This window comes from Mixophyes fleayi, chromosome 11 (assembly GCF_038048845.1).
Source record: "Mixophyes fleayi isolate aMixFle1 chromosome 11, aMixFle1.hap1, whole genome shotgun sequence".
Classification (NCBI taxonomy): Eukaryota; Metazoa; Chordata; class Amphibia; order Anura; family Limnodynastidae; genus Mixophyes; species Mixophyes fleayi.
The window spans coordinates 14913809-15165656 of record NC_134412.1 but is presented as its reverse complement, the minus strand read 5'-3'; the positions used below and the strand labels follow the sequence as shown (position 1 = coordinate 15165656).

General features: G+C 42.1%; 6 protein-coding genes, 1 long non-coding RNA gene and 1 other non-coding gene across 8 annotated transcripts; 5 read left to right on the top strand and 3 right to left on the bottom strand.

Annotated features, from left to right (window-relative positions):
• Nucleotides 1-17479: 17479 nt before the first annotated feature.
• On the bottom strand, nucleotides 17480-132324 carry LOC142106574 (uncharacterized). Its single transcript, XR_012679744.1, has 3 exons — nucleotides 132260-132324; nucleotides 108484-108545; nucleotides 17480-17617 (listed from the first exon to the last, which is right to left on the bottom strand). It is a non-coding gene; the product is annotated as an uncharacterized LOC142106574 (long non-coding RNA).
• Nucleotides 35130-63770, top strand: LOC142107410 (urokinase plasminogen activator surface receptor-like). The gene is made up of 7 exons (XM_075190842.1): nucleotides 35130-35178; nucleotides 47736-47849; nucleotides 56427-56567; nucleotides 57177-57323; nucleotides 59779-59940; nucleotides 62485-62616; nucleotides 63444-63770. Exons 1-7 carry the CDS (start codon nucleotides 35130-35132, stop codon nucleotides 63689-63691), a joined length of 993 nt encoding a protein of 330 aa, XP_075046943.1. The 3' UTR covers nucleotides 63692-63770.
• LOC142106573 (phospholipase A2 inhibitor and Ly6/PLAUR domain-containing protein-like) lies at nucleotides 107109-124279 on the top strand. Its single transcript, XM_075189557.1, has 5 exons — nucleotides 107109-107245; nucleotides 119075-119191; nucleotides 119995-120153; nucleotides 121828-121962; nucleotides 123163-124279. The coding sequence occupies exons 1-5, from the start codon at nucleotides 107194-107196 to the stop codon at nucleotides 123351-123353; spliced, it is 654 nt and encodes a 217-aa protein (XP_075045658.1). The 5' UTR covers nucleotides 107109-107193; the 3' UTR covers nucleotides 123354-124279.
• Nucleotides 132325-132458: 134 nt separating the features above from the next.
• On the top strand, nucleotides 132459-151061 carry XRCC1 (X-ray repair cross complementing 1). Its single transcript, XM_075189556.1, has 18 exons — nucleotides 132459-132552; nucleotides 134524-134672; nucleotides 135523-135615; nucleotides 137061-137168; nucleotides 137777-137935; nucleotides 138393-138467; nucleotides 139223-139340; nucleotides 139635-139750; nucleotides 140696-140822; nucleotides 141505-141727; nucleotides 141868-141984; nucleotides 142747-142840; nucleotides 143027-143213; nucleotides 143525-143579; nucleotides 144392-144522; nucleotides 144848-144938; nucleotides 149749-149824; nucleotides 149924-151061. The coding sequence occupies exons 2-18, from the start codon at nucleotides 134622-134624 to the stop codon at nucleotides 150035-150037; spliced, it is 1935 nt and encodes a 644-aa protein (XP_075045657.1). The 5' UTR covers nucleotides 132459-132552; nucleotides 134524-134621; the 3' UTR covers nucleotides 150038-151061.
• A 7426-nt stretch (nucleotides 151062-158487) lies between these two features.
• Nucleotides 158488-181914, bottom strand: LOC142107616 (uncharacterized). Its single transcript, XM_075191145.1, has 3 exons — nucleotides 181817-181914; nucleotides 167957-168055; nucleotides 158488-162894 (listed from the first exon to the last, which is right to left on the bottom strand). The coding sequence occupies exons 2-3, from the start codon at nucleotides 168045-168047 to the stop codon at nucleotides 159452-159454; spliced, it is 3534 nt and encodes a 1177-aa protein (XP_075047246.1). The 5' UTR covers nucleotides 168048-168055; nucleotides 181817-181914; the 3' UTR covers nucleotides 158488-159451.
• On the bottom strand, nucleotides 175859-175930 carry TRNAD-GUC (transfer RNA aspartic acid (anticodon GUC)). The gene has a single exon. It is a non-coding gene; the product is annotated as a tRNA-Asp (tRNA).
• Nucleotides 181915-190614: 8700 nt separating the features above from the next.
• Nucleotides 190615-221284, top strand: LOC142107499 (transmembrane protease serine 3-like). The gene is made up of 14 exons (XM_075190955.1): nucleotides 190615-190623; nucleotides 194308-194361; nucleotides 196968-197082; nucleotides 200623-200739; nucleotides 201616-201759; nucleotides 202253-202397; nucleotides 204634-204753; nucleotides 206125-206168; nucleotides 208808-208973; nucleotides 210549-210718; nucleotides 211236-211331; nucleotides 214375-214517; nucleotides 220324-220476; nucleotides 221244-221284. Exons 1-14 carry the CDS (start codon nucleotides 190615-190617, stop codon nucleotides 221262-221264), a joined length of 1497 nt encoding a protein of 498 aa, XP_075047056.1. The 3' UTR covers nucleotides 221265-221284.
• Nucleotides 221285-231299: 10015 nt separating this feature from the next.
• Nucleotides 231300-243437, top strand: ETHE1 (ETHE1 persulfide dioxygenase). Its single transcript, XM_075189593.1, has 7 exons — nucleotides 231300-231433; nucleotides 236103-236247; nucleotides 239083-239231; nucleotides 240316-240445; nucleotides 240577-240666; nucleotides 241246-241362; nucleotides 242885-243437. Exons 1-7 carry the CDS (start codon nucleotides 231344-231346, stop codon nucleotides 242929-242931), a joined length of 768 nt encoding a protein of 255 aa, XP_075045694.1. The 5' UTR covers nucleotides 231300-231343; the 3' UTR covers nucleotides 242932-243437.
• The last annotated feature ends 8411 nt before the right edge of the window (nucleotides 243438-251848 follow it).

Below are 251848 nucleotides of genomic sequence, written 5' to 3'. Positions count from 1 at the left end.
ATATGCACAAAAATGACAGATGCATCGCTTGATGAATCAGGCCCATTGTGCCTCTTTATGTGATAAGGCAATTGAAAATTGCTTTCAGCTGTACGGTTTGGGCTATCACCTAATTTGAACAAGTAACTACCTGATTGCAATCACAAGCCCAATCCCCATCTATGTAATCTGTTGGTGAATTCCCAGGTCTGGAGCTGGTTGGAGCTGTCATTATCAGTCCCGATGCTGAGACTATTTGAGCCAGTTTAACAACCTCAAACTTTTGGTTGCACCAGTCTTGAAATTATCGAAATTAGCTTCTTCTGATAATTATTATCTTGTTGGTGTCTTGGTGCAGAATTCTGCACCTTTTAATGATCTATTTATAGCCTGCCAAGTCCTTCATTTACATGAGCTTCACTTTGTAAGCTTTTCTTTTGGAACATGTACATAGGCCTTGCATTCAAATAGTCTAATATGCTGCAGCTCTGACTTTTTTCAGTTGCATTGTGAAAATTTCTCTGCAGCCATACTACTAGGTAAGTGATTTTGGAGATAACAGGCTACCATGGTTGATTCACCCAAGTATGTAATCGTCATATCTGCGTCAAAGAGCCTTCTTTGCTTTCAAAAAGAGTATCATTCTTTCTCTGCTGTACCATTCTGTTTGGGATTGTACGGAACCATGGTCTGGAACACAAGTGCATTCTTTTCACTGTCTTACCATTTGTGTATTCAATCTAGAGATGGGCGGGTCCGGTTCTCCGAGAACCGAACCCACCCGAACTTTGGGTATCCGAGTACCGAGCTGAGCAGCTCGGTACTCTCCCGCCCATTCCGAATCCAAATCGAGGCCGAACGTCATTGTGACGTCGTCGGATCTCGGGACTCGGTTCTCGCGATACTTCAACTTTATAAATACACGCCTCCACAGCAATCCATCGCCATTTGACAGAGGGAGAGAGCAGGGTGTAGTCATAGGCTAATTAGAGCAGGGACAGAGAATACCATATTGTTCTTGCAATTGCTCTAACCAAAATCGCTAGTGCAGAGAGGAGGATAGAGGTTTATTATTTTTTCTTCATATTTGGCACTCCCCAGCGCTTTTGGGGTGTCCCCCATAATTGTGCATTAATATTTCTGGCTGTCAAAAGTCATATCTGTCAGCAGTATCTACTCAATAATTTGTAGCACACCTCAGTGTTTTTGGGGTGTCCCCCATAATTGTGCATTAATATTTCTGGCTGTCAAAAGTCATATCTGTCAGCAGTATCTACTCAATAATTTTTAGCACTCCTCAGTGTTTTTGGGGTGTCCTCCCTAATTGTGCATTAATATTTCTGGCTGTCAAAAGTCATATCTGTCAGCAGTATCTACTCAATAATTTTTAGCACTCCTCAGTGTTTTTGGGGTGTCCTCCCTAATTGTGCATTAATATTTCTGGCTGTCAAAAGTCATATCTGTCAGCAGTATCTACTCAATAATTTTTAGCACTCCTCAGTGTTTTTGGGGTGTCCTCCCTAATTGTGCATTAATATTTCTGGCTGTCAAAAGTCATATCTGTCAGCAGTATCTACTCAATAATTTGTAGCACACCTCAGTGTTTTTGGGGTGTCCCCCATAATTGTGCATTAATATTTCTGGCTGTCAAAAGTCATATCTGTCAGCAGTATCTACTCAATAATTTTTAGCACTCCTCAGTGTTTTTGGGGTGTCCTCCCTAATTGTGCATTAATATTTCTGGCTGTCAAAAGTCATATCTGTCAGCAGTATCTACTCAATAATTTTTAGCACTCCTCAGTGTTTTTGGGGTGTCCTCCCTAATTGTGCATTAATATTTCTGGCTGTCAAAAGTCATATCTGTCAGCAGTATCTACTCAATAATTTTTAGCACTCCTCAGTGTTTTTGGGGTGTCCTCCCTAATTGTGCATTAATATTTCTGGCTGTCAAAAGTCATATCTGTCAGCAGTATCTACTCAATAATTTTTAGCACTCCTCAGTGGTTTGCGCTCAGAATGGATTCAAAGCAGTCCACATATGATCTAAATGAGCAACCAGGTTCTGTCACCAGTCCTGATGTTAGTGTTCCCAGTACGTCATCTGGCCAAGGCGATGTCAAACAACAGAGTGTTTTCAAATTAGTGCAAAAAACAAAAACCAAAAAAAAATTTACTGTATTGAAGCGAAAAAGAAGTGTAACTGAGCAAAAGTTAAGTGACGATAAAAAAAAAATTGCAAGCATGCCATTCTACACACGCAGTGGCAAAGAGAGAATGAGGCCTTCACCTTTGGCTATTAGTGGCAGATCCCAAAAAGTTACCCAGGCTACAATTGGTGCACAACTACTGTTACGCGTCAAAGCTGAGCTGCAAGATACCAGTGAGGCATTACAGGAGAATATTTGCTCTGATTCACAAATGACAACAATCCCTGTGGAGAGTCCATCCAACAGTGGGATGTCTAATCGTGAGCATTCTGCTGATGTGTGCCTTAATAGCCCGAGTGTAGCCGGTGATACCCAAATTGAGGATGCCACTTTGGAATTAGAAGAGGATGAGGGGGAGATTTGTGTAGGCGACGAGGGCGCTAATGATGATGTTGATGATTATGATGCAGACAGATACCAAATTGCCTTTCTCAATTTCTATTTATATTCTAGATTATATAACGGCTGAATAGTTTTCTATTTTACTCCTAGTGGAGAGAGGATCTGATGCAGACAGATACCAAACTGCCTTTGTCCATTTCAATTTATATTGTACAGTATATAACGGCTGAATTTATTAGTATTTTATACAAGTGGAGGGGGGCCTAGAGAGACAGAAACCAAACTGGCTTTCTCCATGTCAATTAATATTGTACAGTCTATAACGGCTGGATTTTTTTGTATTTTATACAAGTGGAGGGGGGCCTAGAGAGACAGAAACCAAACTGTCTTTCTCCATGTCAATTAATATTGTACAGTCTATAATGGCTGAATTTTTTAGTATTTTATACAAGTGGAGGGGGGCCTAGAGAGACAGAAACCAAACTGGCTTTCTCCATGTCAATTAATATTGTACAGTCTATAATGGCTGAATTTTTTGGTATTTTATACAAGTGGAGGGGGGCCTTGAGAGACAGAAACCAAACTGGCTTTTTCCATTTCTTTACATATTTAACTATAAGTGTAGGGTGTAATATACATTCAAAGACGATGGCTGCATTGCCAATATGCATAGATGGAGAGGAAGACAATCTGTTTTGTGTGTAGAATAGGCCTACCAACGAAGAATTAAACTGTTTTTTTGGATGATTTATTACCTCAACAATTAGATTACTTGTCTCTAAAACAGTTGGAGCACTAAATTGGGTTAATTTAGGCCCAAAAACATGGATTTTCCCAAAAAATAGCAAAACAAAACCAAACAAAACCAAAACCAAAACCAAAACACGCAATGGCGGTTTTGCAAAACCAAAACCAAAACCAAAACACGACGGTAATCCAGATCCAAAACCGAATCCAAAACCAAAACACGGGGGTCAGTGACCATCTCTAATTCAATCCCATTATCTGCATGTAGAATCTTTAACATCCTGCCATACTTGTTGCTTACTTGAACAAGATATTACCTTGAGCTTTTCTGTCACATCATCATTGCTGTGACACAGATAAACTATTGTATATCTTAACTGATCATAAATGTGAGAAAATACTTCTACGTTCCTTGGGGCTCAATGCTCATTGGTCCACCACACAAGTCTGTGTGTATGAAAGCCAGATGCTGTTCAGTTGTGCTACTGCAAAATTTTGTACAATATTTTCTTGTCATTTACCCCTTCATGTATTTACTGCATTTAATCTTCTTGCTGTACTAATCAGTACAATATAGTGAGCATAGGAGTTCCTACGTCATAGCTGTTGGTACCTTATATGGATTCCGTACATTTGTCATATATTGTCAGCAGTGTTGATTGTTTCTTTACACTTGAACTTGTACAGTTCATACGTTTTTCCTCCTACAAATATGTGACTCACTTTTGTAATGACACATCTGTCATTCTTGCATGTCCCAATATTAAATTGCTTTGTGAGTTTTTTTTCATTGACAACAAGTTGCTTTCAAGACTAGGTACATAGGGCCTGATTCATGACCGGACGCAATTTGCGTTTTAAAAAAGAGCACGGAACTTGTGCGCAGTTCCAACTGTATTCAAATCCAAGCGCATCTCAAGATACGTTTCCATTCGTATCTGGGTGTAAGTACGATTTGCCTAAGAGTTACTTGCCGTATATATACGCACGACGGACTGCAGTATACGCACAAACGTCTGTCCAATATAAGATCACATCAGAACACATTTAAAAAAATGATATTAGAAAGTAAATTAACAACTTAACAGTATAATCATTATTGAAATTCTGGATATATATTTTTTATAATATTAAATGCTTTTAATATGTACTGCACATACAATGCCTTATTATAGTCTCTATTACTTGCATACACATGGAGTTATGATATGACTGAAACCAGGGGTACTTATGAGAAACCCAGGACTTGAATCAGCTGCATCTTGGTCAGAACGCCCTTAACACACCCTTTCTGTACATGGTCTAGGTCCACCCGCCTGCACCCTCCCATGTTCTGTCACTCAAGTCGTAGGCAGTTGCGTTATTTGAGTTTGGACATGAATTGCTTGCAATAGTGTCCACTGACATAAGGTCAGATGCAGACCATGCAAAAGGATTTACATCCAAACATGTATCAGGCACATATTATACATTATTTAATTATATCTTTCTGCTAAGTGTAGGAGAGACTGGTAACTGAAGATAACCTCCCCTAAGCCTTCTGCGGTCCTGTACTGTGCATTACAGTAACACTTTCTTTCTTACGTTGGTCCAAGTGAGAGAAGAAGCTTTTTTTCATTAGTCATATGGCTCATGGCTCTGCAACTAATATAGCATGCATGCTTTGATAATGCACCGACTCTGGTATTAAAGACAGCCTCAATGCCCGAATTGCTGTCAGCTGAGTCATTCTAGCTTCCAAACTCAGGTCAGCATGCGTCACGTTGCTGACAATAGTTCTTGCCCCAATTTTATGTCTTTAATGTAGATTCTGCTCTGAGCACATTGGCATTGCTTGTCCTCTCTGTTTTCTGCTAGTATTTATCCACAAGCTTGCCCTTAACGTATTCTAGCGCGACCTCGTCTACTCAAGCATCAAGCGCGGTCATAGCTGTTTGAGAGGTAACTGAGTAGTAACCCCGCTTCATAAAGTCAAATTTCTTCTCCAGAAACATACAGGCATCCTAATATTTCTAAGGTACTCTTAATGTAGACTTCCACTAATCAGCTTAATTATATAGCTTTGTGATTAAATACAATTTATTGCTAAGCTTTGCTCTTTCATACCCTGCTCCGCAAGCTATCGCTTCCGATAGAGCAGAGGTGCTGGCGGCCATCTTGTACCCTGGAGTTACAGGTTCCAGAATGCAATTGGGCAGGGAGCAACACTTGGTGAGAAAACAAAAAATGGTTGGCGTGAGAAGAACTGACAGGGGGTGACAGAGTGGACACAGAACAAAAGGGGTATAAGCCGTCAAAAAGTAAAGAAATTGAAACAGCTGTTAAAGGGAAGAAGAGGTGAGGAAAGAGACGTGGGTAAATCAAACCAGAGAGCGCAGGGGAGAGCTGAAGTAGACAGTTGACGGAGTTAAGAAAAGAGGGGTTAGATGTGATGTGAGTAATGGGGAAAGTTCTGACTTTTGCTATATGTAGAAGGATCACTGACGAAGTATCTAGAAACATATATCAGAGACTATGCCTATATAATGACACCAGTGTCAGAGGGGAGAGTCACGCTGGATATGCAAAGTGACAGGTTATACTGACACAGTTAAACATAGCTCAGTTGTTACATCCCTGCAGCTGAATAATCAGCATTAATATATCTAAATATAGCCGACCCCTTTATACATGAACTTTAAGTTTGTTATGGCAAAATGAATCATTCTTCATTTAAACTGCAAATACAGTGATTTAGTTAGTAAAGAGACCACCAAAAACGTCAGAAGGACTGAACGTGAAAAGCTGCATTAATACTAACACATATTTGATTGCAGGGCCTGCACAAAGGAAGGAAAGTTAGTAAAAAAAAAAAAGGAGTACATTTTTCTCCTGGGAAAACCATGTTACAATTCAAGGGGTGCAAATTAGTTTAATATTGTGCACATAAGTTAAACACTGGCTGCTTTTTCATGTAGCACACAAATACTTGTTAGGTTTACACTGAAATATAAAGTTGCTTTAGGACATGCCCTACCCCAACTATAAATCTGTCCCCACATTTTAAATTTACCTCCCCCTTCAATGCAACATGGTTTTGCCAAGGTGCAAAGTCACTAATTTCTTTTGTTTTACTTTCCTTAATGAATCAGGCCCAATGACTACAGAATTCGAGGCATTGAAAGAAGTACTGTTGATAAACACAACTCCGTGCTCACACTTTGCTCATTCTTCCAACGTATTGTGGTAAACTTTGTGATCCAAGAAACGGGATATAATGAAAAGAATCACTTGTCTCTATTTATTTAGAAAAGCACCAACCACGTGCACCAATTTTCTTGTAAGCTAGCATATAAGTGCGCCAACTGTGTTTTAATGCCTGTTTATGGATCAATTGTTATAAAGTGATAAGCCATCCATAGTTGGTACGAGTTTAAACAATATCTAATAATTTTAACTAATTTTACTCTCGGTGTGGCCTTCCTTGTTTGTATGCTGCTTGTGTGGTCTTAGCCTCTCCACCGGGGGTGTGCCATAACAGCGTTCCGAATAAAGATTGTCTGACCAGCAATCCCCGGGTACTAAAACCACCTACACCCACACAGCCTGTGTGCCACCTACAGATTAAATACCACCACTCATGGAGTCTTAACACCCCGTTATATGTGCACCTTTTGTAGCTCCCTCCACATTTTATTTGCAGTTTGACGTTAGCATAATGCAAATTTAATCAACATTTTTTCTTGGGGAGATCGCACTTTGGGGTTTTTGATTTTTCTTAAGCCAGTCATCTTGTAGTGGAGTAGACCTGGCCTCTTGTACATACACAGATATATATTTAGTAGTGGCAGTGGGGGTGTATAGAGTGGTATGTCATGCCACCTCTTCTCCTACTACTTTCATTGCAAGACTATCAAGTACCATTCACTTACATTCTCATTACATTTTCCATACCGCCACTTCTAAATTTCCACTTCGACCACTGGAGAGAAGTGTAACACTGCCACCTATAGTGGGGAAGGGAATGGGTGATGAAGGTGTGAGTTTTTAGAACACACACAAGGAGACGTTTTTTTCTTTAAATACAACAAGAACAATGGTTCTTGGGGCAGCACGGTGGCTAAGTGGTTAGCACTTCTGCCTTACAGCACTGGGGTCATGAGTTCAATTACCGACCATGGCCTTATCCGTGAGGAGTTTGTATGTTCTCCCCGTGTTTGCGTGGGTTTCCTCCGGGTGCTCCGGTTTCCTCCCACACTCCAAAAAAATACTAGTAAGTTAATTGGCTGCTAACAAAATTGACCCTAGTCCGTGTGTGTGTCCGTCTGTCTCTGTCTGTGTGTGTGTGTGTTAGGGAATTTAAACTGTAAGCCCCAATGGGGCAGGGACTGATGTGAGTGAGTTCTCTGTACAGCGCTGCGGAATTAGTGACGCTATATAAATAAATGGTAATAATAATAATAATAATAATGGTGGTGGTTCAAATGCTGTCACAAAAACTACATTGTATTCTGTATGAATATTATATAAATATATATATTTGTAACAATTTATGGCTCCTTTTGAGCCATTTGGTAAGATTCTCCTTTACTGTCTATTCATAGAATCAAAAGAGGGACAATTTGTAAGGAAAGAGGGACATTTGAATTTGGGTCCAACAAAGAGACCTTCCAAAAATAGAACAGTCGGACCGGATGCACAATGCTTTTGCAAGTGCTTTCTGCAACTTGTTGCCTAACAGAACATTTTTAGAATCTTTTATTTATAAAGAGCTGACATATTACACAGTGCTATACAGTGGGAGCATCGTGGCACAAAGAAATGTACAATTATTTGACAATTACATAAAAATGTGGCCCTACCCAAATGAGTTTACAATGTACAAAGAGGTGTAAGGAACACTTGATGCTTAAGGTAATGAAATAACAATGGTAGCTGCCGATGGGGGAAGGGTGTACAACATTATCAGCCGCCAATAATGAAGCAGTCATTGGCAACTGGCATTTCCGTGTAGCTACCCGTGGCGTAGTACAGTTTGAATGAGGCAGCGGAAGGCGGAGACACAAAGCATGAACCAGTCATTGTAGAAACCTTAAAAATGTCAGCTGCTATCAACCATAACTCACTGTCCTTCATCATTTATCTTAAGCAAAGTTCCTCTTCTGATACTAGAGAAGACTATTTCTTGCTTTATGTAGTGCTGCACGGGCACTCATGTGGTTATCTGTGAGCTTCGATAAACTGCGTGCCTGGCGTTTTTTCTTTGGCATCACGTTCGCAGCTGGAAACGGAGCCAGGACAGTCAGTCCCAGGGCTGATGCTACCATTCGGCGAACCTAGCCAGTTGCATAATTTCACTCAACTAGTGATTTTAATCGGGGCCGGTGCAAGGTCTCTCGGTGCCCTAGGCCCCCACACCAAATACTCACTACTCAGACCCTCACACACTTGACATTTGTAATTGTCAGCAGTCCAGATGCAGTGATGTTTGATGCAGAACGCAGTCCAGACTCCACTGCTGCCCAGGGACAAACACAGGATTTCTAGAATGGAGGTATCCAAGTGTTAGCTTTGGGAACAAAAAACTAGACGCAATAAGTCGAAAACAGACAATTTTTGGTGATGATTTGAGTCCTTGTCTATGTATAATGCACTTGTTAATAGCAATGGGCATCTACTCTCCTTTATTGGTCAAGAAATGACAAGTAATCACGCCATCCGCCATACTTCACACTGCTCCCCCGGCTTCACATTGCCCCCTCCATCACAATGGCTCCCCCGCTTCACATTGCCACTGTCCATGACAATGTCCCCCCTCCATCACATTTACTTCACACTACCCCCCGGCTTCACACTGCCCCCCCTCCTGCTTTACACTGCCCCCACTCCTGCTTCACACTTACCCCCGTTGCTTCACACTGCCCCCTCCATCACACTGCCACCCCCTGCTTCATACTGCCCCCCCCCTTGCATCACACTGCCCCTCTTGCTTCACAATGCTACCTCCTGTTTCACACATTTCCCCCTCCTGCTTTACACTGCCGCCACTCCTGATTCACACTTACCCCCGTTGCTTCACACTGCCCCCTCATCACACTGCCACCCCCTGCTTCATACTGCCCCCCCTTGCATCACACTGCCCCTCTTGCTTCACAATGCTACCTCCTGTTTCACACATTTCCCCCTCCTGCTTCACGTTGCCCACCTCCATCACACTGCCACCCCCTGCTTCATAAGCCCCCCTCTTGCTTCACACAATTCTTTACTTACCATTGCCTTGACACGGACACTGCTCCTCTCTACCAGGCTCCTCACTGATACTGTTGGGACATGATGATGACGTCACGCCAGACAGGCAGTGAGGAGGGATGGTGGGAGGGAGAATGGAGGAGGGACAGTACCATCCACAATGTCCCGAAAGGGGGGTGCGATCACACGCCCCAATCCCTGTGAAGCTGTGTGGTGGCCAAGGACTGTGGAAGTTAAGCTCAGCTGGACACTGCACAGCATTATTGCACACCAGCGGTGCCCCCACTAAAGCTGCCTAATGGTAGGGCCGGGCCTGATTTTAATGACCTTCACAAAGAGCGCCAGAAGCTGCTACCTGCTGTTCCTCCATGTCAGGTGATGTGACACTTGGATATGATGTCACAGGCACCCCCAGGTTTGTACTGTCCCTGGGCATTTCCTATGTTCAATGGTAGTTGGTGCCACCATGGAAGCAGCAGAGATGACCAAAAGGAGGAACAGGCATCTATAGGATAAAACAAAACAATAACTTATATTAAAATATAAAGAGGCTGTCGTTAAGAAATGGTCAGGACCACCATCAGTGCTGCAATTACAATCAGCTCAAATTCACATCACATAGTCCCTGATTGGCAGTGTGGCTACTTACTGTAGCTAGCCCATGCCATATTAGCCACTATAGAGCAGATTTCTCCCCAATGCTTCAGAAATAGATATTATCATTATTATCTTGTAGGAGGATACGGCTGCCAGCTCTTCAAGAGTTGCTACATCTGGTTTCCATCCTGCAATAGGGTGATGCCGACAACAGGTATGTCTGTTGCATCAACCTGAAGCATGTAATTATGGTTGCCCCTTGGGGAAAAAATAGTACAGCCCTCCCCTGCCCTTTAGCTTACAAATAAATCAGAGTGGATGAGGAATGTGAGGACTTTAACTGTCAGACTGCAGTTATTTAGACACACTAGAATTTGTTTTGTTTTTTTTCAAAACCACAGTGACATCATTTTGGAAGGTAACGGCATTCTTTACCATCAAAGTAAAGTCTCAGAATGGGTGGAATTCAGTAAAAGATCACTTCTGAAAACAACATATGTAACAACACATAAATTACTCCGCTACTCTTCCCAGTAATCAGTAAAAAAAACACGGGCTACCTCTTTCGTGTCACCTACTTTACCGAACGGAACAAGGATAAAACTGCCCGCTATCCCATGCTGTCCACCAATGTGTCACTGTAAAAAATGTCAACTTCCAATCATGCGTATGGTATTGGTACGGAATGTAAAATATTTTTGTTCCTATCATGTTACCCTTTGATAGAGCTTATCTCATTTACTGTTAAAACGATTCATTTCAGAAAATGTTATGAGATAAACTAATACTCATGAGACTACAATTTAATAATTCACTAGTAACTGTTAGATCTAAAATCTGATCCAAGTTTGTCTGCTATCCATAACCTGCTAGTGAGTACAACCATGGCACTTTTCCCCAGATGCACTTTCCCGTTTGCTATATTGGCCATAATGGGATAATTGCTTTTGGCAGACACAAACGGTGACCTATACACCACTCTCCTTGCACTTCTAGTGCTCCATGTTTTGCCCATGTCTTTTTCTCATTCTCTGTTGCTTGTCTCTGCATAATTTGGAGTGTGGTTCGGTCAAACTTGGGGTCACCATGTAAATAGACAGACTCCCCTTGGGGTACTGGGGCTATGGCGGCTTCTCGTGCGGCCTGGTCTACCAGTCTATTTCCCTTAGCTTCGGGGGTAGTGTCTCTGTGTGTGCCTTCACCTTCATCACTGATAGTTTGGAGGGAAGCTGGAATGCGGTGAACAGTGCCATGGTATGTTCAGCATGTTGACTGGTTTGCTTTCTGAACCCATAAGTCCCTATTTTTCCATATGGGGCCATAGCCCTGCGCAATTCCAAACACATACCTTGAATCAGTGTAAATGTTTACTCTTTGTCTTTCTGCTTCTGTCCTTAGTTCAGCTTCTTGTGCTGACATGTGACTCGGTAGAGTCTGTTGAATTACTATTTCTGTATATGTGGCTTCAGCACATCCTGTATGAGGAAGACCATCTATGTAGAACCATCTACAAAAAGAGTGATGTCTGCATCTGGTAATGGTTTATCTTTAATGTCAGATAAAACCAGAAATTCTTGTCTCATTAGTTCTATACAATCATGTTCAGAAAATGTTTAGAAAAAGTTTGTGTGTGTTTTTTCCTTCTTGGTCAACTGGGTTTTCCCCCAGATCGCGAGGGGAACCTTGATGTGTTCTCCCATCTTTTGAAACATGCAAAAATAATGTAGCCAGATTCAACATTGTGCACCGTTTGAGTGTAACATTACTGGGAGTTAGTAGTGCTACTTCAGAAAGATAGGCTTCAAGTAAGGAGCATGTGGAATCCAAGGAGAAGGTTTTTGGTTTCTGCACTGATCACAGTTGGCCAGTAGTACTGAGGCTTCCTTTTTGTCTCCTAACTATGGATTTCATGGGTAAGGAAAAAAGGAAAGGGAGCTTGGCAAGTGTTAAATGTCACTTGTTTAACAATAGGAGAGATTGTCCATTGTACTGTACATCTTCATATTTAGAAAGTCTGGCCAGTGACAAATGTTTTCTTTGTGCTTGGTTTAAAATTTCTGTTACTGCATGTGGCACCATCAGGGTTACTAGGTGTCTTAGCACAAAATCTATACTCTTTTCAAGCACTACAGCAGCTGGAGCTACTGCTTTTACGCAGGTGGGTGCTGCTCGTATAACTGGGTTTAACTGTGTAGAGTAATATTCAAGTGACCTCTGTTTGCGACCATGTATCTGTGTCAGTACCCCTTGTGCATGTGTACTAACTTCATAACAAAATAATGTGAAAGGCTTGTCATAATCTGGCAAAGCTTGTGCTGGTGCTAAAGTTACTTCAGCTTTAAATAGGTTAAACATTTCGTTCTGCTCAGAGGAGAGTGTAAATGTCTTTTTTTCATTTATGTACAAACATTGAATTCCCAACAATGCATTACCGTACCCAAGATACGAAGAAGTATTTACAGTACATGACGATTACAGTACAGTAAAAAAGGGCAGTGAATGTGTTTACAACACTTGACTGACTCAAAACTATTATGAGGATAAAAATAAAAACCTTTTATCTACCACAGTTTGACATTACATTGCATTGCTTTCTTTCAAACCATCTAATATAAAATTTGGTAACAAAAACCCACAAACACCATTTCATATTCAACTATGTTAGTCCATTTCTCTTTTTCTTTTCAAAAACATACCTTACGACATACAGAAAAACCACCTAGATCATGCATTTGCTATGCAAATAGCCCATAAAGGCTAATATCTCTTTCCAAAACACAGTAGTCATTACTCAGCAGCATCTACGTTATTTAAATCCTTCATTAGTATCTGCTTATTTTTATTGTGGCTGTGGACCAAAACATATTGCAAACCTATATTCATTTGGAGTTGGATAAATTCAATCTGGATTGCCTAAAGGGTTTATCTCTGTAGCTTGAGACCTACTGTGAAGAAAAAAAAACTTTTGCATAGTGATTAACATTTATTTACTAGGAATTACTGTAACTGTAACATGCTTGTCAGTATCAGTACACCAATATCAGGTAACCAGTTTTGTGCAGTGAACAGCTGCTAATAAGACACTTGTTTAAATGTTTCTCTGTGTAGTTTAACTGTGACACAATACGTTCCATGTTATAAAAATATGGTTTCCACAAAGGGGCAGTCCCCAATATCACAAACAGGGTATGTCAAAGTGACATGACCTGGGTGAGTGTTCAAAGCCACTCCTTTCTCATCATCACCTAGTACAGCCCTCTTGAATGACTGATTTGTTTTCCGGGTTTACAAACATCCAGTAACAAACAACCCTCTCTAAAGGTTCCAGGCATTCAGACATTTTGAAAGCAACACTGCTCCTCTCATAAATCAGAGTACTCTCGGTAGACACCTCACATTGTATCTGCAAATCACTCAGCATTTTCTCAACAGAATCTCCCGTCAACAAATATTCACACATCTTTCCAGATTCTGTGATTTCCGTCTCAAAAGTACGAATATATTCACTTAAACAAGTCTCACTTACAGATGGCATTTTATCTCGTAACATTTCTTATGGGCATAACAAACCCTCCTAATTTCTGAGAACATTCATCAGCACCATTTTCACACAGATTAAAACCTCTTGTAATATATGTATGTAAAAGCTCACTCCCACAATTCTCAACTTCATTAAAGAGAAATCTATTTTTCTCAACTTCAGAAACAAAATTATTTTGTTAAAATACAGAAACGACTTGCTGAAGGTCACTGTTTTCTTCTTATACTATCTGTACATTATTTACAGTTTTGTCTGTCCACTGATTCGTGCAGTGACAGACCAAAGCTTTCAAAACGTGTTTTCCATCTCTTCAAAAACTTACAATTAAGCAATGCAGGCATTACATTTACAAATGTACAACTTTTTCAACCTTGAAACCTGTCTCTTGTAAAAACAGACAAGACAGACAAATAGTGTGATTTAAACTAAAACACACCTCTCCCTCACAGAGCGCTAAGACAGAGAACAAACAGAGTGAACTTATCACGGATCTCCCTCACATGCAGTAAGACGGAGAACAAAGACTCACTTAATGAGGAAGAAAAATTAACTCCCAGCCTACAGCTGTGGAACTACAAGTCCCAGCATTAAATTAAATACAAGTCAGCTTCAATATGCTATTACCACTCAGCACTCCGGACACATTTTAGTTACTCTTGAATTAATGAAGCATACTCGAAGAACCTTTTTATCAATTTTACATACATTGTCAGATAACAAAAAACAGAGTCATTCTTATCTCAACACACTGAAATCTTTTACACAGAATAATGGGGGGCACATTTCACTCTTTCAGCTGCACAGCATCAAACATACATTAATAGTACACAACCTACTTGATTCATTATTTTAGTCATTATATCATTTGGATCAGTTGTTGATTCATCATTCATCATTCAGCTTCTGATGCATTTAGCATATCCACATATATTGCACTTTCCAGATCTCTTAACATTTCCTGTGCCACCTCAAACAATTTCTTGGTGTTTGATCTCAATACCCCTTTTGTTCTTGTCATATTACCACTTGCAACACCCTTGTTTCTCCATCCACACATATCAATTCCTTCTTTGGCTATCCTCGCTTTCTTCAACAATTCCCTACAGACCTTCTACTCCCCCATTTCCTAAAATCTTTGTGCATCATATCTATGGGGTAGCTGCTGTCATTTATCTGTTTACTATCTATATTTCCAATATTGACAGTATTCTGTTGAGTTCAAATTGGAACTCTTATCTAGTTTCTGTGGGTTGTCCTTGTTGTGGACGTCCCGTTCTATGCACTCCTTGTAAAATACCGTGTAAAATAGCTACTTTGACAGTATCTGGGATGAAGATCTTTGGAATTCTTCTAAACTTTGGGTAGATTACAGAATCCCTCTTCTTTGATGTATCTCAGGGGATGGTGTCTAAAATGTTCACCCATTGTCCACAACAGTAACTCTCTAATTTCCTCTATTCCATTACTTGCTTCTTTGATCAACGTCTTATGTGACTTTTATCTTTTATAGATCATACAATAGGCACAAACACATGCACTCAAAATTCACTCATCTTTAAAATATCTAATTAACAATACAATTACAGTAAACAAATTGGATTAGTACTGTATTATAATAATCAGATGATACTTGAGACTCACAAATTTAAATGTCAGGTGCCTCAGACAGACATGAGGTGACCAAGAATAGTTAGTAGAAATCTACTGACTGCGGATGTTGGGGTTCAATGTCCTGGGAAACCTCCGTTGTCTATCTTGTAGCCTGCTGGACAGTGAATCTCTGTGGCGACCTTCAAGTTGTTAGATCTAAAATCTGATCCAAGTTTGCCTGTGGTGTCAAGTATATCTGGAAGCGCTTCAATCAGCTGGAGAGAATAGACACAGACCGAGTTCTGTGTACAAGAAATATTCTCTGTTTATAGATATCAAAATACAAGTCTTTATAGCCTAAAAATGAATAATCTCTTTTAGCAAATAATATATCTATGCGAGTTACAAAAATGGCTGAACAAAGACTTTATGAGGCCTTAACAAAAAATCATATTTAACATAACCAACGACTTCACGCAGGTGACGGCTAGCACCATTATCTAGTGGCTTCTTATTAGATGATTTCTGTTTCCCCTCTCAGCTGATACCACTTCCTTGATTACTCACAGGTATATTACAAGATCTGTTTGTTTGTGTGACTTTTTCTTTTTTATGGTCAGACAAACAAAGCAGTGGAGTTGTATATAATGTATTTAATTTATTTGTATTTTAAGTGCACCGAATAGCGAGTGCATGTCACACTATCAAAATGAAAGTCATCGAAATGTTTCTGCTTAGGACATTTAGATATTGACACAAACTACTGCTCCTGCAGTGGTCCCTGCCACTTGGCCACAGTGGCAAGTTGTCTATAATACCAAGGTTAGTCCTTATGAAAGGTTGACTTTCAGATATAACTCACATGGTTTTGGAGTAGACTTGGGCGCACGAGAAACGGGGGTGACGGATTCCGACCATCAATGACAGCCTCTGGTACTGATTATTCAAACATACAATTGAAACGGATAGCAGATAAGAGCAGATAAAGTCTTGGAGCCTGGTCACCGAGTTTATTACCGGGATTACTTTGTGTTACCCTGTACCAGTGTCTCTCTCCAAGTTACACAGTGTACCAGCCTCTTTCCTATCCCTTGACCATGAACTATGCTATATCCATATATTCATATGCTATAAAAATTGGGCATTAATCCCTGCTGTGTCTAACAGTGTACCTTACTTATGTCCGTGGATTAGACCTTTGGCTTCGATAATGACCATGGTTTCTGACTCCCAGTTTGCAAGACCTTTGACCTTCATCCAGACCAAGATTCCTCATTTCCTTTGTACTGGACCCCTTGCTTTGAACCTCACCTTGATATATACCATCCCTTGGACATTTGTGTTTTCTGTTACTCATTTGATGTTGGAGTGCGATCCCAATTGTATTCTGTAGGGTGCTAACAGGAGTTTAAATGCAGTTTACCATTATCGGTACGCAGAAAAATGCACACTTTTCATAAGTGCTGCAGAAGAAAGTCAGATTTGCTAATAGTAATGATCAACATTTGCTGTTTCATGGCTACCAGCCACTGGGGTCTACTCTCATTAGCATAGCATTGTTACAGACATTAACATTACACTTATATTTGGCTAGGCTCATGCGTATATATATATATGTTTAGTGTACTGTGACTGGCACTCTTAACATTAGTACTGGAGTGTAAACACACTATTTTGACTTGACACACACACACGAATGTGTAATGATATCTATTTTTTCTTTTTATAATATCTAAATCTTATGAATTCTTTCTTTTGCAAATCTATCAGCATTGGCAGCAGCAACTACAGCCCAGGGAGTGTGTCCATGGGTCACATGAACACACATTATTATTAGGTTATTTTTAAAAATACTGACAATTGCTTTGGTACTGTAAGAATTAATGGGCATACAGCACTACAGTTGCTACAATGCGCCATGTATTTTAAGCTTATTTTCATTACTTAGCTATCCCTTTTAGAATCATGTGCCTTTTAAAATATATTGTTGGTAGTTTTGTACCCCTCAAAAGCTACACATTTTTTAGACTTTAAAGCATCTGTAGTAAACTACCACTGAACCACACATATGTTTGTTTTACTTTTTGTTCTACTTTTAGGAGACAGCACCTACCCTTTCCAACCTTGACTCTTCACTCCTATTTCAAGCAGCAGGTCAAAAAATTGCATACCAAGTGGATCATAGAATGGATTTTTTCCTTCTCCAGGCTCGTCTTCATTTCATTGACTGCTCTGGAGGAGCCCTTAAGTATGTTCCGGCTCTTGAGTGCAATATTATTAGTCTTTGTGCCATATTCTTAACATCACAATTAGAAATGGGGTGCTTTTTGATGAGGAGTTTGAGATTGTTGGAGTTAGAACTGAAGATCTAGATTTGGAACCTTCCCTGGGGTGGAAAATAAGAACTTTTGAGATTATGTTCTTCACCAATACTTCAGTTGTAAGTGCAAACGAAAAAATACATATTCTAAAAAGCAAACTCTGTTTGTAAGCAAAGCATCTAATAATTGATTACCTAAACCATGCTAATTTTTGATAAACATTTTACACAATTATGTATGCATGGGCATAGAATACATGCTGCATGAAAATTTAGCTGAAATTTGCTTGTCAAACACTCTCGTACATCACGGCCTCTCCACATCTAGAAAAACTAGAGAACATTAAGTTATCTTGTTAATACTTGCAATGAAAAACAAATATAATTAAACTATTTCTTTGGAGTTGAAATATAATGTCCACATTTCAATAATGATAAAAAGTAAACTTGTTAATGTAGAGAGATCTCCTGTTTTAATAAGAAGTAACACGTCAGATCAAATAATGTAAAGGTTAACCATAAATCATTTGAGCTCAGTGTAAAAAATAGCATTGGATTGTATTTTTTTTTTTTTCTTGGTTGCAAAAAAATGTCAAAGCTTATTCCACACACAAATCCTTAATTTGGCTGAACAAAAATATTGGCACCGTTTAGAACTAGTTAGGAATAATTTGATTTCAAGCAGGTGATTTTCCTCCACGTTGGTACTAAACTGACCTGTCATGAGTAGCAGGTCCCTGCAATATGAAAATATTTCATTAAACCAACTTAAGAAGAAAAAGGATCTCATTCTCCTGTTTTGTGTCACTGTCTGTACTGCAGTGATTTTGGAGAAAAGACAAATGAGACCAAATTAAAGCTTTTTGGCAAAGCACATGATGGCATGGTTTACAGAAAGCAAAATTAAGCTATCAAAGAAAAGAACATTCTCTCTGCATTCCAACACGAAGGAAGTTTAGTGATGTTTTGGGGTTTCCCTGCTGCATCTAGCACTGGGTGTCTTAAACCTGTGCATGGTATCACAAAATCTGGAGATTACCAGGCCATTTTGGAATGTAGAAATTTACCACAGCAATCACTGTGAAGCACCAGTGAGTGAGAAAATCATAATTATCGCAGTCTGCTTCTGGGGATCCTGAGTAGAGCTGTATGAATAGTGTGTAGATATAAAGCCAGATATCAGGAGCCAGAAAGTAAGTGTAAGCAGAACAAGGAACCAGCAGACTATAAGATGCAAATCCGGGTGTCAGGAACCAGGAGACAAATGATTGCAGATCCACGTTCAGAAGCGCACAGAACACAGATTTAGGAACCAGGGAACTAGTGTGTAACACTATCACTGATAATGAGTGCAGAACAAGTGAGAGCTTATAAAGTGCAGCCCTCCAATCAGCACTCAGAGGGAGACACACCTGAAGTGCATATCAGGTCTGAGTTGAAACAGAATGAGCAGCAGATGAAAACCGGGCACAGATTGTTGTGATTACATAAGAAGGGAGTAGTGACCCCTTCTTATGTACCAGTTATCAGTTAATTTCATTATTAAACAATGAACTTAAGTTTTTTTGCCAAATTACTGGCTAATAGATTGGCCGCGACCATCACTTCTTTGGTGCAACCAGACCAAGTAGGGCTTTTACCAAGCTGCTAACAGGCGGAAAGTAATAGACCTAATCCCTGCTATAATTAATGTGGCTGCTCCTCACCTAGTGATGACCTGAGCTGCAGGAAAAGCCTTTGACTTGGTTTCTTGGCCCTGTATGAGCGAAGCTTTTTAAGCTTGATATTAGTGGTAACTTCACATGTGGTATGACATCCTTATATTGTAACCCTACGTTTCTTATTAAGAATGGTACGAGATAGGGGCATCCTTTGTCAACATTGACAATGCCCTTGACAGCGTTCTGCTTATAATTACTAACCCACATACTTCACTTCAATAATATAGAGAAGTCGCTAATTTTAAAATTAACTCAGACAAAACAGAAATTCTACCTCTAAAATTCAATCATCTCAATTGTTCTCCCAAAGCTCATTTATTTATTCCAGACCCTTCCAATTTAGGTTTCTTCACTTTTTTTCAGCACCTTCAGCAATGTACATCCAGGTTTGTTTGGTCAGGCTGGAGACTCAGGATGCACATGCAGAGGGTAGACTGGACATACCCAATATGCAGAAGTACTATCTAGTGTCGCATATAACGCAGTGCATACCAACACCAGAATGTTGGTTGACAATGGACAACAGATTTGCTTGGCCTCCTATCCCAATTTTTTCTATTTTTGATTTCATCCAAGAATTGATCTTCCGTGCAGCCCTCCCATGATTCTTGCTCTCCATTTGAGATAACTGAGTAAGATGATTGATAACTCAAATAGTATGACTTCTTTATGGAGAACTCATTTCCCCTAATTATTAACCACAAGGTGTTTCGCAAATGGTCCAGACATAATTGTTTTTGCTGGATTAGACGCTTTAACACTTTATCCCAGAATTCCAATAACTCTGAGAAAGCTTCCAATTACCATCTACATTTATACTACCTACAAATATACAGCACTCCCCGCTAGAAACCTTTTGTTTAACCTTCTTCTTATCTCAACATTTTATTGATTATTACTGTCACATAGCTAATATTTGAAGGACCCAAATTAAATCAAGTAGAGGGTGGACATAGAGAAGATCTTGACCATTATATCTGGGTCCAGATCAGAGAGAAAGTGGCCAGGAGCTCCATCTGCAATCAGTACTTGGTGCCCACTCGATTTTTCTGAAGACGATACGATCGAGATAATACCCTGTCCCATATTTGGTGGACTTGTCCAAATATAGTGACCTTTTGGCAAGAGGTACATAACCATATCCACACTAAAGCTGATATTTCGGCTCCAGCATTGCCCACGTTACCTTTATATTCTTCTCCCACACTCCATCCTGGTTAATCCCAACAGTAGGGGGAATATACAGGAGTTTGTATAAAAGTTCTTTACTGAAAATTTTTCAGATCATATTATGCAGTTTCAACAGTGTAAGCAATGCACAAAAGAAATATAAAGTCCTGTACCTTTGATAATGTAATGTCCACAATGGTAGAACAGGATAAATAAGCCCACGGAAATGCTAAGGAAAGAAAAAGTTAGGAAGATCATTGTCTGGAGCCAAAGGGATCCAAAGCCAGGAGGTCAATACACAGAAAACAATCCAGTGAGTAATATTTCAAGAGCTCAATTCTAAGGAAGCTAGTTCAATAAACTGTGCTTGTATCCAGAAAACAGGGGTATGGTGAAAACACATTTCAAACGCAAATGCTAGTAACAGCGGGAATGGGTATGGTGACACTAGAAAAATTGGTTTTCAGTCTCATTGCCTTTTATATGCATTGAAGGCATAAAGAAAAATCCCACGTACTCCCAAGACCCCCTATTGCCTCACATGCCATCACATTGTTAGGGCCTCTCGGAATCCTGCATAAGATTTTAGAACAGTACTGGAGGTCTTCACCAATAGCAGCTGCCTTCTCCGTAGAGATAGTTAATCTCACAAGTACTCGGATGCCTCCCAGGACTTATACTCAGATGTAGTAAAAGCTTATTCTGAAGGAAAAGGTTGGCTAGGAGTAGGTGGCTGGGACACAACTAAGAGAAAGAGTGCAAGGATTAACCGAAGCCATGCCAAAAGTCGTAGGTCAGTATCAAACAAGAGGTGTCAATACAAGCCGAGCTATAGCCCTTCTGCTCCACGGAAGGTTTCTGTCCTCCCTGAACTCGCCTTAGAACACCTGCATTACCGTTTGACAGGTGTACCTCCCCAGTCAAACTCCCCTCCTGCCACTGTCCTCAGAGCGGCTACGAGCAAGAGTAGTCCAGGTAACAAGGCCAAAGGGTAAAGAGCAGGCAGCAATCGAGAGTGGTCCAGGTAACAATGTCAAGGATAACAGGTGGTCAAATATCAGAACTTTGACAGAGAGCAGGCACAGCAATTACAGGGCAAGAGCGCTATAACCAGCAACGAGGCTAAGCCCTCCCTGCCTTTTAAACAAGAGAGGGCCAATCAGATTGTACAACATCCCATCATATAGCATTACGTGCCTCCAAAAGCCCCAGCATAGTCTCATAAACCATTACATAGCCAGCATATGCCACCATAAGGCTTCATGTGCCATCTTATAGCCTGAATTGCCCCATAATAGCGTCCTATGTCTCTGTATAGATTCATATGCCTCCCTATAGCCTCATGTGCAAGTGCCTAATCATATCTCAATGGTACTTCATCTGATACTTGGGTCTTTGTGATATGCATCAGTCCTGGATACTCTCCATAAACAGGCACTGCCTTCAGGAAGCAGATGAACTTGCTTTAGCCATGCAATTTGTTTCCAAAGTAACTCCAGTGAGCTGGATTTCAGTACTTGAGACTCTTTTCTATTGTGGAACCAATTACATCCTCAGCACCACACCTGTTTGTTTTTAATGTTCAATAGTCAGAGTTCATGACAAATAAACCAAACGTGTTGTTGTCACAAATATTTGAAATCTCTGAACTGGCTTTACTGCTTGTAATGAGCATCTCAGAAGAATATTTGCATTCCGACAGACTGCAGGGAAGAACATTGTGAAATCACAACATGCGGATCAGGAAAGAGAAATGATCTATTCGGCACTGAGATGTGACCTATTTCCTGTGGGAATTTTTTATTCAAAATCCTACTATACCATCACATATCCCTGAGTTCACATAACATTTGCAGAACATGGCAAGTGAAAGCTGAGGACATTGGCTAAAACTTACTATTTTTCTGTACTTTCCTTGTGTTGCTTTAAATTATACATTTTATTTGTGCATAGTGCGGTGGTAGTCATTATTCGAACAACATAATTGCGACAACAGGGACAACGACATGAAATTGCTGAGTGCTGTAATTACCGATATGCAGGAGATGAGACTTCTTGAAACAGTGACAGAAGAATTCCGATTGCTGTATTTACTAGAGATGCTCACTGACCCCCGTGTTTTGGTTTTGGTCTTGGATCTGGATTACCGTTGTGTTTTGGTTTTGGTTTTGCTAAACCGCCCTTGCGTGTTTTGGTTTTGTTTGGTTTTGTTTTGCAATTTTGTTTAAAAATCAATGTTTTTGGGGCATAAAATTACTAAATTTAGTGCTCCACCTGTTTCTTGGATAAGTAAGGTAATTCTAAAGCTAATAAATTAGGAAGAAAACAGTTTAATCCCTGGTAGGCCGTCCTTAATTCTGCACACAAACCTGAATGTCATCCTCTCCATCTTAGCCTATTGGCAAAGCAGCCATCGTCTTTGGGAGTATATTACACCCTACACTTATAGTTAAATATCTAAAGAAATGGACAAAGGCAGTTTGGTTTCTGTCTCTGTAGCCCTCCCCCCCCCACTCCACTTGTAGTTGAATAGAAAAAAAGCAGCCTGCATAGACTGAACAATATAAAAAATAAATGGACCAAGGTAGTTTGGTGGCTGTCTATGACCCTTCCCCCCCGCCCTCCACTTGTAGTTGAATAGAAAAAAAGCAGCCTGCATAGACTGTAGAATTAGAATATAAAAAGAAATGGACAAAGGCAGTTTGGTATCTGTCTGCATCAGATCCCCTCTCCACCAGGAGTAAAGTAGAAAACTATTCAGTTGTTTTATAATCTAGAATATAAATACAAATTGAGAAAGGCAATTTGGTATCTGTCTTCATCATAATTATCAACATCATCATTAGCGCCCTCGTCGCCTACACAAATCTCCACCTCATCCTCTTCTAATTCCAAAGTGGCATCCTCAATTTGTGTATCACCGGCTACACTCGGGCTGTTCAGGCACACATCAGCAGAACTGCTGAAAGGACCCTTCTTTATGGGTACACTAACAGAATGCTCACGATTACACATACCACTGGTGGATGGACTCTCCACAGGGATTGGTGTCATTTCTGATTCAGAGCATACATTATCCTCTAATGCCTTACTATTTTCTTGCAGCTCGGCTTTCCTTCGTAACAGTAGTTGTGCACCACTTCTAGACTCCAAATTACTTGGTCTTGCTTGCTCACGAGTGACCTTACAAGAAGTAAGGCTCAGTAATATTTTTAGATCTGGCAGTAATAGAGAAAGGCGAATGCCTCATTCGTTCTTTGCCACTGCGTGTGTAGAATGGCATGTTGGCAATTTTTTTTTTATCGGCACTTAACTTTTCCTCAGTTACACTTCTTTTTCGCTTCAACACGCTACATTTTTTTGGGTGTGTGTTTTTTCCCCTGATTTAAATAGACTATGTACTTTTACATCGGCTTTACCAGATGACGTACTGAGAACACTACCATCAGGACTGGTGCCAGCACCTGCTTGCTGATTCTGCTCATATGTGGACTGCTTTGAATCCATTTTAATGAGCCCAAAGCACTTGTAGTGCAAAATATTGTATTAGATAGATACTGCTGACAAATATGACTTTTTGTGACAGCCAGAAAAATTAGTGTAAAACACTGGGGAATATTGAACACCCCAAAGCACTTGTAGTGCAAAATATTGTATTAAATAGATACTGCTGACAAATATGACTTTTGACAGCCAGAAAAATTAGTCTAAAACACTGGGGAATATGGGAGACCCCAAAGCACTTGTAGTGCAAAAAAATAAAAAAATAAGCCTCCTCTATCCTCCTCTCTTCCTGCTCTAACAATTGCTAATAGAATTTGAATTAATAATATAATTGAATAGATTCGAAATGAAAGAATAATAGAAAGAATAAGGTGTACAATTATTGCTCTGTCCCTGCGCTAATACAGCCTGTGACCTAACCCTGCTCTCTCCCTCTGTCAAATGGCGATGGGTTGCTGTGTAGGCTGGTATTTATGCTTTTCAAATCTCGCGAGAACCGAGCTCAGAAATACGAATACGTCACGATGACGTTTTGCCTCGGTTTCGATTCCGAATGGGCAGGAGAGTACCGAGCCTGCTTGGCTTGGTACTCAGATAGGCGAAATTCGGATGGATTCGGATCTTGGGGAACCAAGCCCTCCCATCTCTAGTAATTACTGACATGGAGGAAATCAGACTTCTTGCAAAATTAACATAGAAGAATTCCGACAAATGATCATACAGGCACTGACATTAACCGCACTAGAAATGTCCACAGTTACATTGCTGCTTTTAAGGGGGCAATGCGAGGACCCGGCGCGGCTGTATAATGTTTTTTTTTACGAAGGGTTCTTCACATTTTACACGTGGAGGGTCCATGCATTGCCCCCTTAATAGCAGCAATGTAACTGTGGCCATTTCTAGTGAAGTAAATCTCACTGCCTGTTTGTCCTATGTCACTGTTTCAAGAAGTCTCATTTCCTGCATGTCGGTAAATACAGCACTCAGCATTTTCATGTCGTTGGCACTGTTGCAGCAATTATGTTGTTCGGAAAATTGTGCCCCACCCGTTTAGTGATGTGGGTTGATTTTTTTTTGTCTTGTTTCCCTTTTGATAGTTTTCTTTTATATAGTAGTTTAAAGTAAAAAAAATTATATGTGTATTTTTTTATAAGTTAGAGGAGAAAGCTGAATAGGAGACATGATCTTCCCATACGTCTGGCACAGTGTGGAGACTTCTTCACAGCACTTACTAGTGACAACAAATCAATTCATGTCACATTCCAAAAATTGTCTGTTACAGAAATCAATGCATTGGTGGCCGTGTAGAGACAGCCCTGGCAGAGCTAGGCCCATTGGAGGTACTCCTGCAGAATTGGCTGTTTCATTGAAGGACCCTCTCCCTTCTGCTATTTCCACTGCTACAGGATCATTGGATGCGAGCTCCCAGATACAAACAGATAATTCTGCAATGATTGCTGTAGACACTGTCCCTTCCCAGGATTCATCCAGTGCCAGAGTGTCCCAAGGGAGGATGGATGTCAAGGCTCCAATACCCTCTTCTTGTCCCAGAAAAGAAGACGTGATACACAAATATCAATCAATAAAAGTAATTTCTCTGTTCCAGGAAGTAGTTGATATGTTCTTCTTTGTATCCGCTCAATAATATCGGGCATGATGTGAATGTCGGGCGTGACGTGATGACATCACACCCGACATTCAGTGCGGACGGACCAGGGAGGAGGAGTGCTGACGCCGCAGACAGGTGAGTGTTTTTTTATTTTCACGGAGCCTGCTCCCCCCTCCAACGAAGATGGTGACTCAGCCTGTAGTCACCGATTCGCCGAATCAAGCCTAAAATTAGGTATTGGTTCTGGCGAACCGGTGAGAACTGGCTGAATCCCACCACTGGGTATATTCAGAGAAACCTGTATCCATTAGCGTAGGCGCGACTAACAGGATCAGAGCTTGATAAAGGTGTAAGGACAATGGAGGAGTGGAGACAAGGGGCAGAGAGGTGCAAGACATAGCGGGGGAGAAGAAGGCATAGGTAATGAAAGAGGAAGAACAGGAGGGAAGAGGGTCCTGTTCGCGAGAGCTTACAATCTAAAGAGAAGGGGCAGACAAATGGGTGACAAATGAGGGTGAGTCAGTATTATGAGATTCACAAATCGGACTGGTGCGGTTGAAGCAACAGTGGGTGAGAATGATAAGGGAGGATGAAAGAGGGTATGGTATACGGAATGAATGGCTTTACAAGGAGTGTTTAAAGCTTACAGACTAGGGGATAGTCTGATAGAGCGAGGGATATCATTCCAGAGGTGGGGGCTTTGTATTTTCTTTTTCAAAATTGGTATCTTTAATTAGCATCTCAAACTGAAAAAACATGTTTGCATTAGATGGAAAAAATGTACAGACTAGCTAGTTACAACAAGATGGAAAAAATGTACAGACTAGCTAGTTACAACAACCTATAAGCACTTCCAGCTGCCACTCATTGTGGACACACCTGATGCTTCACAGATTGTAATGTTCGCTTCGGCGGTTGAGGGGATGGTGATGTTAGGGAAACGGGTGCATAGGGGAAGCCAATCCTCATCCCCGCTGACTACCTCTGGCATCCTCTACTCCTGGGACTGTGTCATGCCTGCACCTGTTGCCATCCTTGTCTCTCCTATTGCTTATTATCATGAGCCCATCCAAGATTAAAGCATTGTCTTCCCCCTTTACCATGGGACTTCAAGATTAAAACTTTCCCATATTTTCTTTTTTTATGTTTCACAATTTTCACAATTTTGCTGCCCCCCAAAAGCCTTGCGCCCTAGTCTGCAGCCTACTCAGCCTGTTGGATAATCAGGCCCTGTACGTGTACAGTATATGATTAGAGGTTGAATTTGGAGAGAACAAAAGCTTGCAGTGGTCATCACTCTCATTTCCCTGTTGCATATAGCTTAATGACAGCTCTAATAAAAAATATATAGGTAAACTATCACTAATGTCCCAATCATCCTCCCTATCGAACTTGCTTGTCTCATAGAAAGCAGTGCAACAGCTTGTAAATGTCCTTCTGTTGCCATCGCCTTGGGTGAGCAAAGACATCTCCCATAAATTTTGGATGTAGCATAACATAGACATTGATGGTTTATCTTTTGTTCATGCAGTCTCTCAAGCATAGGCGTGGTGGAATTCCATTTAATTTAGATCATATGTGAGCTGAGGTTGCAGCAAATTGTTCCATCTTTGTAATACAGGAAGTGTATTTCTTGAGCAATATGATTTGCTGTCATTGCGAACAAGCTATCAGTGACTTGTTACAGGAATTCTTGTGTACTCACCATAAGGTTAAGCAAACCAGGGGATGTGTTATATTTGCCCCAACAGCAAGGCAGACAATGATGTTCGAGTCATTATGAGATGTAACCTTTCCAATCTTTAGTTGTCTGGTCGATGACAGATGCTACAAGTCAGGATTTATTTCGCTGTTTGTGATTTCTGATCCAAACTGAGTCAACATGCGGTGGTACGGCAATGCTTCCCTTGTTCTTTAATAAAGGTGTTGAAAGCAATGTTGACAAATGAATGCTGACATCGGCAATCCCAGTGGTGTTGATCAACGACAAGTGGCTTGACCTGTTTTTAAACATTCTAGAATCACCCCGTCGACCCACTTGTACCCTGTTTGTTCAACCTATACATTACAAAAAATGAAATAAATTTAGAATTGCCCATCACAAGTTAAAGCGCGGCCTCAAAACGGAATAAACATTTTATTACACAAATAATACAAGATTGATACAGCTGAGTCTGGTTGTATCAATCAGTAGGAACAAAGTAAGCATAGCAAGATATCTTAATCAAGTTATACATAAATTACACAGACAAATTGTGATGAATCATCGAGAAGTATTAAACTCCGCTATTAATCAAATGCACAAAATGCATAACTAATCTGTGATCAGTATAATGCACGCAGTCCCGTTCAGACCACCGAGCCTAGATTGAATTGTATTATTAATTATTCCCCAGTCAATTAGAGACCAAACAAGAGTTCCCAGAATGCCAGAATAAATATGTTCCATATTTTAAGGGAATAACATGAAAAGATATACTCGCTGTCACAGAAGACATTCATTTCCACATACGTAGGACTGATCTGAGTAATAAAACCAAGACAAGCGAGTTGACCAAAGGATCTGACAGTCTCTAAACCATGAAGGCATTAAGCTGATATAAAGTTTCACAATTCACAAGTCCTCCATTTTGGCTTCTTTATAAGTCAGTCATTGGTAGTCAAATTAAGGGCGGTGATTCATATTATTAATAGCTTAATACATTCCCCAATGTTAGTGGAATCAGGGGCGGATCTAGAAAAGTATCCTACCCGGGGCGATTTAGGGGGGGGGGGGGGGATTTAGGCCCCGCCCCCTTTTTGACTTCAAGGCTGCCGGCGGCTGCACAATATGTGCAGGTCCGCTCGGCAGTGACAATGTGCTGCCCGGCTGCTCTGATTGTGTTTTAAACACAATCAGAGCAGCCGGGCAGCACATTGTCACTGCCGAGCGGTCCTGCACATATTGTGCAGCCGCCGGCAGCAAGCCCCCCCCCCCCCTGGATCCACCACTGAGTGGAATTTACATGCGGCTACATTAGATCTTGCTCCAGTGACTTGCGAGTAGTCATTCACATAATTGAAGGGAGATGCGCTGAGTATCCCCGGCCTTGGAGATAATGCACCAAGTACAAGAGCTAATGTGCAGATTTGATACTCAAACAGCTGATAGAGCCAATGCAAATACTTTTTAGTGACCAACTCCACCGCATCAGTCTCATTTCAATAATACTGTCCTAGATTTTGCATGTGGGTGCACAATTAGGTGCTTGCGTCTAGACCCCTCTCACTCCTGATCTGCCATAATGCTCCTATCAGAAGATGCAACATCTTACACCTTGGCAGGCAAACTCATCTTGGTCTCTCACATCAACAAGCTTCCATATAAAACTGGGTGCATTAATGAAAATAGTGTTTCTTTGCATTCATTTGTTTCGAACATATTTAAATCATAGTAACATAAGTTGATGAGGTTGAAAAAAGACACCAGTCCGTCAAGATCAACCTATTTTGGATCTCCTGCGATCCCTCTCTTACATTTGAAATTGATCCAGATAAAGCAACCAGGAAAAATCCCTCCTGACCCAATATTGCAGTCCTATATCTCCCTATATCCACTACTGGTCTTCATTTTAATTAGCGGTCATAACCCTGGATACCATTTTCCGTAAAATATTTGTCTAAACCTTTCTTAAACATATCGATTGAATCTGTCAACACAACCTTTCCTGGCATTGATATCCATATCTTGACTGCCCTTACTGTAAAGAACCCCTTCCATTGCTAGTTGTGAAACTTCCTCTCCCCTAATCTTAGGGTGTGACCAAGTGTCCTATGTACAGTCCTTGGGGTTAAAAGTTCCCATGAAGTTTTCTGTATTGACCCTTAATATATTTATATGTAGTAATCATATCCGCTCTTAGACGCCTCTTTTCTAAAGTATACATGCCTAAACTGGATAACCTTTTTTCATAACTTAATGACTCTATTTTGACACTGCAAAATTGCAAAACCCAGGGTAAATGCTCAGACTGGCAAAACAATGTAAGTGATTTTAACATGGAAATAGGTTCTGCTGATAACACAGAACACATTTATTTCATACTTATTTGAATTATATGTATGGCGCCAGGGAAATTTGTTGATTCCATTGGTTTATCTTTATGACAGTATGGATAACTGTTATACCAATACGTAATTTCCTATGTGAGAGGTATTTTACCTATTCCTAGATGGTATTAAGCAACAGCAGCCTAAGATTACACTAGAGGAAAACACTTTTCCTATATTTCTAGAATTATAAACAATATCTTTAATATTAGCATGTGCTATGGAAAGTAAAGAGGCAGTTATTAAAGCTCATTAGCTAGACAACAGCATCAATAGACAAGTGGAAAGATGAATGGTGGGAGAAAGACAAAGGACACAATATTTTTAACATTAGACAGCATGTGTCATAGAAAGTAAAGAGGCAGTAATCAGAGGTCATTAGGTGGACAGCTGCGGCATCAGCAGACATGTTACACAAGATGATAGACCAAGGCCATGACGTAAAATAGTGCAAGATGGAATTGTCCTTGGGAACTCCTACCCACCACAAAAGAGACCATTTTGGTTGTTGGTTGGTGAACTGGAGAATAGATAGAGATTTTAACAATTTACTAATGGGCATTTGGCAAACAGTAGTCATCTTTCTCTCTGTTGACAATGTCTTCACCCTCATCATCATCCTCATCACTGACTTCAAGATCATAATCACACAATATTAGTTCAAACCCACTGGAATCTAGCGTTTCAGATTCTGCTTGTAATTGGTGACAAGAACAGTATTCCTCATACAATTTGTAGTTTATTTTGATGAACACCAGATGATCATGCACTATGTTCCCGGCTGTGCTAAACACTCTTTTTGAGCACACACAGGAGGGTGGGCAGCTTAAGTACACAATAGCTAGTTTGTACAAGGGGCTCCAAATTGGCTTTTTTTCCTCCCAGAATTCAAAGTGACTGTCTGAAATATTAATTTGTACATTATCATTAAGCAATCCTCCACCATTGTTCTAATACAAGTTGCATTGGATTGAGACATGGGAGAGATGTAAAAATATTTGGGCATTTCTTTTAAGCCTGACCAGATGTCATAATAAACTTTCACATTGTTGTGCTGTGTTGACTCAGTGTGAAAGAGTAATTTTTTTCTGGCAGTAGCATTTTTAGGGGAAGCTGAAGCAATGGACGTGTCATGTGCGACTTCAGCCGACAGCTTGCTCACAAGGACCTGTTTGCATCTGTGACGATTTGTGTCAGTTAGAAACAAATACATTACATATGCCTTAGATCTAGGATCAAATACGTTTGCCAAAATGTAGTGATCCAATTTCAAGATGCTGCAAACCCTTGGGTGCTGGAGTGAATGGGGAGGAGGCTGCTCTATAATTATAGTGTCAGAATCTGAAACATCATACTCACATATAGCACTCAGGGATACCCTTAGACTCTCCTCAGGATTCTGTGAGTGCCCAAGTTGTTCTTCAGCCTCAGTATTCTTTTCATGCACTGATGTGGCTGTTTTGGAGGTGACAGACCTACACTCTGAGCAAGAAGTTGGTGCATGGGAAGTTACAGAAGATGCATGACCATGTTGGACACTCACTTTTGCAATGGCATTCTAGTATGTGTAACAGTAGTTACACATACTAGAATGGGCATGGTCCGAGCCTATTGTTGCCACTGCGGGTGATTTGTGGAATGTTGGGTAAATCGCCACATTCATGAGAAATATTTCGCTTAATCCTCACAGCAAGAGCTGATGTTTCTTTGAGATTGACAAACTGTGTTTGGATTTTGAGTACGCTTTCTTACACCTTCTTCCCACGTGACCTTTGTTACAAGTAGAGGATGAAAATGTACTACTACTGGGATGCTCTTGATCTGCAAACTGATCCATGGTTGATAAGATCAGTCCAGCTACTTGAAGTTGGAGTTACTTGTAACTTTCACCGCACAATGAGATAGGGAAAGGAGGGAATGTTACATTACAATTCTTCTGCCCCACAATATAATTCAAATGTATACAATTGGTTCTTAAAATATATATATTTTTGGAGGGGTGTAGATCAGAGTCAAAGGGCACCCTGCTTTGTGGCCACTTAGTAGTAAAGAAGTCACGGATTCTGCCCTTCACACAATTGCATTCAGATTGAAACACTTGGAATGTTCAAAGCAAAAGATCCGAATTTACAGCGGCTAAATTCCTTATCGCGCTAAACTGGAAAAAAACTTCCCCTCCTTCTCTAACAGCCCTTAAAAAACAAATCTGGCATGTAGCAGCCATGGAACAGATTACCTATTACCTCCATGATAGAGGCCACGTTTTTAATCAGGTTTGGGCTCCATGGCAGTTTGTAGAAAGCTTGCGTCCCCCTAACAATTAGCCCCGTGATGAAGACCCATGTGTGGTAAATCCGGCTCCCTTATACGCTTTGTTCCCTTACCGTCTTGAGTCATCTACACACTCTCCACCTCCTGAGCTCTTTCATATCCCTGCTTTGTGATCCCCCCCCCTCTGACTCCCTTCCACCCACCCCATTGCCATATTTCACACTTTCACTACAGTTATATACAATTTGATACTGCATATAAAATTGTAAAAATGGTTGCCTTTCATTCTATGTACAACATGTTGATTCGATTGTTCTGACTGTTTCTATACGTCTGTACAACAATAACAGTGTTATTCCCTGTATTTGCTTATATGACCAACCAAAATAAAGAATTTTTTAAAAAAAGATGCGAATTTGGCGTGAGAAACCATGTCAATGACTTGGTTCCACTCGGTACCCCAAAAATCAGATTTGTCCGATGTATCCGAAACCGAACTGCTCATCTCTAGTAAAATAACTATATTTATGTATGTATATGTTGATGCATAAGTTGCGTTCCCCTCCAAAACAGTAACATTTGCACCAGGGGTAAGCCACACGCACAAGTTTGTACATCCACACCCTACGATAGTGCAGAAACGCAACTGGACCATGTCAGTATAAAATGCTAAAGTCGCATTACTCAATCCAGTAATATAATGAAGTATTGTATACAAAGGAGAGAAGAGTGGCTGGATACGTAATAAGAAATGTGAAAATCGCATTCTCAATATAAAATGTAATTAAATACAAACACAAAATCAAATTAAAGCAAATAAAAACATCTGTTATTTTCCTTTTTAAAAATCAAATGGGAATCTTCCCTGCTGTAGTTAAAATGTCAAATAAGTAATGTAGATAGATGTCCACAACCTGATATAGCCGCAAAGCTAATGATTTAAGTACTATCAGCTAGAGCAGGCCTGTGGTTCTCCAGGTGTTGTGATACTGCAAACCCCAGCATGCTTTGCCAATAGATAGCCAGCCGATAGCTGGCAGGGCATGTTGGGACTTGTAGTTTCAACACACCTGGAGAGCCACAGGTGGCCAGGCCTGAGCTAGAGGGATCAATCAGCTGCAGCTAGATAGTGTTACTAAAAGCCATTATCATCTTTGTGCATTGTTGCACCAACCCTCAGGCACCGAAAAGATGCACACCACCTACACGGTGTGTATCTTGTGATGCTGATGTGTTTATGTCTATTCTTGCCCGCCCTTGTCCGTCTCCATTTCATCACTGCAGGCATAAGGGGTCGTATTTAGGAAAAGGCTCACATTAATAAAATGCCAGAAACTGTGGGCCTGATTCAAGTCTGAACGCAACTTGCGGTTTAAAAAAGAGCACAGAACGTCAACGTACTTCCGACCGTAGTCAAATCAGAGCACATCTCAAGATATGGTTCCATTTGAATCTGTGTGTAAGATGCTTTTAATGCGGAGTACATATACGATGCATTTTTATGGTCTATCTTACTTGAAAACACATGTTCTGCTCTATCTAGTGGCACGCATACATTTAGTTTTTGAAGCAAAGACTATATCATGTCAGTCATCACTATCAAACGGCACTTACACCTGCCCCGTACTTGGTGCAAATGATACGGCCGAAACCTAGTGTACGTACGAGAAACCCATGACTTTACTTGGCTACATCTGCATCGACACGCCCTTACTGTACATTGCCTAAATTCATCCGCTCCTTCCCACCCCCGTTTCTCTCTTCAAGTCATAGGTAGTCGTAAGTGTCATTTGCGTTTGGACATGAATTGCATGCAGCTGTGTTAAGTCAACACCTTGAACTCTTTGTCATGTTCCTCAGTCTATTCCTCAACAATTTTTGCAGTGTGGCAGGCCACATTATCATGCTGAAAGAGGCCTCTGCCAGCAGGGAATACCGTTGTCATGAAAAGGTGTACTTAGTCTGCAACAATGTTTAGGTAGGTGGTACGTGTCAAAGTGACATCCACATGAATGCCAGGACCCAAGGTTTCCCAGCAGAACATTGCCCAGAGCATCACACTGTCTCCGATGGCTTGCCTTCTTCCCATAGTGCATCCTCGTACCATCTCTTCCCCAGGTAAACGACACAAACGCACCCGGCCGTCCACATGATGTAAAAGAAAACGTGATTCATCAGACCAGACCACCTTCTTCCATTGCTTCATGCTCCAGTTCTGGTGCTCACATGCCCATTGTATGCGCTTTTGATGGTGGACAGTGGTCAGCATGGGCACTCTGACCGGTCTGTAGCTACGCAGAAAGTTTTGAGTTTTGATGCACTGTGTGTTCTGTTTCTATCATAACCAGCATTAACTTTTTCAGCAATTTGTGCTACAGTAGCTCTTCTGTGGGATTGGACTTGACGGCTTAGCCTTCGCTCTCCATGCGCATCAATTTGTCTTATGCGCCCATGACCCAGTTGCCAGTTCACCGGTTGTCCTTCCTTGGACCCCTTTTGATACGTACTAAAAACTGCAATCCTGGAACACCCCACATGACTTATCGTTTTGGAGATACTCTGACCCAGTTGTCTAGCCATCACAATCTGGCCCTTGTCAAAATTGCTCAGATCCTTACGCTTGCCCATTTTTCCTGCTTCCAACACATCAACTTCAAGAACTGACTGTTTACTTGCTGCCTACTATGTCCTATCCCTTGGCAGGTGCCATTGTGACGAGATAATCAATGTTATTCACTTTACTTGTCAGTGGTTTTAATGTTGTGGCTGATGAGTGTATATTTGTAATGTCATTCATAACTGTTTTATATAAACCACCAATGATCCTTCATGATGAATTGCTGATTTTCCAGAGATTCTAGAACTATGTTGCTTTATTTGGAACCCAAGAAGAAACACGGTGTAACTTTTAACAAGAAACAGAAGTCTGAGTCAAACAATATTGTAACTTCTATAGGTTAAGTGTTTGTGAGTGGAAATTTGACTTTTTTCTGCATATTTTTAATGGGAGGGGACAGGTCAATTTTTCTTAAAAAAAAAAAAAAAAAAAGCGAGGTGTGTTTCTTCGTCACCAAACCAGTTCTGAGTTATGCCTTCAATTATCAAAAGTGTTTTTCAACTGGGAGAAAGGTGCAAAAGAAGCCTCTCCCCACAGACCGTCCAATATTGGCTGGGGGGAGAGAGCCTGAGGGGGTGAGCAGGACACAAGGGGATTATGGCTGCAGTGTGGACACTCTTACTCCTTTGGCTCAATATCTCGCAAGGTGAGTGGACTTCAGGATCCTTATCTCTGTCATTTTTAGAGTGTGGCAGATTTCTCATGCACTGACTATTATACATTTTCCAGAGTGTGTCAGTAGTTTCCTATACAGACATATGTTCAACTAACTCAGTAATAGATACAAAGATTAAACTGATTCTAGACGGGCAGAGGAGGGCTTATGTTCTATTTAGTGCATCCATATATGTGTATAAATGTAGCCTGTAAATGAGCTGCAACAGCTCTTAAATGTGTCCTTTTCTTTATCACATCTTAAATAATCTCATTATGAAACCAAGGGGTATATTTACTAAACTGTGGGTTTGAAAAAGTGGAGATGTTGACTATAGCAACCAATCAGATTCTAGCTGTCATTTTGTAGAATGTACTGAAAAAATGATAACTAGAATCTGATTGGTTGCTATAGGCAACATCTCCCCTTTTTCAAACGCGCAGTTTAGTAAATATACCCCCAAATGTTCTTTTACTATTTAGATGGACTTATGGATGGATTTTGGGGGCTGCGACTGTACCACCACACAGGTCCCTGTGACTAATGGCTCAAGGGAACCCATTGATCCATGGGTAACGAGGTAGTACCTCTAACCCACTGTAGTAAAAGATGCTGATCCACTTATTTCCCTTTAACTGTCTTGTCATTATTGCATCTGTGATGATTAACGGGGAAGCAGCAGCTATGCTTTTTAGAGAACAGAAGCTTCTGTGTTGGTAAGAGAGCCACAGGAGAAAGGAGGGGCAGAAGAGAGGGGGAGAAGAGAAGTGTGTGTGGGGAGGGGTGGGGGGATTTAGAGGAAAGAGACCTGGAAGCAGAGAGAAACAGGGAGAGTAGAGAGAGAACTGGAGAGATGAGGTACCACTCATCTATAAGATGGGGGCCCCCACAAACGATGTAGTACAGGGCCCAGCATTAGCAGAGACCAGCTCTACTCATGCCCCTAAATTGCCCTGAGCTGTCAAAATTCCCCCATCAGACGGTGCAAGCTTTTATATAGCCACGGGCAAAGCCACATTGTGCCACTAATTCATGTGATTATCTGCAAAACGGGATAGGTTTGCAGAAAAGTGTGTGTGTGGGGGGGCGCACAAAGTAACAAAACAGCATTTGTTCTCAGAAATGAGATTACATGCTGTGCTGGAATTTAGCATTTCTTGGTATGGCCGTAATGTAGCTCAAAGGTGTTTTACAGTCAGGTAACTGTCAGACGTGGTAGGTCTATATTATTGCTTTTACTGTGTTGTATAGCGAAGGATCCTGAAATAAACACTATGGTTGGGGAATCCAGGACTGGCTTTTAACACTAGGTTGCCATAGTCTTGGGCACTTGGAATAGTGGATTACAGGTGCCTAAGAGGTTATACAGTGTAGATGTCATTTTTGAAGCTCCACAGTTAGGATTATTGTTTATTTATATAGCGCCACCATAGAGTACAACGCTGTACAGAGAATAGGTAATCATTTACATCAGTGCCCCATTGGACCTGGCCTACTATTCGCTACCATGGACACTAGGGTCCATTTTGTCAGAAGCTAATTAATTACTAGTATGTTTTTGGACTGTGGGAGGAAACTGGAGCACCTGGAGGAAACCAAGGCAAAGACGGGGAGAACATACACACTCCACACAGATAGGGCCCTGGTTAGAATCAAACTCATGACCCCAGCGCTGTGAAGAAGCAACGTTAACCACTGCGCTGTTCAATGTTAAAGAAGCTTTGTACACGCCCTCTGCCTAACCTGTGCCTCGATTTCCACCAGGGTGCATAGATTTACAGAGTAAGATGGAAATATTTCAAGCGGCAGTGGGGAGTATTTGGGTGGAATGAAGGCTTACTTACGGAAGTATGGAGTACCAGTGTGCCTCATTTTGCAGAGCCGTGCAGAAACGAGATTTCATTCTGTGAAGGGAGATTATTGTAATAAGGATGGAGAAAGTGTAGTTTCAGGGGCTTCCCATCTTCACTCCTCAAGAGGAATTGAATTTCAGCCCTCGTCCTATACTGTAATGAGGCACACTTTGCGCCTCCATGCTGCACTTCGAAAATTAGCACCTGTAAATTCTGATGTTCTTTGATTTAAGCTATAAATGAGGCACCACCGAGCAGTAGGCCAAAACAAAGGTGTCGTGTGATCCGTAAGTGACCTCCTGTGAGTTTCTGGTTATGCTACTGGCCCATGGCAATGGGCTTTAGCCACAGTCTTAGCTATAAGTCATTATTCTTATAACATGACCTATTCGACAGACGTGTTACTATAATATAGTACGTAAATGGGCTTACCCAAGCTGAACCTTTTTTTTGGCTTTTTTCTTTTCTACCTATTGTTTCCATTGTGACATAGATCAGTTCTTCTCTAACCAGCATGCAAGGAGTAGATAATCACAGAAGCTTCCCACGTCGTCATCACCGATACCCCACTGGCATCATGAGCTATTGATGTATTACTGTGATTGAAGAATTATCTGTTGTTGTAGAAATGCCTCTGTTATATTTTACAACTCACATTATCAGTAGCTCTGATGTCTGTTTTTGGCGTTAACAGATATTGAAGTCTTACTGAAGTGACTCGCTCTATGTACATGAAATAGAATGCTTGTACAAAGACTGTCCTTAATTAGCTCATTAAGTAAATAAACTTTTCACTGTGTTGAAGACAAGTTCTTCCCAAAAGCTGCACATTAAGAGGTTTTCTAGCTAAGCTGTATAATCATGATAGTATACAGGGGATCATTATTATTAAGTGAATACTGTACAAAGCGCACATGTCCAATTCTTGGCTGTTTCGGTCAGTCCTGATTTTCATAGGTGATGTGTAAAGATCACATAGACTTTGTCATGCATATCAGTACAATTGCTCCTTTGCAGCCTCTACACCTGACTCTACCTCCCCCTTCTTCTATTATATGTCGGCATTCCCCAAGGCTTCGTCTCCCGCCTCTCTTTCTGTTGATAACACTATCCCCTCCTCTGCCCCTCAAGTCTGCTGCCTAGGGGTCATCCTTGACTCCTCTCTCTCTTTCACTCCTCACATACAGACCCTTTTCAAATCCTGCTACTTCCACCTCCGGAACATATCCAAGATCCGGCTCTCTCTCACCATGGGAACTAACAAAACTCTTATGCACCTGTAATCTTTCACCTTCATTTCTAATACCTTCTCCTCTCTAACCTAGCCAAATTCCACATTGCCCCTATTTTATTTTACTCTCTTGTCATTCTATCTCTACTGTCCCTCTCTGCTAGTGACTACTCTGACTCCCAGTGTCCTACAGAATTACATTTTCTTCTAACGGTCAATTATAAAGCCCTGAACCAATCACCCCCCTCCCTATACCTGCAACCTTATTTCCCCCGCCCCGTACACTCTGCTCTGCCAAAGACTGCTGCCCCACTACCACACTGATTACCTCATCCCACTCCCACGTCCAGGACTTCACCAGGCCTACTCCTCACCTGTGGAACAATCTCACACCCTATAAGATTAGCTTCTACTCTCCAAGGCTTCAAGCATGCCCGTAAAACCCATTTTTTTTATCAAAGAATATCAGTCCTCCTAACTCCTTTGACTCTGCTACCACCTCCACCTAGTAAGTGTCTTCCACTTCTTTATAGGATGTAAGTTCTCACGAGCAGGGCCCTCTTCCCTTGCGTTCTCCTTCTGCTATTGCATTAACCTCTGTACTTTAGGCCTGCTTCTCTAGACCTCTTTTCTGGAGCCCAGGCCTACTTCACGTTGGACTTTACCACCACTCTCACTCACCGTCCCATAAATAACTTGATTTCCATTACCAAGTTATCTGTGTGTAATCTGTTAATTAATAGATGTCTGGTCTTTGTATCATGTTTAGTATAATAATGTAGTTTGTAATGTATTATTATTATTATTATCTTTTATTTATAAGGTGCCAAAAGGCTTCTGTAGTTTCGTACATAACAGATTACAACATCCAAAAAGTACATAAGTACATAGAGATAAAACTAATGGGCACAGATAAACAGAATAATAAATACATGGATCCAAATAACAGAACAAATGGCATGGCATAAAAAAACTATATAGCACAGGTCAAAACAGGGCCAGAGAGTGGGCAGACATAGAATACAGACTTGAGACATAAAGTACAGACAGGAGACACAGAGAACAGACATGAGACCCACAGTCTGTGAGAGCTTAAAGGGAGGGGATAATAAGATACAAAAGGACTAATGGGGAACAACAGGCATAGTGTGGTTCACTACCGTGCAGAGATCTGCAAGGTACTGAGGGAATGATGTAGATAGGCCTAGAATGGGCCATGATGGTGCAGGGTCCTAGGTGGTACAGTGTTCTGGAGGGTCCAGATGGTGCAGGGGATGGTGCAGAGGCCTAGAAGGTGCTGGGTACCATGATATAGATAGGCCTAGAATGGGCCATGATGGTGCAGTGTCTTAGGTGATAGAGGGTTCCGGAGGGTCCAGATGGTGCAGAGGCCTAGAAGGTGCTGAGGCCATGAAGTAGATAGGCCTAGAATGGGCCATGATGGTGCAGGTTCCTAGGTGGTACAGGGTTCTGGAGGGTCCAGATGGTGCAGAGGATGGTGCAGAGGCCTAGAAGGTGCTGAAGCCATGAAGTAGATAGGCCTAGAATGGGCCATGATGGTGCAGGTTCCTAGGTGGTACAGAGTTCTGGAGGGTCCAGATGGTGCAAAGGATGGTGCAGAGGCCTAGAGGGTGCTGGAGCCATGATGTAGATAGACCTAGAATGGGCCATGATGGCGCAGGTTCCTAGGTGGTACAGAGTTCTGGAGGGTCCAGATGGTGCAAAGGATGGTGCAGAGGCCTAGAGGGTGCTGGGGCCATGATGTAGATAGGCCTAGAATGGGCCATGATGGCGCAGGTTCCTAGGTGGTACAGAGTTCTGGAGGGTCCAGATGGTGCAAAGGATGGTGCAGAGGCCTAGAGGGTGCTGGGGCCATGATGTAGATAGGCCTAGAATGTGCCATGATGGCGCAGGTTCCTAGGTGGTACAGAGTTCTGGAGGGTCCAGTTGTTGCAAAGAATGGTGCAGAGGCCTAGAGGGTGCTGGGGCCATCATGGAGTCTGAGATTAGGCAGTGTAGAAGTCCGTATGGTGACCAAGCAGGAGTGACAGTGGCAATGTAATCAGCAATGCAATAAGTGGTAAAACAATACAAAGGCAAAACTGATGCTGTACAATAATGATGGAGTTAAGAGTGAGAGTGAAGCAGGGTAATAAGAGAAACCAAAAATATAATTACCAAGTAACAATGCCCGGGACAGTGAAATAAGAAGCTCAGTGGCAGCTGCAGCAGGTGAGGTTTGTTACTATCAGAGGTTGTTCCCTGTTTCTTCAACTGTGTCAGTTAATTTTCTTACACCTTGTAAGAGAAACCACTTAGGGCTAGATTTACTAAGCTGCGGGTTTGAAAAAGTGGGGATGTTGCCTATAGCAACCAATAAGATTCTAGCTTTCATTTATTTAGTACCTTCTACAAAATGACAGCTAGAATCTGATTGGTTGCCATAGGCAACATCCCCACTTTCTCAAACCCGCAGCTTAGTAAATCTAGCCCCTAGTGTAGGAAACTCCAACACGTTTGTCTTTAGAATGACAACTAAGATTTAGTTGGGAAGAATAGAAATTAGTTACATCTGTGCTAATTGGCCAGCTGATCAAAAATAAATAAATACAAAAAGTATCCTCTTGGCCCTAGTCAGGCTAGATGGTTGAGTTTGGATAGTTGCTTTCTGTGTATTGTACACTACTGGAAATTTCATGTACGGCACTGCAGAACTTTTATGGCCCTTTATAAATAAAAGATAATAGTAATATTATTATTTTTATTATTATTAATATTATTATTAATACTAATAATAATAATGATAATATTAATACCTAGCCTGCAATAGTACGCTACATGCATAAAAACACAGATTTTATCCTCTAGGCCCCCCTACTTAATTTTAATATTCAAATTAGGATGTAGATTAAATCTAGACAACCAATATACAGTGAAGAGAAAACTGTAATGACTTCCAATATGAATAACAGCTGTTATGCCAGTCTTTATAATATACCGACTTCCCTATTGAAATCCTAAATTACTACATCACTCCATACTGATTAGAAATGATAATGTCAATAAGCATAAGCTAGAAATTGATATAGGAGATTGTAAATGTATTCCCTTGTGTATAACTACTTTTGGGTAAAACTAGGATTCGTGTGAGCCTAAAATATGTGGAACCTACCAAAGAGCAGCCAGGTTGGATGTATAAACTTCATACTGTTTCATATAGAGGTGCATTTTAGGTCATCATTTTCCTACATGACGGTCACATCTACTCTGTACTGTTGGGGAGACCCTGCTCCTTCCGTTACATAACACTCAGTCGGTGACTTCCTGCTCATACACCGATCGCCCACAGTATTACAACCACTGACAAGTGAAGTGATAACATTGATTATCTTGTACAATGGCAGCTGTCAAAGGGTGGTATGTATTAGGAAGCAAGTGAACAGTCAGTTCTTGAAGTTGATGTGTTGAAGGCAGGAAAAATAGGCATAAGGATCTGAGCGACTTTGACAAGGGCCAAATTTGTGATGGCTGGACGACTGGGTCACAGCATCTCCAAAATGGAAGCTTGTGTGTGGTATTAATAGGTATGCAGTGGTTAGTACAACTGGTGTACCGGAGACAGATTCATGACCGCCCAAGGCTCACTGAAGCATGTGGGGCAGGAAGGCTAGCCCGTCCGGTCCAATCCCATAGAAGAGCATCGATTACTGAAAATGTTAATGCTGGTTATGATAGAAAGGTGTCAGAACACAGTGTATCCCAGCTTGCTGTGTATCGGGCTGCATAGCGCCAGACTGGTCAGAGTACCAATGCTGACCCCTGTCCACCATCAAAAGTGCCTAAAATGGGCAGGTGAACACCATAACTGGCCCATGGAGCAATGGAAGAAGGTGGCCTGGTCTGATGCATCACATTTTCTTTTACAACATGTAGACGGCTGGGTGCGTGTGCATCATTAACCTGGGGAAGAGATGGCACTATGATGCACTACGGAAAGAAGGCAAGCTGGCGGAGGCAGTGTGATGCTCTGGGCAATGTTCTGCTGGGAAACATTAGGCCCTGTCATTCATGTGGATGTTACTTTGACACGTACCACCTAACAACACATTGTTGCAGACCAAGTACACCCCTACATGGCAACGGTATTTCCTGATGGCAGTGGCCTCTTTCAGTAGGATAATCCACTCTGTCACACTGCAAACATTGTTCTGGAATGGATTAAGGAACATGACAAAGAGTTCAATGTGTTAACTTGGCCTCCACATTCCCGATCTCTATCCAATCGAGCACCTGTGGGATGTGTTGGAAAAACAAGTCCGAGCCATGGAGACTCCACCTCGCAACTTACAGGACTTAAAGGATCTGCTGCTAAAGTATTGATGCCGGATACCACAGGACACCTTCAGAGGTCTTGTGGAGTCCATGCCTTGATGGGTCAGAGCTATTTTGGTGGCCCGAGGGAGACCTACACAATATTAGGCAGGTGGTTTCAATGTTGTGGCTGATCGGTGTAGACTCATAACAAACCTGAATTCAAACAGGAACTATCAAACTGAACTGTCCATATAGGCCGGTGCTGAAGACACATTTTCTGCACTTCAGGATACATTGACATCATAGACAGAGTTAATGGAATAGTTACGCTCACCCAGAGTACAGAAGTAACGTATCAGATTACAAGGAATTTGTGGCATTGACATATCTAAATGTTCTCAAGACAGGAATTACTTTTCGGAGGCAATGATGCATCAATCAGAGGATAAAAGACATAATGCAAGGTCTTTCATTTGTTTGTTAACAATTTGAGGCATGTACTGTTGTATCGCCAGTTGATAAAATCAATAATACGCTAGGACTTAGCAGAATGCGGCCTTTTTGTCTTTTAAACCTCAGTAAACATCCTGTCAGCACCTATTATACCATATCACCTGTACCACCCGTTCTTTTTTTGTACTATATAAAAATAGCTTCTATTAAAAGTTCAACAACCGCATGACAGCCTTGGGGCAAAGACACTCCCAGATCGTGAAGTATTTCTTGCCAGAAAATAAACCATTAACATATTTCTGCAACGCACCCAAATCATTTTAACTTCAATTCAAGTGATAATCATAATATTTTTTTATGGGGTTTTCCATGAAGTAACTTAATAAAGATATATATAACACAGCAATAGTTTTACGCAAATGACATGTCCACTGAATATATTTACAATTTCACACATTTTCTCCATGACATATGGAGAGTAGATGTTTTATGATGTGTTATGACAAGTAAGAAGAGAAACACATTTATGAAAGAAGGTTTGTTTAAAAAGGGGTTAAATCGGATTATAAGGAAGACCGTTTTATGTCAAATTCATATAAATACATTGGTTCTTTCTTTGGTGAATTTGGTGGAGGTTTGAAGCTCAGAAGGGTTTTTATGTGAAACGCAGGTCAACTGGACTGAAACAAACCAGTTTACAAAGAATAACATTTAATTTGATTGAGAAGTGATTTTTCATAAGTGCTAATTCTACATTTCTATTTCTATGATCATGGTATGTATTCGATTAGACGGGGGAGGGTAGAATAAACTAATCTGAAAAACCTTCTTTGTGCAACTAACGCTTACTATCACTATACAGCAACAGCAACCTCCCCCTTCTATCTCAATATATTGGATAGATGCAGATACCCCATATGCATGGGCTTCCCAGAAAAGTTATCCTGCATTACCCCATCACTTCCTACCATAGCGTATGTACTGAAGATTGGGGACTCTCAAACTCAGGAAAAGCTGTTACATGTTCTCGTCTCTGGTAATCAGCTCTCACTGCCACCTACAAGACTTCTCCCGTGCTGCTTCCCACTTATGAAATTCCCTACCACGCCCAATCAGACTTTCCCACAGCCGTCAAATCTTTAGACACTCTTTGAAAACCCATCTCTTTTTTTAGAGGTGACCTTATCCACGATAACACTGTTCCCACTAATGCACCCTCACAACTGTCCCAATCTCCACTCTGAGCCACACTCGCTCCTCTTGTTTCAGCTGTGCCCTCTTCCTCTTAGAATGTAAGCTCTCTACTGAAGAGGGTCCTCCATACCCTCTGTTCTCATGTCGGCATTTATTTTGTCTGCCTTGTATATCCCTATTTTATGTATGTCCTGTTTTCTCTACTGTACAGCAAAACACTGTGGCGCCTTACAAATCTACGAAGATAATAATAATAATAATAATAATAATGTAAATCCAAAAAGAAGTAAACAGACTAAAAAACACACATGTCTGGTCTTCCCTGGCTGCTATTTCTACACTATGCTCATAATTTGATCTATACCTACAAGTAAGACCCTATTTCCATCCACTATTAGGATTCTTAAATAAATATAAGACCCTTCCTTCATCCTAAAGATTTCAAATAATCCCTCTTTAAAGAGGAACTATATCCACCTGATACAAAACACCAGCCAAGTCTACTACTTTCCAAAAACCCCAGTTAATTAAAAAATGGCAACAAGATATGCAAAAGTAACTTTTGTGGTCCAACGTATTATTATTGTCTTTTATTCATAATGCGCTGTACATGAAATAGTAAACAATCAATACAATATTACATAATAAATTAGTAGACTAAACATAATTATACAAAAGACCAGACATTTACTAGTTTACAGATTACATAGATAACTTGGTAATGCAGATCAAGTTACCTAGGGGACAGTGAGTGAGAGTGATGGTAATGTCTAATGTGAAATAGGCCTGGGCTCAAGAAAACAGGGCTAGGAACTCAAAACTAGAGGTACAGAGGGTGATGGAATAGTAGAAGGAGAACAAGAGGAAAGAGGGCCCTGTTCATGAGAGCTTACATCCTAAAATGATGTAAGCAAATAAGACACACATAGGGTGGCACCATGTTGGGGTAATGGAGGTGAGGCAAAAGAGTTAGAAAGAGGGCTGATAGGCTTTAGTAAAGAAATTTGTTTTAATGGCATGCTTGAAGCATTGGAGAGGCTAATCTGCTAGGGTGCGGGAGATCAAACCACAGGAGAGGAGCATCCCGGGCAAAGTCCTGGAGGCAGAAATGGGAGGAGGTGATCAATGTGGTCGTGAGGCATTGGTCGTTGGCAGAGTGGAGAGAGTGGGAAGGAGTGTAGGTAAATATAAATTTAGAGATGTAAGGGGGGAATTGGGACTTAGGCGAGAGAGGAGGAGGCTACAGTAATCCATGTGAGAGATTATAAGAGAGTAAATAAGAGTTTTGGTGGCTTCCATGGTGAGAAAGAGACTGATCTTGGATATATTCCGGAGGTAGAAGCGACAGGTTTTGGAGAGGGACAGAATGTGAGTTTTGAAGGAGAGGGAGGAGTCAAGGATGACGCCCTAGGCAGTGGACAGAAGAGAGGGCACCCCAAAAAATGTTGCGCCACCCCAAAGCCTTGCAGCCTAATCAGCCTGTTGGATATTCAGGCCCTGAATGCAGAGCAAGAGCCCACCTGATCCACATCCTTTGGACATGCTTAAAATCCTTTCCCTATTGTCAATGATATTCCAATTACTAAGTAGCTCCAGATCCAACTATAGCTGTGCTCCACATATATCCTTCCAATTTGCGCAAACCTATCAGATATGGAGTAGGCCATCTTCTCCCAACTAAAACATTGCTATCACAGGCCTGAAAAACTAGAGATTAACAACCCCCCTTAATAAAAAAAATTAAGGATGCAATACTGTTACGAGATGGAAAAACATCCGTTATCTACTCTCTCACCTAATTCTCACACACATTTCCAAGCTCAGGTTCCATGGGCCAATATCTTCATTCGTTTTTGAGACGTTATGTATTAAAATTCAATTTGAAAAGCAAATAAGATTAATAGATTATTCCTAAAAAAAAAAATTGTGTAGTGTTAGCCTTTGTAGTTTGTGTGCAATGGCTGGATGGGTCACTGGCTGATGTGTGTTGTGGCCCATTTTGTTGTATATTTTAATTTAGGATCTTGGATAGCCCTAGTTACATCCTGGCATGACTTGTTCTGGTTAGTAGATATATAGAAAGAGGACTAATATGAGTATTTACAATGTTATAATTGGTTTCACCTTCAACCTAGCTTACAACACAGCCAGTATCCTCAAACAATGCAGAAGGTTAAGGAGAGTTTTAAGCTACTCCTCAGGAGCAATAGGGAAAGTCCCTTCTATAAATACGCCAGACTTCAGAGAAATGTCATTTACTTTGAGTCATTTCTTTAACCATTAACCATAGCAACAGAATGTATTGAGACTGAACCCCCCTCCCAAATTCCCTGTCCATGTAAATGACATTTTGTTCAAGTCTGTATAAATAAATATGTGAATGGTTCACACAATCAGTATGTACAGTATATAAGCAAATGATGGTGTGACTGTATTATTATTATTATCATTGTAAGCAGACCAAATAGATTCAGCAGGGTAGGGTAGGGAAAAGGGCAGAGAGACAAGAGAAGAGAGTGTGGCTCAGAGTGGGGATTGTGACAATAGTGAGGGTGTACCAGTGTGAGTAGTATAGGTGGGAATAGGGTAGGCTCTAATAAAGAGATTTTCAGAGAGCTGGAGAGAGTCTGATCAGATGTGGCAGGGAATTCCATACGTGGGTAGCACCACAGGAGAAGTCTTGTAAATGGGAGTGAGAGGTGGTTTTCAGAGACAAGGAAAGTCAGAGGTAGATCTAAGAGGGTGTGAGAGAGAGGATTTCAATATGAGGTTTGAGATGAAGTCGGTGGTAATCGTTTTCACGATTACCACCATTCCGACACTGAGGAGTCCTACACAAACTCCGAATCTATGAATAAACGAGTGACATATAAGCAGACTTACCTCCATACTGACGCTGTAGATCTCCGATCGCAGCCGGATGCTGACCGCAAGTGATTCCAACTACTCAGGTGTCCGTCACTAGACTTTGAAGTCATTGCGACCTCTATCACTTTTAATTTAAAGCGGCAATGTCAGGACCCCGCAGGTTAAGTGTTTAAAAACTTAACCTGACATTGCCGCTTTAAATTAAAAGTGATAGAGGTCGCAATGACGTCAAAGTCTAGTGACGGACACCTGACTAGTCGGAATCACTAGCGGTCAGCATCCTGCTCCGATCGGAGATCTACACCGTCGGTATGGAGGTAAATCTGCTTATATTTCAATCGTTTTTTTCACAGATTCGGAGTTTAAGTGTAGGACTCCTCGGTGTCGTAATTTTCCACACCGTAAAAAAGTACCCAACCCTAAGAAGTGGAGTATATAGGGAGCCAGTGCCGGCATTTATACTGATGGATTATAATGTTTAGGGATACAGAGAATGCGTTTACGTGTTTTTTGTGATTATTGTATCGTGTTTTTTGTGATTATTGTATACCCTTTTTTAGCAATCACGGTCTATCCTCTTCTATGACAGTATAAATGTGCCTCTTACTTACATATTCTCTGTCTCGCTCCTGCAGTGCTCAGCCTGAGATGTGTGCAGTGTGTTGGCACTAGCTCAACTTGTCGCATGGTTGCAAGAAAATGCCCATCATACGAAACCACCTGTATCTCCCTGGCCTACAGGACAAACGGTGAGACAATGATAGTGGAATTAAGCCAAAATGAAAATACATGTTTTAAACCTCCACATACTATGAGAAGAATACAATCCATACTACACGATTGATTGAGCACAGTTTACAATCACGATCACTTTACTAACGGGTTTTTAATGGCCTGGCAGAATTTGCGATGGGATGGGGGAGCACGAAGCTTGCCGGAGAGGGATTCGAACATCCCTCTCCTGTGATGCTCTAACCGGGGTCAAGCTCTGAATTTTGGAGCTTGATAAACAGGGCAAAATCGCAGTTCTTATGGACACCTATGGGGACTGGATTTGTGATTCAAGAGACTGTGACCGTAGCAGATATCGGAGATATCCTGTATTAATAAATAGTCTTAAAACTTGCAAATGTGTCAATCCCCTTTGGAGGTTCATAAATAGGCACCTTAGTGAGTAATTAGGGCACTTGGTAAAAGGTTATTGTTATCAGTGTTAGACATACCCTACGACCCCAACCGGTGGCAGAACTACCAATGGCGCGGAAGGTGAAGTGCACTGGGGCCCATGGAGATAATGGGGCCCACTCCATGGCAGATGCAAAGGGTCATGGGCCCCAGATCCCTCAACCCCGCCTCCCTGCACCGGAGCCCACAGCTTGGTAGCTCCACCTATGTCCCCAACATTGTACTCCCAGCATCGGGACAGGGAGCATGGCCACTCCCCCAGAGGGCTAAATAGTGCTGCACCCGTTCACCAATGCTCTGCTCCCACTTGCGGGACAAACATGTTCCCAGACAGGAGCGAGCCCTAAAATCGGGACTGTCCTGTCGAAATTCAGACAATTGAAAGGTATGAATGGACATACTGTAAAGTATGATGTTTATTGGTGTTTGTATTGTTAGTGTACAGATCATTCTAAAAAGTAGTGCACTTTTTTGTGCAAGTATTATAACTGTAGATCTCTCTTGCACAATTGCCAGCAGGCTTTTTGCATGGGTCCCACTGTGCATTAATCTCAACATCGAACCCCTCACCTTGCACTAAACCCATCAACAATCCTTATCTTGCACTGATCTCAAACCCCACCTTTGGTCACTCCCAAAATGGGTGTAGTTTTGATCAATCTAGGTAGAGATGTTCGACAAATTAAGAAGTAGTCCAAAATTGGATCGACTTGTACCGGTTCAATGACCATTTGCATTCAAGGCTTGCCGTTTGTAGTTTGTGCTTCAATTTGTGCTGATTTTTTTTAAAAGTATATAAAGTAATATTTTAATTCATAAAAAAAGTTTTTTGTTTTGTGTTTTGATTGAACTTTAAATACAACTGAGTTCAAAGTTCAGCATTTCAGAGCCACCATTTGGTTTCTTTGGTCTCCGTTCACAAGTAAAGACCTCAAAAATGTATAAATTTCAGCTGGAACACATACGAATCGGCTCAAACACGCTTGTACCTCAGGGGCAAACGCAGGATTTGCAAAGGGGGTTTCCACACCACGCCGCCAGTGGGCGGGACCAGCATGCATGGGAGCATGGCTATATTTTAAACAGTGCTTGGCTGGTCTCCAACTCTTCCTATCCCCATAATATACATGGGCAATGCTGCGTGCACTAATGTTTGGTGTACGCAGCTCTCCCTTTTCAAGCAGAGCTGAGTGAAGCGGGAGCAGGGTCCAGCCACCTCAATTATACAGTGCCCCAGGCTTGAAGGGGGGTTACCAAGCACTAGGAAACCCCCCCCCCCTCGGTTTGCCTATGTACCTGTTTAACTTTCTCGAATTTACCTTGTTTTTTGTTTCGTTTTTTAAATCAAGCTAAAATTAAAATAAAATTCAGGCAAACTTTTGAATTTTATACTCAATTTCTTCAAACCGGTTTGAGAATCGTTTTGAGACCAGTTTGTGCATCTAAATCTAGGTGTATTTTGGGCATATCAGATTGTGGTTTGGATAGATTAGAGATGTGACTTTGTCCCAATTTTCCGAGTGGGAACATCAGCAGGTGCAGTTGCCGAACTGTAATATTTTCGGTCTGACCCTTGGTAACTTCCTACTTGATTGTGTTCAGTAGTATCTCACTTTGTAAATTTAAGACACATTATTATGGATATACTAGTAACTTGGGGCCTGATTCATTAGTGATCTTATCTTGTGCAAAAGTTAAGATGCTTATTTTTAAGAAGAAACGGGGAGATAAGAGTGAAGTTTAGATGGATTTTCATCTTAACTTAAGAAATTCTTCACTTACGCAGTGGATTTTGCTTCTTATCTCCCTTTTCTGAGCATGCACAGAGTGGATTTGCTAAAGATAAGCAAAAAAACTGCAGATAAGATCACTAATGAATCAGGCCCGAGATTATACATATCCAGGAGAGTGGAACATGGAAACATGGTAATATCATAGCTGCCGACATTTTAAAATCATTTTCATGTTTTGCGAACAATACGGCATTGTCGAATGTCTGCGCAGTACTGTTTTCTCATGATAGGACGTCTCCACCTTATTATAATGTAATAATTGGCATTTTGAATATTTCCCTTCAATAAATATTTCGATTCAGTAAATATTAGCGTATAAGTCAAAAATACAGACAGCGAGAATTGATTTTATATTCAGAAAAAGAAAAATTGTACTATAGTTGTTCAAGAAAATCATTTCAGAATATATGAAGCCAGTTTATACATAAAGCAATAAATTATTATTTTTTTCTAAGACATGATTACTATCCTTTATTATGCAGAAATATGTTACGCAGTGATATAGACTGTGAAAATTAGAACACAAATAAATATTATATCATATACAGGAGGTAAATGTTGGCCCTGCCCCAGTGAGCTTGCAATCTAAGAGTAATGTAAGAACATTGCACCACAGTAACGTTCAATAGACAATTGTGCATTCACCTTAAGTGATATTTTGGGACTGAAGTTGTCTAGACTGGTTCTCTTAGTTATAAATTATCCTGTAGGTTGGGAATTTCTGCATATTACTGTCGCAATGAAAGCACATACATTGGTAGAATATTTGTTCTACAATGATTAAATAGGCCGCTTGATTTTCTGATTAGACGTACATCAATAATGTGCTGCTTATTTAAAACGCATAAAGTAGATCAGAAGTTCCGTCGTGTTTTTATAGTCAGTAATGATGTCGCATTAAGTGTGGTATGTATAGCTGGTACGTTGAACACTTGCTTGTCATAATTGCCCATCTGTCAATATAATTTTTCTCTGGAAGGATTTACCGAAAAAAATAAAAATCAGGAATTAGTTCACATCTTTGAAAACTGATTACCAACATTTAACAAGCCAGTGATGGGCAATGCAGAATAGCTGGAGGGACGCATACCATCAAAGGGGACTGCACTTGCTCCTTCCCCGGGTTTGCTGCGTGACCTCCCTGCACGGTGCAGTGGAGATCACTTCTGCGGAAGTCAGATGCCCCGTTCTGATAAGATTGAGAGAAGCAGTCTGGGGAGCCGCAGGTAAAGGTTTAGCGGGACGCTGGTGACCCCAGGGCCGCCTGTTTGCCACCACTGGTGTGAGCTAAGGCATAAGCTAACAATGCTGTTTTTTCATTTATGGAAGGTTGATGTGGACAGGGAAGGAGGTGGTGTAGGAGGGCAGAGTGTTGCTACATGGGTAATGGCCTAACAGAGGGGATTTAGCCAGCAAAGTTTAAAAAGTGGTGCATAAACAAAGGTGAGCAAAAGGCTAAATTACAAATTAAGCAAAGGTTGATTATGGAAAATCTGAACTTTGTGGAAGGATACAGAGGAGCTTCTCAGGATGCCAGTAATGTACTCTAGTTAGTACGTGTGCCAAACCCAACATCAAAATGGTGGGAGAATGGGAAACGCACCCCTTGCTGCGTTTACGATGTGCCTGAGCAGTTTGTGGGTGTGCTTGTGGAAGTCCGGAACTTGCAAGGGGTGCAGTATATATTTAGGATCAGGAGAAATCAATAATTTTATTAGAAGTCAGGGGAATCACTTCCTGCCAAAAATGACTTTGGGACAAAACTCCACCAGATGTGCATGAAAATCCAGGGTGGCCAATGGAGCAGGAGCTTAGCTGGGACATAGTGCCTGAGAGCAATTTATAAGCAAATTTCGTAACCCCGTTCCAAATGTCCCACCACTTCTCAGAGATCCTCCGAAATCCCTCTCTCACCACCTGAGGTGGGTTTTGACTGAATGAAAAAAATGTCTAACCCTCAATTACTGGCTAAACTGTCCCCTTGAGCTCAGAGGATTGAGGAGGTTACCGTAGAGAGGTTGTTTAGAAATAATATTTTCTCTTCAGACCACAACCATTTAATAGATGAGGCCACGGGGGAAGTCCGAGTTACCCAGGAAGGCAAGTACTGGGGATGGTGGTGGAAATAACCTGCACATCCTAGTACAGCAGGACAAGGTAACCAAAGACAAAAGAATGATAGGATGAAAGCAGGTAAGAAAGGGCCTCAAGGTCGGTGGCAACCAGAGCAAGGTACAAACCAGGCCTTACCTATTGCTGCCAACTCAATATCGACCCAGACACCGGTGTCCAGGGGAGAGTGTGATTACACTGCATTGCACACGATAGTATCTCTGGAAATTGTGCCCATTTTTATTTAAGTAATGTAGCCAAATTAGGAAATAATTAAACCCCTCCATGAGGTCAGGTCTCTTCCTATACAGTTTAGTAGGGAGTCAGGGCTAATTAGCTTGCGAGAGAATTTCAACTTAGTTAAAAGTTTTTGATCTGATTAGTTTGCAAATTTAAAGGAAAATTAAGTTCTAGAAGATGTTTCTTCTTTGGTGGGATGTAGAAGAACACGTTTTGGAGTGAGATTATGGGATTTTTTTATGGAGAGAAGAATGTTGTCCGCATATAAGGCTATCTTGTGACTACTGTCCTATGGGTAGAGCATCGCAGATGAGGGATCTTCAGATCCCTCCCTGGCAGGCTTCATGCTCCTCCCCATTGCAAATCCTGCCCGGCCATAAGAACCTGTTAGTAAAGTGATTGTAAAGAAACCACTGGGACAGGCCCCTATCTGAGCCACCGTCCCAGCTAATCAATTTTAATAAATTGCCACATTAATGTGTTTCTTATCATTGCAATAAGAAATGATAATAAACATGAGCAATATGCCATGGGTCATAAATAGACCCCTTATACTGGTAATATTTGGGTTTGATCGGATCTGGATAGCTAAAGATTTAATGGTAAAAGCAAAAATGAGGTTCGAGAGAGGGCACTCTTGTCTGGTGCCATTGCTTGTATGGAAGAAGGATGAAGGGCACAAGGTCACCAGGACCAACGCAGAAGGGTCGATGTAAATGGAGAAGACTCCTGTGAAGAAGTCAAAGGAAGCAAGGGCACTCATCATGAAGGGCCACCCAATGCAGTCAAAGGCTCTTTTGGTGTCTAAAGAGAGGTATCGTTCTCATTTATGTGATGAATTAGAGTAATGATCTGCCTGGTATTGCCCGCAGCCTGGTGGCCGGGTGCAAAGCCTACCTGATCTGAATGGATCAGGGGCGGTAGGGCTACGTTTAGCCTATTTGCCAAGACTTTAGTAGTAATCTTTACATCTACCTTTAATAGGGAGGCAGTAACTGCTACAGACGGTGGGGTACTTGCCTTATTTGGGGATGACTGTAATTTTGTGGCTGTGTCAAAGGACTATAAAGGGCCCCCTGTAGAATAGGGTTAAAGAGTGCTGTGAGCTTAGGGGTTAGGATGCTGATATATTTTTTGTAGTACAGTTGAATGAGAGCCCATTTGGGCTTGAACGAGTTGTCTATTGTTTCTTCTTGAAAAATTTTAAATGTAAGCGAGGCCACCGCTTTAGAGAAGCTTCCAAACCTGTTACATCCAGGTCACATTATACAAATTGGGAAAGAAAGATTGAAACTCCTTGGCTATAAGTTCTGGGCTGTTTTAATGCCAGATATGGCTTTACAGGTTTGTTTTTGGACACTCTTTTAGATGGTAGATAGAAGTATTGCAATAACGCAAGTACCACTAGGTGGCAATATAATTGTAGCTACTGGAGAGAAGTGGTGCAGTGCCACAGGTAGCCACTTGATGGCGATAGGATCACCCTGAGTCTCTCACAGATATATGTGCAGACTAGTGTCCGATGGAAATGGCTAACCCTTTAGAGGAATCAGCTGGGGGCCTGAGGCACACTTATAACCTGTAAGCCACTACAACATACTGTAGAGCAAGACTGTGTGGTCTGTTATTCTGTAATATGACAGAGCTACATATGTATATATATATATACATATATATATATATACACATACATACACACACACACAAACACACACACACACTATCTGGACAAAAGTATTCGGACACTTGACCATTACACCAACAGGGAGTGTAATGACATTGTATTCAAATACATATACTTTAATATGGAGTTGGTCCCCCTTTGCAGCAATAACAGCTTCCAGTCTTCTTGGAAGGTTTTCCACAAGATGTTGGAGTGTTTCTGTGGAAATTTGTGCCCATTCATTCTGTAGAGCATTTATGAGGTCAGGCACTGATGTTGGACGAGAAGGCCTGGTTCACAATCTCCGTTCCAGTTCATCACAAAGGTGTTCGATGGGGTTGAGGTCAGGGCTCTGTGTGGGCCAGTCAAGTTCTTCCGCACCGAACTCATCAAACCATGTCTTTGTAGTCCTTGCTTTGTGCACTGGGGCACAGTCACATTGGAATAGAAGAGAGCCTTCCCCAAACTGTTGCCACAAAGTTGGAAACATAGCATTGTCCAAAATGACTTGGTATGCTGAAGCATTAGGATTGCCCTTCACTGGAGATAAGGGGCCTAGCCCAAACCCTGAAAAACAGCCCCATACCATTATCCCTCCTCCACTAAACTTCACAGTTGGCATAATGCAGTCAGGCAGGTAACGTTCTCCCGGCATCCACCAAACCTAGATTCGCTGATTCATCACTCCACAGAACACTTTTCCACTGCTCCACAGTCCAGTGTCGGTGTGCTTTACACCACTCCATCCGAAGCTTGGCATTGATCTTGGTGATGAGAGGTTTCCATTAAGCTGCTCGGTCATGGAAATCCATTCCATTATCTCCCACCACACAGTTTTTATGCTTACATTAATGCCAGTGGAAGTTTGAAAGTCTTCAGCTATGTAATCAGCAGAGTGTTGGCGACTTTTACGCACTGTGCGCCTTAGCAGTCGTTGACCCCACTCTATGATTTTACATGGTCTTTCGCTTTGTGACTGAGTTGCTGTTGTTCCTAAACGCTTCCACATTCTAATAAAATCATTTGCTTACAGGGTTTCTTTATAAAATATACCCACCTTTTGCAAACACTGTTTACAAGGTTATTTCTATGCTTAGCAAAAATCAGAAATCAGTTTGTGCATTGTTTTTATTTATTTATTTAAAATAGAAATAGTATCACTTACAAGTCAGTTGAGATTTATCAGTTACAAACAATTTGGGGTGCAGTGAATGGTAAGTGGATGTTTATAGCCAGAAACCGGAATATAATATATATAAGCCTAGCGGCGTGTGTTAGTGTGTGTGTGTGGAAAAACTATTTTCTAAAAAAGGGCTCATCCAAATGACCTGAAATTTGGTATACCGACATTATTTGCCAAAAAAATTATAATAGTGAAGTCAGTTAACTTCCATCATCCCCCTTCCCCCCGTGGGAGGGGTAGTAAAGGCTAAATTTACGAGTTGAGGGCTCAAACTCTTTTTCGTGAGGTAATTTTACCTCATTAACACACATGCATAGTATACTTAACACAGTGAAGAAACCTGATGAAAGCACCATATGCATGGACGTCATTACTGTGCTACCCGCCTTCCTAACAACTTGCCAAACACCTACTATTACTACTCATGCCTTCCTAACAAGTCGGCAAAAATTACTACTCACGCATTTTCACAAGTACGGAGAAGCAGTGATGTGAAAGTGCAGGTTATGAATACTGCCCTTCAAGGAAGACTGATTGAGCACAGCGATAAGGTGTTTAGCAGAAACGTTGTGTATCGAGAGTTTTTAGAACAGTAAGACGATGGAGATTAAGGATGTGGCGATGAAGATGAAGCATGAGGTGATGGAGAAGAATGATGAGGTGGTGACATGTGGACAAAACCACGTTAAAAAAGGGCGCTTACGTCGGGAAGTAACGCTCTTTCCCTTAGGAGGCCTGAGCTAGGCCCAAATGCATGACAAGAACCTTTCTAACACCTTAAGTAGCTTGATTTGACTAGAATGCATGAGTATCATACACGGGTTAACTTGTCGTATATATGTGTCATCAACGTTACACCTGTGATCCCACAATTCCATGTGCATTCTCAGTGACTTGTGGGTGCTATTATAGGTATTTTAATAGCTTAAAAAAACAGTTCTGATTTCCAGCTATGAAATCAGGTTACCGCTCTCTCCAGATAGTTTGTAATAGCTGATATATCTTAACTAACTTGTGAAACAGCTGAAGTGGATAGGACACCGTATATTTGTGATTTATAAATACAATAACTTGTGTAAATTTGTGCCATCTATTTAATCTCTCTAGAAATCTAATTTTCAGCACCATTCTGTGTCACCCTTATCCCCAGATGGCAGTAATACTGTGATGAAAGGCTGTTCTACAACCGACATGTGCAATCAAACCTCAATCATCGATACGGGTGGTCGATCAATCTATATGAGCTCAACCTGCTGTGAGACAGACTACTGCAACCAAAACCGATACTCTAGTAAGTAGCGATACTCTAGTAAGTAGCCCGGGTACCATAGTCTCACCCTGCTCCACCCTCATCACACACAAAATGTGCACTACAAAAGTATAAAGTCTATATGGGTAAATGGCAGGGTAATAATCAAAACTACACAAACCAATATGCTGACATATATGCTGTACGGCACTTCAGTGTGACGTCAGCGAGACTAAGATGTAGGTTCATTTAAAGTGGCAATGTGTGGACCCCGCAGGTTAAGTGTTTTAGCACTTAACCTGCGGGCTCCTGACATTGCCGCTTTAAATTAACATTGATTTAAGTCGCGCTGACGTCACAATGAAGTGCCGGACAGCTGGTTCTTCGGAATCACTGCCTGTCAGCATACTGCTGCCAACGGACCTCTACAGCATCGGTTTTCAAGCAAGTCTGTTTTTATTCTATCCGTTTTGTTAGCCAGTAGGATTGTTTTGGTAGGTGTCAACCTTGTCGGATTTCTCGCAATCGGTAAAACGATTACCACCGCTGTGATCTATGTGTCAGGATCTATCTGTCCTGTTCTATGATCTATGTGTCCTGATCTATGTGTCTCAGGTGAACTGATTAGAACATGTTTTTCCCTCCCAACAGCTGCTCAGGTGTTTTCAAACCGCTTGAATTGTATTTCATGTAAAAGTCCCAACATTTCCTGCACATCTACAACAAATCAACAATCAATGTTCTGTGATGAAGTCAGTAACAACTGCGTGGATGTGGTCACACAGGATTACAATAATGGTGAGAACATTTTATACCGTCCTATTTCCTGCATAGTACATGAATTGTATTTCTTCTTGACTAACTCTGGCCAGCATCCTCTGTCTCCCATCCCTTGGTATACAGCTGTCATCAATAGAGAGCATAGAGAATGACTTGGATTCTGAGTGGCAGGTTCACAACAGTCTGATTATGACAAAATCATGCACATTGGTACATTGGCAGTTTTATGTCATACTTACATAGTTGATGAGGTTGAAAAAAAGACACCAGTCCATCAAATTCAACCTATTTTGGATCTCCTGCGATCCTGCACTTGAAATTAATCCAGAGTAAGCAACCACCAATCTGTTTCAATTGTGAAAATCCCCCCAGACCCCATATTGCAGTCCTATTTTTACCCTATATCCACTACTATCCTTCATTTTAATTAACGGTCGTATCCCTGGATACACTTTTCCACTAAAAATTTGTCTAACCCTTTCTTAAATATATCTATTGAATCTGCCATCACAACCTTCCCTGGCAATGAATTCCATATCTTGACTGCCCTTACTGTAAAGAACCCCTTCCTTTGCTGGTTGTGAAATTTCCTCTCCTCTAATCTTAGGGGGTGACCGCGTGTCCTGTGTATAGTCCTTGGGGTAAAAAGTTCCCATGAAAGTTCTCTGTATTGACCCTTAATGTATTTGTACATAGTAATCATATCTCCCCTTAGACGCCTCTTTTCTAAAGTAAACATGCCTAAACTGGCTAACCTTTCCTCATAACTTAATGACTCCATACCCTTTATCAATTGTCACCCTTCTCTGAACCCTTTCTAGTTCCAGAATATCTTTTTTATAGAGTGGTGCCCAGAACTGTACTGTATATTCAAGATGAGGTCTTACCAACGATTTATACAGATGCAAAATTACACTGTCTTCCCTTGCATCTATGCCCCTTTTTATGCATGCCAATACTTTATTTGCCCTTGCAGCTGCTGCTTGACATTGAGCACTATTGCTAAGTCTACTGTCTACGAGCACTCCCAAATCCTTTTCCATTATTACAGCATGCCTCCTACCATTTATACATACTAAATTGGGGCACATTAAGTCCTGCCCTGTGATAGGAAAGGGATGCATTTTGTGGCATGATGGGGATATAATATGGTTGCTTTTTCGGTATAATTCAGCCCCGAGGTTTACGGTTTCCTAGGTACCATTAATGAACTGTACAGATTGGTGGTTTTACCCTCAGGGCCATAACCCTTATTGTCACTACAACCTTGCGACCAAATTACTAAGATAATAGACTTTGCAACTTTTTGTCCTACATGAACATCCTGTTAGCCATAAGTGTTTCTTAACTCCAGTCCTCATGCACCCCCAGCAGCTCATGTTTTCAGGATTTCTTTAATCATGCACAGGTGAGTTAGTCTGCTTGGCTGGGTCAGCAATTATCCTATCTGTTTTCACAGACTGTAATGAACAAAACATGGGCTGATTAGGGTGCGTGAGCACTGGTCTAAGGGTAGTCAGATATGTCTGTTGAGAGTAAAACTGCCCAGTACATGTCACTGTCATGCTTCATGCGTGCAGCATTGCGATTTAGCTACGTCTTAATTTTCGGTCAAACTGTGAAGACTGGCGCACCCGGGAGTTTATTTAAACAATATCTCCGGCTGCTGTCCTGTATTAATAAAGTCTTGTAATTTAATTTAAATACTGTTCTTGATGTGTGCATCAGAACTCTTTATCTAATCTCAACACTCTATGAAATTGAACTCTAATTTATAATTTGCTATGTGCAGTACACATCTAAGGCAAGTACACAGCTCTAGCTAAAGTATGGTTAGATAGTTCTAACACATGTTGCATTGTGATAATACCTTTCCAGAACAAACATAAGACCATATGTATATATATATATATATATATATATATATATATATATATATATATATATATATATATATATATATATATATATATATATATCTATATATCTATATCTATCTATATCTCCCAACCAGTACTTGTCTACCTCCTGGATCCTGGTGATCTTATTCAAAGTGGGTGGGACAGGAGCCATGATGGCATCATTTGCTGCGAAACGCGTAATCATGACCCAGCCCCAACTGAGCAATTATGCAAATAATGACATTTTGTAGTGCAGGGCGTCACCATGACGACACAAATCACATTGTCAACCCCCTACATTCGCACACACTTGCCCCTTGGACCTGGGATATCCCAAAAGTAGGCAGATATATCTCAACTATAACCAAATTAACATGCGCCCCCTTCAGCTTTGCGCCCTAGGCGTTTGCACCTCACAGCCCTAGTTGCGGTCCTGCTCAGTGTGTTATAAAAGCAGACAGTTCTATAGAACAGGGATAGATGGTAATACGTAATGATTGTGATGCATGCCGTAAGATAGAAGGCTGCTGGGATATGCTGTCAGTCAATCACAGACATCTCTTTTCTTGCAGGAGCATTAAATAAAACATCATATTACAAAGGCTGTGGATCAGGAAGCATTGGCAACATAGAATGTTCAGACTTGTTCGCCTACGACACAGGTGCTGTTCAGCGTTACACAGCTATGACATGCTGCAACGGCAATAATCTCTGCAACAGCGCTACGCAGACCGGTGAGTGCAACATTACAAGGGTTGTTTTACAAGTGTTATAAAATAATAATTACTAATATTTTTTTACATTTTTTTAACTCATTCATTGCCTAATTAATCATGCAGATTGGGATAGGACAATGGCAATATTTTCATTGATGTGGACAAGAGATGAAGAATTCGGGTTCCGATGACTTTGACAATTCCAAGTTTTACCAATGCAAGTCATTCACTAGTAAATGCCTGCTCGTCTCAGATATGAAATGATTTAACACATCATCTACTCATGAGCTTTGGGCTATACAATGTACCACGCCCTAATCTTGAAGGCTGTCATTTTTTGGGGGGAAAGCGGGTGGGAGAGGGTCCAGAGCCTGGAGCACTGGGAGACGGCAGCAGTGCAAAAGACTGCAGCTAAAGCAAACAATTTTAAAATAAAATAATAATAATATTTATAATAATTATATTAAATAGCAAATATTAATTATTTTCGTAGGAATCACTACACTACAGACTGGGAAAATTTTGAACAAAGATCTGTCCCTCTTTCTGCCAAGCAGGGTACAGAAAAGGGGAGTACTGCTATTGTAGAATGAAAAAGGGTACCCAACCATTGCTAAAAAATTATTATATTTCAGACAGTATTGGTGTCTTTGACTCTTTGGGGCAGATTCAATTGCCTAAATATCTGCACAATGTGCCTCCTGAACGACCGCAAGACACCTCGCGTGGATATGTCGTTACTGAAATAACGCTGATTTTTGCTCGCGCCCCATAGTGGTGCAAGCAAAAATCTGCGTTACTTTTACCATAGTGTCGGTAAAAATGCACGTCCACGATGTGCTTAGGAACATTGCGAAAAATTGTACTATTGTATTATTCACCTAATACAACAAAAAGGTTACCGCTGGTGAAAACACTGCTATCACCGACACTAACCCCCGTCAGCGACTTGATTCACCTTTGTATGAGAAAGCCCACTTTACAAGTCTTGCGGTGGTACGTGTACCGACGTAATACCTGTTCTGTTATCACCATGTGATTTATTCCTTGAAGGCTTTTAAATAATTTCTCTATATTTTTTTATAACTTATTTTTATTAATGGACCTGGAAAGCTCAAATATGAGCTTTCAGTTTCATTGCGCATAGTCCCCCTTTTCCCTATCTCATTGTGCATTCACCCGAGTGGTGGCAACGTAAACAAGAGAATTTTGCAGTAACACCACAGTACATGGCTCTAGTGCTGTTGTTATGGATCGGTCTATTGAGCCTAAGCACAAGACTAGTGCTGGCAGTAGAACTACAACAAAGTAAAGTTCATGATGGAAGAAAGTCTTAGACAGAGCCATCCAGGGCCCTCCAAAAACGCTTGATGATCTCTTCTATATCAACAACAACTTTTCCAAGTGTAAAGGGAAAAGATAATAATGATTGTGATGAATTTCAGTAGAAGAATACTGATTCTGATATAGAACCAATTGGGCTCCTTATCCTGAGACTATAAGGGTGTCCATGCGTTGTACATCTGGCATTTCAGGGTCTGCCACTGTTACATTTGGTGATTATCTTGTTGATGTCAGTGCTGAAACTAATGAGAAGAATGAGCAAATTTGGGAAAGATGTCCAGCTTTATTTTGTGGGTGCCCAAACATACCAAGCACTTCTTCCCAAAGTGGTATTCCAGTTTGCTGATGTGTCTGGTTTGTTAAACTATGATTGTCCTGTTTAATATACACCACAAGGAAGGACGGAAGAGCCATCCTCATGTACTATTATTTAGAAATGTTTTGCTACATCCTCCTGTATCTTTTATTAAATTGCCATCCAATCTACTGCTGCTCTGCCACTGTTTCATTTGTGTCCAAAACCATCTCTTTGTACTATAATAAAGAAACGCTGGGTTTTGTCCATCTTTATCTTTTATTTAAATTGTCATCCTACTACCGATCTGAGATTATTATTTCCATCTGTTTCATTTACCTCCAATGCCATCTTCCTGTACCATTATGAAATGATGGGGTTTGCCCACCTGTGTAATTTATTAAACTTTCTCATTTGCATCCAATGCCAACTTGTTGGCCAGTAGGAAATCTGTCTTTTATTAAACTGCCATCCTATCTGGAGCTGCAATACTGCTCTTTCATTTTTGTCCAATGCCATTTCCTTGTTCTAATAGAAAATGCTCTTTTTATTAAACTGGCATCCATCTATCTGTGGTGTTGTTCTGCTAGAGATTTGGTCTATAGAAAACCTTTTGAGGCCATTCAGGATGAGTATCTGATTGGATCTGAACAATTGCCTCTCCACCAGTTGTGTCACAGCAGCTCAATATACTGCCTTCTCAGCTTTCAGAACTATAGCAGATCCATTTAGGACATTCTCTCCTAAAAGATAATGGAGATGTTTCAGCTGCCTGTACTGGAGTATTATTACACTATATAGCAGAGCTGTATTTTTATCGTCATGCTTCTCATCTGAAAATTTCAGATTTGGGGATTTAGTGTTGTTTTTAACCTCTTACTCATAAATATGTATAAACTGTTATCATAAATTTATCTCCCCAGTTCCCATACTAAAAAACCACAATGGAATATTATGTTATGGATGTTTGGACACTGGGAATAACGAGTGTGATGTAAAGAACCAAATTACAGTACGTTGTAAAGGCATGCTCATCCGATGCATGGAAGCATTTGGTAATTTTTGACCTTATATTATTTTCTTAAGTATTTTGTGTATAAGATTCCCCTGATATTAAAATCTCCAAAAGCAACTGTTTAATATTCCCACTAGAAATGGCTATTAAGCATTAGTATTTTGCTTTTATGAAAAAAATACCCCCACCCAACCCTCTTGCCTCCAGCTCTCTCTACATTTCCTGCATTAGAGATGGCACACACGGTCATTTTTCATGTACATTATGTAAGTTTTGAAGAATGGCCTACACTTAGAATAAAGATCATTAATCCCTACGAGGATTAGAACATGATATGCATTATTCACCCAGTGTTCATCATTGATTCATTGTACACGGTACTGATCCCTATTCTAAGTGGAAGGAATACAACATTCAGCAAGCTATGAATGCAGCTCAGGAGGCCACCAAAAATATGATCCCTTCAGTCTTCTGAAAGTGGCGTGGTTTGGAGATGCAGGTGACTTCGTGCCTCCTCAAAATGGCCCTTTTCTAGATAATGAGCTCTTTCCTGTCAACTTAGTTTGGTTTTCATGCTAACAATTACAACGTCAAGATACTAATTACTGAGTGATGGAGACAGAAATTGAAGACCTCATAATCCATGCCAATAAATTTGTAGATTTACAATTAAAATAGGGGGTTCAAAATGGGGGAATAAATGACTCCACAATCAGGTTTTATAAACGAACACACACTTTAGACAAAGGACTTTGATATCTAAAGATATTCCTGTACTATGTTATCGATCACAATATAGCAATGGATACAATCAACTTAAATTATAGAGCTATGTGTAAAGAGGTCTCTTGTTTTCTTTTTCTATAGATCTGAATCGACGAACTGTGATGAAAGGCTGCAGTACAGTGGGTTACTGCTCTTCCACCAAACCATTACTGGAAGTGCCCAACATATCGGAGATCGAATGCTGTGCTGGAAGTTACTGTAACAACTTCACTAAAGCTACTTCTACTCCTTTTGTCCCCATTAGTAATGCAATGAGTATAAACACAGACTTCAGACTCTTAGTTCTATTTATCTGCTTAATATATGCAACAGTAAGACACCTTCCCTAACATTCCCCTGAAAACAATGAAATGCACTTGTACAGAAGACTTGTTATTTATAATTGAGAATGAAGAATGAACCCTGAAAGTGGATGGAATATGGCACCTTTTTAACTGCTGCTTTCTTCTACACTATTGGTCAGGGTATTGTTCCCAGTATGCCAGGAGCATCAGAATATGGGGACATCTTGATAGTTAACTGGATTAACCAAACTTTTTCTCAACACAGTCCGCTAAGGCATATGTGGGGGGAAAAAAAGGAGTCACGTTGAACATGTGTCGGTTTCCCAAAATGAAATACATCAACATAGACCTCCTGTAATTGGCTGTTGAAAAACCAGAAAAGGGTAGAAAATATTGACATTGCTTTTTAGGTCCAACATTCTTGTGTCAAAGGTCATCAATTCTGGATCTGCCACCACTAGCTACAAGCTTCTGGATAAACAATTCCGCCAACGTCAACTGACTCTTACTGGAAAAGTACATGCTTTAATTGACTAAAGACTTGCCCACATATGAGGAGTCTACTGGAGGTAAAATGCAAAACATAAATAGGAGAAACTCTTACTATCCACCCTGTTCTCGGGTTTTGTACTGTTCAGGTACATTATGTTTCTCCTCCACCTTCACCTTTCAGAAAAGCGTTGTGCAACATTACGCCTTTGGCTTTGTTGGAATGATCGGAATGTCTAACTTCATCGAACAACGTGCGTCATGTGCCTCCAGAAATGGAGGCACATGAAGCACAACTGACCTTTTCAAACTTACATATCACCATCCAGATTTCTATAGTTTCAGAGCTTGCAGTGCGGAAATGGATTAAAGTTGTTCTCCACATTTGAAGGACCCCTCACCCTAAATATTGCCCACTCCCATATATTAGTAAGTTGGGATTCCTCCACTGAGACTTCCATCGTTACTTTGAATCAGAGCAAAGTGGATCCTCCAAAATATGTGTTGATACAATCATCCTGGGAGATTTTTCAAACTCAATACACATTTAAAATTACATAAAGAAATCTTTGAGTGTACACTGGATGCCATTGAAATTTAGTCTTGATTGTCCAATAAATAGTGTCATAATATGAAATGTTTAAAAACTCTCCCTGAATTTTATAAAACAAAACTCATTTAGCATCCACAGTGTTCATTAGTGGGTCCTGGTGAGCATTATTTAGAGAAGGGGCTTTGTGAATTGGAGAAGTCTTTTTGGTATTGAATATGGAATGGAATGATTCTCAACCTATTTTTATCGGAGATCTCAAGTATCAAGATGTCCAAATTCTTGAGCCATATGGACTTATGCTTCTGATTAGTGGAGTCCAAGGACAGAATATTGAGATCCGGACACACATGTTATGCACTTCTGCTCTAATCCGCAACTGGGAAAATATACCACCTTTAATTTACAGTCACCTTTATTTTTTTGTATATATTCCGTTACATCTACTGCATGGCCCACTTTATTCTATAAGTTATTTTTTTGCTGTTACTAGCCTACATGTTTGCGTGTGTTTCCTCCAGGTGCTCCGGTTTCCTCTCACACACCAAAAACATACTAGCAAGTTAATTGGCTGCTATTAAATTGCCCTTAGTCTCTCTCGGTCTGTGTGTGTATACGTTAGAGGATTTCAGTTGTAAGCTCCAATGGGGCAGGGACTGATGTGAGTGAGTTCTCTGTGCAGCGCTGCGGAATTAGTGGCGCTATATAAATAGATGATGATATGTGGATATATAAATTATCATTCATTGACACCGCTAAAATGGTACCATTCAGCCAATGAAATCCAAACTCATTGGAAGGCACACCTGGGTTCCCTAGGGAAAATCAAGAGGAGGGGGAAGAAGGGTTGGGAATGGCCTGGGACTTCCCCTGGGGTACGTGTAACAACTCTCAATGCGCCCCTTTTTGCATGTGATAATATTGGGAGGCATGAAATGACTAAAATGCTCAGGTGATTTGGAGCGATGGCATTTATCCTGCTGCCAGCAAAGTGACTAGTTGCTCCATCAGAAGTCTATTTATTATATACTGATATGCTCTTTGGAGTCCTAATATGGGGTTTGCTCATCGAAAAGGCTCAGAATGATAAATAGCTTTCTAATTTACCACTCTTTACCACAGTTTAGTAACGTTCAGGTCCCTATGCTTTTGCAAAGGGAGCGTTTATCAAACTGTGATGCAAGTTATGGACCTCTCTTATCTGTATGCTCCCCTTTACCCCCCCGTAATTAAATAAAACATGTGAAATGTGTGTGTTCTGTACTCCATCCTACCTGACACATTAAAAACCTTTAAAATAATAAAAAGAAAACGCGTGTGTATTATTAAGTATACAACATAAATACAGTGGTCGAAGTGGAAATTTAGAAGTGGCGATATGAAAAATGTAATGGGAATGTACAGTAAGAGAACGGAATTTGATAGTTTTACAATGAAGGCAGTAGGGGAAGTGGCGGTATGGCATATACCCCCCACTTCCATCACTGTATATATAGCTAAAAATGATTCAAAGCTTTGGACATGTTTTAGTGAAGGATATTTAACATGCCATTCTTTGCCATACTAAACTATTTAATTCAGATGGCATGAGCAGGGGGAGTGAGGTACAGCAAATCGCGCCACTTTGGCAATGACGTGATCGCGCCATTTCATTGAGGGGGCAGGGCCAAAATGACCAGGAAGTGGAAGGGATCCGAGAGAAAAACCTTCTCTACCGGGGTCTGGTAGACCTACCCGGAATTCGGAAGTCTTCCGAACATTCCGGGCGGGTAGGCAAGTAGGTTCCATGCACTTTTCATGCATTGTGCTTTTACCAATACAATCTATTGTATCCACAGCCCTCTTTAACACGTGATAAATATAAGTTGAGTGGACTTAAGCTTGAAACACATGCAATAACATTTTAGAACGTTTTGGTGGCAATGGCACTAGTGACTCTTATTCTAACCTATTTTCAGGTGTTTATTAATTTGTGTGTGTGTGACGAGCACAAAAACGGGTGAGAATTAGCCCTAAGGCTTTGATAACTTACCATAAATGCCTAAAACACATAATAATATGTGTGCACTAAAGAATAACAACGTTCACATCTGAAGCTAAATGTAACATAATTTATTTAAGCAATATCTAAATAAATGTGATAACTGTTCCTTTAAACTTATCTGCATCCTATTTCGGTCCACCTTTAACACCATGTTAGCCGTGTATATGTGATGGCAACACAATTAGGGGAAAAACAGACTTTTGTTGATCATATTCTCAAATTTGTCGCCGCTTCAATTAAAAATAGGTGCTATTTTAATGAGAATTCTCCACCTTTTTTATGGTTTCTGCAGAAAGCAGAGAAAACCCCATATGACTCATATACTAATCACTGTGCAAATTAACAAAATACAAACCTGGAAACATTAAGGAGATTATGGCTGCATGCCTGTAACCAATTCTCCTGCCTAAGAAAAATCTGATTATTTAATGTCAACTGGGACATGCTCGTCACACAAAACAACAACAATGCAGAACTACAAAAAAAAAACTAAAATAAAAGTCGAGACTTGTTTCCTAAGCCAATAGCACCCTCTGCTGGGAAACGCTGTGTCAAGCAGCTCTCAGCAAAATACAGGTAGTAGTCAAAAAATGCAAAAACCAATAACAAAAAGAGTGGTGGCCACCACAAATGTCGGTACGGCCTATATGAACCACGGCATTTCTAGAATTGTGCTGGAGGAATGTCGTGATCATCATCATCATCATCTTAATTTATTTATTTGGCGCCACAGAATAAGCAGCGCTGCACAAACAACAGCAAAAGCTGCAGATAGGGGACAAGAGAAACAATAAAATCAGTAAAAATAAATACAAGAGACTGCAGAGAACGCAAATATGAAAACACAACTAGAAAAAAGGAAACATTACAAAGAGGATGAGTAGATAGGAAGTAGAGAGGGCCAAACTTGTGAGAGGTAACATTAATAGAGCTAGGGTAGTAAATGGAGACGACAGGGTGGTGTGAATGGAGCAGGTGTAGCGTGAGGAGGGATTGTCTTAGGATGGGGTCAGGTAGGAAAGTGTGAAAAGATGAGTTTTGAGGGAGTGCTTGAAAGATGAAGGTTGGGGGGGAGACTGATTGGGTGGGGTGGGGCTCCATATGTGGGGGCGAACCCAGTCAAAGTCCTGAAGGCAAGAGTATGCGTTGGTGATAAGTAAGGCTGGGTACACACTGGAGCATTTTCGTCCAATAATCGGGCAAATCAGCTGACATATGACCGTTCCGTCGGAAGTCGGGTTAGTGTGTATAGCGACACGATGGTCGAAAGTCATTCCAAAGTGTCGATTGTCGGCTAATTTGGTTGGTCGTACTGTTTAATATTTTCCGACCAATCATCGACCGATCATGTAGTGCGTATGCACTCATGCTCACGATCTCCATAGAGTCTATAGAGTCGGGCTCTTTTCAGCCGATGCTAGTGATGAATGTCCCGGTGAATAAATGTAGAGAGTGCTGTAGAAGGAATAATTCATTTGCTCGTTCTGAGACAGAATGTTTCGTTTCAAAGTCACAGAAGCTAACAATATTTGTTAGAACATGTGGATAGCTATAACAATGTGGTTTTCAGTGTGACAATAATGAATGAATGAATATTGTGCTGTCATTCTCTGAAGACTAGAGGACCAGATGAAGGACCAGATGAAGAGCACAGATCTGAAGGTAAATCGTGTCAGTGTGTACGGATGAATTGTCAGACTGATCAGACCTTCAGTCGTAGTTACAATAGTTTGAGATAACACGTCAGTCGGAAAATTCTTCAGTGTGTACCTAGCCTAATAAGAAGAGGTGAACGTCACTGACAGAACGTGGTAGGCAAGTAGGGGAGTATTTCTTGACAATCTCAGAGTGAGGATAAGTAACTTCAGTTGTGTTCTGGAGGGACACATTTCGAATAGTGCTTGGACCAAGAGCAGGCCGAATTTTACAGGCGGAAAGGCAAAGGCAGGAAAATGAGCCAGCAGACAAGATAATCATAACTGTGACTATTTGTTACCTCTAGTTTGGTGCATAGAAAAGTACAGTTGATAATGTTCTCTTTCCTTCTCAGGCTTAATTCTTGGCTAGATCAATTACCCTCCCTTTCTCATTCTCCCTTTATTAAAGTCATGACAGTATGAACTTCCTGGATGTAAAGATGGGTTTTCAATGGGATTTATTACAGTCCGAATAAACAGGAACAGTTGATTAGATTTTAACAGTCATCATCCTAAGGAGTTGGTAGCTTCCCTCCCCTTTTATTAGATGATGACGTTGGTCAAACAGATGCCAAAATAAAGAGATCTGGGCCATTAGATTAAAATGCAACAGCTGCCACTGTGGATGACAAGGCAGACTATCAATACCCTACTAACCAGTGACAATACAGATGTACCTTTCTAGCGAGATCTGCAATCATACAACCCAACAGATTAAGGGTTTGCACACATGGGTGTGTTCCCTGTGTTTGCAGTGTGTCCGGTCTGTGTGAGACAGCTTTTTCTGTGACTTGCATGTACAAACTGGCAGCAGATTTGTCAAAGACCCTCTATTGTGAACTTCCCGTTCACGTGAATCTCAGAATTTAGAGGAGAAACATTATTGTTTGGGAAATGCCTTCAAATGTAACCAAATTAGCTTTGAAAGAGTTAATTTGGTTTGTTCAGAAAAATATTGTTCAGGGTATAGACCTACAGTCACAATAGGCTTTAGTTTTATTAACAAGTTTCAAGGACATGCAAGAACTGCAGCTATGATTTGTAACAGTTATGTCCAGTTTCACAGCACATTTATATCTTTCTTTGTTCTTTGTAATATTTGCTGATGTTGGATTTTGTGATCCATGCTTGAGAAGTGCTAAAATGTCTACGTGACTAAAACATTATATATAGATGATGATTTGTTTTGATAAACTCAGAGCATATACTACACCCCACCTGTGCCTGTATTTATTGTCTCTCCGCCCGTAATGATATATCTTATCTAATCACTGACCACTGAAGAAATATCGCTCTCAGCTTATACTATTCTTTTCCCTGTGCCCCCCTTCAGGTTTGTGTCTTGAACATTTGCCCCTCTCACACACCCTACTTATGGCCTTGTCTTCCATTATATATGTGTAACACCCTTTCTCCAGGCTCCTCTGAGAATTGGTGTACGTAAATGGCGTGAGTGTAAGATTTCCTCTCAGCTCTCTTAGGTGTCTTCACCTAAATCGTGACACATAGCTTCCCTTCTGGGGAGTGTCCAGGATCACGAACACCAGGGGAGACTCCTTGCCCACCACTATAACTATGACCACAAAACAAAAAACACTTTAGCGGGACCAATGAATGGCGTAGAAGCCACCCTTGCACATTTAATAGATGAGGATTGACAGCAACTCCTTTTCTTTTTATTTTATAGGGAAAATATATCTATGACATAAAATAATGACAGTTCGTAACACAATACAACATACAATAATAAAGTAAACAATTGCTTAAATATTAGAAATCTAACAGTTTTCATAGCAACTCCTATACTTTCCCTTGCACTACTACCTTTGCCTCTCACTTAGTGCCTATAGATAAGGTACCTCTGGCACTCTAATTACCCTAGCCGGTTCGAATGCACAACAGTCTGCAGCAATATTTCCCTTAGCAGTTTAATTCTTTATACAGGTTATGCAATAATATCACTGTATTTTATACAGTTCATATCAAACTGTGCCACACCTAAACCCTTTAACCATGTAAATACAAAATAATACTTTTAGCTCTTTGGTTGGTGCTCAAAGGAAGAGAAAAGGGTGCCAAAACACTGGAGCGTGGTCTGAGGGAGATCTGAGGAAGAAGTAGGTGAAGACACGGTAGCTGAGGGAGGAAGACACCGAATTTGTGAGAGTAGAGACAACAGGGTTGAAGTAAATAAAGACAGCAACAAAGCAGTGAGAAAGGGATCCTGTGTAAACAGAAAAACAGAAGTCTGAAGCTGCCATTTGGGACAGAGTGGAAGACAGCAGACTTTGAAGGAGAGTTCAAACAAGGTGCTTTGGAGTGGAGGAATTACAGATAAGCGTAGCTGTTATATTACTTATTTGCTGGTGAACTGAGATATTACTCTTAGAGTGAAGAGTTTAGGGATAGAGTGGGGAGTCCTGAAGGTGTGGATTTGAGTTATGCCCTTTTGCTAGTACTGGACTGAAATATCTTTTGCAAGGGCAATAGAGATTAGGGAGAGAGGGTGGTCAGGTTTTACAGACTGAGTTTGACCTGCTTCAAGTGATATAGATGTTTGATGAGCAAACATATTGCTACTGCTGTCAGAAGTTGTAGGACTACAAGAAAAAGCATTTTTTTCATGCAATATCTCCTGCTATTGCCAACCTATTGTGAGAGAGGTGAGAGGACTGCGGGAGTACATGTGCTGCCACCATCCTTCTTAAATAGGTTTCCTATGCTTCGTATGAGGAAGCACAGCAGTAGCACTTGATAGATAGGGGTGTTTTTGCAAAAGATAGAGCTTCTTTCCCCATGATAAATAGGCTTGTGAATGTTTAACACTCTTGCAGCCATTGCAACCCACTTTGGAAGCTACAGGGAAGCAGAAAATAGGGGATTGGGCTACACATTTGAAACAACAATCACATTAGCCTACAAACTGTAAATAGTAGATTACACCAGGGCCCTGGACCTACGAGGCACCGAAGAATCCAAGGAGCACTAAGCTGAAAATAGGACCAGTTTTCCTGGGAAGAGGCAACCAGTACAGGAACCAGTCTTTCCTCAAATTTACTTGCTCCACTTCGTTTTGCTTCATCTTCTTATTTGAAAAACACCAACAACACATATATATATATATATATCTCCCCACCAATAGACTACAAAAATTGTTGCAAAACAGTTAAGGCCCAATACATGCTCAGACGTGCCCTTTGAGCACCGTGTCTTGCGTGACATAGCTCTGCGCATAATCAGAAATAGACCTTTCGCCAATGAATGCATTCAAATCATGACATACTTATGACTGCTTACGAATTGGGCGTAACGAGGGAGGGAGGGGACGAATGAATGCAGGCAACGTACAGTAAGGACATGACTTGGGCACGCCCACATATATGCGGATGATTGAAACCCTGGGTTTCTCTAAAGTACGTGATTTTTATCCATAGTATTTGCACCAGCTACATGGCAGGTGTAAGTGCCGACTGATAGTGATGACTCACAGCATTAAAAACTACACGTTTGAGGCCACTAGATAGCACTGAACATGTGTAGGCTTGGATAGACTAGAAAAGCGTATTGCGGTCCTCATTCATCAAAATGAACGTAATGTGCGTTTTTTAAAAGCCGCATGTACATCAGTTATACAGACGTCCGTATTCCACAAGGAGTGGATGTAAAGACGCGTCTAGTGATAAATATGGGTCTAGGACTGCTCTGTTCTAACAGACAATACACTGCAGGATACGTCCAATACATATGTGGAATATAAAGCCCCAAAAATATACACAAAGTAAAAAAAACTATTCAATTAATGTCACCTGTTAATAATACAGTCATTAATGACAGAACATTAAAAAATACATTTATTAGAATGTTATGAATGTCTACTGTACATCAAATACATTTTTACCAAAAAAAAATTAATGCACTTCTCCTTTAATATAGGATTTTGTGCAATCTACAGAAAATAGATTCCATAGTTAAATTTAAAATATATCTTACAGATGATTTTGATGGCACTGTCCCTTTAAATATTTACCCTGTTATAAGCACTGATTAATACTGCAGCATGCTAAACTAATGCAATGTTATTGATTGATCAAGGCCATTAAATACAGTGCGTGTCATCCTGTGATACAATTTGCTCCTCTGTTTTATACACCACTCCATTCCTATCTATACAGCACATTATTAAATGATCACTGCCTAATGCAAACCCTCACAAAGGATTGGCTCAGGGCCATCTTTTCCATTGGGCACGATGGGCAGGTGCCTGGGGGCCCCCCACGGGCAAGGGGGCCCCATAGGCACGGCTCTTAATGAGAGTAAATAGTCCTGCAAAAGGAAAAAACCTGCAAAAAAAACCTACAAGGGTCACTGAGCAAGTACATCTATCTCTCTCTATCTCTATATATCTATATCTATATCTGTATACATCTATATATATATATCTAGGGGCCCCGGTGCACTGCTTTGCCCGGGGGCCCATAATGTTAAGATGGCCCTGGATTGGCTCAAGGCTCATATTTAGATTTACTCTATGAACTCACATTACGTTGATATAAAACACTACCAATTTCAGAAATAAATATAATCCCATTTAATTGATGAAAGATCAGCACTGAAACAATAAAATAACTATGGCAATATTATCTTGACAGGAGCATGTAAGAGAGGATGTATTATATTATTATACAGGACAACTTATCACACTGAGGGGCTGATTAATTAAGGAACATAAATTTCGAAACGTGGCGTATTTTGCATAAAATCACGCTGTTCATGCCCAGGAATGGCCTATTCGCCAGTGAGTGCAACATCCAATCCATCTTCGAGCGCAAAGGACACTGACGACAGCCTACACGGTTCATGGAGGCGACTGGGCGTATGCACTTAATCAATGTACAGTATGGGTGTGCCAAGCTCAAGCGCACGCAGCAGCGTCTGATTCAAGCTTTGGGTATGTGAGTTTCAGTCGTGTCATTTGCACCAGATACAGGTCGGGTGTAAATGCCGAGTGATAGTGAGGACGGTCGCGAATGCATTCTAGAATATATGTCTGCAGGGGCAAACGCAGGATTTGTAGAGAGGGTTTTCCACACCACGCCGCCAGTAGGAGTGACCAGCATGCATGGGGGCGTGGCTATAATTTTAGACAGTGCTTGGCTGCTCTCCAACTCTTTCTATCCCCATCATATACATGGGCAATGCTGCGTGCACTACTGTTAGGTGCACAAAGCTCTCCCTTTTCAAGCAGAGTCGTGTGAAGCTGGGCAGGGTCCAACCACCTCAATTATACAGTGCCCCAGGCTTGGATGGGGGGTTTCCAGGCACTAGGAACCCCTCCCCCCTCCCGGTTTGCTTATGGTCTGCAAACATGAGCAGCTGTAAAAATGCATTTTATGTACAGTAGACATTAAAAACATCCTAATAAATGTATTTCATTGAAAAAAGAAAAATGGGGGAAAAAAAACATTTATTTTCATTAATGGCTATATTATTAACAGGTGACGATAAATTATTTTTATTTAATTTTTCTGTGCGTTATGCTTGGACTTTATATACTACATATGTATTATATACAACATATCCTGCAATGTATTGTGTCTGTCAGAGCAGAGCCGACCTAGACCTGCATTCTAGAAGAGACGTCTCTTCAGGTCCGCCTGTAATTGAATACGGACAGACGTATGCCCGTAAATACGTGCGCTTTAAAAATAAAAAACGCAATCTAGGTTTGTTTCGTGCGCCTTATTGAATCAGGCTCTGAATGTCTGCGATTGAAAAATAGTCCTTGACATTCTGAAAAATGTAGAAGTGATCCAACAACAGCATATAATACACTACTATTATTATATGAACGCGTTTTGCTTGATACATATATGACAGAAAAAATGTTATTTAAAAAAAAACAATCTTAACAATCCTCTGGGTAGACTGATAACTTCTTGTAGTGATTATTATTATTTATTTATTTATTTATAAGGCGGCACAGATCCCGTATCGTCAGATGCAGGAGCAAGTAGCAAATAGATGATGTAATACACATAAGTAGCACAGACGAGTGTGAGTAATGCTACGGGGGCTCACCCAGAGTGCAGCAAAATACATGACAGGACGAACGAGGGAGTCAGACAGTAGACAGTGAGGCAATGGTTCACTTCCATCTAATTTATCTAAATATTTGGATTTCTTTATCCTGTTTCATATTTATATCCTTACTGATTCTAATGATGTCATTTTAATATGTGAAAAAATAATATGGGAACTTCATTAGATTCTAATTTGCTGTGATATAGTCATTATACACGATTATTGGCCATGATCAATGTCGACTGACAGATCAATATCTATAATATAAATGTCTAGTGGCGTGTGTTAGTCTGTGTGTGTGTGGAAAATATAAAACCAAGCTGCAGCGCCACCTGCTGGGCGGAGTTATACACTGACCTACTAAAATCTTAGTGTGTGTGTAAAAAAAAATTCAGAAAGGGCTGAAATTTGGTATACTAAGATGTTTTTAATTTGTTAATTTAATTTGTTAATTGTTAAAAGTGTTTATAAAGATTTTAAAAAATATATATATATATTTCTTGAAGGAGAAGTGACAGTTGGGAGTGGTTGGTGGTTGCCGGGGGTGACAGTGGGGAGTGGTTGGTGGTTGCCGGGGGTGACAGTGGGAAGTGGTTGGTGGTTGAGGCCTGGGCTATGGCCCAAATGCATGACAAGAACCTTTTTAACACCTTAAGTAGCTTGATTTGACTAGAATGCATGAGTATCATGCACGGGTTAACTTGTATATATATATATATGTGACAAAGATCTACTTTTATTATTTGTATAACGTTTCCTTTAACCCAAGAAGTAGGAAAACCGAAAACTAAGACAAATTATTATTAATTATTGGGGCATAATAAAAGTTGTACATTTTCCTCTATTTTAAGTCATAATCGTCATCAGCTCTTTTTATAGCGCCACTAATTCTGCAGCGCTGTACAGAGAACTCACATCAGTCCTTGCCCCATTGGCGCTTACAGTCTGAATACCCTAACACACACACACACACACACACACACACACACACACACACACACACACACACACAGACTAAGGTTAATTTAATAGCAGCCAAATAACCTACCAGTATGTTTTTGGAATGTGGGAGGAAACTGGAGCACCTGGAGGAAACCCACGCAAACACAGGGAGAACATACAAATTCCACACAGATTAGGCCATGGTCGGAAATCAAACTCATGACCCCAGTGCTGTGAGGGAGAAGTGCTAACCACTGAGCCACCATGCTGCCCCCATCATGTTGAATACATAGAATCTGTCACCACACAATAAAGATAGTTCTAAGAATCATCTTCCTAAACGTACATCTTACAAAATAAAACCTGGCTACAGGGTTTGCCGAACAATTAGATTAGCTTTGAGTAGGATCAAATGAAAATGCACTGATGAATATACAAAACAAACTGGTGTTATTATTGACCGTTATTATTGATTGTTTTGACATATCGAACGGGTTCATTTGGGGTTTAGGGGTACAGAAAGGTGCTCTATATTTCACAAAAGTGGAGCCTATTGGATATAGAGCCAGATTCCCAGTAGTGATGGATTTGATTGTAATGCTTTTTTCTTGATAAATTATTGATTATACATATACATATATATATATATATATATATATATATATATATATATATATATATATATATATATATATATATATATAGATAGATATAGATAGACAGATATTGAAATAATTGCCTGCATACTAGCTGTCTTATACTATGTATTCATTAATTATCTGTGAATTGTTATGTTAACCACCAACATGTAGCAAAGGATACACAATCCTGACTGATTAGGATATATTCTGAACGTTGTGGTGAGGAGGTGCCTGGTAATATTGTCAAGGCAGTTAGATGATCTACTTCATTGTAAGATAATCTATTACTTTATTACCTATCCCATTACAACAATCACTTGATTTTTTGGGAGTCTTTATTTACAGGTTTCTTGTCCAGCGCTCTCCATCCATGAATCTGTCATTTGAACCCTCGTACTAAATAGTTAATGATATTTTATGGACAGCTTGAAAAAAAAAAATGGCATAATGTATCGTGGAGCATGACCTCATTAGTGTACTACGCGCTGCCGTCAGGGAGATCAGACACACAGGACGTGGTCAGTTAGCGTGATGGTATAATGTCAGGTGGGCTCATGATATGAGAATAACTGGTGAGGTCATGGTGGTTGCTGCAGCGCCTCTCATCTTCCTACATGAGATACTGTCTGAGTGTGTTTGTGGCTCCAGCAGCTAGATTCTCACAACTGATAACATGATTCTTTACCGGAATAACCAGCGTGAAATACCTTCTTTCTTTCGTTCCTGGACATCAGCTGTGCATGCAATTCGGCGCAATCCACCCATGACTCTGGATGAACCTATAACTTCCAATAGCTCCCACGGGAGAGTCCCAAATTCCAGTTATTAAAATGGGCATGGTCTACCTGGAAATGGCATGATCTTGTGAGAAGTACGTGTGGCCTGGGTGGACTAGAACGTGGTCTTGGTGGACTAATACATGGCCTGGGCAGATCAAGACATGGCCTAATTTGTCCCGATGTTCCACAGATGGATATAATATTAATAGATCCAAGTTGTTACTGAAAGGGTCCACTTAGTGGGTAGTTATTAACTGATTGTTCCTCTGGTCACTAGAAACGGTTAGTGCTTTCACATTGGGGGCAGGAGTCAATGGTGTGAAACCAGATAATATCACTTTTACGTTACCTATATTCCACTGCTTGTTGGGGTTCCTATGATACTTGCCTATTCTCTCCGGGATGTCTAAGAGGCTCCCAGATTTTGGGGAGTCCTCCCAGGCAATCAGACCCCCTCCCGAAACCCAGACGGAGGGGAAGCTTAATGACTCGATTTGTGGCTTATCGCATCATTATGCCATTCCCCCATGGCACAAATTCCGCAAAACACGACATTCTATGACAGGGTGCGGGGCTGCGGTGACGATCCCGGCTAACTTGCCATTTGACCTCCCCTCTACGAACTCCCGAAGGGGTGACAAGAAAAGTCTAAAGAGAGCAGGGATGATCCAAATTGAGTCTCCCCTGCCACTATTTACCTCCTTCATTGGATGTATACCTGTCAGATTTGAATATATAACATATATGTTCAGTAAACTCACAAGAACTCGTTGATTCAATACTGGAGAAAATATATGGGGTTGCATATATTTGGAAAGAATTATGAAAACGTTATTGTGTCCTATGTAATAGTCGTAAAGTAAAGCTGTATTTATTCTATCACGCTAATAAAAGATAAAGCTGTATCTGTCACAATAAAATCCACATAAAAAATAAAACATGTTTTCCCTTTTTAGCAGCTATACCACCAAAAATGAGATATGGAATTTGTGTCATTATTCCCTCAATGTACACCTCTGCATAATATGCTGACTCTAAATGAGATAATATTATTAATAATAATAATAATAATAATAATAATAATAATAATAATATAAGAAGAAGAAGAAGAACACTGGCAAAAGGCTGCAGTGAGCTGGGTTGCTGAAATTATTAATGTAGCAATCTGTTATTAATGATTTATGATTATGGACTACCGTGGCAAAGTCACAAGGCACATGATGTGCTGAGCAGAGAGGCTTTGGAACCCCCCTCTGAGCTCTGTCTGCACTGTGATATCTTCCCTCTTCCCCCTCTGCCATCACATGACATACTGAGAGCTGTGAGCCTGTGTCTGTGTGGCAGACTGTCTGTGTCTGGCAGCCATTTTTGTTTTGCCAACCAGAGAACATTTGAAAAGGAGATGATGATTTGTAAGAGGTTAGCTAACAAAAATGCAGATATATGCTTAAATTGTACTTCACTTGCTATATAAAAGTAATTCTACATGGGAATGCTGCTTTAAATTCATTTTTTTTTTGTTTTCCATTATACACATTGACTCATCCGTATTTAATAGACCAAATATCTAGCCTCAACAGGAAAACCAAATTTTTTTCAAGATCAATTAGAAAATTAGCATCCTATGCTTATTTGTTTTTAATATTACATTAACTTTTGAAAAATAAATAATTCAGACCAATGCTTCTCCTTTATCTAGCAAATCTCAGCTCTACAGTAGCCTTTCTTGCCCCTCTTACTGTGTTTATCCCTCTTCTTTACACACTTGTAGCTCATTACCTACCACACGTCTGTCCCAAATGGCCTCTGATCCCTCGTGCTGCTCCCTTATATGTCCCCCTTAACAAAATGGCCACTGTAACCGTCCCAGGCTCATCCATCCAATCCAGCCACAGGGATAGCCGGCCATGCACCACTCATGCTCGATTGGGGATCTGAACTTGAGAGCAGAGTTCCCAAAGAGTCAGTACCATTAGAGATGGGACGATGGGACTGTATACATGTCATTTAAATTCAATGACTTTGCCACATCAGTCATCACTATCAGTCAGCATTTACACCTGACCGATAGTGGGAACAAAAGATATGAATGAAAATAGGCTTACGTACAACAAATGCAGGACTTGAGTCTGCATCGGTACGCCGTCGGCATGCTCTTACGGTACATGGGCTACGTCAGTCCACCCCCTCCCTCTCCTGTTCCACCACTGAAGTCGCGAGAAGTTGTAAGTGTAATTTGTGATTAGACATAGATTGCATGCAATTGCGTTCATTTCACGCAAGACATGCTATGCAAATGAACATACGTCCGGACAAGAATCAGGCTCTCTGTGAACAAAATGTCTAACCCTATGTCTAAATCTATTTTCGATTCTTCATCTATTGCTGGTGCTATAAATGATCATATTGATAAATCTTTGTAAGAGTGATGGTAAATTGGTATCTTATCGCGCCAAAATGCTTGACGAGATACAAAGGAAAAGGGTTTGGAAATACTTAAAGGGGAGTCTACCCATTTGAAAGAAAAATTGTTTGAATGTGAACACTCTAATAAAAAAGCACATACAAAAAGATCTTGAAAATAGGTCTAGGAAAAATAATATTGATTCTTCAATCAATAATAGATGTGGATCATTTACAGCTAATTGCTAGCAAAGTTTCTGAATATTTAGGACTTATTTAAGACCTGATAACTATACAAGTGAAGAGAGCACTCAGAATTGACTCTTTAAAATCATAGGGAGGAATTTGGTGATTTGTTGCCAGGCTGTCATGCGATTTTGAGTTGAGGCAGCAAATCACGAGCAGACCCACCCACCCTTCTCCCGCATAACCCCGCCAGATGGCAAAATAAATCATCCCCAAAAAAATGGAATGGCGTTAAAAAACAAACCAATAAAATACATCAGACAGGGCGAAGCCTTGATACATTATAACCATCTCAGCAGCCCTGTAAAATCAGACTTCTAGGCACGGGCAACCAATCAGATTCTAGCTGATTTTGTAGAATGTACTAAATAAAAGAGAACTAGAATCTGATTGGTTGCTACAGACAACCTCTCCACTTTTTCAAACCCGCAGTTTAGTAAATATAACCCCTAGAGGTGGATGGTGACAATTTCAGAATATTCAAGACAAAGTAGAAATACTTACAGCTTATAAAACCAAGGTCCAGTTGAAATGGAGAACTTTAAGCTGCTCATGTTTCAAAATTAATTTGCTTTATCCCAGCGCAGAAAAGAATTCTCCCTATTGTGTTCCGATTTAGTTCACAAAGAAATCCACTTCACCCTGAGTTATCCTGATACATTGAGACCTTTCACCTCTGTAGGGACGAAGACTTTCGTTTCTCATAAAGAAGCTTTAGCTTGTTTGAGAGATTTGGATAAGGCTTAGTTCAGATTATTCGGTTCAGAAATGTTTATTTACTGTCTCTAGTGATTCTAGAATATTAGATGTGGAATAATATTTTTTACTTTAATGTATTTTGTAGTCAATTTGCTGAAGGTTAGGGGGGAGGATTGTTTGAGCAGTTAGCCTAAGGGGTGGATTTATCGGACCTTCTTAAAAGGAAAAGTGGAGCTGTTGCCAGCCTAGGTAAATGATAGCTAGGATCTGATTGGTTGCTATGGGCAACACCTTTGTTTTCCAATTTTAGAAGGTTGGATAAATCTACCTCTAAGAGTCATTTTGCTCTTAAGAAAAAAATGGGAGGGATGGCAAATAATATGTTTTTGTATATAAATTATTATTATTATTATTATTATTTTACTGTATTGTTTGTTCCTCTTATGTGACACACCTAATGTTTTGCTGTTTTTTGTGGTGAGCTATGACTGAGTCCCATTTAATAAACCATATATTAGATAGACGATGTCATTAACAATAGCCTCATGGAATGTTAATGAGATTAGTTCCTCATGTAAGAACTCAAGGATTTTAAAACATCTCCAGTCCTTGTAAAAAATGTTTGCTTTAACACAGGAATCGCATCTTAAAGGGAAAAAGAACTTAAAATGAATTAGATTTTGCTTAGGTCAAATGATCCACTATCCTGCTATTAAGAAAAATGGTGGCACAGCCATATTTATCCATAAAAAGATGAACGTATAAGTAGTCTCTGATAAAAATGATCATTAGGAAAGTTATGTTAACCATTGTATGAAAATTAGGCTCTTCAAGGCATATTCAATTCCGATCCGATTCGCGGTAACGCGCGTTACCGCGGAAACTGCGCACAACTGCCGGTAATACGGTATCGCAATAATGCGGATTTTCGTACGCAGCCCTATGGGCTGCGAACGAAAATCCACGTTATTGCGGTACCGCGGATCACATTCGCGGCCGTTCCGGCGCGATCCCGCGAATGGGGATCGGAATTGAATATGCCCCTTCATGTCTGTAGTGTTTATGGCTATTCTAATAAGAATAAAAAAAATAGTTTTCTAATATGATTAACAGATCCTCCTGCATTCAGCAAGGAAATATTATTTTAGGTGAAGATATAAATGATTATTGGCGCAATAAAGTGATCACGTCATTTTGACATGGGGCGGTGCCAAAATTATGCCATTTTAAGCGCTTTTCACTTTTAAATTTGGCAAGAATGACAATGGATTAGATAGACAAGACTGTAAAACAACATCTGATGTCAACTCTCCTTTGAAAAAAGTGGAAGAGTCTCTGAACAGGTTAGCTATATGACATATGTCGCACCAAGATACCAAGGATTCTGCTTTTTTTTTTCTCTCATGCACATCAATCAAGAATAGATAATATTCTTTCAAATATTTTAAATGGAACAATTTCAGCAAAAATATTAGAAATTATTTTTTAGAGCACGCCCTAGTGGTACAGGAACTATTACTATTTGAAATATGCAACCAACGTACTCTATACGGAAATTCCCACAACTTGATTTACCAGATCTAACATGTTTTTCTATATGTATTCAACAGGGGAGAATTTTTAGAACATACCAAAATACAAGACGATAATCCCACATTTTGGATAAATTATCAGAAATCACTAAAAGATTGTGGATTGGTGGAGTAATGTTCAATGGGTGGTGTTTGTTTGTAATTATACAATGAAAGGGTGTAAGCAAATCAAATTTTTAAATATATTCATTTTCACCCCCAAAAAATAGAAGCTATCTATCTATATTTATAAAAATTATAATGTGTGTATTTTTTCAGAACACTGCCATTGCCGACGCCAACAGGAGCCCCTGGAGAAGGCAGAGGAGGAGCCCCGGAGGAGGCAAAGGAGGAGCCCCTGGAGGAGGCAGAGGAGGAGCCCCTGGATGAACAGAGGAAGAGCCCCTGGAAGAACAGAGGAGGAGCCCCTGGAAGAACAGAGGAGGAGCCCCTGGGAGAACAGAGGAGGAGCCCCTGGGAGAACAGAAGAGGAGCCCTTGGAGGAACAGAGGAATAAACCCTGGAGGAAACAGAGGAGGAGCCCCTGGAAGAACAAAGGAGTAGCCCTTGGAGGAACAGAGGAATAACCCCTGGAGGAGGCAGAGGAGGAGCCCTTGGAGGAGACAGAGGAGTAACCCCTGGAGGAGACAGAGGAGTAACCCCTGGAGGAGACAGAGGAGGATCCCCCTGGAGGAGACAGAGGAGGATCCCCCTGGAGGAGACAGAGGTGGATCCCCCTGGAGGAGACAGAGGTGGATCCCCCTGGAGGAGACAGAGGTGGATCCCCCTGGAGGAGACAGAGGTGGATCCCCCTGGAGGAGACAGAGGAGGATCCCCCTGGAGGAACAGAGCAGGATCCCCCTGGAGGAACAGAGGAGGATCCCCCTGGAGGAACAGAGGAGGAGCCCCTGGAGGAGCAGAGGAGGAGGCAAACAATGAACCATTGAAGGAACCCCAGGAAGAAACCCTGAAAGAACTAATTTAATTGAACTGGATTTAATAATACATAGTATATTAGTATATTTTCAGCAAGGAAATATTATTTTAGGCAAAGATATAAATGCTGTAATGGACATATTTGCCTACTCTCCTGGAATGTCTGAAGGAATACCAAACTTTGGGTAGTTCTTCTGGACCCACTGGAGAGCACACCTTTCTCCCGGATCACTAGGTCAGTTGGGTAAATTATCAAGAATCAATATATTAAGCTATAATATAAAAGACAAACAAGCTATAGTATAAAAGTGGAATACTTATAAGAGTCGGAACGATTACAACATATATTCAGACACAAAGGTAGGGACTTGTAGGGATGAGATGTGGAAGTGTAGGGCAAATGGACTTTACCCTAAAGAACGCAATTGTATGCAATTCATGTCCTCACAAAACCGACACGTACGACTGTCTATGAGCTGAGAAGCGGGACAGAGGAGGAAAGTGGCGGACTAACATAGGTAATTTAGCATTCCAAACAGATGTGGCTGATTCAAGTCCAGTATTTGTCGTAAATACGCTTGTTTTCAGCTGTATTCTTTGCATCCATTACAGGGCAGGAGTAAATACCGACTGATAGTGATGACTGACACAACATAATTAAAAAGTACATGTATGTGTCAGTATCTACCACATAACAAAACTCCAAAAGCATATGTACTGTGCCCAATCTCGGCCTGTCTTTCTAAGTTGTTGCTCCCGAAGTTACACAACCAGTGGTCCCTTTTTAATTAAAGTGACTGTACGAGTGAACAACAAGTTTGTCCTGGCAGTCACGGACTTTGGGAGTGAGTTTCCACTGTTCTTCAGCTCTGTCCTGACTAAAGCCAAGGTCTTGTGGTTGCCCAGTTGCCCAGCGCTGCAAACATGGCACAACCAAAAGTTTTTAAAGGACTCTTTTGGCCATGATGCAGTGAATTCTACGCAGGTTTTACAACACTGAAGTCCACCTAGACAGAAAAAGGCCCCGTAGGTCTTGCTCTGTTTGCCGGAAAACATCCTACTGTTACAGTACAGCCACAGTTCAAAAGGGCTCATAAACATCTTTCTGCAATAATAGGAGGCCATGAGGTTAAGAGTGAAAGAAGACAAGGTTTGTCTAAATAGTGTTCTCAAGTGTCAAAAAAGATAAGGTCCCCATTTGTGCACTGGTAGGCGTGCATGTGAGGACACTTAAAATGGCAATAGAACCTTCTTGTCTCTGGCCTCAAAACTTCAGGTGAACAGAATGGTAAGCCGCAATAGGGATGTCGTTGCTTCAATTCTGAAGCCTACCTCTTTAAGTGAACCTCAGTTTGTGACTTCACTGAGAGACAACAGGATTGTTTATGTTAATAATGAATGTAAACAGTTAACAAAAGACTATTAGGGCAGCGTTGTCCCAGGTCGACCAAATAGTGGTAGTGAAGCTAATTAGCAGTAGGTATTTGACTACTGTGGGTTTATTAAGAGGGCAGGTGTCTGTGTCTTGCGATTTGACAATTAGGTTGGGGACTACAGTCCCTAGGTCAAATGTTATTTTCAGAAATATCCTGAACTAGTTGTTGTGGCCTCATAAAGCCTATGCATCTGCTTACTTAGATAACATTTTGATTTATACTGTGGACTGGGAGTCACACTTAAGTAAGGTGGAGGTGGTCTTGACTTCTTTAAAATTGGCAGGATTAAAGGCTAATCCAGAGAGATGTATGTTGGCAATGAAGGAAGCGAAATGCTTGGGTTGTCCCACTGGACAGGGACAAGAGATTCGTTGTCCGCGTGTCACTGAGGTTGGCGACGATAAGGGGATAGGAATGTAACAAAGAGGGTTATTTTCCACACCTCTCCTGCGTAGGGACAGGTGAGGTCCTGGACAGTCTGCAGGTACCTGCTGCAGACAGGGTTAAGTTCTTACAGACTAAGAACTCAAGTTGGAACTTAACACAGGTGGAGGACAGGGTCTAATGAGGTAATAAGACCAAAAGGAGGGGTTTATTGCATTTAAGCCAGTATTGTTCCATTGTGCAGTGCAACCGATGCCAGCTAGATGGCCAGTGACTAGTAAGGAGGCATTGTGTCTAGCCAGAGTAGGCTGGTGTCAACCGGATGAAAGTGTGCTACTTTATTTGTGATGGGAACAATAAAAACAAAAAAGCACTGTTTACTGAGCAATAAATTGTTTGTGTGTATAATATACATATACATAAAATCCATATTACTCTGGCCACTATTTTTATAGAATGTTAAAATGTGCTAAAACAAAATCCCTTTCCCCAATCCTCTTCTGATCTTTTCAAACTTTCATTCCACTGTCATGACTATACCCCTCCTCCACAGTCCATTCCGCATCCTTTGTCAACTCAACAATATATATAAACTTCCCCATTCTAGTTATTCTCAATATTTTGGGTGGCAAGGGCGAGTAAGTAGGGGAGACGACACATGTATATATATTGCTGGAAGAAATACAAAACCACTGGAAACCTATGCCTGGGCTAAGCAGAAGTTAACCTGAGCCAATACACGTTCTGCAACGCATTTTGAAGCAAACCCGTTGCAGTGATTAACATACAATGAAAGCTGCTGGCTAATGCTTCCGTTATAGATATTGGACTTAATTAATATCAATCGGTACTGAAGTGCTGATTATTTGTGACATCTGTATAGTTAGTGCATATAACAATTAAAGAGATGTGTATAAAAACATTAACAGATTAAAGGAACAACACTTGCAAGTAATAAACTTGTCATACTTTATGAAATCTGACTACTGATGTAAATGGAATGTAAATACTTGGCAAGCTAATTAAATTATGGGGTTATTGTGATTTCTATCTTAATATTGCTAGGATGTTGCTGTGTATCCAAAATTACAATCATACAACTTATGCAAACTCCATTTGTAATTTTCTGATAATGATCAAGCTGATAAACCATTATATTCTGTGCCAGGGAGCAAGTGACGACAACAATTAATTAATACCAATTTGTTTCCTTTAGATGGTATATTGTTGTTTTTTAAACTAATAACTTACCAGTAAAACCCTAAAACCGTGTCAGTTATATATTATAATGATGTAGCTGATACACTACCCAGGAACACATGGGGCCAACAGGGTGCTATATATTGTAATGATAATGCGGATACACCATCCGGAAACACATGGGGCCAACTGGGTGTTATATATTGTAATGATATAGCCTATACTCTATCCGGGAACACATGGGGCCAACTGGGTGTTATATATTGTAATGTTATATATTGTAATGATATAGCCGATACACTACCCAGTAACACATGGGGCCAACAGGGTGTTATATATTGTAATGATATAGCGGATACACTACCCAGGAACACATGTGGCCATCAGGGTGTTATATATTGTAAAGATATAGTGGATACACTACCCAGGAACACATGGGGCCAACAGGGTGTTATATATTGTAAAGATATAGTGGATACACTACCCAGGAACACATGGGGCCATCAGGGTGTTATATATTGTAAAGATATAGTGGATACACTACCCAGGAACACATGGGGCCATCAGGGTGTTATATATTGTAAAGATATAGTGGATACATTACCCAGGAACACATGGGGCCAACAGGGTGTTATATATTGTAATGATATAGCGGATACACTACCCAGGAACACATGGGGCCAACAGGGTGCTATATATTATAATGATACAAGTTAACCCGTGCATGATACTCATGCATTCTAGTCAAATCAAGCTACTTAAGGTCTTAAAAAGGTTCTTGTCATGCATTTGGACCTAGCCCAGGCCTCCTCAGGGGAAGAGCATTACTTCCAGACGCAAGCGCCCTTTATAATGTGTGTTAATGAGGTAAAATTACCTCACGAAAATGAGTTTGACCCCTCAACTCGTAAATTTAGCCTTTACTACCCCTCCCACGGGGGGAAGGGGGGATGATGGAAGTTAACTGACTTCACTATTCTAATTTTTTTGTCAAATAATGTCAGTATACCAAATTTCAGGTCAATTGGATGAGCCCTTTCTGAGAAAATAGTTTTTTCCACACACACACACACACTAACACACGCCGCTAGGCTTTTACTTTTATATATCAGATAATGCTAAGAATTTAGTAGGTCAGTGTATAACTCCGCCCAGCAGGTGGCGCTGCAGCTTGTTCTTTTTTTTTTACACACAGAGACTAACACACGCCGCTAGGCTTTTATATTATAGATAGTGGATACACCACCCGGGAACACATGGGGTCATCAGGGTGTTATATATTGTAATGATATAGCCGATACACTACCCGGGAACACATGGAGCCAACAGGGTGTTATATATTGTAATGATATAGCGGATACACTACCCGGTATAATATGGGGCATTTAGGCCGGTATAGATTGTAATGATATAGCACCACCCAGGAACACATTCGTCAGTCAGACTATTATAGATTATATTGATATTTCCGATACACTGCTGAGGACACATGGGGTAGCCAAAGACCAGCTTTAATTTAATAATCATTAATATTGTTATCCCATAAACAGCACCCTAACAATCGTCGTTAATATCAGCACATAAAACAATTAATTCAGCCCACTTCTAATATATATATATATATATATATATATATATATATATATATATATATATATATATATATATATATATATATACACTTAGGGGCATAAAATTCCATTGCCTGGCCCCATAGCAAAATTTTGAAAGGGGTTGGAGATGCCAATTAACCCTCCAGGAGGCCCCCACTCTGCGCTAATGGGCGGGGCCAGCATATGTGCAGTGAACCCATTTAGACTTTAAGTTCTGAAAGTGAAATCCCAAATGGGGGTTCATGTCTGCTTTTCTGAGGATCAGCAGGGAACTAGGCAACCAATGGACCACTGCCCCCCTCCCCCAATGCCCTATAGTCACAGCACCCTTTGCACTTGTCATAACAACTTTATGAAATGTGACAACCAATGCAATTTGATGTCTGTGTGAATACCTGACTGACTCTCTTTGTTGTCAGAGCGGATAACTCACTATATTGCCGTATTCCATTATTTAATAAAAACTTTGATTCTATACACATTACAAAGAGTTGAACAATGAATCATGTAACCTGTTGATTGCCATCATGATGTATTTGTGTTAATGTAAAAAGCTATTCAGTTATGTAATTCAAAGGGGAGCAATGTTAAAAGTTACATTTTGCAACCATAAATGTCATAACTAAACAAAATATAAAATACGTTCAACCATATATGTCATGGATGAGCAGAAAATAAAGTATGTCATAAATAAATGAATTATATTAAAATGTGTTAAATTATCTTGCAGTGCCACTGTGAAATTACAATAATAGTCCAAGTTATTTCAGAAATCTAGGTGATTATTAGAATATCAAATATACATGTATATAACTCTAACATTGCTGATGACTCATTTATCATGGAGAATTTTCCCTATTATGTATTCTATTATTCATATTATACATTTATAAATCATGTGTTGTATTATTTATATTATACATTTGCAAACCACATACTGCAGAGTGTGTTTCAAATTCATTATGAATGAACCATAGAAAAATCTCACATTTGTTCGAAATTCCTTATGAATAAACTGGTACATATGTATTGTCCATATAATCTTATAGTTGCTGCTTTTTCTATATGAATAAACCATACTAGAAAACAATTTACCTAACTGGTCCAAATAATAACTGTGTCTTATTTAATATGAGTAATATTAAGGGGATATGTGTTGTTTGGTATGAGGTTTCTGTTAAGCGTTTCAGCTCCAAGAGTTTTTAAATACCTTATAAATAGACTGATGAATATTACTTTGGTCTTTAGGGATGTAACCCTATTACTGTGGTCCCTAGTCCTTAACTATGTAGGATGTAACCCTATTCCTGTGATTCATAGTCTTCACCTATGTAAGATGTAACCCTATTGCTGTGGTTCATAGTGTTTACCTATGTAAGATGTAACCCTATTGCTGTGGTCCATAGTCCTTACCTATGTAGGACGTAACCCTATTGCTGTGGTCCATAATGTTTACCTATGTAGGATGTAACCCTATTGTTGTGGTCCTAGTCCTTACATATGTAGGATGTAACTCTATTGCTGTGATCCATAGTCCTTACCTATGTAGGATGTAACCCTATTGCTGTGGTCCATAGTCCTTACCTATATAGGATGTAACCCTATTGCTGTGGTCCATAATTCTTACCTATGTAGGATGTAACCCTATTGCTGTGGTCCATAGTCCTTACCTATGTAGGATGTAACCCTATTGCTGTGGTCCATAGTTCTTACCTATGTAGGATGTAACCCTATTGCTGTGGTTCATAGTCTTTACCTATGTAGGATGTAACCCTATTGCTGTGCTCTATTTAGGTCATGTGTGATAGCCCATCAATTTGATATTATTAGCTTTGCTATAAAAGAATGTGCAGTATAGAAAAGCAGATTGTTTGCAGGCTGCAGTTGGACCTACATACAATTCTCATTCAGATTCACTGTGTGTACCTAGGGCCATACTACACTAGTTACAGTAATTGTGTAGTGTGGTGCAATAGTTGAAGAAATAGGAGATAACATGTAGCGTGACTCCAATGTTAGCCCCATAGCACAAACCCTATTGCATAGACTCAAAGCATATAAAAAGCTACAGAAAAGGTAATTTAATTCCTGGAAAAATATGAGTGCATTTGTCTACTGTTTTATTAATAAATCTCATTAACGGCTCTTCTTATATCGACCTTATCTTGTTTTTACATATTGCAACACTGTATTCGTATGATGTGAAAACTTGGAGATCTAATGTGTAACAGTAATTATGTCAGAAACCCCTGATCTTCCCTCACAGACCTGGCTGTAATGATCAAGGTCTGTGTATAATCCATTTTAAAGAACGTTTCCAGTGTAGGAATTACATCGTGTTTAAACAGAGGGGGACTGAGGTCAAGTACGGACATTATCTTTCCCTTATTTAGAAATCTTAAGGGAAGGCTTAAGCATCTCCAACCTTGGACTGTTATACCTGTCTTACCATGGAATATGTATTGAATAGTATATTTAATTTATACCCCTGTGTCATTAAGACTGCTAATCCAACTTCGAAAAAGTAACATAGTAACATAGTAACATAGTTGATGAGGTTGAAAAAAGACACCAGTCCATCAAGTTCAACCTATTTTGGATCTCCTGCGATCCTGCACTTATATTTGAAATTAATCCAGAGTAAGCAACGGCCAATCTGTTTCAATTTTGAAAAAGTGGAGGTGTTGCCAATAGCAAACTATGAGATTCTAGCTTCCATCTAGTATATTCTAGAATATGATAGCTAGAATCTGATTGCTTGCTATGGGTTACAACAACATTTTTCTTTTTAGAAGTTTTAGTAAATTTACCCCTAGGAATCAAGTGCATGGAAAATGCTGAAATTCCCAATGTAAAGAAAATGAGCCTTTCAATGAATTAATCCTAAATCACAATGCATCAGCATAGCTAAAGACTTCACTACCAATCCCAACTGGGCCACAAATGAAGTCAAAAAGGAAAACAAATTCTGAAGGGATATAAGGTAATTGTTATAAATCATCTGCAAACAAGTTTATTTTATAACCTGTAGAGAATATTACAAAACCAGAGATACCAGGACATAACCTGAGGTACCTGGACGTAACCCGATATATACCTGGACATTACCCAGGATACCTGGACATAACCCAAGGTACCTGGACGTAACCAGAGATACCTGGATGTAACCCGAGGTACCTGGACGTAACCCGAGATACCTGGACGTAACCTGAGATACCTGGACGTAACTCGAGATACCCGGACATTACCCGCAATACTTGGACATAACTTGACGTACCTGGACGTAACCCAAGATACCTGGTCCTAACCTGAGGTACCTGGATGTAACCCGAGGTACCTGGACCTAACCTGAGGTACCTGGACCTAACCCGAGGTACCTGGACGTAACCCGAGATACCTGGACGTAACCCGAGATACCTGGACATTACCCAAGGTACCTGGACGTAACCCAAGATACCTGGATGTAGCCAGAGATATCTGGATGTTCATGAAATGGCTTGCACCAAGCCGCCTTGCTAGATTTCAGGTCCTTCTTCAATGTTGCCTGCAGGAATAGAAACATTGAAATATTCACTTTCTTTTTCCGTAAGCAGAGGTGGATTGGCCACAGACATCACCAGTGAGTTTTCCCAGTAGGCCAGCAGCCCCCATGACGTCATGGTGCCTATTAATGTGTTTTTTTCAAAGAACTATTCTTTCTTGAAGCTAATCTGGGCCTATAAGTGGCTGGTACTGACATCAGTCTGCTTGCTGGTGGCTGGACCCTCCCCATGGGCTGATCTGTCCCTCTTTTTTTTATTTGCTCGTTCTTTGACTTCTACTATCTGGGGGTGGTGGTGGTATTGCTGTAGTGTGTTTTGCGGAAACAGTATTGCTGTAGAGGTGATGGCGGCATTGCTGTAATGGTGGTGGTGGTGGTATTGCTATAGAATGGAGGTGGTAAAAGCTTTGCTGTAGTGTGAATTGTGGTTGTGCTATTGCTGTAGTGTTGTGGATAAGTCGGTTTTGCTGCAGTGTGTGGGTTGCAGTATTACTGTAAGGGTGTCATTGTGGTAGTGTGGGAGGGTGGCAGTATTGCTGTAGTGTGGAGAGTGGCAGTATTGCAGTAGTGTGGAGAGTGGCAGTATTGCAGTAGTGTAGGATGGTGGTGCTATTGCTGCACTGTGGGGTGGTAGTGGCATTGCTGTTGTGTGGAGGGGTTGAGTAGTATTAAAGGGAAAAAAGAAATGTCATCAGCTATTTATATTTGGACTTTTTTTGTATTTCTTTATGGTCTATGCACAGCACTTCTGTGCTACTTTTTTTGGAAGTTAATTGAGTGCATCCACTGCTATCTATTTTGTATATCTATATATTGTAGAACTTCTGACACCCCTGTGACACTGACACTCCACAGACATCAGTCACAAAGAGCTTCTTGCTTGAAGTCAGCAGTGATTTATTGTATGCATCACAATAAACAGCAACACTTCTTGTCAGGATGATACCAGTAATACCAACTTGTTTACACCTCCTGGTGACCATAGTGCAAACTAATCACAGTCCAGCTCTCTCACAACTGGCCGTCTTGCTCAGCATCAGTCACCAACACAAATGTACAATTCTGGTCTAAAGTCTCCTCCCTTTGGTCTAATTACCCCATTAGACCGCCTGTGTGCGTGCAGGCTAGGAGCTTGACTGTGTAAGGTTTTAACCCCGTATGCAGTTTTCCAATAAAATTGTAATAGATATCTCCAATAGCATCTTTCATGCTGCATTTATACAACAGTAGGACATAGATGATACAATACCAGTTAACCATGGCTCCTAATACTGCATATGTGTATTGTTCGGTGTATATGTACTTTTACTTCCTTTACGTAACTGTGGTACACTTCTGTTATTTTCCTAGTCCTATTTGTCCTGATGTTTGTACTCTTTTCTTCCTGGACCTCCCATCCTTCCTAGTATGTGTAGTATGTGGGCCTGATTAAGAGCATACTTGCCATCTTTGGCAATTTGTTTTCGGGGAGGTCTGGGGGAGGGGGGGCAAGTGGGTGTGTGTGGGGGCAGGGCTTGGAGAATCTCATCATTGGCCTCGCTACTAACCTGTCATCTGCATTTTCCAAAATGGGGCGGGGACACGATACGCGTGAATCGCGACACTAAGCCTCGCCCCCTCCATTTCATTTACCGAATGGCCTAGAGGTTGCCCTGCTCTCCCGCGAGCCCTAGAGAACTACCAGAAATTCTGGAGTCTCCCAGATATTCCGGGAGAGTAGACAACTATGATTAAGAGTTCAGACCGCCCTAGGCTAATATGCTCGTTGCACCCCATCGCCTTCCACACCAGGCTAATACGTGGTAGGTTAAAATGAACCAGTCTTTGACTTAAAATCCGGTTTCCTTTGCTTCTGCCCCCTCCCCCCACCAATGTTCATGTTAGATATTATTTCCTTGAAACTCAGCTCCACTTGGATTTTTAAAAGGGTTACAGCACTCTTTGTCACTCATTTTGTTTTCATTAAAATCAGAACTGTATATTGGTACAGATGTGTGAACAAGCGCTACTGAGGGTAAAGAAAGAGGGCAAGGGGGCAGTCACGCCTGCACCTGTCTCTCCTACTTGCTTATCCTCAAACGCTCCTCTAAGGATAACTCAATGGATTTAGCCTTTATCATGAGGATACTTCAAACTGTATTAAAACTTTACTAAACTTTTCCGTGGGGTTTTCTTTTTACTTTGAAGAACAACAATACCCTTAAAATTTAAAATTAAGTTCAGTTTATACCTTTCCCAATCACCTGTCACAATTCAGCATCCCAAAAATCTTTGTGCCCCCCCTAAAGCCTAACGCCCTAGGGGGCAGCCTATTCAGCACATTGGATATCCAGACCCTGGTGTTCTGCAGCAGTGTGTCTTCCATCCCATACCTCATTACAGTTCCCATATAGCCTGATCCTTCCCATATAGCCGTATGCGTCTAATCTGTATGGAATCACATATGTATGACATCTCATTTCAATCATTCCCTGTAAACTATAGTAATCCTATACCGATCATTCAGAAACAAAAGTACTTTATTCAGTTTCATCATCATCATCACCATTTATTTATATAGCGCCACTGATTACACAGCACTGTACGGAGAACTCGTTCACATCAGTCCCTGCCTCATTGGAGCTTACAGTCTAAATTCCCTAACATACATACACACATACAGACAGAGAGTAAGAGAGATACACACACTAGGGTCAATTTTGATAGCAGCCAATTAACCTACCTGTATGTTTTTGGAGTGTGGGAGGAAACCGGAGTACCTGGAGGAAACCCACGCAAACACGGGGAGAACATACAAACTCCACACAGATAAGGCCATGGTCAGGAATTGAACTCATGCCCCAGTGCTGTAAGGCAGAAGTGCTAACCACTGAGCCACTGTGCTGCCTGTAAACTATAGTAATCCTATACCGATCATTCAGAAACAAAAGTACTGTATTCAGTTTAAAGTTTATATGAACATTATTTAATTTTTTTTGCTCGTAAAATGGGCAGTTAAGCGGTTAACATCTTCCTTTAAACATACAGTTGAAGCCCTGGACCTAATCGGTGAAAAGCTTACCCCTCTGGTGTATCTTTATTCAAGTGATAGAGACTGGTATAAATTATAAAGCGAGCACCACGGGTGATTTCAGGTACAAAAGCCACAGCAGAGCGGAACTGTGTGATCAGTCTCCCTGTAATGTATAAATCCTCTGCACTAACTTCCAGAGACAATAGCCAGACACAGCTTAGGCGTGTCATATCACTAGTGGAGAAGCTGGCACGCTTACCTCAAATGTACCTTTACAGGACGTGCCAGTAAAATGCTTTCCATGTCTCATGCTCCCCTCCCCTCCTTCTCTGCCCAGACTCCCCTCCTACACTGCACTGGAGAGATCAGCATTGCAGCAAGACAGGCCTCTGTGTAATATAATAGCTGGACCTTTATCAGCAACCCTTTTACCTATGCAAATCCACTTTCTACGGAAAAGTTAATAAGACATAATCTGCCAGGGAAGGGAAGAATATGGGGGGAGTTGAGAGCCAAGGGGGGCACACATGGAAATACTAACACCATACTAGGCCCAATATGGATTAAAGGAATATAAAGACACTGCAACTATGGTAAATGATTGCACAGATGTATAAAGTTTTTTAGTATAACAATTGGTCACCCTGGATCCAAATGCCTCCCTAAGCTTTCGTCCTGGACATTGCATTGTAGAAAGTAATGGAACGTTGACGTTAGACAATATGGGAAGGTTGATATACAACCGCGATGTATTTAAACATATACACATTGGTGACGTAGCTGTGGGCAAGCAGAGGTACGGTGAAAAGCCAACCTATTAGAACGGCAATTGGATTTGGGCTCTCCCTGGCAGTGATAAAGGAGACAGATGGCCGAATAGGCCTGGAGTAATGTAAGAGATATGGCAGGCACCCCCCTGAGGAGGGTTTGGGCCATGTGGGATCTTCTTCCCCCTCCTTTCCAGAAATTATAGCTAGCTCAGCCTTCGGCAGCACCCTTAGCAAACACCATACAAAGCAGCTAGCAGACATAAGGACCAGGACTCGGGCAGTGTTTTTTTAATTTCACAATTTGCTCATAGATCTTTTCCACTTTCAACCCTCTATTTATTTGCCATGTTCATTCCCCCTTCTATAATCACTGCTAATTCTGCCGCTTTTACCTCTTTGCTTTGCCATTTACCACCCTGCTTCATTTCAGCCTTACATGTTACTGAATTGAAATGTCAATGCAAGTAGACAGCCGTGACTTCATAAGTCGCTACAGATTTACAGCTGGAGACATCAATGTGTAATCAGCCAATCAGAAGCAGCGAGATAAAGCTGCTGATAATCAATGTGATTGTGTAGGATTGCAGCAGCCATCCAGCATCCACCAGACAGACACCCACCTAACAGGCATAACTGCGGAGGAGTAACAGTCTGTGTCACAATTACGTGAACACCCTCTTACTGCACTCTATGTTTGATATGACCCTGCTCCATCTTTCCAGACGTAACGAGATGCAAGTCAACGATGTGCATAAAATGACATATGGACGTATGCATTGCTTACACATTTGGGGTGCAATTGCACAGTACGTAAATGTGAATGTTTTATGCATAAAAACATATATACATCCAGGTGTCAATGAGCCCCTCTATCTTCCTGCAGTGATAATGTCAATACCATGCTTACCAACTTTTCACTCTCGAAAGGGAGGTGAAGTATGAGGACAGGATGGGGCGGAGCTCAACGAATTGTATCATACTAGCCCCGCCCCCATGACGCAATGACGCCAAAGCATTATTATGCCACGGGGGGAGGGGATGGGGCCAAAATTCACGGCAAATCATGTAATTGAGGCTCCCATCCTGCCAACTTCATTAGGAAGTGGGTGGGATACTGGAGAATAACCTGTTTTCCTGGCAGTCAGGGAGACCTACCCGGAATTCGGGAAAGTATGGTTAACACCCATTTGGAATGACCAAGAAAAGAAACTAACATTTCCTTCTAAGACATGAAAAATGATCTGCAGGCCTTCCTGGGTGTCACTCACCGGACCGTGAGTGCCTCTACGCTGGTGCGAGGTCCTCCATCTTTTCTCCCTACACCTGTGTGGAATCGTGGCCGCTCGCTATCCTGCCATCTGCGCATGCGCAGGTCTCGCTAGTAGCTTCACCTGTCCATGGAGGTGATTGACAGGTCAATCACCTCACCCTATTTGAGGCACCTGCAACCCTAGGTAGGGGCCTGATCTTGAAGTCTCATTCCCGGTGAACTTCTATAGGTGTGTGCAGATCCCAAACTGCTTCCAGCTCTACTCGTTATACAGTTTCCAAACTGTGTGCAGATTGTTCTTACTACAGCTTCCACGCTGCTCCCTGGTTCAACTCAGCGGCGGTTCCCACACCGCTACAACACTATCATCCCGCTGATCGTGTCACAGCTTCCACGCTGCTCCTGGCTCCACTCAGCAGCGGTCCTCTGACCGTTCCAACGCTGACATCCTGCTGATCGTGTCACAGCTTCCACGCTGCTTCCCTGCTCAACTCAGCGGCGGTCCTCTGACCGTTCCAACGCTGACACCCTGCTGATCGTGTCACAGCTTCCACGCTGCTCCTGGCTCCACTCAGCAGCGGTCCTCTGACCAATCCAACGCTGACACCCTGCTGATCATGTTACAGCCTCCACGCTGCTTCCCTGCTCAACTCAGCGGCGGTTCCCACACCGCTACAACACTATCATCCTGCTGATCATGTCACAGCTTCCACGCTGCTCCTGGCTCCACACAGCAGCGGTCCTCTGACCAATCCAACGCTGACATCCTGCTGATCGTGTTACAGCTTCCACGCTGCTCCCTTGTTTAACTCAGCGGCGGTTCCCACACCGCTACAACACTATCATCCCGCTGATCGTGTCACAGCTTCCACGCTGCTCCTGGCTCCACTCAGCAGCGGTCCTCTGACCGTTCCAACGCTGACACCCTGCTGATCGTGTTACAGCTTCCACGCTGCTCCTGGCTCCACTCAGCAGCGATCCTCTGACCGTTCCATCGCTGACACCCTGCTGATCGTGTCACATCTTCCACGCTGCTCCTGGCTCCACTCAGCAGCGGTCCTCTGACCGTTCCATCGCTGACACCCTGCTGATCGTGTCACATCTTCCATGCTGCTCCTGGCTCCACTCAGCAGCGGTCCTCTGACCGTTCCAACGCTGACACCCTGCTGATCGTGTTACAGCTTCCACGCTGCTCCTGGCTCCACTCAGCAGCGGTCCTCTGACCGTTCCAACGCTGACACCCTGCTGATCGTGTTACAGCTTCCACGCTGCTCCTGGCTCCACTCAGCAGCGGTCCTCTGACCAATCCAACGCTGACACCCTGCTGATCGTGTTACAGCCTCCACGCTGCTTCCCTGCTCAACTCAGCGGCGGTTCCCACACCGCTACAACACTATCATCCTGCTGATCATGTCACAGCTTCCACGCTGCTCCTGGCTCCACTCAGCAGCGGTCCTCTGACCGTTCCAACGCTGACATCCTGCTGATCGTGTTACAGCTTCCACGCTGCTCCCTTGTTTAACTCAGCGGCGGTTCCCACACCGCTACAACACTATCATCCCGCTGATCGTGTCACAGCTTCCACGCTGCTCCTGGCTCCACTCAGCAGCGGTCCTCTGACCGTTCCATCGCTGACACCCTGCTGATCGTGTCACATCTTCCACGCTGCTCCTGGCTCCACTCAGCAGCGGTCCTCTGACCGTTCCATCGCTGACACCCTGCTGATCGTGTCACATCTTCCATGCTGCTCCTGGCTCCACTCAGCAGCGGTCCTCTGACCGTTCCAACGCTGACACCCTGCTGATCGTGTTACAGCTTCCACGCTGCTCCTGGCTCCACTCAGCAGCGGTCCTCTGACCGTTCCAACGCTGACACCCTGCTGATCGTGTTACAGCTTCCACGCTGCTTCCCTGCTCAACTCAGCGGCGGTTCCCATACCGCTACAACGCTTCATCTCCCAGCTGATTCCGGATCTACACAACTGGGTATGCATTACTAACTATTGACTATTATCTATTCTACTCGCATACCAGTTGCATCCACGGTTTTTTATTGCGCAGGGTACAGGTACCCATATAGACTGTGTTTCCGCATTGCTCCAGTTAGGACTAGCTGTCACTCAAGCTCGTTACCTACTCACGCTACTACTTGGCGTCATTGTGCATAAACTGCTGTGATCAGCTTCTCCCCACTGCAAGGCACCAGCTATATATACAGACTATTCATTGTGCCTTCCAAGACATTGCTCTACTCGCGCTGTTCCCATACAGCCACAGTTTGCCTTTCAACTTCACTCTCCTGCACCTGGACAAGTCCTCACTCCCTCCACAGCAGTGGTACAACTTGCTGCACGCAGACCACTGACTTCCTTGCTACATACCTGCACCTGGACAAGTCCTCCTATCACAGCGGTGGTACAACTTGCTGCACGCAGACCACCGACTACCCTGCTACCTACCTGCATCCATCCTATTCTTCCCATCAGAGCAGTGGTACAACTTGCTGTACGCAGACCACTGACTCCTTCTCTACCTACCATCACCTATCCACGTCCACTCCTCGTGTCTACATTATCTTCAGCTTCCAGTTTACTGCTCCAAGTCGTTGATTGCCTCAGACTATCTCTACTCTCCTGCTGTTGTGTCGCTCCAATCATTCACCTGCCTGCTTTGAGGTGCGTGCCATATCCCCGCCTCTCCAGCAGAGTACCATCTGGTGAAACTCGGGTAGCAACTCCTAGTGCCCGTGACACTGGGAGTGAAGATGTTAACATCCACTTCCAGATACAGAACTGATACTGTGTATCTGATGACATCCTCAACTATAACCAATGTTATGCATACATAAACATACATAAAGAGGTTAATACTTTCTTGTGATAGTTTATGGCCTGCATAACTCAATGACTCGCAACAATTCTACACATAAATATAGAGCATTTACAAGGCAAGATTTCCAAGCCTTGGAGCTCAAGATCCAAGAGGCAGTGCATACACAAGTTGTAATGTTGCACTTGGATCTTACAGCAGATTGAGTGGGTTCCCTGGAAGAAAATAGAGAAACAATAAAAAGCCAATTAACAAACTCCAAGAAGTAGTCAACCAACTAGATGAAGAACTGATGGATCCTAGAGGAACCTGGATGATACGGACAACCGGGCCGGCTCAATAACCCGAGGGTGAGGGCTATACCAGAGTTATGTAACAGCCTCAACATCCAAGGTCCAAGTGCCTTATTGGTGGAAGATCTCCACAACATTAGAATCTCTGTCTTTACCGAGATGGGAAAATTGGCCAACTGTGCGAAAGAGCAGGAGACGACACTGTTTGGTGGAAAACTCAGAAGACCCTAGTGGGACCTGATGCCGAGGTCTAGTAGAACCTGATGCAGAGGTCTAGCGGAACCTGATGCCGAGGTCTAGCGGAACCTGATGCCGAGGTCTAGCGGAACGTGATGCCGAAGTCTAGTGGAACCTGATGAAGAGGTCTTGAGTTTTGAACCTGTCTCCTCATACTCCACCGATGATCCTACGGCCCCTTCTTTTAACATAATCTTACACACGAACATATAAATTATACAATACATGTGTGTAGGTACATTAACTTCTACTACTGATTTCTCCATAATCGTGTCACAATATCCTCCTCATGAATGTGTGTATGTGCATGTATCCCATAATTCATTACAGTTCACATGTTGTCTGACTAACATATAGTGCAGTAATATCCTAATAATCCTTACGTCCAATACAGGTTGCAAACAATACATATATATATCACTGTTCCGGTACATACACTACACTACTCATACTACAACTTCACTGCCAAGTACAACTCCTTATTCCATTACAACTCTCATTATCGTTAAGCACAATAAAAACTTCCCAGTATAACTGTCAGACGCTGTCCCCATGCATCCCCGCTGGCGGAGGATGGACGTCTTACTCCCACGGAGCGCTCCGTTGCCAGGCAACGGAGACGCTCCTTCCTGTTCTTGCCGCGCGCATGCGCTTCCGTTGCCACGGCAACGGGACGCGCGACTTCCGGTCGGCGGTCAGCGCGTCTGACCGCCGCCCTCTGGCCACCAATGAGAACCCTCCTCTGTCTATATAAGGATGGCTCTGAAACCATATTGGTGCCAGAGCAACTAGTTTATTATTAATCTAGCCTCCAGCGTTTATATAGTTATATATATATATATATATATATTACTCCTATTGATTCCCTGCGTACCGAGCCGGCTCCTCCTGACCCTCTTTTGGATTCTTCCTTGGCTCTGCATAATTCTCTCCGGATTGACCTCGGCTTGTTGACCATTCTCTGCCTTCCGATTCTGTACTTCATCTGCCCGCTCGGTTCCTGACTCCAGCTTGTACAACCACGATACCTTCGCCACCTCTCAGGAAGCTCCCTGGGAGGGCCGCGACCTGCACGTCGTTTTCGCCACGAAGTCCAAACTTCCTTGCGGGGGTCCCTGGCGAAGACCGGCGGCGTGTTAGACTCCGCGCCTCCTAGTGAAGCGGTGCCAATACCTGCAGGTACAGCATTCTCCTTCGCGACAATAACATCACTGCTTTCCAGTGCCATATTGCCACAAGTTCCCAGACATACAAATTTCCCAGGGTAATGTCACTGCCTAGTACAGCTTCTCTTACAGATCATTATGCACAACATTACCACAAAAACGCCATTATTGTATGTCACAAACTCTGTATACATCACAAGATTCCACTAAATAGAGCCTCTACTAAATACAGCTTCCACTAAACACATTTTATACCACGTCACCATATTAACCCCCTATACAGCCTATATGAATCACAAACTCCACACATCCCAATGACATGTTTCATAAAAGCTCATCCATAGCCTCGTACATCTTTTATGCTCTATAAACCCAGTATTATTCATATATCCAATATCAAACTCCAAGTAAAATGTATAAATCACAAACTATATTATTGTCTCACATGTATTCCATTCACCATATTCTCATACATACCACAAGCTATATTATATGAACAGTCAAACTCCAAATGTATCCCAAACAATCCAAATAACATCATACATACTCCTATACAACCTAATTATTAATCATACACTGAATTCTCATACAACACGCGGTTGTTTCCACAACACACGGTCTTTCCACAACACGCTGCATTGCCAGTAATCCATATATCACATCAAGCTCAATATATACTCATTGGTAACAATAGCCTAGCATTATTATTCTACTCCCATAACAATCACTGTCGAATCCTTGTTGTCTATCATCTCTACCAATATCATTCATTCTTAGCGTAGTAATCTTCAATCCTTAAGCCATTACAATCCTTTCCATGTTCTCATAGTTTTACTTAGTTACGGTTTGTCTCTGGAGTGAAATACATTACCCATTGTGTAAATCCATGAGGTATGGTGGAGGAGGGGTGATGTTGTCTTCTCAGAGGTGAGGAATAGAAGAAACCTGACTAGCTGTTAATAATTCACAAGAATACGAGGTGATGTTGTAGTGAAAACAATATGGAGTTTATTGCAGCTCACCGCATATAATGATTGCCTAAGAACAAGCACACTGGATATTGCAGTAATCAATGAAGACAGGTGAAAACACAGGTTCTGAGGAAGTACATGGATGAGTCACGGTCTTTACTGTGAATGCCACACAGAGAGAGCAATAATTATTACCACAGTCCGTGCCTGGGGAGACTGTGTAGAGCTATATGAAAAACATGCAGATACAAAGCCAGAAATCAGGAACCAGGAGACAAGTGAATGCAGTGCCATGAACTGCTTGATGCAAGGTCAGAAGCACACAGATAACAGATACAAGAACCAGGAAGCTAGCATGCAACGCTATCACTGGCAATGAGTGTAGGACAGGTGACAGCTTATAAAGTGCAGCCTGCCAATCAACACTCAGAGGAAGACACACCTGTGCAACAAGCAGAATGCAAACAGGATGAAAACCTAATATTAGCTTTGTGTCTCCACTGTTCTTAGAGGTGAGTGAGAAGAGCCCAGTGCAGGAATATGTATATTGAGAGGGTGTATAAGTAGACTACAGACTGGCATTTACAGGCAAAATGGAGGATTCCTACACACGTACCTTGCACATTGAAAAGGTAGACATTGCATTCATCCAAGTAATGCATTGTAAAAAAGATGGAACACCTGGTTTGAGAAATTACCATTATTCTTTGACATTCTTCAATAATCAGTTGAATGGGAAGTCTAGATACTTGAGATTGGTAAAGGCCTCTTGATTAAAGTATGTACCCATTTGTTTTCCATTGTAAACCTCTATGACTCTATTCAAGGTCAGATGGCCTTCCTAATAAAATCTCTTGAGCAAATAGGAGACAAATTGGAGGGGACCATAACAGTGTGTGGATGACCACAATTGGTTTCTAGACTCCCAGGTAGATACATTGGCAGAGGCACCGAGGGTGTCATTACAGGAGGCATGTAGAGTAAGAAAAGAATTCCATGACCACCAGTTGGCCGACACTTGGGAGGTACTCCACCCATCTGAGAGGGACTATACTTTTTCCACTGTCACTCAAGTTACTGAAGAACAAATTGCTTTTCAGCCATAGACAAGTTGGCACATTCATGGATAGGTCAAATAACAGAATCTGCAACTATATACATAACATTAACCGTGTCTGACTCCCCTCCACCCCTTAGGCAGACAGTGGACCTGGTTTGTTAGTAAGCAGTTCCCTGCCAGGGATGCTCTCTATCCCTGTTGATCTTCATATTATGTTCTTCACAGAGGTTTTCCTGGCTAGAGTCAATATCATTAAAATCAATGTACATAAGATTCTTTGCATCCTTCAGACAGCCCTGTGAGGATGCCTACCAGTTTCATAGTTGATCTCCAAAAGTCTTTTTCTATGGGGGGGGGGGGGGGGGCAAGAGACTGAGGTTTAAACATAAAGTGATCTACAGTCTTAAGCACCAATGGGTTTGTGTCTACCCATGTTCACGAGTTACCAACATGTGAAAATTCTAAGCAGAATCTTGGACTGGACCATGAGGGATAGGATGAAGAAATGGGTGAAGGTAGAGAACTCTACTCTGCTGATGCCTTTATCAATATTGTTAGGGCTCAAAACAATACTAAGAGTTGCCTACCTAACAATATGGCCCACAATACTGCTGGACTGCTGGAGGGAACAGACTCCTCAGTTTTCTCATCTCTAACTCCATTCATATTCAATCCAGATTCCCCCCTAGCCTACAAGAGAAGCTTAAGACTTGGACTTGGGCAGGTGCGATTAGGCCAATTAGTAGTCATTGGGAGATTGGGATTCTTCTCAGAACTACAGGAAAAGATCTCTCTCCCAGGGCAAAAGTTGTGGGGCTTTACTCAAACACGACATTTTCTGTTCTCTTGGAGGGTGAGGATTATAGGTAATTATCTCACTTTGAGAACATGAGCTTCATGCGGAGTTGGTCGCATTTAACGTAAAAAAACATAAAAACGCATTTAAAAAAATGAATTTGCATGCAGAACTGCATGTATCTCAACCTAGGACGGTAACGGCAAAACCGATGGGAAAAACAGGATGCGGTGCTGCCATCATGGGGTTTAACCACTTCTAACCAATAAGATTGTTTTTCACAAGCTCTGACCAATCAGAGCAAATCTGCACCAGAGGTGGAGCATCAGAGATACGCCTTTTGACAGGTGTATTTGCAGCTGTCTCGATCAAGTAGGTGAATATGCCTTTACTGTACTTGGCCTACATTGTAATGCCTCTTCCTTTTTCCGTTCCACTTAAGCTTAGAGAGTAGTATGTGTAAGATGCATCTGAGTCTACATAGGTACTTTAGAAATAAATTTGTGCTCATGCACAGTAGATACATGTGTATTTTACGCAATTAAAGTTGACATCCAACTCTACATGAGCCCCCATGTGTACTTCTCCTATGTAAACCATATAACTTATAAAGTTCTTATGGATGAACTATTTGATACTAAGGCATGTTTCCTAGTGGCATGGGACCTTCTTACATCAGTGGGACAAATCTCCTGGACAAAAGTATTTCAGGCAACACATGGGTGATCCTTGACTTCCTCGATGGTGGAGACACATTACAAACAACTAACTAGGTGGTACAGATGCCTTGATACCATCCACAGATATTCCCAAGGGTTGTCTCTGAACTGATGGAGATGTAATGGGTTCACTGGGTTTTCTCTACCATATTTGATAAAAGTGGGTCTACATTGTACCCTTTCGGAGTGAAGAGAGAAATCCAGACGTGTAGTTCCAGCTGACTGGTTTCTGGTTCATTCTCTAACATACCACTGTCTAAATGCAACAAATCTCCAATGTAGCATTTGAATAATGCTCCTAGAGCTTTGAACCCTGTCCATTGGCAGCCACGGTCCCTTCCATCAATCGAAGAATGGTTTCATTGGATCAAATATCACATGACAATGGATGATATAATTTTAATGGCGGTGGTGAAATACACAGACTTTGTCACAACCTGAATTAGCGGGATGGATTTAAAGGCGTTACCAACCTACTCAAATATTGTAAAAAAGGTGGAAATCTCCCCAATGGGTTCCTCCTTATGTGAACTAGTATGTTCTCTGGGTTGGTAATCTGGGCTTCAAATCAATTTCAAATTCATACTTGTTACGTCTCAATGGAGACAACTACCAACTGGTATTGGCACTGGCCTTCCCAGGTCGCGGAGTCTAACGGACGCCCCGGTCTTCTCCAAGAACCGCCGCAAGGCGGGATGGTTTTAGCTGCCGGAGGCCCGCAGGTCGCGGCCCCTAGGTTAGCCCACCGGCATGGCAGAGAGATAGTAGTAGGGTAAATGGTTCAGGGAACACAGTAAAAGGCCTCGTCTAGCTGTATATTAAACAGCTTAACTGTAAGAAGTAGGAAGCCAGACGTACCCTGCTGTCTAGTAGAGAGGCACGAGGAGACAAACACGAGAGGGGTCAGAAACTGTAGCCGGTTCGGTACACAGAAAGTCAGCCAGTGCGTGTTGCCAGGGATTCAGCAGATGCAGGGTTAAATAGACAAGCCGGGTCGGTACACAGAAAGTCAGCTAGTATTCACAGGGAGAAGTGCACAGGGAAAGCACAGGGATCAGGAGAAGCTAGACACTAAGTACACTTGTTGCTCTGACACAGGAGAGTGTCAGAGTGAAGACTAAATAGTGGGGAAGTTTGAATCAGTTGCGGATCCAGGGGGGGTGATCGGGGCGATCGCCCCCCCTAGCAGGGGCTTGCTGCCGGCGGCTGCACACTATGTGCAGGTCCGTTCGGCAGTGACAGGCAGGGACAGTGTGCTGCCCGGCTGCTCCGATTGTGTTTTAAACACACTGTCCCTGCCTGTCACTGCCGAACGGACCTGCACATAGTATGCAGCCGCCGGCAGCCTCGGATGTAAAAAGGGGGCGGGGCCTAAATCGCCCCCCCCCCCCCTAAATCGCCCCGGGTAGAAGAATTCTCTAGATCTGCCCCTGGTTTGAATTCCCGCCTCTCAGGTCACGTGATCAGACAGACCTAATGATACTTAGAACCAATTTTATTGCACCAGGGCTCTACCCATATCTCTCTCTCTCTCCTTCCATCTGCTCCTAAAAAGTCTGATCCTATCCTCATGCCCCTTCCCAACTGTTTTTAAGTGAAACTGTTTTATGCTCATTTATATTGATATTGACAAAAAACAATCTTCGTTTCTTGCGCATGTAAGGCCATACTGATGTTACCGCCAAAATCCTAAATTACATATTAAAATAAAAGAAAATGAGGGAGGAAGTCACACATGGGCTCGCACCTCCTGACATACACAGACCACCCCATCTGTGTAGGCAACCAACAAGACGAAGACTCTAGATGGAAGAAGGTTTGTGGGGGGGGGGCTCTTAATGTAATGTGGCTGGTGTAGGTGGTGGGGACTATTTATTTTATGGTGGGTGAGTATAGGGACTATACATTTAATGTTGGGTTGGAATTTTTAATTTATTGGTGAGAATGGGGACTATAAATTCTATCTAATAGTGTGGTGCTGGTGAGTCCAAATCATTTATGGCAGGGTGATGAGACTATTAATTTAATGATGGAATGGCTTAGAGCGCTTTTGGGGGACTATCCCATGCAGACAGGATTCTGTTGCACTTCGCACTGCTATGATCATGAAGAGAGAGACGGGTGCACTTAACAGTGGCGCACACTGCATTGCCCATTTGCTTCAATGGGGGAGAAAACAGGAAATGAGTATGGGCTGATGCCAACACTGTGCAACGGCTATACGGATGGCCCCGCCTAATGCTGATTTGACCATGCCTACTGACAATTTCTCCCAGTCTACAACATCAGGCCACTTTCAGAATAGTTTTCAAGGGCCACTTTAATTTCCTAATCCGCCCTTATACAGAAGGATGCAAAGTACACCAACATATGAGACACACTCACACACAAGATGGGGAGTATCGAATAGATGGATTTGGTTCCATCCAACAACAGACAGACGTGAGATTTATACTGACGAGTAAACACAGCGGTATCAGTCTGAATATCTGCCCATAACTTGTCTGCTACATACATACATACACCCATTGAGCTCTCAATAATAAAAGTGATCTGCTTTTTCTCCCATGTAATTATTGACTCTGACTACAAGTCTGTAAAAACTGCACTGCAGCTGTGGCTGTCTGCAACAGCCAGGGAATTGTTTTTGCAGGAATCCATATCAGGGGTTAAAGTATCACTTACTCTAAAACTGGTGGTGAGCAGGACTCTAGTAGTGAGACAGCCGTCTCACACATATAGCTGGTAATTTAAAGGGTTAATTGTAACGGTTTGTTTTTGTTGTTTTTTGGGGGGGATAGAAAAAAATAAGTGCCCCCCCACCTTAAGGATGCTGATCAAATCCCTGGCAGCAGAATGGTTATCATCTGAATAGTTAAGGGGGTGGGGGGGGGGGGGGTCTCTGTTGAGTTACGTCCTGGGGGTCCTGTTGCAGTAAAGAAATATAGGCCAAATGATTCTGCTATTAACATTTTGCATTTTCTGAAATTACGCACATTTCATTCCCCTATCCCAGCTCTCATTGGTCTGCTCCCCCCTCCCTATCTCCCTGTACAAAATCCTTCCCTTCTCCCCCCTTGCATTCTGCGTATAAAACGCCACACCCTTAGGATGAGATGATCAAGTGCATTCTAACAGAATCACAGCACCCAAGGAACTGCAGGCAAGCACCATGGTCCCTGCTGTAGCTGTTCTCTGCCTAGTGGCTGCCTTTTTGGAAGGAGGTGAGCAGATTACTACGTGCGAGGTTGTGCATCTATCCATCTAGACGTGTGTGTGGCTAGTGCAATGTGTACCTGTGTGCATGCCGAAATCTCTTAGATCGTATTACTGTCTGCTTGTATCTGTGCAATCATCCCTACTGGTATCTTATCAATTTAACTGCATTTATTTGTCTCTCTATAGCTTAAAGTCTTCCTATTCTACTGCAGCCTGTTTTTTGTTTGAGGTGCTTGTCTCATTCATTCTGATATATACAATTTTAGATATGACTGTCTGTGTGTGTTTGCAAGTTGCTCTGTGCTCAGTGCTGTGTGACTACCTAAGTGTCTGGATAATGTCTGGCTGTGACGAACATTGTACTAAATGGGCATCTGCAGCCTGACGTTCCACAGGGATACAAAGATAGAGATAGAACCTGGAATATAGAGAACTACAGTTCAGTTTCAGAATTATAGTATGAGACGGACCCTAAAGGTTTGGATTTGAGACCACCGAGATATGATATGCAATCCCCCCCCCCCCCCTTCCAGCACCGCAAGTGCCAATTAGAGGGAAGATATTAAATCGTGAGGACACATTAGTACCGGATGTCTAGAGTACATCAAATGTAACAGACAGAACTCCCTGAAGATTGCAGGTAAGAGACAAAGTGTATTGAGACCTCCTCCCAAAAGACAGCTCTGTAACCTCACACCCATTAGTGACATGTAAAATGGCAAACTCACGTTTGGCAGAAACCCCTGGAGATTGTGAAAGACTAATTGACTTCCTGAAATCATTCCAGCTTCACCCACAACATTATTTTTTATTTTTTTTTTGTTTCCACTTTTCATTACCGTAAATAATGTTTCTAAGTGCCATTTATTGGATATATCTGTCATATCCAAACACACAATGATCACCCTCGTAGGTGTTTTTGTTTTATGCCTACCCAGCAATAAATGGCGACCACTTAGCTATAAATGGGTGTGTTTTATTTATTGCACCAATTAGTAAGGAGGGCAGCAGAATTCGAGAATGTACTCAGACATAAACCACCAAGGGACCATTTAAAGCGTTTCCTCTGGCATAAGACTATCGTAGTTAATGGACAAATTGCGGTGCAATTTCAAGGTAAATTGGTAGTTTTAACGTTGTAATCCTATGCCATGTCTCTAAAGGGAAGTTTGATCATGAAAATTCATGTGTTCTATTAAATTGTGTTACTTTTTTTCATGGAAGTCCCAAAAATGGGTGTTACCTGTTTTTTCCAAGTAACAACTGCAGATGAATTTGACTTCATGATATGCCAGACAGATCATTCTGCAAGGAGAATAATATTGGTTAATGAAATATGTATTTTTCTACATTGTTAATCAGAATATATTTCTAACTTTTTCCGAAAAAAACAAGAAACAACTACAGACTTTTTGTACAACATCCTTCCTTACCGTCTACAAACCTCCTGTTAAAATTTAAGTTCAGTTGTATCAGCTTTTTTGTTACAATTTTATAGGTGGTTTAGTGATACGTTAGATATTACGTTTACATTCGCCACCTTTAGATCACTTTGATTTATTGTCTTGTCCATACCCTTCTGCCTGTATTTACACCACAAGCTGGAGATTCTGAGATACAACACAGCTGATGTGTTCTCTGTACTGGATACAATTATATCCTGAAATCAGCTTTGTATTAGATACCAAGGCCACGGAACAAAACAAATTTGCCTGATGATATAAAGACACAGCTGAATGTAGACAGTGATCCTTTTAGTACAAGCTGCAGGAGGGTATGAACCAGCTAGTAATCTAAAATCCTCCTGAAGCTGGAAAACCTAAAGATCATAATAATTCTCTTTTTTTAACACTATCGGCTAATTTGTGATGTCACGGCCATCTATTGCCTCTCATGCAGACTTATGAAAGAGCGATTGTAGGTTTGGTTTTGGTCACTCTCTCCCAGGAATAAATATGCTTTAAACACTTATATAAATCCTTTTTTGAAAAAAAAAATAGTTTAATTACCCCAATGTTATCCCCTTAATGATAAACACAATTCTAAATCACCCGGAAATGAAGGTTGGTTACAACTAAAGTCTGTCTTGGCATACAGTGAAGATGCCAGCAGGGAAATTTTATATTTAATCCAAGCCAGTGGTTCCATGGTACAGTCACCTTTCGGTGTTTAGAGGAATAAAGCGAATACATTATTTGAGACAACAAAAATGTTCTGATGAATAAAGTTACAGGTGATTTTACACCAAATGATGAACACTGTTGAAATGATTCTCAAAATGGTAATTAATAGATTATTAATAGAATAGATAGTATTAATAGATCAGTAAGCGGAGTGTACAATTAGTACTCGCTGTACTTTTGCAAAATGCCCAAGAGACCCTTTTAGCAGCTTGCCATATTTTTGGTCAGTGGGACATTTGGAAAAAGTACAACGCATAATGATAGTAATTGATAACTATTCTGAGGTCCGTTCATTCTATGTCCACTGAACGCAGTGGTGGGCAAAGCAATACTGTATGTACAATTGTACTGCACTATGGAATATGTTGGTGCTATATAAATAAATAATGATGATGATGATGAAGATGATGTACAACAAGAGAAGGCAAAACAGTGTATCAAATTAAAAGTGTTGTAGCACAGAGAAGAAAATAACAAATTCATTCTATATTGTTTCAAACTAAAATATAAATGTAAAATAAATGAAGATTATTGAAGAACTCTGAGTGTAGAGCATTACAGCTGTAGAAGAGCAGAGAACAGTGAAGGGTCTAGTGAGTAAGACGATTATAAATATATGGAAGTCAGCACTGGGGACCAGCTTGAGAACACTGTGGTATGGGCCACTCATTTAGAGCTAATGCTCCCTTAGGCACTGTGAGTGGATATGCCCTAAGTGACTAATTAGCATTAGTACGCACTCTATATTTATTTGGTGAAGCCCTTAATAGTGCTGATCTAGACAAGTGCCTAGTTGCCATATTTGGTAAATACAGCCCGACGTATGGATCAGCCTCACTTTTTTGAGGACGATAGTACATAATCTCCATACAGCTGACTATTTTATAATTCCAATGCACAGTTTATTCTAAAGCATGTCCAATGCCAAATCACCATAACACTGTACACAACGTAACAAAACACAAACAACAATAATAACTGATAAACACCCAAATTAAAAAAAAAAAAAAAGTTAACACTGATATGTAATACTCCAAACCACGAATATTGTTTTAAATGTGGCACCAATTCCCAACAATATGCAATCTGCAACCCACATGACATATTGAAGAGCTACCGATATCATGCCCTGGTCCTGTCAAATGTTTCTAGTGAACTTATAGGGGGGAATTCAACTGGCCACGAGGTGCTGCCGGATTTAGCCTCAATGTCTCGCTGACACACTGCCGGTAAATACGGCAACAAATCTCTGCTCATTCTCTCCCCGTATCTGTATGGGATGCAAGGGAAAAAGAGCTGAGATTTTAGCAAAAACTTTGACGCGATTTGTCTTCACAGACTGATCCAGAGACACATCATGGCACTTCACGGCCAACGGAATTCACTCATAAGTTGTTAATTATAGTAATAATAATTCATTTAAAATAAATACAAGTAAAATAAATAAAACTATTCCCTAGGACCTTACACAACTCAATAAAACCACAGAATAAGGGTCACAAAATTCCCCAAATGGTGTTAGTCCCCTATTATTTGGTCTTCCACCACAAGCTCTATCCTAACTTACTCCCATTGGAAGTATTTCTGCACTGTGTCATGTACAGTGACATCACAGAATGAGGATAAAGAAAAAGAGAACTAAATTGTAGACCTTTGCCCTGGACCCTATAACAATGTCAGACCTTGCATAAAGTACACATATTTATTATCCCTATACAGGAAAAAATAGCTGATCATATTCTGAAATAAATATTCTAGTAGCAAAAATTGCATAAAATTGAAGGGAAGGTTCATGGAAAAGGGAATTTTCCCTCTATTATTTCCATTTTCCCATATATAATGCCCACAAAATAAAAATATATTTATTCCACTATTATATCAGCTCTATCAGTTTCCAAAAGACTTTTATATAAAAGTGGATCCGCGTGTCAATTTTGTATATTTTTTCTGTCATTAGGCATTGTGACTTTCTTTGTCATATTAAACTCAATTTAATAATGTTTGCCTTTTCCTAACATACAATCCCAAATTAAATTAATCAGCTACTGTTAAACAAACAAGTATCTGCCTTAAATGTAGCATTATAACAACCAAGCCTACTGGCACATGCATTTGTTAAGAACACAAAGACAGAACAATATCAAATGGACTTTTATATGAAAAAAGTCACAATGCTGGTTGTACAGAAAAGATTAAAAAAATGACATACAAAAATACAAATACAAAGCTGTTTTGGGGAAGGCTAGAATGTGAACAGCTCTCAGTAGCAGACTGACCCCCAAAAACTTACAAGAAAAAAATGATTAATTTGACGTACGTTTTTGTGACTATAAAGGAATGCGCGATCCAACAGCATCTGTGGGCTGTGCAATAAATTGTGTCTGAATGATTGTCTATGAGAGACTGTGATATCTCTGCATAAACAATCCACCTAGGCAACAAGACATAAAATACCAGCTTCCATTAACCCCTGGTTTACTTATATAGTGACTTCCCATGTCAAAAATATTTCACATCTGGGGAGGGATCCTGACCACATTAATATATTATTTTTCTAATGCTTGATTAGGCCACAGACGTGACACCTACGGCTTTAAAAAGTGCAGGACAGCTGTCCCTGCTCACCTGCCAAAACACTTCTGCTTGAAGTGATGCTCCATCAACATTGCCTGCTCAATACCTTTCTAGTGCTGTACAGTCATATTGGGCTTGTTTGTACTGCATCTGAATAATTGTTCCTTCCCCCTGGTCAGTCAAGTAAGAGGTTTGGGATCTGTTATCCATGCCCACACCCATAACACTGCATCGTGCCCAAACCATGGCCCACCACACTCAGATTATAATAATCTCTTGAAGTAGCAGCTTTCTGCTTAGGTAGACAACTGAATTCCATTTACAGATATACTGAATCAACCGAGACATAACTGGGATTCTCTGATCTGTAAACATCTCTTTGGAAAATTTTAGCCTTGTAATTATACCACTCAGGGCCTTGGTCCCTGTGTCCAAATGCAGAGACTATTGTTAGTCTGTGGGTTTTTTCAATTTCTACCCCCATCAGCCCCCTACCATGAGAGGTCACTGAGGCTATGTATATGCTAATAACATCCTTTATGGCTTTTCAACACACATCTCCACTCAGGATTTCTTAAAAATCTTATTTTTATACCTCTTAGACATATAACATTTCATGCAATCAACCGTTCACAAATATACAAATAGGTAAATATTATTATGTAATTATTAAGTTAGCGACCAGTATTTTGGGCAAAGAGTCTACATAATTTCAAACAGCATTTACACCTTTGTAGAATTTCTTAAAGTGAACCCATCACCTACACAAAGTAAAAAAAAAGCATTAGGCTGCTCTTACCCCCAGTGCCATAGCACCCATTGACAGCTGCTTTACTATGCTATACAAAGTAGTGGTGAAGGGTACATAGCTCCCAACATTCCGTCAGGTCAAAGGTATCTCGCGGTCGTGACTAATGGACAGAACCCTCAAATCGGGACTGTTCAACCTAAATTGGAACAGTTGGGAGGTACGGTTGTAGCCACTCTGTGGGCTGTACCATTTTTTGTAAAACCGTAGCCTAATAATTCACTAGGTACAGATTAATATAACGCAAATGCTTACACAGGGCCTCAGGTTGTAAATGTTGGCAAGTATGACTAGAAGACATATCTTCTGCAATTGTTATAGGGCAGGTGCAAAAATAATGATGATGATTTATTGCAAAACAGGCACTGAGGAGCGGAAACACGCTATTTTTCACCCTCTTTTTTTGGGTTTTAGAGCAATTTACTCCCATTTTGCAACCAATTCTGCACCAGCCCCCTATTGTTCCCATAGAACCAGCTTGACATGACTGTTCTAGTACATAATCAAATAAATAAAAAAAATAGCACGGCAGGACATATTAAAACTACCTGCTTAACTCCTCCAATGGCTTTGGTCCTGGGATATTACGCAATATTACCTAAACTGCACCCATCAGATGAACACAGCAGCCACTATGTGAGCCAAACCAATATTTATTAGGATGAACCCTATTAATTACATAGATACCAGAGACATTATCAAGGCAGAGACCGTACTTAGTGATGACATTGGCTCCTAGTGAATTGACAGGTTCCGCCCACAAAAATGGCTGCATCCACTGTTCGTAGGCAACAGGTGCATTTCAAATGGGATTTTGACTGCTACGCTGAATTTGATTTTTAATTATAGGATCCACTACAGTGAAACTTCAAAATAACATAAGTACTCATAGACAAACCGAGGGGTGGGGGGGGGGGGGGTTTCCTAGTGCCTGGAAAACCCCCCTCCAAGCCTGGGGCACTGTATAATTGAGGTGGCTGGACCCTGCCCCCGCTTCACACGGCTCTGCTTGAAAAGAGAGAGCTGCGTGCACCTAACAGTAGTGCACGCAGTATTGCCCATGTATATTATGGGGATAGGAAGATTTGGAGAGCAGCCAAGCACGGTCTAAAATTATAGCCACGCCCCCATGCATGCTGGTCACGCCCACTGGTGGCGTGATGTGGAAACCCACCTCTACAAATCCTGCGTTTGCCCCTGAGTACTCTTGAATGACCTGGAAACACATTTCACATTGTCAATGATAAAGTAATAATAAACACACACTATATAACACAATAGTGCATAGTTCTATAAAACTGAAACAGCTCAATTTACCTCTTGTCCTAATTACAAGCTGTTCAAAGAGTTCAGCGCTGAAAGATATCATTATTTAGATTTCCCCTTGGTGCTGACTTATTTAAGTGCGTTTTTGCAAAAAAGTTAATATCACGAGGATCGGAAATGTAACAGCGTCTATCGAAATACACCCTCTAAAAATAGTTTCCTGGACACCAGATCTGGCTGAAAATAGTTCATCACGGGACGTGTTTTTCCTGCACCTGGATAACTCAGCTGTGTGGAACAACAAAGCAGAAAGGACAATCTGCAAAGGACAAGTCACCCAGTTATTTTACTGGTCGCATCGTCTTTGCTAAAGGGGACAACATAATGAGACCTTTGGCTTACACAAAAAGGAGGCAGACATTTTTTGGGCAATGCCAGTTTTCACGAGGGAGAAGTTTAGCAATTCACTAGGAACCTGGAGAGTCTCGGTAATGTCACATCAGTAGGGATGGGAGGTGATTGCACAGTGGTTAGCATTGCTATCTCACAGCACCGGGTTCAGGAGTTCGATTCTAACCAGGGCCCTATCCGTGTTGAGTTTCTCCCCATGTTTGTGTGGGTTCCCTCAGGTGTTCCAGTTTCCTCCCACAGTTCAAAAACGTTTAATTAAGGTTAAAGTTTATTAGCTTCTGACAAAATGGACTCTAGCCTATGAGTGTGTGTGGTCAGGAATTTATATTATAAGCTACAAAGGGACAGAAACTGATGTGAATGCCAAAAATTCTCTGTACAGCGCTATGTAATATGGTCACTGTGTAAATAAAAGAAAATAATAGTGAGAGAAATTTCATGGACATCGAGCTTTGTGGTGGAATAGGCTGCTTCTCAGAGGGGCGAAGATCCAATGATACAATCTTTGAGTTTTGCTTCTACTTCTCCAGTGAGCAAAATCCTATTCACCGTATCTGTAACATCTGCATTCTTTGGAAAGTTATGGGGCCTGATTCTACAAAGTCGATTTTGTGCGCATGCTCCGCAACATCACTCTGAGCATCCCCAGAATCGGAAGAAACGTCCTTGAACTCAGCCATGTTCCGTGTGCTTGCAAACGCAAAGGACACTTACTGCAGCGTATGATTTTCGGGGAGTGAACCGGGCGGCAAAGGGGCGTTTTACCGTAGTCAATGCACATTAGGGGCATGCCAAGCTCAAGCACACGCAGCTACGTCCAAAGAGAGTGCTGGGCGTCTGAAAGTTACTTGTTTTTCTGCCATATCTCTCGCACCAGCTAGAGGGCTAGTCTAAGTCCTGATCAGTAGTGATGACAGTCTTGTATACATGTTAGAACATGTGTCTGCAATCACCAGCAACTGGAAAAATGTATTGTTCATTAGATATTAACAACATTCTAATATGGAATTCATGGAGAGAACATTTAAAAAAAAAAAAAAAAAAAACTTTTTCTTTTTAAATGTTTTATCATTAATACCTTTATTATTACGAGGTGACATGAATTCCTTTTTTTTATTTTCCTGTGCGTTCTCTTCGGTTGCAAATTTACAATCCACATAGGCATTGGACGTATCCTGCAGCGTCTTATGCAGTCGAGCACGACAGACCTACACCTGAATTTAACAGCGCACGTATCTTGAAATCCATTCCTTGCAGAATTCGTGGATACGCAAAGCCTAAATACGTAGGTATAATAATGAACGTGGATTGTGCTCAGAATACGTGCCGTGTTCAATCAGGCCCATCATGTATAAATTGGCTCCACAATTGAGTCCATTTAAGAGATCTCTAAAGATCTGATATTGCCCTGATTGTGTCAGTTCCATGGTTAGAACACCAACACTCTAACCTACTCTTGCCTCTACTAGGTTGGGTTTTGCTATATCGCCTCTCCCTCTGTTATATCCCTGGCACCCCTCTCTGCCAGTCGCTACGTTGGCTCCCTGTCCTCTTCAGAATCCAATTTAAACTCCTGTGGGCTATATAGTATTGCGTCCACTAAGATGCTCTCAGCATTGTAAATTAGCCACAAGACAATTATCTGTATTGTAAATGGTTTACTAGAATGCTCCCTATATTGTATATGGGTCACTAGGATGCTCTCTGTATTGTATAGGGGTCACTAGAATGCTCCCTATATTGTATAGGGGTCACTAGGATGCTCCCTATATTGTATAGGGGTCACTAGGATGCTCCCTATATTGTATAGGGGTCACTAGGATGCTCCCTATATTGTATAGGGGTCACTAGGATGCTCCCTATATTGTATAGGGGTCACTAGGATGCTCCCTATATTGTATAGGGGTCACTAGAATGCTCCCTATATTGTATAGGGGTCACTAGGATGCTCCCTATATTGTATAGGGGTCACTAGGATGCTCCCTATATTGTATAGGGGTCACTAGGATGCTCCCTATATTGAATAATGTCTGTATAATGTCCTTTGTAAAGTGTATATATCACTAAAATGCTCTCTGTAGTATAGATTGGGTCACTAGAATGCACTCCTTATTGTATATGGGTTACTAGGGGGAAAATGTATAAAAGTGCGTTTTTTTCAACTCGCCGGAAATCGGCGAGTTTACAGGTAAAATTTGAAAATTTGTCCGGAAATTTTCCGGCGAGTTTAAAAAAAAACGCACTTTCATACATTTACCCCTAGGTCGCTGTTTTTTAAAAATCCAAATTTTATTAAGAATATTTTCTAAATGGATACTTGTCCTGGCTATTTTTAGTTACCAAAATAGTAAAACTTAATATGTGACTTAATGTGAATTTGGTTCTCAGTTACAGTTCTTGGCATCACACTAGACTACTGCCCAGTGTGAGTTTCAATAGACATTCACCACACTTCACGTTTGTTTTCTTTGTAATTATTGTTATATTCAAATAACTTTAGTAGGCTTGAGTCACTTAATATTGACCGTACACATACTACTGTATTGCTAGCATCTTATCAAGTGATCATTATGATTCTTCCCAGTAATAAACTTTGTTACTTTGTATCTCTGTCTTTTCCTTGCTTGATACAGCGTTGCCCAATGTAATTATTCACATTCAATCTCATTTTCCTCATCCCACCATAACGGTTACAGGAAGTAGGACAGATGTAAGGATCCTAATTATCTTATCATAATAATATTTATCAGTACTATTCCCACTCTTATTGTTGTTCCTTCCTGTAATTAACTTCTCTCTGTTCTCTTCAAGATACTATCTTTACTGTCACCTAATTGAATGCTTTATTCGTAGAAGAACATACAGTATTCTCTCCTCATCTGTCTAATACACACTCTGCATTCATTGTTCCGGTTTGATTATCATTGAATTTCATTAGTTATTGCTGCCGATTCCCAAGATTTACGCTACCGTTAATTCAGTTAGTTATATTGACGTTGTCATTATCTGGACTATCATGCTAGAAACACGCTCATGGCCTGTACTCCTGATGCAAGTATCATCATCCTCATCATCTATTTATTTATATAGCCCCACTAATTCCACAGCAAACTAATTTACAACAGTCCCTGCCCCGTTGGAGCTTACAATCTAAATTCCTTAACATACAGACCGAGAGAGACTAAGGGCAATTTAATAGCAGCCAATTAACCTACCAGTATGTTTTTAGAGTGTGGGAGGAAACCGGAGCACCCGGAGGAAACCCACACAAACACGGGGAGAACATACAAACTCCACACAGATAAGGCCATGGTCGTGAATCGAACTCATGATCCCAGTGCTGTGAGGCAGGAGTACTAACCACTGAGCCACCGTGCTGCCCACAATCTTCTTCTCTTCTTGCTCTGTCAAGGATGGAACTGCTATACAGAAAAACTGCTGTACTCAAACAAGTAGCGGTATCATTTCATTGACCGGTAGTGCAGCCAATCAGATCAGAGGTCTTTTCATTGGTGGCTCATTACGAAGTTACCTAAATGTCATTCTTGGCAGAAGACTGCATTGCTTTATTGTTGGCAAGTTACCTTGCTGCCTTTCTGTTTGTCAATTCGAGTTTCAAGAAAGATGTAGGTCAGCCATGGACAACTGGTGCCTGCCGAGTCTTCATCTGCGGCCCCCCAGCCGGTTCTCCAGATCTTATTCTCTGCTTTATGTATCAACTGTGCTCTTTGCAGTGTATAATGGTCACCAGAATTATTGCTGTAAATGTATATAGATGCTCTCTGTACTGTGTTAAGGTCAGATCTCTGTAGTGTATAGCAGTCAGTAGAATGCTCTCTAAAGTGTATCATATTCAGTAGAATGCTCTCTGTAGTGTATTGTGGTCAGTAGAATGCTCTCTGTAGTGTACAGTAGTCAGTAGAATGCTCTCTAAAGTGTATCATATTCGGTAGAATGCTCTCTGCAGTGTACAGTAGTCGGTAGAATGCTCTCTGCAGTGTACAGTAGTCAGTAGAATGCTCTCTAAAATGTATCATATTCAGTAGAATGCTCTCTGTAGTGTATAATAATCAGAATGTTCTCTGAAGTTTATATGGATCAGTAGAATTCTCTGTGTAGCGTATACTGGTCAGTAGAATGGGCTCTGCAATTTATATTGGCAAGTCAAATGCTCTCTGTAGTACATAATAGTCATTAGAATGCTTTCTGTAGTGTACTTGGGTCAGTAGAATGCTCTGAGTAATGTATAATGGCCATTAGAATGCTGTGTATAGTGTATACTGCTCAGAGATATTTGATTACAACTCTTTGAAATACACTTTTTTTATATATATTCTATTGGCTGTGTACAACTACACCAATCTGTTTTTACAAAGCACTTTTTTCTTTCTCTCAAAAATGTGTAACGATATGCAAGTAGGGCAGGTGACCATTGAGGCAATCAATAGATATGTGGAAGAGTAACTCGTAAGATATAACATCAGATTTTCTTCATAATTACCTGTGGAACACAATTCAGAGAGAGTCCCCAGTGTGTCCATTGTAACCCTCCTGTCTAGTCCACGGTCACATTCATTTTCCTGTCTCTTCAGCCTTTTCTCTGACCTGTTTTCACTGCAATGCCACTACGAGCACTTGCGACACAAACGAGAAAGTCTGCGACAAAATATTTGACAGATGTATGACCACCCTCACCGAGATCCGCACAGGTACGTCCCAGTTTTCTTCTCTTTCTTCACAAAATACATTATTATTGCTGCTAGATGCATTTTCTCTCACAGTAAATTGTAATTTTAAGTGAAGCACAGACCCCTGAGGCAAGAATGACCATTATTCTTAGGCCATCTTCTGGCTCTATACAGCATATGTAACACTCGAGGCTAAGTAAAGTCGCAGTTACCGCAATGGTGGGCTAGAACTTTCCAATGTAACATCAAGAGAAAATGTCCAGGCCACAATGTCTGTTGCATTGTTTCTTTCTAATTTATTAATGAAAGAAACAGGATACAATCTGAACCATATGACAAAAGAAATAAACTCGAACCGCAACGAAATACACTAAAACTAAGTAGGTTAATCTGCAATTAAGCCATCAAAACAATGACTGATTGTTTAAGCGATCCATACCCATAGATACAAGAGATGTATAATGTCAGCCACAGAACCTTTATTTAAACAGCCATATGATCTGTTAGTGCTTTATTAAAGGTAAGTTCCACCTTACATAGGATACTGACATCGTTACTCTGTGCTCATGTTACACTCCTATCATACCAATGCACAAAGTTTGTGCTGTGGAAAGCATCTCTCTATGAAATATAGGTCGTACAACTTACTCAACAGGTCCAATTGTTGAAAGCTCGAGACCCAACTGATTCCATGAAACCCAATATTGGTATAGCAATTTGGGCATATGTTATTTTAAGTATTTGCAATAGGCGTCGACTGATGTTTAAAGTCCAAATTGTTTTTGAAATGTGAACCTCCTATTTTCACTTTTTGTTTTTAAAAGAAAAAGGTGTAACAAAGGCAACTTCAAAATTCTATGTGAAATCATGTGGATACAAGGAAGACTGCAAACAGATTTACAGCATGGCCTTCAACGCCAGCTACTTATATGCGGAGACCAGGTGCTGCGAGGGAGACAAATGCAAAACCGAAAACTTTGATCGTAAGTCTGATTCTCACTCCCGTCTCTGACCACCTCCTGCATGTGACGTTTTTTCCAATGCATTTATTAGGTATAGGACTGTAGCAATCACGTTTAAAAGAGTTCACCGCCCTAAATTATTTCCCCCTCTCACTCATCATTGTATTTTTTATTTCCAATAACCTAGTTAGCAATTCCAAAGATGAAACAGTTCGACAGGTCTGCGGGCCCACTTTTCAATTCAGCTCACCTTGCCTCCCCAATACACAGTCACATATAACGTAATATGCTGTAGCATATGATAGTACTAGGTCCCATCAATCACTAAACAGCAACAAATGTCACATAGTCTTGTGTAATACCAATCTCAAACAAGTGCTGTTTCAGATTGTCAGTCTGTTATATTTCGTAAAATACTCATATACATATCAGTGATCGAAGTGGAAATTTGTAAGTGGCGGTATGAAAAATGTAATGGGAATGTAAGTGGATGGAATCTGATAGTGTTACAATGAAGGCAGTAGGAGAAGGCGCAGTATGGCATACCACCGTATGTATCCCCACTTTTACCACTGCATAATATACATAGATGTCTGTCAGGCCTATTTAAGGCTTTCTGTGTGTGGCTTACAAGCTAGGCCGTGCTAGATGTAAGACCCTACAACCAGGAGGTTAGTGCAACTGATCTTAATAGCATTTATGATATATATATATATATATATATATATATATATATATATATATTGTAACAAAAGGAGGCATTTAGCTGGCAATATACAGAGAAAGCAGGGAAGTAGAGTAAAACATTTAAAGAGAAGGTGGGTGTGTCACCTGTCCATCAAGCTAAGGCTGGGGGAGGAGCATTATGTATAAAAGCTTGTTTGTTTCATTTGTTCAGGGAGACAAACGCTGGGATAGCTGGCTGGTCCTGAGAGAGAGCTGGTCTATGTATAGCTAGCGTTTAGGGTCTCCATGATTGCTGTGCAAGTATACAGTGTCAAAATATTTACCATCCTGACAATAAAGCACCATAAAAAGGAAGAAGTTGTTCGCGTGTGCTTCTGCAGTAGTGGGCTCTTGCCACTATATATATATATATATATATATATATATATATATATCCTTTATTTTCAATTTTTGAACACGGAAAACAAAACAACACCAAAACGATAGGCTACAATTTTAGAAAGGCAAGTTATTGATAACAACATCATGGTAACTAATATATTAACTGAACAAAAGTATGATTTGTTGCTTATTTCATTGAAGAAACATGGGCGAGTGAGCAGACAAGACTTATCGGCCTTTTATTGGTGTTTAAAGCATATTGGTCAGTGTAGGACCTGCATACAATGAGGTGCCCTTGAAGTTGGGATGCAGGCTTAAATGGTTTGATCAAAATATGAACCAATACCTCATGTTTTCATTTTGCTAGATACACAGAGATATGCCGTGGCAAAGACAAGCATGTGAGGTATATTCACATAATGGGGGAGTTTATGAGGGAACATAATTAACATCTTCTCGGGCTGCTGGAAAGATAGCGAGCTGTAATTTAGGGGTGCAGCCACTGGGGGACACTAGAGAGTCTGGTGAACATCACATCAAGACAACTAAATATGCTTTTATACTTACTTCAAGCTCCACCCCTAAAACGAACCAATAACAGCATCGTTCTCTGCATTTTCTTCCCAGTACCGGCAAAGGACATAAAGGATAACAAAATTAAATGCCCTTCCTGCAACGAGCTCAGCAGTAAATGCAATAACCCAATCACCATCAGCTGCACTGGAGAAGAGAAAAAGTGTTTCTCATACACAGCCAGTAACGGTGAGTGCAAAATACAGACCACATCCTTCTGTTATTTTCTGCTGTCTAGATGGAGAGAAGCGGGGTGCAACTATGCTACAAAATGGTTATAGTCAAGAAATTTACTTTCTGGGTTACCTTTGTACATGCAATACTATTTAAGGACTTTCCTGATGAACCCCTAAGACGTTCCTCTTCAGACCCCGGCTGTTACCAGTGTGCAGTAACAGGTTCGGCAATGCCGACAGCATGGAAAGAGAGCTGACAGTGCTGGTTGACAAAACATGTTCCAGCTATTCAATAAGCTACCACGAGTATATTAGATTGGTGCGACTTCTGTCCAATCAGGAGCCAGATTTACAATACATACACACACACACTAAGCAGGTGTTTTAATCTCCTGTCCCACGTTTACTGCCAGTGACAGAATTGCTTGATTCTATTGGTTCTTGGTGCTGCCAAAACCTGACTGCAATACTATTTTCCTGAACATTGATTCGGCCATGGCTTCCTCCACTTTCTGCACACTTCAAGAGCAAAAACAGCGATTTGCAAAACATGAATCTTTATAGTTAAACAATCCTATCATTGTCATTGAAAAATAATAACTAGACCTGCTGGGCTTCACATTAGAACTTTGACGGTGTCTGTGATCTCTTTAAGCCAATCAGCTGCTGCCCCCAAAACCAAAGCTCCACACTACAATGACCTATCTCGCGCTATCAGCGCCTGAACTGTGTAGACCTTTCCTTGGTCTTTAGCTGTGGGATGTCAACTGTTTGTTAAAAAAAAAAAAATCTTACTGATGTCCAACAATTGGTATTAATAAAACTGCTAAGACAAATAGACTGTACAGGAAAATATAGTACAAAGGGGGTCAAGGATTTGGACAGTACAGTGGTACAGTGGTCAGCATTGCTGCCTCGCAACCAGGGTCCTATCTTTTTGGAGTTTGAATGTTCTCTGTGTATTTGCATAGGTTTTCTTCAAGGTGGTCTGGCAAGGATCGATATGAATGATTAAATATTCAATGTACAGCTTTGCATAATATGTCGGTGCTAAACAAATAACTTAATAAAGAAATAAAACAAAATTTAGTCTAAAAACAACCGGTTTCGCTAGAGGTATGATCTATTTATTTTGTTAAAACTTAAATTTGATTTAAAAAATGTGCTTTCACAATTTAATAGTATTAATTTCTACTTAATTTCTCTCCAATAGGAACCGCAGACGTCAAATATATATCACAAGGTTGCTCGACTCCAAATGTGTGTTCGATGAAGAACGTTCCCGTGCTTCCGTTTAATCAGATATTGATGACCCCCTTTGACTGTAGCCATGCCCCCCCACTGCTCCCCAGTCTGCTATTCCCAGCTGGGTTTGGGGTCATGATGCTCAAACTCCTCTCTTAATATTATCCCCCTCCCTTCACCCCCACAACCCCCCCCCCCCCCCCGTGGAGCCATTGTGTGGATATTTCACATGGGTCCTTCCAGGGCAAGAATGCATTGCAGAAATGTACCTACAGTATACAAGCGGGGCAATGCATGTTTCTACACTGTTATACCTGCAGAGCCGTGTTTATCTATATAGCAGCTCAAATTCATTTATATACGTATGTTAATTAAGTGCGGAAAAATGTTTACTTATAATCCAGAGCCAGACAAAACTTGTATATCTCATACACAATAAAGGGAAAATCATATTACTATATGGTCCGCGTGCAACAGTAAGTGCATGGCTACATTAGTGACGACAAAAAGAAGCTAACTTGAGGCATTACACCTTCAGAGATACCCACCAGGCTTTGCAAATGAAGACTTGCCGCCGTCTTAGAGAGCAGATGTTGTAAATTGAAACACTCTTATTATGATGTACCCCTTAGGGCGATCTGTATATCTAACCTGCTTTTCTGTCTACATTTCTGAAAGCATAGAGCCAAAAACCTGCCACACAAAAAATGCACCGTCTTGATCTTCAATACTCAGCAGCTTAATAACATGTCAAGAGAGGGGCAAGATGTTACCAGTGGAACAAGCATGAAAATATAACAAAAGCAGACGTAGAAAACCTGGGACTGGCCATCTGCAATGGTACTACAAGTCCCAGCAACTCCTTCTAGGCCATAGCCGATGTGCTGGGAACTGTAGTTCCACTACAGCTGAAGTACCCCAGGTTACTTTTCCCTGCTCTTGTCTGGCTGGGACTTGTTGTTCCAAAACAGCTCGAGACAGCCCCAGTTGCTCAGCCTTATTGTAAATGGTAAGCGATCTTTGACCGAACCAACCGTAGGGTGTATCTTGTATGTAGCATCAATATATACAAGGCATTATATTCATTATTCTGTGTGATCTTTTAAATGTTGCTGTGATTGCATTTCGCTGTTTGTTTGTTTTTTTTTCCTTACTGGTACAATAAATTAAATTAATAATAAAATAAATTTTTAAAGAAAAAAATAAATAAAAGAGATGTACTCTTTGCTGAACCTGAATGTTTGCACTAACCCTCTGTGATTCTGTATATAAATTTAATACCGTGTATAAACATTATACAGACTATTTCTGGATACAACATTTGATTTGATTTGCTATTGTCACAATTCAAAAATAAGCTTTTATTTTAATTTTATTATTTTTTTAAAAAAATTATGTTCAATGTGCCTCTAGCAAATAGATTGTAGCTGCCACAGGCTCAAAGTAGGTACTGTACTTATGAATACATTGCAATGATTAAATGAGGCATCCACTGTCATGACAATATAGTTAGTTTATTCAAATGACAACTACCTACATGGCATAATGACACTGAAGTGTACTTGTATTGCTCATTTAACAATTTCCTTTCAATGCCTAAACTCACATTAACCCACTCACATTAAAGCATTACTCCACCCAATAATAAACGTATATTTAATCCAGTTGTCAGTATATGTAATATAGTAGTTAAAGAACAAACAAAAACAATTTTTTAAATTTTCAGTGGAGTTCAATGAGTTGATATAAGAAACTGCAATTATTAGTACATAGATTGGACGCACCGTTCCCCAGGGATCCCCGATGGTTGTAATGGTCCCATTGTCTTGTGTTTTCCAACACAACGGGACTTTCAGGACCCCAGTGAATTTGGAAACAACGTCTCCCCGGTAAGTACAAGTTCTATTTCATTTATTTTGAGCAGTTTCTTTGCAATCCACCCAAAATTAAACTGAATTTGATTTTAATTATTATTTTTATTATTGCTAAAACTGGATACAAAATGCTAACCACTAAGCCACATTAACGACTATATTATTAACAGGTGGCATGAATAGATTTTTTTAAATGTTTTTCTGTGCGTTCTTTTGGGATTTTATATTCCACAGAAGTATTGGACGTATCCTGCAGCGTGTTGTCTATTAGAGGAGAGAGCACCTAGGCCCGTATTCAAAAAGTCGAAAAAAGGACGTGCGTATGCCCAATTTATGTGCGTTTTAAAAACAGGAGCTGACCAATCAGCTTCAACTGATACCCTGACCAAGTCCCAATCAGATTCTAAAGTTCTCCACACATTGAGCACAGGTGCCTGTATTGTCTCTTATGAATGATGGACTTATAACACTGATAAACAAATATGCAAGTTTGAGGAGCTGGTATGACGATATCGGAGACAGGACGTGAAGAGACTTTTCTATGCAAATCAGACTTGTTATTTGTACAATCAAATCCGTGCTAAAACCACACACAGAAAAAAAAAGAGACTGCTGGGTGAACAAATACAAAGAAGAATATTAATATCTGCCTTTTCATACTGCATTGAATTGTATATTTAGTTATGTATTGCTGAATTTGCCATAGGAATAGGGTACAATTTAATGGTGTCTCTCCACCATCACTTTGGAGTGAACATCACGCTTCACTGTTCTCCAATGGTATTTTAATCAGAGATGTGGTTCTTCATCAAAGACTTTCTCTGTGTTGGTGGAACATTCCCGTCTCCTGGTGTAACTCACAAACACGTCTTCTCTGACACTATACATCCCCATAACAACTTCATTATCACTCTCAAGATAGCTGGCTGCTTGTGTGTAACTAGTGTGTACAATATATATTATCATTATTATTCTTTATTTATATGTCGCCACAAGGTATCCGCAGCGCCGTACAAAATACAAAAATACAGTACAGACAGTATATAATGGTACAACAGTACAGAGTAAAACAAGTATAACCAAGACTACAATACCTCCAAGCATAGCAAGTAGAGTGGAGTAGGAGTAGAGGAAATGGTATTGAGACAGCAGGGAAGAGGGCCCTGCTCATACGAGCTTACATACTAAAGGGAGGGGAAACAGACAGCAGGCACGAGAGGAGTCAGTAGAGGGGATCAAGCGCAAGAGGAGACCGGGAAGTGGGAGGTGGTAAGAACAGTTACAGAAGTTTATCTGGATGGTTGGTAGGCCTTAAGGAACAGATGGGATTTGAGAGCCTATTTGAAGGAGCCAAGATTAGGGGACAGACGGATGGAGGGAGGGAGGTTGTTCCAGTAAAAGGGGCAGCACGGGAGAAGTCTTGAATTCTGGAGTAGGATGAGGTTATCAGTGCAAAGGATGGCGACAGTCCTTGGCAGAATGCAGGGAACGGGCAGGAGTGTGGATGGAGAGGAGGTTAGAAATATAAGGGGCAGTGGACTGGAGGAGAGCCTTGTAAGTGACGGTGAGGAGTTTAAAGAGGATTCTGTAGGGGAAAGGGAGCCAGTGAAGGGCAAGGCAGAGAGGGGAGGCAGAGGAAGAGCGGCATGAGAGAAAGATAACTCTTGCACCCGCATTAGGAACAGAGCGAGGAGGGACGAGATGGGAGTGAGGGAGGCCGGTCAGGAGAAGGTTACAGATAAAATAGATGATGATGCAAATAAATGATGTATGAAACTTGTGTGTGCAATAAGATAATATTGTCCCACTGTATTTTACAGTTGATAGGAGGTTCTCTTCTCCAAACATAACGTTTCTCGTAAAAGCCAAAAAGTTCTATTTTAGACTCATCTCTCCACTAAACATTCTTCCAGTAGTTTCTAGCTCCTCCAGGTGGTCTTTAGCAAACCTTAAACAGGCAGCAATGTTCCTCTTGCAGAGTAGTGGCTTCATCCTTGCTATCCCCTAATGCACTATTCTTGTTTAGTGTTTACTTGATAGTGGACTCATGACCACCGACATTAGCAAGTACAAGAGAGACCCGGAGATATTTTAATGTTACGCTGGGTTTCTTTGTGATCTCCCTGAATATTTTATGCCTTGCTCTTGGAGTATTTCTCTGGAGAGTAACAATGATTTTGAATTTTCCCCATTTGTACACTACCTGCCTGACGGCGGACTAGTGAAGCCCAAAGTCTTTCACATAATTTTTTGTGACCTTTTCCAGCCTTATGAGCCTAAACAACTGTTTTTTGAGGTCCTCAGAATACCAGGTATGGTATGTGTTCACAAACCTGTGTGGTGAAGACCATTCTTTGGTAGTGAAGACACAGGTTCACGCTTTTTAAAATGGGCAGGGCCACCTAAACTCACACCCGAATATTATACCATTGATTGACAGTAGTCAAGGCAGGAGATAATGAGGGAATGGATAAGAGTTTTGGTAGCATCCTGGGAAAGAAAAGGGCGTATCATGGCAATATTTCTAAGGTAATCTTGGGAAACTGAGGGAATTGTGGTGTTATTGATGATGGAGATTTGAGAGGAGGTGGTGGCTTTGGGACTAGGGAAGATGATAAGTTCTGTTTTAGACATGTTGCAGTTTAGGTAGGATTGGGATAACCATGTGGAAATAGCAGACAGACAGTTGGTTACACAAGATAGTACAGAAGAGGATAGGTCAGGGGGAGGAGAGGTTGTACTGGAGGCCGAATGAAGAGAGAAGTGTACAGTGAGAAAAGTAAGGGACAAGAATAGAGCTTCATGGGAGCCCAACTGATCATCATCATCATCAGCTATTTATATAGCGCCACTAGTTCCGCAGCGCTGTACAGAGAACTCACTTACATCAGTCCCTGTCCCTTTGGGGCTTACAGTCTAAATTCCCTAACACACACACACAGACTATGGTCAATTTAATAGCAGCCAATGAACCTACTGATATGTTTTTGGAGTATGGGAGGAAACCGGAGCACCTAGAGGAAACCCACGCAAACACGGGTAGAACATGCGAACTCCGCACAGATAAGGCCATGGTCGGGATTGGCACTCATGACCTCAGTGCTGTGAGGCAGAAGTGCTAACCACTAAGTCAACGGGCTGATCGGGAGTGGAAGGGTGGATGTAACAGAAATAAAGACACTGAAGTAGCGGTTCAATAGAAGTGAACCAATAAAGAACTGTGTCACAAAGGCCACTGGAGCGAAGGGCGTGGAGGTGAAGAGGGTGATCAACAGTGTCAAAAGCAGCAGAGAGGTCCAAGAGGACGAGCATGGAGACATGACCCTTAGACTTTCCTGTAAATAGATCATTGATCACTTAGGTGACTGCAGTCTCTTTGGAATGTTGGGGGCAGAAGACCGAATGCAGAGTCAAAAATGGAATGATAGGAGAGAAAACATTCTATATTCAGTTTATTATACCATAACTGATGTCTGGTTGCACATGTAATTTAGATGCACATTTTTTTTTTTTTTAAAAAGTACAGTATCATTATATATGTATTTTCACTCTTTTTATTATCCTTTGGCCCAGTAGGTGGCAGTGTCCTACCGATTATATGAAATTTAATTTTACTGCTGCAAGAAAGTCAATATTGTGAAAAATATTACATGATCGATACAAAACTGAATACAAGTTATGCACAGAAGATAATAATAAAGGTAGCAATAACAAAACATAGGTTAAATAAGGTTACTACATAAAGTGTATTGATTATCTATATTTGTTAACTGGATGAAATACACAGAATACATATATTATCATAACTATTAACAGGCTACTTCCACTAATCTGTAAAACTGGCTCTGCTAGCCAATTAACTAAATGCAACAACACTTGTTTAAAGCAAATGTTACTTCCCCATATTATGTAATGTATTGCTGAATTTCAAATGCACTATTAAGTAATTGTTTTATATTGATTTATACAAATATCCATTACATTTATATTGCTGATGAGATGGAATCACAAATAATCCCATGAACCGGAAAACGTTTGAAAATTAATTATGGTTTCATCTATTCCTGATTTCCAGGGACAAAACTTGCAAATTAGGGACAGATGACTACTAAAACATATCTGGCATCAGTCCTGATGTAGACGGGATAGTCCCGATTTGAGGGTTCTGTTTCACCGTCCCAAATGCGGCCAGCTTTGTGTTGGTATCTCTGCCGCTGGTATGCGTGACACTGAAGGGGACATTGGGTGGTCCAGTGCTCGGAATCGCTGGACAGGCCTCCGATGGGACGTGGAACTCCCAACGTCACATGGCCACGCCTCATCACCCGATTACCCAACTTCGAAAGTTGGGTGGTATGTCGAAGATATTAATTGCCCAGTAAACACATATTTTGTTTTATAAAATCTTGTATCAAAAGTTGAGTTTGTAGTTAAGTCAAATACAACATTACAGTATAATTAATCATAATGTTTTGTTCTTTGTTTATGTTACTTTAATGTTATTATAATGAGCCTGTTTACAATGTTAAAATTTACCTTTTCAAGCATATTCTTCAGTGTGTGTGATATAAATATATATATCACTGAACAAAACATTGATAAAACTACATGTATGGCTTAATAAAAGCTAAAAAATAAACATGAAACTGTCAGGCTGAGTTTATACTGACATACTTCATACAATCACATGACAGATGACATCATCAAAGATGTCAGCGATGATATTGTGTGCTCTCTGCAGCGGTCAACGGGTGTCATGCGCACCACAAAGAAGGTGTTTGGAGAGGAGGGTGGAACTGGGGAGTTTAGCTATTCAAAGTGATAGACACGCCCCAGTTTGCCCACGCCCCCAGTGCACAGTGACCACACCCCAACATGATGTGGTCGCACCCCCTGCTCTGAAGCCGCCTACCCAAAGTTTGGGAGGTATACTAAAAGGAACCACAGCATTGGAGACTGTGCCACATTCATTGTCTAGTGGAAAAAGGGTTAAATATACAACAGTAAATCACACCACTTCTCAATGTTGGTTGCATGCCTGTTTGAATAGCTAGTAGACACTGCCCAAGTTCTCTAGGGCAGTGGATCCCAAACTTTTTTAGTTCAAGGCACCCTTAGGGTTTACATAATTTTTTCAAGGCACCCCTAAGCCAAAATAATGACCAAGTAGTCCTCCGTTTTGCTTACCACTGGCCCTGGCTGAGGCACCCCAGGGAGCCTAGGCACACAGTTTGGAAACCACTGCTCTAGGGAGTCACCAGGAACCAACGTCTGGATTGCTGGTTTTAATAAAGGGATTAAAAAATATGTTCCACTGTACTAACTGCAACGAGCACTAAAAACTGCAGAGTCCTTAGCTGGGTACTCTTGTGCCAGTGCTGGTACCACCTTCAGTATAATGATAAATGTTACGCTGGCAGCAATCAGCCCATTATCAGATTGTGTGTGGTCCAAGAACGACTGCAATGATTGATATTTATAACGATTAACTCATTATTGGACATATTGGTAAAGTGACCACTAGTGGCCAGTGTTAGCAGACACATTTTGGCTGCATTCCCAGATCACAGTGGTGCAGAACGGCCAGTCTTGTCCAGTCTGGCCACCTACCGCTAGCCACACTCACCAAGTAGCAGGACTGGCATCTTGAGTGGCCAACTTTAGTTGCAGGTGGGTGTGTGATGTGCAGGGGTCTTGGATCTGTAAAATACAATGTTTACTGTGTGTACATTCACCTAACTGTCCAGCTTGCACAGTCACAGGTGCAGGCCCAATACTTGTTTTGTGAAATGTGTTAGGAAAATCAATCAGTGTTTGTTTTTTCAGAATTGTCCAACTGGAAAAGTCCATTGTGCAAAGAGTGAAACCGTCACTTCAAATTCCATCTAACTACATATTTAGGACCACTGTCTTCATGATGGAAAGAAAAGGATCAAACAAAGGAAGTGTGATTGGAGAAGTGGGGCACCGTCATGTTGCAGTGTAAGGGGACTAAGAAATATATGATTTCAGTATAACGGTATATACTTTTTTGTCTAAGCACATGGCTGCCGGCTGGTACACCAAAGATAATGATTTATTTTTTGCATTTAATAGAGATATTAGGCTTAACATGTTTCTCAACATTCCTGATCGAAAAATTGTGGCTAATTAGACCATACCCACTATACACCTATGACCTCTGGTTACTGAAATTCAAAGCTGGCCACCTAAAACCAGAGTTGTTGGCAGATATGTTTTAACATAAGGTCATACTTGCTAACTTTTCCTCTTTGGCTTCAGGGAGATCCAGGGGCCGGTGGGCGTGCAAGGGCAGGACTTGAAAAATTGCGTAATTTTGGCTAAGTTGATGCGATATTTGCGTTAAACCCCGCCACTTATCTATTGCGGGGGGCGAGAACCGGGAGGTTGCCCTGCTCTCCCGGGAGGTCTCCCAGAAATGCGGGAGTCTCCCAGACATTCCAGGAGAGTAGGCAACTATGCGTTAAAGAAAAGCAGCTAATGAATCTCTAGATACTGAAGTGTCTTTTACATTTCTGTCTCCATTCCTGAAGTCATGTTGTCTTACCTGGCAGTCTTTGATTAAAACTTGGTCTCCATGAAAATGGCCACCTCCATAGGCATCAATACATGGACATAGGACACAATTTCTAAACTGTGTCATCATGCCACAGATGGCGAAGCCAACCACGTCTTGTACTGGCTCAGCATCAGGGAGAATGCCAGACTCTTCAGGGAGTGAGGGAGATCACCCCTATTTCAGGGAGTCTCCCTGACATTCAGGGAGAGTTGGTAAGTATGAATAAGGTATTCTATTATCTGTTGGTGGTAGGTACATTTTAAGAAATATCTATTCTAACCCACAGATACAACAGACATTATCAGGTGGGTGGTGCTTCTCTATCTAGGGTCCAGAGGGTATACTGGGACTTATAGTACCACAACAGCTGCAGAGAGACAGGCCGCAACATTGCAAACAAGTAAATACTTAAACTAGTTATAGAGGTGCAGAAAACTTACTGCTAAATATTTCAATACATCTAGACCAACCCCACCCCAAAACCATATTGTCCAATATATATTACAACTTATATGATTTACAGAGTATGTTTTCAAGTGCACATATTATTTTTCACAATGCACCTTCTCAGTCACAACCTTCTAGTAAAACACATAAGAAGTAGAAATTACCTGAAATGGGTGGTTTCCAGGTGTAGGAAGATGGGAGCCACAACTTGCAGGTGTGCAAAGATGGCTTCTCCCTTTTTACGTCATTCTGGGTGGGCAAAGATGGCTTCTCACAATCACGTCAAACCGGGTGGACAAAGATGGCCGCCGCAACCCATACTCTCAACTTCTGGGTGTGTATACATGGCGGCCCTCGGTTTCCTGTGCACACTATGAAGCTGTACGGAGATCACTTCCGGGGCGGGAGGTTTGTTCGCGGTATTTCCTCGGGAACCGTGGGGGGATATCCTAAAATTGTATGTGGTTGGTGTCTATGTGTTTCCCTGTTACTATAGACATATAGTATGTGTGTGTCCGTGTCCGTCTGTGCTACTGTATATTATGTAATATTATGTTGATAGGGCAGATTGCAGGCAGTGTATACCTGTGTATAGCAGTTTATGGTGCTACAGATACATATGCACAGCCTTACTCACTGGACAATGTTATATAACATTGCACTGTACATTGTAATATATATATATATATATATATATATATATATATATATCATATATTATGGCATGCAGTGTATAGCAGGGTATGGTACTACATATACATATGCACTGTGTTTTACTGTACAGTCAGTGAGCCACTTCCACTGTCTTCTGTTCCATAACTTTGCACTGTACACTCAGGGTATTGGGGGTCATAACATAGTCACATTTCCAAGTGTCGGCAGCCACCAGAGTCAGATTGGTAAGACTATTGTGTACAACTAATACACTAATCCAGGGTTTCCCAAACCCAGTCCCCAGGGCTCCCCAACGGTGCATGTTCTCCATATCTCCTTGCTGGAGCACAGGTGTATTCATTACTGACTGACACATTGTAACAGATCCACAGGTGGTCCTAATTATGTCACATGTGATCCAGAAAACCTGCCCTGTTAGGGAGCCCTGAGGACTGGGTATGGGAAACCTTGCACTAAGGACCTCAATTAGAGTTTGAAGCAAATCCACCATTTGCACCTGGACAAATCACATTGCAGTGCAAAGGGACAGTGGATAGCTGTATTTTTGTATCTGAGAATTGGGGATATTCAATTGGCCGTGATGTTAATATACTTAAAGACAATAATGTGTATTGCAAGAAGCACAATATTAGCAAATTTACAGGCAGAAGGTTCTTGTCTGAAAAAGCCCATGGGTTATATCAGATCAGCTGTCAATCCAGATACATATGAAGTGTCTCAATTTACATGACTGATCTGATTACACAACACCAGGGAGACAAAATGAGCAATAAACAATGAAACAGAAACTGCTCTTACAACCTGACACTGTATAAGATAGCCATACATAACTAAGATACGTGTGTTACGTCTTGACATGAAAACCAAGACATTTATAAATGAGAGATTGTTAGTTGCTTGTCTGGTGTTTACTGTAATTATTATTATTATAATTTTAAGTGTTTTCTGAACACTACATTTTCACTGATGTTTGGTAAAAAGGACCCTAACAGTTACTTGTAAGAGGTCTTAACTCCACAGTTTATAAAAAAAAAAAAAAAAAAAGGCCGAGTGCAGTTGGTTATTATTATTAATAATAATATTGTTTATATATGTTCACTTTTGTGACAGGTGTTGATACAGTGTTCACGTCCCAGTAAATATAGCACAGGACAAAATACCACTGGAGCCTATTAGTATGAGCCCTAAATCCACAATATAACCTAATCAATATCCAATAATATTGATACAGTTCTAAAATGTGTCTGGAGAAGCTGAAGTACTATGGCAGGAAGATAGATGTTTCTCACTATAAGCTGGTACACATAGGCATTGAAAAATATGCCTGTTAGAAGCGTAGACAATACCTTGTACTCTGTCCTCGCCTGTAACAGAACCTTCAAAACGCATTCTCCAAACCACCCTGCAGCACAGTACATAATATGTATATAATGAGTTCTCACATAGAACCCCATTAGTTGTGCTGCGTGTTAATGCACGTTGCAGGCAACATTGAATTTAATATTAATGCATGTGAGTATAAGCCCTATTTGTGACCTTGTTACCTCTCTCACTGCTATTGTTCTCCGCTATCAGCCATGTTAGGCTCAGAAAGGCATGTCGCTGTATCTTCCACTAGGCTCAACAACTTAAAGTCTGATTAGTCTTTCCCTTTGGTGAAAGCGTTAAAACAACTGGTAGCTGTTTTATAGAAAGCCATTTGAACTATAGATTTATACATAGTTTTTTTTTTAATCGTGTTTATATTTTGCAGTGGGCATGCATTGTCACCTACTGGTACAGCAAAGGAAAAGCCTGCCTGGTGGGGTCGTCTGTCTGAAGTAGATATCTGTGTGCAGGTTACTGGGAATAATGCCGGAGATTAAACTGAAACACGTGGTCTCGTGCAGCAGTGCGGACACTGTGAGTATCCTACGTAGATATGGAAGGTGGGGTTTAATGTACAGTTATAACATTGCAGAGGAATGGCTGTTGATTTCTGCCTCTCGTATTTGGGTATGGGGGTTATGCATCTATTTAAAGTGGAACTAAATCTAGAAGTTAATTAGACATGGGCCACTTTTGCTTTTGCTGTTGTGGAACTACAAGTCCCAGCATGCCTTGCCAGTCAACCTCTGGAGAGTCACAGGTTCCTTAAAGAACTTGTGAAATATGGTGACCCGTGCAATATTATTTAAATGTCTGTACAGTTCTGTTTATTCAGGAAAGTTGCATATCGCATGCTGCCATAAGTAGACCAGTAGATAAATCCAGGCACACAGAATAAAACCTTATTTCATTGAACAGCAGTACCGATGGTTCGTATTTCTTTTATGCAGATGCAAAATCCAGTGCACCAATCATCACCCACATAATGCAGCACTGCCTTCGTATGTCACAATACAATACAGTGCATTGTATCAAAGATAGGTGGAATTTATCTTTTTCTGTGGCAACAAGTTTAAAGTGCACGTATAACCAACCATTCATAAATGTCTAACGTGGCTTAAGGCAGCTTTGCTTTCATCTGCATTGTTTTTAGGAAAACTAGTCTCGAAATTGTCATGTGCTTAGCGTTCAAACAGTAATCTGTGCTTATGTGCTAGGATCTTGGTCTTACGACATGATCAGGCAGTGCAAGGTGAACCTGAAAATCTCATGTTGCTTGTGGCTCTGGCCTCTTCAGTGTGCAGCAACTACCACGCTGGTCTCCATACTGATAAACCTTAGGCTTCAGTGTCTGTCCTTCTCTGAACGTATCTCTGTCTTCTAGACTCACACAGCTGAGAACCTACTGATATCTGACACTTACCGGAAGTGGAAATCCAAACAAGCCGGTGAGAAGCAGGTCTCTGTCATTCTGCAGGTACGGAACAAAGATAGGGACGTATGACGTCTCACCAAGGGTCCGTCCTTATGTCTTCAGGGCTAGTCAGTTTACAGTAATTACTAGTCGCAAATTATAGAATGTGTATTAGTCTGAAATCAATCACATTGCTCCTACAGGACTGCTAAGCCACATACAAGGTGACTTGTGTCACAGAACTGTTAATATTCACAAATATACAGCGTTTATGAGAAGTATCAACGCCCTCTGGCATTTTTCCACATTTTATGTTCTGACAGCTTTGAGTCAACATGTATTTATTTAGAAATTCTTACTGCTGATTAACACAAAAATGTCAAAGTATATAAACAACTATAAAGTGTTTTCTTGTTTTATTACAAACACCCAAAACTCCCCTAGCTCTAATAAACAAAGTTAACCATAACAAAGTGCTTTTTATAGTTGCACTCTGCAGATAATATTATGAGTAATGTTGTTTCTTCTAATTAATATCTAAAGAAGCTAATTTTATTATATTATGACATTTATACATCTGAAGTATCACTAAATAAAATCTGGTCACTATATCGCTATTCCTCTGATTGCTGGGTCTTAAAACCAAGCAAGATTTTTCGACATAGTCTTTCTTACTTTATACCATTCTCTTAACTGGGCTAGTAATAAAGTGGGTGGGATATTTTTCCTGCCACTTTTTGCTACCGTCTGCAAATTTTCTGATAACAGAGAACAGTTGCTTACACATAACCTCCCAACAAATGTGAGTAGAATGGGAAAGAATGTAGATATCTTATACAGAAGAGATACTATATAGCGTATAACTACAGGTACCAGCATGCTGTAGCAGGGGGATTTGCTGTCTTAAGCTGGGTACACACTACACAGTTTTCATCCAATAATCGGCTAAATCAGCCGACATACGACCGCTCGTTCAAAAGTCGGGTCAGTGTGTGTAGTGACACGATGGTCGAAAGTCTGCCCAAATGGACGATTGTCGCCTCATTTGGTTGGTCGTACCGTTTAATATTTTCGTTCCAATCTCGATTCTGCTGTGTAGTGTGTATAAACTTCCGACCGATGCACAACAGTGAGTACGAAATTAGTCATTGCTTACGACAACATGGCTGTAAAAAGTCGCTAAAGGGACGTCCGCTCTTCCCTTTATAGTACTAAACAAGGCTAGTGTGTATGCAGTCCATGGACCGAGCGTTCTGAACATCGGTCGCATGTAAAATTGATCGGCATAAAAAGTTGGTTGAAATTTCTGTAGTGTGTACCTAGCTTAAGTCTCCCTGTTATAGCGGCATTGTCATTGTACTGTCTGAGGGTAAACATAATCTCTTTGCACTTGTGTGGATCTGTATGTATATAGATTGTGTTTATGCTGTTTTGCATTCAGTGTCTTCTGGTAATAGACCTGTATCTGTCCTTAATGGTTAGGTGCTCTGCTTGTGTTTCCGCTGTAGTTTGAGAAGGAGGAGCAGATACATAGTATTGACATTGGAAATGAAGGTTCCGCCTTTGTGGAGGTGTTGGTTGGGCGTTCAACCTCTGTCAGCGAGCAGGAATATGAGGTGAGTCTGGAATCCAATCCTTGGTTCGGGTGACTTGTAGAACATGTTTACAGCTCTCGGCTATCCATCTGTTCAGGGTGCTGGTTCTGGTTTTCCTGGGTCTTCTGTGGGCTCTGTTTCCTTGAGAATTGCGCCAACTGTATTACGTATTCGAAACATTACCTAACCCATGAGAAATGTGAACAGCACTGTTATATAATGCACCCGGTTTGTCAAAAAACAGCCTTCGTTTAGTCCATTTAATCTTAAAACATGATTCCTGTATGTGAGAATAAGCTGTATGAAAATGTGGAACATTAAAGATTGTAAAGTGTAACATATCGGAGAATATGCGGCAGTATTAGCAGGACCGTTTCAGTCCCCTCCAGCTACTTTTGTGAGGCCCCATGAGGAAATGTACATTAAAAACAGTGTAGTTTAGCATTGTATTTAATTAAATGGCTGCAAAATCTGCAGTGTTTTGGAATGTAGAGGTGAAACGCGTGCGGCTCTTCAAAGCCATGTTATGGAAAACTTGCTCACCTGAGATCACCCACTGGGATTGTTGTGTAGTTTCTGAAATGGTAAATGTGCGATGAATTCCCCAACACGTTTGTCTTTTTGACCAGGTGATCCTGGGAATGTCCTCGTTCATGTCACCAAGCGAGAGCAAGGGCGGCCACACCCTGAATCGCTTGCGGATGTTTGGGCCGGACAAATTGGTGAAGGCGGCCGCTGAGAAGAAGTGGGACCGGGTGAAGATAGTGTGCACTCAGCCGTACACCAAAGTAAGCTGCGTCCTCTCCCCTTACTGACCATTCTCTCCTTGTGTATACGCTTTGTGTGCATACTAATTAATACGCAGCTTTATCCGACATTTAGTGTTGTCTGTTTGCAACATCTGCAAAGTAGTCGGACGGCTCTGAATAACAGCCAACTGCATTCCAGTCTATTGTAATCAATGCGTTCGAGCTGTGTAACCACAACATTCATACGGGTTCGCTGGGATTTTAGGAAAGCAGATTAGTTGTCCTTTTCACTTAACGTTGAAAGTTTCAAATATGAAGGTAAAATATATTCAGCATAACCCAATAGTTATTTCAGATTCGGTTAGCTGACTAGTTTTATTTCTGCTTTATAAGTAAGACACACACTATAGTAACATACAGTGATATAAAAATATTGCGCAAGTCAATCTGACCATAATTGTGATCAAGTTATTACTCTGTTTCCTTCCCTCCGTAGAATCTGGCCTACGGGCTTTCATTCATTCGCTTCAACTCTCCACCAGACAAAGACGAGGCCCCTCACTCCTCACCGGTATGGCTACCTGGAAATTGTGTGTTTTGGCTGATCAGAATTCCATTCTACCATGTGTTTATTTAACGTGTATGTATATACCGTTGTTGGGCAGCTGGCGGCCCTCCGAGCCGTCACTGAAGTGTATTGAGTTGCCAACACCTGGTGTATACTCTTTTGATAATGGCATTTTCATAACCCGCTGAAAAGATGTCTGTACAATTGTATTCAGTATTCATCAAAAGATTAAAATCTATAACCAATATGTATAATAGTATTTGTAGCAGGGTTATGGCATAGACACATTAAAGATAGCCTGAAATACAAGTTGCAGTTATATACAGCATTGAAAGACCACTAAACCACATTCGTGTCAACTGTACTAAAAAATAAAGTTATTTAGATTACTTCCCTCCTCCCCTCTCAGATGGCTTAAATATCCCATGACAGCGTCCTAATGCAATCCACTGCAGGTCAAAAAGTTTAAATTTCAGTCAGTTAGGTTGATGGGACATCATGGTCCCTGCTTCTGTGTATGAATCCACCAATTCATACAGTCCCTCGCTCTCTGAGTCTCGCACAGAGAAGCACCTCTAATATTCAACCTGCTGCAAAGGGTTAGAGCACAACATGATTGACATAAGCACTTCAGTTTCTGTGTTATTCACCCCACAGCCATTGGTATTCAGTAATGTGAAATGCCGGCTTTACTTACACTTTAAACGGTCCCGTTAATCGATTCATCTTACATGTTCAACCATGATCATCCCTTACAGAAAGTCACCAAGCTGGGCCAGTTTAAGGTGAAGGAGGAAGAAAACGTCTCCCCCTCTATGCGTCCTGGAAGTCTCTTTTTCAACCGCACAAACAAGTCTGACGTGACACCGCCGAAAGGTATATCCTGGATGTCCTATTCTTTATCTGATATCATGTGCATAATATGTTGTCATAGAAGACAGCATCTGCTAACATAAATGCCTTAAAAAGGTTTCCATCCTTGGAGTTTTAGAATGTTAAGTGGAGAAAGATAATTATGCTGGGCTTTAGGACAGAAGACTGGCTTTATTCTGTCATCATCCCAAGGCAGAGGATTGCAGTCATTGGAATTTGAGTGGAACTAAAGTTGTGGGGATCATGGCTAGCGATTCCTCTAAAACTGGTTAATTTGCCTTTTGATTTTACCCATAGCTCCCCAGACCTCACAGAGCTATGCATCGGTGGCATTACAGAGCACCAGTTCCACGGACGCCGCAGCTGAGAAGCCGATCACGAAAACCCCACCCAGCAGTACCACCACATCAAAGGTAACATCAGCCTGCCATTGTTGTGTCTGAATCAAGGGTTACTTGTCTCTGCAAAGTACTAAACCATTGTCACACACACACAGTGAAGGTGATCGATGACAGGGAAACCTACCGAGACAGTGCAAAATCCTGTTTGTCTAAACCTCTGTTTTTATGCAAGTGCGCTTCGATTTGTACCGAAGTGCTCTGATATGGGGAACAAAGAAGTTTTAGGACGTTTGCTGAGGAGTAATATTTTTACATTGTTCGATAGGAACATGAGTGCTCCTAGTATTGCACCCGCAGGCAAGAACAAGATTTTGTTTTGCAGCGTGAGATTATTGAAATGAGATACAGAGAGTTGGGAGAATGTGCATTTATTTTTTTAGGGAAATATGTGTTTTGCACCAGCTCGAATCTCATTGTATACATTTAAGGAGACAGACGCGTTTCGAATTCTCCAGTTGCACAGCTCTGGAGAAACGCGTTTCTAGGACCACTAAAAGGGAAAAACATAAAGAAATGCCACATATAATGAAGACTGCCCAATCTTTCATGATTCATTTAAGACATAAATGATGTATTTTAGGGAAACAACTAAAGTTTTAGTAAATGAAAAGGGGTACTGGACTGTAAAGTGGTAGGAGGTTGGAATTAAAATGATGTGTAGACTTTTGCACAGCGCATATCGGCTTTTTCTGCCTGTAGCCAATCAGAGTAAGTATTAGAACGTCCATCAGACTGATTGATATCCAATCGGAGCATTAGAATGTTCACAACACTAATGTTGAGCTGTAGTCGAAACAACATATAAATATGAACACATCTCTTTATGAATTAAAGTTTATACATTTAACTTGATGCATTATGATATTGTAATTAGCTGACCGCTATTATAGCGTCTAAGGCTGGATGTTTGGTGCCGTAGTGGTGTTTCTCATCTGCCCAGTTGTCTTTACCTTTTAGGAACCATCTTCTGGCAAACGAAAGTATGAGTTCAGTAAGGAACCCTCCAGCCGCCCTCCTCCAGTCAAGATATCCCCGTCTCATTCCAAAGAGAGCAGCTCACAGCCCGCGCCAAAGAAAGTTAAAGGTAACGTCCAGTTGTTTATTCTTGGTCTTCAGAATGGCGAGAGCGACTTTAACTGACTGACCAAACCTTGACGGCCTCTTACATGTGTATATTCAGGTTCACCTCCCATTATCATCACACAAACAAAGAGAAAGTAGTACAACGCTGAGCACAATCTAATCGCTAACGTCGATGTGTATATATATAAAAATATATTTGATTTTTATTTCATTTGCTATAGAAACTTCTAAATACACATTAAAAGCAACAATCCTTGCTATGCCGCATAACGCATACTTCTCTGTCATCCGTACGATAACTAAGCTGGCATACCCCGAAGTAATGACCTGATAACACCCTAAACAGTCTGATAAATAACAGAACCTATAAAAGTAACCTGCTACAACCATGGAAGCAGTCAGTGAAACTGTCCCTTGTAAAGATGGTATTTCCAATCAAATAGATGAAGATATCATCTCGGTACTGGTGAAGTAGAAGCATACACAAATGAACAGTGCACACCCGATCTATGCGTGTTTCTTTGCTGTTCGGCAATTTCATCAGGGAAGTATATGTCCAAAGATATAGCCCATGCTCAGCAATTCACCTGATGTTATTAACGAAGTGTTGAGTAGGCGTAGACTGTTACCGCGTAGCTTACCGTCGAAAGTCGTAGCCTAATTCCTGTGTGTATCTTTCTTAGCTGAGCCCCAAGCTCCTGTAAAGAAGACCCCACCACCCGAGAAACCGGCTCACAAGAAGACTTCTTCCAGTTCCCAGCCAGTAGAGATGAATCGGCTCTTACAGGGGACAGTGTTTGTGCTGAGTGGTTTTCAGAACCCGTTCCGATCTGACCTAAGGGACAAAGCCCTGGAGATGGGAGCCAAGTACAGACCAGACTGGACCCCAGACAGCACTCATCTCATGTACGTAGACTAAACCTCAGATGAAGTTGTCTAGTTTAGAACCTGCCATCTCTACGACCACGACTTGTCTAATGTACAGTATTGAAGATTGTGCTGGTGCTGTAAGGCAGGGTTCATGAGTTAATGTCTTGTTTCTACAGATGTGCATTTGCCAATACCCCAAAATACAGTCAAGTCAAATCTGCAGGAGGGATCATTGTGCGGAAAGAGTGGATCCTGGACTGTTTCCGGAAGAAACAGCTCTTGCCGAGTAAAAAGTGAGTGCTGGGGGGTTGTTTGTTTTTAATTTCCATAAGGATTTTTTAATTAAAGATTTTTTATGAGAGTTATATAGTGGAAGGAGCAGGTTCCCCAGCAGCACAGAATATATCTGGAGATGAGTTAGTGAGGACAGGGCTGCATGTGACAGTGACATGATGTGAGGAGGGGAATGGAGGCATCCGAAAGCCACAGACTGAGAGTTATATAGTGGAAGGAGCAGGGCCCCCAGCAGCACAGAATATATCAGGAGATGATGGATGTGTTAGGGAGGATAGGGCTGCATGTGACAGTGGCAGTGACATGATGTGAGGAGGGGAATGGGGAGGCATCAGGAAGCCACAGACTAAGAGTTATATAGTGGAAGGAGCAGGGTCCCCCAGCAGCACAGTCTTTAACATCCTGCTGCCTCCATTCCCCTCCTCATATCATGTCACTGCCCCTGTCACGTGCAGCCCTGTCCCCACTAACACAATCACACGAGTGGACAGGTCACCGCTTCCTACAAGATCAATCCAATCGTCTCCTGTGGATGGAAACTTTCTAATGATCTGATTGGCTGTGGGTTTTGTATATCTCCATCCACTTCAACCCTGAGGACATCTCTTAGTGGCAGGAGATGAAGATTGAATGAGGCTACTTAGACCGCTGTCAAAGACAGCTTAAAAACAGACGAAATGACTATATGGGACAGTCAGGTTTTTTTTTTTTTCTTTGGTCATATTCTATGTTTAGTACTTGTAATGGTGTTTTCATTTCAGATATAGGATGGACACAGATGACACCAGCAGTGATGAGGATGATGACAGTGAGGAAGATTCTCCACCTCGACCAAAAGCTCAAGCACACAGACCGGTAATCCCTGTGTTCTTCATATGAATACATTGCCTGTATCTGCTTATTAATATGATTCCATAAGTTGGGCCTTTTTAGTAAACCAGATCACACCCCGATTGCCCTGTTCTGCTGAGGCTCTCTATCTCACGAAACATCTACCTGTTGTCGATCTTCTGGTCACCTGACTCTCTGGCTTCATTTCAGAATCCAGACTCTGGGCGGACAAACCATAAGAATCGGGTGTCCAGCCCCGGTAAGGCCAAGCCCGTAAGAACGGCAGTAAAAGAGGAGGAGAGTGAGGACGAGGAGGACAAATCCAGCGGGACAAAGAGGAATCACTCACCGAAAGTGGAGGATGAGTACGGAGGGTCTACGGATGAGGAGAACATGGGTGAGGAGCTGCCAGGGGATACGTCTTGTTGATCCATGTACTAGGCAGGTGTTGCCCCTTGTCAGCACTACAGAGGTTCTTGCAGAGTTTGATAAAATTTGGTGGGTTGGTAAAGTAGTATTTACGGCATGACGTTGACCGGAATCGGTGTGATTTTTGTGTTATTTAAAGTGCCTGAAATCCTCTGATTTTAAAGGTCTTATTCTCCTTATTTTCTCTGTATGAGAACATGTGACAAATTGTTATAGCTTTTAAATCTGTATACAAGTAGCATCATGGTATTCACTTGTGTTTGTTATTATGTTTTGCAGCTGAGGAGCGAGGTCATGACGAGTCTGGGGGAGATACAGAGGATGAGCTGAGGAGGTCGGTGGTGTCTGGTTTATACAGTAAACTGGATGTCTACATTATCCATTATATACACACACACATTAATTATACATTTATATGCACACACATGCCCGGAGAGACAGACGTGTAAGAGGCGGGTACACATCCAGACAGACAGACGTGTAAGACTGATTCCAATCTGGCCAATGACAAAGTTGGGACTTGTATAGGAACGCTACATTTAAATGTTGACCCAATATGAGAATAGTCATTGTTTACACTCTTACAAATGTTTCCCTTAAAGCCCCCATTACCTCAGCAGATGTTACATATGTTCTCTCACCTACAGTACCAATCTGCAAGCTATTACCTCTGTCGTCAGTCTTTGTAGGCTCTGAAGGCTTCTGTGCAATGTTGGTCTTGTTCACTAAGGTGCTGGGAAAAATATGTAAAAGGCATAAATACTAGTGGGCGTTTTTCACGCGTTTTACTTTTTGAATTGTTGCACTTTTACCGGTATGTTCCATTGTACTGTAGCGTGTTACTACTTGCAAAATAGGCCGGGGTAACATTTTAAATGAGGGGAATGCAATGATGGGAACGAGACCTTAAAGAAAAACCATTATTTCAGTTTTTATTTCAGTATTTAGGCTTTAGCAGCTAACAAGCACTCCTCCTGTAGTGTGTATTCAAGTAACTGGCCAAAATATAGGTGATTTGCAGACAGAACGAGGGTGGAAATGCCACTATGGGGAACAAAACTCAATGTACCTATGTATATATCCTTGTGGCGTACAATTTTGAAAATGGAGGTGGTCAGTACTGAGGTTTTATCTCCTTACACTCAGGTTGGAGGAAGAGAAGAAGGTGAAGATGGAACCCAGCTCACCTCCAGCAGGTGATCCCTATGCCGGCTCTACAGATGAGAATACAGATGTGGAGGAGCCCGAGGTAGACCTGCCCATTCCTGAACTTCCAGGTATGCGGAACGCGTGGTCTCCGCGGGAAAGCTCTTAGAATTCTCAGTGACTTATCACTGTGCCAGTAGATCGCTGTCTTGGCACTGATTGGCTAACTATGTGACAACCACACAATATGATCATGTGAGAGCTAACTGCTGTGCAAGGCTTTTGAAGAGACATAATGGACCTGCACACAATTACAAATCAATAAAACAGAAAAACTAAACTTTAAATTTTTCTTTTCAAAATTAGTTTCAAGATGTGATTACAAAAAAACAGAGAAACAAACATAATTTTTTACATTGCAGAGTCGCTAACGAAATGTGTTTGCTCCACATCCAGATTTATTCCTCGGCAAACGTTTCTTCCTGTATGGGGAGTTTCCTGTTACTGAGCGCAGGCTGTTGCAGAGATACATCGCCGCTTTTAACGGGTAAGTGGTTGTACGGCAATGTATTAATTGACCATTTGAGTTTTCAGTGCCTGTGCAGTTGGGGTTGCGTAAAATGCGTTGCACAGTGATGTTACCCGACGCACCCAAATCAGCTTTTATCAATCCACAGGGTGACTTTTTCATCCAGAATCTAATTTATATAGGTGGATCGGGGAAGGGGGGTTCTTAAATTAATAATTTATTTTAATACCTTTTGCCATTGAATTTACAGGTTGAATTTTGAATATAGCTGCCTTCACTACATGTATGTGACGAGGCAACTTTAAAATGATATTATTTGTTAATAATACTCAGTAGGTTTGCAAAGAGAATCACGGCAGCCCATAATTTAGGTCTTAGCCCACAGGTTAAGTACCACCTCCGTCTGGTGAACGATAGACCAATAAGTTTATAGTTACTACGTGTAACTGCATTGTGCAGATTTTTAACTAAATAATCGCTACATCCTGAACTGTCCAAACGAAATGAGCTGCAGAAACATTCATTAAATTGCATGTTTTAAAAATCTATTTAATTAGTTGTTGCAAAATGGTACAAAAGTGTGTGATGTTTACAGAATTATTATTCTTGTCGAAAATTTGTAAAGCGCCACAGTGCTCCGTAGTGCCTTACAGTGGGGAAAACAGTACATACATAAAACAGGGACATACATAAAACAGGGACATACAAGGTAGACAAAATAAATGCAGACATGAAAACAAAGGGTATGGAGGACCTTGCTCATTAGAGAGCTTACATTCTAACTGGAAGAGGGCACAGCTGAAAGAAGAGGAGCGAGTGTGGCTCAGAGTGGAGATGTGAATAGTATAATCAGGGATAAGGTAAGCTTTAAAAAAGAGATGGGTTTTCACAGAGCGTCTAAAGATTTGAAGGCTGTGGGAAAGCTTCGTTGGGCATAGTAGGGAATTCCATAAGTGGGGAGCAGCACTGGAGAATTCTTGTAGACGGGAGTGAGAGGTGGTTACCAGAGACGAGACAAGTTGCATGTCAGAGATGGATCTAAGACTGGAGGGAGAGAGTTTTGATATGAGATTTGAGTTGTATGAAGCAGTGGTGTTATTGAGGGCTTTGTAGGTAAGGGTGAGTAATTTGAATTGGATTCTGGAGGACACAGGGAGCCAGTGTAGGGATTTGCAAAGTGGTGCAGCAGATGTGGAGCGGTGAGAGAGGAAGATCAGTCTCGCAGCAGGATTTAGGATGGATTGAAGTGTGGATATATGGGTGACAGATGGCAGGAGTTTGCAATAGTCAAGACGGGAGATGATTAGAGAATGGATAAGAGTTTTGGTAGCATGTTGTGTATGAAAGGGGCATATTCTGGCAATGTTATTTAAGGTGTATTCGACAGAAGTGGAAATTAGATGAAAAACAGTTTTCTAATGTCCATTTTTAATAAAAATTCACAAACCTCTACAGTCATTTTTAAGACTATAACTGCCAAAATGATAAACAATCTCTTAAAAAGGCAGTGGCTAAAATTACCTTTAGATTTACCTTCAAAAAGTTGTGAATATGGTTTATATCATAGAGCAGGGGTTGGCAACCTAGGCTTCACTGTGCAAAAGCCTCCTGTAGGGGTTCCCTCCAACAATAGCCGTATTATACCCAGAGGTACCCTCTGAAAAAAAAAGCCCATACGATTTATTAAAGGAAAGTTTTGCTTACCCGCCAGCCTCAGGTTACAATTTTCAGGTTCAGTTATGTGGTGCTGGATGCGGTTTTGCCTTTGTTCCTTTACGTTGCTTCAGATCGGCAGCTATCAACGCTGCCTACCACATTCAGGAGAGCAGAAAAAAAGGTGAGAAAAGAGGAGATGTGGAAGACAAGGGGGTAGAAGGTGTTGTGCAATAGGACTGTGGATTGTGGGGGCACATAGGAAAAAAGGGGAAACAAATGGGATGGGGGGGGACAAGGGAGGCATGCACACAAAGAGGGAGAGAGAAAGGAACAGGCAGCCACAATGTAAGACAGGTACACACAAACAGTTTGGGCACACATGGGCAGGGAGGGACACAGGCACACATGGGTCAGGAGGGACACAGGCACACATGGGTCAGGAGGGACACAGGCACACATGGGTCAGGAGGGACACAGGCACACATGGGTCAGGAGGGACACAGGCACACATGGGTCAGGGGGGACACAGGCACACATGGGTCAGGGGGGACACAGGCACACATGGGTCAGGGGGGACACAGGCACACATGGGTCAGGGGGGACACAGGCACACATGGGTCAGGGGGGACACAGGCACACATGGGTCAGGGGGGACACAGGCACACATGGGTCAGGGGGGACACAGGCACACATGGGTCAGGGGGGACACAGGCACACATGGGTCAGGGGGGACACAGGCACACATGGGTCAGGGGGGACACAGGCACACATGGGTCAGGGTGGACACAGGCACACATGGGTCAGGAGGGACACAGGCACAAATGGGTCAGCGGGGACACAGGCACATATTGGCTGGGGAGACAGAGGCACATATTGGCTGGGGAGACAGAGGCACATATGGGCAGGGGGACACAGGCACACATGGGTCAGAGGGGACACAGGCACACATGGGTCAGAGGGGACACAGGCACACATGGGTCAGAGGGGACACAGGCACACATGGATCAGCGGGGACAGAGGCACATATGGGCAGGGGGACACAGGCACACATGGGTCAGGAGGGACAGAGGCACTCATGGGGTAGAGACATGCAAGTGGGGGGCAGAGGCACACATTGGGAGGAAAAAATGGAGGCAGGAAAAGGCAGGGTTGTAATGCAGATGGGAGATATAACTTACTTCAGGCTCCGCTTTTACACTGCACCGCGAGAGAGGCACTCAATGATAATGAGTCAGAGGGGAAAAAGAGGTAGAAGCAGGCGGCTGTAGGTAGAGAATGTAGCGCTGCGGTACCTGTATAAATGACCGCACCCGCGCTACAGTTCAAATGGAAACTACCTGTTCCCCAGAGACACCAGTGGCGGAAGCTTGTAGCTCCCGAAAACAGCGTTCCCCCTTGATGTCAGGACGTGACCCGGGGGCCGGCGTGCCAGTGAAAACGGCTCCGTGTGCCACGTCTGGCACGCGTGCCGGGGGTTGCCGACCCCTGTCGTAGAGTATAAAGTGTTTTCCATCAAATTTGTTAGTAACTATTTCCAAATTCACATTAAGTAGGTTGCAGCCGTTGTGAACTTGGCTCTGAAACCTCTTGAGACCATATCAAAAGAATTTTGTTTTGTAATTTTGGTCCAGTGTACAAATGTTTTTATTCTATAATGCAAGCAAGCTTTGGCTACATTATTTACAGTAATTATAAAATCTATTGATTTTACTTGGAGGGCCCAGCCAATGTCAAAGTTGAGTCTTGTATTAAAGGTCCATTAGGTTCAAATTTGACAGGTTCTGTTATCGACTCTTTTAGGCTTTGAGTCTTTCAGGGCTCATTCATACACATCCTGGGGGAGAATATTTAAAATACTCCTGACTCCTCCTTTCCCTTATGTTCCACCTGCCACGGCTCCTGCCCTTGTTCCCCTGTACCTTTGTGCCCTTGTTTTGTTTACCTTTATTTCACAAGGTTATATAAACTGAGACGGCCCCAGGAAGAGCTTAGATAGTGGGCACATTTTTCCTCCAGATTCCCTGTGATCTGGAAGAGGTTCTCTAAATGGAATGCAGGGCATCCCGGTACTCTAGCAGAGTGATGGCGGCCTGTGAAGATTTCAAGACGGCCTTGGTTGACAGTGGCCTGAGCAACTGGAGAGTGAAAGGGCCTCCTCTGAAGACTCTCGCTGGCAGGTCCATTGTTCCAGAATCCATTTGGGCCAAATCCCAGATTTAGTCAATTGCAGACTTATAAAGAGTAGCCGACGGCCTGAGGGACTCGCAGTCCTAAAAGTGCAGGTGACTTCCCTCATTTAGATTATTGGTGGAAGCCCTCCTGGGGCAGGGAAGGGAGTGACAGCAGAAATGACAAGTACGTGGCTGAATACATGTTTGCTGTTCCTTTGGGAATCTGATGAGTTTGTCGACTGCTAATCAGCGTTCTGCTTTCAGAACAATTTCTGGACGTGTTAAAGAATGGTACTCCTAGGGCAAAGCTAACGCAGCTCGCCATATGTACTGTCCTACAAGGAAGACTGGCCAGATAAATGACCGAGTCTTCTGACAACCCAAATATGACTATCCGGGACTGTGGTCTACACTTTGGAAGAGGTCCCATGTCTGCAGTTTTACCTGTGCCTCCTCAGAGTGCTCCTTTGCTCGTTAAACCGATATTTTGAGCCCCGTCTGACTATATCCCAGGGTGGTTGTGTGTCTGGTGATGGATTGATGGACGAACTTGCCTCAATGGTTCTTGAACCCTGTTTGGCAGGTGGTCACTACAGATGCAGGGTCAGGTATATGGGGGTAGGACTCTGGGCAATTTATCTGGCCCTGACCGTTAGGACGTCACTTCTCAAGGGCCCAGCGTGAGATGGGTAATGCCACCACACCATGATGCAGCCAGCACAGTAAAGTAGGATTATTTTATGTCCTGCGACACCGAGGAACATTTATAATTGTTCTGTAGGTCGGAAGAGAGGGTCTTGTCCATAGCAACTAATAAGACATTTGCGTTCATTTTCTTTTTTTAATTACTAGAAAACTGGCGGATGCAATCTAATTGTTTGCTGTGGACAACACCTCCTTCATAAATGTCCCCCAGTATATCCTATAGATGAGCACTGTCATAACTAGTAGCGAGTATTTATTTTGTGATGTTGGTACTTAGTATATTCATGTCTCTTTAGAGAGTTGGAGGAATATATGAACGACAAGGTGCAGTATGTGATTACCGCTCAGGAATGGGATGACAGCTTTGAAGAGGTGAGTCGTGAAGGCCAACGGATATTCTTGTCCATTAATATTGTTCATTGCCGGAGAAATCTTATAACTGCTCCTAACTTGGTTCTCTATCCCCGCCAGGCTCTCAATGACAACGCCAGTCTGTCTTTTGTCCGTCCACGCTGGATCTACAACTGCAATGAGCGACAGAAGTGCATCCCCCACCAGCCATACGTGGTAGTCCCCCAGGCGTAGTCAGTAACGAACAGGGGGCATCTTTTGAAATAGTTGTGGATTCTACTTGTGGCATTTTAGCACCAGAGAAGTATTTTTTTTTTTGTCTTCTGTGGATCGGTTTTTGTCTTCTGAGGGTCGGCTGTGATGAACAACGTTCTAGTGAGAATACAAGGGGTGACCAGCCCCCTACGCACCCATGGGCTGAACAGTGTTGTGTGACAATGAGTGGGTGCAATATGCATTGTTGGTAGGACTCCCATCTCTCCTGTCATCATTATTTAAGTAAAAAGCCATCCCCAGAGTCTGCCCTTTGTGGTTGGGTTGCAGCATCAGTGGTCTCAGGTAGTGAGAGTGGGTTTACTAATCTTTCATCTGTGTGTAAGAGCATTTAAAGCCTAGTCCCTGTAACATTTGAATTGTACCATATTTATTAGACCAACATTACTCAGCTTTTCCATGTGTATGTTATGGCTAAGTGATCCTGAGCTGGGGGAAAAACAGTCTCACCGTGGACATCAACTTATTCCGAGTTCGGTGCATGGACTGAAGTTATTTCTAGCTTAGTCTAGATAGGGGACCCACCTTTTGGACTACACCATCTTCAGCCACGGATAAGATCATTTTAGGGGATGGTGACTACCAAATCAGAATGTCATTGAACCAAAATTCATGAGTGTGCAGCCTATAGGTTTACTAAGGATTAAAGACTTGGTGATGTCAACAGTTCCCGGTGACTTGTTGGGCTTTACCGTCGTGACTGTTGGTTCAGCCCACAAACTGAGTGTGTGTGTAAGACTGTAAACATTACAAAGTCCGGCATAGTGTGGATATCCAAAGGAATAATATGGTGTGTCTGGTGTCAGAGTTTAAATACCTTCTTCGTATGATGTGTGACAGAGCGAAGGTTTGATAGTAACGCCAATTCTGTTTCCTTGTTCTATTATTTCTGTTACATTGTGTCTGGAATGTAGGAAAGATATTTTTTAATCTGTAAAGAAAATCACTTTGTAGAATACAAAAAATAAATATCATTTTGTCTGTTTATGCTGGAAATATAATTAAAATACTGGACCTGCCACTTTTGCAGAAAGATGATAAATGATAGTAGTACTGACAGAGGTGGCATAGAGGGATGCCAGTGGAAACCGTATTCTTTAAGCCGTTATTTGTGACCGTGAATAAGAGGACTCTTCCTTTCTAGGACGAAACATAATAAAACCTCTGTCAGGACTGTGCTACTGAAGGCACAATATGGCTATAGTAAATACTTGGTGCTAGTAAGAAATGTCCCTCCCGTCTTCTGTAAACAATGGTCCCCTTTCCATGGCTGTGCCTGGCAGCTCTAAAAGTTGGAGCACAGTTTGATTGGTTCCCGGCAAATGCATTGCGGAGATGGGGAGGAGCTAAAGAGCAATCTAATTGTACACTATGCTGGCTATTTGTGCCCTAATTGGGTCTTAATAGAGGCAATACCCATTCACTCATTATCCAATTCCATCTAGCGATGTCATGTACCACCCCTACACACACACACCATATATTATTTATTTTTGTATGATATCCAGGATCCTCTCTTAATTATGTTTCACTTGGACACCTCTGTTTTTTGAGCTTAGTACAACTGAGCAAAGAAGACTGTTGAAACATCTGCTTATCAAACTTATTTCTTTTTATTCTGTTTTGCTAATGCAGTGTTAGTAATATCACATGGAGTATTAACCTAAGAATAGCTACAGAAGGTTTTATTAACCAAAGAGCCTAGTGAAGTGTCACAGCAGAGTTGCGTACATCTGGAAGGTTGGCCGGGCGAGACAGTACACCACAAGGGTTGTTTTTAGTCCTTTTGGTCGACTTCAGCCGCATAGACAAAGTACAGTATATTTTGGGGGGTGAGAAGAATCATTTGTACATTGATGCCAGGAAGATTTCCTCTGGTTGGTTGAAAGGTGATCTACATAGAGGATGTCACATCACTCCAGAAATCTCCATAACATTCAAATACTGTCTCTTTCCTGCCGCAGAGGACTCGCCCAACATTAAGCAGTCTCTTCTGCAGTAGAAGACTCACAATAAAGTTAGGATCCCTATGAGAGTCAACGCACCACGTAGTCCGAGTAATATAAAATCAGTGTCGGAATCCTTGAGATTAGAATACACTCCAAATCCACACATGGTTCTGTGGCTATTGGGTGCTGCATAACCACTTGTTCTGCCGTATAGATCAGTCACCATCTGGATAGCTGAGATCTGTTCACTGGCTTCCTGATAGTTCTCAATAAACAACATATTCCAGGAAATTTCATGTAAAACAAAGCAGGTCGGGGGTTTTTTTACAGCTGAATTTTATTACGCTGTTTCCTAATCCAACCGTTTGGTCTGTGTTGACCAGAACCTGAAGACGAAGGGAGGTTTTGCAAATAAAAAACCAAGAAGCACAGTAATTATGTGTGGTAAAGTCCTGTAATAAAGGAATTTCCCAAAGTTACAGAATCAGAGTTTAGTTTCAATGGAAGACAAAAACAAAAGTGTCAAAAACAAAGCACAATTAAGAACATCCATTATTTTACAATTTATTTATACTGGAAGGATTTCTACAATAGAACTAATCTCTGGTTATTGCAAAATAAATACAGATACTGCACTTTTCACCCCTGAGGACAGACATCCAGATGTGGCTGCAAATGCACCCCCCCTCCCTTGCTGTTAGAAGACCATAATTGACTTTCTATGTTTACATCATGCAGTCAGATGCTACACAGCAGATTTACTGCACTAACGAGCAGTATTCAACATCTAAGGCCATGTCTAACTCATATCCTCACTCATTTTCTGTGTGTTGCCTATAAAGTTGTAAGCAGTCATTTAGTCGCGTGATCCAATATTTATGAAAATACATCTTGTGAATTCACTAGGAACAAGTAATATCACCAAGGCATGATGTTGAATGAACCTCGTGCATCACTGACATTATTTCTAGTGAATGGATAGGCTGGATTTTTGATGGCTATTAATGTTTTAGTGTTGTCACTAACTAGTTCCTAGTTAACAGACATCCCCAGGGCGGGGGGATTATGTTAGATAACTGCTGAGAGTTCACAATACACAAAACCCAGATTCATGGGCCGTGAAGTGGAGACCAACTGCACCGCCATAGGAATCTGCAACGAGGCCACAGCTGCCCCGCCATAGGAATCTGCAACGAGGCCACAGCTGCCCCGCCATAGGAATCTGCAACGAGGCCACAGCTGCCCCGCCATAGGAATCTGCAACGAGGCCACAGCTGCCCCGCCATAGGAATCTGCAACGAGGCCACAGCTGCCCCGCCATAGGAATCTGCAACGAGGCCACAGCTGCCCCGCCATAGGAATCTGCAACGATCCCAGAGCTGGTGAAGTTCAGAAGATAAGAACGCGCTGGTAGAGAAGACCAAAGGCTTCCAATAGAACAAGTGAAACTTGATGATCAAGAAAAATACAAAATGCACTTCTATTCAGTGATACAGACATTTATGTTACACAAGTGGATCTGGTGCCCCAGCTTGCCTGTCGGAGAGGAGTCTTCTGAAACGCTTGGATTAGGAACACTTGGAGACGTTAACCCAGAGCCACCGGTTTAATAGTGGAACAGAATATAAATGTACAAGACTTGTATATTCCACTGAATGTAAATTAAATTTGTATTAATCATAAAGTTTCGCTTGTTCTATTTGAAGCTTTCTCTCCATTCTACTAATAGTTGCCTATACAGTGTATAGGTGACAGGTACACATTGGTTTCTTTCCCTTATTATATTTTGTAACAAAGCATTAGTTACATGGTTTATTCCTATAGTTGTTTTTAACAAGTGTAATGCAGAAAACACTAAATTCAATGTCATGTTATTCATGAACTTTACATGGTCTGATAAAGACCAATCAAAAATGAAAAGGTTTTTTTTGGCCAGAGGTCATGTTCATCATAAAGAGAGGTCATGGAACAATTACAAAGTGCTCAACCTTTCATATAGGGAATGTCACACGAGCTGGTCTTTTCATTGCTTGTGTGACACTACCCTAAAGCCTGGAATCGTGGCATGTTACATAGGTGTGTTTACAAGCGTATTAGAAACTTTTATGGAACTTTGTGTGACTGTAAACGGGTACAAAATAGTGCATGTGATGTAAATTAAGTAACCAATAAAATGTAGCAGGGAATTCGAGGGTAAGCTCCAGTGGAACAGGGCTTGATGAGAATTAATAGAGCTTTCATTATAAATCACTGCAGGGGGATATTCTCTTAAAAAAAGAGAAATATAAATGTTACTATGTTAGAATTGTCTTTCTTTGTACTCCACATTCAATAATGTTATATCGCCAATTTTTCCCACCTCCACTTATGCAGATGACTTTGAAAGCCCCCCTCCCCCCCCCCCAAAAAACGACACTGTTTAACATTTTTTCCAGCTGAATTAGTACTCCACCTTCAGCGTAGGAAGGACAAACATTTCAAATATTGCTGTTACAGACTGGGGGGTAAATGTATCAAGCTGTGGGTTTGAAAAGTGGAGATGTTGCCTATAGCAACCAATCAGACTCTTATCATTTATTAAGTACATTCTACAAAATGACAGCTAGAATCTGATTGGTTGCTATAGGCAACATCACTACCTCTCAAACCAGCCGGAAACTCGCAGCTTGATAACATTTACCCCTGGGTATGGGATTTCCGCCATCTCACCAAGCTTGTGTAAATGTCTGGTCCACTTCAATAAGCTCCTTGGGTTTGTCTATATCGATGTTTGCTAACCTGTGACACTCCAGGTGTTGGGAAACTACAAGTCCCAGCATGCTTTGCTAATATATAGCAGCTTATTGCTGGAAGGGTATGCTGGGACTTGTAGTTTCACAACACCTGGAGTGTCACAGGTTAGCCAACGCTGGTCTATTTCATGAAGAATACTTCCAAACACAACCCTTTCCAAAATGTTCTTGCTGAACTGCGTTATCCCAGATCCAACTGGACCCTTCGACCACCATGAGCAACTATCTGCTTATCCTGAAAAAAAGGCACAAGACCTACAACTGCCAATTAGCCATAGGCGCTGCACACTATGTATGTAAAATGACCCCCCCTCCCCATTTTCTCAGCCACCTCAAACCTAGAAACAATGGATGCAGTACCTACAAAAGACTTAAAGCCAGATGCCTGGCATGCACAGCGAGAAAATCTTCCCTCATGGCAAAAGCTTCATTCCAAGGCGTATATTTACTAAACTGAGTTTGAAAAAGTGGAGCTGTTGCCTATAGCAACCAATCAGATTCTAGCTGTCATTTTGTAGAATGCACTAAGTAAATGAAAGCTAGGATCTGATTGGTTGCTATGGTCAACATCTCCACTTTTCCAAACCCGCAGTTTAGTAAATCTAGCCCCAAATATCTTCTCTCCTGAACATGTACATTGGTACATGTTACAAGTAGGTTGTTTATTTGAACTTAAACGAGTGGAGTCCTAAAGGTGCTATAGTCATAATAAACTCTATTCACCACAAGAGCACTGTTGCTAAGCATATTCTACAATCTACAAAGGAGAAATGCTTTAGCAAACAAATGTCAAACCCTTGTTCATTAGAAGATCATGTTTAAAAAACAAACAAACAATAAAATCAAAATATATTTTGCCTCCATAAGATATACAAATATTTATTTTTTTCCTACTTAGAAACGAGAGTTCCTTTAAATGCATCTTTCTAATGGTTTGCTGGAAGGTGACAAGATAAATACAAGTATTCGCATCATGACATTACTGTGGAAGCATCTTATAATACTTAGAAATTCATTTTAGGCTACGTACACACAGGCGTTACAATGGATCCTTAATGCAGAATTTTAACGCAAATTAAGCAGGTGCAAACATCAAAATCACAGTGACAATACATATTATTTTTCTTTTAACACTTTTTGCCTCATTGAGAGTGCGATGTGCATCTGGCCGATAGACATCATATTCCTCTCAAAGAGCGCTCATTGTGTTTTAATACGTGATAAAATATAAACATTGCAAATTCCAGTGTGTACGTAGCCTTAATAAACACAAATTAACGAAAACGGAGTTGTACAAGTTTGAAAAAAAAAAAAAAATTGAAGATACTGAACAGCCTCCTCATTTTTCTGCTACAGATTACAGAAAGGTTTGTAGGAGTACACAGAAAATGGCATTCAGTCCATAGTCATGTGTAGCATTATTCATACACATACTGCAAAACATAGCATTCATAGGGGCATATTCAATTGTCCGCGGATTTGCCGAAAATCCCGCGGTCCGCAAAGGATTACCGTTATTACGGTAATCCTGCGCGGAAAAAACGTTAATACGGTAATTTACTCGCTGGATTTCAGCTCGCAGCTCAGGGCTGCGAGCTGAAATCCAGCAAGAGATTACCGTATTAACGGTAATATTTTTTCTGCGTTCGAACCCGCAGACAATTGAATACCCCCCATAGTGTCCATTATCTTTCACTCTCAAACTGACCTCTAGGGATTTGAGCCATTTGCACACACAATAATCCTTGGGCTAGATTAACTAAAGCTTCCAAAAATTAAAAGTGGAGGTGTTGCCCATAGCAACCAATCAGATTCTAGTTATCATTTATCTAGTACAATCTAGGAAATGATAGGTAGAATCTGATTGGTTGCTATGGACAACAATTGCGCCATCATCAATCTTATATTTGTGGCTCGGGTGTAAAAGATTCAGTAAAGGGAGAACATGTAGTGGGCACTGCCAGTCCTTAGTGAATAACCACTATACCCTGGTACAATGCCAAGAGCAGCTGCGGTCATGATTAATGACTTGCTGCTCTTTTTCACCATTGAATACATTGCTGTGATGCCCAGTACTGCTCAGTGTCATCATATCACCCGAGATACCATGCAATATTTCACTTGGTCCCAGCTAGCTGTACTACACAGATGGCCCTTTTCCACTTACTAACACTTACTGTGGCACGACAAAAACGTGATAGCTTTATAATGTGGCCTCTACCGTGCAAAACGGGGCTGAAGTGTACCCATGACATGGAGGCTGCCATGTTTGTGGGGCCACCAGAATGTAACCTATAAATTCACAAGGAACAACTCAGGCATCTGTGCCTCAATAACAGAATTTGTCAGCAGGAAAAAGACATTGACATTATGTCTGGTGTATTTTTTTATTTTTTTTTGAAGGGTGGTTGTTTGGTGTTTATTTCTTAATATTTTCTGTCATAACAATAGCAATAGGCATGTCTCATGCTTTCATACAATGAACGAAATCAAGAGACTCCACCCACAAAAGATGGAAGACTAGAAATGCAGGTAAGAGCAATGTGCCAATATTGTCCACTTCTGAAACGTTCCCTTTACTGTACATTTACAAGTACTTTTTCTTCTGTCTCGCGGTGTGTAGCTTAAAACTATACCTGTCAATCAGCGGAAGCAGTTAGTGTATGAGCGGAACCACCATGCAGCCTATAGCTAGACTAGGAGCAGGCGCCATCTCTGAGACACAAAGTGGCTCTGTTAGGTTCTAGTGAAATGATAGGTAGAATATTGGTCCAGGCTAGAAAATAGCTGCTCCCACGAACGACAGCCGCGCCCATGTCATTGGACTCCTCTTAAATTAATTTCATAATATTAAAATGGGAAGCACTTATGCAACCAAAGTGTTCTACGGAAGTAAAGAAACCTCTGGATTTGCAGCAGTAGCCTGAATAAGGGTTGCTCGATCTATAAAAAACAGTTTAACGCGCATGTTAGCAAATGCCTGGCAACCCCAACAACGCACCACTTGCCTATACATAAACATGCTAACCCAATATCCAGAATGGAGCCATTAAATTCACTGAGAAACAGCAACGTCATCCCTCAGTGATGTCCTTGGTTCCCAGTGCATTCCCAAAATGGCTACCGTCACGAGACGTCTGGTGAACGTTAGCATTAATTGCACTTAGTACGTAGGAAGATTATACTTCTGCCATAGGTTCAACCTACAAATCATTTTTATTCCCATCAGCAATTCATATAGAGAACAGCTAAATACTGATCTTAAGGAGATGCTCAGTCCTGTCACTGACAAATACTAATTTAAAGATAATTACGCCAAGTAATTTTATAGAAAACCATAAGTTTATAGTTATGACTGATCTCCAGGCTTGCAACTGAGGAAGTAAGCAAAATACAAACTAACCAATATTTAAATGCATATATATGAGATAAAGGCTTGTGGGTTGATTTACTAAACCTTATAAAAAAAAAGGTGGCGGTGTTGCTCATAGCAACTAATCATATTTAGTACATTCTAGAAAATGATAGCTAGAATATGAATGGTTGCTATGGGCAACGCATCCACTTTTCTTTTCGGACGGTTTAGTAAACCTACCCTTTGGTCTCTACGCACATTACATACACATAATTACAAGGTCCATATTATGGGCAAACATTAAACACTAAATGCTAGAGTTACATGTCCCTTTAATATAAGTTGTCAAGGCAACTTCCAATGTTATAGAATTAGCTGCCAACGTATCCCTATAAACACTAAAAAAAACAATAAAATGTTATATGCAACACCTATGAATAAATAAAGTTTACAACTAATAATGCATTAAAGAAAAGAAAAGTTATAAAAATAAATACCATTTAGAGGATAATTTTCTGTCAATAGATTAAATATAAAATTTGCCACAACGGTGGGGGAGGGGGGGGGGGGGTCAAAGAGATTGTAGCTTAAAGTAGATCTGTCGATGGACACATTGGAGGCAGCCATTTCGTGGGCTGAAGTGCTTCACGTCTTGGTGACGTCACTAATTTCTAGTGAGTTAAGGAACTCCATTCTCATTGGTACAGCCCACAAACGCGTTGCGTCCACTTTGAGTAGACAAAGAACATACTGTTTGGTAGCCACGCGTTTTATATTCTATTCAGTGGTTACCTAGTCAAAAACACCCATGTAGTAATGGCAAAAGTGCTTCCCATTTCATGAAATTATATGGTTTTGGTTGTTATCCTCAGTATTCCGAAGTTCAAACCTCTCACCGGATCCGTGACCATGGTGAAATGCTAGGATCGTCAGCGGCAGAGCACCGAGAAGCGTGCAGAGGTGGTTTCTAAAAGTGTTGCCCAATTACAAATGTTGTACCGGGTAACATCGTCCTTAAGTCTAAATCGCATGTGATTTTTCCCCCCCCCCTACTGGAATCCAGTCAACCATCATGATAATATATCAGAAATAGAGCCAACCGTTTGGAGTGGTTAGATATCATCAATCTAATTTAAATAATTCAGTTACTACCTGAAAAGCATATAGATTAAGTCCCAAGACGGCTCCGCCAGAACATACTCATGAAGGCCTTTGCCGTTAAAAAGTATTACTCTGCCTTTTCCATTTAGATGGGTATAGCATATGCAATTTATTGGGGTTATTTTTCATGCTGTGTGTATACAGCACTCCTCTCCTCTTCTGTACCCGAATTTCTGGGGTCCATTAACTCTTGGTTTGGTCTCCAGCAGAACTGTATTCCGTGAGGGGGAGGGTTCACCTTGGCGTGCTGCTTCTTGTGGACCGCAAGGTAGCCCTGATGAAGAAAGCTGTCTCCGCACTCTAGGCAACTGTACAGAGGCTGCAGATCATGGGACTTCTGGTGAGCAACCAGATTAGACATGAGGTTATAGCGCCTTGGGCATTCTGTGCATTTGTAAGTGCGCTTGCCTCTTGGGATTATTCTTTTTTCCCTTACTGCGTCACTCGATTCTGTTTTCCGAGGACGACCTCTAGCCCTGGGTGCTGCATATTCGGCGCTTTGACTAGCATCCATGGTAATCCCCTGCCCTACGTGGCTCTTCAAATGATACAAGAGGTTTGACTGTTGGCGAAACCGTTTTCCACAGCACTGGCAAGCATAGGGCATCTCTCCGGTGTGAGTGCGCAAGTGGATCATCAAGCTGGTGCGCTGACTGAACCGACGGTTGCACTCGTGGCAATGGTATGTCCGCTCTCCAGAGTGGATGCGTTGGTGAACCAACAGGTTTGATTGGTGAGTAAATATTTTGTCACAGGCAGAACAGAGAAACTCCCCTTTTGCTCCCTCTTGTGGAGATGCGGTTTCGTTCTTAGAATTTGCTTCCAAGTGCACCCAAGGATGTGCCTGCTCAGCGGCAGTCTCCACGTCAGAGCCCATGCTAGCTTCCGCCACAGACTCTAGTCTAGGAATCAATGGAGCGTTTGGCAAGTTCTCTGCTGTACAATTTAGCTGCCCTTGAACCGTGTTCGTCTTTATATGATAAAGTAGGTTAGACTGTTGTCGGAAACGTCTTCTACACTGCAGACAAGAGTACGGCATCTCACCCGTATGAGTCCTTAAGTGCACCATCAGGCTGGTGCGCTGACTAAACTGTTTCCCACACTCTAGGCAACGATAAGTCTTATCTCCTGAGTGGATGCGTTCATGGACTAAGAGGTTAGACTTGTGATTAAAGGTCTTAAAGCAGCTGCTGCACTTGTATGTCCTTTCAGCTGATGTCCGAGATCCATTTACCTCTAGGCTATCAGTAACACTCTCAGTAGTAGAGGGCATATCACCTAGATGTATGGTCTGAGGTCCCTGGAAGAGCTGCCCATTTTGATGCATCTGGTTTCCTGAAAATGGAAGAAAACCCAACCGTGTCTGGACAGCGCTTGGGGACTGAATCATTCCGATATCCTGATGGTTTTTCCCGTTTTGCTGTTCTTTGTTTGTGTCCTTCCGAGGGTGAGACATCTCTTCATCTCCAAGAACATCCTCGTGATTCTTGAGATGTTGGATCAAATTTGACTGCTGTCTGAATCTCTTCTCGCAAACCCAACACTGGAAGGGCTTTTCCCCAGTGTGAATACGCAAATGGACAATTAAGTTTGACTTATTGTTAAAATGCCGGGGGCACTTCCAACATTTATGTATGGCTTTCCCTGCCAAGGAAGTCCCTTGTCCTTGCCCTAACCAAGTGATTTTTCTTGGCCTCCCTCTTCCCAGAACTTGAAAAGGACCCTTTACATGTCCTCCTCCCTCTGCAGTGTGACTTCCCACCCTTTGATAAGTAGCGCTGTACCCGGGTTGAGGGATAAGGTTTGATTCTAAAGTGTTCAACATCCCAGACACATTACTGCCTTCTGCTCGAGCTGGTAGCTTGAAATGTTGCGGAGGATAACTATCATGTTCTTGACGAGGAGACAACATGTTTTCAGTGTATGTATGTGGGAGACCCCTATTGATGGGGTACGGGACCTGAATTTCTCTACAATGCATGATAGGACTTGACTGCTCCCCGTGAAGCTTTTGGTGCAACAGGAGGCTATGAGAACTAGGAAACCATTTTGAGCATTGAGTGCATTGGTACGCCCTGACCTGGTTTTCTTCAATCCTTCCCCCACCAATGTTGACCAAGTGTGTATTATCCCGCTCTACATACTGACCAGATGGTCCAATTAACTGCCCAGGCAGCTTTACAGTCTGTTCGTTTTCTGTCCCCACGTCTACTTTCATTTCAGTTGGCACCGCATGGCTTTTCATGTGATAGAGTAGATTCGACTGTTGGCGAAAACTCTTCCCGCATTGCAGGCAGGAATACGGCATCTCTCCGGTGTGCCCTCTTAGGTGGACCATCAAGCTAGTCCTCCTGCTAAAATGTTTGCCACATTCCTGGCAACGGTACGATCGGTCTCCAGTATGTATGCGTTGATGGACCATTAGGTTGGACTGGTGCGTAAATCGCTTAAAACAGTGTCCACAGACATAGGGTCTTTTACATGACGCAGGATCTTCTCCTTTATCACTTTTAACAAATGGGACCTTGTTGCCCCACACTTCATTACTGGATTCATCCCCCTCTGATATGAGGTACATGAAAGGAATGCCTGGAGCTGTGTTTTCTTCACTCCAGTCTACCCCATCAAGTTCATCTACTCTTTGGTGGCTCTTCATGTGGTGGGTAAGATTAGACTGTTGACGGAAGCTCCTATTACACTTGTTACAGGGAAATGGCGCTTCTCCAGTGTGAGTCCGCAAGTGGACCGTGAGACTTGTGCGCTGGTTAAATTTCCTCCTACAAACATGACAGGAGAATGGCTTCTCGCCAGTGTGTATACGCAGGTGTGTGACCAGTGAAGACTGTTTGCAGAAGGTCTTATCACACACAATACATCGATATCTTCTCCACTCCAACACGGGCTGTTGCTGCTGTTCTGGACGCACCTGTTCATTCCCAATGCCCTGGAACTTCTCCTGGTTGTGGGTCTCCTGATGCTGCAAAAGTTCAGAGAGATCTTGAAAAACAAAACTGCAGAAAGAGCACTGGAATAAGCCCCAGAACCTTTGGTTTGGCTGTTCTGTAGAACCAGAATCCTTTCTTTTATTAGTCTCCACAGTTTTGGATTGTTGACCAAGATTAGACCATCCATGGGGCCTGCAAATCACTACATCATCTTTTTCGAGTTTACCAAAATGGATTGGCATTGGAGTGACTCCGTGTAGTACTGGCTGTGCACTAGTATCCTCCGCTGTCCCGGTAATCTTTGCACCTACTGCTGCTTGGTCCGCAATGTTGTCTTCTCTGCTTCTCCCTTTCTCTAAGAGAGGCAATGTTGCTGATGAACTTTGTCCAGAGGGATAGCTATATTCAATGGTGGCACCGCCCGACTGACACGCTGGTTCAGTCGGCATCAGTTGATGAACTGGTTTTTCTCCCCAACGCTGTTCGTGGTCATTGACTTCACGGACGATAAGAGTAGTTTGGGAGTTTTGTGAAGCGGTCTGGTCTTCAGGCAGTTTTCCAACTAGAGGAGCAAATGACCTGGGTTCTTCCGTTCCACTGGACCAACATTCTGGAACTGAGAAGAGAAGCAATACATAAATATATTAGAGGAACATAGTGTATAGTAGTCATGGCTCCACTAATGTATTATTTTTCTACTTTAACATTCAGTTTATTGCTACACCTGCGCCAACCGCAGATAGTGTATATAGGGCAGCCCGACATATAATTGCGCAAGGTGGAGGTTTTCTTCATCAATATTTAATGCTGTAGCACAGTGGTTCCCAAACTTTTACAGTTCGCGGCACCCTTAGAGTCTCCAAATTTTTTCAAGGCACCCCTCCAAAATAATTATTAAGCAGTCCTGTTTTAGAAGTAGTTGGGTCAAAAAATTGTAATAAGTATTTAGGTCAGGACAGAAATACTTATTTAGTTGTATGCAAAAATGTCCCCTCTGCATCCAGACACACATTCCCCTCTGCATCCAGACACACTGCCCCCTCTGCATCCAGACACACTGCCCCCTCTGCATCCAGACACACTGCCCTCTCTCACACTGCCCCCTCCTCTGCTCTGTCCCCCTCTTCTGCCCTCTCTCACGCTGTCCTCCCTCACGATGTCCCCCTCGTCTGCCCTCTCTCACGCGGTCCCCTCCTCTGCCCTCACTCACGCTGTCCTCCTCCTCTGCCCTCTCTCACGCTGTCCCCTTCTCTGCCCTCTCTCGCGCTGTCCCCCTCCTCTGCCCTCTCACACGCTGTCCCCTCTCACACTGTCCCCCTCCACTGCCCTCTCTCACGCTGTGTCCCCCTCCACTGCCCTCTCTCACGCTGTGTCCCCCTCCACTGCCCTCTCTCACGCTGTGTCCCCCTCCACTGCCCTCTCTCACGCTGTGTCCCCCTACACTGCCCTCTCTCACGCTGTGTCCCCCTCCACTGTCCCTCTCACGCTGTGTCCCCCTCCACTGTCCCTCTCACGCTGTGTCCCCCTCCACTGTCCCTCTCACGCTGTGTCCCCCTCCACTGTCCCTCTCACGCTGTGTCCCCCTCCACTGTCCCCCTCCTCTGTCCCGCTGACCCCCGCCACGCTGTCCCCATCCTCTGCTCTGTCCCCCCCTTCCTTTGCTCTCTGTCCCCCCCTTCCTTTGCTCTCTGTCCCCCCCTTCCTCTGCCCCGCTGTCCCCATCCTCTGCTCTCTGTCCGCCCTTCTCTGCCCGCTGTCACCATCCTCTGCCCTCTGTCCCCATCCTCTGCCCTCTGTCCCCATCCTCTGCCCTCTGTCCCCATCCTCTGCCCTCTGTCCCTATCCTCTGCCCTATGTGCCCCCTTCTCTGCTCTATGTGCCCGCTTCTCTGCTCTCTGTCCCCCCTTCTCTGCTCTCTGTCCCCCCTTCTCTGCCCGCTGTCCCCCCTTCTCTGCCCGCTGTCCCCCCTTCTCTGCCCGCTGTCCCCCCTTCTCTGCCTGCTGTCACCATCCTTTGCTCTCTGTCCGCCTCCTCTGCCCCGCGCCAGCCAAAAAAAAAGAAACACAGAAACTTACCAATCCGCCGGGCGCCAGGACCCAGCAGCCGCCTCTCTCCCGCAGCAGCTTGTCACTGAAGTCATTCAGTGACAGCTGCGGGAGAGAGGAGGCTGCTGGGTCCTGGCGCCCGGCGGATTGGTAAGTTTCTGTGTTCTTTCTTTTTTTTATGTCTGGCCCGCGGCACCCCAGTGACAGCGTTGCGGCACCCCTGGGAGCCGTGGCGCACACTTTGGGAACCGCCGCTGTAGGATAATAAATAATTGGGTTAAGACTAATTATAGTATAGTGCAGGGGTCGGCAACGCGTGCCGGGGTTGTCACGCCGCCCCCTGAGTCCTGGCACGCCGGCCGCCTGACTGTTCTAAATGCACAGCAGTTCAGCTCTTCTCCGGCTGTCATTCCGTCCCCGACACTAAATTGCTGCGCAAGCGCAACAGCTCAGCACTTCTCCGGCTGTAAAAATGACAGCCGGAGAAGAGCTGAACTGCTTGCGCAGCAGTTCAGTGTCGGCTGCACAGTTCCTGCGGACCGTTTCACGCCTGGAACAGGTAAGTATAAAATGAGATAATTTTGTATTCATTTTTTTTAGGCAATTCTGAGGCCATAAGAGTCATTGGGGGCATTACTGTGGCATAAAAGATAATGGGGACATTACTGTGGCATAAAATGTATTGGGGGCAACTGTGGCATAAAATGTATTGTGGGCAACTGTGGCATACTATGTGTTTCTGTGGGCAACTGTGGCATACTATGTGTTTCTGTGGGCAACTGTGGCATATTATGTGTTTTTGTGGGCAACTGTGGCATATTATGTGTTTCTGTGGGCAACTGTGGCATATTATCTGTTTCTGTGGGCAACTGTGGCATATTATGTGTTTTTGTGGGCAACTGTGGCATAGTATGTGTTTCTGTGGGCAACTGTGGCATATTATATGTTTTTGTGGGCAACTGTGGCATACTATGTGTTTCTGGGGCAACTGTGGCATACTATCTGTTTCTGTGGGCAACTGTGGCATACTATCTGTTTCTGTGGGCAACTGTGGCATACTATGTGTTTCTGTGGGCAACTGTGGCATACTATGTGTTTCTGTGGGCAACTGTGGCATACTATGTGTTTCTGTGGGCAACTGTGGCATATTATGTGTTTCTGTGGGCAACTGTGGCATACTATGTGTTTCTGTGGGCAACTGTGGCATATTATGTGTTTTTGTGGGCAACTGTGGCATACTATGTGTTTCTGTGGGCAACTGTGGCATACTATCTGTTTCTGTGGGCAACTGTGGCATATTATGTGTTTTTGTGGGCAACTGTGGCATACTATGTGTTTTTGTGGGCAACTGTGGCATAGTATGTGTTTCTGTGGGCAACTGTGGCATATTATATGTTTTTGTGGGCAACTGTGGCATACTATGTGTTTCTGGGGCAACTGTGGCATACTATCTGTTTCTGTGGGCAACTGTGGCATACTATCTGTTTCTGTGGGCAACTGTGGCATACTATGTGTTTCTGTGGGCAACTGTGGCATACTATCTGTTTCTGTGGGCAACTGTGGCATATTATGTTTTTGTGGGCAACTGTGGCATACTATGTGTTTCTGGGGGCAACTGTGGCATATTATATGTTTTTGTGGGCAACTGTGGCATATTATGTGTTTCTGGGGGCAACTGTGGAATATTATGTATTTATGGGGGCAACTGTGAAATACTATATATTTCTGGGGGCAACTGTGGCATACTATGTGTTTCTGTGGGCAACTGTGGCAAACTATGAATTGGGGGCACAACTATGTGGCATAAGATTAATTGGGGGCACAATTATGAGGTATGATGTGAACTGGGGCACTACTGTGCGACATAACGTTTTTTTTTTGCTGGTCCCTTACTGTTAATATGATATTAGCCTCATAAAATGAGAAATAATTATATATATATAGCCGCCGAGAGGGGAGGGGGCGGCTACAAATTGCCTGGGCCTGCTTGGTGGCCCGAGTCCCCTCTGGAAAACTATTTTTGAAAAAAAATATATATATATTTTAAAAGTACTTTTTTTAAAAAATTGTTATTGAGTGCAGGGGGATCGGTAGTGGCTAAATCCCCTTCAGCTCAGGTACCTTCAGACGCCAGGTCATGTGACTGCAGTGGTCACATGGTACTCGGCGGGCTGCTGGATATCTTCCCATGCTGTGCAGTGGAGAATAAGGTAAGTGATGGAGAGGGGGCATTTGTGACGAAAGGTGATGGAGAGGGGCATGTGCCACTAAAGGCGCTGGGCAGGGGGGGGGCAAGTGTGATTAAAGCATGTGGGCAGAGGAGACATATGTGAGCAAAGCTGCTGAGCAAGGGTGCATGTGTGAGTAATGCATTTTTCTGTAAGAGGGTGACCTGGTGCTTTTCACCTGCTAGACTTCCCACCAATGATGTACTGCCACACCCCCAATTGTACAACCACCTACACGGTATATATATATATATATATATATATATATATATATATATATATATATATACATACATACATACATACATACATACATACATACATACACACACACACCTGGCACACCTGGCCTTGACTATTTTTTAGCCAGCACTCCGATAGAAAAAGGTTGCCATCCCCTGGTATAGTGCTTCATATATCGGTCTCTCTGTATTTTAGTGAAACCAACTCGTTGACTAGAGGGAACAGATCTGATATTAAGATAAGCGTCTTCTACACAGAATGTCTAGATCAGGGGTCAGGGAACTTTTTTACCTTTTACTCCCAAATATATTTGGATACGCCGACGTTACCCCCTTGATTTGAAAGGAAGGAAATCATATATTATTAATTATTGGAATTCAAAATTTTATTGAATCTATTCAAAATTTCTTTGAAAGCTTCAACTTCAAAACTTCAGGTTTTGGAGAAATTATGTTGCTTCATTTTTGATACGAGAGCATCAATATTCGATTTCGATTTCAAAATCGATTTCTCTGCTTTGTTTTTATGTTCGTTAGAGTGGAAAATCCTTGTTCGCAAAGGTAGGTTGTTGCAAAAGGCAGCAACTTTTTGACTGCCTCCTCATGTGCAATTTTGAATGCCTTTGCAGCTGTTGACATCCAAAAGTATGATAGATCTGCTTTGCTTTCAAATGCAATACGTGCTTCATTATTACATCGAAGCTCAAGAAGTGCCTCTGCCAACTCTTGAGGCTCTTCTGGTACAACAGCAATTTCACATTTAAAGGGGTCTACAATCCAACTGACAGCATGTGAATCGGCAGCATTACCCCCAGGAATTTCATTTTTCCCCATTTGGGGTAATTTACCCCTGTTCCCTGACCACTGGTCTAGATAAATGAACAACGGGATATAACAATGAAAGCAACACCTGTTATTCAATTAACAACACTACTTCACTCGATATAACTGCCAGATCAAGCGTGTTTTACACACAATGCAGTTAGACATTTTGTGGGCTTAACAAATATTTATCCCATCAGTTCACCAAGAACCAGATTATATCCTACTTAACTACTAAATTACATTATCATGAATATAGGTACAGATCTAGGCCGCTTCCACTGGGTGTAGGTGACAGGGCTACTGTAATACTATATTATAGGCTATCGCTGGATCCTTACTTTCCACTCGGCTTGCCCTGGCTTGATTGTTTTCCTGACCAAACGGTTCTTCTGCATTTTCCATTATTGATAGAACATCCGATTTGGACATCTAGATATCTGGAAAAAATATAAATGATCAATAGTTACTTAGAAAGCCTTGAAGAGATTTATTCTAGAATGACGTCATTCATTTTTGTTCTGTCTGGTCTATAACAATGGTAAAGGGTGTAGGTAGAATCAAAACATTGCAGATTTCAAGTGATCATTAGATACAAAAGCGATTAAAATGTTCTTGTCACCGACACAATGGGCGGGCGGCCATTTTGCGGGTTGAGCCGACATTCAACACAATGGGTCATATCAATCATCAACATCATCATCAACATTTATTTATATAGCGCCAGCAAATTCCGTAGCGCTTTATAATTGGGAACAAACATTATCAAGAGCGTGCTTACCCCAGATTCAAATTAAAACGCATTTTATGATGCGCTTGGATATGAATACTGGTGGAACTACTCTCAAGTTCCGTGCTTTTTTTTTTTAAAACCACAAGTTGTGTTCGGACTTGAATCAGTATCTTAGCGTCTAAATACATCTTTATGCACATCAGCAAATTCTGTAATTGTATATAACTGGTCTAGATCGCTGTTTCTCAAACTTCTTTTGAAACACTTAATGGGTTTCTTTGCCTTACTTTCCTAATGCCCGATGGCTGAAATGTCAAATGAAATTGCAGTTTTAAGAAATTCAGGAAAACTGGAGAACCATCCGGGAAGACCAGACATATCTAATTACTCTGATTACTGAAATACAGAAAATGTACACACTATGGGCCTCATTTACAGTTAGACACAAGTCCATTTAGAGTTAGACACAAGTCCATTTCGAGTTAGACACAAGTCCATTTCGAGTTAGACACAAGTCCATTTCGAGTTAAACTATGGGCCTCATTTAAAGTTAGGCATGAAGTCCATTTGTGGGGCGTAAATACACACATTTCCGTACTACCAACGCATACCAAAATGCATCTGTATTTACGTTTCAGCATATCTTACACTTCCAGCCCCTTACACTTATATCAGGAACGTATCACCTCTGCGTTCCAAATTATATCTTTCCAGACATCCACATCTATTTTTTTTCTTTTGGCGAGGGGCGGGAAACAACTTGATCCCAATGGATGCACATATTTACTGATTAAATAGGGACTAGTGCTCTCGTGATCAGACACACTTTCACAGTAGGATAATGTACCTCTGACACTCAATAACATTGACAGGAACGCTCTCTAGGAAAATAAAATAGTCACGGTCAAGAGAAGACAAACAATGTCTACTGTATTTAAATGTGAACTCTACACGCAGAACTGAAACCATAAAAGAAACTTGAAGTCCTGCATAATATGTTTATGCATAAATCACATAGTATGAAGTATAAAGACTGGTTGCATCTTAGTGCATAACAGTATTTTATTCCAATACTGCTTCTTTAAGAACAATTAACATCCCAGAGAAAACAGTAAATAGCTGATCTTTCCTATGTCCTCTCACCAGACCATCAGCACCAGAGGCTACGTCAGAACTTACGTCACGCCCTGTTTAATGGCTATTAAAGAGGCGGTCTTAGAATAAATGGTTTTCATGCACTAGGAGTCGTCCCCTCTTTATTCGTTGTACAAATTCCTGACCCATGAAGACTGGGAAACAATGGGGCTCCATTTGAAGTGTAGTAAGATATCCAACTAGGACATCATCTGGACTTTTGGTGGGTTTTTAATGGACTTATATATAATTGTTTTTTGTAAATCACTAAAAAAAAAAAGTGGCACACACTGCAAATCCGTTCTATTGCAAATCACTTTGCATTTATCTAATGCAAACACAGAGTCGCTTTAACTAGGCCTAAGGCCAGATAGCAAGAGCTGGATCAAGAATGCAAGCTGCCCCAAATCATATATAATAACAATTCTACACAGTATTTCTAAATTAAATGTTCACGTGCATATAACTTCATTAAAAAGGAAACATAAAAATCTGCTTTTTCTTACAGCTAAAGCACACGTCAGAATGAATTACAGCCGTACATACACTCTGAATCTTAGGTCACACATGTTTGCAATTAACTGCTTTCTATAGAATATTCCATTATTTGCCTTTCCTAGAGGCCAAACCTGAATTGTGTTTATTTAAGCTCTCCGGTCTCCGTCTTTGTTTGATTTTTCTTTCTTTCTTTTTTATTATTACCAGACTTGATGACAGCTTTAGATCTAGAGACTAGATGTTTTAAGAGACAGGGCCACCAAAATACACAAAATATCGTGATCAGACATAATCCTGATCTGCAGGTGGAGTCATGTTCAAAGACTCTTAAACCCTTCAAGTTGTACCACCACCTCATTAAATGGTGGCAGCGTATGGCAGCAGCCCCCCAACCCACACGAGACAGAGCCAAGGGAAGGTTGTTAGATGCAGGAGGCAAATCAATTGAGATCAATCTCTGGACTGTAGTCACTGCAGGAGAACCAGTTCTGCTCTTGTAGTTTCCTTTTTGGTTGTCTACAGGATTGTCGTCTCTTGGTTGAGTTGGGCACCTGCGGTTCAGAACCATCTGATGAATCAGAGAGGGTGGAAGGACCAGTCTGTACCAGTCTCTTAATCCTAGGGCAACCTTCTACCTTCTCCTCTGGCCCACTTAACCAGGAAGATCTACTGCCTTCACAGGCGGTCCAACAGACTGAGCACTGCTACAGTCAGAAACTAGACCTGCAAGGTCTAACCCTGCACCCATAACACCAGATCCAGATTATGCACCGATACAACCAGCACCTGTTCCAGGTCATACTCAAATTATGGACACAAGCGTCACGTCAATAACATGTTGTCGCAGGACCGTTTCTACAAACTCTCCGTCTGCGGCTGTCACCAACATAATGATAGGATCCTGGCCCCCACAAGATCAACACACTCTTATCCTGAACTATTCTGTTACTGTCAACATTCCAATGATCTGATTGGCTACAGGTTGTTCCATCCTGACTAAGCAGAAGAGGAAGACAGACAATTCCTTTGTCAAGCGCACCTTCTAGAATACCAGTACAGTGAGCACAAGAAGCACCATCATCATTTATTTATAGAGCGCCAACATATTCCGTAGCGCTTTACAATTGGGGACAAATATAGTAAACTAATAAACAAACTGGGTAAAACAGACAAAGAGGTGAGAATGTCCTGTTTGCAAGCTTACAATCTATGGGACAATGGGAGTTTGACACATGAGGCTAAGGCTAAGTCTACATTTTGCATTTCGGCCCAGCCAGGCTGCAAAGGTAAAAGTGACTCATAAGCTAAATGATCCTGTCACACAACAATGTTGGTCAAGGGGTAGTTGTCTCTGTGAAATTATGTAATGGGTGGTAATAGGGTAAGGTAGTGAGGTTAAGAGGGTGGTTGAGGAATATTATAAGCTTGTCTGAAAAGGTGGGTTTTCAGAGAACGCTTGAAAGTTTGTAGACCAGAGAAGAGTCTTATTGTGCGAGGGAGAGAATTCCATAAAGTGGGTGCAGCCTGAAAAAAACATTTTTCTCAGACTTATCAGTGTTCTCTCCAGCACCTATTTCTCGAGCGCTCCACCCGGCTGTTTTTATTTACCACCCGGCTCTTAGAGCCCAACAGCGTACTATTATAATAGAATAAACCATTGTTTCTCCTATTAAAATAGGCACTATGTGAGCACTACCAGTGGTAATCGTTAAATCGAATCGTTAAAACGATTACCACAATTCCAACACCGAGAAGACCTACAAATAAAAACCGAATTTTGGAGAAAACGATTTTAATATAAACAGACTTACCTACCACCAGCAATGCTGACCGCAACTTATTCCGAATAAAGAGCTCTCCGGCACTACAATTTGACGTCATCGCGACTTCTATTAATGTTCATTTAAAGCGGCAATGACGTTTAAATGAACATTAATAGAAGTCGCAATGACATCAAATTGTAGTGCCGGAGACCTCTTCATTCGGAATAAGTTGCAGAGATGTGCAGCGTCGGTTTTCAGGTAAGTCTATTTAGATTGAAATTGTTTTTTCCCTAAATTCGGTTTTGATTCGTAGGTCTCCTCGGTGTTAGAATTTTCACTATCAAAAAACCATATCCAAAACAGCACTAGAGCCAGCAGTGTGTATTATACCACTGACCACCAATCTGACCAGTTCTGGCACGTGTGGGCAATAATCACAAACATTTTTCATTATTACTGCAAAGTATTACAACTGCCCCCATAATGCCATCCGGCTGACTACATTTTCTGGGGAGAACACTGCTTTTGCTCATACCACCCATATTGTTGGCAGAATGAATAGCACTGACATCTGACCTGTGCTTGGTTAACATTGTAATCTAGATTATGGGTGCTTCTGCAATTCCGTGTCCTGTGAGAAGTACATTATTTATTTATATACATATATATATATATATATATATATATACACACACACACATTAATGCAACCACAGGCACAGATGCACGGTTATTTAGATAAACACTACGCGTCACGACATTCATGGAGAATTCTCAGGCAGCGCATACGTGATAATGACCTCTACGTGCCTCTCTGCACTCTTTGGCCAAAACAAACTCTCTCCATCTGTATTTTCTTTTTTTTCTAAAGCATCAACGTTGGCCCGGATGTCTTCATGATCCAATAAACGAGATGAGAATTAGCAAAAAACATATCTGGTTACTATGCGTTACCAGACTGTGGGTTCTTAAAACTCTTCAAACAAATCATAGAAGTTTCCCTCTTCTGCAAAGTGAAAGCTGAAGACTGAAATTCACCTAAATCTCAGTAAAATTATAGATTTCCAGTAAGTAAATATTTTCTGTTCTCAAGTGCATCCCCATTACAGAAAGCAGAAGTACAAATACATGTATCTGAAAATGATCTTCTAAAATATATTCATGGATTCAATTCTGCTTCCAAACTACTCTCCTCCAACTTCTTCCTTTGGCTGCTCAATTCTTTCCCAGCACCCTCTATTTGAACCCGTACATAAAAATGACATATCTACTCTCTTCTTATCTTCCTACTCTCTCTCTCTATCTATCTATCTTTCCATCATTATTCAAGCACGCTGTGATTACTCCTATTCTGAAAAAAACGAAATTCTAATCTAAACCCTGTCTCAAATTACCGCCCCATCTCTCAGCTCCCATGCCCCAGCTTCTCAAGAGAATTGCCTACACTCGCCTCACACGCTTTCTTTCCGCAAACAACCTATTGGATTCTCTTCAGTCTGGCTTTCGTTCCTAACACTCCACAGAGACTGCACTGACCAAGGTTGTCAATGATCTGATGACAGTTAAAACTAAAAGTCATTACTCTCTTCTAATTCTCCTGGATCTCTCTGCTGCATTCGACACTGTTGACCACTCTCTCCTCATACAAACGCTACAATCCCTAGGTCTTGAAGGCACTGTCCTATCCTGGTTCTCATCCTACCTATCTAATCGCTCTTACAGATTTAACTTCTCTGGATCCACCTCTGCTCCGCTTCCTTTATCAGTTGATTGACAGGCATAGACGGTGGGTTCTCATTGGCTAAAAGTTTCCTCGCACCAGACATGACTCCACCAGCTGATTGGTCGAGGCTTGTCGCCTCTTTTAGCTTATCAGCTCTGGCTGAGAGGTATTTTGACAGAATTATTGTAGAACCTGCTCCAATGCAGACTATTCCTCATCGAGCAGAGGATTACGTCAAGACCCACAATTGTGTCAGGACGCCAACGCCAATTTCCAGCGGTCTCCTAACTATCCTGTAGGGATATTAGCTTTGTTTTCATTCTCCCTTTCATTTTCAGCTACTACTACTTTTTTTTTTTTAAATGTAATCACTGTGTAGTATTGCCTGATCTAAAATCCACATCAGTAATTTCGATTTTATTTTTGAATCACTGACTAGTCACTGTATAAGGTATTTAGCTATATTAGTGTGCTGTGGTGTAACTTTGTATCGTGCCTGCTAGGGCCCCGATGAACTGGCCGTAGGTTTTCGGGATCTCAGGACACTTCGTGGGTTACCTGTTGCGTTAGGAGATTAGCCGGAAAAAAAAGTAATACGATTTCCTGAGATGGGGATGGGGTAAGCTCAGCTTAGTCAAATATTTACTAGAAGACATTAGCCCCTAGGTTCCCAAGGTGTGCGCTGTGGCTCCCAGGGGTGCTGCGGTGCTGTCACAGGGGTGCTGTGGCCAGGAGGAGGGGAAAAAACAAAACCTTACCAATTTGGCGGCGCCCGGGACCCAGCATCCTCCTCCCTCCTCGTTTCTCACTGAATGTCAGTGACAAGCGGCAGGAGAGAGGATGCTGGGTCCCGGGCACCGCCAAATTGGTAACACAGAAGAAAAGACAGAAGAAATAGAAAAAAGAAGGTCAAGTATGGTAAGTAAAGAAATGGAGGGGAATGGTGATAGGAAACAGCAATGAAGGGTCGAATGAATGAAGGAGAGGGCAGAGCGAGTGGATGCGGAGGGGGGCACAGAGCGAGTGAATGCGGAGGGAGGGCACAGAGCCAGTGGATGCGCAGGGGGGGCACAGAGCCAGTGGATGCGCAGGGGGGGCACAGAGCCAGTGGATGCGCAGGGGGGGGCACAGAGCCAGTGGATGCGCAGGGGGGGGCACAGAGCCGGTCGATGCGGAGGGGGGGGCACAGAGCCGGTCGATGCGCTGGGGGGGCACAGAGCCGTGCATGCGCTGGGGGGGCACAGAGCCGTGCATGCGCTGGGGGGGCACAGAGCCGGTGCATGCGCAGGGGGGGCACAGAGCCCGGCATGCGCATGGGGGGGGCACAGAGCCGGTGGATGCACATGGGGGGGGCACAGAGCCTGTGGAGGGAGGGCACAGAGCGAGGGGGTGTGGAGGGGGGCACAGAGAGTGGACGCGGAAGGGGGTACAGAGCGAGTGGACGCGGAGGGGGGTACAGAGCGAGTGGACGCGGAGGGGGGCACAGAGCGAGTGGACGCGGAGGGGGGCACAGAGCGAGTGGACGCGGAGGGGGGCACAGAGCGAGTGGACGCGGAGGGGGGCACAGAGCGAGTGGACGCGGAGGGGGGCACAGAGCCAGTTAGCTGTAAATTATTCTTTGACAGAAATATAATTGAAAAAAATATATATAAATATTCTTTTCCCTTGGATTTATGTCTATTATTTTTGCATACAACTAAATAAGTATTTCACTCCTGACCTAAATACTTATTACATTTTTTTGACCCAACAACTTATAAAATGGGACTGCTCGGTACTTATTTTGGAGGGGTGCCTTGAAATAATTATGGAGGCACTAAGGGTGCTGCGAACTGCAAAATTTTGGGAACCACTGCAATAGAGCCTTTAATGCCCAAAGGGAGCATGTGTGGGGGGAGGGGGGCTTTAAGTGTTTTTTTTTTTTTTTTTGTGGGATAGTCCGGCCCCATGCCACAATTTGGTTTCTGGCACCGAGAACGGGGCACATAGCATTCAAATTGAATGCTTCTGTTCTCCTTCTTGGTCTGTACAGGAAGTCCTGTGACATCACTGCAGTGACATCACAAATACCTTTCCTAGTAGAGGGCATATCCGCAGAGACCCATGTCAGTTGTGGAGCCTAATCTGGGGTTTAATATAAAAAGCTTTTTGTATTTATACACTACATTAGGAAAACTCTGCAATAACGTTGCAAACCATGCAGATTACAGAATAAAATATATAATTATTAGAATTAAACTTTATGATATCTTATCTGTTATCTATATATTTTATATTTACAAACTATTATCACATTTTTGCAATACTAATAACCCACAAAATAACTCAATATTGAGCTGTGCAAGGTATACTGTACAATACTGTAATAAATTTAAAAGAAAAAAATTTTTTGCCTCCCCGTCGGGGAATCGAACCCCGGTCTCCCGCGTGACAGGCGGGGATACTTACCACTATACTAACGAGGATTAGCTGTGAGTTGACTTTCCTGCTGTCTATGTAAAGAAAGAAAAGCCTAATCACCCTGTGGGCGTTAGTTAACCCATTTCAGGGTGTGTTCGTTTGCAAACCTTTTTTTTTTTTTTTTTTTTAAAGAAACAATGTGCCTATTAGGCTTTCAATGTCAGTCTCTGCAGCCTGTCAATACAACTACATCCATTGCAGACATGATATAATACAAGCAGCTCTATTAGATCCCCAGCCCTATTGAGCTAAACACAATACAAAATTTACCTTGGTAAATAAAATGTAAAAAACAAGTTATTTCCAATTAAATGAATGCACCACAAACTGGTTTGGTCATGGAGGGGGTGAATCCATCCACCCAGGAAACGGTTAAAAAGAAAACTTGCTCAGTTTTATAATCAAGGTTTACGTTCAGTTTTGGATTAAACATCTGTGTATATTGGTTTAATACGGGAAGAAAAGCTTTCAGTTTATAAAGATAAGTAACTGCCCGTTACAAATGCAGCACTAACATCATTTATTTTATCAAACTGATTAGAAGCCGTATTTCATCAATTGTTTCGGATGCATATTGTTTACTTAGCTTTGTTTTTTTTAGTATACATTTAAAGGAAATATATATATTGGTTATAATCCAAACCCATTGCCATTGCGCAAACGCTGTCTAAATAAAACGGCCCAAGTACCCTGGAACCGAGACGCACAATTGTTCCGTTAGGCGACATAAATATAGAATCTAGAAACGGCTAAAATAAATGTTATTAGCATTGCAAAAAATAAACAGGCGAGAGGCGGCAGCTTGTCCCATGTAGCCTGAAGGGAAGCTCAGAGAGAGGGATATTTACAGCTGTAATATAAAAATAACGCTTCCACACAATACCACATAGATCATTCCACAGGCTTTCCTTACCAACCGCCTCATTTTAACCCCTTAAGCAATACAAAATCCACGCTCACAGATAGATAGATATATATATATATATATATATATATATGCACGCACATATTTTAATCAAGATAGATCCAACAGAAGGCTGTATATATTTGTGTGTCTGAATCCGAGCAGCTGAAACATTGAGGGTCCTACGGGTCAAAATGGATTTCCCTCCAAGAGCCCAGTCCGTCTGAGGTTGCCATAGTTACTACAGTCACGTGAGCGTAAGAAAACAATGGTTTTAATGCTAGGAAAACAAATAAAAAAGCAAGCAGGAAGTCAGCAAGCTTAGACATCATGGACAGTATGGGAGGAAAATGCTTTGAACGGTTTTAAAAAGACAATAAAAAAAACCAAAAAACACTTTTATGAGGATCTCGGGGCCGAGTAAACCAGAGACTCATTTTTTTTTTGAGAGGCTCATAAGTCACAAAGTTATAGCACTCTATGGTCGTTCAATGAGAGCATTCTATTCCCATCTATGGTTGGACTTTTAAAGGGTTTCTGCGCCCTCTTTGCACAATGCCCAATCGATGTATGTGCCAAGGGACCGGCCATAGGACATTTGGGGGTGGTGGGGTACAATATTCAAGTGAGCATGTAATCTAAACACAGTTGAGGGAGCCATTTTGCGGGTTGAAGTAATATCTATGAGAGCGTTGTCTTATGAAATATACTTTTAAATCAATTAGGAACCAGTACCTCATAAAAGCCACACTAGCCCTTTAATTGCTATGTAAAAGTTTAAGAGGAATCGAAACATTGATCAAGACTTAATATCATCAATTTATATAGCGCCACTAATTCCGCAGCGCTGTACAGAGAACTCACATCAGTCCCTGCGCCAATGGAGCTTACAATCTAATTTCCCCAACACACAAACACACAGACTAGGGTTAATTCTGTCACCAGCCAATTAATCTGCTAGTATGTTTTTGGAGTGTGGGAGGAAACCGGAGCACCCGGAGGAAACACACGCAAACACGGGGAGGACATACAAACTCCAACATCCTGTTCGGGAATCGAACTCATGGCCCCAGTGCACAAAATTAACACGCTATGAATGCCAGGATCTGTCAACCTACCGCCCATGTCAGCGACATAAATAATTACCGCACACTTCTAAAGACCAATGAGCGCACTTTAACGCAATGGTCTTAAATACTAGATATTCTCTTTTTATCACAAGCAGCAATATGGTATACTGCTTTCCAGTACAAGTTTCCTATTCATATACTGAATTTTAACAAAAAAAGTGTCCTGTTAGCATGAATTCCAATGGTAGTGATCAGCTTAACAAATTTTCAGTGGTTACCAAATCACATTTTGATTAAAAATAATAATTGTTTTCTGCAGGTGGAGGGGGTATGAGCTAAGACAGATTTGTAGCTACAGAAACATCTAGGGCCTGATTCATTAAGGATCTTAAATTATGCAGTTTCTTATTTCAGTCTCCTGGACAAAACCATGTTACAATGCAAGGGGTGCAAATTAGTTTTCTGTTTTGCACATAAGTTAAATACTGACTTTTTTTTTATGTAGCACACAAATATCAACTTTAAATTTCAGTGTACAAATAAGCTATCAAGTATTTGTGTGCTACATGAAAAAACAGTCAGTATTTAACTTATGTGCAAAACAGAATACTAATTTGCACCCCTTGCATTGTAACATGGTTTTGTCCAGCAGACTGAAATAAGAAATTTCTCAATTTAAGATCCTTAATGAATCAGGCCTCTAGAGAACAGAGAACGTATTATAAAAGAAAACAAGGTTACATAGGATAAAGATCAATATATATTCATTTATGACAAGTTCTTTTACAGCAATGAGACTAAAGTATGGCAAAGCATGATGGTCATCTAGTATATAATACTTTAATACTACAATACTCTGTACAGCTACATTCAATAAAACATAATGAAGAACTATTTCCGTACGTCCACATGGGATGTCAATTTGCGTCTAATCCCAGCACATTTAAACGCGTATCTTAGTACGTGTTTAGTGTACTTTGAATCATATATATTCCAAGCGTTTGGGCGGCATTCATTGTTTGCGGACACTTTACGCTCATGTCAAATGCCTGAGGCCAAAGTGTTGACTTGTTATTGCAAAGTGTTTCTATCGACTTAAATGGAAAGATAAACACATACTGAAAACCAAGGAACATACTCCTGCTCAGAAAACACAAACAGCCCTAGGTAGTTACATTCGTAGAGTGGCGCCATATATAATATTTAGTTATTAAATATGATGCAGCTTTGCTCAAAAACAGAATACAGGCGGTGTAGGATTATAGCGCATGGAGGAGGGGAGAAAGCTGGGCATGTGCCACGTGGTATTGAGTAATCTAGTTACATTGCATCCTCACCTTACATAGGCAAACCGAGGGGGGGGTTTCCTAGTGTTTGGAAACCCCCTCCCAGTATGGGAGGTGGCTGGACCCGTGTATATGATGGGGATAGAAATTGCCTGTGTATATGATGTGGATAGGAAGAGTTGGAAAGCAGCCAAGCACTGTCTAAAATTATAACCACACCCCCATGCATGATAGACACGCCCACTGGCTGCGTGGCGTGGAAACCCCTCTCTACAAATCCTGCGTTTGCCCTCGCCCTGGCGGACGGAGGCGTAAAGCAGCCAAGGGGAGACAACTATTAAAGAAAGAATGGAAATGCACCACTCTTTCCTCCATATTTCCTTAACACACACGGCTGAAAGTAGTTGAAAAGCAAAACGCTTGTGTGTACAACCCAATGGATGTCTATGCAATGTACAGACAAGTAAGCTCACATGCATTATAACCAGTATACAGAACGATTGACAAACGCACAAAATGAACGCCCCTGTGTATGAGCCCTTAAAAAGGACCTGTCTGGGGAATGTGGGATAATAATCATTGATTGGGTGGCGCTTTCATTCCCCCTACACCCTTTTCCATTTATTTCTATGCACAATCCCTCCAGGTGACATCTCTTTAAGACACAAGATGCCAGTTTGCATGGAGCTGTGCAGTAGAATTATAATTGCAGCAAACGTTGGGGGGAATTGCTATACGAAACATCAGCGTAATTAAAAAGTATCTGACACAGGGGTGGGGCTTAACAGGTCCAAATAATTGGATACCACTTCATAAAGCTCGCCCCCTATCAGGTTCTGTCCATTTTGATGATAATCCCTGCTTCTGATTTGCTAGGACAGTTTTGGAAGGCATGGGTAAGAAGTACACAACTACAATTATGGGTTTAGTTGAGGCTGGAAGCTTAAGGTTTGCTGATCAACATTTTTTTTAACCAAGTTTCTCATTGAAGCACCATAATCAAACTCTAAAAACAACGACAGGATATAGAAACATGTATAATAAGCAAGACACACTTAGTTAAAAAAAACAAACAAACAAAAAAAAGAGTGCAAAACCTTACTCATAGTAAAGGAGCAATAAACCTACAATCTAAGTTGTTTTATATTTTTTTTAAAAAAGCTACTGATAACATTTAAAAGTGTACATATTCAAGAACTTGGGATTTAGGACATTGCATTTATATTCTCTTAAACTGGGTACACATCTATGCAATCTTACTTCAGATGAGATTTCTGTAACAATTTTACCAACGACTGAAAGTCCCAACGAGCAAGCACGATTCACGCATACACACCTGCACTATTTACTGTCAGATCTGAGATCTGCATCTCTCATAACTATCTGCTGAAAAGATCATAACTCCGTACACACTCTACTGAGGAACTGTCGGTAGAAGTGTTGAACGGACGGTGCAGAGTGCGTCCACATTTCCAAATTTGCCCGACCTCGTTCCGTCATCGATTGTGATTTTTAGGAACTCTATAAAATCAAATCACACTATGTAATGTGTTTTGGTACGATAAAACATGATTGCAGCAGCGTACGCACTCTAGCAATGTCTGACCAAACGGCTGTTTATCGTATGATCTGCACCACAATTGCATAGGTGTGTATCCAGACTAAATCTAGGCACACACTACAGAAATTTCCACCAACTTTTTATGCCGAGCGATTTTACATGTGATCGATGGTCCGATCGCTCGGTCCATGGACTGCATACACACTAGCCTTGTTTAGGACGATAAAGGGGAGAGCGGACGTCCCTTTAGCGACTTTTTACAGCCATGTTGTCGTGAGCAATTACTGTAATTTCGTACTCACTGTCGTGGATCGGTCGGAAGTTTATACACACTACACAGCGGAAACGAGATTGGAACGAAAATATTAAACGGTACAACCAACCAAATGAGGCGATAATCGTCCATTTGGGCAGACTTTCAACCATCGTGTCACTGCACACACTGACCCGACTTTTGAACGAGCGGTCGTATGTCGGCTGATTGAAACGATTATTGGACGAAAACTGTATAGTGTGTACCCAGCTTAAGAAGCTCCTCCAGATCTATTGTTCTCTGCTATCAGTCATTTCAAGTCTCTGCAAAACTGCAGCCAAGTTTGCTGCGTGCATATGAATAAAAACTCCCCCCCCCAATGATCACAACTTTATGTCAAATCCTCCACCTGTCACACACAGGAGTCTGATCAGTAATACCTTCCACATAAGAAAATCAGTATTTTAGTTTTATTGCACCTTTAATGGCTCATGGGTGCATTGTTATTTCCCTATAATAATATGTGCATGCTATATAAACCCTCCCTACATTGCATGCTATCCCCCCACCACAATACAGGTAAAGTGAATTGATTTGTTTGCAACTTCCAATCAGGGAGACTGACCAGGCTGCTGGGAGCTCCCGGGACAGGGTGGGTGACACATATTGTGCAGTCTAAGGCTCATTTGCATACGGCACACTTTTAACCCCTTGATGGCCGGTGGGGGCTCTGCAACAACAACACCCTCCAGCAGCCCAGGGGTTAAGCCGAGCCTCCTCCCTTCCGTACAGAGAATTAGGCCCCGTGGATACTCACCTGGGTGCTGGGGTGCGGGGTCAGCGGTGCAGCAGAGGGGCACTGGACATTTGGGATGTGGGGGGGGGAGATAGACACAGGATGCTTTGTGCAGGGGGGGAGGAGAGGAGACACTGCTGGGGGGGGGGGAGGTTGGGGAGACGGAATTGCCGTACGCTGTCTACGGCGGCCCGAGCCGTCCAAACTACCTGCAAACGCGCTGCTCTCACTGTACCAACCAATGTGAGGAGAAAATCCAAACATTTTCTTTTAGTTTTTTTTGCTGGCTTTACTTCCCTCACTCATTGAGTAGGCTCAGAAGAATGCATGGTTTTATTATAAAGTATCTTAGATGTTTTATTTTTTTTAATTTTTTTTACTCATTTGTATTGTATTACTGAGGATTGTATTAGATTTTAGACTTCTTGCAGAACACCTCTGAAGTCACAGGTTGGATTATAACCTAGTCAATGGACAGAGGCAGCAGTGGACAATTCTATGTTAGAATTGATCATAGTAATTAAGCATACTCTATATAATTTTGGGAAAAAAATATAAATTTTACCACATTTAAAAAAAAAAAACACTTCAATTTTAGGAGGTAGGTACCTCACTCACAGGGTAGTGAGTGCATGCTTGAAGGGTACCTGCCTCCTAAAATTGAAAGCTTATACAGTGAATAAAATAAATTGAAATATATATGAGTACTTTTTATTATTATTTTTTATTATTATTATTATTGTCATTATTATTATTATTTATTGCATTAGTATAGGATGGAGGACTCCCCTTTATTTGAAACAAATTTATGATGCAGCCTGTTCTCCTGCTGGCTATTGAGTAGGGAAGACGGTTCACTGATGCTCTGCATGCTGTCAATTGAAATATCAAGCGTTCAGGCAATTGCAGGACCTTTGTACAGTACTGCCCTCACTATTAATAACATATACATGTCCTGAGATGTGCAGATTGGGAGCAGTGCTGAACTTACACATAGGTCCTGTGATCGGATTGTAATAGCATTGTTGAGATCCTGTTGCTGTGTGCTCAGGCCAGAGGTATGTTCACAGCATGTTTATAGCGTCACCACCTTTCCATGTAATACAGAGCCGGCAAATCAATTTCATTGACCAACTTTAAATTGATTTGGTGGGAGGACCAATCACAAGCCATAATCTCTTGATTGCGGCTTGGTCCTTCTGCTTATCCTTCCCTCCCCATCCGGTTTTCGCTCGGGGCTGTGAGAGAAAAGGAGCCCGGGGAAAATAGTTGCACCGACAAGCCTCTTTGGCCACCATTCCCTATTCACTATAACATTATTATTATTATTATTATTAATTTTTATTTATAGGGCGCCACAAGGTGTCCGTGGCGCCGTACAGGGACAAAAACTAATTACAATACAAGGTGAGACAGCACAGTACAGTAAACATAAAGCACAGTAACTCAGTAAGCTCAATGCACAGCTAGTGAGGGCGGGGGGAGTATCCGCAAATGACGGGGCCCAAAAGGAGGGCGCGGAAGACAGGGAGACCCCCAGAGGGGGGAGGAGAGCCCTCGAGGAGGAGGGCAAAGTAGCTGGAGAGCAGAGTTAGAAGTGGTGGAAACAGGAGGAGAGATAATAGAACTTTGTTGAAACTATGTCACAAATCTCTGCAAAGCCGATAGCCGTTAGTGCTGAGGAGAAGCTGATCATTTTAAGGGGCTTATTTATTCAGCCATAAACCATGCAAAAACGGCTTTTTACTAGAGATGCTCACTGACCCCCTGTAAACTGGTTTTGGTTTTGCATATGGATTAGCTTCGTGTTTTGGTTTTGGCAAAACCGCCCTCGTGTTTGTTGGTTTTGGTTTTGGATTTTTTAGGAGAAAACCTAAAATATGCTAAAATTACATATTTTTGCTCTTTTTTTGTTCCTACATTATTCTTAACCTCAATAACACTAATTTCAAGTCATTTGCAGTCAATTTTGACCACCTCACAGGTCACAATATTATTTTCATACACTTTCGGACAAATACTGCAACTACCTGGCTGGATGGTAAGCGACAGAGCAATGACACAGACACACGGCAGTTCCTAGCACATCTAGGACACATTGGCACACAACAGTGGCAGAAACGAAAAATGGTGCAAGATGGAATTGTCCATGTTGCAATGCAAAGGGTGAAAATTTAATTATTAGTTGCACGCTGGAGATATACTGTCTGCTTCTGCATAGTGAACCCACAAATACTGGGCAGATTTATTTTAACACTGCAATTCCGAGTTGAGTCTTGGGCATTCCTGCCTACTTTCAGCAAGTTCTGTCCGGGAGAGGGGTGAGGCGGGAGGGGGTGCGACCAAACGCATCATTTTGGCCCCGCCCCCCGCAACGGAAATGCCATTTTGTCGCAGGGGCGGGGCCAACATTTCGGGAAGGCAGTTGCGGGATGCGGGAGACTTGCCTGTTCTCCTGGGAGTCCGTGAGACCGACCCAAATTTCGGGAGTCTACCGGACATTCCGGGAGAGTTGGCAAGTATGGTCTTGGGCATGACTCCCTCCCAAATCCAAAATTGTCCACACATTTTAAATCCCCACCCCCCCCCCCACCGACCCCTGTAGTGTAAGATGGATTTCTCAAGGTGCAAAATTGAATCATCTAACTGGATTGTCACTGTTTAGTCCCTAGTATGTAAACTCTACTGAGGCAAGGATTGATGAAAACGATTAAACATTCGCTGCAAACTCCTGTGTAATTTGTTGATGTTATATAAATATTAAGATCGACTCCTTTCCTGATTATTATGGGAAACTCCTAAAATACCCCAGATAATAACCATAAACTAATCCACAACACTCTATTATATTTAATTTCATTATATAACCATGCTGGTTTGTTCAAAAGTTGTTTAAGAATTAAGTACAGAGGCATACCTCTCAACTGTCCCGATTGTGGCAGGACGTTCCGATTGGTGGGACTGCAGAAGGGGTGGGGTTTAATCAAAAGTTGGTGAAGTTTGGACAAGGGGAGAGCATAGGCAAACAGAGGGGGAGTTATAGTGCCTGGAAACCCCCTCCAACCCTGGGGCACTGTGTAATTGAGGTGGCTGGACCCTGCCCCCGCTTCACACAGCTCTGCTTGAAAAGGGAGAGCTGTGTGCACCTAACAGTAGTGCACGCAGCATTGCCCATGTATATTATAGGGATAGGGAGAGTTGGAGAGCAGCCAAGCACTGTCTAAAATTATAGCCACGCCCCCATGCATGCTGGTCACGCCCACTGGTGGTGTGGTGTGGAAACCCCCCTCTACAAATCCTGTGTTTGCCCCTGGAGAGGGTAGCCCATAAAGGTCTATACCCAAACCACATTTGTACAAACAAAAAACAGTCCGACAGGAATTTGTGCAAAAAAAAAGTTCTAGAAATGTTATAAGTGCTTGTGTTATTAAACAGAAAAATAAAAAATGCCCATAGGCCCCAGCCTAATCCAGTTGGGGTTAAAAAGAATTCAGGTCTAGCCAAGAGGCCAAGATCAAGAAATAAAAATGTGTTGCAGGGTTGACGAGTGCATTGTGCTAGTGCCTTATTCTGTGCTAGGTGAGGGTGAGGTCAGCTTTTTGCCTGCTCTGGCATAATTTCAAATCTTATTGGGCCTGGTCACGCCCCCAAATGCCCACCTAATGATGTCACATATCACTTACCACACCCCCAAGCTATAGCAACCAATCACATTCTAGCTGCCAATCTTCAATCTCAGGTTACAACATGAGAGCAACCATCTGATTGGTTGCTATGAGTTACCAATGAATTTCCAGCTGTCATTTTTCTAGTGCATGGTACAAAATGAAAGCAAGCATTTGATTGGTCGCCGTGAGTTACATCACACTTGCATATTCCTCCATTTTATTAGCATTAGGTCAGTATTAGGAAGAAAATAATAGAAAATCACCACGGTGGAATGAGAAATGGGACAGAGGGTAATGGTTAAATCAGACACTGCATTTTGCATGTGTCCTATCTCTGTCCGATGGCTGTAATAATAAAGGGTGTGGGTGACATGACTGGTAAATCCAGTCTTTATAAATAAGTGAATGCTATTTGAGCTCCAGTGTCAGAGTACCCGGCCCCTTTGTTACAAGATAGCAGAGCACCCTCTGTGCAGTTATTATATAGAATCTTATGGATCACTATCGTACTATATGCATGGCTTTGTATTATTAAACAAAGAAAAGAGGAACATACCAAAACTGTAGTGCAACATGTGTTACTTGGTTTCAGTGCAGGATTAATATTTTCATTTCATTATATCAAGTGTGGACATGTTTAGATTTTCGTTAAAAATGTGAGGCATTTTCAAGGTGACGTACACTTTTTTTTTTTTAAATTGTTTTACATATCAGTGATCATAGTTATTTGCTAACGTCACTTAAATATGCAAATTGTAACAACCAATCAACCATTTGCTTTCATTGCCTAATTTGCACTAGACAGATAAAAGAGAATTGCTGCCCGATTGCTATGGTTTAAGTATAGATTTGCATCTTTGAACAACAAACTTGCATCCGTCCATGATCTATTAATTTCTAGATCCCTCATCCTGCAGAAACCTGGCTTATCTCTACTGATGCTACATCTCCATCAGGTTTCTCCTATGGGGGGCTTCTCTGCCTCAACCACACTCCCAAACCCACAGACTGACAAGGTGGTGGAGTAGGCATCCTACTTTCTCCATGTGGCACCTTCAGAGTCTTAACCCCAAAACCCTACCTCTACTTTTCTTTCTTTGAAGTCCACAGCATATTTCTGTTCTCTTCAATCCACCGTTGTTCTACTGTTATTTATTTCCCCCTTTTCCAGATCCAGTTTCCCAATTCCTTGATAACATGCAGCCTGGATCACTGATTTCCTATCCTTTGACCTACCTGTTCTCATACTTGGCAATTCCTACATTCCCATTGAAGGCCTCTCTGTCTCTGCTGCCAGAAAAGGGGTTTCACTTACTTCCTCTTTTGGCCTCTCCCAGTAGACTTCATCTCTCCCCATTGTGATGGACACTCCCTTATGCTCTGTATCTAGTTTCTCCATCTTCTCCAACTTGGCCTTCCCACTCTCCAAACCATGACCTCCTTTTCTTCAGTTCTACCTTACCGATCCCCCCCCCCCCAAATCTACATGCACACAGCAGCTCTAGACCTCATCCTCTTTTCATCATCTCCAAAGACATTTACCTCCTATAATTACGCTGCCCTGATCTACCTTCCTCTTTCTACAAGAACATCTCTTTTTGGCCCTAAATAATGCAGCTCAAGCCACAACATACAGTCTTCGTAGCGTCAAACCTCAACCTCATAGCATGCCAAACCCATCATCTCCAAAAGTTTCCCCCAGCTGCTGAATGACACTGGAGGGAATCTCGCTCCAAAGCCGACTTCCTCCACCATAAATTTATCCTTTCATCTTCCAACGTTGTCCTTTCACTTGCCCAGCAAACCTACTTCACTTTTCTAATATCCACCCAGTCTTCTAATCCCTGATGCCTCCTTGCCACCTTCAACTCGCTTCTTTGACCACCACTTTCCCCCTCCTCCCCCTTCCTCACTCACAGTCCATGATTTTGCCATCTACTTCAAAGCCAAAATCAACACCATTTGACAAAATATTTCTTCAAGCCAGACCCTGCACAACTCACAAATCTTCTCCTACACTGCCCAATCCACCGTCATCCTCCCCGGTATCTCTGCACTAACCTTATCTCACTCTACAAGCTGCTGCCTCGACCATATTCTCTCCCATTTTCTCTGTATATTTTGCCAAACTATTCGACTGCCTCTAGCTCACCTCTTCAACCTATCTCTCTACACTGGCACATTCCCATCCTCCTTTATACATGCGCTCCTCTCACCAATCCTAAAGAAACCATCTCTCAACTCAACTTATTTCACCAACTAACATCCTACTTCTCTCCTCCCATTTTCTCCCATTGTCCTCCAAACTATCCGACTTGTACACAACCGCCTATCTTGCTTTCTCTCCTTTCATTCTGTTTTTGATTCTCTGCATTTGGACTTAAGCCCCTCAAAGTTTTATTGTGACTGTCCTCACAGAAGTGGTCAATGGTCTACTTATAGCAAAGTCTGATTGTGACTTCTCCATAGTCTCCTAGAACGCTCTCATTTTACACTCTTGATAACCCTTTTCTCCTGCACAAACTCATTCCATTGTCCTTTGTGACAGGTCTTTCCTGGTTCACGTCCTACTTATTAAACCCCTTCTTAAGTGTCTCTGGTGCATCCCCCATCCTCTTCTACTCTCTGTTGGGGTGCTACAATGCTCTGTTCTCATCATCTTCCATCCCACTAGTGTCACCACCTCTTCTCTAATCTCCTTCATTGTCAACACCACTACTTCCTCAGTCTCCCAAGCCCCCTGCCTTGGTGTCAGAGTTGACTCTACTTCTTTTGTCACATCCATGCTCTGCCCTAGTTCCAATTCCCAGAACACCCGGATAACGGATTAGATTGGTCTAATCTGTAGGTCACAAGAATTACAGCAGGTGGCTAGTAATAGGTAACCTAGCCTCCTGCCCCTTTAACCAATCCAGACTCATTCATGCAGCCAACATGTGACTCAGCCTTGAGGGTTTTAACACTTTGAACATTGTAGCTAATGGTAGGGGGGTGTACTCCCCCCACCCTGTCCACCAGGAGTGGAAGCTCCTCTGCACTCCTGGTGCCACTAAGTCTAGAGCAGTAGATTTATCTCTGAATCTCCTGCCTAAAAATACTTCCAGGGACCTTGGGACCTTGCCTTGGGGTCTAGGTCCCTCTGTAGCCGAAATTGGCTCCAGGGAGTAAGCAGCCAGATCCCAGAACAGCAGACCGCAAGCTGTCTTTCCTGGAGCTCTCTGAGCTCCAGTATGCTTTTTAACATGCTGGGTTCCCAAGCAAGCCCTTCATCTCCTGGATTCATTTGATGCAAGTCCCCTCTGGCAGCCAGGGAGCTTCAGCCCCCCCATTGGACCACCAAGGACTGGGGGACCCTCCAGCACCACAGTGGCAGCAACCTACGGTAGAAGCCTCAGACCCCCACTGGACCACTAGGGAGGTAGAAACACTTTTTATTTTATTTAAATGCATTAGATATACATATACAGTATATTTTATATACTCTCACAAGTATAAGTATAATGTGGGGGTATTAATGTAATGTAGTGGGGTATTAATGTAATGTGCCTGCTGGTGAGTAGCATTTGTGAAATGTGAATAATTTGGGGGTCTAATTGTGTAATGTAGTAGCCAAGGGTCCTACAGAGGTAGGTGTATCGCCACCCACCAGGCAGTGGGTTACGTGATTATTTCCTTTAGAGCATGACACCAATGAGGATCTAGGCAAGAGAAGTTTGTAATAAAAACCCACACAACTAACAATATGTTAGAGTAATCTGGGCCCATTAATGCCCATTGGGTCCAAGGCTGGAGCTTAGGTTTACTAATGGATGATCAGGCTCTGACCGAGGGAAGACAAGTACTGTGAAATAAATGCATCACTAAAGCCTCCCCCTCATTGATCTCTATGTCCAGACTGATGGAGGCCGGAGCACGTCACCAAGAGGTTCAGTGTTAGGGGGGCCCAAACTCTCTTTTTACACAGGGACCTCTGCTGCCTGTGTCGGTCACTGCGTAAACCAGTGGTATCTGATACAACAGTTATAAACTCACAATTTAACTAAGTTAAACTAGTTCTGCAACGAGGAGTGATCACTGGGTGTATTAGACTGGGTGCACACTACAGAAAATTTATCCCGATGTGATATCGTTAAAGTCCCGATCAGCAGCCGTTTCCTGTGTACACACTGTACACGTTTTACACGATTTACCGTCAGATCTGTGCTCTTCATCAGTCATAACCATCGGCTGAAAAGATCGTGACTCTATAAGCTCTATGGAGATCTATGGACACTGCCCGGTCGTGAGTGCGTACACACTGCAGAATCGGCACGACATCGTTCCATCGTTTATAGATATTTTTAGTCAGTTTATAAAATCAAATGAAATGATACGATGAGCTTTGGAACGATAAAACATGATTGTGGAAGCGTATGCACTAATGCGATATTGGACAGTTGTTTATTGTATGATTGGCCCGATAGTGGGTAGTGTGTACCCAGCCTTACTTTCTGCAATAAATAAAACACCTTAATGTAAATACAAAAAAATTTTTTTTTGGTCACTTAGGGTCTCTTTATTTAATATTAGGTTGTTGTTGAAGATCTAAAATATTCACTGTGACTAATAATTCAGAAAATCGTGTGCAAATATTTTTTTCATGGCGTAAGTAATTGTGTTATATAGATGATGATGGCATAGAGAGCGCTGGGCAGTTCCTTCTATTACTATATCATTAAAGGGTGCAAGTACTAATTTACTGCAGTGAGTGGTGAAATAATTCTAATGCTAGATGTTATCTTGCCCCCCCCCCCCCCCCCCCGATTTGCACTCCTCTTCTTTCCGGTGCGGCCACAAGACTACAATAGTAGCAATGTATCATACAGACAGCTGTATATCATGCCTCTGCCAGTAACTCAATCCCCTCACAGGACACCTGATATAAGCCAATGTCTCCTCTCCTCAGGATGTGCTCAGCATACACAGAGAAGCTCCCAGTGCGGTGTGATTGCTGTCACTTAGGGTGATGAGGGAGAGTTTCTATAGGTAACCACGGTTCTGAATTGAGCTTTTGCACTACGTGTCTGGCATAGAGAACTGGTGAGCCCTCTCCTCAGCAGACCTCTACCAGAAAGACCAGGTAGCGAAAAGCAGTAGCATGGCCCCCTCACCATGACAAAGGTAAGTCCCAGCACCCCACCACTTAAGCATGAAATAAAACTAACGCCCCTTAATAGCGTTCTCATTTTGGAATGTGCTGTGTTATCACTTTTGTGTTTATAGAATTTTGTAAATTCCTGTTAAAAATGTTATTAAACGTCATTGAACTGAACACCCAGAGAGGCTGATATTAATGTTTCTGTTAATGTATTTGGGCTGATACAGCGCTTGGTGCGTGTTCAGGTGCGTTCATATGTTGAAGCCATGTGCTGCTTTGAGCGTAGCGTGTTAATAAACACTGCTCCATCTGTAAAAGTCTAAACAACTGTCCACAGCCACTTCCATGGTCGTACATGCTGGACGTTGTACTTGGTATCTGCTGTTAATTGTGTTTGCATGTATAACTACACAGTGCCACTTCCCATTCCTTGTATGTAACGTTCTGTATATGTTTTACTTATGTATGTAACATCTGCATGTTGGATGTAATGATTTCTATTTGCTCACGTACAACTGCATGGCAACTGCACAGTACCACTGTCCCTGTTGTGTATGGTGTAATTCATTCCTAGAATCTGTTCTTATCTTGTATCTTTGGATAACTCACTTTTTTGTTCTGTATGGTGGGTGCAACTCAAAATAGGTGTTCTTATTGTGCACGTATGGATAAGAACATAGACATGTGCACAGTACCACTTCCCTTGTTCTGCATGGTGGGCATAATTCTTAGTATCAGTTTTCATGATTTATGATGCAGGGAATAAGCTTGGAACTCATGGGTTGGACAGACTCAGGCTACAAAAGAGGGATTAGTGGCAGGTCAAGCCAGGGCCAGATAGGTAATACAGCCATTCTGGCATTTGTCAGAGGGGCTACAGCGCTTAAGAGGATAAGTGGTCTGGACTGACCTCCCACACTATTGTGAAAATAAGATCCTCAGCCTCAGTAGATTTCCCAGCCCTGCTTTTAAAAGTCTTGGGCTGTGGCCACTGCAAACCTGACTACTGTACTGGTCAAATTGGCCATTGATGCCAATAGAAAGATACAGGTACAGTCTGCTCAATGAATGCCTGAGCCGTCTGTGGCTTTAGGAATATTTTTGGGTCTGGCCCCGGGTCAAGTCTGTAGGGCCTATTTAGAGTCGGACTTAAGCCTGTTTTTTTTTGTGTATAAAATGCATTGTCATGCTGCATATACACACTGAAAATGCCTACCGCGTGCGTCCATATGTCAATTTTTGCATATGCTTGACTAGCGTCTCCTTACACCTGGAACGGGGAAAGGGCAGGTATGTGTAGATCGTGTACAATAGGGTCACGTTCACATAACTGCAACACACACTTAGGGGGGCATTCAATTGTCCGTGTTACTTGCAAAAGTAACACGGCGTTAAAACTATTACCGTTATTACGGTAATAGTGCTTGTAATTACCGTTATTACAGTAACTTTAACGCCGGCTTTCAGCTCGCAGCTCCCTGAGCTGTGAGCTGAAAGGCGGCATTAAAGTTATCATAATAACGGTAATAGTTTTAATGCCGTGTTACTTTTACAAGTAACACAGACAATTGAATTCCCCACTTAGAGGAGGACACCTGTCTGGAGGTACATCTCTTGTGGGGGCTCGCGCCCCCAGAGCAAAGGTCCATGCTGATGCTGATCATCAAAACAGACCTTTGCAAAAAAAAAACACATGCCATGCTCTCCCCCAAAAGTGAACCAAGCATCAGCACTTGAGCTGGTTACCACTAATGTGGGGGTAAGAACAATGTGTGCCCCCCCCCCCCCAAAGCCAGGCTGGGCTGGTTCCACTATAACAGGGAAATTTGTAGTGTGGTGCTTACTCTCCCCGCTGCTTGTGTATCAAACCAATCTCCCATAGATTGTAAGCTTGTGAGCAGGGTCCTCTTACCTCTCTGTCTGTCTGTATTACCCAGTATTGTTTTACTTACTGTTTGTTCCCAATTGTAAAGCTCTTCGGAGTCTGCTTGCGCTATATAAATAAATAAATAAGGATGGTGATGGTGTCCCCCGTCATAGTCAGACACAGCCTCAGCCCATTCAGCATGGGTACAATACCTTGTACCGACCAATAAACTTTACCAGTTTTCACCACATAACTAGGCTACAGTCCAGTATGCTCTTCTTAACCTATAAATGATGGCACACGTATACACGCAGTGTGCGACATGGGGTCACAGCACTTTTATTAATACAAGTAAACATAAACAATACCAAAACAATAGAACAGTGCAAAGAGTCCCGGGAACTTCTTGAGGTTTTATACACAGATGTAAAAGCTAAACATCTGTGGAAGACACACACTTGATGAAAACCATCATTAGTCCTCTCCGACATGGTTCTCACCAGATCATTGGGACCCAGCCTGCATCACCACCCGCTATAGGGACCAAGCCATAGAAGTCTCCATTACGACCAGTAGGGGCTGAACCATAGAGGAGACCATCCCTACCTGGCCCCTACCTGTAGGGACCAAGCCCTAGAGGAAACCGTCTACCACCTGTAGGGACCAAGCCCTAGAGGAAACCATCCACTACCTGTAGGAACCAAGCCCTAGAGGAAACCATCCACTACCTGTAGGGACCAAGCCCTAGAGGAAACCATCCACTACCTGTAGGGACCAAACCCTAGAGGAAACCATTCACCAACTGTAGTGACCCAGCTCTTGAGGAAACCATCCACCACCTGTAGGGACCAAGCCCTAGAGGAAACCATCCACCACCTGGAGGGACCAAGCCTTAGAGGAAACCATCCACCACCTGTAGGGACAAAACCCTAGAGGAAACCATCCACCACCTTGAGGGACTAAGCCCTAGAGGAAACCATTCACCACCTGGAGGGACCAAGCTCTAGAGGAAACCATCCACCACATGGAGGGACCAAGCTCTAGAGAAAACCATCCACCACCTGGAGGGACCAAGCCCTAGAAGAAACCATCCACCACCTGGAGGGACCAAGCTCTAGAGCAAACCATCCACCACCTGGAGGGACCAAGCCCTAGAGGAAACCATCCACCACCTGGAGGAACCAAGCCCTAGAGGAAACCATCCACCACCTGGAGGGACCAAGCTCTAGAGGGAACCATCCACCCACACTAGCCACAACCCATCCCACCTGCCCTTCGAAGACCCTGACTACAATCCCTATCATGAGAAGTTTATTGATTATACTTCTTTTCTTTTTGCATCTTAAATTCTGCTACTTAATAAATATTAATGTTAATTTATAAAGTCTAGAATATAAGAAATACATGGCAATAATTGCATCTAACATGCAGAAAAAGAGGAATGTTACTGTGAGGTTGGTCAATATGGAACAATAGGGACATTTCGAGCGACAAATCTTTAAAATCTAGAATGTCCCAGGAAATTAATGACAATTGGAAATTATGGACTATCTGCTTCTTATACTGTAACAAAAAAGTTACCGTTAATTTGTTAACCTGTAGTTTACACATCTGGCTTAAATACCCTGTATCAGATGTATCTCTATTTGTTATATATTTCCCATTCACTCCAAATCTATAAGGATGAATAAAACATAGAGCATGTATAAAATATGATAGTATGCCAAATAACTGTGAGTGACACATTTTATATATATTTACATGATTGTATATACATAGTATATTATGATGTCGTTTATTATAGTTTATTAGATCATGATTATTTTTTATCTACTATTAGGTATCAAAAAGAATCTCCTTATTTGATATTTTCCCAGAAGGACGCAGAGAACAGGTGAGTTGAGTGTACAGCAAAATATATTTGGCCTCCTTTACGAAACAGCCAGGCACCGCGCAGAATCCGCCATGTGCAAGATGGCGGTGTTTGTGGAGGGGCAGAAGACTAGGCAGGTAGTTGGTGGAGTGGGGGCATTCATCGCAAGGTAGAGGGTTGGTGTCCCAGTTTCCCAGTTTAGTTTTGTGGACCAGTACCAAAATTTAACTTTGTGTTGCGTAGCGAGGTTATTGGAGAAAGCGCATTTTAGTGGCTTTATTTATTTGTTAGTATAAGCCATAAATAAGGCCAAGCTAAGTGAGATTATAGGAGACAAAAGGTCAATTGGTAGAAGGTTGGACCTTTTGTACAGTGGAACCCTTCAGACTTTTTTCGCCTCTGCACACATAGGCGCCCTACTGGTTTGTGGAGTCGTCTGCCCTAAGCGGAGAGTATTTAGGCCTACACCTTCATGAATGCTTGCAGAAAAAGGGGGATGGAGAGGAGGATTTATCATCATAATAACAATGTGTTGGCACATTGGCGCATATAAAACACTGAGCCTAGTAATCCACTTGGATTGTAATGCACAGTACTTTGATCCTTTAATCTAGAAGCATTAGTAATCTGAATTCTACAAAATGTTATTCCCTAAAAATGTCTAGTGTCAAAACCTGAGATTTTGATGGGCAGTGCCCGGGTTACACCATCGCACTCTGTAGGCACATAATCCTCGGTGGTCCACGCTCTAACCTATCCACTAGACACATTCTCTATCTTTAGTGGATAGGTTACGAGGCAGATTACAGTGGCGCTATCACCTCCTCAGGGAACCTCTAGGCAGTTGATTTTTCTCATTACCTCAGGTACTTTTTCGTTGCTCTTAATCCTTGGGCGCCCATAGGCGCATGCCTACTCTGGCCTGTTCCTAACAAAACCGTCAAATACCTGGCCTTTGCCATGCATGGTTATCTTATGGCTAATGGGAATGGACTAATGCTTTATCTGTGGTCTTTGTAAGTCAGCAAGAAACCCCCTTACACTGATAAGGCAAAGTAGTAATTAGCCCTCTCGTCATAGAAAACCCCTGTTTTCACCAGCAATAGGGCTCCTCGCCCTGTTATAAATAGAACCTTAAGCTTGATTAAGTTCAGTAATTGTTCTGCAAAATAGATGTTAGACTGTTACAGCTTTGTGCATTTAAAAGAATGTTGGCCTGGAGAAAAGATTAAAGGACTTTCGAAAACTTCACCATGACTATAAATGATTGGCTTTCACATGACCTCTTGTAACTTCTACTAAATACATTCCTTATTACGAACCGCTTCCACTCTTCCGCGCTCCTTAGATATATTTTTATAATCCAGCCAAGGAGTTAAATGGAGTTACCTAAAGATATGATGCAGCTCTGTTGGGCTTTCTACATTGGATGTAATTGTACATTTATAACCCAGGGAACTTACATGAAACATCTCTGCCTGATTATAGAGATACTTGACTTCAAAGCACTGAAGACAGCTACAAATAAAACATTCAGTAGAAGTCGCAGGAACCCTGAGCATGTTCGAGACACAATCGCCTATGGACCTTGGGTCGAAATTTATGGCTGGCATTCAGGGGTTGGCTGGCCTTGGGGCAGGGGGCATTTGCCCGCTGGGCATGTCACAGAGAGGACAACCTTGGGCTACCCGTATTTTTGTTCCATTAAAATGTTCCTTATAGGTTGCTGAGCCGAGTGTGGCATTCCCACTTTGCCATTCGAGACTTGTTATTTGTTTTCCAAGCTCGTCGTTTAAGTTCGAGGTTTGCGTTCTTGTTTTCAGGTCGACGTTTGAGTTAAAATTTTGATTTTGAAAATATTTTTTAATGATAAAAAAGTATTTTAACATTTTAGATGCGAACTGCGAGCACCAAAAAAACAATGAAAAATGTATCAACGCTTTGACTGGAGGCTGGAGCAGGATTGGACTATTTTGATTGCTTAAAAATTCAAGAAATTCTGTTGAAATTTTGAGTGTTTGAATCAATTTGTCCAACTGGTTCGAGCAATCTCTGAGACAAAGGAAAGTTTCTTCTGACATGAACCAATGAAATGACTAGACTGGCATTGTGGTAACCAGGAGACTTGGCTTAGCAGCCTATTAGGAACATTTTAAAGGACAAAAAATGCAGGTTGCCCAGTGACCCAGCCCAAGGTTGCCCACTATGGGACCCGACGGGGAGGGTGAAACAAATGCTCCCCTGCCCCCCAGGCCAGCCAGACCCTGGTGGTAATGCCCCTATCATAGGCAAACCGAGGGTGGGGGGTTTCAAATGCCTGGAAACCCCCCTCCCAAGCCTGGGGCATTGTATAATTGAGGTGGCTGGACCCTGTCCCCGCTTCACACGGCTCTGCTTAAAAAGGGAGAGCTGTGTGCACCTAACAGTAATGCACGCAGCATTGCCCATGTATATTGTGGGTATAGGAAGAGTTGGAGATCAGCCAAGCACTATCTAATATTATAGCCACGCCCCCATGCACGCTGGTCACACCCACTGGCGGCGTGGTGTGGAAACCCCCCTCTACAAATCCTGCATTTGTCCCTGCCTGTGTGTAATGCCATGACCTCACTTTTTTAATTTTGCAGGATGTGAATCCCTCAAATACACTTGGAGAAGAGACCCCAGTGGATGGCTGCACGGTACAGCCGGTGGATGAGGCCTCTGTGATTATCTCCACGGTGACCGATCAGCAAAACCACAGTGAGGAGACCTCTTGGGGTAGGAGGGTCAAGTGAGGGTCATAGTGCAGACAGAGGGAAGGGGAAACCCAACACATTTGTACATCTTGATGCATGTTTGATACTAAGTGTATGCAGTATTGTAATAAAACAAAACTAATTTTATTACACTTAATGTAGTAAGCAGTTGTTTAAAGACTAAGGGGTATATTTACTAAACTGCGGGTTTGAAAAAGTGGAGATGTTGCCTATAGCAACCAATCAGATTCTAGCTGTCATTTTGTAGAATGTACTAAACAAATGACAACTAGAATCTGATTGGTTGCTATAGGCAACAGCTCCACTTTGTCAAACCCGAAGTTTAGTAAATCTAGCCCTAAGTCCACTTTCAATGAATGCATTTTAACAATCTACCTCCCCATAACTGAATGCTGGGAACTCTTCTGGGACCACAGCATTATTGGGGACCCCTGATGAAAAAAAGGCACCCAATCTGCAGAGTAGGTCACAGAGGGGTATTGTCAGGTCCGCCTACGTTGCAATTATTACGCCAGTTTATATGACGTTCATACAGGTAATGTAGTTATTTGTATTCCTGAGTGAGGATATAGTAATGCTAACAGCTGCTTCCTGTCTCTATGCAGAGAATTGAAATGTGGAATTAGCTTTTATATTACATTTAAATGTTGTATTGGATTTAAAGAGCCCAGTTATACCTTAGCCCTGTGGTAGGGGAGAAGACAGCCTGGGGCCATAATGGGCCCTCCTTACCAGTGTTTCCTCTCTTTGGTCCTCTCTCTAGAGATTCAGCAATCGGGGTGCATTCACACTCTGTGCCACAGTTCAGGGTGTGATTGCCTGTTGGTGTCTTTTCAGCAGCTTCAGTAGCCTACCCCGGGATATCTTACTGCTTGGGCTGGTGTTCTGGCCTCATATGTGATAATTAACCAGTAAGGTAGTGTGTGGTCCTTAAGAAGTTATGAGGCACCTGAAAATACCACTCAGTCCATTACTTTATGCTCTTCTAGACGAGAGAGCATCCTCTGTTCCGAAAGAGCATCCTCGGGTTCTGATATGGCATCCTCGGGTTCTGATAGGGCATCCTTGGGTTCTGATAGGGCATCCTTGGTTCCGAAAGAGCATCCTCGGGTTCTGATATGGCATCCTTGGGTTCTGATAGGGCATCCTTGGGTTCTGATAGGGCATCCTTGGTTCCAAAAGAGCATCCTCTGGTTCTGATATGGCATCCTCGGGTTCTGATATGGCATCCTTGGGTTCTGATGGGGCATCCTTGGTTTCGAAAGAGCATCCTCAGGTTCTGATATGGCATCCTTGGGTTCTGATGGGGCATCCTTGGTTCAGAAAGAGCATCCTCGGGTTCTGATATGGCATCCTTGGGTCCTTATAGGGCATCCTTGGGTTCTGATGGGGCATCCTTGGTTCCGAAAGAGCATCCTCGGGTTCTGATGGAGCATCCTCGGTTATGAGAGAGCATCCTCAGGTTCTGATAGGGCATCCTCGGTTACGAGAGATCATCCTCAGGTTCTGATAGGGCATCCTCAGGTTCTGATAGGGCATCCTCGGTTAAGAGAGAGCATCCTCGGTTATGAGAGAGCATCCTCGGGTTCTGGTAGGGCATCCTCGGGTTCTGATAGGGTATCCAGAGGGTTCTGATAGGGCATCCTGGGTTCCGAAAGAGCATCCTCGGGTTCTGATAGGGCATCCTCGGTTACGAGAAAGCATCCTTGGGTTCTGATAGGGCATCCTCGGTTACGAGAGAGCATCCTCGGATTCTGATAGGGCATCCTCGGTTACGAGAAAGCATCCTCGGATTCTGATAGGGCATCCTCGGTTACGAGAAAGCATCCTCGGATTCTGATAAGGCATCCTCGGTTACGAGAGACCATCTTTGGGTTCTGATAGGGCATCCTCGGTTAAGAGAGAGCATCCTCGGTTACGAGAGATCATCCTCAGGTTCTGATAGGGCATCCTCAGGTTCTGATAGGGCATCCTCGGTTAAGAGAGAGCATCCTCGGGTTCTGGTAGGGCATCCTTGGGTTCTGATAGGGCATCCTCGGTTACGAGAAAGCATCCTCGGATTCTGATAGGGCATCCTCGGTTACGAGAAAGCATCCTCGGATTCTGATAAGGCATCCTCGGTTACGAGAGACCATCTTTGGGTTCTGATAGGGCATCCTCGGTTAAGAGAGAGCATCCTCGGTTACGAGAGATCATCCTCAGGTTCTGATAGGGCATCCTCGGGTTCTGATAGGGCATCCTCGGTTATGAGAGAACATCTTTGGGTTCTGATAGGGCATCCTCGGTTACGAGAGAGCATCCTCGGTTCCGAGAGAACATCCTCGGGTTCTGATAGGGCATCCTCGGTTACGAGAAAGCATCCTCGGATTCTGATAAGGCATCCTCGGTTACGAGAGACCATCTTTGGGTTCTGATAGGGCATCCTCGGTTAAGAGAGAGCATCCTCGGTTACGAGAGATCATCCTCAGGTTCTGATAGGGCATCCTCGAGTTCTGATAGGGCATCCTCGGTTATGAGAGAACATCTTTGGGTTCTGATAGGGCATCCTCGGTTACGAGAGAGCATCCTCGGTTCCGAGAGAACATCCTCGGGTTCTGATAGGGCATCCTCGGTTACGAGAGATCATCCTCAGGTTCTGATAGGGCATCCTCAGGTTCTGATAGGGCATCCTCGGTTAAGAGAGAGCATCCTCGGTTATGAGAGAGCATCCTCGGGTTCTGGTAGGGCATCCTCGGGTTCTGATAGGGTATCCAGAGGGTTCTGATAGGGCATCCTGGGTTCCGAAAGAGCATCCTCGGGTTCTGATAGGGCATCCTCGGTTACGAGAAAGCATCCTTGGGTTCTGATAGGGCATCCTCGGTTACGAGAAAGCATCCTCGGATTCTGATAGGGCATCCTCGGTTACGAGAAAGCATCCTCGGATTCTGATAAGGCATCCTCGGTTACGAGAGACCATCTTTGGGTTCTGATAGGGCATCCTCGGTTAAGAGAGAGCATCCTCGGTTACGAGAGATCATCCTCAGGTTCTGATAGGGGATCCTCGGGTTCTGATAGGGCATCCTCGGTTATGAGAGAACATCTTTGGGTTCTGATAGGGCATCCTCGGTTACGAGAGAGCATCCTCGGTTCCGAGAGAACATCCTCGGGTTCTGATAGGGCATCCTCGGTTACGAGAAAGCATCCTCGGATTCTGATAAGGCATCCTCGGTTACGAGAGACCATCTTTGGGTTCTGATAGGGCATCCTCGGTTAAGAGAGAGCATCCTCGGTTACGAGAGATCATCCTCAGGTTCTGATAGGGCATCCTCGGGTTCTGATAAGGCATCCTCGGTTATGAGAGAACATCTTTGGGTTCTGATAGGGCATCCTCGGTTACGAGAGAGCATCCTCGGTTCCGAGAGAACATCCTCAGGTTCTGATAGGGCATCCTTGGTTCCAAGAGAGCATCCTCGGTTCCTGGGGTGCTTCTGCTAGTTATGTAAGGGTGAGTGGGTTAAACATGGGTCTTTGTCTTCTGGTACAGATGTTCTTGGACCTGAGAAATCATCCCTGTGTTCCCTGCAGCACGTCTCCAGAATCCTCATCCATATCTCCATCATCCTCTCCATCGTAGCAGCCTCTCTATCAGTCCTTCTCATCTGTAAGTGAGAGACATGTTTTATATCTATATATTACTGCTAATGTATATGAATTTCTCCATGAAAAACAAACCCGTCCTTGTTTTATGCTTTGCCGGCCATCAATGTTTCGTTATATTAGAAAGTGATCATCTACCAAACGTTACCCCCAACTAAATCCCAAGAATAAACCACTGTTTGTCCCTCGCCTTTCTCATTATGAGCCTGGTTTACCTTGGAACGCAATGTGAACGCAATTTGCGTTTTTAGTAACATCAGACTGAACTTGCACGCACGTGCGCTCATAGTCACGTACTAGCGGATCTCAAGAAACGTCTCCGTTGGAATACGGGTCTAAGTACTCTCTGGCTAAATGTTACTTGCTGTAGGCAGACAGACAGAACAGACCGCAGGAAACACATAATGCATGTGTACAATATAAAATCCCATCAGAACACATGGAAAAAAAAATAAAAAATACATTGACAGCTCTTACTCTAATCATTAATAAAAAATATATTTATATTTTTTTATCATTTTGTTTTTTTACATGAAATACCTTTATTGGGATGTTCTTAATGCCTACTGTACATAAAATGCATTTTTACGGTTTCTTTTGTTTGTAAACACATGTCTGGAATGTATACACGATTGTGCATACATTCCGGAGCGTTGGCATGCATCAGCCTATCAATACTCTGGGCACCAGTGATATAACGAATCATTGGTTCTTAGTAATATAATGAGATTCCTACTTGTAAATATTGGTCCAGCCAACATAATGGCTGCCTTCGCCTTGTGTAGGCAATCAGCGCTCTTTAAAGCCATGAGTGTATTCTCAAATTGTACACTATATTGGATGTTTTACTCACTAACACGATATGCCAACGTTTTCTCAGTGCAGTATTTCTATCACCCGCCGGTGCAGCGAGCCTGTCCGGACTATTTGGAGATGTGTGCGCCCTCGCTAAACTGCTCCCTTGCAGACGGTGCCAACCTCTGCCCACCTAGCAGACAGCCAAGCAACAGGACCCTGTCCAGCGGTGAGGAGGGGGGTTATGCCTGGGCCATGCTAGTCCCTTAATACACTAGTGGGTAATATGTCAGAGGAGAAATTATAAGGACAGCTTGTCTTTAATGGTAATTTATAATGGAATTTTTTAAACTATTAGGGAAACTAACAAAGCAAGATTGCAAGATGCAACTGTTCTGCTTGACCGAAGACTTCAGTTACATGTTGTATAAAATAATTACAAAATTGAACAGCTGTTTATATACGCTTACAAGCTCTTTGGCCAAGCCATGGTGCAATGCCTTGTGTTGCGGAACATATATTGCACCCACATTGCATGGAGGATTATATGATTATTTGTCATTTTATTATTGTAGTATTAGTATTATTTGATTCTACTATTACTCCGTAAGGAAACAAACCAACTTTGACCATTCCAAAACCGCGCCGAATAGTTTTGTATAACGATATTGATGTGTTCAGTTTCTATGAATGATACTTATGTCATCCGCTTCTCGTGTCAGAGTACAGGAACCCGGTACTGCTGCTGACGAGTCGGTCGTTGCTTCAGTTGTATAATGTGATTACCGGCAGGTATTATACCGTCTGTCACCAGGGCTGGATGGCTTCCCATGGCTGGACGGTGTGCAGAGAGTTGGGGTTTAATAGGTACTCCCAGAGCTGTCTCTCTGTGTGACGTGTGCTCTCTTTTCTACAGTTCTGGTGGTCATCCTGGAACCTTTACAACTGGATGAATTCATGCTCTATTCTCTGATTCCTCACCGTAAATCCTATGGTGTTACTGATTACCATTCATCTTATCTCCACGTTGTCTATGCTGAAGCTCCATGCTCATCTAACCTGTAATCTGAGGTTCCAATCCACTTTCCTTACAGTAAAATGTAGCTGTATAGAGTTATGGTGTTATTGTGTTATAAATTTGGTTATTGTGGGGTACTGCACTCTACACTGTGACCCCATATTTTCGGTGATGTTCCCCCATCCTTTATGCTGTGTCACCACTATTTTCTCCCTCTCTGTGGCTCCTTTGTCTACACTATCGCTCCATCCTTTCAACACTAGGACCCCACTCTCTTTACTCATTATTTCCATACTTTTGGGCTCACTTATAATTGGAAGTACATTAAAAATTGTTTTGCGTCAGATACATATTTCCGTACTGCACATGCTTACCAAATATATATAAAAATATGTCTGTAAATAGTCGTTTTTGCCTATCGTTGACTTATGCTTGGAGAGACAGAATGGGTGTGTGGCAGGGGCGGGGAGGCGTAGTCTGAGAACAGTCAGGGCCTGTTCACATAATCGCGACACAATTAGATATGGACACAGCAGCTTTTAGGAGGCGGGTATACACGCTGGTGATTGGCTCATTGCATGTTGGTGACCTGTCTGCACTACTTCATTGAAAGTGCCATTGGGACCGACTCAGGAAAGAAGATTTCCATTTGATTTTTAAAGGGAAAACAACTGGGGGTAAATGTATCAAGCTGAGAGTTTTCTGGCGGGTTTGAAAAACCAATCAGATACTAGCTGCCATTTATTTAGTACATTCTACAAAATGAAAGCTAGAATCTGATTGGTTGCTATAGGCCACTTTTCAAACCCGCCAGAAAACTCTCAGCTTGATACATTTACCCCCAGGTGTTTGTATTTGATTTAATTTCTATTTATTTTGCATTTGTGTTTAGTTACATTTTATTATTGAAAATATGACATTTACACTTATATAAAGCTGTCAAGACAACACTCTCCTGGGTATATGACACGTAATCATTAGATTTTGTACAAATCGGGTAAAGTATAGTGTTTACTACTAACACTGTCACGCCACATCTCTACACTATCATGGGGAAAAAGTATAGACACTTGAAAGCCTGACGTACGTCTGTCGCAAATGCTGGACCCTTCTTGAGATACGTCCAACTAAAATATGCATGTAAATACTCTTATTTTCCTAAATAGGTTTGGAGCGCAGATACATGCACTCCTAAATATGCCCCATTATGGGCCTTGACCTCTCTCTACAGTTCAACTCTATGATCCAATTCTCTCTATGCTCCAACTATATGATCCAACTCTCTCTATGCTTCAACCCTATGATCCAAGTCTCTTTATGCTCCAACTCTATGATCCAACTCTCTCTATGCGCCAACTCTATGATCCAACTCTCTCTATGCTCCAACTCTCTCTATGCGCCAACTCTATGATCCAAGTCTCTCTATGCTCCAACTCTATGATCCAAGTATCTCTATGCTCCAACTCTATGATCCAACTCTCTCTATGCTCCAAGTCTCTCTATGCTCCAACTCTATGATCCAACTCTCTCTATGCTCCAACTCTATGATACAACACTATCTATTTTCCAACTCTATGATCCAAGTCTTTATTCTCCAACTCTATGATACAACACTCTCTATTTTCTAACTCTATGATCCAAGTCTCTTTATGCTCCAACTCTATGATCCAACCATCTCTATGCGCCAACTCTATGATCCAACTCTCTCTATGCTCCAACTCTATGATACAACACTCTCTATTTTCCAACTCTATGATCCAAGTCTTTATTCTCCAACTCTATGATACAACACTCTCTATTTTCTAACTCTATGATCCAAGTCTCTCTATGCTCCAACTCTATGATCCAACTCTCTCTATGCTCCAACTCTATGATACAACACTCTCTATTTTCCAACTCTATGATCCAACTCTCTCTATGATGTGACCGCACTTTCTTTACTCCAATTCGTCTGTCTTTACTCTTCCAACTCCTTTTCCTCTCTGAGCACACGGTCCTTATTTCTGTCTGTCTATTATCTATGGTGTGTGTCCAGTCTCTGCTCTGCCATAACATCCACACCACCTGCTTTATGTCCTCCTCCAGCCACACAGTATTATCGTCTCCTGTGCCGCTCAGTGCCACAGACGCCCCCTGCCTGGAATCCTTCGCTGTGGTGAATAAAACTGGATCTCCGGGCAATCTAGAAGGATTCCTGAGCCCCGTGTAAGTTGTGTATGTCTGTGGCATTCCAAAAACTGACACAAGGGGGCACCCGCTTTCCAAAACTTTACGGTTACAATATGTATATATATATATATATATATATATATATATACATAATATTACAATATATATTATGTTTATTTATTATGTTTATGTGAAGTTGCGCAGTTGTGTCTAGATTGCTACCAAAGCGCATGAGTTTGCTGATCAAGACCATTTGCACTGGAAGATAGGGATAGGAGGAATAGAGAACAGACATTTCTTGCTAAGTACAGAGCAGGCCCTTTGGGGAATTACTGTGAATGCACTGCCCCTCACCCATGCATGCTCAGAGGAAGGGCCTCCTCAGGGGAGGGGTTTCTGGAATCACCCTCCCACTTGTTACACAACACCCACCACTCCAGGCTATCCTATGGGTACGGACAGTTACCTGGGGGTAAATGTATCAAGCTTCGAGTTTCCGGCGGATAAACCAATCAGAATCTAGCTGTCATTTATTTAGTACATTCTACAAAATGACAGCTAGAATCTGATTGGCTGCTATAGGCAACATCTCCACTTTTCAAACCCACCGGAAACTCAGCTTGCTACATTAACCCCCTGGACTTTATTTGTTTTTATGATGCAGCTGATCCCTGTACCCCCTTATGATGGGGACCTCTGCAGGGGAGTACCAGGAGCGCTGTCTGAAAGTGTTCAAAGGTTTACACATTACATATGTTGAGTTAAAAGTATATAAAAGCATAGGTGATAACATATAATAAGGGCAGGTGTGTGCGGCATCCGTTCGCCATAGAACAAGACGTACCTCCCAATTTTCCAAGGATGTCCGAGTCAGAACAGTGGAATAGTGTGCTTAAATCGGGACAGTTAGGAGGAATGCTCTATATAAAACCTGGGAAAATCTAAGACGTTTGTTATATGACGTATATGTGTGGATGTTCTGTGTGTGGTGAATGTAGCAGAAACAAGTCTTACATGGAGGGGTTAGTGATAGAACAGAGCATGAAAGGAATATATATAGATAATGATGATGATTATAAAGGATTGGGTTCTGACTTTAAATGAACTATACTTCAAGCTCATTAAAGTAATATACATCTGTAGTGCTGAAGTTTTTCACTTGCTGGATCATCCTGTGATTCCTTAACTGGACAAGTAGTACAAATAGTATTGTATTCTATTACAATACGACTACTACTACTAATATCCTAATCAAATACTGATTTTCAGACTAAATTCTGTTATTGGTGACATTATTCCAAAAATGATAAACATAGAGACGACATGAAAGTGTGTTTAATTGTTATAGACATTTAGCAGCAGACATATACTGTATACTGAGATAATGTTTTTTTTTTTCTTTTGCAGAGAGACGTGTCCGACTCAGGAGGGTGTATCACTGCAGTGCACAGGTGAGGAGGAGGCTGCCACGAGGGGGAGGGCTGACAAATTTTAGCCCAGGGGAGCAAGACTCGACTCGGCAGCCTACTTTAAAGGAAAAAAAGCTGTATTAGATGTGGGTTTAATGAATATTTAATTTGAAACTAGTCTACTGTACCATTAAACAGTGTTTTGATGATTTTCAGCTTCAGGTCTTGTCTCCATATACTTGAGGTTAAAAATCGATTCTCTCTCATATATATAAGCGGTAGCGAAACTAGCGTGGGCGCAGCGTTTTATGGGGCCGGTATTTTCGAGAGACAGAGCAGGTACAGCCCTCCGAAGCCTCTGCTGTCCCCTCCGCACGTCCCCCCAGCATTCCTTAGGCCCCCCCACTCATCTTAAGCATGATGTCAGGGAAGCGAGGATTGTCTATTTACTGAGTACATATAGACAGATGGGCGGATTGTGTGGGCAAAATAGCATAGTAACCAAGTGTCCCTACTTCCCAGTGACAGTGAGGTTTTAAAAAAAATTTCCTTTAAATTTGTGTCCCTGGAGATTTCCCTGTGTGTCAGTATGGATAAACTGCATGGGTTAGTTCTGTAAACATGACATGCTGGGAATTGTAGTCCCCCAAAGTCCACAGAGACAGAATCACGTGTGACATCCTTTGATGCTTTGATTAACTCAGCAGCAATGTGTTCCTAGAAATAATTTTTTCATGTTGGGATCTATGTGAAGGTGTGTGTATGATTGTTGCAGAATCCATCTGAAAACCATTCTACTTGCAGTTTAACTTGTCACCACTAGATGGTGATCTATAGTCTTCCCATTCTACGTATAGGACACACTGTAGTGTGTACACTGTTTTAGGGTAGGACTTAAGTGGGCCGCACATGGAACAATCCAGCTGCTGATCCCAGCACTCAACAAGGTTATCCAAATTGGACAGGATCCAGAAGTGGGGCATAGAAATTCTGACTTGGATCGAGCACACAGAGACCAATAACGCCAATGTCACAGCTTGTGTTCTGCCTCTGCGCACCGCTAAACCATTTAAACTAAAATGCTAATACATAAACCTATTTAGCTATAGAACAGACAATATAAAATGTTCTTTTATAAAGACCCTGTAGCAGTGGGCTGTAAAGGCCATTTAGGTTCAGAATATATTGGTGTTTTAATAGCTTGGGGTCCAGGGTAACTGCCTAAGTTGCTTTACCAAACTTTGTGTTTGGCGTTTACATGTATGATGCATAGGCAAACCGAGGGGGGTTTCCTAGTTCCCGGAAACCCCCCTCCAAGCCTGGGGCACTGTATAATTGAGGTGGCTGAACCCTGCCCCTGCTTCACACGGCTCTGCTTGAAAAGGGAGAGCTGTGTGCACCTAACAGTAGTGCACGCAGCATTGCTCATGTATATTATGGGGATAGGAAGAGTTGGAGAGCAGCCAAGCACTGTCTGAAATTATAGCCATGCCCCCATGCATGCTGGTCACGCCCACTGGCAGCGTGGTGTGGAAACCCCCCTCTAAAATCCTGCGTTTGCCCCTGTAATATACATGTAATGTGGCAGTTTGACAAATAGATAGAAATCTCTCTCTGTTCTCTGATCCCTCATGGATGGTGGTAAGATGGCGACATGTTATTGATGAGGCTGAATCTGTTTAGCTTGACCTCTGACTGTGCAGGACACAGTGAGCTGGTATCCTGGCATCATCTCCTGTGTGATCTCTAGGGAAAGTCTGGTATTCTCTGCTTTATTATCTCATTGTTTGTGTACCTGGCCTACATCTATATAGTGGTCACTGTATTCTGTACAGAGATCCGTGTGTGCCAACAGGACTGGCATAAATCTATTGTGGGCACTGTATTCGGAACAAAGATTAGTGTGTGCCAACAGGGCTATCATAAATCTATAGTGGGCACTGTATTCTGTGCAAAGATTAGTGTGTGCCAACAGGATGGCATATGTCTATAGTGGGCACTGTATTCTGTGCAAAGATTAGTGTGTGCCCACAGGATGGCATATGTCTATAGTGGGCACTGTATTCTGTGCAAAGATTAGTGTGTGCCCACAGGTCATATGAAACCTTGGAAAATGCAAAAATATTAGAGGAGACTCCTTTAAATTTAAATTCAATGGCATACTGATCATTAGAGGATTATAAGCAGGGTCCTCTCACCCACACAGATAAGGCCATGGTCGGGAATCAAACTCATGTCTCCAGCACTGTAAGGCAGAAGTGCTAACCACTGAGCCACCGTGCTGCTTAACATATGCACACATATAATACCTTACAACAAAGTTCACTGCAAACAACAACTGATGTATTCAGCAAGTAGTATTATTATTAATTTGGTATAGATTTTACTTTCCCAGTTATTGGTTTATTCAGCAATTTTTGTGGAAAATAAATTGATAACTTTATAAGGAATATCTTATGTAGAATATCAGCAAAAGATTTAATGCCCAGATCTATTGGGCATAATTTATCTCTGCTTATTATACCCAAATTATTTTGGGTCTAATAGGCTCTTATTTTTTATCAATCTGGGCTTTTTCTAGCCTCATCGCTTTCTTTGCCCAACATATTTGAAGACTAAAATGTGCAAATGTGTTTAGTCTACGGCATTAGCATTAACCCATTGTTGTGTTCTCATTCTAGACTGTGGTCGCTCTGCCGCTGAGAGTCAGCGTATAGTAGGAGGGTCTCCGTCGGCCTGGGGACGTTGGCCATGGCAGGTCAGCCTGCGTTGGGATGGACGCCATGTTTGTGGAGGATCCATCATTTCTTCCCAATGGGTCATGAGCGCGGCTCACTGCTTTATTCTGTGAGTAGTTTTGTGGATGCTCTGTCTTCTTTATTATTACCAGACAGAACTCTCCAGCTGTGCAGTGATGATTGTTTATTTGTAAGGAACCACAAAACTCTACACAGTCAGAATGACAAATCATACAAAATACAAACCATTCATCTAAACAGAACAAGTATATACAAATACAAGTACATACAAGGTTAATGAAGAAAGTACAGAAGTAAGGCAGGGGGTAGAGAGGGCCTTGCGTATGAGAGCTTACAGTCTAGTTGGAGGTGGCAAGTTAGAGACAGATCTAAGAGGGTAAAAGGGAGTGTTTCTTGTGACAAAGTCAAAGTTGTATGAGGAGGAGATATTGGTGCAGGCAGCATGTTGGCTCAGTGGTTAGCACTTCTGCCTCACAGCACTGGGGTAATGAGTTCAATTCCCAACAATGGCCTTATCTGTGAGGAGTTTGTATGGTTTCCCCGTGTTTGTGTGGGTTTCCTCTGGGTGCTCCGGTTTCCTCCCACACTCCTAAAACATACTGGTAGGTTAATTGGCTGCTAACAAATTGACCCGTGTGTGTCTGTCTGTCTGTCTGTCTGTCTGTGTGTGTGAATTAGGGAATTTAGACTGTAAGCTCCAATGGGGCAGAGACTGATGTGAGTGAGTTCTCTGTACAGCGCTGCGGAATTAGTGGCACTATATAAATAAATGATGATGATGATGATGATGATGATGATGAATGTGAGGGTGAGTAGCTTGAATTGGATTTTCTAGTTATTGAGAGACAGTGTAGGGATTTTCAGACTGGTGTAGTGGATGTGGAGCGGTGAGAGAGGAAGATCAGCCCTGTCTGGCATCTAGGACGGATTGTAGAGGGGAAGGATGACAAGGAGAATGCACGGTAGCAGAAGGTTGAAGTAGTCAAGACTAGAGATTATGAGACAATGGATAGTGGTATAGTAAGTGAGAAAGGGGTATATTCTGGCAATGGAGAAAGTGAAATGACCATGCATGATACCAGACTTGTTGAGTAAAGCTAAGGATGAGTCGAGCATGATACCAAGGCCGCGGGCATGGGGAACTGGCAAGAGTGTTGATGAGTGAGACTAGAGGTGGGGTACAGTGACACTGGGAGGAGGGAGGATCATAATCTGTTATTTCACATGTTGAACATTACGTAGGATTGAGACATCCAAGTGGAGATGGTGGAGAGAATGTTGGACAAAAGAGAAGGAGAGAGATCTGGAATGAAAGGTAGATTTCACTGTAATCTTTATAAAGGTGATAGCGGGGACCAAAGGAGCATAATAGTTCAAAGATAGATAAAGAGAGGACTGAGAAAAATCTTGAGGGACCCTAACTGATGCAGGGGGTGGAAAGGAGTGTGGGACAAAACTAGAAACACTGAAGGAGCATTTAGAGAGGTAGGAGGTGAAGAAGGAGAGCACAGTGCCATGAAGGGCAAGGCTTAGGTTGTCCAGGAGAAGACGGTGACAGACTGCATCAAAAGCGGCACAGTGGTCAAGGAGAATGAATAGGGAAAGTTAGCTGTGAGTAGATCGTTGATCAATATTAAGTATAATTCTGTTTCTGACCTCACAGGTCCAACTTCCTTACTGTTGGTAGGTGGAAGGTCCATGCTGGTTCTACCTCCCTCAACCCATCAACTTCTCATTCCATCCGCAGCATCTACTACAATGGGCTCTACAACCCTGAAACCAATGACTACGATGTGGCCCTGCTGAAAACTAGCCAGCCTATGGGCTTCTCTGGTGAGGCCAATCCCCTTTCAGGACTTACAAATCCATGGAAATTCAGGGGTGAAGGCAAGGTGCTTCCTGCTGAAAGACATAACAATTTGATTTGTTAAAATGTTGTCCAGAAGGAAATAATGAGCAAATCTGAAATAGAATAATCTCTAGACTATTTGTGAGTAACCCTCCATTAGCTATATATTGTTAGTTAGGGTCCCCCCATCTTTAATCGACTGTGATGTTGATCCCTGAGTTTTGTGTTAGGTGGTCTGGATAGGCAGGAGGTCCGGTTGTCTGTCCAGTGTGGATTCATAGGTGAAGTAATCTGACCAATCAGAGGGAGTTGTTTTATCTGACTAAAGATTCCGAAACCATCACTGGAATTGTGGTGGGACCTTTGCTTTCTACAAGTCAGTACAGCTTTAATAATTATATAAGACTTCTATAAAATAAATAAATGGTATGGGATTATATGCTTATAAATGTCTTCCTGTTTGCAATCCCCCTAACTTCTCTTCTGACCATCTATTTGCAGAGACTTTGCGGCCTGTATGTCTGCCCAGGACACAGCAGCAGTTCCAGGCAACGGGCAACTGTTGGATCAGCGGCTGGGGTCACGTGAGCGAGGGGGGTGAGGAGCCAGAGGGTCTCGATGTGGCTGGACGGGTGGTTGTGTATGATTTACTATCCGATATAATATCCATCCATTAACTCTCTACTTCACGTTGATGAAGCTCTCACATGGGTCTGTATGGTATATTGGGAATTGGGAGATGTCCGTAGAGTATTCAAAGCTTGGACAACAATCCTTGTCATCCATCCCTGCTACCTGGTACTCATTTACTCCTGGTACTCAGATGCTCCTGGTACTCAGATGCTCCTGGTACTCACCTCCCCATAGTGCTTTTGCCCATCACCAGTTACGATCTCCTCCACTCTCCCCTGTTCATGGCCTGCTCCACTTCCATTCTCAGTCGACAATGTTCTTGTTCTCTGACTCCACTGTATCTGGTGTCTACCTCCACTCACACTCTTCCCTTAAGTGCCTCCTCCGGCTTTCTCCTCCTCCACACTCACCTTTGCCAAGTCTGGTCCCCAGATGCCTTCACTCTTAATCCCACCACAATGTGTTTGGTTGGCACAGATTATTATCATTCGAGCTGTGTTTAATCATAGGCTTTCATTAATATCAATAAAGTCCTGCCTGCCTTGTACCTGGTCCAAGGCTCTCTGCTCCATTGTCACTCACTCTGGCTCCCTCCGCTCTCCCTGTTGTGTTTGGTTGCGGATCCCCTCTCCACTCTCTCACCATCATGCTGTCTCCAGCCCTGGCATCCAACTACTACCCAGTGCCCACACCTACTCTCGTTCATCCACGCCGTGCCTAGTTCCGTTCTTCACCCCTTTTAACGAAATGTCTGGTCCCACCAGCTTCTTCCGCTCACACTCTGCCCCTAGCTGTCCCCTCCGAGGCTTTTGCACCAGCAGGGCCCAATTTACATGGGAGAAAATGCATTTGTATGTATGCACATACCACTATAATAAAAACATTACTTAACAAGTACAAAGACTACTGTAAAAATGCTATATAAACACAAATCTTTACAGCATTATCTGTGCTCTGTACAAAAGCAGGAAGTGTTCTCTCTGCCTACATGCCAAATAAAAAATAGCATTTAACCCCTTGTATTGCAACGTGGTAAGTCCAAGTGCAAATTTGCACCCTGTACCTGGATTTGCTCCTAAGGCGGCGTACACACTACAGAAATTTTCTCCCGATGTGATATCGTTAATGATTTTACCAACGGCTGAAAGTCCCGATCAGCAGTCGATCCATGTGTACACACTATACACGTTTTACAAGATTTACCTTCAGATCTGTGCTCTTCATCTGTCATAACCATCGGCTGAAAAGATGGTGACTCTGTAAACTCTATGGAGATCTGCCTAGACTGCTGGTCGTGAGTGTGTACACACAGCAGAATCGGCACGTTCCATGGTTTATAGAGATTTTTAATAGAGATGCTCAGGCTCGGTTCATCGAGAACTGAACACACCCAAACTTAGGGGATCCGAGTACCGAGCCGAGTCGGCTCAGTACTGTTGCGCGCCCTCGGAATTGAAAACGAGGCAAAACGTCATTGTGACGTCATCGGATCTTGGATCTCGTGAGTTTTAAATTCCTTTTTAAGATCCAACATAACGAGGGGTGAGAGGGAAGGCGAACCCCCCTTTTCTTTTCTGCCACTGCTGTGTGCCAATGTGCCCTAGATGTGCTAGGAACTGCCGTGTGTTTGTGTCATTGCTCTGTCACTTACCATCCAGCCAGGTCGCTGAGGTATTTGCCCGAAAGTGTATGAAAATAATATTGTGACCTGTGATGTGGTCCAAATTGACTGCAAATTACTTGAAATTAGTGTTATTGAGGATAATAATAATGTAGGAACAGAAAAAGAGCAAAATTATGTGATTTTAGCATAATTTTTTCAAAAAAATTCAAAACCAAAACACACAAGGGCGGTTTTGCCAAAACCAAAACACGAAGTTAATCCAGGTCCAAAACCAAAACCAGTTCACGGGTGTCAGTGAGCATTTCTAATTTTTAGTCCGTTTATAAAATCAAATCAAATACGATGAGCTTTGGTACGATAAAACATGATGGTGTGAGCGTACACACTAATGCGATATCAGGTCTAACGGTCGTTTATGTGATTGACATGATAATTGGGTGAAAAACCTGTAGTGTGTACCCAGCCTTACTTTAAAAGAGGCGAGATATGTTTTAGTGGATGAGCTGTGTAATTATCCAATATACGCTGTCAGATCATCTTAGTCACTTGGTGACTGACTTGTTTATCAAATAGGTGTTCACTGAAGTGAAACTAACTCCAGACTACGTAATACTGGCTACTCCCACTGTGATATCTGAGTGCAATTGTCCAATATCACAGATCGTGTGTTCCCAAAACAATACGATCACAATCAATTAGATCGTTAGCGAAACATGTTTGTAAAAGCGTTGAGAAGATGACCTCAGGTGACCTTTATTGGTCTTCCTGTCCAGTCATTTTCTCAACGTTCCAATAGGCTCCTGTGATGCCCGACAAGAGATCTGGCCACTTGTCCCAAGTGCCGAGTGGGCAAGTCTTGTCCAGTTTGGTTACTTGCCTATCATTTGTTGCTGCAAAGAGAGCATGTTTATCAACGATCCAAGCCAGCAACTTGAATGTGAGATGTACTTTCACAGACATTTGAAATGGTGCAGCAAGCAACATACAAATACATTTCTGAGCTTTTCTGACAGTCATAGAAAGGAAAGGCAATGCAGTTCACCATTCATTACAACACATCAAAGTAATTTTTTTTAGCATAGATACACATGCCTTGAATTAAAGAGATGGCTGGTTGCCTCTTGTTTTATCATGTTACATTTATTTCATTATCTATGCAGAAATTTATGTCATTATAGATTTTCAATGGAATATAATTATTTTAGACTTATTTTATCCAGATGATGTATTTGTGAGGACAAGGTTATAGGCTGGGGGTAGCAAAAATGCTCTGGGAGGGTTATAAGATTTAAATCCTGACTGCTAGGGGCTCAGGCACTCCAGTGACTCGTCTGCATATACAGACATTGAACTTTCCTTCTTCTTTCCATTCCTACCACACAGGTCAACTGTCTCCAGTCCTCCGAGAGGCCAAGGTGCACCTGATCGGCAGCCAGATCTGCAACCAGTCCTCCCACTACCCCGGGCTGATCACTGACCAAATGCTCTGCGCTGGGTACCTGAACGGCAAAGTAGACTCTTGTCAGGTACGTTGTCAAACAAAGAAACTGTACACTGCCAGGTGGAAAATCTATCTATCTATCTATCTATCTATCTATCTATCTATCTATCTATCTATTATCTATCTATCTATCTATCTATTATCTATCTATCTGTCTATTATCTATCTATATATCTATATATCATCTATCTATCTATCTATCTATCTATCTATCTATCTATCTATCTATGTATCTATCATCTATCTATCATCTATCTATATATCTATCTATCTATCTATCTATCTATCATCTATCTATCTATCTATCTATCTATCTATCTATGTATCTATGTATCTATCTATCATCTATCTATCTATCTATCTATCTATATATCAATCTATCTATCCATGTATCTATCTATCACCTATCTATCTATCTATCTATCTATCTATCTATCTATCTATCTATGTATCTATCTATCATCTATCTATCTATCTATCTATCTATCTATCTATCTATCTATCATATATCTATCTATCTATGTATCTATCTATGTATCTATCTATCATCTATCTATCTATCTATCTATCTATCTATCTATCTATCTATCTATCTATATATCATATATCTATATATCTATCTATCTATCTATGTATCTATCTATCACCTATCTATCTATCTATCTATCTATCTATGTATCTATCTATCATCTATCTATCTATCTATCATCTATCTATCTATCTATTATATATCTATCTATCTATCTATCTATTATATATCTATCATCTATCTATCCATCCATCCTCCTGTAGATAATATATGTAAATCCTGTGTATTCCATTCTGATGTTATCGCTTACAATCGCTGAATTCTGATTCTTTTATCAGTGTTTATTTGGAATACTTGTGCATTTTCTACTATTACAATTCTCAGTGGATTTCCATTTACAAGTGTTAAGTCTACAGCTTCAGACTTTTAGGTGATTACATAACTCATTGTCGACTTCTAATATCCATGTAATTTACAAGGCGAAGTAGATTATCCAAAAATATCTATATAATTGTGAAGATGTTCTGTGCTGCTAGCCTGTAATTAGCTTCAATGGTTACGTTTATTTCCATCATACAGATGACACATGGTGGAAATCTGGGTGTATTGGGTGGGTATCACATTGCGGGTGAAGCCATGATTGTCAGGCGCCGTTCCTGCACTTCCCCAAGGTGCCTTGGATAGTTGTCTTCTCTCCTCATGCAGAAGTTGCTTCCTTCCTTCCTGCGGGCGCTAACGCTATACGGCCACGTCTCCATTGCTAAGCAATGGGACGCTGTTGAGTTGACTGTCAGCGGTCAGATGTGCTCTGACCTCCAATCAGGACCCTGCTCACACTATATATAGGAGTTTCTGGCACCACTAGGATGCCAGAGTATCAGGGTCACCTTATGCTCCAGCGCTCCAGGTTCTGTTCCTGCTTCCTAACTGACTTCCTGGCTTCTGACTCCATCTGACTCTGATCTTGGATTCTCCTTTGGGCTGCATTGAATCTCCTGGTTTGACCTCTGGCTTCCTGATTACTCCTCTGATTTAATCCCTTGTATCTCGCATCCTTCACGGCTTGACAGTACGACTACGCCTTTTCTCCCGCCACTACTTTGTTGATGGCTATCTTGAAGAACCGCGGCCTGAGCACCTCTTGCAGCAAAATCCAAACTCCCTTGCGGGCGTCCTTGGCAAAGACCAGAGGCATGTTAGACTCCGCACCCCCAAGCATCGCTCTGTCAATACCAGCAAGTAGTCATCAGTCAAAACAAGCTCGGTACAATGATGACACAAATCACATCACCCAGGAGTCTGGAAATATTGCCCGAAATTCTGGAGTCTCACAGACACTTTGGGAGAGTTAGCTTTAAGATAGTGTTGCTGCAGGGTGAAAAATTTCCCATAATAACTTCCAGCAAAAACATAAGAACTAAATAATGAGCTTGTACGATACCATCATATTTACAATAGGCAATTAACCTTCATTTATTTAACTATTAAACCAATGTTTATCGTGTTTTCTGTGTTGCAATACTAATTTATATCCCGTTACTCCATCCACTAGATACTATCAGGTAGGGTGATCTTGTAAACCTCCACATTAACTATAACTGCAATAATGTATCTAAAATTGCAAAATCGATTTGACTTTCACCCTTGACTACAATAACCTACTTATCACGCCATTCATTTAATATATTGATTATAATTTCTTAGTACTAGAACTCAGTCACCTCTGTCTCGGTGTGTTTGCATGACCTAAAATTCTTTTTTCATAGTGCCTTCCATTGATTTTCATTATTTATAGATAAACTGTATAATTTATATGATTTATCATTTTTTAGGGACAAGACATTGTAGGTTTTCTCTTCCTGCTCCTTCTGACATAACAGTGAGACACTGAAGTGTTAATCCCACTTGGCAGTAGAAATGAGAGGAAGTTGTCCAGCATTAAAAACTCTCACTGGCTTCCATTCCAGTAGTCCTCTTTTTATGTCCTCGAAAGATTGCAGGGTGCTCAGGGGTGTAAAAAGACATTTGTAGGCTCCACATCAACATTTTGTAAGGGACTCTGTGTATATCACAATGACAGTTTCTCACCTCCTCCAGCTTACTGGAGCTTACTGAAGCTTCCTTTACTAATCAACCCATGGCTGCTGTTATATTAACCAATAGGATGCAGGCCACACCGATAATCACAAGCTTCCTTTTAGTTACTATGACAATAGCCACAGACTGATCACCGGAGGGAGCTTCAGTAAGCTGCAGGAGGGGAGACATTGTCTGCAGCCTCACTGCTGCTTCATGGAACATTGGCAGAGAAGGCATCACCCCCCTTCCCCCTCAGCTACATGTAACATGCAAGTTGGTGGCTACCATGAATGTTGTCTGGTGGATCGTGATCCACTCTAGGCTTCTTCAAGTAGACATTTGAGACTATAGAATGGAGGGAACAAGAATTTGAATCCGATAATCCACCTGACAATGGTAAACTTGTGCCGGTGTTTGAGTTTGATCAATTTGAAGCAAGGAATATATTTGGAGAATAACAGATGCCAGCTTGGTAATTGGGGACTCCAATACCATGGACAGAACATCCAATGTTGCTAGTCCTTATGGTATTTCAGATCATCTTCTGATTTAAGGGAACTGAGAGCGGTGCAGCTGAACTTGTGGCCCCTCCAGGTCTTCACCAAAGTCATCAAGGTCCAGTCCAACAATGGCCTCCGTGTGGCATTATGGTGGAGAAGTGCATACACACAAATTTGCCCCATGTAAGAAGGTCGAACTTTGATGTGACATTTATACTTTTACAAATGTACCTCCGGAGAATTTTCCACCTCTCCACATGCCCAGATGTACTTCCAGGTTATAAAGCCATCTCTCGAGAGCCTTGATGTCCACTGGGACGACCATTGAGACGAAGGGGTTCAAAATCCATGATTTTGCCGTGTGCATTTAGTGAACGTCGTGGGGACCCCTTTACTTCAATAATAACCAGAGCCTCTTTGCAGATGGAGGCGAGAGGAGGATTTTTTTTGCATATACACGGTCCTATCAAAGATGATAGATGACAAGAACAATGGTGATGCTTCAGATGGGCTGCCTGACTGCTGTTTGTACCAGACATTGATGCAGACTGTACAGAAAGCCATTCTTGTACAAATATTTATGTCCATTAGATAAATAACATAAGAAACAGAGATATAGGAGGGAGTTCAATTGCCCCCAGAGTATGGCTGCGCTAAACCTATTACCGTTATTACGGTAAATTTAAGCCGGCTTTCCGCTCGCAGCTCAGGGAACTGCGAGCAAAAAGCCTGCGTTGAAACTACTGTAATAACGGTATTTACGTGCACTATTACCGTAATAACGTTAATAGTGCGCAGGCCAATTGAATTCCCCCATAGTGTATTTAAAGAGGCAATGAGATATTTGTTATTGTGAGCTTGGAGAAGGTAGACAGTAGCCATGTGACTTACATTAAACCCACATCCCCTATCAAGCCTTTCAGTTGACCTTTTCAATTCTAACATTGATCGTGTCTCATTTCCCAGAGGAGTTATTTGCCTTTCAGACTAATCAATATAATAGCCATAAAGCCTTCAGTGTTTTATCTAAATTCCTAACATTAGCTGTAATCAAACAAATTACTCTTACAGCACAAATATATCAATGTGTTGTGTATCTTCGGTTAGATAACAACGTCTAAAGAAGATAATTGTGACTGTAAAGCAAAATATACACTATAGAAAACACCACTAGACCTAAATGAGAGTAAGATATGGAAATGTACTGATGCATTAATACTTATATTTGTAATTATTGCCAGTCATAGTTTGCCCCAGAGTGGATCTGGCTGCTTGGTACTTAGGTCGTACTTGCCTACTCTCCTACAATCCTCATCATCAGCAGCAGCTATTTATATAGAGCCACTAATTCCGCAGCGCTGTACAGAGAACTCACTCACATCAGTCCCTGCCCCATTGGAGCTTACAGTCTAAATTCCCTAACATACACACAGACACACACACACACACACACACACACACACACACAGACTAGGGTCAATTTGATAGCAGCCAATTAACCTACCAGTATGTTTTTGGAGTGTGGGAGGAAACCAGAGCACCTGGAGGAAACCCACCCAAACATGGGGAGAACATACTACAATGTCAAGGACATTTCCGAATTTCGTATAGTGTGTCATCACATCAGCACTTCCCCCTTGGACCTCCCCCTCGGGAATCCCCCGGAGGAATGGTCTAAAAATTTGGCAAGTAGGGCTCAGGCCAACTCAGGAGTGTGGCCAAATTGGTCAGGGATTGTGCCTATCTAAGCGACAGGAGTATCACTGTATCACGCAATAGGATTATAGTCGGGAAGTCTGCTGTGCCAAGTAAAAGATCTTTCCCCATAATCAAAGTGGGTGGAGTTTGCCAAAATTTGCCCCTTTGTGGGCAGTGTTTGTGCAGAACAGGGGTGGAGCTTATTTTGTCCTGCTTCCAGGATTCTAAATGTTGGGAGGTCAATGATATGTTATTGCAAACAGGTGTCTCTTTCTTTGATTAAATGTATAGTTTTCATGTATTACTGAGATTAAGAGTAATGTGCGGCCTTTTTGAAGGTCAGAGGACCACCCATATGGGCCCTCGATTATATTGTGTTGCCTATTACTGCACTAGTTCTTAATGAACTGATGGGCTGAATACGGGATCAGCACACAAACTGTCTGCTTCCACTCTCTGTAGGTGACAGGTACTTGAACTATATTTATTTCAGCTTTGTTTCTTTTGTCAAATCAATATGGAGAACATATATCTGTGCAAGGGGGAACAGGGTTCCAGAGACAATAACATTGAGAAGATCCAGGTGTTCGTTCCTAAAGTACCAAGGAATGAGGAGGGGAAATCGGTGTGGGCCGGCGGAGGAGTTTGGCACAGAGGGACTATACTGCTGCAGACTGAGACCCTAGAAACTGGACCAGTGTTCAACTGTCCATACCAGTAGGCCAAAAGCAGTGGTCTGTGGTCATTTTGGGAGTAGCAACAAGCCCGATAATGAGTGAATTGATTTAGATCGGATTTTAATCCGGTATCGTGGTCTTTTTTGTATCACAAACCACTGAGATATTGAGCCAACTGCAGCAGAGTTCTAAGTTCTAAGTAGCCCTCTGCTGTGTCTTACAATCACATATAACTAAATAAATAGGAGGGTGTTTTGTAGAGTAGTAATTTAGGCTATAAAGAAGACATTCCACTTTAATATTAATAATAATAATAATAATAATGTTGTAACTTTTCTCCTTACACAGGGAGATAGCGGGGGGCCCCTGGTCTGCCAGGAAGGGGGGCTATGGTGGCAGGTTGGCATTGTGAGCTGGGGTGAAGGTTGTGGAAGACCCAATCGGCCTGGAGTCTACACCAATATCACCGCACTGCTAGACTGGGTGTATCACCGACTTCAGGTGAGGGATCTTGTAAAGACCGTTGATGGAACCTTCAGTTTCGTATGCGGTAGTCTCACTTACCATGAGGCCCAATAACTCATTGGAGAACAGTCAGGGGCTGGCTGATCTGGGGGGCATCTGAAAGTGTACTGCACACATTATGATATAAATGTATTACTTTATAATTCCATTAGATAAATAATATAGGAAAGTGTTAATGCTTATTACCGGAGATACTGGACCATTGCTCCAAAAAAGAGGCACTTAAAAAGTATATTTATTTTCTCCTTATGGCTCTGTGTATATCCTGGCTACATACTGGGGAATATTGCTGCTCTGTAAAAGCAACAGACCACATGTGTGTGTGTATGTACAACAGTCCACGTGTGTGTGTATGAACCTTGCAGGGGGCGGTGCTTATAGGAGAATGGGCAGGGCTTCATTAGAAAGGAGGCGTGGTCAGGAGTGTTAGGTTGTGTTTGTATGACATATTTGTGTGTTTTGCATACATCAGGGCGGAGCTTATTTTGTCCCAATTTTGACTAGGTAAATCTTTGGAGGCAGGGTCATGTGATACAGTTGGGGTACACTGGGGCTGTTAGTGTGGTCAGTTATCTTATACACCAGCGCTGACCTGCTCAATAGATTTTCAGGAACGTCCAAAAAATAATCTGACCCTCATCCCAGGACCATTCTTGGCATGACACCTGGTTTAGGGCCACATATGTGTTGCATTATGTACATGTGATAACAGACATATAACAATCTGTTTTCTTTCTCTTTAGACTGATAGTGAGATTCCATGACCAGAAGACCATCCAACAACAATTATATTAAAAAAATTATAATAAAAATTGTTTCCTTTAATTTCCCCCTGTGTGCATCTGTACTAAATGTGTATGTGTACATAAAATATATATGTATGTGTGTGGGTACAGGCATGATGGGCCTATTTAAAGGGCCATTCCAACCTGAAATTAAATTTTTCCAAAATATGGGGCATACAAACAAAATACATTGTTCACAGTTTACCTCTTGTTCTACTGCAGCTCTGTTAAAAACTAAACATCACACATCTTTAGTATACAGTCTTAATGTAATCTGATTCAGGTTATAAAAAGATGAGATTAGAGTCATTTGAGCTGCTGTGATGTCACCAGCCATATCTCTGTGTATAAATCCCTGAATCCGCACTGTCCATATCTACACTATATGCCTGTTCACTTATGGTGACAAAATTCTCTTATTGCCACAATTTACTAAAAAAACTAAATATATATAAAAAGATATATGTTAACCAAACAGATAAAAACATAAAAATACATATTTAAAAATCCTTAAAGATTAAAAACTACTTTATTTATAAATATATTCAAAGACTAATGCCACTTCCTAACACAGCAGCTTCCTGCAGAGGGGATCCTGATCGATCAGCGGTATATGCGATCACCGCGTTCTGTAACTAATATATATTAGTTTATACTTAATCACTTAGGGGTATATTTACTAAACTGCGGCTTTGAAAAAGTGGAGATGTTGCCCATAGCAACCAATCAGATGCTGGTGTGTCATTTTGTTGAGTGCACTAAATAAATGACAGCTACAATCTGATTGGTTGCTATAGGCAACACCTCTGCTTTTTCAAACCCGCAGTTTAGTAAATTTAGCCCTTATTGTTAGACCTACAGGTTAGAAGCCAGGGAAGACGTGTCAGCTTACATAAGGGCTTCTAAGGCCTAAACTTGAATTAAGATTAACGCAATCAGCATTTTATAATGTTGATACTTTCCATGTAACATTTAACAAGGGTATTCATATTAGCAACAAGCTGGGTTGGGGGCAGGAAAACTTTTTTTTTCTCTTTAAAATGTCCCCAATAGGCTGCTGATCTGAGTTTTGTCCCCCAGGATAAAATTTGCCTGCCGGTCCCTGGCTACAAGATTACAATTTCAGTTACCTCCCTGATTGTATAGTAATTTAAAAACTATAAGGCTGGATACACACTACAGGGTTTTCAGCCAATTATTGGGCCAGTCACCCGATAATCAACCGTTCGGCCCAATATTGTATTAGCGTGTACGCTCCCATAGGCAAACCGAAGGGGGTTCCCTTGTACCTGGAAACCCCCCTTCAAGCCTGGGGCACTGTATAATTGAGGTGGCTGGACCCTGCCCCCGCTTCACATGGCTCTGCTTGAAAAGGGAGAGCTGTGTGCCCCTAACAGTAGTCTACGCAGCATTGCCCATGTATATTATGGGGATAGGAAGAGTTGGAGAGCAGCAAAGCACTGTCTAATATTATAGCCACGCCCCCATGCATGCTGGTCACACCCACTGGTGGCGTGGTGTGGAATCCCCCCTCTACAAATCCTGCGTTTGCCCCTGGCTCCAAGGATGGACGATTATCGTTCCAAAGCTCATCGTATTGTTTTATTTGCTTTTATAAACGGACTAAAATCTTGTTCAACGATGGAACAATGTCGTGCAGATTCTGCAGTGTGTAAGCACCTACGACCGGCAGTGTCCATCCCATCTCTATGGAATGAGCAGAGTCACCATCTTTTCAGCCGATGGTTATGACAGATGAAGGGCACAGATCTGAAGGTAAATCTTGTACAACGTGTACAGTGTGTACACATGAATCGGCTGCTGATCAGTCGTTGGTAAAATGGTTAACGATATCACATCGGGAAAGTTTCTGTAGTATGTACCCAGCCTAAGATGTTTATATGGGTTCATTATACAATTGAGATTTGTGGAATGTAATCTACATAGACCAGGCATGTATTTCAGTTTTTATAGCCTGTAATCACAATGTGACCATTACTAATCAGCTTTTCAACTGTAGTTCAAATTGACACAAATCCTACAAAATACTGCAACTAATACAACAATGTTACTGTCCTTGATTTAGCTGTGTTCCTCTCTTCAGAACTTATACACACAATATTTCTCTGGATTATAAGTAATTGTAAGTGATATTTGTTATAACAAATACAACACAAAAGAATACATTCATATGTCTAGAGAAGTTACATTATACAAAATATGAGGGGAGGGAAACCTATATTGATATTTTATCATTTTTAACTTCTAATTCAGTACATGACTAATCACATTACTATCCTTTTAAATATTAAATTGCTATTAAGTATATAATAAAAGATTGAAGAGAATATTCATTTAATTTTGAATTACTATAGATTACTATAGATTTGAATTTACTATTTATTGAATTCCAGAGCGCCTCCGTTTAAGAACACGGCCTGATTCATTAAAGAAAGATAAGCAAAAGTAAGTAAGGCAAAACCATGTTGCATTGGAGGGGGAGGTAAATTTAAAATGTGATGGCAGATTTATATTTGGGGTAGGGCATGTCCTAGATCAACTTGAAATTTCAGTGTACAAATAAGCTATCAAGTATTTGTGTGCTACATGACAATACAGCCAGTATTTATCTTATGTGCAAAATAATAAACTCATTTGCACCCCTTGCATTGTGACATAGTTTTGTCCAGAAAACTTGAGTAAGAAAATTTACTCAATTTTTTGCTTAACTTTCCTTAATGAATCAGGCCCACTGTGGCTAGATTTACTGAAGGGCGGTTTGCTTCAACTAAAGGCCAAACTGCCAGTAAAGGGTCTGAAAACCACAGTTTAACAAACCACCACTTTACAGATCGCCGTGATCAAACTACAAACAGATTTATTAAGCTGGTGTTTGACAAACTTCCGGGAAAACTGACAACTAAACAGGGAAAATAAGAGACGCTTGTGAGAGGGGAGATTGTTCAAACTGCATTACCCCTAAATATTGTTCCCTGTCCCCCCAAAACAAAGAAATTGGGAGATTGAGTCAAAAGTGTGTTAGGAAATGCCTTCATCATCATCATCATCACCATTTATTTGTATAGCGCCACTGATTCCGCAGCGCTGTACAGAGAACTCACTCACATCAGTCCCTGCCCCATTGGAGCTTACAGTCTAAATTCCCTAACATACACACATAGACAACAGAGAGAGAGAGAGAGACTAGGGTCAATTTTGATAGCAGCCAATTAACCTACTAGTAAGTTTTTGGAGTGTGGGAGGAAACCGGAGCACCCGGAGGAAACCCACGCTAACACGGGGAGAACATAGAAACTCCACACAGATAAGGCCATGGTCGGGAATTGAACTCATGACCCCAGAGCTGTGAGGCAGAAGTGCTAACCACTTAGTCCCCGTGCTGCCTTAGGATGCAGAGTTTCCCTGAACTGCAGATTTTTACTGCCGGGTTCAATTAGATCAAACAGTTAACCCTATCACTTCCAGCCAGCTCAGCTTAGAGGAAAAAGTACTGCTCATGTTTTCATCAATGCCTTTCACGTGCCTGTTTTAGTCTGTCATTCTTGGTATTGTCACTAATGGATTACAATAATTCTCCTGCTATAACATGTATCAGTTGATATGACAGAGACACCCAAGTCCAGCCTGTGTATATCGAAAACAACCCTCCCAGCGTCCACCAGCAAGGGAATCTCCTGTGTTCAGTGTGAGCCAGCAAGTCACGTATCACCAGTGCTGCAGGAAAATGCTGAATCATCTTTCGTAGACAGAAAGCAAGAATGTGAGGCTGTAATTAGACAGACACGCACACACTGCAACGATGCTCCACACTCTGAGTGGGCGATATTGTATCACGCAAGGATTTGCGGCAGTGGAAAGGGTTAAATCGGGTTTTTACAAGCCGCAGTCTGTCGCTCTTGCCTGGTTCAATGTCCAGAGCTTCATTCAGGGGCTCCTTGCCCGGAGAAGGAAGGGTTAATGTCAGAACATTGTTGACACTTGTAACAGTAGCTGAAAGGAATACCTTAGTGTCAAGTGAGAGGTGTGACCATTGTGTACGTGTGTCTCAGCACCACGCATCCCTCCCAGAATCCTCCCCCCTCTGCCTTGTAGCCTCGCTTGCGGTAAATTAAAAGGGTTTGCAGTGTAATTTTAGATGGAGAGGTTTAGTTTATGGCTGTCATTTAGAAATATCCTATATATCTTTTTATATGTCTCTATTGGGTGTTATATGCAGAGCTGGATAACTCATTGCCTAAGTAGGCACCGGTCTATGGCAGCAACTTTTATGGGGCGCAGAGGCGAATCGATGTTACCGTCTCTCTATCTTCTGTACCACAAACCATGGTCTCTCCAGTCCTTGCCTATTCTGCAGCGTCGTCACCAAAACTATTGGCTATTTCCTGAGCCTCAACATGACAACTGAGAACTAGTCTTTAGCGTTCTGGTGTAGTTGAAATGATTACCTTTTCTTGATACAAATAACTAACTTTAAAAGCAGCAATAAAGGTCTTGAGATACATTGGATTCATTTGCCATCTTATTGTTTGTAATTGTTTTTACTGCATATATAATTATGAAAGCACAATAGCTACTGGCACTTGATAAATGGAGCTTGAGCCAGTATATCTCATCCACCTTGAAAAAAATCTTTGGTCGAAACACGTTGGAAAAATTAGACTTTACCTTGGATGCTGACTACCTACCGGATTAACCATCTTGATCCAAATAAGCATCAATTATACCCTGGGGACATTTATATCTTATTTGCGCTGTCTCCCGTACTCCTAGGAGAGTAGGCAAGTCTTCCGCATCCTACCCATCGGGAGCCAAAATTCTGTGTTTCTCAGAGAATAGCTTCATTTTGGCCCCTCCTCCATGACAAGATGACGATTTTGTCGCGGGGCGGGGCCAAAATAAGGCGATTCGCCCCGTCCCATCGTCCCCTTTCCGCCTTCAGACCACACCCCCTCCCTGGGATCTCCTGGATGCCAACAGCACAATGTTGACAAGTATAATTAAAATTTCATGTATTTTAAACGATTTTACGCAGCATTCACTCCTTTTCCATCTTTTCATGCGGTTTTATGCCATCCTATGTAGAATCAATCTGAGCAAACATTTCATCCGGAGACACAAGCACACTTTATATAAAGGTCATCTCATTCTTGATGTCTGGTGAGTGTAACCCCACTAGGGGAGGTCACGTTGGAGAACTTGAATTGCACAACACAGGAAGGAAGATGGATCTTCACTTATTTGGAATTTTTTCCACTTTTTCCTAATTGTGCACTTTGTATACTCACATAAGAGTGTGTTTGTTTGCACATTGTTTATCATTTTGGTGTTTTTTTTGTATTACACTATGTGGTTCTTTTTATCTCCTTTCATGGTAATTTTGGAGCAATCACCTTGAGAGGAATAAGGAACCACAGAGACGCTTATGAGTTTAAATGTTTATTTTTGAGAGATACCACAAGCGCTTAGATTTCTCCACTTGTTTTTTTTCATGTCACTGATGTACTCAAACTAGTCTGTGGTCTGTTAGGTCCTATCACAGCTGCATGTGAGTGTGGAGTGCTGGGGAATTCTATATTCATTACCACTATACACCCTTGTGGTCAAGTTCAAGCACAGTAAGTGCAATTACTTGCTCACAGCGGAATTAGTAGCGCTATATAAATAGCTGATGATGATGATGATGATGATGATGAAAGGTGAATCACCATTAGAAAGTGCAGAATCCTCTGAAATCCTGAAGACAACTTTTGGACTCCCCCCAACATGTGGGTCCATAGCCTAAGGGAGTGTGTTTAGCTTGAAGAAGGGGGCGTCCCTTGCTCCCCGTCATTTTTTCAGACTTCTGTGTCAAGTTTTGTCCATGAGAATTGTTCTGGTTTTGTCCATTTTGCCAAACTCTTCTGCTCTTGTTTTGGGTTGGATGCCGATCTCGGCGTCCGTGCTTACCCTGTACACTATATAAGTACATTTTAATTTTAAAAAAATAAAAAAAAGTTTCTAAAACCCAAAAAACTTGTCTTAAGAACGTGTCCATATTCCATATCATGGTTGGTGTAGTATCCTATATATTATAGAGTATAATAGAATTGTATTATGACCAAGTCCAGGTCAAGCGGCTCACTGCGCATGCGCCCAGTTGCAGAGACGGCCCCAGGAGGCCGTAAGTCAACACTTACTACACCGGGTATTATCGGCAGGACATCTGAGTAAAGCAAAGCTACGTCTGCCATGTATTTTTTTTATATTTGCAGCCAATAAGCGATTTTTTACCACCGCAATAAACGGTAAATAATCATTACGGATGGCCCTGCATGGGTTAACTGGCTTAAAATGGACAGATCATGCTGACTTGTAATTGTTTACACACACTGACAAGACATATTATTATCTAGTGGTGATAATCGGCTGGATTTAAGGATTCTGAACTTCCTTGGCTGTCACCTTGTTGTCCTAGAGATAACTCAATTTATGGCTCATTCCAGCTACGCAAATACACATATCAACGTCCTATTCACATAACACACACTTTACCCTAATACGTCTTCATTTTATTCTACCTACACCCATGGCGCCTCTAAGGGGGGAATTTTATTTCCCCCGAATTTGCGCAGCATTAAACCTATTACCATTATTACGGTAGTTTTAACCTGGCTTTCTGCTCGCAGCTCAGGGAGCTGCGAGCAGAAAGCCGGCATTGAAACTACCGTAATAACGATAATAATGCGCATTATTACTGTAATAATAGAAATAATGCGCATGCTGCTTTTACCCGTAACGCTGCCAATTGAATTCCCCTATAGGTCTGTGTTTTTATAACCCAGATCGTTGAGGACCCAAGGACAGAAACTAGGAATTAGAGGTTTCACATTTCACTGAACTGTAAATGACTAAGTAAATTTATTAAATTACACAACCTCTAAAATCACTGTAGCTGTCCATATTATATGAGGTGACCTACATAATTACTGTCGCACACCGGACCACTCGGCTTACTTACCAGGGTCCGGTGGGCAGGGATGGCCTCTTCCGACAGGCGCCATCTTGGATTTTAGGAGTGTGCATATGGCCTCAAAACTTTTACAATTTTCTCCTGCCAGTCTCGCCTGGTACCCATCCAGAGAACCGCGACCTGCGTTGTGGTGTAAACAGCGAAGACCAAACCTCCTTGCAAGTGGGTCCCTGACGAAAACCTTTGTAGCCTTAGACCCCGCGCTTCCGTGGTAGGTGGAGCTAAACCCGGCAGATGCCCAGAATCCTACCGCTCCTGTGTGCTTTAGAGATAATTAGCTGCCAGTGGTGTTTATTACGGTCCAGAGCTCAGGAGGAAATGTATGTACACAGGGAATTAATTAGTAATGAATAAACAAGAATGCATTTACAGCTAATGATGTCAAAGATGTGATTAAATGTTTTCCATAACAATTCGCGTTGGCAACCAATATAAACATTGTTACATTGTTAATTGAGCATCAATATTACTCAAAGTGAATCTTTGCATTGCCTTTAGATGTCTAAAAGTGAATATACCTTAAAAAGGCAAGACATATGTCCATAAGTGGCTAACAGACCGAAGCATTTAGTCCACTGTAGTCCCACCAACTTTAATACAAGCCACCCGGATGTCCTGGTTACATCAACTTATTTCCCAATAACATCCGCTGATTGTGCATTATTAAATAACATTGCTCAACGGTGTACACATTCATCACAACCATAACAACCAATTGGACATTCGTTCTTATTGTTTAATTTGCATCGCCAGATAAGAACTGGTTGCTGATTGGCTGCTATGGTTGTAGTGCATGTTTTGAAAAAGAATCAATGGAATCTTGCTCCCAGGGCTGAAGCTGAAGTCATCGGACATCTCTTTAAATGCAGCCAACTACCATGGACACAACTGTCCTGACCTACAACAGTAAAAGAGGCTTTGCTGCCTTTTAAAGGGCTATAAACACACTATTCAATCATCATTTATTTATATAGCGCCACTGATTCTGCAGCGCTGTACAGAGAACTCATTCACATCAGTCCCTGCCCCATTGGAGCTTACAATCTAAATTCCCTAACATACACACAGACACTAGAGTCAATTTGTTAGCAGCCAATTAACCTACCAGTATGTTTTTGAGTATGGGAGGAAACCAGAGCACCCAGAGGAAACCCACGCAAACACGGGGAGAACATACAAACTCCACACAGATAAGGCCATGGTCGGGAATTGAACTCATGACCCCAGTGCTGTAAGGCAGAAGTGCTAGCCACTAAGCCACCCATTACATATGGAAGAAAGATCACAGAGCATTTAAGGAAATTACAATCCCTTGGACAGGTCTGATGTCAGTTGATGGAACCTATTTTTCGGTAGTATGTGAGCAAAGTTAGTTTATATCTTTAATTTTGCCTTTAGCAAGCCATGACTTAAATTCCTCATTACCTTAGGGTTGGACTCACTTAATTTTAGAACAGAAAACAAACATACTCACCTACTTTTTATACCCCCCAGAGAGATCACGGACTCAGTTACAAGAGGAACTATTAGTTTGACTAACGCACTCCTTATAATATGATTGATGACCAGCCTCATAGATTTTAGTAAAAAAAAGAAAAGAAAAAAAACTTTGGGGTTAGACGATCACAAACTGACACATTATTATATATTTTTTTATTATTATATGTCCCTAGTGTGTAATGAATTCATTCTCTGACGACAGTGTCACCGTTTCATTATACTAGTCCCAGAGGGGCAGATCATTGCACCAATCTGGTGTTTTTCGTGGGTCCCACGATGGTCAACCCCGAGGACTCAGGATTGGACGGTTGCTGCAGTAAGTATATAGATGCAGTAATTGGCTGACTCCACTGCATGGACCGCTGGTCATATAATGCTGGTCGGCTGCCTGGCCTAATGATCGGCTCTATGCAGTTAGACAGCTCACGTGGCTATTTGCCAACAGATCGTCATTTATCAATCAGTTCCAATAAACAGATCTGCTCATATGTTTTACAGTAAAAAAAGTTTCCAAGGACACATTGTTGTGCATTAAATCTTCTGTACTTTCTAGATACACATCAGCGGACACATGGGCGTCCCTTTAATATTTAAAAGGGCCGCACGTCACCCTTAATCTTAGTAATAAGTTAAAACAATACATTTAATCAAAGAAAGAGACACCTATCTGTAATAATATAACAGCAGGCATTGTATACAAAGTGTTACAAGCTATAACAAAAAAATCGGACAATAAAGCAGGACGGACTGGGGGCTGCAGGTGACAGCTCGGAGGGCCGCCTGTTGGCCCTAGGGCCACCTGTTGGCCATCACTACATTAGACATAGGGTGGTATATATATAATCTGCCATGACCCCAATACATGATCATTACATATTGGTATAACTCCCCTATGCTGAATTTCCAGGCTAAGCGCACGGGGAGGGGGCTGGACAGCAGACCTCAGAGCTACGCCCCCCAAGTGCAGGTTTGTGGTGATGCGGTATGGGCTGAAGCTCTGCCTAGTGCTCTTGCTTCCGCCTTGCATTGAACCACTGCAGTCCCAAACCTGCAAAGACTGAGATCTTAGACAGAAAGAGTTCAGTATAAGATACTTGTACATCACTCTGACCTACAGGGGCACTAATTTGATAATAATGCAACATTTTTCTATAATATATATATATATATATATATATATGCTATAATATACTATGTTTTGCATCTAACATGTGGAAAACAGATGTATGTGCAGCTGACAGGGACTCATCTTTAAAAAAAAGGGACTGTCTCTGAAAATAAGGACACTATACAATGCTGACAGATGCTCAGGAGCTATAACAAGTGGTGTCATGTGCTCATGTAGTAGCTGCTGTGGAACTACAAGTCCCGGGAGGGCCCCCCCAGGCTGCAGAGTACGTGACCAGTCAGTAGGAGCCGGCAGCCACGCCCCCTCCCTCTGATTGGCGTGGGCGTGTCCCCAGAGATCCCCAGGCCTGATACATTGTATCACTGTCACAGTATATACAGGACCCGGCCACACACCGCTATGTTGTCTGCAGCGCTCGGCAAGGTGCTGGTCGGTACTAGTCGGGGCTACAGTATCATGGCGGCCGGGAGAGGACTGATCTTCAGACAGGTGAGTGTGTGATTAACCCCTGCACTGCTGACTGGGTGCAGCTGCTTTATAGACTCCTTCCTGACACCCACACTGGTGTGAGAGAGCTGCTGGGGAAGCTGGACAGCCTGGGGAACTACAAATCCCAGCATGTCCACCCAAAGAGCTCTCTGGGACTGCTTTACCTTTGTAGTTTGGCTGTAGGGAGTGGGAGAGTCCTGGGCTTTGTATTTATAACAGTTCCTGCTACTTATATGCAGATATTACTGCACTATGTAGGAGGAATACACAGACATCTAGGGATACACTGATCCTGCAGTAGGATATATATATATATATATATATATATATATATATATATATATATATATATATATATATATATATATATATATATTGGACAGCAGTTGCAGCATGTAGTGTTTTGCTTCTTAGAGGAAGTTGTTTATATATTCTCACTCCAAACCTGATACAAAGTAACACTGCAACTGGCTACAAGTCTGCAGCCAGTATGGTCTCTGCCCCCTGTCTCCTTGCTGGGTGATCAGGACCTGTATAGAAGGCGGATATGGAGCAAGAATGAAGGTTTTGTAAGACCTAGTAGTAAGACAGTATAGAAGGAAGTCACGGGGTGGGGTGTATGTGTATATATATTACATACTGCAAATTCATATCTTGTATTCAGCCCGGTGACTGGGAAATCCTGGAATGGATCCAACCAGACCGGATAATAATATATTAGCACTTCTCGGGGGAACCTGGACCAACAATCATTTACTGTAAGGACCCAGCTTGGATGTGTTCAGCCAGTCTTTCTGCAATATAAAATTCATAATGAAAAGCAATATATAGGGAGGGTATTCAATTGAACGCCAGATTTTTTTTTCCCCCCCGTGTTAAAAAAAATAAAATAATAAAAAAAAATCACCCGCGGGTTTTTAACTGCTATAGCGACCGTTTTTAGTTAATACAGCGTGAAAACTCGTGAAAATTCAATTGAAAAAGAGGGAACACTGCCGCAGCGCGTTAATCATTGTGTTTGCAAATATTTAGGGGAGTGAAGGGGAGTGTTTAACGCGGTCATGTATAACACACAAAAAAAGGACTGGCTACATTTTCATACATTTTATTGCATTACACGACCATTCTAGTTGATAATATCTACATTACAGTACTTTCTTTAGCATATTTTTTTATTTAACTATATTTTTTACTATAGAATCATCTATACCATGTCAAAACACATTAGTACATGTATTTGTACCAACAACATACATAAATATATTTAATTAGTGATTTTAATTTTTTATTTCATTATTTTTTAACAAGAAAATCAACTTTTACATGTTAGGCATTAGTGATAACCGTATTTTATCTTTTTTTCTCATTATTGCATGATTTCAAATAGTTTTCAGAGGTATTTTATTTTTATCACACCCCAAAGAGGTGCGAGATAAAACAATATATTGGCCCGTTTAACGCGCTGCGTTAAAAAACAATTGAACAGCCTTTAATGCGGCTGCCTCTCACACACCCTATAATTTCAATAGACCTTCTACTGGAGCGCGAGAATACCGTTTGTTAAAGAAAACCCGGAGCGTTAAAAATGTAATTGAATTGCAGGTAAAGTTAACGGGCTCGAAAATGATACAAAAAAACAGCGTTAAAATGACTTAACGCGGTCTTAAAAAAAAATCTTGCGGTCAATTGAATACCCCTTCATAGTCTTTCTATGTACATTGCCATAAACAGGATTGGCAAATCACTCGGGGGTGGGGGGAAATACAAGCTATAAAATTATGACCAGGCACATACAAGTTTGCACAAAACTTTAGAAACCTCCAAAACAAACTAAATTTTGAAAATGAAAATATATATCGTACCAGTAATACAATACAAAATAGTCCAGTATAGTTTGGAAAAGCAGTAAATTGTACGTTGTGTACCTTGTTAATTGTGGCTGGGATTATAAACTCCTTCGGTATATTACACCATGTTGTTTGTATGTTCTCCCTGTGTTTGCGTGGGTTTCCTCCGGGTGCTCCGGTTTCCTCCCACACTCCAAAAAAAACCATACTAGTAGGTTAATAGACTGCTATCAAAATTGACCCTAGTCTCTCCCTCTCTGTCTGTCTCCCTCTCTGTCTGTCTGTGAGCATGTGTCTATATTAGGGAAATTAGACTGTAAGCTCCAATGTGGCAGGGACTGATGTGAATGAGTTCTTTGTACAGCGCTGCGGAATTAGTGGCACTATATAAATAAATGATGATGATGATGTTGTATTGTTATACTATTATTATACGTTTTAGTGCTTTGCTATCCTACTAGATAATGTATTGGGCAGGGTTATTCCCTATATTGTGTTGTTTGGATTTATCCTCTTGTGTTTAGCGCATTCTCTTTTTTTATTTAGTGAGTCTCTCCTTGAACATTGTAACCTAGAGCTTAAAAATTAGTTTGAGTACCATGTTTTTATCAGCTGTGGAAGCTCCAGTAGAATTCTGTACACCTGAAAATTCTAACCATGAATCCGCAGCACCGATTATATTCCAATAGTTGCCAAAATAGTTTTAAGGCTCTTGGCTGGTCAGTTGGTGCATCTAGTCATGGTCATACATGAAGCAGCCTTGGAGGACCTCGGAGAACTAAAATCCCCATCATGTCAAGTTTACTGAATTCCATTTCTAACACTCTTTTTGGGTTGCAAATAATTTAATGTACTAATACTAATTTGTATTCATTTACAAAGAGTAGGGATAGATGGTACAAATTAAATCTGACATGCCAAAAAAGAGAGGAATGTTATTGTGTGGTTGGTCAGTATTGGAAAAATGGGGACATTTGCTGGGACAGACAAGTTAGAAATTCGAAGTCTGGGTCTAATTATATTTTATAAAGGTACTAAAATTGAGGTGGGCACACTCTCATCTAGATGTTGCACATTGGTCAACCAAACATTAAATGTTCATCACTCATATCCGTGACGGCAGATTTCAAATTCTACCACATACAAAACTTTTCCTTGGAACCCCAACAATAGTAACCAGTTGGTTGTCTGAAGCAAAGATAAGTGCAGGTAGAATTACAGGCACCTGAAATCGCCCCTTAGCAGGAATGTTGTTAAAGTATGAGGAATATTATGTATTTATTAAGCTTTAACAGAACAGGAAGCATATATAGAATATCGGCTATATACACACCGATCGGCCACAACAGTAAAACGTTATTGTGTAGGTCCCTCTCGTGCCACCAGAACAGCTCTAACCCCGCGAGACATGAGCTCCACAAGACCTCTGTAGGTGTCCTGTGGTATCTGGCACCAAGATGTTAGCAGCAGATCCTTTCAGTCGTCCTGTAAGTTGTGAGGTGGGGCCTCCATGGCTCAGACTTGTTTCTCCAGCACATCCCACAGATGCTCGATGGGTTTGAGATCTGGGGAATTTGGAGGCCAAGTCAACACCTTGAACTCTTTGTCATGTTCCTCAAACTATTCCTGAACAATTTTTGCAGTGTGTCAGGACGCATTATCCTGCTGAAAGAGGCCACTGCTTAAGGGAATACCATTAACATGAAGGGGTGTACTTGGTCTGCAAAAATGTTTAGGTAGATGGTAAGTGTCAAAGTAACATCAACATGAATGCCTTGATTCAAGGTTTCCCAGCAGTACATTGCCCAGAGCATCACACTGCCTCCGTCGGCTTGTCTTCTTCCCATAGTGCATCCTGGTGCTATCTGTTCCCCAGGTAAACGAAACACTCATCCGGCCGGCCGCATGATGTTAAAGAAAACGTGATTCTTCAGACCAGACCACCTTCTTCCATTGCTCCATGGTCCAGTTCTGGCGCTCGTGTCCAGTGGTCATCATGGAAACTATGACCGGTCTGCGGCTATGCAGCCCCATACGCAGCAAGCTGCGATGCACTGTGTGTTCTGACACCTTTCTATCATAGTCAGCATTAACTTTTTCAGCAATTTGTGCTACAGCAGCTCTTCTGTGTGATTGGACCAGATGGGCCGCTAGCCTCTGCTCCCCACACACATCACATGACCCTGTCACCAGTTCACCGGTTGTCCTTACTTGAACTACATTTGGTAGTTACTAACCCCTATATATCGGGATCACCCCACAAGACTTACCGTTATGGAGATGCTCTGACCCAGTCGTCCAGCCATCACAATTTGGCCTTTGTCAAAGTCGCACAGATCTTTACGCTTGCCCATTTTTCCTGCTTCCAACACATCAACGTCAAGAACTGTTCACTTACTGCCTAATATATCCCACCCCTGGACAGCTGCCATTGTAACGACATAATCAATGTTATCACTTCACTTGTCAGTGGATTTATTGTTGTGGCTGATCGGTGTATCCGATAAGTAGTATTTGCAGAGCTCAGTATGTGTAAGCATAGAATATTAATACTTTAATGGTATGCAAAAATTCTAAGATAGAGAGGTGTAATGTAATCAACCCTCCTATCAGTCTTCTTTTTACAAGATGTCTTATTATATTTTTCACTAATGTTAGGGAAATAAACTGTACATAGTGTAATGGTTTGCAGGACACGTTTTGGGAGTTTTGTTATATTCTAGGAACTGGGTTATATTGTTAGTGTAGTTGATCCTTAGTTGTGTGTTTTTTTTTTTTTGTTTTTTTTTAATACAAACTTTATTTGAATTTTGTCTCCGCAGTTGTTTGAGCCAGTCAGTTGTACGTACACCTATCTTCTCGCTGATGTGGCCAGTAAGGAGGCTGTTCTGATCGATCCCGTGCTGGAAACGGCTAATCGAGATGCAAAACTCATTCAGGATCTTGGCCTGAAAATGGTCTATGCAGGTATAGTTTGCGCTAAGATATGATCAGTATTGCAAGTCAAAGAATACAGTACAGGCAGTGAATAAATTTCAGGAACAGAGTTTCAGATGCTCAGCAAACGAGAGATAAAATCGATCTGTAAATTATATCGGTGTGTTGGCTACGAGGTCACAGCTCACCTCCCTGATTGTGCCATAGCACGGCTTACTGGGTACAAGACAGAGACCAGGGGCGCACGGAGGATTGTCGGGGGGGTTGTTTCCCCCCACCGACCGAAGAAAAAAACCCAAAATAAAACACGAGAGAGAGCAGCAGCTCCGTTTCGCCAGCGCTGTCCTATACAGCAGCCGCGGCGCTGTCTAAGAAGCGTCTGCGGCAGTGCTGTATACAATACAGCACCGCCGCAGACGCTTCTTTGACAGCGCCGCGGCTGCTGTATAGGACAGTGGCCACTTAGTTCGCGCAGGGGGGGGGGAGGTTTCTAGAGACTCAGAAACCCCCCCCTGCGTGCGCCACTGGAGACCTATATCAGACAGGCTGCCCATTCCGAATACTCACACCAGGATTTGGAGAACAACCTATTGGAGTAATCGGTTAATCACAAACACATTTTCTGGCTCCTCCTACTTCTATAGTTATAGCCATATTACTGACTGCAATGATACAATGTGTCCTTTATAGCTTATAATGCAGAAAATGAAACTCTAACATGATTAATAATGGAATGTGGAGGCAACGGGGAGCAGAGTGTGAGCTCATTAGTGCCATTGCCACATATGATTCAAACTACAACTTGGCAACATAGTTAAAGTTTTTCTACCCTTTTCCGTATAAATAAATGTCACTTAAGGGCTGGTTCAGTCGAGGGTTTAGTCGAAATTTGCTCATGCAGGTCCTGAGTCATTAAGGAGAGCAAAGCATAAACAAGGAGTAACTTTGCACCTGGGCAAAACCATGTTGCATTAGAGGGGGAGGTAAATATAAAATGTGGGGACAGATTTATAGTTGGGGTAGGGCATGTCCTAGATCAACTTTAACTTTCAGTGTAAAAAATAAAGCTGTCAAGTATTTGTGTGCTAGATGAAAAAACAGACAATATTCAACTTATGTGCAAAATAATAAACTCATTTGCACCCCTTGCATTGTAACATGGTTTGTCCCGGAGAGCATTTGTACTTGCAGCGAACTAACAAATTTGGTGTTTATTAAAACGATTCTGGGAATGCGGGGGTTAATGTACGGCAGTTTTTGGTCACCTTCGTGTCCTTAGCTTTTGAGCACCACTGACCGTTGGCGAATGCTGGGTCTTGTAGTTCCTCTACAGCAGGTGTTACTTCTACACTGCGCTCGCTCTGCATTAACACAGCTACTCGATTAAGTCGGAGAAGAGTTTGTGTTGTCACCTTTGTCTCCGTGCACCCTGTGTTACTGGTTTACTGGAGAGCTCTATAAACTGGGTAACTGTAAACCTTGAACTTCCCCGATAATAAATGGATAAATCAATTAACCTAGGGCTCAAAAATGAACCGGTGTCTGGAGAAAACACAGCCGTCGTTAACCCCTCACCATCCAGCCAGAATCCACTGCAGCTGCTGTTTAAAGTGGAAGCTACGTGACCAGCAGAGGCAGTTATAGCACAATAAAAGCAGTTTATACGCCCATGTATCCAGTTATAAACGGATGGCGTGATATTGTCACTTAGGTGTAGACAACCCCCCCTCCCCCAGGTAAATTGCATAACTCTATAAAAAGATTAGACTTTGCCTCGTCTAGTTACATAGTGTACCCAGCAGATGGGTTTGAGAGTGCAATGGTGATGCCAAGATTTTTTTTGAAAACTGGCTCCAGTGACAGAAACCATAGGCATACCGAGGGGGAGTTTCCTAGTGCCTGGAAACCTCCCTTTAAGCCTGCGGCACTGTATAATTGACTTGGCTGGACCCTGCTAGGAACTGTCGTGTGTTTGTGTCATTGCTCTGTCGCTTACCATCCAGCCAGGTCGCTGCAGTATTTGTCCGAGAGTGTATGAAAATAATATTGTGACCTGTGAGGTGGTGAAAATTGACTGCAAATGACTTGACATTAGTGTTATTGAGGTTAATAATAATGTAGGAACAAAAAAAGAGCAAAAGTATGTGATTTTTAGCATATTTTAGGATTTTTTTCTAAAACATCCAAAACCAAAACACACAAGGGTGGTTTTGCCAAAACCAAAACACGAAGTTAATCCAGATCCAAAACCAAAACCAGTTCACGGGGGTCAGTGAGCATCTTTAACCTTTAGGCACCACGGTCCTTAAAGATATATTGATTATTCGTATGAAAGTGAACTGCCAGCAATTCTCCTTTGAACATTTGATTTTTTTATCTGTCGAGTTGGGGTGGTGGAAGATGCTCTCCGAGTGGGCTCTAGAAACATGATTCGAACATACAATTTGGATAGAAGCAAATAAATAATGAAAGATTAGGATACTGGCACCGGCCACCTGCGTCCGTAGGCAAGGGGTCGGCCACCTGCGTCGGTAGGCAAGGGGTCGGCCACCTGCGTCCGTAGGCAAGGGGTCGGCCACCTGCGTCCGTAGGCAAGGGGTCGGCCACCTGCGTCCGTAGGCAAGGGGTCGGCCACCTGCGTCCGTAGGCAAGGGGTCGGCCACCTGCGTCCGTAGGCAAGGGGTCGGCCACCTGCGTCCGTAGGCAAGGGGTCGGCCACCAGCGGCTCTGTAGTTGGGGCGTATAACTCTACAACAGCTGGAGAGCGTCAGGTTTCCTAATTTAATCTTAGGTAATGTTCCGTAATACAGCGCAGCATTGTTCTGTCCCCTCATTTGTTCTCCATTTCCTCCCATGTGTCTCCAGCCAACACTCATTGCCACGCTGATCACGTTACCGGGACGGGGGCCCTGAAGAAGCTGTTACCTGGTAGTAAGAGCGTCATCTCTAAGGACAGCGGAGCGCTCGCTGACGTCCACATACAGGAAGGAGATCTCATCAAGTTTGGGAACTTTGTGAGTATATAACAACGTGTTCTGCTGTGAGGGGTCCGATCTCTCTTACTGCCGGCGTAAGAGGGATTGTTACTTTCTTGGGGTTCCTAATAACTGGAGGTTGTGTTTTCACTGTCGAACTTTGTCCTCCGCTGTGATCACTGGAAGTCAGATGCAGCTTCAAAATAGGGATCAGTAGATTGTTTACCTGTCACTCAACACAACACATCCCATGTGAAACTGGTTGTAAGGGGGAAGCTTTAAACTAGACAAAGCCTGATTTTTGTTGCCTATTGAGGTCATTTTCAACAAGACAGGACATAAATTGCAGACTTATTACCCCTATGATGATTGTAACGATCAATTTAGATCTAATTGCACTTGATCACACAAGATAGGAAATCCTGCCACCTACGGGATGACATTGATTCCTACAGGGCTGCATTTGCTTTATGTACAAACCATTGTTTATTGTTTTCATATAGAATAATCCATTAAGGGTAGGGTGCGGGCGGCAACATGGAAGGAACAAGTGCTCCTTAGGTACTAAATTACAGTAGTTGCTTTAAATTAGCATTGCCTCGTAAATTTAAAAAAATAGGCAACTAAGCATCATTTGTGTGTGTGTCTGTGTATGTATGTGTATATGTGTGTATATATGTGTGTATGTATGTGTATGTGTGTATATATGTATATATATATATATATATTTCATGTAGAAGAATAATTAAGACTAGGTGGGCTAAAGGGAGATTACAGCAATATATGTCTTAAAACGGAAGGTATTATAGGTATTATATATCTCTGCCATAAAGCAGCATTGTCTCAAAAACGATGTACGGAGTATAGCAGTTTATATTCATTTTGTATTTACTTTTGCCTCTTGGTCATTATGAAGCCTCTATTTTCTCCCACATAAATAATTGAATGGGCGTTTAGACAGGGGGGGACGTGAGTATATGGAGTGTACTAAATTAGAGTGTATTCATGGTGAAAAAGAGGGCGTGGCATACTGAAAAGGGGGGTGTGACATGCCAATAGGGGTGTGTGGTTTTGGGAGAACAAACGTGGCTTTAAACCTTCCTAACCTGTGTGTGCTCTGCAGTCCCTGGAGGCTCGGTCCACTCCCGGCCACACAGACGGGTGCCTCACGTACGTGCTGAATGATAAAAGCATGGCCTTCACGGGGGATGCCCTACTCATCCGGGGCTGTGGGCGCACAGACTTCCAGCAAGGTACGTCCTGACCGCCCACCCTCCAGGGCTTCACTATTTGGGGGTCCCGTCCTGTCCCTGCTAACACAAGAAAAATATTTCCAGCAGATTCTGTGTTTATACCGCTCAGTATTTATTGACGTGTGTTGCAGGTTGTCCCAGTACTTTGTATCAATCAGTACACAGCAAGATCTTCAGCCTGCCCGACAACTGCTTCCTGTACCCAGCTCATGACTACACGGGTGAGTCCTACAACCTGGCACTGACTGAGAACGATGCATAGGGTTAGTCAAGCTCCTCTCTATCACTGTTCGCCAGACTACTGGTTCTGTCTCGGCACTAGTCATGTCCTGCTCTGAAAGTCTTTTGGACAAAGCAATGATTTGGAGACCTGCTGTTTAAATCATAGGCAAACCGAGGGGCGGGTTCCTAGTTCTAGGAAACCCACCTTCAAGCCTGGGGCACTGTATAATTGAGGTGGTTGGACCCTGCCCTCGCTTCACACAGCTCTAAAGAGATAGCTGCGTGCACCTAGCAGTAGTGCACGCAGCATTGCCCATGTATATTATGGGGATAGGTAGAGTTGGAGAGCAGCCAAGCACTGTCTAAAATTATAGCTACGCCCCCATGCATGCTGGTCACGTCCACTGACTGCGTGGTGTGGAAACCCCCCCCTCTGCAAATCCTGCATATACCCCTGTAAATGGCGTTCGCAGATGTGACAGGAGATTAACCCTGTGTGTGAAAAGCTGAGTGTAAAATCCACACACAAGTCTCCTCTCCTGGCTCTGGTATCTGATTCCCCTTCCCTCTTGTTACAGGTCAGACTGTGACGACCGTAGAGGAGGAGAAACGCTTGAACCCGCGACTGACCAAGAGTGAGGCCGAGTTTGTGACGATCATGAATAATTTGAACCTGCGTAGACCTGCGCAGATAGGTGAGGACCACACAATCGCTAATCGGGGGGAAAATCTGGTAGTGTAATAATTTTGTTAGAGAAAACAATGCCAGCGCTTAAGGTGCAGCGCACACAGCGGATGTGGCGATGTTTAATAATGGAGGGTGAGACACTGTAAGGGGATAACGTACATATAGAAAAGGTTCTCGGCTGAAATAACAATCGCTGTGTAAATATTGTCTTAGCAGCAATCAAGAAACTGAAGATCTAATTTTGGCTTTATTACAGCATAATACAGTTTTGGTTTTTTTGGGTTATTTTAAGACCTCAAAAGGGGAAACATATTTCTCAGACTGTTCTACAACGGTCTATACTTGCATCAACCAGTCTTCTTTTTCTGTGCAATACACACAGTGAACACTAGATGTCACCATGGTTTAATGGTTTTTCCCTGCAACAGGTATCGCAACTAGAATATTATTTATTTATAAAGCACCAACAATGTCTGCAGTGCTGTACAAGTAATCAGTGTGTACTAGGCATTATGACATTTACACTATTTTAACATTTACACAAACGGGAGACAATAGTAACGAAACTTGGCTTACAGTGCTAACCTTTTAAATGTACTGTATATACATATCCATAGTGTGTGTATTTAATTTTCCTCTTGTAGGTGCTAATGTATGCTGTGCTTATACCACAGTTTGCTTTTTTTCTTTTAAATAGTTTTTAAACTATTAAAGCATTGATATAATGAGATGAGGATCTCGTGGGCCAATAATTCTGATCATGCAGACTCTCTCTTCACTAGGATTCAGCAGCATTACACAGTATGCAGCCTGTCGGTTCAACTAGAGCCAGAGTCATTACTGACACCAACATTCCTCAGTGATGTCACTGGTTCCTAGTTACCTGATAGGATACAGACTTGTGAATATTGGCTGAGCCCCCAAGATGGCTGCCTCCACTGTGTGTGTGTAGATGACTTTATTTCAAGAAATCTTATTTTGTAGCAATAACGAAAAACCAGATCTGGCTTATATATGTGGTGCAAAACAGACCAGTTAGTAACTTCTAATTTAGAAATAAATCAGCCTAGTTAGGTAGCGGTGAAGTTTGTCACAACACGGTGGCTCAGTGGTTAGCACTTCTGCCTCACAGCACTGGGGTCATGAGTTCAATTCCCGACCATGGCCTTAGCTGTGAGGAGTTTGCATGTTCTCTCCGTGTTTGTGTGGGTTTCCTCCAGGTGCTCTAGTTTCCTCCCACACTCCAAAAACATATTAGTAGGTTAATTGGCTACTATCATAATTGACCCCTAGTCTGTGTCTCTGTCTGTCTGTGTGTGTGTATTTTAGGGAATTTAGACTGTAAGCTCCAATGGGGCAGGGACTGATGTGAGTGAGTTCTCTGTACAGCGCTGCAGAATCAGTGGCGCTATATAAATAAATGGTGATGATGATGATGATGAACAAATGCCTTTTTTGATAAGTCTTCTTGGCAACATGTAAACGTTATACTAAGTGTTCTTTCTTCCATCATCTATTCTCTTCCCCAGACATTGCCGTCCCGGCCAACTTAAAATGCGGCATTCAGGATGAATGATTACCTCGCTGACAGAGAAATCTTTTATAGTGCCTAAAAAATCAGGAATTTTTTTTATTTTTTTTTATTTGTAAGGCATATGTGGAGCGTTATCAAAATATTTTTAATATGGTGGTTTTAGTAACTGCACTGAAATTCTGGGGTGTGGGAGGGGGGGGTGGAGGTATCGAGGGGGTTTTTTTGTTTGTTTTTTGACAACTCGCCCAAATATTTCATCAATAATGATCACTTTCACAGCTGGACAAGGGACACACATCTCTGTATATATGTAAATGATTATTTTTATGACGCCAATGAACTTTCCATCCACATCAATAGAAACAGCCACCATCATGTCCAGGATGTTAATGAACTATGCAAAGCACTTTTTTTCATGCATATTTGCTGTAATTTTGATTAATTACACAGCAGAAGCTGCAACAGTGGAGAGATCTGATTGGAAAAAAAAATGTCTGCGTATCATAATCATGAACATCTATAATGAAATAAAATATATTGGTGTGGAATTTGTTCTCCTTGTAATATTACTGGTTTCTTCTGGGTGCTCTTGTTTCCTTCCACAGTCCAAAAATATACTTGTAGTTTAAAATAATAAATATATATATATATATTTAGTGTGTATGTAGCTGGGTTAGGGGAACAGACGCCATCTCCTGGTGTAGATGGTGATGTACAGCAGCCGAAAAATCAAACATAAGTCGTTTCTGATTATCAAACTAAAAAAAACCCCAAAAAACAGAAGTTCCAGCACATATGGTTTACTGACAACTGACACAAGGCTTTCTCCGATACAGACCCTGCAGTCCCTTCCCCCAGGCAGAGTAGCCAGGATGTTGGTGTCAGTAGCTGAGAGGGGGTACTGGCACTGAATTGCTGTTTGGAGGCTTCTGGGGTACCTCTTTGGTAAGTTGGCTCTCAATTTAAAAACACATATGTATGGCCCAAATATATGGGACTCTCATTGTTTAGAGTAGGACCATCCTATTAGCAAAAGCGCCTTGGCGTGGCGGATGGCTTAAACATACATTTGCAAATGTGTGCAACAAAGACTTTTGCATTTTTATCTACAGTAGAAATGGCAGATCTGTTGCTGGCTATAGCAGTGTGCTGGGGGAAAAAATGTTGTGTGTATGTTCCTTTTAGGATAACCCCACCCTTTCAGCACCTGTTATGGCCTATAAATTGATTTGAGCAGCTTCCACTTTTGTATTAGCCAGGATGTCTAGCCTGACTGCTTTTTAACACCCTTACACAGGTGCAAGTGCTAATTAGCCTATTCTCAGGCTGAAGGCCCAAGATAAACAAAATAGGGCTTGATGGATGGAGCCCGTCCTCACTCTCCATCCATAACCCACGTGAACCCTTTACCACGTCTTAACAAAGGCCAAAAACCATTTAAATACAGACAAACATTTTCCTGGGGTTTCTGAAACATGTAGGTCAGCATCCTGGGACAAACATACCTGCTCATACAGGAAGCTGATATGGATGACACTGATGTTTCCAAACGCAGGTACTCATGCTCCCTTAAGAGTACAGGGTTTAAATGTATGAATATGCGGGTTCTTCAACACCCGCGTGTTCGGCGATTAAATTTCAAGTGCCGCTGCATTGTGAAGGGAACCCTTTACAATGCAGCGCCACTTGAAATTTAATCGCCGAACACGCGGGTGTTGAAGAACCCGCATATTCATACATTTACCCCCAGGTGTTAATATTGTGAGTGGTTGAGTACAGATGACATAATTTGTGCCTCAGTGATTTTGATTCAACCACCTTGGTTAAGGCATGAACATCCTTCAATCCTGGGGTAAATTTATCAAGCTGCGGATTTGAAAAAATGGAGATGTTGCCTAAAGCAGCCAATCAGATTCTAGCTGTCTTTGTAGAATGCACTAAATAAATAACAACTAGAATCCGATTGGTTGCTATAGGCAACATCTCCACTTTTTCAAATCCGCAGTTTAATAAATTTACCCTACGGACTACAATAATTTTGCTTTCAGACACATATTCAATTTCATTTAGGTTCCAATGATCTAAATGACACCAGAAAATCCCATATAGAAATCAGCAGCTTCAGGGATGTTTCCGGATTGGTTGCCAGCATGTTTTACAAGTCATTGAAGTTTTGGTAACTGGGGAAAGTGCCCATAGTATATGGCTTATAGGCCTGAGCTATGTCCACAGATCTTAAACGGCAAGTAATGCTACTATCTAACATTGTGTATTACGGAACCAGATAATCGTCATGGAAAAACTGGAGCATTTATGCTAATGGCCATTTTCTGCAGGAGGTTGACATGATACATGGGGAGCAGGGTCAATGAGGTCACAGCAGCTCAACTGACTGCAGTCTCAGCTTTTTGACCTCAGATATTGTCATTGTCCTAAAAACATGAGATGAGTGTCAGTTAATGTAATGTAGAGGTAGTACTTTACTTCTGTGACTGAATATCAGATTTCTGAACATTTCTATTTTAATTATAATAAACTTTGACACAGTTATGGTATAACTGGTAATGAATACCTTACTGTATTTTACAGTGTGATGAATTCAAATGCAGTAAAATCATTTCCAGTTTGGTTACTCTATAGGACTGGTTTTCCTTGCTATTTCTGGGCTCCTTGGTATAAATATCTGCTTTGTATATAAAACAGCGATCTCATAGGGAGGAGTACGGGGAGGGTTGGCTATGTTGTTATTTGTATATAGCAACTCCCACCTGTACATTTAATAAGCAGAGGACACTAGCAGAGGACTTGTATCGCAGGCAGTGCTGGATTAAGGGATTACTGGCCAGGTGCTGAATATGATGACAGCCTGTCTGACGGTGTATTAGTGTATGGGTGTGGCCTGCACACCCAGTAAATGTAATGGAAAATTGCTATTTAAAGACTTATAATTAAATACAACATTGTGCCACCAGAACTGTATAGAATTTAATGATCACTATACTACAAATAATAAGTAGGGCCCCAGCATCTGGTGACCAGTATAACATGCAGAGCCCCAGCATCTGGTGACCAGTATAACATGCAGAGACCCCCATCTGGTGACCAGTATAACATGCAGAGACACACCATCTGGTGACCAGTATAACATGCAGAGCCCCAGCATCTGGTGACCAGTATAACATGCAGAGACCCCCATCTGGTGACCAGTATAACATGCAGAGACCCCCATCTGGTGACCAGTATAACATGCAGAGCCCCAGCATCTGGTGACCAGTATAACATGCAGAGCCCCACCATCTGGTGACCAGTATAACATGCAGAGACTCACCATCTGGTGACCAGTATAACATGCAGAGCCCCACCATCTGGTGACCAGTATAACATGCAGAGACCCCCATCTGGTGACCAGTATAACATGCAGAGCCCCACCATCTGGTGACCAGTATAACATGCAGAGCCCCACCATCTGGTGACCAGTATAACATGCAGAGCCCCACCATCTGGTGACCAGTATAACATGCAGAGACCCACCATCTGGTGACCAGTATAACATGCAGAGACCCACCATCTGGTGACCAGTATAACATGCAGAGCCCCAGCATCTGGTGACCAGTATAACATGCAGAGCCCCACCATCTGGTGACCAGTATAACATGCAGAGACCCACCATCTGGTGACCAGTATAACATGCAGAGCCCCAGCATCTGGTGACCAGTATAACATGCAGAGACCCCCATCTGGTGACCAGTATAACATGCAGAGACCCACCATCTGGTGACCAGTATAACATGCAGAGACTCACCATCTGGTGACCAGTATAACATGCAGAGCCCCACCATCTGGTGACCAGTATAACATGCAGAGACCCCCATCTGGTGACCAGTATAACATGCAGAGACCCACCATCTGGTGACCAGTATAACATGCAGAGACCCACCATCTGGTGACCAGTATAACATGCAGAGACCCCCCATCTGGTGACCAGTATAACATGCAGAGACCCCCCATCTGGTGACCAGTATAACATGCAGAGACCCACCATCTGGTGACCAGTATAACATGCAGAGACCCCCCATCTGGTGACCAGTATAACATGCAGAGCCCCCATCTGGTGACCAGTATAACATGCAGAGACCCACCATCTGGTGACCAGTATAACATGCAGAGCCCCACCATCTGGTGACCAGTATAACATGCAGAGACTCACCATCTGGTGACCAGTATAACATGCAGAGCCCCACCATCTGGTGACCAGTATAACATGCAGAGACCCACCATCTGGTGACCAGTATAACATGCAGAGCCCCACCATCTGGTGACCAGTATAACATGCAGAGACCCCCATCTGGTGACCAGTATAACATGCAGAGACCCACCATCTGGTGACCAGTATAACATGCAGAGACCCACCATCTGGTGACCAGTATAACATGCAGAGACCCCCCATCTGGTGACCAGTATAACATGCAGAGACCCCCCATCTGGTGACCAGTATAACATGTAGAGCCCCCATCTGGTGACCAGTATAACATGCAGAGCCCCCATCTGGTGACCAGTATAACATGCAGAGACCCACCATCTGGTGACCAGTATAACATGCAGAGACCCACCATCTGGTGACCAGTATAACATGCAGAGACTCACCATCTGGTGACCAGTATAACATGCAGAGACCCACCATCTGGTGACCAGTATAACATGCAGAGACCCACCATCTGGTGACCAGTATAACATGCAGAGCCCCACCATCTGGTGACCAGTATAACATGCAGAGCCCCATCATCTGGTGACCAGTATAACATGCAGAGACCCACCATCTGGTGACCAGTATAACATGCAGAGACCCCCATCTGGTGACCAGTATAACATGCAGAGACCCCCATCTGGTGACCAGTATAACATGCAGAGACCCACCATCTGGTGACCAGTATAACATGCAGAGACCCCCATCTGGTGACCAGTATAACATGCAGAGACCCCACCATCTGGTGACCAGTATAACATGCAGAGACCCCCATCTGGTGACCAGTATAACATGCAGAGACCCCCATCTGGTGACCAGTATAACATGCAGAGACCCACCATCTGGTGACCAGTATAACATGCAGAGCCCCACCATCTGGTGACCAGTATAACATGCAGAGACCCCCCATCTGGTGACCAGTACAACATGCAGAGCCCCACCATCTGGTGACCAGTATAACATGCAGAGACCCACCATCTGGTGACCAGTATAACATGCAGAGACCCACCATCTGGTGACCAGTATAACATGCAGAGACCCACCATCTGGTGACCAGTATAACATGCAGAGACCCACCATCTGGTGACCAGTATAACATGCAGAGCCCCACCATCTGGTGACCAGTATAACATGCAGAGACCCACCATCTGGTGACCAGTATAACATGCAGAGACCCCCCATCTGGTGACCAGTACAACATGCAGAGCCCCACCATCTGGTGACCAGTATAACATGCAGAGACCCACCATCTGGTGACCAGTATAACATGCAGAGACCCACCATCTGGTGACCAGTATAACATGCAGAGACCCACCATCTGGTGACCAGTATAACATGCAGAGACCCACCATCTGGTGACCAGTATAACATGCAGAGCCCCACCATCTGGTGACCAGTATAACATGCAGAGACCCACCATCTGGTGACCAGTATAACATGCAGAGCCCCACCATCTGGTGACCAGTATAACATGCAGAGACCCCCATCTGGTGACCAGTATAACATGCAGAGACCCACCATCTGGTGACCAGTATAACATGCAGAGCCCCATCATCTGGTGACCAGTATAACATGCAGAGACCCACCATCTGGTGACCAGTATAACATGCAGAGCCCCACCATCTGGTGACCAGTATAACATGCAGAGACCCACCATCTGGTGACCAGTATAACATGCAGAGACCCCCCATCTGGTGACCAGTATAACATGCAGAGACCCCCATCTGGTGACCAGTATAACATGCAGAGACCCCCATCTGGTGACCAGTATAACATGCAGAGACCCCCATCTGGTGACCAGTATAACATGCAGAGACCCACCATCTGGTGACCAGTATAACATGCAGAGCCCCACCATCTGGTGACCAGTATAACATGCAGAGACCCCCATCTGGTGACCAGTATAACATGCAGAGCCCCACCATCTGGTGACCAGTATAACATGCAGAGACCCACCATCTGGTGACCAGTATAACATGCAGAGACCCACCATCTGGTGACCAGTATAACATGCAGAGCCCCACCATCTGGTGACCAGTATAACATGCAGAGACCCACCATCTGGTGACCAGTATAACATGCAGAGCCCCACCATCTGGTGACCAGTATAACATGCAGAGCCCCACCATCTGGTGACCAGTATAACATGCAGAGACCCACCATCTGGTGACCAGTATAACATGCAGAGCCCCATCATCTGGTGACCAGTATAACATGCAGAGCCCCACCATCTGGTGACCAGTATAACATGCAGAGACCCACCATCTGGTGACCAGTATAACATGCAGAGACCCCCCATCTGGTGACCAGTATAACATGCAGAGACCCCCATCTGGTGACCAGTATAACATGCAGAGACCCCCATCTGGTGACCAGTATAACATGCAGAGACCACCATCTGGTGACCAGTATAACATGCAGAGACCCCCATCTGGTGACCAGTATAACATGCAGAGCCCCACCATCTGGTGACCAGTATAACATGCAGAGCCCCACCATCTGGTGACCAGTATAACATGCAGAGACCCCCATCTGGTGACCAGTATAACATGCAGAGCCCCACCATCTGGTGACCAGTATATCATGCAGAGACCCCCATCTGGTGACCAGTATAACATGCAGAGCCCCACCATCTGGTGACCAGTATAACATGCAGAGACCCACCATCTGGTGACCAGTATAACATGCAGAGCCCCACCATCTGGTGACCAGTATAACATGCAGAGCCCCACCATCTGGTGACCAGTATAACATGCAGAGCCCCACCATCTGGTGACCAGTATAACATGCAGAGCCCCACCATCTGGTGACCAGTATAACATGCAGAGACCCACCATCTGGTGCCCAGTATAACATGCAGAGACCCCCATCTGGTGACCAGTATAACATGCAGAGACCCCCATCTGGTGACCAGTATAACATGCAGAGACCCACCATCTGGTGACCAGTATAACATGCAGAGACCCACCATCTGGTGACCAGTATAACATGCAGAGACCCCCATCTGGTGACCAGTATAACATGCAGAGCCCCACCATCTGGTGACCAGTATAACATGCAGAGACCCCCATCTGGTGACCAGTATAACATGCAGAGACCCCCATCTGGTGACCAGTATAACATGCAGAGACCCACCATCTGGTGACCAGTATAACATGCAGAGCCCCACCATCTGGTGACCAGTATAACATGCAGAGCCCCACCATCTGGTGACCAGTATAACATGCAGAGACCCACCATCTGGTGACCAGTATAACATGCAGAGACCCACCATCTGGTGACCAGTATAACATGCAGAGCCCCACCATCTGGTGACCAGTATAACATGCAGAGACCCCCCATCTGGTGACCAGTATAACATGCAGAGACACACCATCTGGTGACCAGTATAACATGCAGAGACCCACCATCTGGTGACCAGTATAACATGCAGAGCCCCACCATCTGGTGACCAGTATAACATGCAGAGACCCACCATCTGGTGACCAGTATAACATGCAGAGACCCCCATCTGGTGACCAGTATAACATGCAGAGCCCCATCATCTGGTGACCAGTATAACATGCAGAGACCCACCATCTGGTGACCAGTATAACATGCAGAGACCCAGCATCTGGTGACCAGTATAACATGCAGAGACCCCCATCTGGTGACCAGTATAACATGCAGAGCCCCACCATCTGGTGACCAGTATAACATGCAGAGCCCCATCATCTGGTGACCAGTATAACATGCAGAGCCCCACCATCTGGTGACCAGTATAACATGCAGAGACCCACCATCTGGTGACCAGTATAACATGCAGAGACCCACCATCTGGTGACCAGTATAACATGCAGAGACCCCCATCTGGTGACCAGTATAACATGCAGAGACCCCCATCTGGTGACCAGTATAACATGCAGAGACCCACCATCTGGTGACCAGTATAACATGCAGAGCCCCACCATCTGGTGACCAGTATAACATGCAGAGCCCCACCATCTGGTGACCAGTATAACATGCAGAGCCCCACCATCTGGTGACCAGTATAACATGCAGAGACCCACCATCTGGTGACCAGTATAACATGCAGAGCCCCACCATCTGGTGACCAGTATAACATGCAGAGACCCACCATCTGGTGACCAGTATAACATGCAGAGACCCACCATCTGGTGACCAGTATAACATGCAGAGACCCACCATCTGGTGACCAGTACAACATGCAGAGCCCCATCATCTGGTGACCAGTATAACATGCAGAGACCCCCATCTGGTGACCAGTATAACATGCAGAGACCCCCATCTGGTGACCAGTATAACATGCAGAGCCCCACCATCTGGTGACCAGTATAACATGCAGAGCCCCACCATCTGGTGACCAGTATAACATGCAGAGCCCCCCCATCTGGTGACCAGTATAACATGCAGAGCCCCACCATCTGGTGACCAGTATAACATGCAGAGCCCCACCATCTGGTGACCAGTATAACATGCAGAGCCCCACCATCTGGTGACCAGTATAACATGCAGAGCCCCACCATCTGGTGACCAGTATAACATGCAGAGACCCCCATCTGGTGACCAGTATAACATGCAGAGCCCCACCATCTGGTGACCAGTATAACATGCAGAGCCCCACCATCTGGTGACCAGTATAACATGCAGAGACCCCCATCTGGTGACCAGTATAACATGTGGAGACCCCCCAATTGGTGACCAGTATAACATGCA

Excerpts from the sequence above, each read along its gene's own strand:
- XRCC1 (XM_075189556.1), top strand. The coding sequence starts at position 134,622 with ATGCCGGAGATTAAACTGAAACACGTGGTCTCGTGCAGCAGTGCGGAC. Across the intron at positions 141,728-141,867 it reads CCAGACAGCACTCATCTCAT|ATGTGCATTTGCCAATACCC; the intron begins GTACGTAGACTA and ends TTGTTTCTACAG. Across the intron at positions 144,939-149,748 it reads TACATCGCCGCTTTTAACGG|AGAGTTGGAGGAATATATGA; the intron begins GTAAGTGGTTGT and ends ATGTCTCTTTAG.
- LOC142107410 (XM_075190842.1), top strand. The coding sequence starts at position 35,130 with ATGGCTGCAGTGTGGACACTCTTACTCCTTTGGCTCAATATCTCGCAA. Across the intron at positions 35,179-47,735 it reads TTGGCTCAATATCTCGCAAG|TGCTCAGCCTGAGATGTGTG; the intron begins GTGAGTGGACTT and ends TCGCTCCTGCAG. Across the intron at positions 56,568-57,176 it reads CAACCAAAACCGATACTCTA|CTGCTCAGGTGTTTTCAAAC; the intron begins GTAAGTAGCGAT and ends CCCTCCCAACAG.
- ETHE1 (XM_075189593.1), top strand. The coding sequence starts at position 231,344 with ATGTTGTCTGCAGCGCTCGGCAAGGTGCTGGTCGGTACTAGTCGGGGC. Across the intron at positions 240,667-241,245 it reads CCCAGCTCATGACTACACGG|GTCAGACTGTGACGACCGTA; the intron begins GTGAGTCCTACA and ends CTCTTGTTACAG. Across the intron at positions 241,363-242,884 it reads GCGTAGACCTGCGCAGATAG|ACATTGCCGTCCCGGCCAAC; the intron begins GTGAGGACCACA and ends TCTCTTCCCCAG.
- LOC142106573 (XM_075189557.1), top strand. The coding sequence starts at position 107,194 with ATGGTCCCTGCTGTAGCTGTTCTCTGCCTAGTGGCTGCCTTTTTGGAA. Across the intron at positions 119,192-119,994 it reads CCTCACCGAGATCCGCACAG|AAAAAGGTGTAACAAAGGCA; the intron begins GTACGTCCCAGT and ends TGTTTTTAAAAG. Across the intron at positions 120,154-121,827 it reads CAAAACCGAAAACTTTGATC|TACCGGCAAAGGACATAAAG; the intron begins GTAAGTCTGATT and ends TTTTCTTCCCAG.
- LOC142107499 (XM_075190955.1), top strand. Across the intron at positions 200,740-201,615 it reads TCTATCAGTCCTTCTCATCT|TGCAGTATTTCTATCACCCG; the intron begins GTAAGTGAGAGA and ends ACGTTTTCTCAG. Across the intron at positions 202,398-204,633 it reads AGAGAGTTGGGGTTTAATAG|CCACACAGTATTATCGTCTC; the intron begins GTACTCCCAGAG and ends GTCCTCCTCCAG.
- LOC142107616 (XM_075191145.1), bottom strand. The coding sequence starts at position 168,047 with ATGTCCAAATCGGATGTTCTATCAATAATGGAAAATGCAGAAGAACCG. Across the intron at positions 162,895-167,956 it reads CAGGGCAAGCCGAGTGGAAA|TTCCAGAATGTTGGTCCAGT; the intron begins GTAAGGATCCAG and ends TTCTCTTCTCAG.